Below are 288358 nucleotides of genomic sequence, written 5' to 3'. Positions count from 1 at the left end.
AATGAGGGTTTTCCAGGGTATATTTTGTGTCACATTTTTGTGGGTATGTTGTCTATTCTCTTGCATGTGAATTTTAATTGCATATTTGTTTTAGATCTATTATGGGTTATGTGGAAACGATTATATTATTTCTTGCAGTTATGAGATTTCCACAATCTATGAATTATGCAACTATATTTTCTGGACAAGATTGTATAAACAATTTTTATCATCAACATTTCAGATCATAATCCATGATCCATCATCAGGATGCAAGAGTGTGACATTCTCACACTCTCTCATCCTGATGATTGATCATGGAGTATGATCTAAAACGTTGATGATAAATTTTTTTACACAATCTTGCCTAGAAAATATAGTTGCATATATTATTTCTTGTAAGTTTCCTGTCAATATAGATAAAGCATACTAAAGCTAAAGGTTCTCTTGAATCTTATCTTGGAAGATTACTAGAAAGTGAACAAATGGAAAAGTTGTTTAGTTAAGTGTTGTCTTTTATATTTTGAAAAGAGGGCATCCAATGATAAACTACCCATCAATGAGTACTTTATTGAACTTTTTGAAAGTTTGTAACTATCCTAATAGTCACTGGTCATTGAACAGTGGATGGGAATGGGAAAGTTGTCTTGCTGAGGTTAAAAAAGAAGATGTAAAGGCAAAAATAAAAGAGTCAAATTTTATTTCAGTGTCATTAGAAAAAGTTACAACAGTTGATAATACTTTCTAGATATGCATGCATGTTTATAGTACACACAATCTTGTCTGCCAACCTCTACTATTATCTGTTTCTAAAATGGAGTGAAGTGAAAATATAGAAAATATATATGAACTATTCAAGAAAAATCTAATTGCATATGGAGGTTTGGATAATATGATGATTGCCAAAAATTTGGTGTTTGTTGGAGCTGATGGAACTTCAGTAATGCAAGGTAATACAAATGGTCTTTGCACAAAGATAAAAAGTTATTATGCACCCTATGTTGTTGGCATTCATTGCATGGCCCATAGAATGAATCTAGATTTTGGAGTTGTAAGCTAAAATCCTCAGGTAGAGAAAGTTGAAACTTTAATCAAGGAGGTCTACTAATATTTTTGTCGAAGTCCTAAACAATTCATGGAATTTAGAGTGTTTTATGATGGAATAACTAGTGGGAACAAGCTTATTAAGAATAATGATACAAGGTGGATCTCTTTGAATGGACCAACCCATCTTGGTTTTTAGTATATACATCATTTCTTGGACTCATTAACTCCAAGAAGGACAAGTTGAAAAACCTAAAATATCCAGTCCTTCATTTGAAGTTAACAGATGTAGAGATGCTCTTAACTTTAGTAGATCTTCTACCCATGCTAAAGGAGATGTGGGATATAATGAAAAAGGCCCAAAAAAGGGCTAGTTTTATTACATAATATTCTAGCATGTGTAAAAGAACATGCTTGACCCTTGATAATCTCTATCAATTATATAGAACATTATTTGATATAAAATTTGATAAGTGGCAGAAATCCACAGATTTGGACAGTCTTGATAACTGTCTACATATCAATGTAGATGAGGAGTTATCTACTAGTTGTAACGCCCTGCCAAGGGATCTAAAAGAATTAACCTAAAGTTTCACTAAGTTTTTTTTTTTTTTAAAAGTAAGAAAGTATAACATACACATCAAACACATAGTAGCGGAAGCAATAACATGTAATCATCGACAACATACATTGTAAGTTACATTTCTTAAAGATCACAAGACGTTGAGTCACGTTTAAATTTAATTAATTCTAAGTCTAACAACTATCACATACATATGAAAGAATAATCAGAAAGTTCCATGTCCATAATATACATTTGTTCCGAATGCCTCTCGGCAAATTAATTCAGAATGCTCAATCATCCACTGTACAAGTCACAGGGTATGAAAGGCTTAAAAGAATATACATATGTAAAGATAAAGATACAACATCCTCAAATCCATGATACAAAGTACAGTAAAAATATATGAAACTATTCACCGTACATGATACATCCATACATCCATAATGATAAAATATCTATCATAAAAAAACTAACCATCCATCATAATAATCCAAGAACATAGTGAAAGTAAATTGCAATCACAAAAACTCTAGCCATGGTGACCACGGAACAAATCTCAATGGTAAGAGTAAAAGCACTACCACCCGACCACATGGAACCTAAATGGTCCACTCCCACCACGCTAAGGAGATAGTCTCAAGTCCCAAATAGGATAACAAAACCTATAATCATAAATAATCTCTAAGTCCAGGAAATCCTATAAGCATGCTAACTCAAGGGTTCCTAAAAAGATCGACATCTAAATCCTAGAGGTACCACAAGACACGTAGGAAACCTAATATGCAAGCGGGAAAGTGTCATCGCAAAAGTCACGTAGAAGTTACCCGAGCAATCCCTTAGGAATCTCAAGTCCCTACTGATCCTGCGGGCACTAGTATCCTCTCGTACTGATGAGGCCTACTATGGAATGCAAGGTCGTAACCAAGCATTCTCTCTACCCCATCCTAGTCTGTACTAGCACTCAAGGCATGGGAGAGAACATACAATTATCTTGTTAGGTTCATTTTCTCTCATTTAGTGTAAATGTTTTCACTTATTAAAAATGACTTACAATGGGTTTCTCAAGGCAGCCTCTTAGGGCTCCGACCCCCATTGCAAGCCACTTCTTGACTCTACACATAGATAACCTACCCTAGGCTCATGAAAACATAAATCAAAGAATCATAATAAAACCACCTCAGTCCTATACAAGCAACTGAAAAACATCATAAAAGATAAGCCACAAAATTACATCAGTCCTTCATGAGCAATAGATAATATCAAATAGTAATCATATGATCACGACAGTTCTCTATCAGCAACTGAAGGCATCAATGATAAGTCAAAAAATCCAATGGTTCTCCAATGAGAAACCAGAAAGTATCCCAATAGTAAATTACAATACTGATTGAAGACTCCAAAATGGTCAAGTCAAAACATGACATCATCAAGAACATAACAAACACTTCAGTCCTCTCAAGCGACCGAAAAGCAATCCAAGTGTAACTGATCGAGACTCAAAAATGGTTATCAAATATAACTGATCGAGACTCGAAAATGGTTAAGTTAGGTATCTCAAATACATACACCTCAGCTTCACACAAGGAAACTGGAAAGCAATAACAAACAGTAAATACAATCATGTCATAGAGCATTTCATCACATTACCATGGTTAGGTTAAGAAAGATCGAGACCAAATCATCATGACATCACATTCACAACCCCGAGCCTCTGGTAACAACCTAAACTGGTCAATGCTAAACCAACCCCATAACACTCAAAGCACAAAGACAACATCAAAGTCTCAGAGATTGGATTTGAAAGTATATTATTGAGTTAAGGTAAGGTTTATGTTTCAGTTTAATGTCGAATTTCAAGTAACTAAGTTTTCATAACTACCCCTTACGATTAACCCATTTCTATAATAACTTCCATTAAGTCAATAATCCAAATCTACCATTTAGTCAAATAATATTCATTATTAATTAACTTTAATTAAACTAATTAAATTAATAAATAATTACTTGTTCTAATCACTTATTTTAATCAATTTATTAATTGTTGATTTATTAATATTAAACCAAAATTATTAATAAATTAATTTTTACAAACTATGTTAAATGCATTTAATATTTATTTATTAAATATTAATAAAGATAAAACTATTATTAATTTAAAATATATTATAATTTTATTAACTAAAAATTTTAAATAATAATAATAATTTGTTTTGTAAAAAATATAATTTTTTTTAACAAAACGAATTAACAAAATATTTTAAAAAAAAAAGAACCATGCAATATAAAACCGTTGGCTTATCCAAGTCGACGGCCTGCTGCAGTCTTGCGGACGCAGGGCCTGCGGCAGTAGGTACACTGTACCTGCTATCACAGTACCTGCGACACAGGTACTGTCGGTATGGCGACAGTGGGGGTGGGCACGGGGTAAATCCCTCCCCCCCACTAAAATATTATTTCATATATATATATTTTTTATACAGAATACAAATTGTATTTTTATATATCAAATTTTTTTTTTAAATTAAATTTGTTTGAACATAAATATATATATATAAAAATTTATAGATATGCTAAATCAAATTTCTCTTTAATATATATCTATATAAATATATTAAAAGAAATTGCTTCTTCTTTCTTCTTTTTAAAAAAAAAAAAAAAAAAAATTGGTATAGAAAATATAGTCAACCATCCGAACTTCCAATTTAGAATTTCGATAAAAGATTCAGCCCTTTTCCATTTAAATCTCATGCATACAGAAGTTTATTGACAAGCATCTAATAATTTCAATATTGTAATGTTTAACCATTCATCTTAGAGAATTCAGATATACAAACCCTAGACACGAAGAAGACATGAAAGGATAATTGCGTAATAAATCGATAATAAAAAACACAAGACCCTACCTGATCCTGATGCTATTATGCAATCTCCAGGAACTGTAAGAGAATTCGCTTCCCTCAATATCCTTCCTCTGAAAAACTTTCTTGGTCTCAGCCTTCTGAAATTTGCTTCCAAAAGTAGTCTCCCAAAAATTCCCGTCCAAATTCATCTCCCAAAAATGAACCCCCAAAGTTGTGATAAGCAAATTCTCCTCAAATCGGGGCACTAATTGTGCGTTCACCCGAGAAGACTCTTTGCACAACTCCGTTAACTCCAAATTAACCTTTATTATCTTTTATTTTATTTTGCATTCATCTTTCATGCACATTAAGTTGAATTATAAAATAACTTTATTTAATAATCCACTTGACTTCTATTTTAAATTAATTTATTACTTTAATCTTATGTGCACTTTTAAGAAATTAAAATAACATTATTAATTTCTATAATTTAATCTTTTAATTTATTACTTAAATTTAAACTCCTGCTTAGATCATGCGATCTAAAATCCTTTAATAATTTAATGTCTTTCAACTTTTTAAATTAATTTTAGAAACTTAATTGATAACATATTTAATTAATTTAATTAACAATAATATTTAGCATTTATTTAAAAATGAACTCCAATTATATTATTATTAAATTAAATAAATATTATCCTATTCTAAATTTATCTTTGAACTTTAATCTCCAAATTTAATTCTTTTATTTAATTAATTTCTCAATTAATTAAATATTAAAGATATCATATTAATTCTCTATTAAATTAAATCATTAATTAATCTTTTTAATTAGACTTAATTAATAGAAAACACATCAAGGACTCATATAACAACATAAGAAAATCCTACATAGAAAAGCACATACTAAATCAAAACAAAAAGGGTTATAATCCCAAAATTACATCATTTGATGCATTCAAAGGGTACTTAACTCAGATACTTGTCCTAATTATCAATTAGGAAAATTGGCTAAAGGGTTTAGGAATTGGACTTAAGAGTTTATCTCCCCTCTCTTACCATTGAGACAATACGATAGGGTACGCTCATCCTGACAATTCAAGGAAGTCGATACCCGGTACCTGCAACCTGCATAAAAATCCATGCATGTACAAACACAATATTCTAAGCTAAACAGACAATGGCAGGAAGTGGTGCATCATGTAGATCCCGTCTAGCAGGTGACTACGACTCCCTTCCTTAACCACATCAGAAACACCATACATAAATAAAACAACACGCACATCATACACATGCAGTATGGGGTAAGTATCCATAAGAAGCACATGGAATAATAAACCATCTAACTAATCATCATCGATAACTGAAACCATTGAATAATCATCATACATGCACGAAATATAGAGTACCAAGTAATCTCATCATATAATAAACTGAGTGTAAAACAACATCTGATAATCTCTAAAATAATAATACTAATTTTCAAACATAAATTGGCCTAAAAGAGTTTGGCAATGATATCAGGAATATAACTAGAAAATGTAGACTAGGGGCAGGCACTACACTAGTGTACATGGAATTGACATACTAATACATTGCAATGGAAGGTTGGAGACAAACAATGAGAAACTAGAAAGGAGGCCCGAGAGGCAAATGATAGGTATTACAAAGGAATATTTCACCACACTACAACTTTTGGGGTCAAGTTGCAATGACAATTTGTGATGGTAGTGTGAATTTTTTTGTGATTTTGATGTTTTTTTTTGTAGGTATCCCCGATGCCATCATTATACCAATTTTGTTATTGCAATTGCAAAATTAGTGTGATTATAAACCAAAAAATGAAAATACGACATTAATCATTTCTCATTTGATCAATTGTGGAGAGCTACACAAGAAAGAGTTTGGAGAGCTCTGACTGAGTGTGGAGATTAGCTATAGAGATTTATGTTTTCTTTTTCATATTGTGCCCTTGCTCTACAAATCATTTCCATACTGCACCCTTGTTGTACAACAAGTTGTCATTTCATGTCCTTGTGATCTGTATGCCCCATTTATTCTACATTAAGGGGAAGAGGAGTACATTTTTTGTTCCCTTGAATTGCCTTCTTTCAAGTCTTCCAATTTTTTAGTAGTATTCCTATTTTTTGACGCAAAAGAAATATATATTTCCAACATCTCCACATGGTACTTTTGATCTTACAATGGGAAGGTATTTCCTTGAATTAAACCTCCAGAATGTAAGCCCTAGTGATCATATTATAGGCATTGGTAGTGGAATCTTCCATACATATTCCTTGTAGATATCGACAATACATTTTAGAAAAAGAAACTATACATTTTGCATGGAAATAGACATTTCCTAGTGCCTCCCTATGGATATGACCATCGTCTTGTACATGATTTTTTGTGGTACCCCTATGGTCAATATAAGCACAAACTCCATCTTGTTGGTGATTAACTTCCACTCCATTATAAAATTCATATATCATACCATCCTCTTTTGGGTTGACCAAAACCATAGTAAGAACATTCTCAAGTTCATTGAATGCCTCAAATCTCGTTGTCAAAACTAGCCATAGGTTTCACCTATACATTTTTTTCTTGTGCTTTCACTTGTTTTGCTCTTCTATGAAGAAACTTCTTAATAGGCCATTTTATCTTAGGTCTGATCTACAGGTACCATGATGGACTGACCCAATCCATGTACTCATCTAAGGTCATTTCCAATTCTTGTTTGGTCCTCTTTAGCTTCATTACACGTTGCCTCTTTTTTTTTTCTTCCCCTTTTCTCCTTTCTTCCCATTTTCTCTTCTTCCTTTTCTTTTCCTCTTCTTTCTTTTTCTTTTGTGCATTCCATTATGCAATCCATGCATCCAATTCTAGCTCCTCCCAATAGGTCAAATCCTTCCATGTGACCATTTTCCTTACTTGGTTCTTTTTAATTACCCAAATTTTGGCCACTTACATTTAGGTTTTTTCCTCAACCTATCTTACCCACACACACAACTCAAGTGTTAAAACAAATTCACACCACCACCACTAGAGATATCATAATATCAATTATTTTTGGGGATCTTCTTCCCATTTGTATCTCAATCACCTACTTACCAAGTGACATAATGTCCTTACCTTTTCTTCCATGATACCCAATGGTGTTCAATCATCAAGAGTCTTGCCAACATTGAACTTGTGGTCTTGGAACACAAACTCCAACTCTTAGTAGATTCTAGCTAGTAGACAATGGAAAAGGAATATATACTGATCATGGGTTGATTATCAACTTGTTGACACTATTATGTAATCACTAATTATCATCACAAACCTTGCAGACTAACTAACTAAATCCTTGATAAAACTATTCCACTATTGTTCACTTGATAACCTATGTAACCCAACCTTTATACTCCATTTAAGAACCAATAATCAGTTGTGAACTTTGTATGATTGTCTAATGTTATGAACAATTATAATTACAAATGATTTATTATCCATCCCCACTCTTTCACCATTCCAAAGTCATTGGAGATCTAAATAATTGTCCTAAGTATGTCATGTTGATGTTTATCTCCCAAAATACCTTACAACATAATAAATCAAGCATAAGACTGATCACATGGTTTACTATCATCAATAAGGTAGATGATTGTGTATATAAAATGTAAACTTTCAAAGCAAATGATAAATTTACTTAACATGCCCTAGATGGGAATAATTAGGTTGTATCTAACCTTATTTAGTCCATCCTTGCATTTGAATCCCTTTAAACATCAAATGTGTGGACAAAGCATTTATTTATCATCAAAATTGTGAAAAAAACTTTTTTTTTGCCTACTAGGGCATCAAACTACTTCCAAGTGCATTGTCCAATCAACATGAAACCAAGGTCATTTGAAACCCAATTGAGTGTGCTACAAAATACTAAGAGATCTTAATTTTGGGATGGTTACAAAATGAGGAAATGCAAACCCTTAGTGACAAGTCAATATATAAGGGTTTGAAAACAACTTCCACAAGATCATCTTGATCTCTTTAATGTTTTGACAACATTTCAAATCCTTTTACAATATGACCTTATAAATGACCTTAATACATATGATTGCCTAATGTTATGAACAATTATATACAAAACACCAAGAGATCTTAATTTTTTGGATGGTTGCAAAATGAGAAATATGCAAACCCTTAGTGACAGGTCGATATACAAGGGTTTGAAAACAACTTCCACAAGATCATCTTGATCTCTTTAATGTTTTGACAATATTTCAAATCCTTTTACAATATGACCTTAAAAATGAACTTAAGACATATGATTGTCTAATGTTATGAACAATTATAATTACAAATGATTTATTATCCATCCCCACTCTTTCACCATTCCAAAGTCATTGGTGATCTAAAGAATTGTCCTAAGTATGTCATGTTGATTTTTATCTCCAAAAATCCCTTACAACACAATAAATCAAGCATAAGACCAATCACATGGTTTACTATCATCAATAAGGTAGATGATTGTGTATATGAAATGTGCAATTTCAAAGCAAATGATAAATTTACTTACCATGCCCTAGATGGGAATAAGTAAGTTGTCTCTAACCTTATTTAGTCTATCCTTGCATTTGAAGCCCTTTAAACATCAAATGTGTGGACACCATTTATTTATCATCAAAATTGTGAAAAAACTTTTTTTTGCCTACTAGGGCATCAAATTACTTCCAAGTGCATTCTCCAATCAACATGCAACCAAGGTCATTTGAAACCCAGTTGAGTGTGCTACAAAACACTAAGAGATCTTAATTTTTGGATGGTTACAAAACGAGAAATATGCAAACCCTTAGTGATAGGTTGATATACAAGGGTTTGAAAACAAGTTCCATAAGATCATCTTGATCTCTTTAATGTTTTGACAACATTTCAAATCCTTTTACAATATGACCTTACAAATGACCTTAAGACACATGATTGTCTAATGTTATGAACAATTATATATAAAACACTAAGAGATCTTAATTTTTTGGATGGTTGCAAAATGAGAAATATGAAACCCTTAGTGATAGGTTGATGTACAAGGGTTTGAAAACAACTTCCACAAGATCATCTTGATCTCTTTAATGTTTTGACAATATTTCAAATCCTTTTAAAATATGACCTTAAGACATATGATTTTCTAATGTTATGAACAATTATAATTACAAATGATTTATTATCCATCCCCACTCTTTCACCATTCCAAAGTAATTGGTGATCTAAAGAATTGTCCTAAGTATGTCATGTTTATGTTTATTTCCCAAAATCCCTTACAAAACAATAAATCAAGCATAAGACTGATCACATGGTTTACTATCATCAGTAAGGTAGATGATTGGGTATATGAAATGTGCAATTTCAAAGCAAATGATAAATTTACTTACCATGCCTTAAATGAGAATAAGTAGGTTGTCTCTAACCTTATTTAGTCTATCCTTGCATTTTAATCCCTTTAAACATCAAATGTGTGGACAAACCATTTATTTATCATCAAAATTGTGAAATTTTTTTTTTTTTGCCTACTAGGGCATCAAATTACTTCCAAGTGCATTCTCCAATCGACATGCAACCAAGGTCATTTGAAACCTAGTTGAGTGTACTACAAAACACTAAGAGATCTTAATTTTTGGATGGTTAAAAAATGAGAAATATGCAAACCCTTAGTGACAGGTCAATATACAAGGGTTTGAAAACAACTTCCACAAGATCATCTTGATCTCTTTAATGTTTTGACAACATTTCAAATCCTTTTACAATATGACCTTACAAATGACCTTAAGACATCAAATAGGATCAACATAGACTAATTGCATCCATTTGAACTATCTTAGCCTTTGTTCAACCTTTGACCATGGTTTGACCAACCATGTCTTGACTAGATGTAAGTCCTATTAGCTTCAAAGTCTTACAATTTGAACAATAATATTATATTTGATAACTAAATGGTCTAATGGACATCATACTTGGGTCGATGTTGACTAGTTGATCAAAGATAGTTACTTATTTCTTCCATGTTGCAATTTGAGTTCCTTTTGGGATCTTTGACTAGTGATTTTCATTTAAAACAAGTTTTCAATTTATTTATTTGTGCTTGTTGATCATCAGCACTACTCTTGTTTTCAGCCTGCTATGTTTCAACATAATAAAAGAAAAATATGCTATAAATGAGCTCTTGTTTGTGATGGATTTTTTTTAAAAAATCAACACTCACCATTATACTTCAACACCTTTGATATATTGTCCATCTTTAAGAATGAAAGCTCCCAATACTATAGTGTTGATCTATTTGGTAGATTTTACAACACCCAATTTTTATTTGTATGCTGAGCATTTATGCGTAGCAACATTACATGCTGGTTTTAGGAAATGTTTTAAGCATTAATTGCATTTAGAGAATTAAAATTTATAGGAAATATATAGGTAATTGAAGAAAGAAAATATGATTTTATCTCAAAACAATCCGAATTGATTTACTTCATATATGACTTTGTGACATAGATTAATTTGGGTAATTTTAATTTAACCAAAAAGTGCAATTAAGTTATATTTCATTTCATTCATTTTAGTTGAATAGAGTAAAAAAAATTGTTAGTTGAATAGAGTAAAAATGGGAAAAAGACTCATTGTGTATCTAGAAATGTTTTACTTTATTTTATATAGAGGACATGTAATTAATTACTTAGATGGTGAAATGCTAATGCAAGATTAACAATTTTTTAAAAATAATTCTCGGAGGAAGGAAATTTTATCTTTATTTTACTTTTAAACAAATTGAATGTTCAAAATTTAAGTATGTTGGGATTAGTATGATATTTTGTATTTTAGAGATAAAATCAGGTTGATTTATAATGACATATAGTTAATTATTTTAAATTCTTTACACATTTTGAAAATGCTATGGGAGGGGTGCCAAATGTGGTATAACGGAGAAGGGGAGATTTGAAAATGATGTGCATTCCATTCTATTTGCTAGTTGTAAATTCTAGTCTATAAGTGCTTTGGCCAAAGCCTCTTTATGCATATGTGTTATGCTTGGTTATTACTTCATCTCCCTGCCACATCCATGTTTATGTTCATGTTAGACATATGTGCTATTTTAGTTAGTTACACAAATGCACTAGATCCATTTGATCCTATCATTCCAAAAAATTTAGGATTAAAATTTCCAAAGTTTCCACGTATGATCAAATTTTTGCAAGGGTGGAAAGTTAGGATATCTTCATTTTAAGTAGAAACCCTAGATAGGAAAGGGTTTTGAACATGTTCGTATGAAATTGGTGATATCTTCTAAAAATAATAATGAAATAAATCTAAGCAAACACCAATAGAAATCCAAATCATATCTATAAAAAGCCATATGAATTAATAATCTAATCAACCATACTAGGTTGTACATAGTATCTAGTGAATTTGTATCATGGAAAGTCATTAATAATAGAAAGATTGAAAATTATTTGTAACATGGATACTTGCTACTGCTAAAAGATACTTTTTGTTCATATTGAAGTAAAATAAATTGAAAAAAAAATCCCATTGCAAAAACTTTTGAGGAGCACTAAGTCGACATAGACCAAGACAAGGATACACCAATGTGAGAGAGATTTGGGTGGTCATGTTGGTCATTTTGGGAAATTTTCTTACTAAGTCAATTATTAATTTTAAAAAAAGTGGTTAGTTGAATAGAGTAAAAATGGGAAAAAGACTCATTTTGTGTCTATAAATGTTTTACTTTATTTTATATAGAGCACATCTAATTAATTACTTAGACAGTAAAATGCTAATGGAAGATTAACAATTTTTTTAATATTTCTTGGAGGAAGGAAATTTTATCTTTATTTTACTTTTAAAAAAATTGAATGTTCAAACATTAAGTATGTTGGGATTAGTATGACATTTTATATTTATTTGGAGATAAAATCAAGTTGATGTATAATGCCATATAGTTAATTATTTTAATTTCTTTACACATTGTGGAAATGCTATTGGAGGGGTGCCAAATGTGGTATAAAAATGGGGAAGGGTAGATTTGGAAATGATGTGCATTCCATTCTATCTGCTATTTGTAAATTTTGGTCTTTAAGTGCTTTGGCCAAATCCACTTTATGCACGTGTTATGCTTGGTTATTATTTCATCTCCCTACCACATCCATGTTTATGTTCTACATGTTAGGCATATGTGCTATTGTAGTTAGTTACATGACTACACTAGATCCATCTGATCCTATCATTCTGGTAAACTTAGGATTAAAATTTCCTAAGTTTCCACATATGATCAAAATCTTACAAGGGTGGAAAGTTAGGATATCTTCATTTTAAGTAGAAACCCTAGATAGGAAAGGGTTTTGAACATGTTTGCATGAAAATGGGGATATCTTCTAAAAACCTTAATAAAATAAATCTAAACAAACACCAATAGAAATCCAACTCATATCTATAAAAAACCATATGAATTAATTATCTAATGAACCATACTAGGTTGTACATAGTATCTAGTGAATTTGTATCATGGAAAGTCATTAATAATAGATAGATTGACAATTATTTGTAACATGGATACTTGCTAATGTTAATAGATTCTTTCTATTTATATTGACGCAAAATAAATTAAAAAAAAATTCCATTGCAAAAACTTTGGAGGAGCACTAAGTCAACATAGACCAAGGCAAGGATAGGCGATAATGTCAGAGAGATTTGGGTGGTCATGTTGGGCATGCTGAAACTGATTGAAATTAATTAATTCACTAAAGTTTTTATACCACTGATTGAAACTAACTGAATCTTATGAGTTCAATCAAACACCATATTTAAGTCTACCACTTATGAGTTTTGAGTAGGTTCTAAAAGACTAAGTTGTTCAATAAATCTACCATCTTCAAAAGCATATGTGTAGATATAAACATTACGTACAATATGTCCAACAATTTTACAAATTTAAACATTATAATATTTTCCTTTCAAAACAATATGTGTAGATATAAACATTAAATACAATATTTCCAATATTTTTTGCAAATATACACAATGAGTACACCAAATTTTTTCTTTCAAAACCATATGTGCAGATATAAACATTAAGAACACCATGTCCCATATTTTTTCAAGGTTTTCTCTCTAATGTCAATGTATATGTTGAAATGGCTATCAATGATAGATCTAGCAAGTACAATCAATTCAATAAGGGTACAAGAATAAGTTATTCCCATGAAGAAGGATCATGTTAGATAATATGAGGAAATTTGATCAAAATAGGGAGACAATTGCTAGATTGTTGTCTAACTTTCAAAGAGAAGGTGATGAAAAAGTTATTGTCCTTGCAAGAGTTGTAACAACTTAAAGAAAAGAAGAACTAAAATAAAAAAAACTAAGAGACATTGTAGGGAGAATGTTCACATTGAAGGGGGGTTCGATTATCGTCCATTGGTAAGTGGTTTTTAAATTTTTTTCACAATTAACATACATATGAACTACAAAAGGTGAATTTGACTATCACATTGAAGGGGGGTTTTATTATCATCATTTTTATATAGGTCAATCTCTCTAGAGTAGTACATGATATGGACCACCACATCTTAGAGGAATATGGAGGTGTGAATATGGAGGAACATGGAGGTGTGAGTATTGAAGAAGAAGATCACGATCCCATGGAAGATGATGATCTTGCACCATAAAACACATTAGAAGATGATGACACAAATGCATTGCTCCATGACACATTTGGTGCTAGTGTTGTTTCTTCCAATGATGATTATGATGAGGATGAAATTGGGGTCATCCATGACATGCACTTGAGAAGGCATGTAACACCCTGCCAAGAGATCCGAAAGAATTAACCTAAAGTTTTTACTAAGTTTACCAAACATTTTTTTTAACAAGAAAAAATAACATACATGTCAATCATAAAGTAATAGAAGAAATAACATACAATCATCTATAAGCATACATAACAGGTTACATTCCTTAAGGATCCCAAGACATTGAATCACATTTAAATTTAATTAATACCAAGTCTAAAAAATACCACATCCATATGAAAGAATAATTAAAAGTACAATATCCATTTAAATAATATACATTTGTTCCGAATACCACTTGGCAATAAAATTCAAAATGCTCAATCATCCACTATACATGTCATAGGGTATGAAAGGCTAAAATAATATACATTTATAAAAATAGAATTACATCATCCTCCTCAAATCCATGATACAAAGTACAATACCATAAATGAAACCATCCATCATAAAAGATATAACCATCCATCGTAATGATACAAAGATAGAATGAAATGAAATACAGACAAGGAAACTCCAGCCATGGTAGCAATAGAGGGATCTCAATGGTAAGAGTAAAAAAGCACTACCACCTGATCACGTGGCAACCCAAAAAGGCACACTCCCACCGCACTAAGGAGATAGTCTCAAGTCCCAGACATGATATTAATACAAATATCAAAAGTACTCTCTAAATCTAGGAAACCCTAAAATTAATCTAACTCAAAGGTTCCAAGATAAATCGATATCTAAACCCAGAGACACACAAATATACGTAGGAAACCTACTATGTAAGTAGGCAAGTGTCATCACACAAATCATGCTAGAGTTACCTTGGCAGTCTCTCAAGAACCTGACCCCCTAGTGATCCCTATGTGGCACTACTAGCCTCTCCTATTGATAATGCATATTATTGATGCAAGGTCACAATTGATCCTTCTCTCTATTCCCATCCTAGTTTATACAAGCACTCGAGGCATCGATGAGAACATATAAAGACTCTTATTAGGTTCATTTATTCCCATTTGGTGTAGTGTTTTCACTTATTAAACAAATTACAATGGGTTACCTTGGTAGCCACTTAGGGCCCCAGCCTCCATTGCAAGACACTTCCCAAAATTACGTATAGATAACCTACCCTAGGCTCATAAAATCACAAATCAAAGATTCATATAAAATCCCACTCCCACAGTGCTAAGGAGATAGTCTCAAGTACCAAACAAGATATCAATACAAATATCAAAAGTACTCTCTAAATCCAGGAAACCCTAAAAGTAATCTAACTCAAAGGTTCCAAGATAAATTGACATCTAAACCTAGAGGCACACAAAGATATGTAGGAAACCTACTATGTAAGTGGGCAAGTGTCATCACATGAATCACGCTAGAGTTACCATGGCAGTCTCTCAGGAACTCGACCCCCTAGTGATCCCTATGTAGCGCTAGTATCCTCTCATACTGACAAGGCATACTAACAATGCAAGGTCACAATTGAGTGTTCTCTCTACTCCCATCCTAGTCTGTACTAGCACTCAAGGCATGGGCAAGAACATAGAAAGACTCTTATTAGGTTCATTTTATTCCCATTTAGTGTAGTGTTTTCACTTATTAAATAGCTTACAATGGGTTACCTTGGCAGCCACTTAGGGCCCTGGCCTCCATTGCAAGCCACTTCCTGACATTACATATAGATAACCTACCCTAGGCTCATAAAATTAAAAATCAAAGATTCATATAAAATCACCTTAGTCCTATACTAGTGACTAGAAAGCATCAAAAGATAATTCACAATAACACACCAGTACTCTACGAGCAACTGGAAAGCATCCCAAAAATAACTGATCGAAGACTCAAAATGCTTAAGTGAAACATGTCATAACATGACATCACGAAGAAAAAATCATACCAAACACTTCAGTCCTATAAAAGCGATTGGAAACCAATCCAAATATACTGATCAAAGACTCCAAAATAGTTAAGTCAAGTAGGTCATAACATTCACCTTAGCTTCACACAAGAACATTGGAAAGAAATAAGAATCAATAGATCAACACACATCATAGAGCATACTAGACACATTACCATGATTGAGTATAAAAGATCGATGTCAAATAATCATAAAGCCATAAACGCAAAACTCCCAAGCCTTTGGTAACATCCTAAGACTGGTCAACACTCTAGTCAACCCAAACCCAGAACATAGACAACACACAAAAAACATAGTGTAGGTATCATAGTTTGGTTTGATTTTGAAAACATAACATTGAGTTAAATGTAAGGTTTCAGTTTTCATTTCAAAGAACATTTCAAGTAAAAGATTTCTAGTTTACCCTACAAGTCAACCCATTCTCTCTCTCTCTCTCTCTTTTGAAATATCAAAAGTCCTATTTCCTTAATTGATTTTAATTCAATTATTCCAAAGATTCTAGGGATAATTATTTATTAAATTATAAAAATTATAATTAATTCTTCCCCAATGAAATGATTCAATTTTATTAAAGTCAATATCATTATAAAATGAAATAAATCTAAATCCCATTAAAATTCCCCTTTTATTAATTTGATCTTAATTAAATTCCATTTAATTAAATTAATAAATAATTGTATAAATTAAATAACCATAATAACATTTTATTAATAATAAACAAAGTTAGTAATAAACTCTTTAATTAAAATGAATTAGCTTTAAAATATATAAAAAATTATTAATATTAAAATAAACTTAATAATAAAATTTATTAATATTAAAATAACTTAATAATAAAATTTATTAATTAAAATTAATAATAAAATAAATTTTAAAATGTTTAAAAAAAAAAATGTATTTATTTCAAGGCCCGCTAACCTTTTAACGCACAGTACCCTGCTATTGCAGGGCTTGTGGCAGGAATGGTACAACATACCACTGTTGTCGTAGTACCTGTGATGGCAGAGGTACACCACTTTTAAGTGGTGAGTGGGTAAAACCCACCCCTCCCAAAAAATTTAATTAAATTTTTTTAATATATATTTTTAAAAATATTTTGTTATAAAACAAAATAACAAAACCCCCCATTAAATGTTTATATATATATATATATATATATATATATATATATATATATATATATATATATATATATATATTCCAACAATACCTTGATAGGGAAAATACAACCAATCGGTCAAATTTTCTATTTAATATTATTGTTCCATTCGAAACCCTTCCCAGTTTAAAATTAATTTCTTTTAATTATAGAATGAGATTTTCTAATTGGTCTTTCAATCTCGATATATAGATGGAATTCAATACGAATAGCAAAAGATTTAGAACGAAGAGTAGAAAGATTCATACAAAAAAATTTGAGGAAACAAATTTCTACAATCATTAAGTAGAAATCAAAAGACAAGACCCTCCTTGAGCTTGATGCTAAATCGCTATGCTCAAAAAGGTTTGTGAGAGAAATTTCTCCTCTCAAAACCTTCTCTCTTTTGAAAATTCATTCTTCCAAAATTTGTTGTCCTTCGAAAATGAACCCTAAAATTGTGATATGCAGTTCTCTCCTAAAATTGGGACACTAATTGTGCGATCTCCTAAGAGAACTATTTGGTCACCAGACCTTAACTCTTTATTAACTTTTCTTTATCTTTTTCATGCACATTAATGAATTATAAAATAATTTTATTTAATTTTCACTTGACTTCTCTTTTCAATTAATTTATTAAATTTTAATTTCATGCATGCATTATGCAATTTTGAAACTTTTAATAAATTAATATCATTTTCACTTTTTAATTTATTTTTAAAATGTTAATTGATAAAATATTTATTAACTTAAATAATAATAGTATTTAGCATTTATTTAAAAATGAACTCTAAATATATTATTATTAAATTAAATAAATATTATCACGTTGTAAAATTATACTTATAATTTTTATCTTTAATTTCTTTTTATTTAATTAATTTCCCAATTAATTAAATATAATTAAATATTAAAATACCATAATAAATTTCTATTAAATTAAATCATTAACTTAATCATTTAATTTGACTTAATTAATAGAAAAATTACCAAGGACTCATAAAATAAAATACAAAAACCCATGATAGAAAAACACATACAAGATCAAACTAAAGGGTTATAATCACGAATCAACGTCATTCGACACATTTATAAGGTAAACAACTCATATACTTGTCCTAATTTTTTAGGACAAATGGCTTAAAGGTTTAGGATTTGGACTTAAGAATTTATCTGCCCTCTCTTACCATTGAGATAATGCAATAGGGTACACTCATCCTAGCAATTTAGGGAAGTCGATACCTGGTACCTACAATCTACATAAAATCTACACATGTACAAACACATATATACTAAGCTAAATAGGCAATGACATGAAGTGGTGCATCGTGTAGATCCTGACTAGTAGGTGACTATGATTCCCTTCTTTAACCACATTAGAAATGCCATATATAAAGAAAATATACACGTACACCATAGAAATGTAGTATGGGGTAAGTATCCATAAGAAGACACATAATAATCCATCTAACTAATCATCCTCAATAACTGAAATAACTGAATAATCATCATGCATACATGAAGTATAGAGTACCAAGTAATCTCATCATATAATCAACTAAATATAAAACAATATCTGATAATCTCAAACCATTACTACTAATAATCAAGCATAAAACTCACCTAAAAGAGTCTGACAATGATAATAGAAAATGTAAACTAGGGGTAGGCACTATATCCACCCCCCTAGACTTAGGCTTACTCCTAGAAGCCTATTAGAATGGTAAAATGAAGAACTCACTATGCAAGTCCCATTCGACCCTTTCCCCCTATAGGAGGATATGACTCAATTGAGAACACTCTTTGGGATCTACCCATGTCCCCAATCGTAGGTTTTAAAGCTATGGGTCTCTGGCCTGAGAATTGTGATTTCTCTTAAGGGTAATGAGACGACTTGTGTTTGCATTGTTTGCATAAGAAACATTCTCTGTCAAAACTCCTCTGCACTCTAGGTGCACTAGACCATTGAACACTACCCCCACTAACATAAGAAGGAATACTCTACGATGGCTGGTCATACTAATTGCATTTATTGCACTATACATTGTGATAGTTCTTAGAGATAGAACCACTATCATCACCCTGAGTTGGAGATCATCCTTGCTACTAATTAACCCCAGAAGGAGGTTTCCTGTTACCACTAGAGTTGTGGTTACTCTTAGGTCCTGATGCTAAAAGTGCTCCCACAAAACCCATATGACCTAGGTTAACACTTTGTTCTATAAGAACGGCTCGATATACTCCATCCTTGAGGGTTTTAGGTTCAAACACCTTAACACCCCCAATTAGATGGTTGTTCAAGCCTCTAATGAAATTCTGTGCCAATTGTGTTGGGTTGTCATTAATTCTCAAAAAGGGCATGAGCTCATAGAAATTGTGCTCGTACTCTACTATGGTCATAGTAAACTATCTCAGGTTGTAGAACTCATCTACTCTATGCTACTTCCATTCCTCTAGTAGGAATCACTTTCCAAGAATAACTCTCATGTGACACTGTTCATGTCTATGCCTAGCTTCTTCTCTTCAATAGTCCACCAAGTGGCTCCAAAGTTTTCCAGGTTGGTAATAGAAAACCTCTCTTTGACATTACTATCAAAGTTTTGAATAACAAAAACCCCATCAAGAGCAATAAGCCACTACTCAGCTACATGACTTGAACCCAACCCATTAAAGGGTTTGACCTTGGACCTCTAAAGGTCCTTCATCTGAGTAGATACAATCAATCTTTGTCGATCCCTCCGAGGGCTCCTAGACCTAGGTCTATGCTCATGTCCTACTTGATGAGCCCCATCCTAACCAACACCCTGAAGAGGAGGTAGGTGATCAATGATGGTCCTCATCATTTTCCTCAAGTCAACTTCCTCTGAGTCGGCCTACTTATCTCTATGGTTCTCTTCCTGATGCTCACTAACATGCTCTTTCCTACCCTCTTCCTGATTAAGGCCTTCATGGAAAATCTCATGTACACTGATGTTTCTACCTATGACCTCTAACAGAAGATCTTTTCCCAGATACCGTCCTAAAATAATATCCAAGATACAACATGCTATAATAACCATAAAACATAAAACTATAAAGCATATAAAAGATACATATTTTGAAAACAAAATAAGTTTCAATTTTCAATTTTAGGTCCACGTATAATTTCAGTTTTGAAGTATAAGTGTTCAAGTTTTGAAAATATACAACTAAAGTTTAAGTTTTGTTTTTAGTTCAACTAGTTCAAGTTTCAATTTGAAATAGATGTACATAACAGTTTAAATTTCAACTTTTTGTTCAACTAGTTAACAACTAGTGGCATTCCAATAAACCCAAAGCTCCCAATGTAGAACTCGAGCTCTAATACCAGATGTAACACCCCGCCAAGGGATCCAAAAGACTTACCCTAAAGTTTTTACTAAGTTTGATAAATATTTTTTTTCGAACAAGAAATAATAACATTCACATCAATCATAAAGTAGCGGAAACAATAACATACAATCATCTATAAGCATACATAACAGGTTACATTCCTTAAGGATCCCAAGATGTCAAATCACATTTAAATTTAATTAATACTAAGTCTAAAAAATACCACATCCATATGAAAGTATAATTAAAAGTCTAATGTCCATTTAAATAATATACATTTGTCCTGAATGCCACTTGGGAATAAAATTTGGAATGCTCAATCATCAACTATACATGTCATAGGGTATGAAAAGCTAAAAATATATACATTTATTAAAATAGAATTACATCATCTTCCTCAAATCCATGATACAAAGTACAATACCATAAATGAAACCATCCATCATAAAAGATATAACCATCCATCATAAAAGATATAACAATCCATCATAATGATACAAAGATAGAATGAAATGAAATGCAGACAAGGAAACTCCAACCATGGTAGCAACAGATGGATCTCAATGGTAAGAGTAAAAAAGCATTACCACTCAACCGTGTGGTAACCCAAAAAGGCCCACTCCCACTGCACTAAGAAGATAGTCTCAAGTCCCAAATAAGATATCAATACAAATATCAAAAGTACTCTCTAAATCTACAAAACCCTAAAAGTAATCTAACTCAAAGGTTCCAAGATAAATTGACATCTAAACCCAGAGGCACACAAAGATATGTAGGAAACCTACTATGTAAGAGGGCAAGTATCATCACATGAATCATGCTAGAGTTACCTTGGCAATCTCTCAGGACCCCAACCCCTTAGTGATCACTATCTAGTGCTAGTATCCTCTCGTATTGACAAGGCATACTAATGATGCAAGGTCATAACCAAGTGTTCTCTCTACTACCATCCTGGTCTGTACTAGAAATCAAGGCATAGGGGAGAACATACAAAGAATCTTATTAGGTTCATTTTATTCCCATGTAGTGTAGTGTTTTCACTTATTAAACTACTTACAATGGGTTACCTTGGCAACCACTTAGGGCCCTAGCCTCCATTGCAAGCCACTTCCTGACATTACATATAGATAATCTACCCTAGGCTCATAAAATAAAAAAATAAATATTCATATAAAATCACCCCAGTCCTATACTAGTGTCTAGAAAACATCAAAAGATAATTCACAATAATACATCAGTCCTCTACAAGCAACTAGAAAGCATCCCAAAAATAATTGATCAAAGACTCAAAATGGTTAAGTCAAACATGTCATTACATGACATCACCAAGAACAAATCATACCAACACCTCAGTCCTATAAAAGTGATTGGAAAGCAATCCAAATATACTGATCGAAGACTCCAAAATGGTTAAGTCAAGTAGGTCATAACATTCACCTCAGCTTCACACAAGAACACTGGAAAGCAATAACAATCAATAGATCAACACACATCATAGAGCATACTAGACACAATACCATGGTTGAGTGTAAAAGATAAAAGTCAAATAATCATAACGTCACAAATGTAGAACTCCCAAGCCTCTGGTAACATCCTAAGATTGGTCAACACTCTAGTTAACCCAAACCCAAAACATAGACAACACAAAAAAATAGAGTGTAAGTATCATAGTTTGGTTTGATTTTGAAAACATAACATTGAGTTAAATGTAAGGTTTTAATTTTCATCTCAAAGAACATTTCAAGTAAAAGATTCCCAGTTTACCCTACAAGTCAACCCATTCTCTCTCTCTTTTTTTTTTTTTAAATATCAAAAGTCCTATTTCCTTAATTGATTTCAATTCAATTATTCCAAAGGATCTAGGGATAATTATTTATTAAATTATAAAAATAATAATTAATTCTTCCCCAATGAAATGCCTCAATTTTATTAGTCACTATCATTATAAAATGAAATAAATCTAAATCCCATTAAAACTCCCCTTTTATTAATTTGATCTTAATTAAATTCCATTTAATTAAATTAATAAATAATTGTATAAATGAAATAACCATAATAACATTTTATTAATAATAAATAAAGTTAATAATAAATTCATTAATTAAAATGAATTTGCTTTAACATAAATAAAAATGTATTAATATTAAAATAAACTTAATCATAAAATTTATTAATATTAAAATAACTTAATAATAAAATTTATTAATTAAAATTAAAAATAAAATAAATTTTAAAATGTTTTAGAAAACAAACATGTGTTTGTTTCAAGGCCTGCCGACCTTTTAGCATGTAGTACCCTACCTTGCTGTTGCAGTACTTGTGATGGTAGAGGTACGCCACTTTTAAGCGGTGAGTGGGTAGGGGGTGGGTAAAACCCACCCTCACAAAATTTTTAATTAATTTTTTAATATATTTTTTTATAAAACAAAATAACAAAACCCCCCCATTGAATTTTTTTAAATATATATTTTTAATAAAAATTCCAACAATACCCTAATAGGGAAAATACGGCCAACTGGTCAAATTTTCTATTTAATATTGTCATTCCATTTGAAACCCTTCTTAGTTTAAAACTAATTCCTTTTAATTACAGAATGAGGTTTTCAAATTGGTCTTTCAATCTCGATATATAGATGGAATTCAATACAAATAGCAAAAGATTCAGAATGAAGAGTAAAAAGATTCATAGAACGAAATTTGAGGAAACAAATTTCTACAATCACGAAGTAGATAGGAATATCAAATTACATAGTTCATCCAGTGATTAAAACACAAGACCCTACCTGAGTCTGATGCTAAATCGCTATGCTCAAAAAGATTTGTGAAAGAAATTTCTCCTCTCAAAACCTTCTCTCTTCCTAAAATTCCTTCTTCCAAAATTCATTGTCCTTCGAAAATGAACCCTCAAACTGTGATATGTAGTTCTCTCCTAAAATCGGGCACTAATTGTGTGATCATTGGAGAGAACTCTTTACTCACTAGACTTTTACTCTTTATTAACTTTTCTTTATCTTTTTCATGCACGTTAATTGATTATAAAATAACTTTATTTAATTTTCACTTGACTTCTCTTTTCAATTAATTTATTAAATTTTAATCTCATGCACACATTATGCAATTTAGAAACTTTTAATAAATTAATATCATTTTCACTTTTTAATTTATTTTCGAAACGTTAATTGATAAAATATTTATTAACTTAAATAACAATAGTATTTAACATTTATTTAAAAATGAACTCTAAATATGTTATTAAATTAAATAAATATTATCACGTTCTAAAATTATACTTGTAACTTTTATCTTTAATGTATTTTTATTTAATTAATTTCCCAATTAATTAAATATAATTAAAATTTAAAATACCATAATAAATTTTCATTAAATTAAATCATTTAATTTGACTTAATTAATAGAAAAATCACCAAGGACTCATAAAACAAAATATGAAAACCCATGATAGAAAAATACATGCAAGATCAAACTAAATGGTTATAATCACGAATCAACATCATTTGAGGCATTCAGAAGGTAGACAACTTAGATACTTGTTCCTAATTTTCTAGGACAAATGGCTTAAAGGTTTAGGATTTGGACTTAAGAATTTATCTCCCCTCTCTTACCATTGAGATAATGCGATAGGGTACGTTCATCCTGGCAATTTAGGGAAGTCGATACTTGGTACCTACAATTTACATAAAATCCACACATGTACAAATACACATATACTAAGCTAAATAGGCAATGGTAGGAAGTGGTGCATTGTGTAGATCTTGACTAGTAGGTGACTACGACTCCCTTCCTTAACCACATCAGAAATGCCATACATAAAGAAAACATACACGCACACCATACACATGTAGTATGGGGTAAGTATCCATAAGAAGACACATAATAATCCATCTAACTAATCACATCAATAACTAAAATTTTTGAATAATCATCATGCATACATGAAGTATAGAGTAGCAAGTAATCTCATCATATAATCAACTGAATGTAAAACAATATCTAATAATCTCAAAGCAATACTACTAATAATTAAGCATAAAACTAGCCTAAAAGAGTTTGACAATGATAATAGAAAATGTAAACTAGGGGCAAGCACTACAAGGCAAACATGACCCTTTACAAAGAATCCCAATCAACTCTTCCCTTTGTTGTATTCTTGCTGACAAATTTGAAAGTTATGAATGGTTTATCCAACATAATAATGCCATGTATGCTAAGGTTTTTCATATACATCATTATAGTATAAAAGGTGAAACATGTACCATTAATATTATTTATACTAATTACTTATATTTTTTACTATAGATTGATAGGTAACTTTTTGTTACCACCATCATATATACTCCCTCACTCGTACCGATAATTATGTACCACTATGGAACATATTGGAATGGAGTATCAAGCAATAGATGATTGCCCTGAAGATCATGCTATTTATCATAAAGAGCACAAATATGCAATATAATGCCTTGAATGCCATACAAATAGATATCAAGATTATCAAGTGACAAAAAATGTGCCTTGCAAGGTTCTTCATTACATCGCCATTGTTCCACATCTTAAATGATTATTCAGGTGCAATAGCTTGGCAGAATTTATGTATTACCATGCATGCAATAGAAGTCGAGATACACTATTTGAATGCCTATGAGTGGTTCAAAATTTATGGACATAGAGGAAAAGTGGTCACACTTTAAAGAAAAACCTCAAAATCTTAGGCTTTCTCTAGCAACTAATGGTGTCAATCCATTTGAAGAGATGAGATCTATTTACTCAGTGTGGCCTATTTTTGTTATCAACAATAACCTTCCTCCATGGATATTAATAAAGAGGGAGCACATTATGTTGGAAATGATTATTTGGGGTATTTTATTATTGTTTTGTTATCTACATTTAATTATAAGTCTCAGAGTGAAATGACCACAATAATTATCTGATGTTGTTCATTCAACTAGGTGAGTACCAAATGAAAGATATGAATATATATATATTATGCCTCTTATCGACGAGTTGCTGGTGTTATCGAATGGTCTCACTATGTATGATATCTCTAGACCAATTAGACAAAAACAATTTCAATTACATGCAGTGCTTGTGTGGACAATTCATGATGCCCTAGGGTTGATACATTTCTTTGGTATGTTATGCTGAAATTTAGTCTTATGCGATAATACTAATACTAAAATTAACATATTTAATTCAATTGTACGGTTATCTTGTAGGTATTCAAACAAAGGGAAAATTTTCATGTCCAATGTGTGGTCCAAAGATGAGATCTCATCATTCCAAAAGTTTAAGAAAGTAGGTGTTTGATGAGTATACACACTTCCTCCACAGAAATCATAAGTATCAAAGTGCCAAAAAATATCTTTTCAATGGGAAAGAAGAGACTACCTCAAAGCACCTATGGCAATTGTAATATAATAGAATTCGAGGTAGTATCACTCCACGTAATGGTTTATTTTTGGAAATTATATGTTTTGATTGTGTTTTGTTGGCTAATTATGTAATTGATGATAGTGAAGGTCATCAAGGCATCACTGACCACCTTCCAAAGGGACTAAAATGTTATCCTAGATAATTTAGTAGGTTTCCCTACTATGAGAAGCTACAAATTGTGAATTTTTTGATACTATACATATTGGAAATAATGTAATAGAGACACTGTGGAAAGTATTGGATGGAAGGCATGATAAAGAAAAACTTGCCAAAATTTGTAGTGACATTCACAATTCCAATCATGCAATGAAAACTATCATTGAATCAAATAGAAATGGAGCCCGGATTAGTGCAAGTGCCCTTCCTTGGTTATTAACAAAGTAGAAAAGTAACGCCATAAAATAAGTCATATGAAAAATTTGATTTCCTACAGGATTTGCTATGAATATAAGCAATCTCATATCAAAGAAAAGTGAATTTGGGCCAGTCTTGAAAATGCATGATTGGTATACCTTCATCAAGGCAATTCATGATCTTTTGTATTTAAAATATATTTGTGAAACTACATTCAGTTTTCATTGTATTATGTTAGAAAATAATGAAATAATTAGTTGAAAATTGTCATGACTATGTACAAGAAATCAACAAATGAAACAACCCAATATGTCTTACTTGTAATGACGACAACATTTGACCTAGTAGCCTACAATCATACTTAACATGTTATCTCAATAGAAATACATCATACTAAATCAAAAAATGCCTTGTCACACATAACCAAAGAGCACAAAAATTGACTTCCTAACTCGCACCTATTCCTAAAAACAAACATGTTAGAGGACTATTCTAATGAGTCCACCTAGAATTTAATGTATTTAGTTGGAATCAATGACATCCACCTTTACTCATGAGAGAATATACATATAATCATCTAATGGTAAATCAATATATACATCACTTAGAATGCACATTATAAATAGATCCAACCACATGTTTTTTCTGATGATAGTTACTCCCTTTCTAAAGAGAAATGATGATGCTTAATATAATTACAATCCATGCATCATACACATTTAACTACCAATAATTATAAACCATGCATTGTGCAAATTTAGGAGCTTCTAAACTTCTGGCTAACTAAAATGTGTGGTAGAATTGGAGTGAACGAATTGCTACAATGAACAACATCATTCTTTATTTGTGAGATTCAGGTCTTTAATCCAAGCCTCTAATATTATCTCTTTTTGGAGACCATAATAGTCATTTACTATGTATAAATACAATCAATAACCATATAGCCAAACTACAAAAATATTCAACTGACACCTAGAATTGTTTCAAATTGCAAGGTTGAATTCAAATTTTTGTGAGAGTGAAATAATGTTTAAAGGTGTTTTGCAGGTGTCATCTTTGGGAGCAGCATAATACATTTGTGCATCTTGACTACATCTTATTTCTTCTAAAGAAGTTTAATGGTGGGACTCATACTAAACAATCAAGATGGGTAGAATCCTAACCTCATTCAAATGAATTGAATGTCTCTAAAACACAATCCTATCATGTTTGGGGTGTGCTTATCATGTCCTTTGATTTTATATCAAGAACCTAGATTTATCTTCTTTATCATTCAAGTCAATATGAGTTTAGATTTTCTTTCATATTATTCACCCTGATAATGAATAATGTTGTATATAATTGGTATTTTTTTTCATAATTCATATGGTATTTACAAGATTATTTCTAAAATAAGCTTTGTATCTTGATGTATTGATATTTCTGATCATTTTATTATATCATTGGGAAGAAGAGAGTTATGAATTTCCAAAACTCTATAAAAGAAAACATAAACAACTAATTCCAGAAAAATCTTGTAAGTAGTAAACATAAGATTGTAAATGTATGCCAACATTACATATACATTTTTTTTTTACTTTAAAAGATTCTATAATTTGTGTAGTTTTTGAATCAAATTCATTGATTCATGTTTTATGAGTGGTGGTTCATAATAAATTTTTTATTATGAGAATGAATGGTAGACTTAGAACATATGGTCTCTAGGCAGTATAAACAAAGGTGAAATATTGGGCCTTCTTGGAAGGTCACTCATTCTAGTTAACTTAGCACTTGAATTTGAGTAGTATTGGGATGGATAACCTCTAGAGAAGGTCCAATGCTTCAACTTTGTAGGCACCGTCTAAACACAACTAGTGCTAAGTGTACCATTTGTCACTTTTGGTAACTTTTCTTCTTTTTAGCTTGTGTACAATTTGCAAATATATTTGTGATGTGGGGGATATTTTCCATAGAAAGTTAAGTTTATGATGCTATTATTCTGATTCATTTGTGTAGTTTTTGAGTCAAATTCATTGATCTATGTTTTATTAACATTAATTTACGAGAACTCAAATTTTATGACAATGGATGGGAGACTTAAGATTCATAGCATCTAGGCAATGTGCACAAAGGCATTGGGTCTTTTGAGAGTCCAAGCATCCCACAACACCTGGGGCTTGAGTTCTAGACTAATATTGAGATGGGAGGCCTTTGAGAAAGTATGAATGCTTTAATTTTGTGAATATTATCTAGATATGATGAATTTTAAGTGTACCATTCATTCTTATGAAATATAATTTATTTTGAATTGCTACTTATCAAACACATATCAATAAACTTAATTGAAAACTATATGGTTAAATCTTCATTGCAATATTATATATTCATGTAACTTTTATGCCCTTACCTGAATAAATAAAAAGGGAAGGTAGGTTATGAGGCCTGATATGACATATGAGGAGGCTCTATATCCACTGTATGAAGACTCCCTTATGAATATGAAGTGCTCTTGGATGAAGGTTGGCACTGCATCATTGGAAGAGAAGAAGAAGATACAAATTGTAGATATGAAGAAAGAGAGTACATTGGTCATGTCTTGCAAATCATTTTTTGTCTTTAAAAACATAGTGGCCATATCACTATCAACCTACCTACCGTGAAAAAAACAACTCTGGTCTTCTTTTAATGTTGAGGAAGTTTCTCTTTATCAAGACTAGAACTTCTTTTGGAAAGGAGTTTGGAAACTCTAGACCCAAATTAATGTGATGAGGAGAGATTTGAGGGGAGTTCTCATAGGATAGATCCTTTAGAACTAGTAAGTGGAAATCTCTAAACATACCCTATAAACAATTTTGACCATAATGTTTTCAATTTTTTTTTAATAATTCAGCTAGCTATCGTAATTATGACAAACCTCCCTTGAAAGCGATGACCAATTTTAATAGACATCTGTCACTTGCACAATAGAGCTATCATAGAAGTGTCACAACTATAATGACAAGTTTTGATGGATAATCATCACTTCTATAACACAACTATTGCATATACATCACAATTACGATGACAGAGTCAAAGTTTCAACCATTGTAGTTATGATGGACTACTTTCACAATTGTGATTTTGTGAACATGAACTCTTGTCCCTCTCTTCTTCCAAGTTACATCTATGTCTACCATCACCATTAAAAAAAATTCCCTCACCATCACAATTTGTGACAAAAAAATTTTGACGGGAGTCGACAGGGGGTGTGTTGCTAGGGCAACGATTAGACATTGCAATTGCAACAATTTACCATCATAAAATGACCCCAAATATTGTAGTGCCAAGATCATTGAGTCTATAAATACTTCTACAAAAGTAATTGCCTTTGATCTTTCCTCAAAAATTAGAATGAGATTCCCTCTAGATGAACTACTTGAATCCATGGCTATTGTGTTTCCTCCATATTGGAGTCTTAACTCTGAGATTTTCAAGATAGGCTACTGACTCTGATAAAACAACTTTGCAAAATTGAAGTAATCAATGGAGTAACTATAAATTTAATTCTAGATGAATTTCTTTTGAGAGAGCAATTGGGCCATTTTTCACACACAATGAGGGAAAAATATAATTCTATGGAGAACCCCCATGGACATGGATTAGTAACAAGGCTTTGAGACTATCTAGGTTAGAGCCAAATGTTGAGAGATTTAATATCAAAATATTTCAAGCTTACTCAATTATGTATCACCATGATATTGGGTTTGGTGGAGGATGAGAGAGTTTTTAGTGCTTTGGGGTTCATAAATTCAAATAAAAGAAACAACTTAGAAAAGAATTTGGATACTTTCTTGAGGATGTATAATTCTAGGTATGATGTCCACACTTTTTCTTACAATAGGGCAGTCAAAATATGGAGGAATAAATTTCAAAGACAAGGGATGGGTAATATTTATAACTAAAGTGGGATTGGTAGTGGCAAGAAGAATTCCATTGGCACTGAATCATGTGCTGGTGCTGGTAGTGGTAGTTGAAGTGGATAGACTGGTAGTGTTTCTGACAAGCTTGAGATGTAGACTTAGAGTGAAGGAAACATAGGGACTAATGAAGGAAACTATAAGGATACTGAAGGAAGCTATTAGTTATTGATAGTGAGCAATATGAAGATTCTAAACCTGAAGATGTTGAGGATGAGAAGATGTGGAAACTTGATCTGATTTAGTCCTTAGTAATAGCAAGCCATAGGTCTTTATTAGTAATTAAACTTATTACTACACTCTTTTTTATACTAATCATGCATATCAAATGTGCATGATTGTTAAGCATTGTGGTTGCAACTTGATAACTTGATGATATTCAATGCAAATCTTCTTTTATAATTCATAGTCACTGTCAATTATATTCTTGGAGATTATCATTAATATGTTGAAAATATAGAAATTCATATGAGATAATTCTTATAATGGTACACATGAATGTAATTTTTGTTTGCTATAGTCAATTCTAAATAGTAATGGTGGTAGTATAAATCATGTAACAAGTCAATAGTCACTAATTCACTATTTTTTTTCCTCATATGAAGAGTTAAACATAATTGGTTCATTATCCTACAATGTTGACTTGTTATGGTACAATGCATGAAGAGTTTCATTAATTTTTTTAAAATATAACATTATCAAATTGCAATTCATAAGATACAATTCCTATTGACTACCATTAACTTATATATATCATAGACATATGATAATTGATATAGTTCAATGCGTTCATTTTACATAGTCGTAACTTATAAACCTTAGCAATAAAAAATAGCCCTAAATTCCATTTTATAATAAGAAGGGAGCAACAATAGCTTCAGTTCAATTTTCTTGATGGGAAGAGTAGCATCAAATTTGGTATCAGAGCCTATTTTTCCTTTGAGAGGCTTATTCAACATGTTAACATCTGCATTCTGCTACATTTATCCTATTCAAGAAATAAAGTACAAACTTGCAACTCCTATCTAACCATTAAAAATAGAAATAAAGTATACAATACAACATTACAAAACTGAATCAAATATTAAAGTTACTTTCACATACTACGATCGATCAACTATGAGATGATTTTGCCAACTTTTTAAGGATGTCCTCTATTGCTTCTATTGGAAGTTGGATGCTTGTTATGTTATGGTAAATGACCTAAAACTTTATTAGAATTCCATATTTGGAAGATATATTTGAATGAAAGAAAGCATTCAATAATGACCTTAGATTTTCCAATTTTTCAATGCAATTTTCAATGCCTTGAGGAGTTGTGTCCCTTGGAAACTTGACTACTTTAGACCTCATTGTGTCCTCCAACTCTTTTAGGTAAGCTTCCCTTCCAATGAATTGCATTGAATTTGTAGTTATAGATTGATTTAGTAAACTAAGACCCTTCATTTCTTTTGTTTTATCAATCATCTTGGTGAGCTCTCTTTGAAATGATAAATATTCATTTGCTTCCCCCAATTTTTGATAGTTTTGAATGATATAGCATGCCTGGAGTGTTGTAGCAATGCAATCATGAATTCCCTTACTTGCCAAATACATACCGTCTATTTGTGTTAATTTGTTTCAAAATATTTCTTGTAGTGCTCTCCTTCTGAAAAGGATCAATTCTCTTCTTAACATGCTCTTTGATTTTCTAATAGACAACATCAAGACTATCATACAATTCAAACTAATCACACAAATTATCACCATTTTCTTTAATTCCCCCCCAAATGCTTTATTATATTTCCTATTTTTCATTTTTTTCCTTGATTGATTCAAGCTTTTTTAGTAGTTTTTGGTTGTTTCATCTGCTTCATTTAGCTCTCCCTATAATTTTGAGAAATCATCTTCACCTTGTTTCCTTATTTCCTGTGCTTTGTCTTCCCAATGTTTTTTCCTTTTATGCAAAGGTTCATTATTACCAAATCTCAGACTACCACCATCATAGTCTTCAAATTGTTCAAACTTTGTTTTGTCACTAGTTATATGATGAGAGCAACCACTGTCTATGATCCATGTATCATTTTTGCTCACATGAGAGATAAGTGCCATTTTATCTTCCTCATCATTATCAGATTCATCTTTTACAACAATATAAACAATTTCATCTACACCATCATTAGAATCATTAGAATCCTTATCCATGAAACATGTTTTCTTACCTTTGTCCTTGAATGATTTGAAGTCTTTCTTGTGATTGCACTTGTGACCTTTCTTCTCATCCTTATTTTTCTTGTTTGGGCACATAGCAACAATATGTCCAATTTCCTCACATGAAAAATAGATTAGAGGAACCTTACTTTTGTATTTTCCTCTACCTCTAGAATATTTCCTTACAAGTAGAGCTTCAACCACCTCAAGATCATTGTTAGAACTTTGTTATGATTCTTCTTCAGTTCCTGAATGGGATTCCTTTATCTTCTTACCCTTCTCTTTGAGTCAAAGCTTGGCTTCAAATGCTGACTCAATGTTCTTGGAAGCTAGAACATAGTTATCATAGTTATCTAGCTCAAATGCAGTCAATCTTCCTACTATGGCCTCCAACTTTATCTTATGATTTACTTAACATCTTCTTTCTTTAATTGTAGAAAATCTAATTGCATAAATAATAAGTAATGTTCTAAGAAATTTACTTACAATTATTTCCTCCTCAATGTCTCCTCCACAAGCCTTGATTGTATTGACAACTACTTTGACTCTTTCAACATATTTGGCAATGTTTTCATCCTCTCTCATCCTCATCTGATCAAATTGTCCTCTTAGAATTTTTTCTTTGGCTCTTCTCACATTATCATCACCTCCATAGATATTATTCAGCTTGTTCCACATTTCAAAGGTAGTTTTATAGTCCTTGACATCATCAAATTCTTCATAGCTTAGGCAGATGCAATGTCTATCATCATGGTGTTATGAGTCTTCTTCTTAGTAATGTCATTGATAAATAGTATACTAGAAGGAGTTACATATTCTTCATCAAGATATTTCAATCCTTTATCTCCAATGGAAGCCAGATGGAGTCTCATGAGACCTTGCCATGCTAAAAAGTTATCCTTGTTAAGCCTTAGAATTTCCCTCTTGTAAGATATCCTGATCTTTAGCATAGATCCTTGAAATCCTTCCTACAAGCACCAAATGCTCTGATACCAATTATTGGAAATATAGATGGAGTAACTAAGAGGGGGATGAATCAATTAGCACAAAAAAAAATCCATAGATCCCTTATATGTCTTATAAACTTAGTTACTGTTGTCACTCGGTAGCCACATAGAACAAAAATGTTGTAACTCGGTAGACGTATGTTAACTTATTAAGCATTCAAAAAGATTTAACATGCATGCATAAAATAAATAACTTCAACACAAGAGACACTAGATTTAACGTGGAAACCCAATATGGGAAAAACCACCAAGTAACTAGCTACCAATTTTCACTCTTTTGAAGTGAGCCCTATTAAGAGCCAACCCTGTTAAAGGTTACAAAACACACTATGAGGTGTGACCTTGTTAAAGGATTTAATCACCCTGCTAGGAGTGGCCTTGCTAGAGGACTTGAGAAAAATTTAATAGAACTATCCACCTTGTTCAAGGATTTACAAAAATGGTTGTTAAACCAACTCTGTTAAGAGATTTAGGAATTACTGCTACAATGGTGAAAAAGTAACAATAAGTGACCTAAATGAGATGAAATTGATGTTTACTATTATAGATCTCTATTCTGCTTCACTAGATCCTCTCTGATTGAATACACATTTGTTGTTCCTCAAGGATATCTGATCCTTCTTCTAAATTTTCTCACACTTTCCTCTTCACACAATTAACTCACTTGCATGCTTGTTCATTACAATTTAGATTTCACAACTAGACCTTTTATTTATACCATACAAATTTTCTAGTCGGATCATTTACAAGTTACAATTACCAATAATCATTACATCAGTCGGCTACAATTATTACATAAAATGATTAAACTTTATTTCCCAAAACAATGAAATCCTTCATTGGTTGACCTTGCTCGGTAAACACTACTCTAGAAATGATTTCCAGTGTTAACCAACTGAATCTTGGTAAATACTGAAAACTCTGCAAAATCCTTTGGAGACCAAGTGAATTTGGTAAATACTAACTTTCCTTTGCTAACCTTGTGAGCTTGATAGAAACTAACTTCTACTACAAAAACCTTCAACGCCCAAGTGAGCTCAGTAGAAACTATTTCTACAACATAACTTCCAGAAATGCTTGGTAGACTCTATAAATCACTTTGTTGACCATATGAGCTTGGTAGACTCTAGGAATTGCCTTTTTGACCAGCTAAACTATGTAGACTTTATCTGATAACTAATATAACATTTGTGTAACATCAAAGACAACACATAATTGAACAATTGTATCCAATAGACTGGATCTCATCTTCAATTTGGACCATTGATCTAAGTTGATCTCAACCATTGATTAATTTTAGGAATTCTATTTAAGGATCTTCTAATTCCTCATTATAGAGGTTGGAATGGAATTGCATCAAATTACTATCAAATTGTATACTCACTGTTTAAAGTTATTATATTTTTTCTTGCTTAGCATCAATATCATTTAGTTTAATATAGTGCATACATATAGATTAAATGCTTTTTCTTATTCCTAGATTAAACTGCTTCTCTCATTTAGATTAATTGCATGATCATTTAATTGCATAAATCCTTTGTACTAAAAGATCTGGTTTCCCGCTTCTCAGTCTGAGAGTAAGGCAAAATCCTTCTAATTAGAAGGCAACATGTTGCTCTGTTGGGTTTCTAGGATGAACAATTCAATGTTCATTCTGGGATGATCTCTCAAGTAAAGACTATGTTGAAGTGTGTGTGAGAATCGAAGGCCCACAATCCATGCATACATTTTTGGCACCCACCATGGGGTAGAGAAAATCAATTTTTCTAGCCTCATCTATTTTATTTTTTTGTTATTTTAATGTTTCTGTCACACACATTTGTACAGATTTCCAAATTTTTGCATGAGAAATATAATTTTTGGATGAAGATCTAAAGATTTCGCTTCTTTCTTTGCACTTCCTTGTGCAAAAAAGTGCATAATCATGTGGTTTCTCATGCGGTGCATAAAGTTTTCTCGCGCAGGCCTATGCAAGATTTGGCGTGAAGTTTTGCAACAACACATGCACAATGTAATTTTTCCATAATTTAGTTTATCATTTCATTTGACTAACATGTTTTCTTTGAAGCATTTTCTTTATGATTTCTAGTTTTTTTGCAACATAACCGTGGTTTGCAAGATTTTTTGACAAAGACACCTTTTATCCAAATACTTCAAACATGAACTGACTGTGTGATTGTAGGACACTGTGAAAGAAATGCATGTCAAAGACCAATTTTAAACCCACTCTAAACATCATGTCTTTTTCTTTCTTTCCACACATAGTATAACTAGGGCATGTGAACTTCGTAGGGTGCAAGACAAGGGAATAGGGGAGTACACTCTTTACCACTTCAAGGTCATGACCAATGGTAAATCAAAAACCTAAACACCTTTGAAAGATGACATCCAAGGGAGGCAAGCAAGCTAGTGGTTCTCTAGTGTGAATCCTATTCTATGAAGGGATGATGATTTCCTTTTAGGGAATCAAAATCTTGAGAAAGGATAAGTCTAGATAAATTAAGCTAACTTAGTGATTAACATGTCTTGCATGTTTGGGAGAGGTGATGAGGTAGAGGAGTATGCTCTTTTCTCTTGAGGGGAATTAGAAACTTGGACCCTAAGATGTAAACCACCTCTTTGAGTCAACCCTTAGAGGGCCTACTAGAGTGATCCAACCTCCAAGAATGATCTAAGTGAGACACTCCTTTTGCTAGAGATTCCAACTCACTATAATAAAGAAGCTTTGTAGAGTGAAAGACTCCAAAGCCATATTAATTTCCTCTTCTTCATTCTGATATTGCATATCAAAAAGAGGCTCTATCTATTGCACTAGTCAGTGCCGGCCCCAATCTTGCTAGTCAAGTGTGTACACTTTTAGATGCTGGTGTGGGTTGCTGATCTCAACTCCACTTGTGGAGCCACCAAGGATTAATATGAATGGAAGCCAAGTAAAAACCTTTTAGTTATCTACTACCCAGTTCACCTCTGAAAGAGGGCATAATCTTTGTGCAAGGAGGGGGAATAATCTCTCTTTTAGAACTCACCATAAGCATGTACTTGGGTGTTGGAAGGTGGTGTATGTTTGACCCTAACACAAGGAGGTTCATTTAATGTATATGTTATTGAGCCCTTGGAATACACCAAAAACATGGGTGCCCTCTAGTGGGGTGACACATATGTGTGAGGTGAATGCATGCACATAAGTTGTGGGACAAAGCTTTTGCTTCCTCTATCATTTTTGGTTTTAGGGATAAAGCGTGTTTGTTATCAAGTCTTTAATTTGTCCAAACCTATCTAAACAAACTAAAAGTGAAGACTCCCTCATCCTTCCAAGTTTCTTTGTCCTTGATTGGATTGTACCAACTACTACTTGATTCCCGTGTCTTTCTGAAAACAACTTGTCTTGTTTAAAACCAAATGTTGGCTAACAATTTGAAACCGACCTTGCTATCTATCTAAAATTTGTCCAAGAAACCAACAATATATCTAGAATAGTTTGAGACTTTTAAAATCTCTTCAAAATTTAGTTTTTGTTATTAGTTTGTTCCTAGTTTTCATGCCCAATTTTCCAAGATTTTGTGCGAAGACCTTTTTTCTCGGCAATTCTTTGTGTGGGCTTCTCTAGGTTTTTGTGTAGCCCTATACAAATCTCCATGTGAGATCTTGCAACCTTGTCCTTTTTGTTAAAATCTTGTTTTCTTGTCAGTTCAACACATCCTTGTGCGACTTTAAACAAGTCCTCATGTGAGAAACTTGGTCCAAATTTGCTGTTTCAAATCTTCACCTAGTTATTTTTGCTTTCCCATGTGGCTCCCTATGAATCTTTGCATGGGATCATGCCTTGAATCTTTCAAAACTGTTTGTCAAAGCTATCTACACTTTAAGTTTGTTCTATACCTACAAGTTGTTACCTCTTTTCTATCTGTAAACAGTCTCAAACAACAACATCTTGCTTAGCTAATGGCTTGTGACCTACACTTCAACTAGTCTTGTCTCTCAGTTATCTTGTTCTTGTCCTTTAGTGCTTGTCACACTCTATGTCATGATATTCATAATCTTTGGCTATTCTAGCCATTACTTAGAGTACTCATACCTTAGTATACAACACCCTTATCTTGTTTCCTTAAGACTACATTCTAGTGTGGTCCTTGTCTAGGTTTTGGCTTCTTGTCCTTGTCTATGACTATGGCAACAAGAAATAGAAACATGTTTTATCCCCTTAGACTTAGACGAGGTAGAGCAAGGGGTCATAATTGAAGTAGAGGTCACTTTCCAATTCATACATAGTCTATGTCTGATTCATCTAGTGAGAAGTTTTCACGATCTCCTTCACCTGTTAGATTGCCTCGTGTATAGAGAACGTTCTTTATAAAATTACAACAAACTAGGAACCCCTTGTATCAACCAGATCCTAAAACTAGCAAAGGTCCTACATCTCCAAACAACACAACTAAATTCTTATTTAGAGGACCTTTCCAATTAAAAGATACTAAAACCATTCATATTCCTATAATGGTTGATCACGAACCTAAACATGGTGAACATAGTATAGACCAAGACCAATCTAGGAATGAGAAACAAAAAGACCCCTTCACTTATGAAAATGAGAAAGAGGTGGAAATACTTCTCGAACACATCAAAAAGTGTCGTAAAGACAAAAACTTCCACAAGGTCATGGAAATCCTGCTTAACAAAGAGAAAGAGAAATACTTTCTCAAACTTGCCTAAGAGGGAGCTAAGCTACCTCATCACTTTTTTGTGGAAACTATTATTGCACCTGAGGAGGAAATTGAAACTTTCAAATTGCAAAAATAGTTGAAAATCATGCAAGATCAACTAGCCCAAATGATGCATGATAAAGATAAGCCTACAAAAACATACACCTTAGAAGCTCTGTGTCCATTCCCATTTGACAAGAGTATATACATGCCTCCTTTTACAAGAGGAGTTGAGTTACCTAAGTACAAAAAATACTTTGGAACCACTAATCCCCAATATCATTTGCTGGAATTTAGGGCATTGTCTATGGAATTTATGCATAATCAAACATATATCATGTGTCTATTCCCAAGAAGTCTAAGTGGTTAGGCTATGGAGTGGTTTTCACAATTGCATCCTGGTATCAAAACATTTGATGAGATTACTAACCTATTTGTCCAAAAGTACTCTCACAACATACAACAACCAGTTAACATTTGATCCTTGTGTGATCTTAAACAGAGAGTTGGGAAACCTTTCCTCATATTCCTTTAGAGACGAAGACAACTTTACACCAAATATTCACAAAAGATTCCTAAAATGGAAAAGCTTGATATCTTCACCGATAACCTTCTACTTGATTTTGGGTACGGAGTTCAACTTCAAGGTCGACACACCTTCAAAGACATGGTCACACAAGCTATCCGTATAGAGGAATTCATGGTCAAAAAGGGTGAAATTACCCTTCAAAAAGACACAAAACAAGGATCCACCTCTAACAAGGACAAACCCAAGTATGTGAATAGAAATTGAGAGTTTGTACATGATGGGGTTGTTGACAACATCACTCCTAAACCTACCAAGGTAGCCTTTAATCTCACAGATAATCTCAAAGTAGCCAAGAATTTTGAGAAACCTCCTTTTGACATAAGGCATCTGGAAACAAACTAAGATACTCTTGGGTCTCATACCCAAAATGAGAGTATACACCACTTGGTGAACCTTTGGATGGGGTCTACAAGAACTTGCTACAAAACAAGCTCATTTCTCCATTGGATAACTCTTGACCTTATGGTCCACAACCATGACCACCATAGTGGAATGGAACCACATTTTTTGAATATCACCAAAACAAGGGTCATAAAAATAGCAACTTCATAAAATTGTGTCATAAAGTCTAAGAATTGATTGATGATGGTGACATTGTTGTGGACAGACATAACAAGAACTTAGATCACAAGGATTTCAAGGAGATATTCCCATATTATGAAAAAGGAGAGAGCTCAAAACTAAAACTTAACATCAAGGTCAACTATATGTACTCTAATGTTGACAATTGTGATCAACATGGTTGAACCTGTAGATTTTGAGTACTATGGCGTTATTACCATCAAGGGAAAGTAAGATAATAAAAAACCTAAGATACCATTTGTCTTAAGAGGCCCTAATTCCAACACATTTGATAATGAATCATTGTAATCTTGTGCCAAAACTATCACACATTCTTGTGCCAAGTTGGTACTCAAAGGACCTGCACCTTCTGCTCCTGATCTCGAACAAAACAAAGACAAACCCCTTGTTGATCTATCTGGAAAAGGTTCAAAACTTGCAACAACTTTTGTAGCTGCTAGCTATAACATCCTTTATTAGTTATAGCAAACTAATGCTCAAATCACAATCTTTGAGCTACTCAAAATCACTTTCTCATAGGTAGATTCACAATAAAGCCCTCACCAAGGCAAACATACCTCAAGATCTTAATCTTGAGAGATTCCAATCTATGGTAGGTCATCTAACCTCACCTTACTATATGTCTTTCTTTGAGGAGGAAAAAAATTCACTAAGTCACCCACATAATCAACCTCTACAAATTAAGTTTATGATACACCAAGATCGGGTCTGTTATGTGCTCAACGATAATGGAACTGGTTTAAACATTGTCTCTGCTACTTTGCTCAGACAACTAGACTATTCTGAAGAGTCCATTGATCCCCATCACAAGATCACTATCAAAGTGTATGATGAAGTTGAACGAAGGTCTTTACGTCTTGTGGTCTTACCTCTCCATGTTGGTCCTATAGAAAGGGATGTCACTTGTTAGGTCCTTGACATTCCCTTGGCTTACACTATTCTGCTTAGATGACCATGGATATATGAGATGCACACTATGCCATCCATATAGCATTAATTCATAAAATTCCCATTTCATGGCTTTTAAGTCACCATATCTGCAAGTACTAGCTATACCTGTAACATGCTGAAATCTATTGAAAATTTTGTGCCTTCTAATAGGGAATCTATAGACTATGATGATAACAAGCTAAAGTAAATTGACCAGTCACTCAAGTTGAAGGAAACTGGAATGGGTGAATATCACATGGAACCAGTTCTATCTCTGACATCTATTCCCGAGTCTCCTTGTCATTATGGGAGACTGTCTGAAACAAAGAAACCTTTCATGTTGACACCTCAAACTAAGTTTGATGGACTTTTGTCAAAGCTACTATTCCTCTTGAGGAGGAAGTTGAAAATAGAGCTATCACTGCATGGATCTACAAAGACGAAACTCCAGATGATCTCACCGAATAGGCTCATGAGATCACTCTTGAGAAGTATGGTCTAGGTCTTAGACTCATGAAATTCTTTGGCTATATAGGAATTGGACCTATTAGATGCAACACAAATGGTTTGATTGATCCTATCAAAGTGATAGCTAGAAGGAATCGAGACACATCTAGCCTAGGCTTCAAAAAGATTCCCTTCAATCTAGGGAGTAACAAATACATCCCAGAACCAAAGAGTTCATCTAAACATGAGTCACAACCTAAGTCTAATAATCATGAAGATAATGTTGACAATGAGGATCCTTATCCTTATCCAATTCTTGATGATCTGGCTAAATTCTTTGTAGAACCAGATGACTTTGTATCACATATCAGCGCCATGGATGGTGATAGTGATTCTTTTGAGGATACTACTGGTTCACATCATACCCAACAAGAATAAGGAGAGTCTAGTCATGCTTTGCACATTGAGTATCTTTGCAAAAAATGATAAAGAAGATTTTGTTCCAATCACTCTTGGGGAATTCTATAGTTTGTCTCCATGTAGTACATATTCTCAAGAGTATGAATTTGACTCTCTCAAAAGAAACTACAGACAAAGACATAGATTGAGTTCATGTCTATGAAAACCTCCTTGAAGTAGGTGAATTGTCTAGGATTAGATCAGATGAGTCCTATCCAACTAGTGTCCTTGAGTCTTTGATTGATGATGTTACTGCTCAGAGGCATTCAAAAACACTTGTGGATGAAGCTGCTCTAGGCCTCAAATTGCTCGTCCAAGCATTTAATGATTATACCATGAATGCACTTGAACCTTCCAAATCTCTTTCACTCACCTACCCCAAGCTCATAGACTAGAATTCTAATGCATCTAGTGAAGACCTCACATTCCAGAATGACTATGCTCTTTCCTGCTACTTAAATGCTATCCAACTAGTAACATCTTCAACTAGCAAACAAAGCATCAACATGACTAAAGATGACATTAGATATATTAGTCATACAATCAAAAATAAAAGAAATAAAAGGTTTGATGATGAAAATTACATTGTGGTAGAGTTAGAACCTAAAAAAGTAAAAATAAAAGATGTATCCAAGGGTGAAAACCTCTCTGAGGTGCCTGCGGATGAGATATTTGATGTACTTCCTAATCATTTTTAGGAAAGATCATCAGTGTTGATAGAGCCAACACAAATGATCAACTTGGGAATAGAGGAAAAACCTCACATGATACATCTTACATAGTCACCATCTCTAAAGGAAAAAGAGGAATCCATTATTTTCTTCTAAGAGAAAAAGATAAACTTTACGTGGGCATAATTAGACATGCCAAGATTAGACCCTGATATCATTATGAATCACTTGTCTATTTCTCTTTGTTGAAGTTGAGGAAAGCCAACTCCGAAGACGCCAAGATCACCTGCATGCGAACCTGTCAAAGAGAAGCCAAGAAGGGGAAAAGCATGGAGCACGGGCAAAAACCCTAAACGGACATGAGAGCCAAAAATGCAAACACAATAAGAAAATGTATTTACAATAAGAAATGGCTTCACAATGTATTAAAATAAAAAGAGGAGAGCTCGAATATAAAGAGCTCATGGAAGCTTGTAGAACAAGCTATAAGATAAGTGTGACAACTAGAAGGGAACAAACTCCCGTGTTGTCACAACATGCATTAAATATGAAATATTAAATAAATGCATGACCTAAGTAAACTTAAGCAATAGAATAAATAATTAAATATTAATTATTTACTCTAACACCCCCCCTTAAGTGCAACTTAGGGAAATGCCTTAAGCTCACAAAGCTAAGATGAAATGCATAATGGGTCCCGGCAACGAGGCCATTTTAGGTACCCAAGTACAATGCAAGAAGATGAAACCTCTGTAAGCAGGGAAAGAGAGAAAACCACATGGGAAAAACCCTCCCCTAAAAAGAGGTAAGAACCCAGTGAAGAGCTGAAGAAGTCTCCACTAGGGAAAATGTCCCCTAAAACAGGAACAAGGAATGATCATGAAGAAGCAGCATCACTGAAGCATGAAGAAGTCGCAAATCTGTCAAACTGCTGATCTGAAGAAACCTCCATGGAAGAAGAAGGCATGAGCCAAGCATGTCTATATGGTAGATGATCCATCTCACCGAAATGCATAGGTAGCCAGCCACTGCAATCGCCTTGTATGTAGGATCAACCACTGAATACATAGTTCACACTATCGAACCATCGAACCATGGATGCATTAGAATACAGCATAATCCCCCCTTAATGCAGACGGGGTGTGATGACAGGCAACTGAGAAGGTGCGCCAAAATCTTCTACAAACGAACCAAGAACGAGGAGAGAGGGAAAGAGGTACAGACACCGATAAAGACACGGTCTAACTGACTCTGCATGGGCTAATGTCATGGAAGGGACACTCACTTGACAAAGGGAGAATGCCTAAAACAGCAAACAAATAATCCCCCCCATGGTGCTTTATGAAATAGTGTATGCACAGCTGACTCAAAACAACATTCATGACTCCCAGAATACAAAAGTGACAGTTTATCTCAGTGCGAAAATAAAAAAATGCTTCAAAAAGATAGCTACAAAGATCAGAATTGAAAAAGAGCTGAACCAAAAGAAAGTACAGCCGAAAAGAAAGCAAACCATGCCAGGAAAATGATCCTCGGGCCTAAAACACTCAAAATATCAACCATAGAGCAAAAACGCCAAAACTATGATAGAAAGAGAAGAGGCCAAAAGTGAGGAAAAAAGACAATAGTTCTGAAAAGTACACAGAACGAGCTTTCCAGAAATATAAAGTTTTCCAAAAACAGACATGGAACGCAAAAGATATGCATGCCGGAGTCAAAAAGAGGACTTCAGACTTTAACTGAAAAAATAGGCAATGAAAAAGCATCAAAACCTAAAAATACCTACACCAAAATCTCTGTCTCGGAACTAGCTTTCCGGCGCTTCTTTCGGATCGGAAAAATACCTCCGTATGCAAGAGTTATGGCCAAAAAACCACAAGTAGGTCCAAAAGAGAACTTGAAGGAGAGTGCAAGCAAGGATGATGATGCAGCGCTGATGTCAGCAAATCATGCGATTAAATTTGACGGCTTGATGGCCGTCACAGCAAAAAAAAGTGCCACGTGGCATTGCCACGTGGCAGTACGGACGATGACGTGGCAGGGGCCACGTGGCACGCCTGCCACGTGTCACGCGCGGATTGGATATCTGCCGCTGACTGTGCAGTGCTGTCAGGCTGAGCTGTCGGCGGGCGGAGGCGGCCGCACGGGCGGCGGAACCAGAGGAGCCGCCGGCGGAGGGCGGCGGACGGGCGGCGAGCTAGAGAGGCGCCGCCGGTGGAGGGCGGCGGCCAGGAGGCGGCCGGGCCGCGGTGGTGTAGTTTTTTTATTTTTTCTATTTTGCTAGGTTTTTCCTACACTTTTAATAATCTCGCTTAGGTTAATAAAGCATGTCTTATTAGGTGAATGGTTGTGAGGTGTCATCTTCCTACATGTGAGCATCCATTAGCTATCTTGGGAAGATACTTTGCTATCTTTAGTCCGATAGATGGTTGCTCCTCATTGGTTGGTGTTGCCACCTCCTCCCTCTTCCTTGCCTATATAAGCATGCTACCTGGCTTGTATTTGGATCTCTTATTTTTGCATCCTCTTAATGCTATTTTGCTTCCAGCATTTGCATTACTCTCTTGGAGACTAACTCTATGATGCTATTTTGATTTTGTATCATTTGCATTCATAGTTTAGATATTTACTCTTTGCACTAGTTTTCTGGGTTATTAATCTTTTCAGATTCTAACACTCTTGGCATTAAACCAATCAAATATAAGCTTAGGAAAATGCATCCTCATGTTACATTTCTCTTCAATGCTGAACTAGAAAAGCTTTTGAAAGCTGGTTTCATTTGAGCTATTGACTATACTGAATGGATATCAAACATTGTCCTAGTCTCCAAGCACGAAAAATCTATTAGAGTCTATATAGATTTTTAAGATCTAATCTTAGCATGTTTGAAGGACGATTTTCCACTCCCTAACATTGATATGATAGTGGAAATGATGACATGATATGAGATGTACTCACTCATGAATAATTTTTCTGGTTATAATCAGATTAAAACTACACTAGAAGATTAGGAAAAGACTTCTTTCACTTGTGCATGTGGAACTTTCTGTTAGAACATGAACCCATTTGGTCTAAAAAATGTTGGTGCTACATATTAGAGGGTGGTCACTACAATTTTTCATGACATAATGCATAAAACAATGGAGGACTATGTTGATGACACTCTGGTTAAGAGCACAAAATGCCACACTCACCTTCAAGATTTGGGACCTATCCTAGATCACATGGATAAATTCAGTCTCAAACTCAATCCCAAGAAATGCACATTTGGCATAACATCAAGGAAACTATTGGGCTACATTATGTCTACAAAAGGAATCGAGGTTGATCTAGGGAAAGTTCAAGCAATCATGGATATGCCTAACCTTGCATTGTACTTGGGTACCTAACATGGCCTCGTTGCCGGGACCCATTTCTACATCCACCTAAGCTTCGCTTATGGGGGGGTGTTAGTGTAGTTTTTTTATTTTTTCTATTTTGCTAGGTTTTTCCTACACTTTTAATAATCTCGCTTAGGTTAATAAAGCATGTCTTATTAGGTGAATGGTTGTGAGGTGTCATCTTCCTACATGTGAGCATCCATTAGCTATCTTGGGAAGATACTTTGCTATCTTTAGTCCGATAGATGGTTGCTCCTCATTGGTTGGTGTTGCCACCTCCTCCCTCTTCCTTGCCTATATAAGCATGCTACCTGGCTTGTATTTGGATCTCTTATTTTTGCATCCTCTTAATGCTATTTTGCTTCTAGCATTTGCATTACTCTCTTGGAGACTAACTCTATGATGCTATTTTGATTTTGTATCATTTGCATTCATAGTTTAGATATTTACTCTTTGCACTAGTTTTCTGGGTTATTAATCTTTTCAGATTCTAACACTCTTGGCATTAAACCAATCAAATATAAGCTTAGGAAAATGCATCCTCATGTTACATTTCTCTTCAATGCTGAACTAGAAAAGCTTTTGAAAGCTGGTTTCATTTGAGCTATTGACTATACTGAATGGATATCAAACATTGTCCTAGTCTCCAAGCACGAAAAATCTATTAGAGTCTATATAGATTTTTAAGATCTAATCTTAGCATGTTTGAAGGACGATTTTCCACTCCCTAACATTGATATGATAGTGGAAATGATGACATGATATGAGATGTACTCACTCATGAATAATTTTTCTGGTTATAATCAGATTAAAACTACACTAGAAGATTAGGAAAAGACTTCTTTCACTTGTGCATGTGGAACTTTCTGTTAGAACATGACCCCATTTGGTCTAAAAAATGTTGGTGCTACATATTAGAGGGTGGTCACTACAATTTTTCATGACATGATGCATAAAACAATGGAGGACTATGTTGATGACACTCTGGTTAAGAGCACAAAATGCCACACTCACCTTCAAGATTTGGGACCTATCCTAGATCACATGGATAAATTCAGTCTCAAACTCAATCCCAAGAAATGCACATTTGGCATAACATCAAGGAAACTATTGGGCTACATTATGTCTACAAAAGGAATCGAGGTTGATCTAGGGAAAGTTCAAGCAATCATGGATATGCCTAACCTTGCATTGTACTTGGGTACCTAACATGGCCTCGTTGCCGGGACCCATTTCTACATCCACCTAAGCTTCGCTTATGGGGGGGTGTTAGTGTAGTTTTTTTATTTTTTCTATTTTGCTAGGTTTTTCCTACACTTTTAATAATCTCGCTTAGGTTAATAAAGCATGTCTTATTAGGTGAATGGTTGTGAGGTGTCATCTTCCTACATGTGAGCATCCATTAGCTATCTTGGGAAGATACTTTGCTATCTTTAGTCCGATAGATGGTTGCTCCTCATTGGTTGGTGTTGCCACCTCCTCCCTCTTCCTTGCCTATATAAGCATGCTACCTGGCTTGTATTTGGATCTCTTATTTTTGCATCCTCTTAATGCTATTTTGCTTCCAGCATTTGCATTACTCTCTTGGAGACTAACTCTATGATGCTATTTTGATTTTGTATCATTTGCATTCATAGTTTAGATATTTACTCTTTGCACTAGTTTTCTGGGTTATTAATCTTTTCAGATTCTAACACTCTTGGCATTAAACCAATCAAATATAAGCTTAGGAAAATGCATCCTCATGTTACATTTCTCTTCAATGCTGAACTAGAAAAGCTTTTGAAAGCTGGTTTCATTTGAGCTATTGACTATACTGAATGGATATCAAACATTGTCCTAGTCTCCAAGCACGAAAAATCTATTAGAGTCTATATAGATTTTTAAGATCTAATCTTAGCATGTTTGAAGGATGATTTTCCACTCCCTAACATTGATATGATAGTGGAAATGATGACATGATATGAGATGTACTCACTCATGAATAATTTTTCTGGTTATAATCAGATTAAAACTACACTAGAAGATTAGGAAAAGACTTCTTTCACTTGTGCATGTGGAACTTTCTGTTAGAACATGACCCCATTTGGTCTAAAAAATGTTGGTGCTACATATTAGAGGGTGGTCACTACAATTTTTCATGACATGATGCATAAAACAATGGAGGACTATGTTGATGACACTCTGGTTAAGAGCACAAAATGCCACACTCACCTTCAAGATTTGGGACCTATCCTAGATCACATGGATAAATTCAGTCTCAAACTCAATCCCAAGAAATGCACATTTGGCATAACATCAAGGAAACTATTGGGCTACATTATGTCTACAAAAGGAATCGAGGTTGATCTAGGGAAAGTTCAAGCAATCATGGATATGCCTCCACCCCGTAAGATCAGTCAAATGAGGGGCTTACAAGGATGACTCTAATCCATTCATAGATTCATCTCACAGATGGCAGATAGATCACAACCTTTTACCAAGACTTTGCATAAAGGTGTCAAATATAACTAGAGCCAAGATTGGGATCAAAGTTTAACACAGATAAAGCAATACCTTGCTAATCCACCAATCTCGATGCCTCCTATTCACGGGAAGCCTCTTATTCTATACATCTTAGCAACAGAGACATCTTTGGGTATCTTGCTAGCTCAAGAAGACAACAATAACAAGGAAAGAGATATTTTCTATTTGAGTCACACATTGATCTCCTATGAAAAGAACTACAGTATCATCGAGAATGCTTGCTTGGTAGTCATCTTTGCTTCCCAAAAAGTAGAGACACTAAATTCTTGCCCATACTACATGGCTAGTTGCTAAAATTTATCCACTGAAGTACTTACTCAACAAAGAAACTCTAACAGGAAGGTTGGCTAAGTGGGTCATGATACTAAGTGATTTTGACATTCAATATGTTGAGTGAAAATCTATCAAGGGACAAGCAATTTTTGATCAACTAGCAAAAGCACCGATGCAAAGTCTTCTCCCATTGAACATTGATTTTCCTGACGAATCAATTCTGACACTCACACATCAAACTTGGGTGATGTTCTTTGATGGTTCCTTCACACAACAAGGATTCAATGCTAGGTTATGGTTCATAACACCATATAGGTATTCACTTCCTATGATGTACAAGATTTTGTTTCCTTATATGAACAATATTGTAAAATACGAAGCTCTCATTAATGGCATGAAGATTGCAGTTGAATGGAGAGTTGATCAGTTGAACATCTTTGGTGATTCACAACTCATAATCAACCAGGTCAATGATGTATATTAGATGAAAGATGAGAAATTTATCCCTTATAGGAGCATGGTGGATGACCTGAAGAAATACTTTGCTCATATCACTTTTCAACAGGTTCCTCAGGAAAACAACAAAGCGGCTAATGCCATGGCTACTCTTGCTTTTGTATTCTAGATGCCAGAGCATGATCTCTAACATGAGTTCTTGGTAGAAATGTTCCTCTACCCTACCTATGATACCCCTAAATCTTAGATGATATTTTCTATTGCAGGACGTGATTCATCCCACTACCACCACATCTACTCCTATCTGCGTGACCAAACTATTCTGGATAGTCTAACCTAGAATGAAAATGTCACCTTATCCACACAGCTTCACAATATGTCATTATTGCTGATGAATTTTTTAGGAGAGGTCTCAACAAAACACTCCTTAGGTGTCTAGAATCCAATGAGTCCAAACACGTTTTAATCGATGTCCACAAGGGAATTTGTGGATCTCACTCAAACAACTTGACACTAGCTCATAAACTTATTAGAGTTAGTTACTACTGGCCTAATATGGAGCAAGAGGCAATCAAATATGCCAAGTCCTATAAACAATGCCAGCTCCATGAGAATCTGATTCATGCTCTAGCGAGGGAGCTAATTCCATCTATCACACTGTGGCCATTCCAACAATGGGCCTTCGATCTTGTGGGTCAGATTAACCCATCTTCTTCAAATGGACACAAGCTCATTATTATAGCTACAGACTACTTCACTAAGTGGGTAGAGGTAGTACCTCTCTATAGAAAATGGAAAAACTATAGCTTTATTTACCATGAATTACATCATATGTAGGTACGATGTACCTTCCTCCATTATTACTGATAATAGAGGACAATTCAAAAATAAAGATCTTAAGGAGTTATGCAAAAAGTTTAGAATCACGCAACACTAGTCTTCTATCTATTACCCCCAGGGTAATGGTCAAGTCGAGGCATCCAATAAGGTGATCCTTAAGATCTTGCATCACATAGTCAAATTTTTTTGAAGGGACTGACACCTTCAAATTAATCCAACTTTATGAGCTTACAAAAAAAGTATCATAACTCCAATAGGTACAATGCCTTTTACTTTTGTCTATGGAGTGGATGCTATGCTACCAATTGAGGTTGAGATTTGTACTCTAAGAATCTCCATGAAGAGCCGCATTACTAACAATGACTACAAAATATCATGGCTTCAAGAGCTAGTATTGTTAGATGAATGTCGGTAAGTGGCATGTGATCATCTTCAAGCTTATCAACAACATATGTCTAGAAGCTACAATAAGAAAGTTAAGCCATGTGACCTCCAATTGGGTGATCTTGTTCTCAGAGAAAACCCTAAGAATCAACAACAATAGGTACAAAAAGGGAAGTTTGAATCCAACTGGCTTGGTCCCTAAATAATTACTACAATGTTTGGATTTGGTGCTTACTAACTTTCTACAGTTGAGGGAGAGTTTCTCAAGGATCCCATCAACACTCTCCACCTGAAGTAGTTCTACAACTGATCTGGTTTTAAAATCTCTCTCTATATATCTAAATGTCTTAAAAAAATAAAAAAATTCCAAAAGTCCTAAAAATATCATTACCTTGGTAGAAACCTAGCAATAGGCACCTTAGTAATACCAAAAAATTTAAAAAACTCAAAAATACAAAAAATAAAATAAAAAAAGATAGAAAATACAAAAAATTGAAAAAAGAAAAAATGGCCATTGATGAAAACTTGGAAAATTGGCATCATGGTAGCAAAAAAAAAATTAAATCTTTGCCAAAAAGGTGAAAACCTGGTAAATAGGAGCCTCTTGTTCCCAATGCTACATCTTGCGGTGCATCTTCTGGCTCATGTATAGTTGCTTTCTTGCTTTATCTTTATGCTTTTTCTCATTTATTTTTGATCAAACCTTGTCATAACTCGAGGGCAACACCCTATAGTGTCATGGATAATCTTAAGCTTTACTCACTAGTTGTTCTAACTACGTTTGCCTATTGTCGCTAGTATTTCTTTTTGAGATTTCTCTCATGGATAATCTCTTTTGTGATAGTCACCAATTTTTGTAACTATGTCTACCCACTATCACTAGTGTCACTTTTCAAGATTCCTCTCATGGAAAATCTCTTTTGCGATAGTCACCAGTTTTCCTAACTGTGTCTGTCTACTATCGCTCAGTTTCCTACTAAGGTTCTTCTTACTGAAGATTCCTCTTTAACTTTAGTCACCAGTTGTTCTAACTGTGTCTATCTACTGATGTCACCCTACTAAAGAGATTTCTTTCATCCATGTTCTAGACATTGACACTTGACATCAATCCTATACATGGAAAATGAACTTAAAATGATAAGCTTGTTTCAATACATTGAGCTTTTCTTTGTTGGTTTGGCTTTCGCTTTATTATTTCTCTTCAAGAAACTCGATGATGTCTCTTTTGACTAGAGAAGAAAGGATTGGGGGCATGATCTTTTCTTTGGTTTCTATTTGTGGTTTAGTTCCAAATAATCTAAAGCATCCATATAAGAGGGGTGTCCACTATAAGAGCTTCCATCTCGTATTGGATGGCCGTCTTTACCTTGATTCCTTTTATATGGATAAATCAGTGAGGTTGTTCTTCTCCTTTCTTGTTGGAGTGAACTCTTCATGCCACAGTAAATACTAATACTCATCCTACTAAGTGAACATATGGGTCACTGTGAGTATATCTAGCACACTTCTGTCTCAGGTTACGAATGTAAGGGTTGTTGCGAATAGAATACTTACTGATTACTTAGCATAAGAAGAATCTCTCATGTGTCTAGTGTGCCTACACATAAGAACCATTCTAGTCATTCTAGAATTTATGCTCTGATGCTTATGTTAACTTGCTACATTAAAAGGGACAAATGTTCTGGTCATTCTAGCTTCTTGTGCCTCAAATGCCTACATTTAATCCTGACAAAACTAGAACAGATGTCCTATTCATATTCCTATGATTGCAATGTTAGTAGGGATTGTATTCCATATGGGGTTTCACTATACACTCAGTGATGATAATTGTCAAAGCTTGGTAACCAGACCCAAGGTTGCATCTAGTTTAAGGTTGCATCTAACATAGGGTTGCATTGCATAAGCACATGGTTGTTGATCTACTTAAACCTTTGTCATAAGGAATTGTCAGCTTCTTCAAAGCATCATGTGCTTCACAACTACACAAATGATTGATTAATCATGCTCTTGGCTACTTTGGTTGCTTTGAACCCATTTTTGGGGATCAAATTCAAAATCTAACACACTTAAACAACTCAAAATCGCATTTTAAAATGTTGAGACTGACACAATCAAATGCTTGTGTAGTCCATTTTTCTGATACTCTCTGAACCTTAGAATATTTTCAAATCACATTTCCTTTAAACTTTTCAATTTTTTTTGGAAAAAGTCAACTCAAGTAAACTCATGTCAACTTTGGTCAAACTTGGTCTTCAAGACCTCAAAATCACTCTAGATTGACTTCAAATTTTCTTCTAATCATTTTGATATCTTCTATATTCTTTTCAATCTTTGATTTCTTTTGTATCTCTATATATACTGCTCTACATCATATTTCTGGTGTGTCATCTTTCAATTTCGCTCTTGAGGGGGCAGGATGATTACATCATTGAATCTAAATTTCAACTCAATCTAAAACTTATGTCCTCTTCACTAGGGGAATCTCATCACTAGAGGCATCTATTCCCCTCTATTTGGCATTATTTTTCATCTATCTCATCTTTTCATCAAATGATCACATCTTATAGAAGTCTTTATCAGAGTTCAATGGACAAGTATCGAGATAGTCTAAACCCCAACTCTTGAGGATCAAGCCTCATTTTGGGGATGATTCTACGAATCATGGTTGGATCTTGTTATGTTTTGTCAATCTAGGTATCTAGGTGTTCTATCTAGATTCCTTGAGATTAAGCTCCATTCTAGAGATAATCATTAAAAGCTTATCAATCTAGGTATCTAGATGTTCTATCTGGATTCCTTAAGATTAAGCTCCATTCTAGAGATAATATTTAAAAGCTTGTCAACTTAGGTATCTAGATGTTCTATCTAGATCCCTTAAGATTAAGCTACATTCTAGAGATAATCTTTAAAAGCTTATCAATTTCGGTATCTAGGTGTTCTATCTGGATTCCTTAAGGTTAAGCTCTATTCTGGAGATAATCTTTAAAAGCTTATCGATTTTGGCATCTAGGTGTTCTATGTAGATTCCTTAAGGTTAAGCTCCATTATGGAGATAGTCTTTAAAATCTTATCAATTGTAGTATCTAGGTGTTCTATTCGGATTCCCTAAGGTTAATCTCCATTATGGAGATAAACTTTAAAAGCTTATCAATTGCTCTTTGTATCATCAATTTTGAAACCAATCTCATTTCTTGATCTTCACATCATACTTCTGATTTTCTTTGAATTGAATGTGTTACTTGCACATTAATTCAAAGATGGGAAAATTTAATACCCCAAAATTGGCTCATTTCCATGACAACCAATTCTGGTCTATTTGATCAACCCTAAAGTCCTATGTCACTAGGCAATTCTCATTCTGGTTCTTGCTACTTGACTTAATTTTTAGATGTAGAAAACCCTAATTTGCATTAATCACGCTATTTATTTAATTCCTAAAGTATAGACTCAAATTAGCTACATAAAACCTATTTATTAGATTTGATTTAATTATAAGTGTTTATACTTAAATTAAATTAAATTATCTTTTTAAGCTAATGTACTAGGGAATTAAATGTATTTAATTTAATAATGCTCTCATTTTAATTATTGAATGTAATTATTCAATTAATTTAAATATACATTTATGAATTCATATCTCATTTTTATTAAATTAAATAACCTTCTAATTTCTTCTCTTCAATTTAGGAATGAGAATTCCAAGTGATTTATCTCTCAAATTGGAATTGGTTTAATCCACTTATTCTCATCTTCAAATGAGTTTCAGTTAACTCTCCATCACACTCAGGATTTGAGTTAGTTAACACCACCTACACTGGGAATTTTCCATCCTAACTAGATCTCATCTTCAATGTTGACCATTGATCTAAGTTGATCTCAACTATTGATTGATTTTTGGAATTCTATTTAAGTAATTTCTAATTCCTCATTACAAAGGTGGGAATGGAATTGCATCAAATTACTGTCGAATTGCATACTCACTTGTTTAAATTATCATAGCTTTTCTTGCTTAGCATCAATATCATTTAGTTTAATACAATGCATACATATAGATTAAATTATTTTTCTTATTCCTAGATTAAACCACATCTCTTATTTAGATTAATTGCACGATCATTTAACTACATAAATCTTTCGTACTAAAAGGTCTGGTTGCCCACTTCTCGGTCTAAGAGCAAGGCAAAATCCTTCTAGTTAGAAGGCAATAGGTCTCTCTATTGGGTTTCTCAAATGAACAATTCAATGTTCATTTTGGGATGATCTCTTAGGTAAAGACTATGTTGAAGTGTGTGTGAGAACCAAAGGCCCACAATCCATGCATATAATACCCATACTAGACAAGCTTTGAGCCAATTATGTTTACTAGATCATACTACCAGTAAGCATCAAAATCAAAATTAAACATTTTGAAAAACCCATGTGCCACTTGGAATATTGATCTATCAAATGTGAACCTCCCACATGAGAATGGAAAGGGAAAAAATGCCTTAACATTTGTTGACATGAAATAGTACATTTGCATTGTCTATCTATCGTACATATTCCAATGTAATTATATGACTCATAGGTGCCAAGAAGAAGTTAACAAAATTATTGTAGTTCCTTCTGCTATCACTCATCCTTGTAACAAGTGACTACTGGTATACTTGATCTTGAACATTAAGCTTAAGCGGGTTACTTTGAGATATTTGATGATGCTTTGATAGCATAAGATAGAATAAGTAGGTTGGGAATCTAAACATCTTCTGGGAACCACTTTTAATCATTAACAATTGTTCTTGCATGCTATGAACAATGTGCCTAATAAAATTATATCATACTAGTACTGCTTGACAATGTATATTGTAAATCATTTCCAAAATGTTGGAACTCACTCTCTTGTTACTTTCCAACCCCAAACAAAATGATAGCAAGGATATAGTATCCTAAACCCATTGAAAAAAAAATCAAATTTATGAGGAGGCTTATGATCACTTTGAACATTGGATGGGCATAACATTAGTCCTCTAACACATGAATCTTTTTTATTTGCTGGTAATCTCTCATATGAATTTTTCAGGTTTTTGAGGTTAATTTGCACATTTGATTTTTGTGCTACCCATGTTATTCCCAATAGATTAGAAAATCCAATCTCCGTTATCGACAAAATTAACTCATGGATATTTTTATTAAAAATTGCCTTTCTATTTTCATCATATTTTTTGGCACAGAGCATGGCAAGTTCTGGAAATGGGAATATTGGAGGAAATTCCAAATGGGCTATTATAGTAGGCCACATTGCCAGTTTATATGTTATGGTCCCTATACTAGCATTATACTTAGAATACTTTTCATCCCTTTTTGGACTTGTTTCCTAATTCTTCAAGTGAAAATCTATTTTCCATAATATTTTTCCCATATATAATAGGATCATAAATATCATGAAATTCATCAGCGAAACCTTGTGTTTTAAGTAGCTCAAAGAAGTTTGTCAAATCCTTTTGTTTCTCCTATTTTTGCATTGCACTCTATGTGTTTATTTTCATCATTGTGATCGAGTTGTAAAATTTGAATAATTATTCAGAGTCAAAAAATACAATTTATAGGGGTAATTAAAAGTTAAACCCTAACACCTTTTGGCCTTTAAAAATTTAAAGTAAATTAAGTAATTCTATAATTTACTTTTCAAATTAGCTAGAATTTTAGAATTTAACTAGTAACTATTCACTACTAATGATTTAGGCTTACAATGTTACATGCATGATTCAAAATTAAACCCTAAATTCTACAATTTATAGTTACAATACAATGATTTGTAAACCATTTAGTCTTTAGGATCTTACCTAGAAACCGAACTTGAGAAGAGAACGAAAAGACTGAAAGTGGTGAAAGAGCCAATAGACTGTGTTGAATTCCTCAACCAAGAAGCCTTTCTACAATTTAGATTATGAAATATTATTGCTACATACAAGTTTAGAACTGCAAAACTATTATCGATCAATGAAAACACAAGCGAAAATAGCTTTACACAAACACATAATTTTAAAAATTTAATGTTTGGTACATGACACATATTGGGCATTTATTTTTGTTAGTAAGTACATTCTTGATTGTACATACTATAGCTAAGAGTTGAAGCTCATACTCTTAGTTGTTGATTAAAATGTAACATGTAGTGATATGATAGAGTGGACACATGTTGTCATTATGGGGACCTTGTTGTAAAATACAGTGTTTGTTTCCCTTTCAACCAAAAATACACCTCACATCATTGATCTTTTGTGATCTAATGGTTGATGTAAGGCTGTGATGATGTTAATCCATATGCCTTGCAGTGACACATCTAATAGTCCATGTGTCATCATTACAGGAGCCTTTGGTAAATTTATGGCCCTCTTTCCCCTTCCTACCCAAAAACTAATTGATACAAAAGGTGGGACACAATAAGAATTAAGTTATACTTTATATATTTTAATATTTTAACACCTGTCAAGATTTTGGGATGTATTACCCTTTCGACCCAAAATCCACTAGACACTGTTGATCATTGGTGATCCAACGGTCAATGCCCAATGCCCATAAGAGGCAAAATATTTATAAGAAATTCCCATAGAATCCATCAAATTCCCATTTTATTAATATCAAAATATATCCATACAACTCAATTCAAAGTATAGGCACCAGAAAATAAGAACAAGGTAAAGAAAACCCCTGGTATAGACCGAGACCAAAGTCCTCTTAACATACATTTTCCCTAAATGGGACTTGAAGAGGGCATCCCCTCTTTTACAAGAAATATTGGGGCATACCCCCTATTATAGTAAATTTCATGAGAATGAGAATGGTTAGTTAAAGGTTATTTACAAATGATATTTACTTTTAAAAGAGACCTAATGCAATGTTGAAGTGACACCTTGATGGTAACCCTCTATCTACCTTCAATCCACCTGCCACAACAAAGAGCAACTACTATGCAAAAATAACATCAAATAGGGTTATAGTATAATAAACCTAAACACTAGCTATAATTTTCATAGGAATAAATAACATTCAAGGATTTCACCTAAATTAGACTAATTTCACCTAAATTTGAGTGATATAAAAGCCCTTAAATAACCAAATGTTCTAGGAAACTCATAACAGAGAGCATTGTTCATCATTATACTTGGTAACAACTCAAAAAAAACTTCCAATAAAACCATCCATAGTCAACATAATTATTTAAAAATTTTCTATGCTAATAGATTAATGATAATGTTAAGATTTAAATAAGTAGTAGGAGTAAAGTTAAATAAAACAAAATATAACAAGAGTTCTAGAGCTTGATTTTTAGTGAGTTCTATAGATTAAGTTAAAACACAAAGCACAAGATGGTCACTAGTACACTCTAAAGGCCATCCTATGGTCCTCAATAGTAGCCTAGAGGGTTCTATCCTACAACATATCCTCCTCCATGAGTACCACTCCAAACAATCTTCTTCTAAGGGCTCAATGATAGAGAAAAAATAGAAGGGGAAACATAGGTTCCTCTTGTAGGAATCACTTTCTACCCAAAAGTCAATCGGTTTCTCTATGAAGATGATTGGGTAGGTGACAACGAGATGCTATAATTTTCTATTAATGGGATGGTAAGGTCAACCCCAATATTTTAGAGGACAGTCTCCAAGCCACCCAACTAAACATCTTCAAACAATTCCATGCATAAGGTGGCTATCAGATCATGGTCCACATTAAAATAGTGAGCAACTGTAATGAACATGGATACAATATACAGGTTGGACCAAAATCTATTAGGACTATTAACAAATTGGGTCCCTAAGCATCGTAGGACAACCCACCAAATGACCTTGTTCTTAATTATGACAATTTGCATAATGTGCTCTATTTTGATCAGTCTGCCAAAAGCCATGAGCCAAGAGGGGCAAGAAAGCTTGATTAGAGTATCCGTTGAAGAAGAGTGCATCAAAAAAAGCCAACCCTCAATATAAATAGGTGAAGGGATGCTTGCCAACCTATCACTATAAATGCCATAAAGGCATACAATTTAATCACTAAGAAAATCTTCTGAAAAGTACTACCCTTAACATGAAAAAAATAAAGGTGTATATTTTCTTGGTAAAGACATCATCTAGTGAGAGATGTGACAAGGAAGAGTAAATGTGAGCTGCCAAAAATAAAAGAAACCTTAAGAAGAGATACATGATATCAAACTATCTTGAAAAAACATGGACATGTGTCTTCCTTGTGTGAGACAACTAAAAAAATGAACCCTGACTCTGAACTTTCGTCTAAAATATGATTTGAGCCTTTTTAAAAAAAAAAATTGAATGGATGATGATGAATGTTCACCATTTATGACATTAATCTTCATTAGAAAGAAACATTAATTAATGTTTGTATTATTATTATTAATAATGTAATTTTCTATTTGAGTAAACTGAACACATGTCTTCTTTGTGGGGGCCAAGAACAAAAACATTTAAAGGGATTAACTTAATTTAAAATTAAATTTTTTTAAAGATGAAAGCTTAATCATATTTAAATTTAAAAATAAATTTACAAATCTTTCAAGGAGTTTGCAAGTCCATATTCCATTAAACAAAATTTGAAATGAAACTACATACTTTCATTAATATTCAAACTATAATTACAATGTTCATGAGGAATGATGCATATTTTCTTGTAATTTGTTAAAATAAAATAAAACCCAAAATATAAAAGTTACAGGTTGTCAACCCTAGGAGACTCTAGTGGAGGTGCCCATCATCAGTCTCTGTGCAGGCCCTTTACAATCTCAAAATCCAAATAAAACCATTTTCTTAAAAAGTCTCTTCCACACTGTGCCCATTTCTAGTGGCCCCTCAACTTCTCGATAGTGAGGTCCAACAAAAAAGGTTGCATTAACACATTCTGGCCAAGTTGTTAAAGATTTTGCAATTGACGAGCCTAAGGGATGCCCGCCCCTAATTTTGTATGTGCAATGACATCAATGTCATCACCTAGGTACACTTCTTTGAATGTCTGCCTCAACAACATAAGCATCTCCACCTTTTATCCTTTGGGATCAAGGAGAGATGCTATAAATTAGGAAGTAATGTCCATGTTGACATGGCACCTATTTTCATTCTCCAAAAACTCACGACCAAGCACCATTTTCATGGCCTCAAAAACAAAAGGACCAACATCATTGCGAATTTCATTTAGGTTTTCATCAGGAAAGGACCTATAAATTCCCTTTGTGGTTCTTCCAATTTTCACCTCAATCTTATTGGAGTGTCCATTGCAGAGAATTTACCTAAACTGAACAATTTGCACCACCAATACTAGAGGTAGGGGAATTCACCTAAACTAGATAGATTTTTCCTAAACTAGACAAAAATTATCACTACCAAACACTACCATAGTCACTTTGAAAAACAAATTGATAAATGATGAAAAAAATAGCCTGCTAATAACTTAATAAGGTCAACTACCATGGTATTCATTTAACCTTTCATATCCCTTAGTCCTTAAAGTTTAATTCTATTGGTAGAAAATCTTTGGAAATCTTTCCCACACATGTAGGACTATAGTTTATAATCTTTCTTTTGTATCAAAGCAAAAGTGAATTATATGAAGTGAATGGCAAAGAAAATTTAACTGCCATCGATGGGACATCTAATTAATGTCAAATCACACTGCAAGTGCCAAATGGAGGTGGCGGTGAGGACAATGGACACTTGTCATAATTATAAAAATTAAAGTTAGATTGAGTTTCATTGCATGCATTCGACCCAAAATAAAACTTCCACCCTTGATATATAATCATTGAACAATACATTGTTGTTCAATACAACTCTGCTATGTTGTATTTATTACCAATTGCCATCTGGAGGTTGTTACATAACACATTTTAATATATAATTTTTCCAAATAGGGAGGGCCTTTCAAGACAAAGTCTGGTAGGAAAAATATACGTTGATCAACAATCATCTAGTGATGCATAAAATAGTTTGGATTTATAGTAATTTGAAAAATCTGAGTACACTTGAACCAAAAAATTGAAATAGTTGCATCATCTAATAAGAGCCTATAGAAAACTTTTTTCTATGAACATTCAATAGAGTACAATAACTTATAAATATACCTATCATATGTTGCATATCCTTTAAATACCTCCCAAAGAGTCTTGGTATCCCTTCTTATAGAAAATTAAGAGTTGCATACAAGCTTCAAATTCTTTGGTAACTAATTAAATAATTTGTTGAATTTTCCAAAAAAAATTACAAAATAATTTGGAAAACAAGAAAATTATTAAAGTGCTTGCCACATAGCTCAAAACATTGCCAATAAATTTTCAATGTGTTCTATGTTTGCAGCATGTGGACTGAGCCTCTTCTGCCATCGTAAATCATGAATTGCCTGGTCCAAATCCTCCCTTTCTGCCTCCTACTCTAGTTCATGTTGATCATTGATATTCCTGGGATAATTTATCCAAAAATCCCACACAAGGTTATGTTGGAAATATAAGGTAGGCAAGGTTACTAAGAGGGGAGGGTGAATCAAAAACCAATAAAACTTTATCTTACTTCACCAATTAATCCTTCATATAATATTCTAATCTAATTGCATGCATGGAAGAATGAAAGAATTTAAAAAATTCATAACACTTTGACATAAGATATGGTGACCCAGAAACCTTCCAATTAGAAAGTAAAACATAGGTGGGGATGATACCCACAAGCTTTAGTACTGCAGTATAAAGTTAACCTGTTAAGGCTTATAATTGACCACTTCTAGTGATTTGTCCTGTTAGGAGCAATAAGGACTGTGAGGTCCACCTTGTTAAATGATTTACACACATTTAATGAAGTATTCACTCAGTTAGAGATTTAACAAGAGACTGTTAAGTCTACCTTGTTAGAGGCTTTAACTGATACACCTGTTAGGATGAAACAATGGCTAATCTCTAATCTACAACTTTAATTTGTTGGTTTAGATTCCTTGTATTGTAATGATCATCTAACTGTAATAAAAAAATCTATGTTGCCCTTTATACTACTTGTAGCCTTCTTCAATTCAACTCCTGCTTCTTATATTATCCTTCTCATACTTACTTAGATATGATATACTGCATTACATATATACCAATCCAAATCACAACTTATTGGAGTTGACAAAAATAACAATTTCATCATTATTCACAAAGTTAACCAAACTGTTGTAACTCTAGTTTTGAAGACAAACTCGATGATGTTCTGATACATGATAAACATTGTCAACACTCAAAAATCTTTAACACTCAGTTAAACTTGAAGCTCAGTCTATACTAATCACTTCCAAGTGGTTCAAATTCAGTCAACATTGTGTTGTTGGAAATATAAGATCAGTAACTAAGAGGGGAGGGGTGAATCAATTACCACTAAAATAAATCCCAGATCCCTTAGATGAAAACACATAACATAAACTTCGCTAAAAATATTGATGCTCGGTAAACACATAAGCACTCGATTTACACTAGTAAATGTTAAAACTTGACAAATACTTAACATGCAAATTTTAAGATATTTTCTATGATTAACCTTACTTAACTTAGTTGCATACACATGAAAGAAATAGCATGAACACAAGTGACACCAAGATTTAACGTGGAAACCTAATTTGGGAAAAACCACCAATTGTAACTAGTTACTAATTTTCACTCTTTTAAATTGAGCCCTATTAGGATCCAACCCTATTAAAGGTTACAAAACACACTATTAGGTGTGATCTTGTTAGAGGAATTTAATCACCTTGTTAGGAGTGGCCTTGTTAGAGGTCTTTAGACACTTCAATCTAGAAATGCCACCTTGTTAGATGATTTATAAATAGTTGTTAAACCAACTTTCTTAAGAGATTTAGATCACTACTACAATGGTTAGAAAGTAACAATGATATGAGCTAACTAAATCACTGATTATAGATCTCAAATTTGGCTTGTGTACTTGATCATTTCTAATCAAATTTATCTTTGTAGATCCACAAGGATATTCAGTTTATCCTTCTAATTCACTTCCTCTAAGCATCTTCTATTCTTTAATATTTTTCCACACATTCAATCGTCAACTTGACCTTATATTTATACCTTACACATTGTCAAGTCGACTTGAATACAACTTAGAATAATTAATATTCATCTCCCTAGATAGCTAAAACCAACAAAAAAATCTATTGAACTCAATATGCCAAAATAAGAAAATCCTTCTTTAGTCAACCCTTCTTGTTAGACACTATCTCAGAAACAATTTTCCTATGTTAACCAAGTGAACTCAGTTAACACTGCATTTTCACAAGCTTCCTTTGGTAATTGAGTGAGCTTAGTTAACATTGGTTCCATCCAAATTTTCCTTCATTTACTGAGTGAGCTTAGTTAACACTCAAATTTTGCAAACTTCTCTTTGTCTCCCGAGTGAACTCAGTTGACATTGTCTTTTGAACTTGGCAGACACTGGAATGCTTGGTAGACATAGGAAACTATCTTCATCACTTGAGTGAACTCAACATACACTTACTGACATAGATATGACATTTTGAGTAATATCAAAGATAATACACAAAATTAATCAATTATATTCAACAATCTCCCCTTTGGGATGAAAACACAACATGTCACAATGAGATTTTTAGAGAAAAATAAATTAAGGAAAATATTCTTAGTTTCATTCTAATTCTCATCCTTGAGAACTCCCTTTGTCAGTGTGAACTCCTTCTACCTTTAGTTTATCCCTCTTTCATCAAACTTTGCCTTCAACATATTCTTTTGATAGAAAACTCACTTTCTTTGATATCAGACCAAGTTCTTCCATTTTGACATCTCTACAAATTAAATTGTCCCTCATCACACAACTCTCCCTCTTTATAAATTTTCTTGTGAACATGATATCAAACTCTCTCTCTTTGACATCTCATGCCAAAGACAATATTCAGTGAGTATCAATGTACCTAGTGTACTGATTCATATGCAATCTACCTTTTTCAATACTGCATCAATTGATCGATCTTCAACATGTACTAGTTGATGCATCATTAAACTTCATTTTAGTGAGCTTCAGATAGGGGAATGACCCCTAACTTACCTATTAGATACAAAAATGCATCCTTAGGAAATGACTTAGCAATATGTCTGCAATTTGTTCTTTATATTCTAATCTTACTACTTTATCTTGCACCAATTCTCTTAGAAAATGATATTTTATAAAAATGTGTTTGGTCTTGGTATGCATCAAAGGATTATTTGATATATTAATTGCACAAGTGTTATCACAGAAGATAACCACTGGATCCTTGATCTCTACTTTCATACCTACTAATATTTTCTTGAACCAAAGAACATTGGAATAATTAATTGCTACTACCACATACTCTACTTCTGTTGTAGACTAAGAAATACAATTCTATATCTTTCTTGTCCAAGACACTAGTCTTTTACCAAGAAAGAACGCTACCCCATTGGTGCTCTTCCTATCATCAACACTTCTACCCAACCAGAATCTGTGAAGACTTTCAAATCTAGATTGCCACCCTTCTTGTAAAATAATCCATAATCTTTAGTACCCTTCATATAACTCATGATTTTTTTTATTGGCATCATGTGATTTTCTTTAGAATTTTCTAAGAATCTTACCACCATACCAACTGCTAATGCAATATCAGGCCTTGTATGCACTATATATTGTAGTTTACTAATCATTGATCTGTATGTGGTCTGATCCACCTCCTTGGAATCATCATTCTTGGAAAGCTTGTGTCCAGTAGACATAGGTGTTCCAACTGGTCTTGAATCTTCCATTCTAAACTTCTTTAGTATCTCCTTGATAAATTTAGATTGAGTAATGTAGATACCATCTTTCTTCTATTGAATCTCCAATCCAACAAATAATTTTATCTCTCCAAACATGGACATTTCAAATTCTTTACTTATCTATTTTAAAAAGGCTTTGCACAAGTCACATTTCTAGTAAAAATTGTGTCATCTACAAAGATTTCTGCTAATACAATCTTCTTGTCTAGTCCTTCTTTGATATATAAGCCATTGTTATCATTTTTTCTTTGAAAACCAATATTTATCAAGTAGTTATGAAGTCTTTCATACCAAGCTCTAGGAGCTTTCTCGAGTCTATATAGTACTTTATGCAATTTACAAACCATATCCCTTTTTTTAGGATCTACAAAACCTTTTGGTTGTTCTATGTAAACTTCTTCAAGAATTTGATTCAAGAATGTAGATTTCACATCCATTTGATAGAATTTAAATCCTCTATGTGCAACATAAGCAATTAAAGTTCTAACACCTTATAATCTTGCAAAAAGAGAAAAAATTTCACCATAATCAATACCTTCTTCTTGAGAATAACATTTTCATACTAACCTTACTTTGTTTCTGGAAACTTCTCTATCTTCAGTCAACTTATTTCTAAAAACCCACTTAGTGCCAATTACATTCTTATCCTTGGGTCTAGAGACAAGAGTCTAGGACTTGTTCCTTTCTATCTGTTCTATCTCTTCATTCATTTCTTCAATTCAACTTTCATTATCCAAAGCATCTTTAACTAATCTAGATTCAAATTCAGTAAGCAAACATGTACCTTTCAATTTTTTCTTGTCATTGTTCTATCTGACTTGTCTTTAATGATTTGATCAGGTGCATGGTCCCTTCTAACATATCTTTCTAATAGAGGTACTTTGGATTCAGAACTTGTTCTACTAGCTTCATCATCATTTTCTATATCAATCTTGGGTCCCACTATTTGTGACTTGGGTCCTTTAGACTTTGTTTGCTCTGGCAATAGCTTGGTAGCTTCTAATTACGACTCAAGTCTTTTAGACAATGACTCAGGTTGCACTGGTTGCAACTCGGGTGCGTCTAGAGATTTTGGGGACTTGGGAGGTGAAGTTTCCTAACCTCCAATTAGATTTAGTAATGTATCAAGTTTATAGTAGATGAATTTTCTATAATCCTTAGGTTCTTTGTTTCTTTCTTCTGCACTCTTTTTTACAAACTCATCAATTCTCACATGTGCAATTTCTATGATCTTATGAGTAGAAAGATTCAAACATTTATATGCTTTAATTTTGCAAGAATATCCTAGGAATATTCCTTCATCACCTTCGACGTTAAATTTACCTTTCTTAGATTCCTTCAAGATATAACATTTTCTACCAAATACTTTCAATTAACTTACATTAGGTTTGTAGCCATTCCATAGCTCATAAGGAGTTTGATTTGAGTCTTTCTTTAGCTACAATCTATTCAAGGTACGCATTGTAGTGCTAATTTCTTCCTTCTAGTATTTGATTGCAACATTATTTTCTAACATCAAAGTTCTTGCACAATCCATGATGGATCTATTCCTTCTTTCAACTATACCATTCTATTGCGGTGTACTAGGGGTTGATACTTATCTTTTAATTCCTCTTTTCATGCAAAATTCATTGGAATTGAATTCTCTACCTCTGTCTAACCTTAAAAGCTTCATCTTCTTTCTATTTTCTTTCTCTACTCTTTCCAAGTACCTCTTGAACTTTTGAAATGCTTCAAACTTGTCTTTCAGATACATTATAGTCATCATTCTAGAATAATCATTAAAAAAAAGAATAAAATACTTATCTCCATAATAGCTCTCTATTCTAGTAGGTCCACATAAGTTTGTATGAACTAACTCCAAGATTTCTTCAGAATGATTATTTTTTCTTTTAAAACTTGTCTTGCCCATCTTACCAGTTTGACAATTTTTGCGTAGGCCCATATCAGGTTTCCTCAAACTAGGAATACCTCTTACTCTTTTATTTTTTCTTATCTTTATCAAATCATCAAAGTTCACATGACATATCCTTTTATTCTATAACCAACTTTATTCTACTTGAGCAATGGAACATGAACTTTCAATGAGATCTAGGTAGAATAGATTACCTTTGGTTTGTTTACCAAACCCAACCAGATTTCCTTTTCCATCTAGCAGCTTGTCCTTCCCATTCATGAATTCTACCTTGAATCCAATTTTATTCAACTATGCCACACTCATTATATTATGCTTTAGTCCTTCAACCCAACAAGAATTATCACATCTAAGTTCATTAGTTAGTGAGATACAACCTTTTCCCTTTATGCAACATGGTTCATTGTTTCCAAATCTCACATTTCCACTATCATAATGTTCCATATGTTCAAACTTTGTTTTGTCACCATTCATATGATGTGAGCAACCACTATCAGTAATCCATGTATCATTTTTTCTAACATGAGATATAAGTGCCATTTTATATCCTTCATCATCAAATTCATCTTTTACAACAATATAGACCATTTCATCATCTTCACTATCTAAATCTTTAGCCATAAAACAAGATTTCTTATCTTTATCCTTGTAGTCCTTAAAGTTTTGGAAATACTTCTTGCCTTTATACTTTTTGTGCTTCATTTAATCTTTGTCTTCTTTGTTTGGACACCTTGCAACAATGTGTCTAAATTCTTCACATGAGAAACAAATCAAAGGAATTTTACCTTTATACTCTCCTTTTCCTTTGGGATACCTTCTCACAAGAGTGCCTCAATTTCAAGATCACTGTCAAAACTATTTTCCTCTTGACTTTCAGATTGTTTGGATTTTGACCTTTTAGTCTTCTTATTGAGTGACAATTTGGCTTCTAATGCAAACTCAAGATTGCTAGAAGTAGGAACATAACTATCATAGTTATCTAGCTCAAATCCTATCAATCTTCCAACTACTGCATCTAATGTTATATCATTCTTTGGATTGCATCTCATTTATTGAATTGATGATACTCTAATTGCATATATAGGAAGAAGTATTCTAAGAAACTTATTTACCACTGTCTCATCTTCCATCTTTCTTTCTAAAGCTTTTATTGCACAAACATAGGCTTTGATTTTTTCATTGTACTTTGCAATGTTCTCATCTTCTCTCATCTGTATTTGATCCAACTGTCCTCTAAGACTTTCAGCTTTAGCTCTTCTTACATTATCATCTCCTCCATATATGGTTTTTATCTTGATCCACATCTCATGAGGAACTTCACAATCTTTGATTTTATCAAATTCAACATAGTTGAGAGATGAAGCAATATCAATCATCACAATGTTATGACTCTTCTTTTCTGCAATTTCTTCAATAGTCATAGTTCTAGCAGTTGTCGTATATTTAGTGTCTAGGTATTTTAGACTTGAATCTCCAATGGTTTCCAAGTGTAGCCTCATGAGTTCTTTCCATGCCTTGAAGTTATCTTTGTTCATCTTGGTGATCTCCCTTCTATAAGACATCTTGATCTTTAGCTTAGGTCCTTGAAACCTTCTTTGCAAGCACCAAGAAGCTTTCATACCAATTATTAGAAATATAAGAAGGGTAACTGAGAGGGGAGGGGTGAATCAGTTACCACTAAAATAAATACTAGATCCTTTAGATGTCAACATAGAACACAAACTTTATTGAAAATACTAATGCTCGGTAAACACACAAGCACTCGATTTACACTAGTAAATGTTGTAACTCGGCAAATGCTTAACATGAAAATCTTAAGATATTTTCTGTGATTAACCTTACTTAACTTAGTTGAATACAAATGAAATAAATAGCATGAACACAAGTGACACCAAGATTTAACGTGAAAACCCAATTTGGGAGAAACCGCCAATTGCAACTAGTTACTGATTCTCATTCTTTTGAACTAAGCCCTAGTAGGAGCCAACCCTGTTAAAGGTTACAAAAACCACTATTAGGTGTGATCTTGTTAGAGAATTTTAATCACCTTATTAGGAGCTGCCTTGTTAGAGGTCTTTAGACACTTCAATCTAGAAATGCCACCTTGTTAGAGGATTTACAAATAGCTGTTAAGACAACTTTGTTAAGAGATTTAGATCACTCTACAATGGTTAGAGAGTAACAATGAGATGACCTAATTTTTGATGCAAATAAATTGCTTATTATAGATCTCAATTCTGGCTTGTATACTTGATCCTTTCTGATTGAATTTATTTTTGAAACTCCCCAAAGATATTATGCTTATCCTTCTAATTCGCTTCCTCTAAGCATCTTCTATTCTTCAATTTTTTTCCACACATCTAATCCTCAACTTAACCTTATATTTGTACCTTACACATTGTCAAAGTTGGCTTGAATACAACTTAGAATAATTAATATTCATCTCCTCAATTAGCTAGAACTAACAAACAAATCTATTGAACTTGTTGGTCATGTTTTTTGCCCTATGCCTTTATGAACATATCTTGCTATGAATTACTAGTTTTGTATGCAAATTAGGGTTTGGTCTTATAAAATATTGGTTAACCCTAAGAAATAAACCTATTTTAATTAAAATTTGTTCCCTAAATGATCCCTTTAGGTCATAAGATTGTCACCTCTTAGTTGAGCAGGAGAAAATCCTAAAAAATCCTACACTATTAGATCTTTTTAAGATCTATGATGGTCGCTATATCATAATGAAAATTTTTGGTCACTTTAACTCATGTGACATAGTGACCAATTATAGTGTTACACTTGGGACCCAGTTGATATTTAATTTTAATGTGTTTCACCCAAGTTGTTGGATCTTTCAAAATCAACGATGGTCTCTATGTCGTGACTAAAAAATGTGAGGGTTTCAATGGTAGCAACATGGAGATCTCTCACCAAATTGAAACATGGCAGGCCCAAAAGTAGATATGGTGTTGGGATCTTGCCTGTCGTAAATGAGCTCTACTAGCATGGTGGGTTATCAGATGTGTTAGGCACAGTAAAGGAGGAACCAAAATAAAAACATGTTGTTTTCCATAGAATCACAATGGTTTCTATGTAATGACCAAGAAATTCATCATTTTGGCTAGTAACAACATAGTGCCTTCTTGAAAAAGTAAAAATGGTGGAATCAACACATAGGACAGGTGTTGTAAAGTGTTTCATCATCATAAAGTCATGTGATCATTATGAAATGTCAGGAGCATTTACTACAATAACAACAATGGGAATATGCACATTTTATTTGGCCAAATTCCTCCAAAGAATATGGTGGTCACTATGTCACAATCAAAAAACTCTTGGTTCATGCCAATAATGACATAGCGCCTTCCCATGAAAACAAAAAACGGTGGAACCTAAGTTTAAAAAGTAATGCCAAAAGTTTAGAATATCTTGCAAGCATGTCAAAGTGATGTTGTGTAATATGCTACATGGATTTGCACTCAAAAGAAAGACACATGATTAGTTGGAGCCATTAGATTGAAAATGCATCGATGGTGGGTGCCAAGTCGCTATAAGAAGTTGCTTGATCTTTACTAATAGCGATATGACGACCAAAGGGAAAGCATAAGGACCCACCATAGTTTAAGTAGATTCATCATAAAATCCTCATTGTCTAATTAGAAGTGTATCAATGATGATCACTATGTCAAATGTAAAAGTTTCTCAATGTTTATGTATAGAGACATAGCAAGAGTGTGACATGTGTTCGCAAGTGCTAGTGGGTCCAGATCAAGTTGCTAGTAGTAGAAGGAGAGGATTACATGGAGAAGTATTATTGGGTTGACTACCAACTTGGGAAGTGGAAAATGAGTCATCCATGATTTTTTTCCTAGATCATTGGATTTTTGGAATCAACGGTGTGTTTTTTAAAATAGAAGGTGATGCCACCTTATTTTTCCTTACGATTCATCTATGAAGATTGAAGGCTCCTTGTACAAACTAGAAATAGATTATATTGCAAAGATTTCACCATTTCTCCTCTATGCAAACAACTTTTAGAATTTTAGAGAGCTCAGAGTCATTGAGGAATTGTGTCTTATGTGATTAAAGCGTAGAAGAAATTCTAGGATTCATAGTGTACTATAGAATTGTAGTGAAAGAGTAGCGAAGAGCCAAGTAAGTTTCTTAATAAACTATATATATCAAATTTTTCTAGTATTTAGAAAATTTTATCCATCATGCCTCCAAAGAAAGTATTCTTAGGACAAGTAGATTATGCTAATAGAAACATACATGATGACCTTCTTGAATTATTGCCCGAGTCTACAAATGAGTTTGCTCATATGAAGAAGTTAATTTCTATAAACCCTAGGCTCAATATTGCAGATGGTTTATATGATAGAGGGAATTGGATTAGGGATGCTACTACTACCAAATCAAGGCTTTTTCTTTTTAAGAAATGGTTTTTAGAGAGAAATTTGTTTGCTCCCCATGGAAAAATTTGGAATTTTGATTTTTGGAAACTAGTGGTCCCTGGTGTATTCATGGATGTCAACCTATAACTCATGGCCATTGCCCAAAACTATGACCCTGTGACTAGAGTAGTAAGAAGATTAGATGGGAGTCCTTGATGAGTATAAGTGTTAAACAAATCTGAAAGGTCTTTGGTTTGGAGCCCTTTATAGATTACCATATACCCATTGACTTTCTAGGACTATAAAAGAAATATTTATCAAAGAATGATAAGGTTAGGAAAGGTGCACTGAGGGCACATTTGGCCTCAATTAGGAATCTTCTATTGGTCACAACATCTACAAAAGAGCCTTTTAAGAAGGAACTTTTCACCTCTAGAGCTCTAGAAATATATATGACTTTATGTAGAGTTTTTGGCGAGGATGAGCAGAGTTTTATGCCAGTCAAATTAATTTATATGATGGTTCAGATTTATTCTTTTGGTGTGGATATTATTTTTGATTTTGCATCCTATATAGCAGAAGAAATCCATATAGGGCTAGTTGAAATTTCCAAGAGCAAGGTAGAAAAGACTTTTGGCCATTATTCATTGTTGATGCATATGTTCTTGTTTAAGGGGGTAACATATTTTGGGAAGGAGATGGCTTTGAATAGAGAACATGAAGGAGAGGCTTTGGAAGTCTAGTAATAGAGTGTAGATATAACTGGGGATGCAAAAAATCCATTTTTGTTAGGTTTCATCGATATTTTGCCTCTAAATTGAGAAGCCTCTTATTAAGGGACAATCCCAAAATCCCTAGCGCATTGATGAATTTTATCAGACCAATGGATAATCCACCTGATTTAAAAGTGTCACATAATTGGGTTGATATCATACCATACCCTATTTCAATAGTCTTAAGAGTTTATGGTTTCCAAGGGACTCCCCATTACTACCCTACCAAGTGTCTTTGAAAGTAGGGATAGCTAAGATATTGTGGTAGCTAGGAGATTGGAGGAAACATATTTAGTTAGAAGAAATAGAGGCTCAATTTTCCCCACTTGTATTGTAGCCCACCATTTCATAATTACAAAAGGTGGATGGTTATTTTTGTATAAATTCTTGGATTAGTACAAGATGGCTGTGTCTCATCCTTATTTTTGTGATTTTGAGGGATTTTTTGGTATTTTTAGATTAAGGGATAAATTTAGTTCTAAAAAACATGAACCTTATTTCCCTGAGGATATAATAAGGAATGAGTTCTCTTTCCAAGAGTAGGAGATCAAGAAAGAAAAATGGAGAGCTTTTTCTAGAGTTCTAGAATTTATTCATTGTTTTGATAAAGATTACAAGCCTCTAGATGATGCAAAAATAGAGGCAGACAGAATAAATAAATTCATGATTACTTTTCTTGAAATCATGGAGGCCATGAACAAAAAGAAATAATTTTTTATCAATTCTTTTCCAAAAAAAGCCAGATAGGTCATGAGGAGATTGGCATTTACTCCTACATTAGGAATAGCGAATTTGATTATCTAGAAGATATCTAGCTATAATGTGATTATGAACAAAAGGGTCATTGTGGATAAAGGAAAATAGATAGTAGGATCAACCAGCATTGTCCTAGAAGAAAGACCTAATGAACCTTCACCTAAAAGGTAGAAAATAATAAGGCAACATACACCTTAAGTAGATGAATACTCACCTACACAATCCCCACTACAAATTGGAGATGAATAGCTCACTAGGGAGTAGATGGAGCAGTTGGGATCCCAAGGGGGAGTATTCATCAGTCAAGCAAAGTTAGAAGAGGGAAATCCCCAAGAACCTCCAATTCCAAGCTTTGAATTAACTATGGTAGATTACAGAGGAAGGGAATCAGACCTTGTGATGGAACAAGCTAGTCATGAGTTTATATTTGATGACAATTTTGTTAAAACTAGAGCCTTCTACAAATTTTCCTAGAGAGTAAACATGGGAAAGTTTGAGGAAAGGTGTAATAAGCTGAAAGTAGAGCATCCAAGAATGGAGGATGCAGGCATGCAATATAAGTAAAAGAAGAATTGATGTGAGAATTCCAAAGCATGACCCTTGAAGAGGGGAGTCAAATGGTAAAGGCATCTAGTGTTTTGTTTCTATCCAATTGGGATATAGCAGATGCTTTAGTTTTTAGTTATATTTTAGATAAACTAAGTATAGAGGATCAGGAGAAGAAGGAAATAAAAGGTGCCAAATTCAATAAGGACTAGGCTGCATTAGTCATTTGGTCAATAAGGAAAGGATCTAGGACTGGCTCTTCCCAGCCTGATGATACTGGATTAATAGATGACTTGATTATAAAGAGAGTAGAAGAAACTATTGGTGTAGAAGCTGCACATCTAGCTGTTGGAGTATCTAGCTTGACTTTAGCCACTATTGAAAGAGACCAAAAAGAAAAGTTAGAATTGCAGGATAGATATGAGAAATGTTTGGCTACATACAATAAAGAAGTTCAAAGAATTATTGAACTAGAGAATAAAGTGATGAGACAATCCACTAGGCCAGAAATCACTTATCCTCGCCCATCAGTGGAATCTTCTAGATCCACTCCCTTCATTGAGATCCTTGATACTTTGCAAAGGCCATAATTTTATACTACTGAGGAGTTGGAGGAAGAAAAGAATAATTTGAGGGTCTTGCAAGATGAATTAACTTATCAATATAGAGAAAATCTTAGAAAAGCAATCTTATATCTGGTAGATAAGATTGATTGGGCCAACATTCTATGAACAATTAGTGAACATATTGGATATGTGGAGAGAAATAAAAGATGCTAAGGAGGTTTTGAAACCTATAATAAGTATATGGGATGGAAGAGATAAGGATATCACCCTTTTATGCATTTCAGTTATTAACTTATCTCGTGAATAGATAGAGAAATTTTTTGATATAATTAGTAATCTATCTAATTTTGAAAACAAGAGGATGGTGGTGCAAAAAAGAATAATCATTTGTTTCTCAAAATATTTAGGTGAGAAATTTGATCTCTTTCCTCAGGCACTCAAAAAGAGTGACATAATAAAATAGAAAAAAGAATGGGGAAAAGAATTAAATGATTTATTGTGTAAAAGAATAAATGAAGTCAATAATGAAAAAGGACATGTGCTATGGACAAGGACAAATGAAGAATTTGTTAAGGTGCAATTGTATTACAATTCCCTTAGAAAGGAATTTGTTGAAATAAATGAATTAGGGGATTGGGTGGTTAAAAAGCGATGAGAAATCTTGAACTTTGATTGGCTTAATGATACAATGTTCAACAAACGGATGGATGATTTTGTCCATTCAACATAAGTGGAAATAGCAAAAGATGATGTAGACTAGGATAAGGACCAAATAGATGACACATCAGCACATACAAAAGAAGAAAAAGAAGAACAACCAGCCCAAGTGGAAAGCACGGTGGTCCCAACTAATGATGTGGTAGAAGAAAACTCAGACATAACTATTATTTTAACAGTACATGATGATGCAAGTAGAGATCCTTGAGTTGAAGTGAACTTGCAAAGATTAGAGCCAGACACATCATTGGCAAACCTGATGGCTACATATTCTGAGGATTCAAAATAGTAAAAAAGCTAATCATGGAATTTATATCATTTGAAAGTGTAACAAAAAATAAGCCCACCAAAAGGAATATTATGATGTAAATTTTTTGTGTTTCACAAAATTTTGTCTTTTATGACAGTAACAAATGTAAATATCTTTTGTCTAAAGGATAGCTATCAGTTCTCTATGCTTGAAGCTTGTTGTATCTCACCTATATAAGTGATATTCTAGGGCTAGAGGAAAGGTCTGAGTTATTTCATAATTTTAGTTTTTACTAAGTTTGTTCGGTCTGATTTCTTGATAAAAACTTTATGATGTCTTTCTCTACAAATATCTAAGAATACATTGATCTTGTAGGATTTTGAGGTCTTATCTTGAGTCATTCTGAGTTTTGTTTCAACTGTATACAATTTTCAAAGGGAATTAATAAAGAGATGAAGTGTCTCCATTTTGATTACTTAGTCATTTTGAAGTTGTATGAGCAAAGCTTGTTCAATTGAATGCAATTAAATCAAGTTGTATATCAACTCACTATTGCTTTTAATTCAATGAATTAAGTAAATGCTTCAATGAGATTAATAGGGTTTCCATGGTAATATGATGAATGTTTGTAAGAATGGATTTTAGTGAGAATTGCTGATAGTATTGATTGTAATGTCGTCAATTAGATCTAGAAATTGAATGGACTCTAAATCCCAATGGATGAGCTAGTGATCTATTGATTTAGTCTACAGATGCGAATATCATGAAAAAACATCAAGCTTAAATTCAAAATCAATTTTACTTTACTATTTGAAGAATATCAATGCTAGTCAACACTTATTTGCATTCAATTCCTATGTTGTAGTTAGCTGCTATTGCCTAGAACTATTTATAAATCTAAGAAGAACTGTGACCAAATCTGCTATAAGGGGTGTGTGTTATTGTGAAATGTCATGGAATGAATAAAATATGTATGTAGTATTAGAATGAAAATATTTCATCCCTTAAGTGTATCTGCCTTGGTTTTGCAGAGCCTAAAGAGTAGAAAATCTATTATGATTTTGTTGAAGTTGGGTTTAGATTTGAAGAAAAAGTAACTATTTATGGGAAGTAGTTCATCCTTAGGTTATTGTATTCTTTATTATCTTGATATTAAGTTTTTTGTTGCTCAGTAGTTGAAAAAAACCAACAAAACTCAATATTCCAAAACAAGAAAATCCTTCATTAGCTAACCCTGCTTGGTAGACACTAACTCAGAAACAATTTTCCTGTGTTAACCAAGTGAACTTGGTTAACATTGCATTTTTACAAGATTCCTTTGGTAATTGAGTGAGTTCAACTAAAATTGGTTCCATCCAACTTTTCCTTCATTTACCAAATGAGCTTAGTTAACACTCAACTTCTACGAACTTCTCTTTGTCTCCTAAGTGAACTCAATTGACACTATCTTCTGAACTTGGCAGACACTGGAATGCTCGGTAGACATAGGAAACTATCTTCATCACCTAAGTGATCTCAGCATACAATAATTGGAAAATATATGACATTTTGTGTTACATCAAAGAAAATACAAAATTAATCATTTATATTCAACACATGTGACTTGGTGAATATTGAGAAACTTGGTAGCTCTTGAATCACTCAGTTGACACTATATGACTCGATAAACACTAGATTCACATTGTTAACACTACGAGCTTAGTAGACATAGTATAACTTGGTTAACATACCATATAGATTATTTAACACTACAATCTTCTTCACTTCCATTGAATAGCTCAGTAGCCTCTACTACACTCAATTTACACTACAATATTATTTATGAAGCTTGGTAAACACTGTGTAGCTCTACAAATAACTCAAGTGCTTAGTAGACATTGTATTCTCACTACTTGGCTTAGGAACAACTAAATCACTTGGCTAACATTTCAAGCTAAGTGATAGGCTCGGTAGCAATTTAACCATTTGACTAAGTGTTGAGTCACTGATAGACAAATTGACCTTTATGTCAATGATCCCCCCCTTTAGCATTAGTGACAATAACACTTATCAAACCAAAAATTTGAACTTCAAAACTTTCTTTATCATCATTCTGTGTCTTCAACTTGGTTTGACTTCTTGAAGCTATAGCTTAGTAACATACTTTATTTTTTTGATTTTTCAAAATATATTTTGTAAAGATATTTTCTGCTTATCTATACAAGTATCTTCATGATACTATACTACTCCCCCATACATATATCTCTCCTATATACATAAAAATGAAGTATAATATACTTCTCCTCCTTTATATATTACTTCTCCACATTTTTGACATAAATGCCAAAGGTGTATAATATCTATATGTTAATACCAAAATGTGATAAGAAATAAAAAAATGTACCTTTAGAATAAGTACCATTGTCTTGTCTAAATTCTCTTGTAGTAACTTACTTGCATGCAAGGCAATTTGAACTTCTACTGACAATTCAATCATGTGATCAACTATAGAGAAGTTGTTGTCATGGATGAGTTTCTTTGCATGTGCAATGTGTTTTTGCAATGCATCCATGTTTGGAAGAATCATGCCCTAGATTTTTGCGAGTGTGGCCCTGATCTTGGCTTCTTCCTTTAATAATTCTACCTACAAATTTGTCAGATATCCGATTTTTGTGTAATGTGTATAACTATGACTTGGGTCAAGTGAAACTGGTGTGCACTTTCCTTCATATCTTCATCTATCTTGGACAATTTCTCCTTGATCTCCTTTGTAAAGATAGATGTATCACTTGACAAATAATGAAACAAAATTAATTAACAAATGTTTCCAAGGAACCAAGAATAGTAGTTAACTCTACTTGATCTATTGAAATTCTTTGTACAACTTGTTCCAACATCGTTCTCAAATTTTCTTTCAGCTCTTTGTAGTAGTTTATCCTGTCCTTCAAGTCTTCATTATATTTGTGAACAATTTCTACTAACTAGTCCAAAATGGTTTGTTTTCCATCAACCTCAATACTTAGAGTATCAACAAATATGCTCTTTATGTCTTCAAGAATTTGATTTTCTTTCTTCTTTTCTTCTCTAAGCTTCTATTGCCTAGCTCTCTTCTTAAGTAATTCACCATGTTATCAATTTGATCAGGAGTGAGGATAGAGATATCCCAATTTGGAACAACTATATCCTCATCCAGATCAATTTCTTCAGCTTCTTCTTTACCCTTTTCTTTTAGAATGGTAGAAACAATTTGTTTACCCTTCTCTAAGAATTTAGTACTTAGTTGAGACTAGTTCTCAACTATCATTTTACTAACTATGGATACACTTGGAATAGAAACAATTGTATAAATTGATGGACTAGCAACAAATGTTGAAATGACACTAACAATAGATATACCTTGTTGTTGCTTGTTCAAGCCTGATGATGGAGGACCTTGCTACATGATACATGAAGTGTTGGGCACTTCATTAAATGTAACATTTAGATGAAGAGATTTAAAGCTTGATTGGGTGCTTGGTATAGAAGTGGTATCCACAACCAACTTGGCAGAAACTATCTCTGAGCCAGATTGCACTAAGGTTGTGCTTGCAGAGTGAGGAAATGAGGCCATGATTGCTGCTGCAATTTTCTCTACATCAGTTTCCTCAATACTTTGTATCTCTAGAAGAATTCCTCCAGTAGCTTCCTATTCTTCCTCCTCATCATCCAGACTATCATCATCTAACTCAACATCTTTTATTTCTACATCTTATTCTTCATCTTCATCATCCTTGTCATCAACATGTTCAAAAAAGTCACTGCGTTGATGCAACTAATAGATATTTTTCCACGTAGTTGCAACTGCCTTCACCCCATATTCAATGACCTTGAGCAATATAATACAAGTGTTTAATTTTAGAGTGAAATTCTTCTCATTTTACTTCAAGGATTCTTTTATCTCCTTCTTGTTGAGATTTGGCATGAGTTGCTTCAAGGTCTATGTTAACCAAAAAATGCCCCCTACAAAATATTTGAATTTAAATGTCTCAGCCCACCCAACAATCACCTTCCTCCTTTAATATTAAATAATGAAAAAAAGAAATGTGAAGTAAATGGAATTAAAACCTTATGTATTTACGTATTCTCCTAAGTTTACATTTTGGCTCGCGCAACTTTTCGGAGCATCAGATCGTGCATAGATCCACAACGGGCACTTTCTCACATTATGAAATTGATCTATCTTTATGCAATGTAGACAAGCACCTTGCTACCATGTGGCATGTGGGTTCATTTTATCCATGAGGGATGCAAAAAAGAAAGGAAATCAAATGAGTTGGCATATAGAAGGAACTTCTTTAGCTGAGGTATTGACACAGGTTGTCAATGAACTACATGTTTTTATCCACCGTCAAATTGAAGATGATCAACAATGGGTGCTTTTTTGCATTATGGAATTACAGGATGTTTAAACAATACAAAAATGCATCTAATCATCATGCGTACCTATGGGTCCAGGTTCTTTAGTGGGCCATCTTTTGACTATGCTAAGGTGGCAGATTTACATTGGAATATGGATGGGTTTTTATTGGCCATTACTTTCTCACATTTTGTTTCTTGTTAGAATATTGTACAATGTAGGAACACAACTTTCTACCATATGGACATGTGGGGTCAGCTATTCCAAAGGGTGCTAGGTAGGTTTTGAGGTGGAATACATGCCAATTACTTCTTGTTGATTCACCAAAGGTTGACATACTTGATGAGGTGGATGTCGAGTGTTCAGTGGGCTCAAAAGTTTTAAGAGCAAATGTAATAATAACTGGGGTCTTTCATTATCATCAATCATTTGGTGATCAATGATCGTCACTTGCCTGCATTATGGACTTACTTCAAAATTAGGAAATGTGGGCAAGCAATGAATGACCACATGTCCTTGCAAGCTCGGGTGCTAACAACAGTTTGCAAAGGTGGTTAGGTTGGTAGTTTTATAAGGTAGTCATGGTTAGGGTTTTAAAGGATAGCGCAGTTATGATGGGTAAGATGGTAAAACATGTGAAGACCTTGTGAGGTGGTGGAAAGATAAAGGACTATTGGTCCACCTGGCTTAGCCCATTTGTAGAACTTAGTTGAACAATTGACTTTTTGCTAATTTGTCAGGCTAACTATGGGAAAGAGATGATTTTCTTGCACAATTTGATCTTCTTGATCAATTCCAACCACTCTCAAATGAATGCAGGGCTGGAAACAATGAAGGACATCTCTCCGTCATCTGGGTTATCCTTCTACTTTGTCAATAGTGACTTAATGACATTGTTTCTGTCTTCTTAGGGCTCTGTTTTGTGCAAAATATTAAATTTTCTCACATCTAAATTTGTGCCAAGATTAGATTTTCTCCAGATCTGTATGAGTGTTCTATGTAATCTTAAATGGTGAGGGTTGAGTTTGGTTTAGGGAATAAAATATCTTAGCTATGGCTAAGCTATAAAGGCATTTTTTGTAAATTTGTTAAGGTTAGACCATCTCTTTTTCTCTAGCATTACTCTAGTATGCCACTGTAAATCCCCTTTGCCTTTGAACTACATGACATTCTACCTTATCTCCTTCAACCATTGATGTATTGTGCAAGACCTATTTGCCTCTCATTAGTTTATTGTGGATATCTATATCTTGCATGACTATATCTCCTTTTGGCCTATGAATAATATATAAGTGAATTCTCTTCTTCCTTATATTATCCATTTTGGCCATCTGATTTGCATGTGATTGTTAAATTAAAACAAGTCTAAATCTATATATCTTTGATGTCATAATGGTTCAAGTGTACATGTATGAGTACAGATTGGTTTTAACACTCTATTTTGGTGCATCACCCCTTAGGTTAGACTAGGTAGATTTTCTTTGATGCATTCCTTCTCCCTTTTCCTCTCCAAATGTAGTTAGGTGCACCCTGATAGTAAAGGAAGCTAGCCTTCTTCAAAGACTCAACCTCATAGTTCAAGTCTCATAGCTTGGAGGTTGTTTACATGTTTCATAAGGTTTTCCTAAGGTAAAAACTTTGGACAAGGGTGCAAACTTTTGTGACAATAGTCTATTCATAGATATCCTTGGTAGTCTTCTGTGAATTTTCGCATTTAGATTTTATTGCCTACATAAGTTCATTAGGAAATTGTTGTGCAAGCTCATCTGGTGAGTACATCCATTTACCTATCTTGGTCATAACAACATCCTCAATCTGCCTTTTCTCTTCCTCATTCCTTTTCTCATATTTGAGAAATTCGAAACATGCCATGCCAGTTCCTTCTTCCATCTTCTTCAATATTTCTTGAAGTGTAGGTGCAGATATTTTGAAGATAATCTACTCAACTTCATCTTCACCTAACTTCAATTTTTTCATAGACTTGGTTGCCCTTCTTGTGAATATGGCAAGGGAGGACTTGGCAGGTCTGGTTATAATAACCTTACCTTTCTTCTTGAGAGGTTCTTCATCCTTAGATTTTGCTTCCTATTCTTCATCCTCTTCATCATCATCTACTACAACATCACCTTTTCCCTTAGTAAGCATTAGAGAAGAACTTTCTTTGTGCTTTTCAATAACTTTTCTACTTTTTTCCATCCTTTATTCACTGCTTGAGGTAGCTTTATCTCAAGCTCAATTCTTTCTTTTTCCTCATCATATGTTCAAAAATAGGTGGCTTTGGGTTCCACAAGATCATTCACTAGAGCCTTTATGATATCCTTAGTGTCATCAATGTTAACCTCATACTCTAGAGGCTTAACCCATGCCACTCTAGGTCTGGCTACCTATATATATACTTTTTCACAGTCCACCATGAAATAAATATCATCCTTGTAATCTTCTAAAAGTTTCTTAGGGATCCTAAATCTATTATGCATCTTCTCTATGAATGATTAAAAATAGTTATCCACGATCCTATCAAAAATTTCACTCATTTTTGCTATATATTCTTTGATCTGATATAAAATAGGAACATCTCTCCGCCATACTACTATACGTTTGGAAGGGAAAAATTTCTAAACAAAGAAGAATAAACATGTCAAAAGAGATCCAAACTTACATGGGTTATTCTTTAATCCTTTGATTCTCTCCGTGTTTTTGTTGAATTGGTTTAGCAACAACTCAACAAGGTCAAAGGATAAGTTATTCTTCACAACCTTGTATGCAAGATTGATAGCTTACATGACATGTTTAATTGACTAGAGTTATATATCTTGTGTGCAATTACATGTATGTCAAACTTCAGCTCCATGTTTGTGACTCCATTAAGCTTCATACCTCTTCTATCCTATTAGGAAAGAGTCTTCTTGGCTAGTTCTGCTTGATCTAGGGTTTTGTTTGTCTTAGCTTTGTTTAGCATTGGAAGCCTAGTGATTTTGTGACTCATTTTCTCCATAATTTGAATGGGTTGGTGCAACCATAACTAACCATTGTGAACATGACTTAGAATATATTTAATCCATTTGACCTAAAAATCTCTTGACATATGTGAAATATGTGTCAAACCCTTGGTTTCCAAATGTTGATGTTCAAGCTTCAATGCACCATCCACGCACTATTCATTGAACACTTCATTCATCTCTAGGGTTATGAGTTCTTGAATAGAAAAGTGGTAAAAGGAACAAATGTCATGCATGAGTAATATCCTAGGTTGAATTTGAGATTGTGCACCAGTTAGGTCAAGCACCTCTACAATCACTGGACTCAACTTGAAATTAGGTGCTTTGCAATTGACTCCATAAACCAAAATTTTAGAACCTTTCTTCACTTTTCTACTTGAAGATGCCATGCTCGGTAGGGGTTTTGAAAACTTCAAGAACAAAAAATACTTAAATTACTCAGGAGCTCTGAATTCTCTCTCGACAAATAACTTTGGAAATTCATAGTGAAACAATGCAATTCATTTCTTTCCTTTTAACGAGTTTCCTCTTTTTGATCACCATTAATGCTTCATACTTCTCGATGACAGGCTATCCTCCACTTGACTTATTCTTTAAGCCTTGGGAGACATCGACAACTTGATAGGAACTATCAACTCTGCTTTTAGAACAAGAAACAATATGAAACTTGACCTTTCTTGGTAAGGTCTTGTGACCTGACCTAGCTCAGTAAGGTCTCCTGCTTTCCATCATGCTCAATAATCCTTGTGCATCTTGAATGTTGATTGGATTATTCTACTTGCTAGTTTGAACTAATATTGGATGACTTTTTTCTAAATCACAGTTCTAGTGATCTCATAAGGAACTAAGTTGAAATGATTGAGCCACCCAACTCATTGACTTGGGTGTCATTCACTTCATGATTGCATTCTTTGAAGATTTTGGTACCCATTCCTACCTCATTTGCTTTCTGGTATTTTCATCTTTGGATTTCTTTTCATCTTTAATTTTATCTATTTTCATACATTTATTGGCAATATGTCCAAGTTTTGTACAAATAAAACATCTTTTTGTAGTATCTCTTTTCCTCATATGATGTTTCACATAGTTTTCTCTAGTAGTGACATCTATACCATGTGTTGTAATCCCATCCAAATATTTCTTTAACAATTTGTTCTGTTGGGTTCCACTACTTGGTTTTGCACTCTGAAGATTTGTGTCCTTGTTTCTTGCAATTGTGACATTTACCTTCAAACTTAGGTTTATCTTTGCATTCACTTGCTCTATGACCATGCTTATTGCAACTGTAACACTTTCCATTGAATTTTTCTTTAGCATTACTCCAACATTTGTTTGACGTATGACCTATCTTACCATATTGATTGCAAGTAGGACTTTTATTCTTTTGAGCTCCTTGCTGAGATGATTCACCTTCTTTTGTGTATCATATTCCAACTTTGCCTTTGTGTCTATACTAACTTTGTTCGTTCAATTGATTCATGCTTTCCTGAGATTTCATCATTCTTTCATAGGTTTTCTTTTCAATGTTGAGATCATTTTGTAGCCCTTCATTCTTAGATCTTTCATTTGCATTAGTGAGTTGATCAATGAAGTCTACTTGCTAAAGGGATAGTTGTTGAATTTCATTGTTCTTTTCTTCTACTTCTTCTTTGGCTTTGTATTTTCTTCCATGACTTCACATAATTTGACTGATTGGATTTCTAATTCTCTTTCTAGCTTTTTGACTTCTTCTTAAACATTGGAATTCTTTTCTAATAGGTCTTTGATTGCTTCATCAAATTCATCTAAATTTCTTTCAGGACATGTGTCTTCAAATCTTTCTTTAGTGTAGAGATTGTCATTCATTTGTACTACAAGATCTTTCCTTTTTTAGAATGATTGAGAGAGTTGTTCCTTTGTTTTCTTGAGTTGTTTAATGGTCAATTCCAGATCCAACGTTTCATTGTCAATAGCCTTATCTAGCTTGTATACCTCTATTGCCTCCAATCTTTTCTCAAGCTATTAAACTTCTAATGTGAGAACCAATAACCTCTGATACCAATTGTTGGAAATATAAGGTAGGAAAGTTTACTGACAGGGGAGGGGTGAATCAGAAGCCAATAAAACTTTGTCTTACTTCACCAATTAATCCTCCATATAATATTCTAATCTAATTGCATGCATGAAAGAATAAAAGCATTTAAAACATTCATAACACTTTGACACAAGATATGGTGACCCAAAAACCTTCCAATTAGAAAGTAAAACTAGGGTAGGGATGATACCCACAAGATTTAGTGCTACAGTATAAAGTTAACTCGTTAAGGCTTACAATTGACCACTTCTTGTGATCTTCCCTGTTAGGAGCAATAAAGACTACGAGGTCCATCTTGTTAAAGGATTTACAAATGTACAATGAAGAATGCACTCAATTAGGAGAATTATCAAAATATTTTTAAGTCTACCCTATTAGAGGATTTAACTGATACACCTGTTAGGATGAAGTAGTGGCTGATCTCTAATCTATCACTCTGATTTGCTGGTTGAGATTCATTGTATTATAATGATCACTTGATTGTGATAGATAAATCAATGTTGTCCCTTATCCTGCTTGTAGCCTTCTTCAAATCACACTCCTTATTATATTATCCTTCTCATACTTACTTGGATATGATACAATGCATTATATATATACCAATCCAAATCACAACTTATTGGAGTCAGAAATAATACAAATTTCATCATAATTCACAAAGTCATCCCAACTACTATAACTTGGGTTCTGAAGACAAACTCAATGATGTTATGATACATGACAAACACTTTCAATGTTCAACAATCTTTAGCACTTGATTAAACTTGAAGGTTGGTCCATACTAATCACTTCTAAGTGGCTTGAACTCTGTCAACACTCAGTAACTTGGTGAACACTGAGAAACCCGATAGCTGTTGAATCACTCAATTGACAGTATATGACTCAATCAACTCTAAATTCATATTGTTAACAGTGCAAGCTTAGTAGACATAGTATAACTTGGTTAACTTGCCATAGATTGATTAACACTATGATCTTCTTCACTTCCACTAGATAATTCGGTAGCCTCTGCTACACTCAATTTGCACTGTACATTATTTATAAATCTTGGTAAACACTGTGTAGCTTGGAAAACACTACAAACTAACTCATGTGCTCGATGGACACTATGTTCTAACTACTTGGCTCGGAACAACTGAATCACTTGGTTAACATTGCAAGTTGAGTGATAGACTTGGTAGCAATGTATCCATTTGACTAAGTGTTGAGTTACTGATAGACAAATTGACCTTTATGTCAACATGTTCATCATGCTACTACTAATATCATACTAATCGTCTTCAGACCAAACCTACCATGGGTGCACTATAGGGTTTGGTTTTTATCCTGCTAGATGCTCCTAAATAGGAAGTCTCATGCTCATCAACTTTCTCAACTACACTTGTTAATCTAGAGAAAACCTTGTGCTTTGAGTACGCATTCTCATTTTCACTGGCAACTTGGTTTTATAGAGCATGCATTTAATCCCAAAAGGAAATCAATTGCATGTTTCACATGCTTTGAAAACAAGTTGTACAATATTCGCAAATGATTTACATTTTTTTTTATTAAAATAAACCAAATTGCCTCATTAATTATATACCCTTTCTAACTAAGGGAAAATAATTGATTATGTATTTTTTCCATCAAATGGGAAAGCATAGCCTCATAATCTATATATTCTTTCTATTCAATAGGAAAAAAATCTCTTCAAAATTATGCAATTCAACCCAAAAAATTGAATCAATCGCCTTAATTTTATGAAAATCTTCCACATTGGAAAAAAATAGCCAATAAAATTAAAGTTTTTGTAAATTGAAAAAAATATTGACGAGGGAAAATAATTTTTTCCTCTAGAAAAAATGATGGATACACCAACATTTTATAAATTTTCTAGGGAGGGAGTTTCTTAAAGTTATCCCTGTTTATAGATCATCTTTTGAACTTGGTCGTAGTGTTCTGATATTCTTGGTAAATGTGATATGCATAGTATTCATCTTATGTGTGGTTTATTTGAGGTTCTTATTGTAGCATATTGTAAAGTTTTCTCAAGGATGTCCTAGATTTAGGATTGGTGTTAAAGCATTAAATGTAATAATTTCTTTTAATTTGGGGTCATCATGTATCATTGGTATGGGCCAACTTACGTATGTTTGTATACATATGTAAATGAAGGAAACCTTTTGTATCTGATGTATCAACATATGTGTGTGTGGAAGGATAATGTGTGTGAGTTGTAGAAGTAGATAAAATGTGAACTTGTCATGGTGATGTATAAGGGTAGAGTTTTATAAGGAAGATAATTGAAGATCAAGAAGAAGCTTATATACAAAATTTTAGTAGATTAGATAATTGCATACAAAAAGAAGATTAATATTTAGATCTACTAATGTTTATGGTGACAAATATTTATTGTTGATGCTTTCATGCATATTCAAATGCAAATATATTTGTTCATGATTTGTCATATCTATTTTTATTTATCTATTGTATAAGGGTAGTTAGCCTAACCATAAGTGACCCAAACTACAATGAGTGAAACCAGAAATAAGACACTTGTAAAAATCATGTTAATCGGTGTTATTTTCATGAGAAAATTAGCTTCTTTTTGTTTTCCCTAATTTGGATTTCCTCATAAGCCATGGTGTTCTTTGTGTTAATGTTTCTATGTTTTCATTCTTTTCTCTATGAATGTTTACTATGTTTATGGATAAGATCTATAACTAACATTACTAATCAATTATATGGTTTATGATTTCACTAAAAAATTAAAAATTGTGTAAAGTTTTGTGAAATAATTGAGTCAGCCCCATGTTGTTACACAACTTGTTCAACAATTGGTGCCAGAGCTTGGTCCCTTGCAAATAAAGCTTAAACACTTGAGGGAGATCTTAGATGTTTGAATAGATGGGAGAATATCACTTTGATGAAGATTAGAAAATCATGATGAGTGAGAAAGTACTGAATCATAAAATGAGGAGCTAAAGGAGAACATTAAGGAAGAAAATGCATGTATTACAAAGCTAACAAATCATATCTAAAAGAGTCAAGAATTAAAGGAATCAAAAGATAGAGTTTTGGATCTAAAATGTGGACTAAATGAATCAAAGGAAAAGGTAGTAGACCTAGAAAAGAAGTTGAATGCCTAGATTCTTACTGAGGAATTTATCATAGATGAATTGAAGCATAAGATGAAAAGTGCTAAAATAGTCAAAGCAAAATTAGAGGTGGTAGTGGAAGAATGGAAGGAAACTAAAGAAAGTGTCAAGAAGATCATAAAGAAGTGTTACAAACAAAATGACAAACTAGAATAGGAATTGAAGAAGATGAGGTAAGAAGCAATGGTTTGTGAAAGCAATACAAATTTTGATCAATTATGAGCCATACAAAAAGGTCACAAAGATAAAGAAGGATTAGGGTTTAATGGTGAATGCTCAAATCAAAAGGAGAAATGCAAGAAGAAGGTAATTAAATATGATGATGCAAAGGTTGAAGTGACTAGAAAGGTCAAAAATTAGAATAAACCTACAAGGTCTTTGATAAGACATTTGAATGCTCAAAGGGATTTATCTTTCAATGATTGTTATGTTTTCAAGAATTTTGGTCATAAGGAAGTTGATTATAAGATGAGAAATAATTAGAAAATTGAATACACTAGTTGTCATACGTTTGATCATAAAGAAATTCACTACAAAGACAAGTTTCAAATCAAGTAAGGAATAATATCATAAATAATATTTTCATGGGAATCACAATGTCTATCATGACTATGGTCACAAGGATAGTCAATGCAGATTGAAGGTTCAATCAATGAGATATGGTAAGAGGAATGTTAATTATTTTAAATGTGGGTAGATTGATCATTATGTTGATTCATGTAGATTTTCTAGTGTTGTAGTAAATACTAGAAGTAATAATCATGTTGAAACATCTAGTGAGTCTCACAAGAAATATAGGGAGGAAGAAGTCTTTTAGTGTGGAAAGTTTGATGGTACTAGATCTTGATACTAGCTCTACTAATAATTAAACTAGTTGTTTTGTTCATGGGGAGTATCAACATATCAAATCATAGAATTCCTCTGGTCCAAAGAGATATCAATTGTAACTATCTTGTTACCAACCAATAGGACGAAGTATTAATGATGACAAGATGTATCGATTTATTGATGTGAAAAGTACAATATGATTGCATTAGTAAATTAGGTGGGAATTTCAATCATGATGCTTTATGGCTTTAAAAGTGAACTTTTGAAATCATTTGGTAGCGTGGCACAAAGATAAAATTGTGAATTTGCAGAGAGCTTGAGAAAGAAGATTTGTGAAGTGAGTATGGTATCTAAATTGGATATTCAAGGTGTTGGTGCATCCATAAGAAACATAATGAAGAAGGTTGAGTTGAAGGAATTTTATCATAGTCATATCAAGCAATTAGAATTTGGGTTACTAGTGGAAGACATACAAAGAATTAGAATTCTTGGAATGGATATTTGAGAGATTTTCTTTGTTGTGAGGATAGAGAATTCCTCTCTTTTGTGCTTAGTCAATTTCAAGGTTAAACCCTATGACTAGAAAAATCATATGTGGTATTGAAGGACACAATTGGAGAAATTACTAGTTTATGTAGCATCATTGAATTTCTTAGGAAGAAAACTATTAGTTATTAAGAGGTAAAAGCCTTAATTGTAACTAGTCGATATCCATGAGAATTTCTCATCAACACTCTTGAGGATCTGATAGAAAGGTATATCGCCTATGGTTTTCCCTATAAGATTCTATTTAAGAATCTTGATTGTTCAAATTTTGCATTAATTATGTACATTTCACATAACATTGTAAAAAATAATGTACAAATGGATCTTTGAAATTCTGTGTTGAATAATTTTCTTGAGAATGTAAAGATGATGGTTGTAGATATGATTTCAAGTTTGGGCCAGTGATTATGTATTTGGTCTTTCATTTCTTGATGTCATTTCCTAGGAAAGAAAATGAATGGAGGACCAATATTCCTATTGCTAAGTAGATTCGTAGATATTTAGATGAGAGAATAGGACAAATGCTTGTAATACATAATTCATGTCCTTACATGAGTGGGTTAATTCAAGATTATTTTTTACAAGAGCCATGTTAATAGATCATGATAAGGAGGGCTCCTTCTTGGGATAGAAGAGATCAAAAGAAGTTGTCAATGGTTCATCTCCTAAAGCAAAGAAAAGAAAGACCAGTGACAAGGGAAAAGAAATAGTTACCATTGCAGAAGATGGTGAAGAAGAATAAGTTAAGGAAGAGTGTGTTGCAAAAGAAATGGAAGATGAATAAGATGAGGATGTGGAGAAAGCCATGCCTTCTCCAACAGGATCTTAGCTTAAAGATTATGTTGACTAGACTATTGAAAATGTTGAGTTTGAAAGAATTGGTGGTTTGTGGTCTAATTGTTCATTGATGAACAAGACTTTAGTGATGGAATTGATGATTGGCCACTTGATCGGTACAAGGATTACGATCTCTAGTGTGTCTAATATATTACCAATGAATTAATGAAATATGTGGAGAACAATCTATTGCAGTATGGTGTTAGTCTCAATGTAATGAAGGGATCAATATAAAATAATTGTGCAAGTGCAAAGTAGAAAATCTCGGTTATCGGTGAGACAAAGCATTGTGTAAAGGATATCAAAAGCATACCAATATTATATTGAGTTGCTTGCAATTGTGGATAATTTCATATTGAGAAGTAAAATAATTAAGATAGAGTTGACAAAAGCTTGGGAAGACAAATTCCATCTTCAAGGACAAAGAAGGAAAACAAAGAATCAAAGTTAACGAGCCATAAGTAGAGACAAAGGGAAGATTTGATAAAAAGATTTTGTCTAGTGAAGAACACCATAAAGGATTGGTTGATGCATATAAATAGCACCCTATTTAGATAATGGGTGTTGCACACATTGCATAATATTGTTATTTTATTATTTTATTTTTATTATGTAATGTTGTACCTAGATGGACGTGCAACATGTAAAGATTCCCATGGAATATTCTTGATGAGTTGTATTGTAACATTGTGATAATATTTCATGTAATTATTTAATATTGGGGAAAAGAATTAAATGCCCAATATTAAATGTGGGGTGAGTGGGTTAGGTAGCACATGGTTTATGTAATACCACTTAGTGATTTTGTGGGACTTGCTACTATATAAGCAGCCACAAGGGTAGTTGTTGAATAGAGAAGAAAGAGTGACAAAGAGAAGACAAAAGGCAAGAGTCGAGTGGGACAAGACTTGACAGGTTAGCCAAGGGAGCATTTGTGAAGGTTGAAAGCATGGCATGGGATGTGTGGATTCATGCTTGTTCACATAGTTTGCTCGGTTGTGGCTATGGCCATGAAGGCTTCCATGGTTGTATGGCAATGGTATTTTTTGCTGAATAATACATGATGATGGATGCTTTTGGAGGCTGGGTTTTTTCCCTCAATGAGGGTTTCCCAGGGTATATCTTGTGTCACAATTTTGTGGGTATGTTTTCTATTCTCTTGCATGTAGATTTTAATTTCGTGTTTATTTCAGATTTATTATGGGTTATGTGGAAATAGTTATATTCTTTGTTGCCAAGTTTCCTTACAAGTGGTATCAAAGCTATGGTTTTATTATTGTAACCCTAGATTGAATCCATGGGAATGCATGAGAGGATAAAAGAAAAGGGCAAGATATATGAATAATTTATTGCAGATCTAAGGATTTTGGATTTGTTGTTATGATGGGATGTTAAAATATTTGGGCATGTGAAATTGTTGGACAAAAGAGTTTTTCGGATGTTTCATTTAAATGAGGGTTTTGGGGGGTAGCATGCAGAAATGACCTCCTGAGTAAAAACAGACCTCACCATTGGATCCGGGTTGACATTTCCATAAATTTTGATATATAATATGCCCTAGTTTGGCCATGTTCAGAGGAAATGAAAGAGTTTTTTGGTTTCAGCCCATGATGGCCGTCAAATTTAAACCCGTCGAAATTTTCGTCACTGAAAAAAATTAAAAATTAAAAATCGTACTAGAAATGGTAAAAAGACTGTCTTAGTAAAACGGCCATAACTTTTTCTCAGAATATCGGATTTCAGAGTTCTTAGAGGCGTTGGAAAGCTAATTCAGAGCACTACAAGATGGTGTAGGTTTGGTTCTGTGATTTTAAAATTTTGTCAAGTTTTTAGAGCCCTAAATTCAGATGTTATTTATTTTGAGCACGAATTGGGGCATAACTTGGGCATACGGAGTCGGATTTTGGACTTCGAGTAGTCAACGGAAAGCTCTTGGAGAGCTCTACACATTGGTTCAGATTTGGTGCAGGTTTGGCATGATTTATTTGTTGATATATTGATCTAAACAGTTTATGGTATATATTTTGACTATGGTAACATTGTGAGTTTATGGCATTGGAGATTTAAGATTTGATATCATTATTTCAGATTGGTCTCATGATGATATGGTTATCAGTGTTTGGTTTGGATATGTATGATGACTTGTTGGATCTACAAGTTGTGCAGTGTTGTAAGCGGTCTATACTTACAGGTTGCATTTATAGCTTGGTTATGGGTTGTCTTTGCCCATTGATCTTTCATTATTGATGCATATTCAGATTGGTGGCTTGGATTTGGGTTGTCTATGCCCTAAGTCATATGATTTTATCTTCATGTAGAAGGGATGAGATGTTGTTACCAGGTACAGTCATGGTAGAGGATTGTGGTTGACTATTATATGCTGACAAGTTGGACATATTGAGAGCCAGATGCTCGGTTCATGGATGTGATCATAGTGTCATGGATTTTGGCATGACATGATTGGTTATACAGGTACATCCTTGATGTTCATTAGTTTAGATTTTCTGATTTGGTTATGGTGGTATATCTTCTTGGTTGAGGATCATAGTTATTTAGTTTCTTTTGAGGAGCCCATGATATGCACTTTGAGTTCTTTGATGGTTTGATGCCTTGGTTGATTCTCATGGTTAGAGGATGGATTTTTTCATCATTATGTCATGGATAGCTTGGATACATGGTTTAGTGGGAGCTTGTGATAGTGATGAGGTGACAGTGTAGGATTAGTTTCTGGTTTAGTTTGGATCTTCATATAGGAGATGGATTTTATGATGCCATAGGTGACTTGGTACCACAGTTGAGTGGGAGTTGTTGGCATTGATATATTTATTGAGTGTTTGCAGATGTTGGAGGTTTGTCTTAGATCCTGTTGATGCAGAAGCGTCTTTGACATTTGCATGGTGCACTTGTTATCTTCATGGTGTATGAAGATGGTTAGATCTTGAGGACTCATGGAGTTCTTGGTTATCTTCATGGTATGTGGAGATGGTTTTCTTCATGGTGTATGGAGATGGTTGCATCTTGAGGACTCACAGGGTTCTTGGCAAAGGTGTGGTTTATGTTTTTATTTGGCATGTTATCCTTGGTATGAGGATGGTTTCATTATTATGTCATGGTATACTCTTGATACACGTTTAGAGTTGTGACATGTTATGGTGTGTTCATGTGGAGCATGTTATCTCTTTAGTTGAGATGGTAAGATCATGTTGTCATGTTTATGTTCCTGAGGCCATGGTTGGAACTTTGACATTGATCTTGGTTTAGTTTCTTGGTATTGAGTACACTAATCATAAGCTGGATACTTCATGATATTGCTATGTTGCATTTGGAGTTGGCATGGATTGATTGGTTACAGGTGCTCATGGATACTTAGAGACAGTGGTGATGCTGATTTCTCTTGGATTAGAGAAGTATTTGCTGGGAGGGATTGTTCCCTTGTTCATTTATGTGGCTACAGATTGACCCTATGCAATGTATACAACAAGTGGGAGATTTTTGAGATAATGGGTGTTGCACACATTGCATAATATTGTTATTTTATTATTTTATTTTTATTATGTAATGTTGTACCTAGATGGACGTGCAACATGTAAAGATTTCCATGGAATATTCTTGATGAGTTGTATTGTAACATTGTGATAATATTTCATGTAATTATTTAATATTGGAGAAAAGAATTAAATGCCCAATATTAAATGTGGGGTGAGTGGGTTAGGTAGCACATGGTTTTAGTACATAGTTTATGTAATACCACTTAGTGGTTTTGTGGGACTTGCTACTATATAAGCAGCCACAAGGGTAGTTGTTGAATAGAGAAGAAAGAGTGACAAGGAGAAGACAAAAGGCAAGAGTCGAGTGGGACAAGGCTTGACAGGTTAGCCAAGGGAGCATTTGTGAAGGTTGAAAGCATGGCATGGGATGTGTGGATTCATGCTTGTTCACATAGTTTGCTCGGTTGTGGCTATGGCCATGAAGACTTCCATGGTTGTATGGCAATGGTATTTTTTGCTGAATAATACATGATGATGGATGCTTTTGGAGGCTGGGTTTTTTCCCTCAATGAGGGTTTCCCAGGGTATATCTTGTGTCACAATTTTGTGGGTATGTTTTCTATTCTCTTGCATGCAGATTTTAATTCCGTGTTTATTTCAAATTTATTATGGGTTATGTGGAAACGGTTATATTCTTTGTTGCCAAGTTTCCTTACACACCCTAGCCAATGCAGATGATTATGAGAAACATTTTTAGTCTTTAAACTGGATTAAATATTTTAACAATTTGGTTGAATGTGATGGCTTGTGTGTTGGGATGAAAGTTGTCATTGTCAAGTGAAAGAAAGAGGTTCCATTCAAAAGGAAAGGTACAAGAAAGCCTTTTGGTAAAAACTATTGTACACTTTGACTTTCTTTGATATGTTTTTGGCCCTTTTTCATTATGGAAAAAAGGGGGAGAGAAAAAGAAAAAGAAAAATGCATCTACTTAAGGGGGATCAGAGTTTTTGGTTGTAAGAAAGCAATTCATCTATTTGGGGGGGTAAAAGTTTTTGGTTATGACAATCAGATTTTTAGGGTTCATTTTTTTTTTTGAAGCTTTGAAGTTTTTCCATCAATGTCAATGGGAGAGATTAATAAATTTATTGAGTTATTGTTGGAGTTGGTTGTCATTGATGTCAAAACCTTCCTACTAGCACTATGGTGGTATCGATTGGTTTTTGATAGGTATGGTTATTTACTTGTTGTCTATCAGTTCTGCAATAAGAGTTTGGGTTAAGTATAAGATAGTTTCAAAATGTGAAGTTTGGTACTATGTGGTAGGTGTACAGAATTCTCCTAATTTTGGTACACATGCTTTTGATCATCAACATTGCATGGAGATGTTTATCAATTCCCAATGATTGTGAGTGCCTCAAATGTTCTTCCAAGTGTTTATGATATCTAGATGTTGGTGTAGTTCATCAGATGGCTTCAAACTATTGACTTTGTTGTATTCTAAACATATTTTTTCATATTTCATCCATCAACAGTTTTATATATTTTGTGGATTGTCTTTTGGACTTGGTTGTGGTGTTTCAATAATCTTAAACAAATGTAATATACATTGTATTCATCTTAAGTGTTACTTGTTTGAGTTTCCTATTGTAGCATGTTGTAAAGTTTTCTTAAGGATATCTTAGAATTAGGCTCGGTATGAAAGCATTAAATGTAATTGTAATATCTTTTAACTTGGGGTCATCACAAATGTTTGGTGTGGACTGACAAATATAGATAAAGAAAACATTTTATATCTAATTTATGGGCATATGCATGTATGGAAGGATAATGGTATATGCATGAATAGATGGGTGTGAGCCACAAAAGTAGATAAAGTACGAACCTATATGAGAGAAGGCTTTTGTATGACAAATAGGTGAAGACAAGGAAAAGGCTTACATCTAGGATTGCAATAGATTATATAATTACATACAAAAAGAATATTAGTATTCAAATCTCTATGATTTTTTTATTGTATTAGTAATAAGATCTAAGGATGACATTGTTAATCAATGATATGGTTTATAAGTTTACCAACAAAGTAAAAATTTTAGAAAGTGTTGTGGAATAAAAAATTCACAAACCCTTTCCACCCTTCCTCAATCCCTTAGTTATTAAACGTATTCAACATAGAGCACCTTCCAAATGCAAAGAAAAATGAAGCTTTCCTATTCTTGGGTGAGGATTTCATGTTCAAGGTGGACTTTCCCTCCTTGATGTTCACCTTCATGCTTAAGAGAACACATGGATAGAGGGAGCCTATCAATCTTAGATAGTTGTCTAATGGGAGAACCTCTTGAAGGACTTCTTGCTCTTGACTTTATTAATAGTGCAAGGGCCTTCTCTAAGTATCATGCCTCATGGCCTTTAGATTTAGGCATTATCAAGATCAATGGATGAGATAATGTCACAAAATACGTCCAAGAGATTATCTTCTTTCTTGATTTCCTCCAAGTCATGAATAAGTGTAGACTAAGGAGTTTCCTTACACACACTAGGTTTCCAATCCTTTAATACATGAGTTTCCATGAGATATTCCCCATGCTCCTCAACACCATTGACAAGGGGAGATTATCATATAGGAGGATTGAATCTTCTTCCTATTTCTTCATTTGCAAAGAGGTTGCATGGAAAACAAAATTCTCAATATCCTAATACAACTCCTCCAATGCTCAATCTCTAGCTCATCTTTGACTTCTTCTTCCTCAATGTTTTCACCCTCCTTAGCAACAACAACTTGCATTACAAGCAATTATTCATGTTGTCTCATCAACACCTTTGTCTCCTGCTATTGTTAGAGAAAATCTTAGTACACAAATTGTTCCTTTTTTTGGAAATGCTCCCATTCTTCCTCAATAATTGTTGGAAAGTCAACATTATGTCTCAGGCACTACATGTTTTCCAAGGCCCTTCCATTTTAACATTGGGAAAAGACATAAACTTCTTTAGGAGGAACATAATAATAGGAGATCACCCATAGCCAAATGTAAAAGGTTGATATGAAGGAAAGTTGAGAGCGTCTACAACCTGGTGTTTTTGGTAAGGTAGAATATGTCCATTCTCATGAAAGGGAGGGGGGAAATGTATCCACAATATCCATCCATGTTGAAACATAAGAAAAAATATAGAAGTACTCACATTATGCTTCAAATGTGCACAACTAACATCCTTAGGACGGAGAAAAGTACATATTAGGAAAGACAAGGAAAATCATTGTATTATAGAGCCTCCAAGTGCTTGATACGTGCCTCTTTAAGGCTGAAAATACTAAAGAATGCACACAATCTCCAACTATGAAAGTTTTGTCTAACAAGGCGTACCAGGAAATATTATTGACCCCTAAAAGGCTCACACCTAAGTAAGGGAAAACATCAAGCTTTGCATATGGGGAATTGATGCATATTATAGAACAACCTCCCAAATTTCAAAAGTTGTTTCTTCATATTTGTTCTTGGGAAAGGAGAGGAAAATTTAGGAAAATGATTGACCTTAGGGGATTTTCCAAAGCTTCCACAACCCTTTGAATTTTTCTTCAAAAGTAACAGAAATAAGGAATCTCATGACATTGGGCATAGAATGCCACAAACTTCATTTTGAAGAGAGAAAAGAGAGTAAAAAGCTATATAGATATATTGCTTAATACTTGGACCACTTCGTGAGAAGCACTCATTAAGGTCCACGAAGGTTGTTCCTATGTTTTTGAAAGCAATTAGCCTATGAGAATCTCAACTAAGATGGTATAATACAATATTGAGTCAATATTAATTGAAAGAGTGTAAATTATGGCCCATTAACATGTGCACTTATAAGCCTAAAACCTAGAAAGACATAAAGCTTGTGATTATTCACTAGATTAGGACCAACACACTCTAAAGGAAAACTTGGTGTAGCCAAATGTGTTTCCTTCTATTTATCATATGAATACAAAGATAAGGTTGAAGAATGATATGATACATATTTTCTAAGTGTCTTTCTATAGTGGTGAACGAAAGATTTTTGTAAACTCCTCTTGAAAGAGGTTTTGGTAGGGATTTCTAAAAAATTAATTGGTTATTACAATGTTCCCTCATGATTATATATAGGAAAAGAACCCTTGTATGAACCACATAAATCAGATTAAGAAGGTCCTCCAAAAATTTGGTGCACATAGAAAACTAATGTCCTAAAAAGGTTATTGTCAAGTCAGTTGCAGACTAAACATAAGGGTGGGTTGCCTCTTTAGGAATTGAATGCCTTGAGATGCCCCCTGTGTGGAAAGGTTGTGATCCTCCCTTGAGCTATATGGGTACCACTACTACCATGCATGATGCAAATGCAATTGGACACATGTCATGGGAGAAAGAGTTTTTGGAGGTCCTTTGTTGAAGTTGGGTAGAAGATGCACAGTGCTGACCTCTGGTGATTTGGTGAGATTGCTCAAAGGTTTCTTCTAAGTACCATTGGAATGATGTTCTTTTCCATCACATGTAGCATCATGATATATGATGGAAAAGAAGAGTTTGTAGTCTTGATCAGAACTATTCTTTGGCAAACAATTGTATCAACTTCAAGGACCAATTTTCTACTTGCATCTCACATGAGTTTTACCTTTTAGGATTACTCATGAGGTTGTAGTAGATAATATCTACATTCTACATTTACCCTCTTGGGTGTTGTTGCAGGAGGCCTTAATTGAACCCCATTTAAAGATCATCTGATGTTGTACCTTTTGTGTAGGTTACATCATCCTCTTTTGTGGGTCCTACTTTGACTGCTTGTGCAACTCTAGATGATGATGCAAATGGATAACATGAAACTCACTATTTGGTAAGTTCCTTACCTTTCAAACCAATGTGGATTGGGTTAGAATGGGCTAATGGACAATGTAAGCCTAAGGGTAGTGTTTCTATAACTATAATGGTGGTCAACCCTCTCCTCTTGAACTTTGTTAACTATGTATGAGGGTCGTATTGAAGTTTTGATAGGGGGATTCTACATCTTTGATAGAAGTTTAAGAAATTTTATCTATGATAAATGGAATTTGTGCTTTTACCCCTCAATAAATCTGGAACCAGTTGTTCAAACTTGGGTTTATCTCTCAGACCTTCCTTTGCAGTTCTAGGAACATGGTATTTTCAAGGCATAGTTGATTCTTTTGGTTCCCTTTTGGCAATTGATAGATTTACTATGTAGATGAAAGGCTAATTGTTTCAAGAAAATGTGTTAATAAGGAAGTTCGTAAGGTTCTTCACATGTCTCTTATTGCTAGATCTAGCTTTGGTAGATGGACACAATCTATTGCATACAAAAGCATTATTATATTCTTCTAAAACTACATTAAATTTGGTCATCTAAGTGTTCCTTGTAAAAAACCTACCTTAGGAAGGAAGGAGGTTGTAGTAGGAAAACAGGTTCAATGCTCCTCCCAAATGAGAAATATAAAGGTCGTCAATAGCATGCTAAACAACCAAAAAATAAAGAAGGAAACAATACAACAAGTGGAAATAGAATTAGAAATTTGGAAATGGTGCAGTTAATGAGGGTTGAAAGGTTCAACAATCTATCAATGGAGTTGAACAAAGAGGATCTTCGAAATTTTTTAAAAAGAAAGAATATGTAAATGCTAGGAACTCATTTACCCCATAAACACCATTGATGAGGTTCCAAACCATATGAATAATGAGAGAGATTATTTAGTCATCCTTTTAGACCATGACAATGATAAGTGTTTTCCTAATGATTATATCTCCAATTCTATTTTTGGAGTAGATAAGTTGGACATTATGAAAATTCATGTTTTGAATGTAGAGATGGTGCTTGAAAATATGGTTCTACAAGAACAAAAGGTGCATGTTGACCCTCCTCTAGGTGAGAACCTTCCATTTTGTAGTCTTGTTTATCAACTTAAACTCCTATAGAGGTTTGGAAACAACAAATTGAGGTTTTTTTTCTAGGACGTAGATCTTGAAAGTTCAATAATTAACTTGGAGACATAATTTTTTCTCAAAGGGCATTATGGTTTTAAATATGAAAGTAGTAGAAGAAGGTTTTTATAAAGGTGGCACTAATAGTAGATATTATTGCCTTGGTGTTTGAGTCATGGTTTGCTTTATTTTCTATTATTATCTTAGAAGGAAAGAGTAACATTCATTATGCTAAGACAATCATATAGTACAATTGTATTATTTTTATGAAGGAATTATAAGTGAAGTGATGATTTTAATCTTGTCCTCATATGTTAACCATCTAGTATACAAAAGGGGAGTAGAGATTTCCTTTAAAAAAGAAATGAAACCTAGAAAAGGACGTGATATGCTTCTAATCATGTGTGTTTGCATGGGAAAACAAAGAAGAATGGGCATTTTGATTTTTTTAAATTATCTGCCAAGTATCTGGCTTAATTATACGTTTGCCAATAATGTTATAGTCATTTGATATTAGTGAATATCTTCTCCTTGCCATATCATTGTGTGGATATTTCATTGTTATAGTTATTATATCATTGACATGATAGGTAGTCATAGTGTTGCACCATATTTGTTGATGTTTTGTAGCATTAGTCAAATAAACCTATTCAGATATATATAATTATATATGAGATATAAGATTCATTATTATATAATTAATGAATAGACGTGTCTCATAAAAGATCACATAAATATAAGAAGTCACTACCATTTGAAAAATACATACTGACATATATGATAGTGTTATTACATTTGCAACGGTCCTTTGAAAAACTTGGTGTCAGAACAAGGTCGCAGAAGTAAAGAAGTTTAAGAGATCTATTCCTCATAAATCAATCTCAATTAGTTTATCCAAATGAGAATGACTCAACATAGAAAGAAAGTGTGGCCACATACTGCAATGTCACTCCAGACGACCTAGTTGGTACACCTAGGTAAGGCTCACTGAGGATTACCCAATCAGGCCAAATCAGATCAAACATGAACGAGCTTTGAATTATGCAGTCGTTATGTGACAATATCGATATGACAAAATGTACAGTTGGGAGCAAGCTCGATGATCTATCTATGCAAACAAAGACATGTAATTACCAAAAAGGGCACAAAAACTTATTAAGTAATCTACAAGAAATATGGGAACGCAGATTATGATGGGTGTACATGTTATAACTTAATTTGCATGAGTGTAAGTCGCGTTCGGAGAGTTGATCAACAAATGCCACATTACCTTCGAGTTGTTTGCATTGATGAAACATAAATAACTAACGATGGTCGTTGGTTATTATCAACACCAGCTTGATATCTTTGTATGCTATTATAATCACCGATGGTGCAGCACAGGGCAATAATAAGGGTTCAGTACAGGGGCTTTCATATCAAGTTATTAATCTCACCAAAGGAGTAGCAATAATTATTTTAGATGTTTACGACCAAGTCGGAAAAGATAGTTGAGATGTTTGAGATGACATATAGATAAGTCGATGAGACCTTGTAATGTCCTATGGATGGGCATTTGTTTGGTTGTAACTTTGCGATGATCAGTTTGACGCAACTCTTAGGTGTTTGTAGTATGGCTTACATAGACAACTCTATTAAATCATATTCCATCTTATTGAAGATTGGAGAGCACTTGGACCTTGACTGTGTGACATAGACCTTGAATGTCAAGAAATTTCAATCTAACAGAGTAATTATACACAATATACAACCATCCAAAATAATGAGGAAAAAGTGGTCGAATAGTGACCACGTCAGAAAAATGTAAGCCAAAAGATGTGACCGCAAAGATTGGACAACGAAATACAAAGGGAGTTGGTGATATTGAGGAAAGTAGTGGAGGGAAAAAGGTCATTGAGGCATGAGGTTATAGTAAGGTATCTTGTTCACATTTATATATATGGGACTAGCTAAGCTCCACACAAATTGTTCATGTATGCAAGTTATAAGACATATTAACATATTATATCATCTTATATCAAATATGATAATGGGTGAGACAGTAATAGAAGTTTTGATTCGTATCATTATTTTCAAAATCTATTATCCTGCCCAATTTTAACACGATTTTAGATCCTACTCAAAATTTTAAATCATTATCATTGTTTTCTTTTAGTTTTGATGAACAAAAATTAGAAATGGAGCGGTCAGAGGAAATGGAGCTAGTTAGCAGAGTGGGATAGAAAATCTTCATAGGAGAGATTGTATGAATATCTCTACAAATTCATTGATTTTATTTATTTGATTAAATTTTTTTAGATCTCTTTGTGTAATTTATTGAATGTGTATTTTCATTTTGAGCGTATGCATTCCAATGAAAATCAAACTAGTTTTTATCGTAAAATCTTAGCCGAGGATAGGCTCTTTGCAAGAGGGGATCATAGATTTGTGTTAAGACAACTCAAAGCTGTGATAGTTTCACCTAGATGCTCCAATAGGATGGGCTTGAGAAGATGGTTGGCTACATCATTGGGATCCAATGCCATGGCTTTGAAAACCTCCAATGTTGCCTCTTTGGATCTAGTTTTCTATTCGTGATTTTCATGTCGTGGATCCTCTACTTTCCTATAATTTTTTTTTTCTTGACACAGAATGGGAAATTGTGATAAGACTGGATTCATTGTGCATGAAGAGTTCTTCTGTTAAATATTATCCCACCCAATACATTTCAAAATTATTTCTTTTCAATTACTCTTTGCTTCTCCCACTTATTTATGCTCATTTTGATAATGGCTTCAATATTAATCATGTTAGGATTCTCAAAAATAGTCGACACTTGCAACTTATTTAGGGATTTCATCTCATTTTCTTATGTAGTATATGTATGATTTTAACAATGTGATGAATGAATCCTTATCCACCTTATCTCTGTTGTTTTGAAGTAGGTGCTAAACAAATATTTATCATTTTTTGAAAAAAAAATTTATATGCAAATCAAGCTTGGTTTTGGTATCTCTTGTGGCACTATTACTACAAACTATATAAGTCACTCCTTTTGATAGATTGTTGACTCAGTGAAGTAAAAGTTTTATTTTGGTGAGTTCTTGTGTATTATTTATTTGTAAGGTCTTTTAATAGAATCCCCCATGCTTGTTGATTGAATTTTATCAAACTATAACTTATCCCTTGAATGTATTGATCTATTGCAAAGTGCTTTCTTGATTCGACGATTGTTGGGGCCTTTTTACATAATCCATTTTGTGAAGATCACACAACCAATACATAAGATGCAAGCTCCATTTTTTGTGTGTCGCCCATGTAAAAACATTTTCACATGTCATGCTTGTACTTCATATTTCAAATAAATAATTGCATGCTATCAAATGTGTAGGCAAGTTTGCAAGATGAGTAGACAAGCATAGGAAGTCAATTATTGAAAATTGTATTGAACAAGCATTATGACTTCGCCTTCCTAAATTTGGAGACAATGTCTAAGGTTTTGTTGGACTATTGTAAAACTTGTAAAACTACATTGATCTACATTGTGCGGCTCAAGAGATATCATGTGCATTTTGTGTAATATATAGTGCAAGCCATTGAGAAAATTAAGTTATACCAAATTTTAGAAGATCTTTTGTTAATATGAAGATCTTTTTGTTAACATAAAGTGTAAGACAATTGACAATGTCTAAGGTTTTGTCGTACCATTGTAAAACTTTTTAAATTACATTTGCAGGGAGGAGTGATTCAAATCCTTCAATATTGTTTTGTGTAAAAGAAAGTTTTTAATGGCTTTTTTCCAAAGATTTTACATGGATGCTTGGACATATGTAATGGGATATTATATGTTTCTTCTTTATATGTCAAACCACTCCTCTATATGGTTTTGTATTAACTTTTGGCAGCACCTGCTATTCATCTTCGTCAAGCATATAGTTAAATTCCCTCCCTTTAATGTTAGGCATTGGAAATTTCTTTCCGTGTGGCTTTGGAATGATTGCCAATAGAATATGTGGCTCTTTTTCAAGTCAAAGAGCCAAATGCATGTGGCTTTGTTGGATGATTTGTGTCTCAATATCGTTTGTGGCTATTGTAAATATAGTTCTTGTAATTTTTTAACATTTCATTAAAAAAGGAAAAATGATCTTTTAAGACAACAAGAGACTGTATAATGATTCATTTCAAGATTTATATCAAATATTTGTTCATGGATATTGAATCTCTCTAGTGTACCCTTATTTATTTTTCCTTTCTAGTGATGGATCTAAATGTCCATATAAAATAGTTAAAGTAAGTTGAGAATTAAGATACAAAAAGAGAATAAGAATTATGATATTTATATATTTTTCAAATTTATATAAGTCAATTATTTCAAAAAAATAAGATTGTGTCGAGATTATATTTTTCATATTTATCAATATGAATATAATGAGAAAACTTTATTTTGAAAAAATTCTATAAAATATTTGTTTATTTCTACTATATATATTCTTTAATGAGCTCTTAAGGAAAAAAAAAATGTCTATTTTCATGAATGATTAATGTTGACATTTTTCTCACCCTTTAGCCCACTGCATATAACCAATCAAAGACATCGTTCATTGGTTAAAAATTGTGTTTGTTTTTGGCCAAGAAAAGTTGTGAATTTTTGGCATTATTAGGCACATGAAAATATTGTGTATTTTTAGGCATCGGTGGAGCTGGTTGAATAAGTTTCCTTATTGAAGGAACACATTTTTTCTCATTCAACATTCACAAGTCGAAATTGTGGTGCATTTTCGTGCCCACACATGATCAAATATCAAATTGAAGAGATAACCTTTCAGGTTGCAATGTTGCAATGTGGTGTATTTTTGGGCATCGTAGGAGTGCCTTTTTGCTCATTTGACACTACAAAGTTCCACCAGTTGTGATCTTATGCTAGTATGTTTCCATGCTCGTGTATCTTCGCAAGATCTATTTAAAGGAGGAGCTTTCTTATCACAATACTATGTCGGTTGCAATCTTGCACAACAAGAGTATTTTTGTTTTTCACATGATCATAGGGCTTGCTAGGTAGAAGGGATTTCATGTTGCGATGTCATGCTATAGTGTAATTTTGTGCTTTGCGCAACATCACAAGGCCTGTAAGAGAAGAGAATTTGCATTGCGATTGTGCGAAAGTCGATTAGGTTGATGTTTTTGTACTTTCTCGCATCATCGCAAGTCTATTAGAGATGAGAAATCATGTTGCGATGTTGAGTTGCAGTATGTTTTCGTGTTGCATGCGACATTGCAAGTCTATTGTGAGGGATGGGAAATCACGTTGTAATGTTGTGCTACAGTGCATTTTCGTGTTGCACGACATCATAGGTCTTTTGTGCAGGAAGGAAATAGAATAGAGAAAAGCATGTCAAAAAGTTCATAAAATTTGTACGATAAGAATACTAACCCTAACCTAACTACCCAATAACAATATCCAATTATGGATGAAACTGTAATGTGTTTTCGATAAAACTGAAGCTACCCAAAAACATTCAACACATATCATATAAATGTATTGGACTACATAATGAAAATATGGATGAAACTATTATGCATTTTTTGAAATCTCCTCCTTTTTTATCACTGAAAACACTCATCGCCATGACTTATAGCGATACAACTTCTCTATCACTCATCGTTGTAATGATTATATTTATTTTTCATTTGCCAATGATCACTATATGTTATAGCACCAAGCCTCCTTTATCACTCATCACTATATTGTTTTTGTAGTTTCTTTGCATAGCAATAAAAGGGATTGCTATATGTCATAGCGATATACTTTCCTCATCACTCATCACTATGTTAAGATTATGCTTTCTTCGTATAGTGATAGAAGAGTTCTCTATATTCTATAAAGATATCTTCTCCTTTTCAATCACCGAAAACACTCATCGCCATGACTTATAGCGATACAACATATCTATCGCTCATCGCTATAATGATTATATTTGTTTTTTGTTTGTCGATGATCACTATATGTTATAGCAATAAGCCTCCTTTATCGCTCATCGCTATATTGTTTTTGTTGTCTCTTCGCATAGCGATAAAAGGGATCGCTATATGTCATAGCAATATACTTTCCTTATTAGTCATCGCTATGTCAAGATTAGGCCTTCTCTGTATAGCGATAGAAGAATTCGCTATATTTTATAGCAATATCTCATCCTTTTCGATCATCGAAACACTCATCGACGTGACTTATAGTGAACAACATCTCTATCACTCATCGCTATAATGATTGTATTTATTTTCCATTTGCTGATGATAGCTATATGTTATAGTGATAAGCTTCCTTTATTGCTCATCGCTATATTGTTTTTGTAGTTTCTTTGCATAGTAATAAAAGGGATCACTATATGTCATAGCAATATAATTTCCTCATCACTCATTGCTATATCAAGATTAGGTCTTCTTTGTATAGTGATAGAAGAGTTCGCTATATTCTATAGTGATATCTCTTTTTTGATCACCAAAAACACTCATCTCCATGACTTATAGCGATACAACATCTCTATCGCTCATCGTTGTAATGATTATATTTATTTTCCATTTTTCGATGATCGCTATATGTTATAGTGATAAGCCTCCTTAATCACTCATCGCTATATTACTTTTTTAGTTTCTTCACATAGTAATAAAAGGGATCGCTATATGTCATAGCGATATACTTTCCTCATCGCTCATCACTGTCAAGATTAGGCCTTCTTTGTATAGCAATAGAAAAGTTCACCATATTCTATAGCGATATAGTACCCAAAATCTCTTTTGACCATATTGCGATCGCTATAGTGTATCTCGAATCATGAAGCCTAAATGTTATAACTATAGCGGTATATGAAACATCAAATGAAGAAACAACATTTCTATCGATTGAGGTTTCCAATTTGCCTGTGGGAAATAAATCTCATTAACAGTTAAACAAGATATCGAATGGCGGATTCCAATGCTTATTTGATGGTTCGAGTGAGGCAAGGCGTCGAAGAAATATACAGAGAAGTCAAGGTAGGGTTTGGATGAAACTATAATGTGTTTTTGATAAAACTGAAGCTGCCCGAAAACATTCAACACATATCGTATAAATGTATCGTATTACATAATGAAAATATGGATGGATAAAATAACTATAATATAAAATTAAAATTATTTATTTTTTAAAAATATCATTACAGATAACTGATTAGAGACATCATTCATGTGATAAGTTCTACAATATTCAACCAGATATAGTTGTGTGGCTTCATATGTCGAGGGAGCTAAATAGAGTGAGTCAAATATTGAATGAATATCTTTTTTCTCGTTTGACATTTGCAGGTCGAAAACTATGGTGCATTTTCATGCCTGCGTAGGACCGCAAGAGTGTTTGAAGCGAAGAGACTCCTTGTTGCAATCTCACAATGTTGTGTAGTTTCATGCATCGAAGGAGCTATATCAAATGAGTCAAATATCGAATGAATATTTTTCTGCTCATTCAACATTCATAGGTCAAATTGTGGTGCATTTTCATGCCTGTGCAGGATTACAGGACTATTTGAAGCAAAGAGACTCCTTGTTGTGATCTCACGATGTGCAATTTCATGTGTTGAAGGAGCTAAATAGAATGAGTCAAATATCGAATGAATATCTTGCTTCTCATTCGACATTTGTAGGTCGAAAACTATGGTGCATTTTCATGTCTATGTAGGATCGCATGACTAGTTGAAGCAAAGGGACTCCTTGTTGCGATCTTGCGATGATGTGCAATTTCGTGCGTCGAAGGAGCTACATCGAATGAGTCAAATATGAATGAATATCATTCTACTCATTTGACATTTGCAAGTCGAAAACTGTGGTGCATTTTTGTGCTTATGTAGGATCCTAGGACTGTTTGAAGTGAAGGGAATCCTTGTTGCGATCTCACAATGTTGTGCGATTTTGTGCATTGAAGGAAGAATAAAATTTGCATTAGATAAGCCACTCCTTCAATGTCGAAACACACAATTTAGGATAACAATTTTTAAATGAGAAAATAATAATAATATAAAATAATAGTAATTGAATTTTTTAATAATAATATAATTATAAAAGAAAGATTGTCTTTTAAAATAATGCATTCCGTATGTGATGAATTTCCATCAATCAAATTGTATAGGATGAAGTTAGGTGTGCTTTTCGTGACAAAGTATTCTTCGTTTACTTTGTTTGTTATGTCAAAGATGGATGGTATGCATGCATAATGCTAGTTTTTTAGCACGGATGGACAGTTCGTCGAGAGGATAGTTGTGTCCTATATATATATATATATATATATAGATAGAAGTCAATAATTATTTATTATTTACTAAAAAACAATATAGTAAGGTCCTATTGTGAAAGGAACTAAAGGGACTACTAACAATGTAAGTATGTGTGAATATTATTATAATAGTGTTTATTTTCTTATAAATATATTATAATATTCTAATTTCAATAAGAACATTAATAATTAATGAGATTATAATGGGGATTTATAATTATAAAAATGATAAATTATTTTGAAATAATGGGATCATACTCTATGACATTTTATAATTATTTTTATCTTATTGGAAAAGATTTTATATTGAGTATTATATTAGTCCTTTATCTTTTTATTTTAATACGGATTATAATAGTTAGGTGTCCTGATCTTTTCCTCTGAGAATGTTCTTGCAGGAAAAGGAGGATTGATGTTAGATTCAGAGGGAATCTGTCACTTCTTCAAAGGTAAAGAAGTTCAGATGTTCAGAGGGAGTCTAACACATTTTTATGAAGGAGCAAATAGAGTATATGTTTCAAGTGATCTCTGAAGACCTTGATCCTGTCAAATTCAGAGCAAGTATGATGCTTCATCAAAAGTAGTTTTGGTTGAGGAGCTCAAATGATTGATTCTTAGAAGGAGTTCAAAGGTCCTTGTGTGTGACCTTAATGGGCCTACCCCTATATACATCATGAAGTGACGACTTCCAAATGATTATCACCTATGTTTACAGAAGTAAAGGAAAGGTGGTGATCTTACAATAACTTAATTTTCTATTATGATGGATATCTTACAATGCCTATGCAGATCATGATTGAGTATACCTTGCATGGTGGATGTTTATATGGTACGTATTATGAGAATACGTGTGCACATACCTTATAAACATTTTTTAGTACATGGTGAATGTTATGCAATTTGATGTTTTGGAGGCCATTACACAGAGTACTTGGTGAATATCATGCAACCTAATATTCTGGAGGCCATTGCTCACACTTTTTGGTGAGTATCTTGCATCTTGACATTTTGGAGAACATTAATCAAAGAGTGTTTCGTGAATATCAAGTGTTGATATTCTAGAAGACCAATACTCAACGATATAAGATGTGATATCAATTCTTATTTGAGTACTTGGTGAATATCATTTGTTGATATTCTAAAAGACCAATACTTGTGATACCAAATGTGATACCAAAATGGTGGATATCTTTTGATCAAAGATATTCTTAAAACTTGTTATTCCTAATATACCAATGGTGTAATATTTGTATTGTGTTTATCCTCCCTACCTAAAAGGAAGTGTTGATGTTTGGTAGCTTCAATCAAATAAACTGATGGTAATGTATAATCATATATTATTATATTATTATGCTAACTATCTAATTAATGAATACACGTCCCATGAAGAGATGTGTCTCTTCATAAGCTTATGATCTTTATAATATAAGAACCACATACCGACATAAATGGCAATTTGCAACAGTCCTTAGAAAAACAACATTCCATTGGATCTTTTAGATCCAATTTGCTAGGTTATTCGATGTAGGAGCATGCACTCACATATTCATGTTGAGCACTAGAGGCACTAACTTTATGGTTGGATGGAAAAAGCACCACAACCTCATTCTCATCTCAAGCATAGCAAGTGGATTGCAATCCTAGTCTAAGGAAGCCGAAATGATGCATAGTATCAGTTTATGTTTCATATGATGTAATGACCCTTTGATGGCCTATTTATATAATTAGCATTGGATGTCCTGAAAACTAGTCAATTTAATGTAATTATGTTGTACAATATGTTTTGGTGTATATATATATATATATATCTTGTTCTATTTGAGTTATTCTTTTTCTACCATGTGTTTTAGTAATATTTTTTGGAATATATGTGTGTGTGGATTTAGTACCTTAAACCTCTAGGGAAAGCTCTAGGGTTGTAGGATACCTCCTAATCATTAGTAATGTTAAGAAGTGCTAGACTTGATATTAAGGAATCCATATGTGTACACTTTTATTATATGGATTTTCTAGCATACAACCTTGAGCAATCTTACAGGAAAATGATTTACATTTTTTAAAGTTACACATGCAGACTTCAATATAACTTCAAAGTTTTTATCGTATTCTTACAGATAACTAGGGTATAAGATTCTGAATGCAGAACTTTATCATAAATTGAGAACCAGTTTGCACCTCCTTATTTAGGACAAAAAGAATTGGTCGGAAATTGTCTAATACAAAGCATAGTTATTTTTTATTTTTTACAATCACTTGTAAGCTGATTTCAGAAAATCCACATTGCTTGTCAATTTTGGGAGAAATCACGGTTCTTAATAAAACTTATTAAAAGAACCTTCTGCGGAATCCAATTAAATTTTCCTTGTTATAGTTTGCAAGTGATGATATCAATAAATCGAGTGCAAAAATGCATATAGGAGACTGATGCTACATTTTTGCAATGAGAATAATCAAAATCTCATGTCAAGCTAACCCAAGAGAAACCTTATTATATAAAGGTACAATCAGGATCAGTAGTTGCAGATATAATATAGTATAAACGAGAATAAACTCATGAATTAATTCAAATAAACATTTACAACATTCACTGCTAGCAACATTTATTTATGCTGAGCAGTACAAAATTTGGAATTCAAACTGGCTAAACGAACCCACCCAGCAAGATGACATTGTCCAATTTGGAGTAGTCAAAATATTAAATGACAAATCCAATGAAAGCTCTGGTAGTGCCTGATTCAAATGTTCCACTTTGCCATACATTTCATATAGTATAAATGAGTACAAACAGATTTACAGATTCATTTGGTGCCAGGATTTTCATTCGTATTAGTCCTGACATGAGTTGGAACTTCTCCCTGGCCTTTGCCAAGCATATAAAAATTGGGTTCTACATCAGTGGTTCCATTCTACCAAGAAATTGGCATAACTGCTATTTAACTTTTGTCCTTTGGAAGGTCCATAACATGATATTCTTGTCATTATGTGTGGTTACTATTTTGTTCAACCCCACAGCAACACATGTAATAGGACGCCGTATACTCCTTGGTATCGTATCTATTGGGGAACTAACTTTACTGGCTGCACACTTGGCAACTAACCCACCAGAAATACCGACCATGTTGGCAGCTGGTACATAGCTGGAAATGATCTCACCACTTTTAGCATCAATTATTCGTAAAATGCCATCAATACCCCCCATTGCTAGTGTAGTTGAATCAATTGCTAGAGAATGAATAGAATATATCTCATTGGAACTCACTCTCATCTCCCAAAGTTGCTTGTGGGTTCTGAACCAAAACAAAGCAAATTTGAAATTTCAATAATCATAATCATATATAACAAACAAAAACATATTTTTCATTACAACCATCATCACAAGTAATGTGATTCCTTGTGAAAATCTACATTGTATTATCAGATTAGCTTAGCTTAGACTCAGTTTTATGGAAATTAAACATACACGAAACAAGTAGTGTAGTCCAATTACAAATTTTTCACAACTGTGCAGTTGATGCATCTGAAAGGTGCCTTGTTCAAAGACTAAGAGATTTCTATAAGTAATGTGCTATTTAATCAAGTCCATTTAATATCTCACTCAATAGTAAGGTTGAAATTCCCCAAAAGTATCCATCAATTTTTTTTAATTTTTATTATTTTATTAACTTTAAAAACTCTGTATATTCTACATCTGTAATTCAAATCTCTGAATGACTATTAAAAACATAGTTAATAACAATTATTGTACAACTATTGAATACACAGGCAAAATGCAAAATGTTCCCTCAAATGGTGCTATCGTTCATTCAAATGTAAATGAATAGAGTTTGAAATATGGGTCAATGAGTTTGACTTAAAAAAACTACAAAAACTACACAGTTGAATCCTGATAGCAATGTCACAATGTAACAGAATAGTTACTCAAATTTACCTTTACTCATTAACATATCCTTAAAAAGAGTGAAATAATTAAAAAATTGAACCTCCATATGACATCAAACATAGAGGCAGAGGGAAATCCATGCCCGGAAGGAGCAAGAGTGGTGCTAAGAGCAGATTTGAGTGACTTTCTAAAAAGAGGGTCTTTCCATGTAGGTATAAAAACAAACAATGAAGCAAAGATGGTAGCACTTCTAGGTCTGAAACTAGCAAAAACAATAAATTGTAGCAAGCTGGAGAGAGTCTCTCTAAATCATTAAGTGTACATAAATTCTTTCTCCGCCATTGAAAGAATATAAAAAGGATTCAATTAAAGATCAGATAATCAAAAATTACCAAGTAAAATATACAGAAAGCCACTTAAAGAATATAATCAATTTACAGAGTTATAGGAACAGCAGCAGAGTAGCGGATAGCTTAGTCCCTTTCCACCAAGGTAAGTTTTGTGCTATGGAGTGGCCAATTGAGGAAATATCATCTCTTAATTCACTTGATACAAAACCTCCTCAGCACCTAATTGGTTCTTTTGTTCATGTCCTTGGTGCAGAGGAAGAAAGAGAGATGACATCTCCGGTGTGTATGCAGTAGAGGGTATTTGAATAACGATTGGCTCACCGCTCTTCATTATGTAGGATGCAGCTACCAAAAAGATGCAGTGCTGAACTTCTCTATAAATTGTTTGTGTGCAGCATAAAAATGTAAAAGGGTCAAAGGCTGATAGTGTTAAGTATTTAACCTGATAATATACAGGTCTGAAAGTGCAGACCGCACTAGACCTTCTTACCCTAATATATCATTAGGCTGGCATTAGATTATATATTCTCCTTAGGAGCTGGTGACTTCTCAAGAAGTAACATTATAATCCTTAACTACTCTTAACACATTGTTAGTTAGATGTTATTATGCTTATATTTCAGATCGCCGACTTATAGGAAAATTAGTTTATGCCAATTTAGGAAGGGATATGTCCCTTTATAGGACATACCCTTTAGCAAGGATATATAGGGAGGTTATCAGTGCAGATAGAGGACACACAGCAACAATTCAGTCTGCTACTCTAAGTATCAATATCCTGTAATTAATATCAGAAATACTCAGATTCAATCAAGGTTGAGTGTTCTTTATTGTATCAGCATTATAGAAGTTCGGTGTTCTTCACATATTACACAATTAAGGTTATATCCTCAAGCGATATCATCATACTTATATATTGCAGAAGTAGATAATTTCGGATCAGATATATAAGTGTCAACTTCCTCAATATTCAGATTATTAGAAGACCATTCTTAGCTATCAAGGACTGAAGTAAAAGTCTGACTCAAAGGATACAAAATTTGCAGAATCTTTACATGGTATTAGAGCTTTGGTAGTCAAACCTAGGCTCTACAAAATTCAGTTATCAGACTTCATATATATCTAACAACTATCTCCTATCTTCAATGGCATACACAATCAGACCCAAGGACAAATTTGATGGGAAAGAACACTTTGAGGCCTGGAAATTCAAAATCATGATGATTCTTGAAGAGAATGATGCAAGGCAATTTGTTGACAAAGTATCTAAACAACTATCAATTGAACCTCATAAATCTATCTGGAGCAAAGGAAATAGAAAAGCCATTCAAATCATCTTAGATGGAGTAAAAAATGATATTGTACCTATGCTTACAAAACATCAAACTGCCTTTGATATGATAAATGCATTACGAAATGCATATGAAGTAAACAATGCAACTAGGGTTCTTGCACTGAAAAGGCAACTGAATCACATTCAGATAAAGAAAGGAGAATCAATAAATTCTTACTTCCTAAGAGTTCTCGACATTAGAGATGAACTATCAAGTATAGGAACCACTATTAGTGACACAGAATTAACACTAATGGCTATAGATGGATTGCCAGATTCATGGGAGACATTTGCACAAGGAATAAGTGCCAGAGAATCTCTTGGACTTTAACAGACTTAAGAATGATTGCCTTCAAGAGGAATCCAGAGAGCTAAAGGAAGGAAGGTAACCAGAAATAGAAGATGAAGAACTACATGTTCTTAATACAAACTCCTATAAGGGCAAGAACAAGCATTTCAAGAAGAAAAAGGGAAATCAAAAGAATGGAAAACCCAAGAAAGATCTAGCTAAAATAAAGTGTTTCAAATGTGAAAAATTTGGACACTACAGATCTAATTGTTCTAAAAATTCCAAACAACAAGCAAATTGTACAAATGTTATTAGGGAAGAAGATACTTATGATCTTGAAAACCATGTTTTGTATTCCTCACTATCAAATGAAATTTCAAATAAAGCATGGGTAATTGATAGTGGGTCTTCTAGACATATAAAGGGATACAAAGAAGCACTAGATTCTTTATCAGAGAAGGTTAATGGTGAAATTACCATTGGTGATAATTCAGCACACTCCATTGAAGGAATTGGAAATTGTACTTTGAAACTAAAATCAGGATATACTCTTCTTCTCAAACGTGTACTCTATGTACCGAGAATTAAAAGAAATCTAATCTCAATTACAGCACTTGAAGATGATGGGCATAATGTTGCATTCATGGATGGCAAAGTATTAACTTGGGCAAAGAACTCCTCCATCAAGAAAGTAAAGTTAATTGGTCAGAGAAAAGGATATTTGTATAAATTGAACACAGGATCTAGCTGATCTATTCAAGCCTTAGCTCATGAAGCCGCAGATATAAATGAAATATGGCACAGAAGATTAGGACATCTAAATTTCAAAACTCTATCAACTATGGAGAAGATGGTTCCTGGAATACCTAAACTTAATAAAGACCACTCAAGTATTTGCAACGGGTGTGCTCTGGGTAAGAACACTAGAAGTTCATTTCATGATAGTACTAGAAAAACCAATAATGTACTAGAAATAATTCATTCAGATTTATGTGGACCTATGTTTGTTCCTTCTCTTGAAGGATTCTGGTATTATATCTTGTTCATAGATGACTTCTCTAGGAAAACATGGATTTATTCTTTTAAATGCAAAGAATCAGAAGAAATCCTACAAAGATTTAAAAAATTCAAAACATTAACTAAAAACTTTTCAAGGCATAAAATTAAAACCCTTAGAATTGATAACGGAGGAGAATATACCTCAGACTTGTTTAAAAGGTTTTGTAAAGAATCAGAGATTAAGAGGGAGTACATTGTTCCTTATAATCCAAAACAAAAAAAGGTGGAAGAAAGAAAGCATAGGACGAATCAGAGATTAAGAGGGAGTACACTGTTCCTTATAATCCAGAACAAAAAAGGGTGGAAGAAAGAAAGCATAGGACAATTATAGACGTTGCTAGGGCTATGATTTTTTATCAAAATCTAGAATATTATTTTTGGCCAGAAGCCTCTTGTACTGCTATATATATTCAAAACAGAAGCCCTCACTCTTATCTAAAAGATAAAACTCCTAAAGAAGTATTTACTAAAGTAAAACCCAATATAAATCATCTTAGAATTTTTGGGTGTCCTGTATATATCAATGTTCCAAAAGAAAAGATAACCAAGTTAGAACCCTCTGGGAGTAAAGGTATTTTTGTAAGGTATAGTGAAACATCAAGGCATACAGGATTTTCATACCTAAACATAAAACTATTGAACTTAGTAGGGATGTAATCTTTGAAGAAGATCTTGCATTCAAAAGAGCCATAAGTTCTAATAAAACTTCTCCTTTCTCTAGTTCTGAAAGAAATAGTGAATCTAGGTCCTAAAGGGAGAACTTAGAATAAATCGAAGATGAAATTCAAAATAAGAAAATTCAAAAAAAAGACCACTTTGGGCCATTAAAACCATTCAAGCAGCTCAAGACTTTGCTGCACCTTCCAGAATAGTCAGAGAAAGCAAAAGACCTAAAAGATTCTCTAGTTATTCCGCAAACATGGGTGATTTATCCAAAACAGAACCAACCAATCCTTTTGATGCTATTAAACATACATCTTGGAAAGAAGCTATTACAGAAGAATACCAATCTATTATAAAAAATGATGTTTGGGAAATTGTTCCAAGACCTAAAGGAAAATCTATTGTTTCTTCCAAGTGGATATTTAAAAATTAAAATAAAACATGCTGTTGATGGTAGTAATGAGAAGTATAAAGCCAGATTTGTAGCCAGAGGATTTTCTCAGAAAGAAGGGATTGATTATGAAGAAACCTTTGCTCTTGTTGCCAGATATACCTCCGTAAGAGCAGTCTTAACAATTGTCGCATCAAAGGGATGGAAGGTACATCAGATGGATGTAAAAACAACATTCCTAAATAGAAAAATTTCTGAAATACATTTGGAGCAACCTGAAGGATTTAAAACTCATGATCCTAACGCTTTTGTTTGCAGGCTCAAGAAAAATCTCTATAGGTTTAAACAGGCTCCTAAGGCCTAGTATGAAAAAATTGATAAGTATCTCACCAACCTAGGATTCTCCAAGAATGAAGCTGATCCAAATTTATATTATAAAAGAGATAACGATGATATAGTAATTTTGATACTATATGTCAATGATTTACTAATAACAGGTGATGATCATCTCATAGATTAGTGCAAGAAAGATCTAACTAGATAATTCGAGATGAAAGATTAGGGACTCCTTCATTACTTCCTAGGACTGGAAGTACAACAGAATTTTGATAGTATCATACTTAATCAAGGGAAGTATACATCAGACATTTTAAAGATATTTGCTAATATGGAATTGCAAACCTATGTCTTCTCCAATGGAGACTAATCTACATAAACTTAAAGAAGCAGCAGCAGAATCACCTTCCATAGATTCTACTCTCTATAGACAAATGATTGGGTCCCTTATGTACTTAGTAAATACAAGACTGGATATTTGCTATGCAGTTAATGCCTTAAGTCAGTTTATGTGTGAACCAAAGGAGATTCACCTAGTTGCGGTTAACCACATTATGAGATACTTACAAGGCACTCTAAATTTTTGACTCAAATATGAGAAGGTTGATTTAGATTTGCATGGATTCAGCGACTCAGAATGGGATGGAAGTGTTAAAGACAGAAAAAGTACTCTAGGATGTTTCAGTTTGGGATCGGCTATGATATCTTGGATATGCAAAAAGCAGTCTTCAGTAGTGTAGAGCTCCATAGAAGCCGAATACATTGCAGCAGCGATGGCCACTCCAAAAGCAGTCTAGCTAAGGAAGTTACTTATAGGGTTATTTGGGCAAGCCATGAATCTTATGATTATTCATTGTGATAATCAAAGCTCCATCAAGCTTTTAGTGAATCCAGTTTTCCATGACAAGTCCAATTATATTGAAATGCCTTACCATTATGTAAGAGATATGGTAGACAGGAATTCTGTAAAATTAGAATACATTTGCATTGCAGATCAGATAGCAGACATACTCACCAAACCTCTATCTAGAGTAAAGATAGAACAGTTCAGGAGGAGACTTGGTATGGTTGAGTTGTAATCTATTTGTACTAGTATGGTTGAGTTGTAATCTACATAAACTTAAGGAAGCAACAGTAGAATCACCTTCCATAGATTCTACTCTCTATAGACAGATGATTCGGTCCCTTATGTACTTAGTAAATACAAGACTGGATATTTGCTATGCAGTTAATGCCTTAAGTCAGTTTATATTTGAACCAAAGGAGATTCACCTAGTTGCGGTTAACCACATTATGAGATACTTACAAGGCACTCTAAATTTTTGACTCAAATATGAGAAGGTTGATTTAGATTTGCATGGATTCAGTGACTCAGATTGGGATGGAAGTGTTAAAGACAGAAAAAGTACTCTAGGATGTTTCAGTTTGGGATCAACTATGATATCTTGGATATGCAAAAAGCAGTCTTCAGTAGCGTAGAGCTCCATAGAAGCCGAATACATTGCAGCAGCGATGGCCACTCCAAAAGCAGTCTCGCTAAGGAAGTTACTTGTAGGGTTATTTGGGCAAGCCATGAATCCTATGATTATTCATTGTGATAATCAGAGCTCCATCAAGCTTTTAGTGAATCCAATTTTCCATGACAAGTCCAATTATATTGAATTGCCTTACCATTATGTAAGAGATATGGTAGACAGGAATTCTGTAAAATTAGAATACATTTGCATTGCAGATCAGATAGCAGACATACTCACCAAACCTCTATCTAGAGTAAAGATAGAACAGTTTAGGAGGAGACTTGGTATGGTTGAGTTGTAATCTATTTGTACTCTTTTAATTATTAATAAAATAATTTTATTTTGTCAGGCGATTGACTATTATGGGCTCCACCATTTGTATTCATTATTTAAAGAGGTGACAATCTCTGAAATAATGAACACTTGTATAAAAGGCATTATGAGAGATGACGATCTCTTCAATAATGTACTAAACAATAGAGTTTTATTATAAGATCTAGATGAGTTTTAGATCGTATTGTGATATTGACATTGCTGTGTTCATAAGTCTATCATGTCCCCTTTTTAGTGACATGTTATTTTTCAGTGAATTTGCCTATTATGGACTCTCGTAGGTAGATGGTTTTAGTGAGAGAGTCATTTTGATGATTATTTGGCGATTGGATGGTCTTATTTTCTCTTGGAGAGATGGGGTTTATCATATTTTTATGTGTTATACGAGGCCAAAATATTATAATGTTGAATTGAGTTGCACTTTTTATTTTATTTACTTTAATATAAAAGTGCATTATAAAGGGATTTCATTAAAAAATATTTTATGGATACTTCTAGAAGTTCTTAGAGGCTTCTTAGAAAAGTGCATAAATAGCTATGTTACCCCAAGTTTCCGAGATGGGGGGACGGGGAAACGGGTTTCTGGGACGATTTTTTTTTTTGCCGAAATAGGGGATGGCAAGGGACGGCTATATATATATATATATATATATCTGAATTTTCAAATATATTCATCAATTCTACATTCATCATAGCAACATAGTTAAAATTATCAATTTCATTCATCAAATAATGATTCATCAATGATCATAGAGCATAGCAATCAGCATCTAATCAAATCATCGTAGAAAATTCTAAATAGCATCATTTTCAATCATCATTTAAGTACTTAAGATACTATTAGCACATAATGAAATGAGTCAAATAAGAGAATGAAAAAATCAACTCTCAATAAAATGGAAACATTGAATAGATAAAGACTCAAACTTTAAAGTTTTAAACTATTGAAGTATCAACTATAGTGTATCAATGATCATATAATATTATAATGTCAAGACAGAACACTCCAAGTCTGAAACATCAAAATCAAAATGAAAACAAAAGATACTAAGGCAGCTGCCCCTAATCATCCATATCAAAGTCACTATCACTATCATCCTGAGCTTCAAAATGAAAACAAAGATGGTATGATAGTTGCCCCTAATCATTCATTTTCTAATATATTTTATAAAAAAATTGACTTCTACATGTTCGGGCCTGCAGATGACTGGAAAATCATTTTTTTAATGGTTTTTTTGAGTTTAATAAATTTTAATAGGAAACTTTTTATGCAGTCCCCGGGACGTTAGGAAACGGAAAAATAGTCCCCAAAATGGTCAACGTGGTTCGGAAACTCGTTGACCGTTTCCGAAGTTTCGGGGACGCGTTTCCTGTTTTCTTCTCCAAGTGGGGATGTCTGAGAAACGTTCCCTGCCGTCCCCCCGTCCCCGAAACCGTCCCCATTTTCGAAACTTCAGGTTTAGGGGTGGAAACGCGTCCTTGAATAACATAGATAAATAGAGTGTTTGGCCTCTCATTTGGACATCCCAAGTTTTGAGTACACTACTTTTCTCTTTGAGCATTTGTGGTGCCATCTTGGTCTGCAGATTGTCATTTGATCTTTGGGAATGGAGTCTCCTAAGGATTTGCATAACTGAGGAGGTGAAATATCTTTTGAAGGGTTGCACTTTGGAAGTGGTATTTAGCTACTTCAAGTAGAGCTTATTTTCGCATTTTCAGCAGGGTTCGATTTTCAGCCTGGACATACATTTTTGCTCATATCTCACTATTGGCTGGGAGTTTGATTTTTATTTTCTAAGAGAATTTTCCTTGGAGCCTAGCGATTATTTCTATATCATTTTCAGCACCTTTCAGCCCAGCATTGATTTTTGCTAGGAGTTGTACCAGTTCGTACATGTATGGTTGTACCTGCAAGCCATATGGTCAGCAAATTGGAGGGCAGTTTGGAGTTGCATTTTCATCATTTCGTCTTTAGCATTCAGTCTCCAGCATTTGCTCAATCTAAGTTTTTTCATTTCAGTTTGTATTGCAAGAAATTCTCAGTTGTATTCAGCCAGTAAGGGTTTGTTTGCAATGAGCCATATTGTAATGCCTTGAGTTGAAAACCGCATAACATATGTAAAACCATTTGGTTATCATTGAATGAATATATTGGCACTATTTTACATCAATTATTTGAGTAAATTTGTTGCTCAACAATTTCTTTTATTCAGCATTTTACTTTCAGCAATGTATTTAGTCTACATGCCAAGTGTTTGAGGAAATTCCACAGTTTAGTATTAGTGGTTATTAGTGGCCTATTGGTAAGGGTCATTACAGTGGTATCAGAGCTAGATCCTGCCATCGTGAGGGTTTAGCAATCACATGCAGCCACTTGGGGTTGGCTCTCACAGATTTTACTCTTGCAAGCAAACTTTGTTTGACAGTGAACAAGATTTTGACAGACAGTCAGACACCATGGGTGACAAACAAGAACATAGCCCACCAAGAGACAATAGGATTGAGGATTAGGAAACAAGGGAATTTTTTAGAGCAATGGTTACAGGACAAGAGCGGATGGCTCAGGCTTTGTAGGCACTCACCACCATGGTTGAGTGCATGAATCCACAAGACAGACGTAATCAGGAACATGATAGGGGGACACTAGAGCAGAATAACAGGAGTGTAGCAGGTTCATAGGGTGCTCCTAGGCACAGGTCATGGACTACAAACAGGCCTACACGTCCTACATTCCTTAGAGAGGCGACCTAGGAGGCAGTAGAGGATTATATCCCAGAGGACTTTCAGGATGATCTTCAAGCTGTAGATGCAAAATGGCAAGCACTTCCTCCACATGTTTGTGAGTTGCTGAATTTTGATTGCTACCTGAGTCAGAGAAGAGAGCACATGAGGAGTTGCAGGCAGAACTGGAGGCCTAAAGGAGGTTAGGACAGCGAGTTGCAGCGAGTTGCTAGCAAGCTCACCTTACCATCTTTCGACGACAATGGATAGATGACAGCACAAACTTGAATCCATAAGTTAGATAAATTCCTAGCATTGAGGCCTATGTCAGAGATGGATGCTATCAAGTATGCCACTTTGCATTTAGAGAGCACAACACATGATTGGTGGTCACATGGTGTGGTTATATTGCAGCTTAATCAGGTGACATCCTATCAGGATTTTGTGGATAGATTGGTATAGCGCTTTGATAAGAAAGACCCGGAGGTCTTCTTCCGTGATCTTGCACAGCTGAGACAGACAGGCAGTTTGGAGGTCTACATTAGTGAGTTTTAGAGATTTTCGGTGATGGTGCAGGATGTGTCTGAGAGGAGGTTGGTTATACTATTCACAGAGGGGTTGTCTGAAACTCTAAAGGGGTGGATCAAGGCATTTGACCCCCCTTCATTGCAGGAGGCTATGAGGAAGGCACAGAGCATGGAGCTCACTGCACCCTCCAGCAGGTTCACCTCTAGGAGCACTTCTTCATTCAAGGACAATAAGAAGTTTGATAAAAACAAAGGCAAAAAGGGAGATACCAAGGGTAAGTCTACTGCACCATTGGATATGGAGACACTGAATCATTTGCGTAGAAAGAAGCTATGTTTTTACTGCAAGGGTCCCTATGACAGAAATTATGATTGTCCTATGAGGCCTAAGAAGAAGGCTAACAAGGTTATGTGGGCTTACTACGAGGATTGAGATTCTGATAATTCTGGACATGAGATTGATCATAGTGATGTAGAGCCCGAGGCAGAAGTAGAAACTCCAAAGACTAAGGAGGAGCCCGAGTTGCACTTCCAAGAGGCACGCTTGTCTAGCATTCAACAGGATCTTTTAGATTGCATGGTGTTCTAGCAAGGCAAAGAGTTATTATTTTGGTTGATATAGGTGCTACACACAATTTCATTGATTCACGTTTTGTTGAGCGTCATTGTGTTATGACTGAGGAGTTTGAGGGACTGCGAGTACAGGTTGCTGATGGTTATACTCTTAAGTGTAACAGGATGGTTAGAAATTTGCCCTTACGCCTGAACAACTATGAGTTCAAGGCGAACTACCATGTTGTCAACATGGGTGATCTGGATATTGTTCTTGGGATGGAGTGGTTGCACTCATTGGAAGAGGTCACCTTCAAATTGAAGGACATGGAGATTAAGTTTGAAGTGGATGGGAAGCAACACATTTTGAGAGCCATCAAGAATGGAGACATTAGGACTATTTCCTTCAGACGACTGTAGAGGTTAGCCAGACATTATGACATTGAATGGGCAGTCGTATGTACTCTCATGCCTACATAGGAGGGACAACATAAGACAAAGTATCATCCAGACATATAGAGGTTGAGAGTGAAGTATGACAGAGTCTTCAATGACATTCCACCTGGCAAACCACCAAACAAAGGTATTGAGCACATCATTGAGTTGGAGGAGGGTGCTAAACTTGTGATGATTACACCGTACAGACATCCTACGAGACTCAAGGATAAGATCGAGAAAACCATCAAGGAGCTTCTCGCGATGGGTCACATCAGACCTAGCAAGTCTCCTTTTGCTTCTTCGGTTGTTATGGTGAAGAAAAAGGATGGTACATTGAGGATGTGCATTGATCACATGGTGTTGAACAAAAGGACAATCAATAACAGGTATCCCATTCCATGGATTGATGAGTTGATTGATGAGCTTCACTGTGCATGTTACTTCACGAAGACTGATTTGAGATCCGACTACCATCAGATCAGAGTTAGAGAGCAGGATATTGAGAAGACTGCCTTCAGATGTCATTGTGGGCACTTTGAGTTTGTGGTCATGCCATTTGGGTTGGCCAATGCGCCAGCTACTTTTCAATCCACCATGAACAGGGTCTTCCGTCACCAGTTGAGGAAGTATGTGTTAGTCTTCTTTGATGATATTCTGATTTACAGTAGGACTTGGCAGGAGCACTTGGAGACAATTTTGGGAATCCTACAGTCGGAGTCCTTGTACGCCAAGGAGTCCAAATGTGATTTGGGCATGACAGAGCTATTGTATTTGGGTCACATCATTAGTGCAGAGGGAGTAAGGATGGATCCTAATAAGATCCGTGCTATTGTGGATTGGCCTCCTCCAGAGAACCTGACACAGTTGAGAGGGTTTCTTGGGTTGTGTGGTTTCTACCGCAGATTTGCCAGTGCGTATTCACGTCATGCAACTCCTATGACAAATTTGCTAAAGAAGGGAGCCTTTGTTTGGACACCTGAGACACAAGCTTGCTTTGAGAGATTCAAGGAGATCATGACTACATGTCCTATGTTAGCATTGCCCGACTTCTCGAAGCCATTTGAGCTTCAATGTGATGCATCTGGAGAGGGTATTGGTGATGTTCTGATGCAAGACAAGCACCTAATTGCATTTAAGAGCGGGAAGCTCCCTGGGTCAAAGAGATCATTTAGTATATATGACAAGGAGATGTTGGCTATTATGCATGCATTGGCTAAATTCAAGCAGTATTTGGTGGGTGGTAAGTTTTGCATTAAAACTCACCACAATAGTTTGAGACATTTCCTTGGACAGAGAGATCTCAATGGCAGGCAGCAAAAGTGGGTTAGTAAACTGCAAGCTTATGATTTTGACATCTCCTATGTGAAAGGGACTCAGAATGTGGTAGCGGATGCATTGTCATGTAGACCACATCTTAGTGCTATGATTTAGATATCAGAGGATTAGAGGCACTTGATCATTGCTAAGTATGCTAGAGATTCATGGGCATTCAGGATTGTTGATGGGACAGTTGTTGATACCAGGTATACACTTGTAGATGATTTGATTATCTACAAGAATAGGATATTCTTAATCCTAGGATCAAAAGTGAAGCGTATTGTTATAAGAGCACTTCATGATTCACTTATAGTTGGACATCCTGGATACTTCAAAACATATAGGTAGGTACGGGAGTAGTTCACATGGAAGGGGCTCATGGAAAATGTGTTGCAGTATGTTAGAGAGTGTCTTGTTTGTCAGCAAAACAAACAAGAGCACACATTCCCAGCAGGGCTCATACAGCCACTTCCCATTCCTGACAGGAAGTGGGAGTGTATATCCATGGATTTCATTGCGGGCTTGCCTAAGGCCCAAGGGCGAGATTGCATCTATGTGGTAGTAGACAGGTTGACGAAGTATGCGCACTTCTTTCCCATCACTACTACTTACACGGCAGTGCAGGTGGCTAAAGTCTTTTTCAGGGAGATCTTCAAACTACATGGGATACCCCAGAGCATAGTGAGTGATAGGTACAGTAGGTTCTTGAGTCATTTTTGGCAGGAGGTGTTCTGTTTATGTGGCACTGAACTCACACCTAGCACCAGTTATCACCTGCAGACTGATGGGCAAACAAAGATAGTAAATAAGTGGGTGGAGGGATATTTGAGAAACTACGTGGCTGGTCAGCAGAAAGCATGGGTTAGATGAATTTATGTATGTGAGTATTGCTATAATACTACCTATCACATGTCTATTCAGATGACCCCTTTCAGAGCACTATATGGCTATAATGCACCGAGCTTTGTTGATTTACTTATGAGTGATGTTAGAGTTCCTCGTGCTAGGGATTTGCTTCAGGAGAGCAAGGACATTGTTGATGCTCTCAGAGATAATATTCCCAGAGCACAAAATCAGCATAAACAGTATGTAGATCAGAAGAGGACAAAGAGGAGTTTTGAGGTCGGTGACATAGTTTACCTCATGCTACAGCCTTACCGACAGTCTACTCTTAGGAAGAGGGGGTCAGAGAAGCTTAAGCCTAGATATTATGGCCCTATCAGGATTATCAAGCAGATTGGTGAGATGGCTTATGAGCTCGAGCTTCCAACAGACAGCAGGGTGCACAATGTTGTGCCTTCAACAGTTCTTCCTCCATTGGATGATGAAGGGAAATTGATTTTTGTTCCTAAGTACATCATTGACAGCAAAGAGAGACAGCTCCGTAGGAGGACTATCAGAGAGTACTTGGTGAAGTGGAGAGATTTACCCAAGAAGGATGCCACATGGGAGAGAAGATATTTTGCAACATCCAGTTTTGAGATTGCTTGAGGACAAGCAATTTCAGGAGGGGCGAACTGTCATGTCCCCTTTTTAGTGACATGTTATTTTTCAATGAACTTGCCTATTATGGACTCTCGTAGGTAGATGGTTTTGGTGAGAGTCATTCTGATGATTATTTGGGGATTGGATGGTCTTATTTGCTCTTGGAGAGATGGGGTTTATCATATTTTTATGTGTTATACAGGGCCAAAATATTATAATTTTGAATTGAGTTGCACTTTTTATTTTATTTACTTTAATATAAAAGTGCATTATGAAAGGATTTCATTAAAAAATATTTTATGGATACTTCTAGAAGTTCTTAGAGGCTTCTTAGAAAAGTGCATAAATAGAGTGCTTGGCCTCTCATTTGGACATCCCAATTTTTGAGTACACTACTTTTCTCTTTGAGCATTTGTGGCGCCATCTTGGTCTGCAGATTGTCATTTGATCTTTGGGAATGGAGTCTCCTAAGGATTTGCATAACTGAGGAGGTGAAATATCCTTTGAAGGGTTGCACTTTGGAAGTGGTATTCAGCTACTTCAAGTAGAGTTTATTTTCGCATTTTCAGCAGGGTTCGATTTTCAGCCTGGATATACATTTTTGCTCATATCTCACTATTAGCTAGGAGTTTGATTTTTATTTTCTGAGAGAATTTTCCTTGGAGACTGGCGATTATTTCTATATCATTTTCAGCACCTTTCAGCCCAGCATTGATTTTTTCCAAGAGCTGTACATGTACGGCTATACCTGCAAGTCACACGGTTAGCAAATTGGAGGGCAGTTTGAAGTTGCATTTTCATCATTCAATCTCCAGCATTTGCTCAATCCAAGTTTTTTCATTTCAATTTGTATTGCAAGAAATTCTCAATTGTAATCAGCCAGTAAGCGTTTGTTTGTATGTAATGCCTTGAGTTGAAAACTGCATAACATATGTAAAAGCATATGGTTATCATTGAATGAATATATTGGCACTATTTTACATCAGTTATTTAAGTAGATTTGTTGCTCAACAATTTCCTTTATTCAGCATTTTACTTTCAGCAGTGTATTTAATCTGCATGCCAAGTGTTTGACGAAATTCCACAGTTTAGTATTAGTGGTTATTAGTGGCCTATTGGTAAGGGTCCTTACAAAGTCACAAATTGGATAAAGGAAGAATCTTAGTATTCTCTGGGTTTATCCTGTATTCTAGTAGATCTTAAACCCAGGATCTTGTTGTGATATAGAAATACCAGTTTCTATGAATCACAACTTGGATAAATGAAGAGATTAAATTACTCTTTAGATTTATCCTGTATATTATCACTAGTAGCAGTGATTTGTCATATCACAAGTTAGTAATATGACATTGTATCATATGTTCTATGATTACACATACTAAGAAGATTCAGACAGATATAGAGTATTAATTCTTGCTTATTCATCTGTATTGATGTTGCTAGATATAATATCTCTCTGTATGATTATCAGGTTAAGAGAGTGTTGAGTATTTAACTTGATAATATACAGGTCTGAAAGAGCAGACCGCACTAGACCTTCTTACCCTAATATATCATTAGGCTGGCATTAGATTATATATTCTCCTTAGGAGCCGGCTTATAGGAAAATTAGTTTATGCAAGTTTAGGAAGGGATATTTCCCTTTGAGGAACATGCCCTTTAGCAAGGATATATAGGGAGGTTATCGGTGCAGTTAGAGGAAACAACAACAATTCAGTTTGCTCCTCTAAGTATCAATTTCCTGTAATTAATATCAGAAATACTCCCATACAATCAAGGTTGATTGTTCTTATTGTATCGGCATTATAGAAGTTCAGTGTTCTTCACATATTACACAATTAAGGTTATATCCTCAAGCAATATCATCATATTGATATATTGCATAAGTAGATAATTTCGGATCAGATATATTAGTGTCAACTTCCTCAATATTCAGATTATTATAAGACCATTCTTAGCTATCAAGGACTGAAGTAGAAGTCTGACTCGAAGGATACAGAATTTGCAGAATCTTTACAGATAGGAGAGTTAAATGTTGTTTCAGATGCAGGCTTGAGGAATATCCATTATGTCGAACTTGCTTTAATTAAATATACCCTGGGATGAGAAGGTTTGGCAGAAAAAGGAAAGGATAAAGCAAGAGTTTGTCTCCTCTCTACTCGAAGCCAATCTTCAACCATGGGCAATAGAAAAGAAGTCTGCAACAGGGCTGTCCACTATACATCCCTGTTTTGCACTCTCTAAATCTTGTTTAACAAACAAAAAAATTAGACATATCCTAACAATGGTCAAAGACAGTCAAATACCAAAAATATCAGAAATTGGCCTAAGAATCTGGAGGGGGATCTATCAAAACATAAAGCCTGTTCGTTTCCTTGACAGTTTTGATTCAGATGACAAACCTCTTGCTAAAGATTATGAATCTTCAACGATACCATATCAAGGGGCTTCCTGAAGCATAGCAAAGAAAGATTTTGGATAATTATTTATTTTATTATCTTTTTACTTTTGAATGTATCCAAAAGTACCAGGCACTAGGAATTCAAGTGTTATCTCCAAAATTATCAAAAAGACAAGAGTCTGTTGTCAAACATCTAGTTTGGTAGATAAATAAGCCCGAATCATCTTTCACCGTAGAGATATTTCAAAAAGCTTTCCTTATGAGTGCCATATATAAATAAGCTTATTGCTACTTTGAGTCCATCATGTAAAGTAGTCATGTAAATTAATTACTTTTAAAACTGCACCAAATTTAATATCTTACTACACATATTTTGCCTAACAATCCACTTTTTTAACAGCCAACTTGAATGGATCATCAGGCACAATAATACATAGCTTCTTGTTGAATCGTATTACACCTATTGCTCAAGTTTGATAATGCACAACACAACTGGCATCCATTTGGTACCTAATATTGAAAATTGTGCATCCTTGAATAGTGCAATTATTGACATGTGTAGCAACATGGTGGACAAAATCTTGCATTATGTAAAATATTTGAAAATTTTGTTGGCATGCTTATCACTGTAAATTAAAAATGTTCTGTAAAAGAAAATAATTGGTTGTCAGTAATTTTTCTGGTAACAATTGTGTAGCATTTTTTTATCAAAACTCAAGAAATTGATAAAAAAATGCTACACAATCGTTATCAGAAAAAATTACTGACAACTGTAATGGATTGTGAAAAACTGATGTAATTAAATATCTGGTGTCACCTAATCCCTAAATAAACATCTTAAGAAAGCACATGCACTTATCTGTGTTGTGAACTTAACTGCATTAAGTTCTATCATCAAGAACTAAAATTGTTCAAAAAATATATCATTGTGGCCATTTACAGGTGTTAAGTGTGCCATTCTAACTTCTTGAGTTCCACAAAAATGACTTAGAGAAATATTAATAGCTATAAAAAAATGCATATATGTTCATGATGATTGGTATTTAAAAAGATTGAATGAACTTTTATTATTATTATTATAATATGTACCATCCATTTGCCACTCACCAGAAGCTCCATACACCACCATCTAGTACCGCCACCTGCCAAAATGTCTATCTATCACTTGACCTCTCAATCCTATAAATAGGGAAATGTAAGCTCCTTTAGGGCATTGGTAGCTTGAGTGACAAACAACTTTTTAGGATTTTAGACTCATAAAATGCCTAGCCTTGTTCAGTTGAGAAAATGTGCTCTTAGAGTCTTATCCTATGATTTGAGCGATCTAAGCAATCAGAAATCCATTTTCAAACTTAATCAAGTCCATAAAAGCTTGAAAAAAAATTCTGAGCCATAATTGTAATTTCTGTAATAGTGTGAAGGCAATACAAATATCAAAGCATCATCTTTATCTGTTGTCCTGTCATTTTAATATCAGAGCTGCTGTGTTTAAGCATTCTGTCGTTATTGTGTTAAAATTGTATGAGATACCGATAAAATGAACTGCTAGACTGGGCTCTCTCCTCTGATCTACAAAATTTAGTGTTAGCACTTGAAAATATAGCCTCAGTCCTGAGAAAAATGTGAATGAGTTGCCCAATATACACTGACAACTTCAACTAACAGTGTTGAAAAAACACCCAAAACAGCACGACTTCCCTGTGTTTTGAGGGGTGGCTCCCTTATCTAAAACCAAATGAATTTTAAGTACAATATTTACAGAATAATTTGGGACTTCTTAAACTATTGCACGAAAATAAAAAAGTCCTGTAGTATTTAAGTTCCTTGTGTAAAGATTTCTTTTGAAACGTACAAACAATAACTGATGAAGTAAAATACAGTTCAATGTTCAATATTAATGGGGGAGACATGCAGAGTAAGAAGCAAATAGTAAATACATCTCATAACCAACAAACATAGTACAAATCTTGAATTGTTTGTTTTCTGCCCACAATTTACAAACCTTCGGACTCAAGGCTACAAAAAAGGGTTAAAACTCAGTAATAAATTTTATATTTAGAACAATAAAATTTGCCATTCACAAAGGTTTGCAGATACAATTCCTTGATTGAAGTGTGTATATGATAATAAATCCATCATTCACGTGCATGAGATCTCACAAATTGAAGTAAGTACATCATATTAATAAATTCATCATTCATGCGCATGAGATTACACAACTAAGGGATGTTTTAATAAAATTTAGCCATTGCAGAAATTTACAATGAATTATCCCTCTTTATTACAATGTGTGTAACACGACTTATGTTTTACCAAAAACTTCTATAACATTTCACAAGTTTCTAAGATCTATAATAGATTTATTTTCCTAGTTCTAACATATTCATTCTCACTTGTGCTTTTACTATTTTGAATTAAGAATATTGCATGACTTTTTTCCAAATTTTTCATTTAATACAAACTGTTGTACAATGCCAGTCCATCAATAGAGTATCTTCACACATTTTTATAGTTTATTAATTCTAAAAAGAGTTTCAATTAAATAAATGTAATTATTTGGGGAAAAAAACTTATAGTGAACCACTTTTATGATACCAAATACATAATTAGACCTCCCTATAAAACCTGAATAACTCAATGTGACAATTGACCCCTAAGTGACTTGAAGGATATAATGAAGTTTAACAATCAAATGTCAGAGATAAATTGCTAAATAAGCTAAAACACAAAAAGATAAAACCATAAATGTCTTGATCATTTGAGAGAAGCAATCTTAGATGATTAAATTTCTGAAGTTCCTTACCTAAGGTCCCAACAATAAGCATGGCCAGATGTTGTTCCTGCAAAAACTTCATATAATCCTTGTTTTACCCAGAGACAGCTAATACCTGATCAGATTCAATCAGGATGTTAATAACTTTGCTTTAGATTATATCCACATAAGGCATAACTATTTTCTCACTCTTTTAAAGATGACATTAAACAAGCTATACCGTTTTCAGGAACATGCCACAGAACCCCACCAAAGAACTCATAAGATAGCATATATCTACACAAGCTAATGGTTATGTAGACTGCTTAGCATAGCCATAAACAAGGGGAGATTGGTGAGAACTTGTATTAATATTTGTACATACTAAATTTAAAATTTCATTATTAATTGTTTTTTCACTAACATAGTTAATATCTTTGCTTTTCCTAATGCCATACAAGCAAATTTTAAGCTTCCATAGTTTATTATGTCTCAGAATAAGGTAGTTACTATTTATGAATTGAAGTTGGAAGTACCATAAAAATTTTTAAATAGGAGAGAAAAGTGAAAACATTCGATTCTTATGTGTATATGGATGTTTATTATATAATTTCAACAAAAGATTCACTATTACACTTCTATAATGAACAGGGTTGCTCTATATGAACATACAATTTTTCTGATTTTAATTTTAATCAGATTGGAGAGCGATTCAGAAGACATCGCTTTTATAAATTGTATACTTCAATACATAAGAGAAATAAGTGTATTCTCACGCATAAGAGGGAGCAAGTGCATCCAACAAACAATCAAAAAAGTCTATCAATGAATTCCAAAATGACTGGGTGGGTCCCATTTGTATTCAGTACTTTGCAGGATAAGACAACTTCAATCAGAGCTATGGATTGTAAATGCCTGCTTCAATATGTTCAATGATAGAGCCCACGGGCAATTTCTCAATGAATTAAATATGAATGAAATTCAATTTTTATATAATGCACCAAGACTAGAAGTAATTACCAAATGACTAAGTTTTCGGCAAATTCTGATCAACCAATACTGATATAATACCTTTACTCTTGCTAAAGATGGTCTTTAAATATACCACACCGTATATAAGTGTTCTTGATATGATGTATTTTCTGTTATAAATCAAATAAGGCTGTAAATGCTAAAGGAGCAGACTTGTATTTGATGTGTGTCCTCTATCCACATTCTTACCTCGTATGTATATAGCACCCAAGAGGCATGTCCTTAGGAAGGGCATGACCCTTTCCAAGTCGGCCCTATATATAAACTAATAAGTATTTTACCAAGATCGGTGTCTCTAAGGATTTGCAATTAGTTAGTAATTACACTAACTATAACAATGCAATAAAACATTATTAAATGCTCCCAAGGAAGGCGCTGATCAGGTTAATAACTTAACGTATTTAAGAGGCCAATCCACTTAAGCATCTTCATGCTTTACCAGATCTGTACGATCTGCAAATTCAAATCAGTATGATATTAGAGTTACCTCATATAAAATTAACACTCCCTCTTAACTTGATAATCATACTGAGAGATAACATTGTAACAAACGAATTTTCTTAACAGAAAAAGGAAAGAACTATCATCTTTTTTTAAGTAGAAATGAAAATAATACTCCAACTAACTCCCGAAACATAACATCTTATAATCCAATTCATGAGATATCAATTAATTGAAATAGCGATTAACTGGAGTAACGAATAACTGAAATAACGATTAACTAAAATAACCATTTCCTAATCATTCCCTGTAAACAAGTAAAGTAGATTATTGACCATTTACTATAATGTAAGAGGAAACAAAAACATAGCAAGGATATAGAAAAAACATACTAAAAGGTAGCTGGTAAGTCTTTAACTGGTTGTGCAAGCCTCGACTTTCGGATAAGAGGAGAAGCATTGACTTAGGCTTAACCTCCCAATCTCAGACCATATACATCCCCACACAATCCTTTGAAAAGAAAGGCCCTCTCTACCCCAGGATCAGGCTTGGGGTAAGCCACCTAAGCAATACCGGTGTTTAGAATGTCACCACAGTTATGGACAGACATGTCTAAATTACAGGCACTACTGAAATCATGTGATCTTAAGAAGGCCAACATGCCTTTAACGACCTTGGCCAAGGTTTTTGGGTGGGTTTCTATTACCTGATCACCACTGCTCAACTTGACAACAAGAACAATATAAATGGACATGCATGAGCTATCATATGATTCCTTTTTAAAATTATATAAATTGTTTTGTCACATCTAATTATGTTTTCATGTTATTGCAGATTCCTCTCTCACCTCTTCACCCTCTTCATTGGCCATACAATCGGGTGAGTCCCAAGTGTTTTAAATCTTAGAGTAATCCAACTCTTTTGTTGAGCCCAGCTAGGGGAAGATTATTGCAATTTTCAGAATATCAATATCAGAGAAAAGATCTTAATGAGCTTGCAAGGAAATAAATTTTGATTCAGATATACTTCAGCAAAACAAAGATGTATGAACATGTCATGCACATTTGGTTTTTGACTCAACATAGAGAGATTGGACTATCGAATATCCATTCGATTTGTAATTTAGAAGTAACGTACGGAATTTTCATGACACATTCTTTTCTGCTGCAAATACGAAAATAATTTAAGAAAAACATAAAGCAATCTGAATATGGAAGGCTGACCACATAACCCGGTCTAAAGATGGAAGACGTGCGCCTTGGCTTGCTTTCAAGTGGTTGGTTCCTTAGACATGAGCAATTCTGAATGGAAAACTCAAAACAGATATGGACTATGTATAGTCTAAATCACTTGCAACATACAGGTAAAAGAAAAAAATGTAAAGAGAAAGGGTAAAATCGTGGAAGCAAGAATATGTCTATGGCCTCACTCGATTTCCATAAATAAGGAGGCATTTGAAATACCAAAGGCCTCTTATAAGGAAATGAATAAATATGAAAAAAAACTTGAAGGTTATAAATCAAAAGGATAATTTATAAGCATATTTATTTACTTGCACGTAAATATATTTTATTAAGATAGCATCATATTATATGTTTATCCAAGGTCGAGCCTTTTAAATATGTATATCTAAATACATGCTTCATTTCGAAGATTATTTTATCTTCTTGTTCATGTATTTAAATGTATGTATTAATTAGATAGAATCTTGTATAAAAATAATACTATGGTGTCACCTTTATTTCTATATCTATGTACACGTACATAAATATGTATTATAATGAAGTGATGGAAATGTCAACCATAAGCCATTTAAGGTATGTACTTTAATTAAGTTAAAATGATTAATATTTTTTTAAGGTTTATCTAATAACTCATGTGTGTCTAATAATTGTATACTATTATACAAGTCGCTAGGTCCTTACCAAGATAGAGGACATACCTCTCGATTAGATAAATGGACTAAGGTAGTACCTATTCCATAGATCCCGTTAAGCAATGCTTTTCCCCTTCGTCTGCTCCTACAATCACCCGTGTAGCAATTTTCCCACAATATTACCAAGTTCCATGATAAATCTATAATAACATTTAACATTGATATTTAACAAGGAATTTAGTTAATAACCATAATTCCGAAACCAAGTAACTATTAACTACTATCATCATCATATGACAATAACGGATAATGACCTTCATCATTAAAAGTTGAACAATTTCATAAGATACAACGGTTATATTTAACTACCCTTTTCACATGAATAGAAAAGAAAACCCATTCACTCAATGATTATAATAATTTAAATTAGGTCAAAAATTTGGGATGTAACAAACATATCTAGCACCATCGCACCATCAATTAAGATGAATAAGCATAGATTGATACTCTATATATATCTGAATCTTCTAAGAATGTGGTATCATTGAACACATGATACTATGTCATATTACTATACATGCGTTATGAATTATCACTTATAGTTGTAATAACAGTATTGCATGGAATGCAATATATAGGATAAAATTCAGAGAGTGATTAAATTCTTCCTTTATCCAAGTTGTGACTCATAAATACTGACAGGCCTATATCACAATATGATCCTGAGTTAAGATTTGCTAGTACACAGGATAAAATCTAGAGAATGATTAAATTCTTCCTTTATCCAAGTTGTGACACATACACATAGAAATGTCTACATCACAATGTGATCTTGAACTCATCCAGATCTGACAATAGTTCTCTATTGTTCAGTACATTATTTCAAAGATTGTCATCTCTCACAATGTCTTTTATACAAGTGTTCATTATCTCAGAGATCGCCACCTATTAGATAATGAATACAAATGGTGAAGCCTATAATAGTCAATAGCCTGACAATAATAATTTCAACACAAAATTATTTCATTAATAATTAAAGAATACTATATGAATTTGGTATAGCTCTAATACCATGTAAGAATTTGCCTAAGGCAAGAATGAAATTCCAATACCTAGAAGCTTAAGAGATAGCACAAGAGAGACAATATAAGATCAAATGAGAATGGATTAATCAAATAATTGGATTAATACATCATAGAAGTGGCTTGTATATAAAGGCAACTGATATGACTAGGAGTCAGCAAAGAGATAAGCATACCAACTAAGCACATGTCCACCAAGAGTGGATTATCCTCCATTGTGCATGAATGTACAAGCAACAATGGGAGGATAAGAATGTAAAGGTGTATCTCATAAAGAGATGTAGCAGACAACATGTCCTCAATTGGAGTGCAAACTACTGTCTTGTCAACATAACAATTCATATGAATATGCAAACTCCTAAGTGTCTACATGACAACTAATATGAATATGCATTAACCTAAGTAAACTTAAGTAAAGCGTAAATAGTAAATACTTATTTACACCAACACCCCCCTTTAAGTGCAACTTAGGGAAATGTACTTAAGCTCACAGAAGCTATATAATAATGCAAGATGGACCCCGACTACTAGGCCATGTTAGGTACCCATGTACAATATGCATGTGCAAAAGATAGATGCAATGCAATCTCTCATAAAGTGGAGAAAGAGGGAAAACCACATGGGAAAAACCCCCCCTCCAAAAAGAGAAATAAGTACAATAAAAGAAAATGAGAGAGAAGACTTCGTGTGAGGAAAAGATCACCCCCATAAGAGAGAAGAAGAGCAAGATAGACCAAGTAACCTCCCCTCAATGTAGAATGTACACGTGTGGTAGATGCACAAGGCTCAATGGAGAAACTCCTCCATGAGTGTAGAACAACATTCCTACCCTTAGGAAGAAACATAACCGAAGGTGTATCAATGAAGCCTCTCCCATTTGTAGGAAGAAACCTCAAAATATATGGAATCTCTGAAACCTGCTCAAGTGTCCCCATGTCAATACTGAAAAGTGCCTCCTCCAAATCATGTGTACTATGCCACTCTGTTGAAAAAGACAAATCAGGCTCAATTGAGGATGAATGTAGAACATGAATCAAAGACTCAAGTGTCTCCTCTAAAAATAAAGTGACCTCCTCCAACTGTTGTATCAAAGGATCTACCATCATGTCAACCTCAAAAGACTGATCAAGTAGAGAACAAAGATGAGGGTTAGCATGTTCCATTTCACCAAAGAGAAGATGAATGTCATCAATAGTGTCTCCCAAATTTGCAATGTAGGACTCTACAAACAAATTGAAAATGTCCATCAAGTAGTCATCCCATGGAACTAAGTTTGGAAGACAATGAATATCCTGTTGTACTAAATCACTTGAATCCATGGCTATGTGAATACAACTATCATCAGGAACAACAGTAGATGGAATATCAGTAGGAGGAGAAGAAATGGAAGGCTCAAGAACTTGATCATATGTGAGAACACCTAAGTTCAAGTAGCCAAAGTTCTCCTTAAAATCTGAATCAACAGTAGAAGTGTGATCAAAATCTGTTGAAGAATCTGCTGAGAAATCACTGTCATCATCATGAGCAAAATCTGAGAAGTAGCATAGCCTAGATGTGTGATCAACCACCCCTGTAGCAATGATATGTCTAGTCTCCAAGTCTCCGATAAAAACTGAATTAGGTGTGAATTCCACAATCCTTCCTCTATCTCCATGAGTGAGCTGATAGATGGAAAGAAGATTATGACTTAGGTGAGGTACACACAAGACATCTTTGAAGTATCCCTCCCCTTTATCAATAGTTCCTTTCTTGACAACATTCATGCAAGTATGATTGCCCATCAAAATAGGTGGAGTATGACAAGGATCAAATGATGAAAACATAGACTGTGAAGATGCCATATGATGAGAAGCCCCTGAATCTAGAAGCCATCTCCTTGAATCTTGACTTGAAGTAGCTGCTAAGGCTTGACCTTTGCCCATGTGATCCTTTCCTTTATCAAACTCTGAACGTGAAGAAGAGGGTGAAGTAGTCATTCTTGAAGGTAGACTAATTTAATTCTTCTTAAGAAGATTCTTGAGTTCATCAATTTCCTACTTGTAACAATGATGTTCTTCATGTCCATTCTTCTTGCAATATGCACAAGTAAGAAACTCCTTCTTGGATGATTTTCCCTTATTGTTGGAGTTGTCTTGTGGTGAGGACGTTAAGTGTTCTTTCTCTTGTTGTGTATTTTGTTGCAATGATTTTTGCTTCTTGTCAGACCCTTTTCCTTGATTCCCTTTACTAGCCACCAATGCTTTGGACTTGGAAGACTTGAGAATCCCCATGCTCATCAAATTTGATTGTTCTACCATCAACATCTATGTGAAGGAATCAAATGAAGGCATGGTGTAGGAAGAACCTAAGGTCAACTTATGAGTGTTGAAGCTCGAAAAAATAATGCATACTCTAGAGGAAGTTTTCTAATGAAATTATAGATCAATTTTTCATCCTCTATGGTAATTCCACAATCCTTAACCATTGACCCTAGCTCATGTGCCTCGGTGATATAGTCTTGAATAGTATCAAACTCCTTTGGATCTAATGACATGATATTATCATCAAGTTCAAAACCCCTAGCTTTGTCTACTTTTGCATACAAGCTAGCAAACTTATCCCATGCTTCCTTTACTGTTTTACAATTATCAATATGGAAGATGAGATCTTCATGTAAATACTTCCTCAAAGTACCAATAGCAACCTTATTGTTATAATTCCATTAATTTAGTTTATCAAGATCAAATGGTGCAACCATGGTTCCATCAACATAATCAATTAAAACTTTTTCCATCATTTTACTCCATACTCTAATTTTCCATATAGCATAATTATGTGGAGTTAAAGTGGAAACCTAGGAGAACCCATGATGCAAAATAAAAGAACACAAGAGAAAGAGAAGTGCAAACACTCAAGACACACCCCCCCTTTTCACTCAATCAAAGATCCCCCGAAACAAATGATTTTGGCACTTTATATTTAGTGCGTGTACAACTACCACTTGTCAAAATGAACGAAAGTGGACTTCTGATTTTGATGGTTACAACAACAAATATGAAGCTATATCAGACTCAACAAGATAAGACATAAGATCTCCCAAGGATCTAAATTAATTGCAAGTGCCAAAATAGGCAAAAAATGACCAAATTCTAAAAGTACTATGTCTACTCAAAATTACTCCAATCTGATACCAGATCTAGAAAGTAGACAGAAAATCATGCACTTTAAAAAAAAAAAGCACCTAAATATGTGTGCAGATGAGCCTGAACAAAGCCTTTGAAGTAGCAAAAATTGGGATTTACGATTTTCAAAAATATTCAGGAATAGGGATTGCAAACAACCTGCAGCAATGTGTAGACCACGAAATTCTACCCCAAAACAAAAAAAATTGCTCAAAAAAAGTTGTCCATATGAGAGAGATCGTTGTTTGAAAATCACCTCTGTAACTATTTTTCCTGCATCACCACCGTCACACCTCCAAAAATCAAATGACTCTAGATTTCACCTCAGATGTCGAATTTTGATGAAACAAAAGTCAATTTAAAGGTTTTTTGACCTTCTGAATGTGATGCCAATATCTAATTTGCACCAGCAAGCTCCAATCTTGACCTGCAAAAAAAATTCTCTCCAATGACCATGCAATGAAACTTCTATGACTCTGATACCATGTAAGAATTTGGTATAGCTCTGATACCATGTAAGAACTTGCCTAAGGCAAGAATGAAATTCCAAGATCTGGAAGTTTAAGAGATAGCACGAGAGAGACAATATAAAATCAAATGAGAATGAATTAATCAGATAATTGGATGAATACATCATAGAAGTGCCTTGTATATAAAGGCAACTGATATGACTAGGAGTCAGCAAAGAGATAAGCATACCAAATAAGCACATGTCCACCAAGAGTGGATTATCCTCCATTGTGCATGAATGTACAAACAACAATGCGAGGATAAGAATGTAAAGGTGTATCTCATAAAGATATGTAGTAGACAACATGTGCTCAATTGGAGTGCAAACTACTGTGTTGTCAACATGACAACTCATATGAATATGCAAACTCCTAGGTGTCCACATGACAACTAATATGAATATGCATTAACCTAAGTAAACTTAAATAAAGTGTAAATAGTAAATACTTATTTACACCAACAAATACAAATGTATTACAATTCAACCATACAAAGTCTTTTTCTGAAGTGATCTATCTTCACGAGAGAGAGAGGTTTGGCAAAAATATTTGTTGTCTAATTTGTAGTGCAAATGTATTCTAACTTGAATAGTTTTCTTGTCTACCATGTCTCTTACATAATGGTAAGGAATTTCAGTATGCTTGGACCTGTCATTAAAAACTGGATTCACAGAAAGCTTGGGTGGAACTCTAATTATCACAGTGAATAATAGTGAGATTCATGGGTTGACCAAATAATCCCACAATTAACTTTCTAAGCCAAACTGCTTCCCGAGAGGCCATTGTCGCTGCAATGTATTCAAGTTCTGTGGAACTCTGTACTATTGATGCCTGCGTTTTGCATATCCATGATATCATCGCTGAGCCTAAACTAAAACAGAATCCTAAAGTGCTTTTCCTATTAGTAACACTTCCAGCCCAATCTAAGTCTCTGAACCCATGTAAGTCCAAGTCAACTTTCTCATACTTGAGCCCAAGGTTAAGAGTGCCTTGTAAATATCTCATAATGTGTTTGACTGCAACTAGGTGAATCTCTTTTGACTCGCACATAAACTGACTTAAGGCATCAACAACATAGCAAATATCAAGTCTTGTATTTACCAAGCGCATAAGAGACCCAATCATTTGTCTGTAAAGAGTAGAATTTATGAAGGATGATTCTGCTACTACTTCCTTAAGTTTGTGTAGATTAGTCTCCATTTGAGAAGACATAGGTTTGCACTTCCACATTCCAAAAGTCTTCAAGATGTCTAATGTATACTTTCCTTGATTAAGTATGATATTGTCAGTGTTGTGCCACACTTCTAGTCCTAAGAATTAAGGAAGGAGTCCTAAATCTTTCATATCAAGTTCTTTGATTAGATCTTTCTTGCATTGATCTATAAGATGATCATCACTTGTTATTGGTAAATCATCAACATATAGTATCAAAATTATCATATCATTTTTATCCTTTTTATAAAAGAGATTTGGATTAGCTTCATTCTTAAAGAATCCTAAATTGGTGAGATATGTATCAATTCTTTCATACCATGATCTGAGAGCCTATTTAAGCCCATAGAGAGCTTTCCTGAGTTTGCAAACAAAGATTTTAGGATTATGAGTTTCAAATCATTCAGGTCGTTCTAAATATACCTCTCTTGTAATCTTTCCATTTAGAAATGTTGTTTTCACATCCATCTGATGTACTTTCCATCCTTTTGATGCTGCAATAGCTAGGACTACTCTTACAAAGGTGTATCTAGCAATTGGAGCAAAGGTTTCTTCATAATCAATTCCCTCCTTCTAAGAGAATCCTCTAGCTACAAATCTGGCTTTAAATTTTTCATTGCTACCGTTAGCAGCATGCTTGATTTTAAATATCCACTTAGAAGAAACAACAGATTTTCCATTCAGAAATGTTGTTTTCACATCCATCTAATGTACTTTCCATCCCTTCGATGCTACAATAGCTAGGACTACACATACAAAGGTGTATCTAGCAATTGGAGCAAAAGTTTCTTCATAATCAATTCCCTCATTCTGAGAGAATCTTCTGGCTACGAATCTGGCTTCAAATTTTTCAATGCTATCGTCAACGGCATGCTTGATTTTAAATATCCACTTAGAAGAAACAACTGATTTTCCCTCAGGCCATGGAACAATTTCTCAAACATCATTCTTAATAATGGATTGGTATTCTTTCGTCATAGCACCCTTCCAAGTTGTATGTTTAATAGCATCTGAAACATTGGTTGGTTCTCATTTAGATAAATCACTCATGTTTGTTGCATAGCTAGGAAATCTTTTGGGTCTTTTGCTTTCTTTGAAGGTTCCAGATGGTGCAGCAAAGTCTTGTGCTTCCTCTAAAGTCTTAATAGCCCAAAGTGGTCTTTTCTTAGGATTTTGAGTTTCCTCAAGATTAAGATTTTGAATTTCACCTTCAATTTCTTCAATGTTCTCCCTTTGATACTCATTCATGATTTTCTTTAGAACTAGGTATATGAGTAGGATCCTTAGATCTTAGGGCTCTTTTGAATGCTAAATCTTCAAATATTGCATCCGTACTAAGTTTAATGTTTTTCCAACCAAGTATGTAAACTCTATATGCTTTAGATGTTTCACTATACCCAACAAAAATATCTTTCCTCCTAGAGGGTTCTAACTTCGTTTTCTTTTCTTTTGGAACATGTATGTATATTGGGCACCCAAATATCCTAAGATGACTTATATTTGATTTAACCTTAGAAAAGACTTCTTCAGGAGTTTTATCTCTAAGGTGGGAGTGAGGACTTCTGTTTTGAATATAGACAGCAGTATATGAGGCTTTTGCCCAAAGATAATATTCTAAATTTTGATCAAATATCATAGCTCTTGTTGCTTCTATCATTATTCTATTCTTCCTTTCTGCTAGCCCGTTTTGCTATCAGTTATAAGGAACAATATACTCCCTCTTAATCCCTGCTTCTTTACAAAAATCTTTAAACAAATCTGAAGTATATTCCCCTCCATTATCAATCCTAAGAGTTTATATTTTGTGTCCTGCTAGGTTTTCAATTAAGGATTTGAATTCTTTAAATCTCTTAAGGATTACTTCTAATTCTTTACATTTTAAGAAGTCTATCCACTTTCCTAGAAAAATCATCTATAAAAAGTATATAGTACAAGAATCCTCCAAGAGAAGGAATAGACATAGGTCCACATAAATCTGAGTGGACTAATTCTAAAACATTGTTAGTTTTTCTTGTACTATCTTCAAATGGACTTATGGCGTTCTGACCTAGAGCGCATCCTTTGCATATGCTTGAATGATCTTTATTTGAGTTAGCTAAACCAGTAACCATCTTTTCCATAGTCGATAATGCTTTGAAGTTTAGATCATAGTTACGTGAATCGGAATCGTATCGGAATCGGCACGGCCGAATCAAATCGTGAATCGGGGGTGAATTGCCAGTGAATCGGCAAATTTGAAAAAACCCTTTAAATGTAAAGATTTTAACAATTTAAGACTTATTTCATGCACCCTTTATTGAATATAACTTAAAAACACTATAATATCATCAAATAGAATCTAACATACATAAACATGAAACATAAAATCCATCACATACGTAACTATTTTATCATTATGTACTAAAATGTAAATTGTATGCTAGCTGAAGTAAATAAAAATCAAATGATCATAATGATTCAAATCATAGAATCAGTAAAATGAAATCATGAAGATCTATAAGACATCAAATCATAAATGTATGTATAAATCTAAGATGAAGATCCATGAAAGTTTGAAACATATGTCTATCAGTGATTCAGTATCACTATCAATATCTATACAGTGTAAACAAAATATAAAAACAAGGCTGCAACTCAAGCCTCATCATCCTCATCATCATCCTCTAGCTCTGCTGCAGCCTCAACCTCAGCCTCTGAGTATCCAGTTTGCCTATGAGAAAGGCGTGTAAGGTAGGTCATAGAGGACCGCCGAGCCATGTCCCCTACATGGGCAATGGGCTCATGAATAACGTCGCTAGGGCCTGCGTCTGTGCGTGCGTGTGTGCGTCTACCAAGGCCTGAACGTGCTCTAGCTGCCTCCTCTGCCCTGACCACAGCCTCAGCCTCTACATCCACCTGGTCAACCCACGTGCGGTCTTCCTCAGTGAAGACTGGGTCCACGGTCTCTGTGATTCACTCTGATTCTGGATAAATCTCCTCTAGAATGATCAGAGAGGAGTCAGCGCCCAAAATCTGTCTGATCCTAAGACGAAGGTTGTAATAAACAAAGACAAGATCATTCAACCTCTGCACTGTCAACCTGTTTCTCCTCTTCGAGTGGATGTGCTCGAACATGGACCAACTGCGCTCACATCCAGAAGCGCTGCTCGGCTGACTCAGAATGCGGATGGCAATTTTTTGAAGGTTTGGGGTTGTGGCCCCAAACATTTGCCACCATCTATCTAAAATAAGGAAAAAACAAAAACAATTAGTCTCATTTACAAATTACAACTCTAAAATTAATGCATTATATAATCAACTTTAAGTTTAGAATCTAGATTCATGAACATTGAATATATTATTTAATTTTTACCTGGCTGTAGTGTTGTCCGAGCATTTATGACCATCCTGCCAGAGAAAAGTGGCCCCTCCTTATTGTTGAACTGGTCTAGCTCAACAATCGCAGCAGCGCTATTTTCATCGCTACTCAATCTCTGAATCACTGTGTATAAGCCAGTGAGAACTTCCGCATCCGCCTTGAACTCAGGACGGAAACGAAATGTCAGATTTAGATAGTAAGTTGCTGCGTGGATGGGTCGATGGAGCTGATTCTGCCATCTCCTATCGATGATGTCCCAAATAGGGCCATACCTCTCCTACACTCCTGCATATTGGGCTCTGATGGCCTCCTTGGCCCTATCCATGCCCTCATAAATGTAGCCCATAGAGGGCTTCTCCCTATCAGCAATTCGTAGCAAAGCTACAAGGGGCTCAGTGACCTACATATAAAGTAAAACAAAAAATTAGTCAAAACTTAAATATAAAATAATATAACTTAAAGTAAAAGCAAAATACTAAATGTTAAATTGCAATAAATTTACCTTAAGGATTTCTCTAGCGGGTTTCCAAAAACCATCCTCATCAAATATGTAATCCGCCACATCTAACCCTACAGTGGTCATAGCATAGGAAGAGCAAATCCACTCCTGCCCAACAAACATGCTCCTCAATCCTTCCCTTGATGTCAACAAGGACTGCAAGGTGATGAAATTCGAGGCAAACCTCGTGATACCTGGGCGAGCTAACTCCTTGCCTTTTGTGTACTTCCTCATTGTGCTAAGGACAAATGCATGATTATAAATGAATTTGCATATGTTTTTTGCCCTTTCCACACATGACTTGACAAATTCAAGTTTGCCAATTTCCTCCAACGTGAGGTCAATGCAGTGTGCCGCACAAGGGGACCAAAATATGGTGGGGTGCCTCTCCATCAAAAAGTTTACCTACAACAATTTTAAGTCAATTAGAAACTCAAATTTCAAAATTCAAATAAATTTATTTTCAAAACTTGCAAAGTTAAAAGTTTACCTGCTGCAACATAATTTGTTGCATTATCCGTCACCACCTGGATCACATTTTGTTCTCCCACCTCTGCTATAACTTTCTCAATAGCCTCACATAAATATGTGGCATTTTTCACATGTGCAGAAGCATCAATGGATTTTATGAACATGGTATATCCTACAAGTAACAAAACAACGAATTATAATATTAAATGGATCATTAACGAATTAGCATTCAACAAATCAAAATTTACAATGTATGTAGGAAAGTAGAATGATCAATCACCTCCATAGGATACAAGAAAATTGAGGAGTGTTCTATTCCTTCTATCGGTCCAACCATCAGTCATGATGGTGCAACCCTTTGCAATCCATTCCTTTCGGTTCTCCTCGAGGTCAACCCTCATGTCCTCTGCCATCTCATCCAAGAGGTATCCGCTCAACTCAGTCTTAGTTGGGGCTTTAAACCCCGGACCACAAATAACAACCGCATCTATCATATTCTGCCAATAAGGAGCCCTGTCACAAATAAAAGTTTAGATGTCAAAGACTCAAATTATAAAACAAGTAGATATAATTAATGTTTTACTTTTACTTTTAATTTTAGCTTTAAAGAAAACAAAGAAAAAAGAATCAATTACCTGGCTGCAATAAATAGAATGTTGCAAAAGTACCAAAATTTGCATATCTCCTTTCTGGCAGCATTGTGAATCTCCTTGTTCAAACCCATGCCCTCAAGCGTGGGTTGGGAACCAGGAGTAGTGCGGGGCATAAAGTAACTATCCATTCTGTTCACTCTAGGTTGCAATAGGTTGGTGTGGGACTCTGTCTCAGTATGTGACACGACTAGCACTAGCACTAGCACGAGCAGAAGAACTAGGATAAAAAGGAGGCCTAGAAGAACCCTCTCCAACATAACCTACGGATGCGGAAGCTGATGCAGATGCAGATGTGGATGCGGCTGCGGATGCAGGAACATGGGAGCCAATACCCCTTAACCCTTCAACTTGCATTTTCCTATTTGCTTTGTCTTTTTCAATTTTTTCTAATGCCATTAAGCAAGTGCGTTTTGCCTCAAGAGTTTGGTGAGTGCAAACTGTAACATCATGTCCAGGTATAGCAGCAATGTGGAATTTCAATCTATACATACCCCCGGAAGTTATTTTTTCTTTACAAAACATGCATTTTGTTTGATATTTGGTTCTTCCAGGAAACTCTTCATTATATTTCCAACATTCATCTTTTTTACCCATTGGAATTTGCAAAAAATGAGAGCAAAAGCTGCTGCAATAAAAAAATTTATGTAAAATATCAAAGTCTGAAGCTAATAAAAATTAGAAAACAACAAACCCTAGCTTGCAACTTAGTAAAAATAAAGAACATTCAAGATTTACACTAAAATTCTTGAAAACTATAGAAATTTAACAAAAAACGCATAATACACTAAAAATTTAACAAAAAATGCATAATACACTAACATGCAAGAAAAAAATTAGCACTTACCTCTTGCAAATGAGTTGAGGAGTGTTGATATTGGCTCCTTAATGCTCCCAAAGCAAATTGATGGGCTCCTCAAATGGCCTGCTGATCTCTTTGGTGCTCCTCCTTCTTGCCGGTTGGAAACCTATGGCTTTTCTTTTCTCTTCTTCTCTCTCACTTTTCCTCTCTTCTACTCATGCTTCACAAATAGAAGGCCCTTTAGGGTTATAACAAAGAGAATAGGTCAAAAACAAAGTGAAAAAAACAAGTGATTTTTTTTAAAATTTCAACTTCCCTTTTTACATGCCACGGGCGATTCATAGCCAATTTTTTAAGGCGATTTTGGCGATTTTTACATGAATCGCCTGAATTGGCGATTCAGGCGATTCATGGCCCAGAAATCAGCGATACTAATTCACGATTCAAAAAAAATCTCGCAGGATGAATTTGGTCACGGAATCGCCGATTCAGGCGATTTTTGGGCGATTCTCGTTACTATGGTTTAGATGTCCTAGCCTTCTATGCCACATTTCGTTTATATCAGCAGCTTCATGAATTAAGGCTTGAATAGGTTCTATATTTAATTCATACAAGTATCCCTTTCTTTGACCAATCAACTTTGATTTCTTAAATGAAGAGTTCTTAGACCAGGCCATTACTTTACCGTCTATGAATGCAACTTTATGTCCATCATCTTCAAGTGTTGTAACAAAAATTAGATTCCTCTTGATTTCTGGTACATAGAGTACTCTTTTGAGATGAAGAAAAATACCCGACTTCAGTTGCAAGGACAGTTCCCAATTCCTTTAATAGAATGACTAGAATTATCACCTATGGTAACTTTGTCATTAACTTCTTATATTGAGTCTAGTACTTCTTTGTATCCTGTAATGTGTCAAGATGATCTAGTATCAATTACCCATGCTTTGCTTGATACTTCATTTGATAGCGTTGAATACAATACACGTTTCTCAAGATCATAGTTTTCCCCTTTCCTAGTAACGTTTGATTGATTCACTTGTTGCTTTGTATTCTCAGGGCAATTAGATTTAGTGTCCAAATTATTCACATTTGAAGCATTTTATTTTGGATAAATCTCTCCTAGGTTTGTCATTTCTTTGATTACCCTCCTTGAAGTGCTTCTTCTTACCTTTATAGGAATTAGTGTTGAGAACATGAAGTTCATCATCTTCAGTTCTTAATTTCCTTCCTTTCTCGAGTTGCCTAGATTCTTCTTGAAGGCAATCTCCTTTAAGTCTATTGAAGTCTGGAAGTTTGTCTCGAGCACTTACTCTTTGTGAGAATGTTTCCCATGAATCCGGTAACCCATCTATAGCCATAAGTGATAGCTCTTTGTCTTCAATTATGGTCCTTATACTTGCAAGTTCATCTCTTAGACTAGCCACCCTTAGAAAGTATGAATTCATTTAGTTGTCTTTTTAGTGCAAGGGTTCTAGTTGCATTGTTAACCTCATATGCATTTAATAATGCACTATCATATTAAATGTTGTCTAATGTCTCATTAGCATAGGTACTATTTCATTTTAAGTCCATCTAATATGATTTGCATGGCTTTCCTGTTTCCTTTAATCTACAAAGTTTTATGAGGATCAGCATCAAGTTGCTTGGATTTCTTATCAACAAACTGTATTAAATCATTGTCTTCAAGAGTCATCATAATTCTGAATTTTCAATAAACAAAGTGTTCTTTTCCATCAAACCTGTCTTCGGGTCTGATTGTGCTAGCCATTGAAGGTAAAAGGATGTTGCTAAATATTTTAAATCTGATTGTCAATTCGCAGAGCCTAGGTTTGACTACCAGAACTCGGATATCATGTAACTTTTCTGCAAATTCTGATCAACCAATACTAACATAATGCCTTTACTCTTGCTGAAGATGGTCTTTAAATATACCACACCATATATTAAGTATTCTTGCTATGATGTATAGTTCTGCAAATAAAATATTTATCTCTGTTATAAATTGAATAAGACAATAAATTCTAAAGGAGCAGACTTGTATTTGATGTGTGTCCTTTATCCACATTCTTACCTCTTATGTATAGAGCACCCAAGAGGCATGTCCTTAGAAAGGACATGACCCTTTCTAGGTCAGCCCTATATATTAACTAATAAGTATTTTGCCAAGATTGGCATCTCTAAGGATTTGCAATTAGTTTTTAATTACACTAAATATAACTATGCAATAAAACATTATTAAATGTTCCCAAGGAAGGCGCCGATCAGGTTGATGACTTAAAGTATTTAAGAGGCAAATCCAATTAAAGATCTTCATTCTTTACCAGATCTGTATGATCTGCAGATTCAGATCAGTATGATATCAGAGTTACCTCATATAAAATTAACAATGACCAGCAGACCATTATATTTATAACTCTGCATCAGCATTCTACCACCTCAACAAGATGTAGAGGCAGAACAATCCACTAAATGCAAGTCTCAACAACAAGCAAGTTGACAACAAAGGGAAGGCAAAGAAAGTTTGTAGCAATATTAAGAGTTTTGAACATGTTTTCTTGTTTATCTGCCTATTTATGTTATCTATTTAATTCCTTCCTGTCCCTTCATTTCTCTCAGTCTTTAGATTCTCATCAACGGAGGTAACAAAGTAGTATGCCTTCATGCAACCAATGAATAGGCAAAGACATTATCATAACTGGATTAATTCATTGCAGTCTGCGAGCAATCATTGTCGACAGCATGGAATTAAAAAGAATCTTGAGTGAATCCTTTACTGGTTTGTAAGTTGACTGAATACTTCAAAAGCCAACAAAAACTCAGAAAACACTTGGCAACTTTGAAAGTACTAAAAATTAAAATCTCCTAGAAAAAAATATTTATTTTGTAAGTTCAATTACAAAATGTATTAAATTGAAAATTGACATCTGGAAAGAGAAAACCCATGCTTTTATAGAAAAAGCAACATGTGCAAAACACAGTTTAAAGTTAAACAGTGTTTTACCTGCATCGACATTTTTTTGTCCCTATAAGAACACATAAGCTAAACTTGTGGAAACTAGCCCAGGAAAAAAAACAGACTACGGAGCATCTGCTACCCATTTTCGTGCAAGAATGGATGTTAGCAGAGCTCAGAAGTAGATCAGTTTAAAAATTGTTGATTGTGTTCCAATTATTGTAGTTGAGGAGACATGGCACTATGCAATACACACATGCTGTGGATAATGTTATTCATCCCTTCAGTGTTCACCTCTGTCCCCATGCATGCTACAAGCATGTTGTCAACGTCTCATCGAAGTGCCCCACTTATTCCTAGTTAAAGTGGCAATCCATTGCCATAAGATCCAAATATAATTTGGCTGTGTCTAGTAATGGAATTCATTTGGTGCAAAGAAGCATGTAAAAAATTGATTTAAAGTCAATTCTTCCTGAAACTTTCTTCTGACTTTTGGTTTCTCGAGGGCTAAAAACTTGTGTTGAACCTCATTATTTCATTTGCAACAAGACATTATTAAAAACTTATGATGTTATTTCTATAATTTTTTTACTTCATTCGCTTGTTGGAATTAACCTCATGTAGTTATACTATTAGTTGGTTTGTTGAATAGCTATGTTACCCCGATTTTTCAAGATGGGGGTTATGGGGAGTGGGAGAAAAGGGTTTCAGAGACATTTTCTTTTTGGACCACAGCAGGGGATGAATGTGTGTGTGTGCACGCATGCGTGGTTGTGTGTGTGTAGGTGCCTATGGGTGCCTGTGTGGGTGCGTGTGGGCGTGTGTGTGCATGTGTGGTTGCACATGCGTGCACGTGTGTGTGGGGGCATGTGTGGTTGTGTGTTGCACGTGTGTGTGGGGGCGCGCGTGTGTGTGTGGGTGTGTGGGCGTGTGTGGGTGTGTGTTTGCGTGCGCGCGTGTGTGTGTGAGTGTGTGAATTTTTAAATATATTCATGAATTTCAATAACATTGTCACATTCATCATAGCAACATAATTGAAAATTGTCTATTCCATTCATCAAGTCAGCATAGAAAATAGCATCAAATTGAATCATCATCTAAGAATACTAAAGTCTAAGAATAGGAATAGAGGATGACATCAAATGAATCAAATCAGAGAATCAATCTACTTCTGGGTATTAAACGAATCAATCTACCACAGCTGGGCAATGTGTTTAGACTTTAAAGCCCTTGCTTGTGGTTTTTGGAGAAGAATTGAATTTATTGTGCCAAATTGTTCCTAGACAGGTAGCAACCATCTTGTCTGGGCAGTAATCAGCTATAAAAGTGTATTTCAGAGTGCTTAATACTGCCATCAGAGTATTATCAAAGGTAGAAACGATCTGAGTATTCCTCAACCCAGTGGCAGTTACTACCAGATCTGCAATATGAATATCAAACAGAAGTCTAATTTACAATTATTTTTAGGTCTGATTTGTTGGACAGAAATTTGAATTTTCAGTCATAGTTGGATGCTAAGTTTGCAATGACTTCTAAAAAATAAAACTTTCAACCTATATTATGTTAAACATGACATATTTTATTATTTTAGTGACTTCCGACATGTGGGGCCTGCGAATGGGCAAAAAATTGCCATTTATTGATGTTTGTTTAAGTTAAGTTTTATTTTGAAATCGGAAAATTCAAACAATCCCTAGGACGGATGGGAAACGGCTATGCAATCCCAAAGACAGTCAACACCATATGGAAATGTGCTGACCACTTCCGAAGTTTCTGGGACACATTTCTGATTTTTCTGCCTGGGTGGAGATGACTTGGAAACATTTCCAGCCATCCCCAATCCCGGAAACCAAGACAGTTTCCAAAACCCAGGGCTTAGGGCCGGCAATGCATCCCCAGGTAACATAGCTGGATAGATTACGCATTCATGTGTACAGAAGAATGTTTAGGAGCACAGATTCCCACAACAAATGTAGGCATGAGTGCAAACATGCTAACTCTTGTGTAAGGATTCTATGGTATTAGAAATAAGCTACAGACAGTCATTGTGTTTACATTTTAGTTTGAAGCCTTAAAATTTAATCATATAAGCATTGAATTTGTCAGCAACGATTTTTTTGAAATTAAGTCCATGCTAATGTATCTTTCAATTCCATGGAATTTGTGGATCATTCATCAGACTTTGGCTGGCTGAAACAAAAACTTGCTGGTTTGGGAGGAAGACGAGGCTTAGTGTGAGGGTGGAGAAGGCATGGGCAGAAAGGTGCTGGAGAGAATAGCAATGTTCTAGATATTGCAAATCAGTTTACGCTTTAGGAAAATCCAAGATATTAACAGAATGATAATATTTTCTAAATTTGAAATGCATCCAATTATTCTGTTTTTAGTTGTCCTATAATCTATTAGATTTACATCCCAGAAGCATTTAGCAATTTATTACATTCATATCCAGAGAGTTAGAGAGCATAAATACAATTTATAAACAATCATAAACAGAACATCCCCTACATCAAATTACAGAAAAGTTGTTTATCTGGCCTTCAATCATATTTTATGTAGTCTCCATTATCTACCGAAAAATCATGAAATTATTATTTTTGTGAAATAAAGGGTAAACGAGCTCTAGAGAAAGCCCAAGTTGAAAGCTACCCATTACTATGCCAGGAACCCCAAAATCTAGGCCCGAACAGCTTTCACAGTCAACAAATAACTGAGGACCTCAGTACAAACAGAGACCAGAAATTAGTATGCAAATTAAGTTGCAGTCACAGAATGAGAGTGGAGAACCCAAGGTAATCAGCACGAAAAAGATGACAATATTTACAACCAGAAAGCTAAAAGGTAATAGTTGACTTAGTATACTTGTAAGTCATAGTTTCTAATAAAGAAGGTACAACATTTATTAAACAAGACTTGACCTAGTACACATATGCTCCCAATGTTCCTGCCTCCTAAAAGGTAAATTGTTTTTCTAGGATTTGAAATGATATGCTGGCACAATGTTAGTCACTTGCAGAATGAGAAAAAGAATAACACAAACCATAGAAGCATAAATAGTTTTGGGAATAAATCGGCAACTCGGAGGAGCAGGATTTCTTTTAAAATCGGGAAAAATCTGCAACAAATTGGGAAAAAAATGGATTTACACAAAATATGAAAATTGAAGAAAAACAGTCAAGAACTACCTTTTTTAAATTAAAGGACATTTCCATAGCATAGATGATAAAGGACTTATTTAATGATTCAAAGCACTTTCACACCCTCCTAATATATTTTGAACTTGGATGACTCAAAGTTTTAACAGTACAAATTTCAATCAAGCTATGATTTCAAGTAGCACCAAAATATGATGTAAGCTTTCTTATTTCTCAAATCAGAATGAAGCTTCCTTCACAAAATATTGTCAGTAAAAGGATACTTTCATATTCATATAAATAGAACTCATTTGTGATATTGCTATTAGGATTCATTTGTGTTATTTTTTAGTCAAACTCATTGACTCAAGTTTCATAAATAGCTGTTTACAAGAATCCATCTCTCCTTATGTTGTTTCGTGTTTCAACAAGCAAAACATGTTCCCCTGTTGCCTACTTCCATTTCTTAACTAGCAAAAATGTTGGCAGACAAATGAGAAATTTTAAATGGTATCGGTGTTAACATTTAACCATCACTAATTATTGACAAATAGTAATTTTTCACTTCCATTACTACCAACTACCAAGAAAAAAGAACTTTTTACCCAGCTTACTAATTGCATATAGATTCACCGAATCATAGACTTAAACTAAATGGAATATCTCAAGGAAATGGGATATTGTAAATCTCCGGGTAGAATAAATTCTGGTACAATATTTCAATTTAAACATAAGTATTCAAACATTAGTGTTTTCATGAATTATATCTTAATCACTACACTGTGTTTGGATCGTAATTATTAACTTAATTGTTTTTGTGATAATTCTTATTAATTTGTATTCTATAAGAAATATTATTAATATATATTGTATTTTTTTTAAAATTTATTTGTAGTTTTGAAAAATAATGTAATTTTTTTTTTTTGATAGGTAAAAGGCCATGAGCCCAAGATTGTGATTAGGTTATAAAACCATCTCAATTGGGCACCAAAGATCAAAGATGGATAGGTATCATTGGTGTAGCCCTTACATAAATATCTTAGAGTAATTTAACCAATTTTCCCGCCTATTTTTTATTTCTTAATTTATAACTTTGCTCTTGATAATTCCTTGTGAACATAACTTGAAAATTAAACTTAGCTACAATAAAGTTGTTAGAATAAATAGAAGTGTGCTACATAATAAAAAATGAAACTTATCTCCTATTAACTTTAATTTTATCATCAAATAGTATGTAAGGAAAAGTCTTGAATAACCAAAGATTTGTCACTTATTAACATTAAACTTCCATGATATCAGCTAAACTGAACATGTTTATTTTGATAGTAAAGGTTCTAAACCAATTTTGCTTTAAGAAAAAGTGTCTATCTTATACTTATCATATTAGCTTGTCCTATTAGAATCTCTTCTCCATCTGCTCCTTTGTTAGCGAGATTATTTGCATCTCTATTACCTTCCCTATAAATATGTTTTATAATTATTTCTTCAAATTGATCAACAATGGCTAGGGCATATTCAAGTTTAGAATTAAGGATCCAATTTGAGGTCTCTTTTTCTCAACACATTTAGGGTAACTTGCGACTCTCCTTCGATAACTAATTTTTTAATACCTATCTCTTTACTTAGAGTTAAGCCTTCTATTAGGGCCTCTAATTTGGCTAAGTTATTAGACATTACTCCTAAAGGTTTAGCATATTTAGTTAGCATTAACAGTTATCTGAATAAATAATACATCCTGAGCCTGTTGATCCTGGATTACCTCTTGAGGCCCCAACAAAGTTTAACTTTGACCATCTTGAAGGAGGAGGTTCCCATTTAAATTATTTCCTATGTTGGATTTTGTGTATATCATTGGTGGATTAATTGGTTTAAACCAATTTTTAGGCATTTGCATCCCAGTCTGAAAAGGAACCTTCCTCTTTACAAGTTTATGAGATTATTGTTAGCTACCTTAATAATAGAAGCCTCCAATTTATTAAAAAAGGATTCTAGATCCATCTTTTCATTACAAATAAAATTATATTCCTTTCTTTCCATAATTCCCATAAGAGTATAGAAGAGGATATTTTATAATAAATTACTATAAATCTTAGAACAACCATGTTTTGCCCAGCTTTTTAAGAAATTAAATAGGTTACCAAGGAATGTAGTTTGCCAATTTAATTTCTTACATAACCAATACCAATAATTCTTAGCAAATGGACTATCATAAAGCAAGTGTTTAGATGTTTCAGATTCTTTTTTCGCAAAGTGGGCATCTAGATGGTCCTTCAAAACCCATCTTGATAAACTTATCTGCTGTTAGAATTCTCTTTTAAAGAGCAGCCCAAAGGAACATACCTGCTTTTGGAAGACATATTGGATCCCAACATAAATTTAGAGGGATATCAATCTTATCCCATTGTTGAGAATTGATTATCTTTTCATACCCTAGTTTGATTTTATAATTCCCGTCTTTCGAGGCTCCCCAAATTAATTTATCTTTCGTATCTTTATGATTTACCTGTCTACTTTTTAAAAACTGATTTAAAATGTACTTTTCCTATGATGAAAGTTGAGTTTCATCTAGGGTTTTCCATCGCCATCCTCCATTTTGACTAGCATTAATTTTAATTTTATTATCAGTCACATTCTTACCCCACAGAGTTGAAAGATTGTTTTTGATTATTGTAGGTTGCTTTGTTTTCTCTAAAATACATAAGGCAAAACTTTGTCACCTTTCTCTATCAGATCATATCACAACAAATAAATAAGTTAGCTTTGTTACAGTCTTATTTTGTTGCATACTGCAACAATTCAAATATTTGAAATTTATACAAACAAAATCAATGTTAGAAAGAAATAGTATCAATCAAGCTATACAATATATTCAATGTATAAAGAGGAAAATTTTGTTTGTAATTGCCTATCTCCCATGCTACTTCCTGACTCTACAACACTTCAGGACTTCGCAAAACTTTTGACCTAACTTTCCCAACTGCATCTTCAGTGTCTCACTTGTCAATTTCATAGACAATAATGTCATGCTGCAGCTTTTTCCTGTCAGCGTCTCTTTTAGAGATTCTACTAGTTTACCACAATTTTTTTAGATTAATTGCCGCTTTTTGCCAGTTACTTACCTCATAATTCGCAAAAGAAAGTTGAAAGTTGGCGAACAAAAAATTTCAATATTTTGGGAATAAATCACTGCACATGCTGACTCTTGATCAGTGATGTATAATCATGATTCTCATTCGTTTTCTAGTTCTATGCTATTAATATATATTAATAGTCAATAATGAAACCTACTTTATAATATTAATTATAAACTAGAGGGGTTTGTTGCTTCCCCATTAAAGGGCTATAATATTAATTATAAAGTTGATCTCATGAAAATTGATGAGGCAAGGCATACAAAGAGATCAATTCATATTGAAACTGCAATTAAAAACAAATTCATTAGCTGCTTCAACTCTATCTCACATGCCCCTGACAATGTAGGATGATTGAAACCCTTTAAAATTTTGTTGACCACCACTGCTCCTCCTACTCCTCTAGCTAGGGTTTTCTAAAGGTCGGAAAGAAAACTGAAGGGGCAAAACTACAATTTTTTTCAAAACCAATTCTTCATTTACTTCACTTCCATCCTAGAATTAACCCTATTTCTGAGTGATTCATCATTTAATGAGTTTTTTTGTAGGTTTTCGTAGGTTTTTGCAATTATTTTTTTAGTTTTTTTAATCTTTTTTTAAGGGGTTTCAATATGATTTTAATGCGCTTTAAATGCAAAAAGGTCATTGAAAATTGGGTCAAAAATATTTTCACAAATTGGGATTTTTTAAAGGAAAAAATCAGCAAGCTCCAGGATTCAAGATTAATCAGGTTTAATCAAATTCTTTTGCAGATTTTTGCTTGTATAATATTACAAACTACTCTCCTGATAATTATGAAATTAAAGCCAATTCAGGTGATCTGAACTTCCAGATCAAATAAGATGGTGCTACTGAATGCTCGAAGGAAACAATATGAACAGAATGAGGGAAAACATAAATTGTAAGAACATCAGCAGTAAAATCGAACCATCTATTTACTCCAATAGAAGTCTCAGTTCTAACAGAATGAATAATTGGGGCATTATTGATTCATACAACTACAATTACATGAACCTTGTGAGGTGAAACAATTAGCATTGCAAGAGCTTTCCACAACTCACAAAAAACCCAAACTTAATCAGAGGTGCCTTGTAAACTTGATCAATCACCCTTTTACCCCTCGATGAGATCTTAACCTCAAATTAACACGGTAAAAATAAAACCAGGTTGAGAATCACAATTGGAGAATTAGATATAGGAAAGTATGCTTTGAAAGCTCTGCAATAATATACAGTAATGTTGAATACTCCTACTAATTGATAAACATCAAAGGGTACTGAAAGCACTAGCAATCTGGTTCATCTGTGTTCATCTGCAATATACATACAGCAACACTTCTGGCTGATAATAATTACCGTCATCTTAAGCTGCACAATTCTGCTATCTAATAATGAATAGCAATAAGTAACATTCAAAATATATGGTCAGTTATTTCAACTTCACACTTATTATTTCTGGACTTTTATTAACCATTTCATTTGCATAAACAAATGTGCTCAATCAACAGAACCTATAAACACAAACCCTTTGCTATTTCGAACACTCTATTTGATATGCATCTTTAATGCATGAAAAATGCATCAATACAAAAATATGCCAGTAGACATTAATTTTGATGTCAGTGTGTATCTAATGATGAATTTTGACTTGAAATTAAAATGAAAACATGGCAGGTGATATATAAACAAAATGTAATGTATGTCAACTCAAGTTACAACATTATATAAATGCTAAGAAAAAATAAATACCTAATAGAATTTCCAAGCAGATGATAGGATAATCAATCCACATATTATTCTCCATCAGCACTATTAAATAAGAGGAAGAAAGGTAAAAGTTTATCCAAGAAACAACCCAGCCAACACCCAGCTCTTAGCATATACCTGTCGATGCAGTGGACTGTCTAAGAAAGGCTATGTTTTGCCCGGAGACTACATCAGAAACAGATAGACTTCCAAGAGAAGAACCACTGATCAAGAACTGTTCATCAGCAATGGATAGGCACGTCACTGTACTCTCATGCTGCCTGGATCACACAAACACTAGTTAAGTGACTATTATTACACCATGATGTATTTAAGGAGGCACATGACCTCACCTAGAATTACAAAGCAAAGAAAAAAAAAAGTTCATGTGTTGTTTCTTTCAGTTATTGCCATTTGATCTTAGTATCGCGCAGGTTGCTGCATACAGTAGTGTACATTCAAAGAGGACAGTATTTTATGAACTAAAAATCTCTGTGATGTCAAATTACCAAAAGTTCAAAAAAATAACAAGTGCACTGTGAGTTGTAGTTCCAAAATTATCTTGGCAGCACCTATCATCACGAAACTAAAACTCGAGAGATAACTCTAGAGAACAGCTATCACTTGTGTGTTTAAAGTTGAGCAGACCGAGAGAAATGAAGAAATAGTAATAGTTGAAGAAACCTTTTATAGACAATCTTAGAACAATGTCTTTACTGGCACATAAAAGGAACCTGAGAAGGCAAATAAAAAACAAGGAATAAATATTTAATGAAAACCAGAAAGATGTCAATAGGCAAAAATGTGGGACAAGATGAAGAGAAGAACAAATAAATAAAGCACAATGTGAAACAAATGCCAAATGTCAATGGAAGATAGACAAATCAACTTGCACAATCTGCAGCTGTCTATCATGCCAACCAGAAGCTGTTCCAGCTTGCTCCATGTCAAAACGCAAAGAATGATGCACATCAGAGCACCTAGCTGAGGTCACCTATCAATTCTAGGATAAACTCTGCATTCCTCTTTCCCACATTCAGGTTGTTGGAAAGGTGTGTTGTATTATAATATAAAAGGGATATTTACTTGTGGTCCATGTAGGGAACCTATGGATGCATGCGTAACATGGGTTAGACATTCTTGGTTTTGAATGTTGTATGCAGCATGGGGATAAATATCTAATGTGTATTGTCAATTAAAAGTTAAAACTATATTTACTTGATCAATGGCTAGTGCAGATCCACAAGCTGCAGATCTGTCAGATATATCAAAAGCCACAATGTTGCGCGATCCTATAACCTGTTCGACTAGTACCACTATGGTCTAGGGGGAATCTATTGTATGTCTGAGTCATTTTCATTCTCGTTGAAGTGCAATCCAGCAATGTCAGAATTGTCAAAAATTACTAGTATGCACACTATTGTGGAATGTTACCACATGGACATGGGCCCTCATGTCAACAGGGTGAAGGAAGCTTATTGCAGTTGCACAGTGTCTAAGCAATGCGTCATTTTTTACAACTGTAGAAGCTCAATATGGCTACATGTCATCGACTCTGCACATGATGGAAAGTGACATTTTGATTGGCACATTCTCATTGGTTTGTGTCTATAAAGGATTATTCATATCTAATTGATTCAATCTCAAGCGTTGAACATTCCTACAACCTCAAGCTTCATTCTCATTGAAATGCACTCCAGCAATGTCAGAATTGTCAAAAATTACTGGGATGCACACTACTGTGGAATGTTACCACATGGACATGGGCCCTCACAGTCAACAGAGTTATGGAAGCTTATTGCGGTTGCACAGTGTCTTAGTAGTGGATCACTTTTTACAACTGTAAAAGCATGATATGGCTACGCATGTCATTGATTTTGCACACAATGGAAAGTGTCATTTCAATTGGCACATTCTCATTGGTTTGTGTCTATAAAGGATTATTCAAATCTAACTGATTCAATCTTAAGCTTTGATCATTCCACAATCTAATCAAATCATGGTGCATATTCAAAATTCAAAACAACTAATTCCAGGCACCATAGTTCAAAATATCATAGATATATCTACGATGAGTCTACTCATTGCGATACTTCTGCTACCAAGAAGTAATGCCAACTTATCACAGATAAGTCATCACAGAGAACTTCGTAAAATATCAGCAATATTTCTTTATTTTATCGCAATAAATATCAAATCTGTTGCCCGCAGGCCTGTTATAGGCAGGGATGGTCAAGGAAAGGGAAAAACACATTTTTTTATTGGAAAAACAGATTTGGAGAGTAGAGTAAGGGCAAAGAGGAGAAACATGGTTGCATCAGGATTGTAGAAACAATTATTTTTACTAGAAAAACAGATATTAAGTTCCCAATATTTTCTCGAGAAGTTTCTGACTTATCTCCAAAATTTCCTGATACCATTTTTTGCCCTTGGGAATAAGTTGCCAATAACAAAATTTTGAACTTTGCCAGGCACCATTGGTCAAATGAATAAACAGTAATGGGAAATGACTTGTTTTGCTCAATTCATTGCCCGTTTGACCAAGAAATATAGCGCCAAGACTATTTTGACAAATACATTCAACTGGAATCAGATTTTCTTCATGAATTGTGCTGTCCATGACAAAAAATAAGATTTCCTGCAAAAAGGTATGTAAGCAAGAATTATGAGCTTATCTTGACTTAAGTTTTCCAAATTTTACATCCCTGAGCTTCCAATTGTTGTCAAAGCTCTATTAGAGTTGAAAATTGTTGTGAACTTTGGTCAATTGTAACACCTTAAGCTCTTCTGCAATCCCTTAGTCTACAATATGGCCGCAACATGTCTAACCACCAAGAAGGGATTTTAGAAGGATTTGCTTACACAATGTCTCAAATCTACTAGAAGGCTTGCAAATATCTATGGCCCAAGGCGTCCAAACGACAAACTGATTGACTCTCTATGACGCTCTGTGATGCAAGGCTACCGGAATCAGGATGCTCTTTATTCTAACACTAGTACAGGAAGAGACTCCCACACTTCCCTCTGTGAAATACTTGGCCATTAGACATGGGCACACAATGTCTTTGTCAAAGGCAACCTTGTCAGAGTTGTCATGAAAAGGTATGATGCCAAAACCGGAGGGTTTGGCAGGAACTGTAGTCCAAATGGTTTTCTTAAACAAGGATTTCATCTTTGTTCTTGGTCTGAACAAGGCCACAATCAAAGTTATTGACTTGAATGCCTTTAGAGACATATCAGCTCCGTAATGGTTTATATAGGTCAGTTCATATTCCAAGACAGGGAATTAAAGGCTCAAACAACAAAGCCAAGCAATTTTAATTTCTGCTTTCTTGAAGTTGCTGTTTGTTTAGCAAAGATTGACAATTATTTAATCGAAGCACACCAATATCTGTGTCAGATTGTTGGAAAGGATCTCGAATTAAAAATTCCAATTTGGTTGATGTAATGTCATCAGACATCCAAGATACTACACCCCAAATCTGATTTTGCAACCTTTTTAGCAGAGAGAAATTAATAACAACAAGTATTTCATTATCAAAAGGATCTTACTGATAGGAAGCAAAAAAGAGTCAGTAAACTACAAGCATATGATGCATCATTTGTGCTCAATGGTTGAGATGACAATTGACTAGAAAGAGCTGATTTCAGAATAGTATGTTAAGGATTCTTGGGCAGTGGGAATCATACAGGGCAATATCCGTGTTAATAGGTACAAGGTTATTAATGAGTTGATCTGCAAGAATAGAAATTATTTGGTGCCTTCTTCACAGCTTACGGTAAACACATTGGCAATCCTTCCCGATGCACCTATGGCTGGTCACTTGAATTTCTTCAAGACTTACAAGCACATCCCGAAGAGGTTTACTTGTAAAGGACTAACAAGTGAAGTTCTTATGTATGTTAGAGTGTCCTACTTGCCAGCAAAATTAAAATGAGCAAACTTATCAGCCAATTTGCTTCAGCCCTTACCCATTCCTAATCTATAATGGGAATGTATCTCTATGGATTTCAGCACCGGGCTACCTAATGTAGAAGTCTTTATTCCCTACAGGGCTATTTGTTTCACACATAGAGTAAATAGGAAGATTCAAACGATAATAAAAGGAACATAATAATCTAAAATAAACACCATACGCAAAATATTGGCAGAAAAGTTTTTATTCAATGTAATGTTGTATCAAAAAATTAGCATATTCTTGGTGCAAATCTATATAGATAAAGTATCTCGACGGTTGGTTGAGCATACCAACGGTTGGTTCCTACAACTACCCGAGAACCAATTGTAAGTGCATTGCCTTAACTAATCAAAAAATAAAGTATTATTCTTAATTAAACTGTGGCTAACATCAATCCCAACCCACGACATGGTTCCATTTACACTCAAAACCGATTTATACGACTTCGAGTGTGATTAAAACATCTCAAATCCACCAAAGTTTCTCCTTCATCTTGGGGCATAAATCTTACACAATAGGGTTCAAGTTGAGTACTCAGCATTCTTCACAACTGCCAGTCCACACCCAGCAAAGTTGTGAAACACCAAGACTTCCATCCCAATCAACTCTATTCAACAACTATAGAAAGCTTGAAATCTGTCAAGTATAGGAGCATCCAGAATACAAATACAATTAAGGTATGACGAATGTTCAAACCCTCAATGTTTTCAGTGACAACCAATATGCACTTAAATCTGGCCTTTGGCGTACAAAGATATTTATTTGAAAAAAGAAGAAAATTCTATCAAAAAGGCTCTCATGCGCTCAAACCGTGGTTCTTTCAGACCCAAGGAATGGTGGTATAAATTGAACTGGTAACATAAGAAAATTTACCTCATTTGCAGATTGGAATGGTGGTCCAGTACAGTTTGGCGATAAGTGTACGGTTCCAATTCGAGGAAAAGGCGCTTTGAAAATAAATGGTATGTTGGAGGTAAACAATGTTTGGTTTGTAGATGGATTAAAATATAACTTGTTGAGTGTTAGTCAATTATGTGATAATGGATATTCAGTGAACTTTGATGAACAAGGCTGTGAAATTAGAAAGACTAACTCAGGAGGGGTAATTGCAGAGAGTCAACGTACAGAAAGTAATGTCTATGATTTAAGAGAAGTAAAAAGCAGAAACTGCTTATTGAGTCAAACTGATGACAGCTGGTTATGGCATCGGAGACTAGGACATGTTAACTTTGATAACCTTGTTAAAATCAGTTCCCTGAATTCAGTTAGATATATGCCTGAGATTGTGAAACCTAAAAACATTGTTTGCAAAGAATGTCAACAGGGAAAACAAACTAAAGTAAGCTTCAAGCCTAAAGAATATTCAAGTTTGCAGCCTCTTGACTTAATTCGTACTGATTTATGTGGACCAACCAGAACTAAAGGTTTGAAAAATGAAAGGTATTTCATGTTATTTATGGATGACTATTCTAAAATGACTTCGGTGACATTTCTAAAAGAAAAATCAGAAGGTTTTGATAGATTTAAAAAATTTCGAAGCATGGTTGAAAAAGAAACAGGTTATGAAATTAAATGCCTTTGATGAGATAGTGGTGGTGAGTTTCTTTCTAACGAATTCATTGTTTATTGTGAAGAAGAAGGCATAAGAAGACATTATTCGGCAGACAGAACACCTCAACAGAATGGAGTGGTAGAACGAAAGAACCCAATAGTAAAAGAAATGGCTAGAACTTTACTTAATGAGTCAAATGTTTTTGATAAATTTTGAGTTGAAGCTGTTCATACAGCCGTATACATTCTTAACATGGTACAACTTAGACCTCATAGCAAGAAAACTCCTTACGAGTTATCATATGGTAATCCTGCTACGGTAAAATATTTTAAGATTTTTGGAAGTAAGTGTTACATCAAACAAGTTGAAGAGGGTCTGAATACTTTTAAGTACTTTTGATTCAGAGTGTGATGAGGGAGAATTTCTTGGTTATTCTATTCACAACAAAGCATACAAATGTTACAATAACAGGTTAAGGAAAATTGTTGAATGTATCCATGTAAGATTTGATGAACAATTGCACAAAGACAAATCTGATGATAGCATGGTTAATCCTGAAAATATATTTGAAGGTACTGCTGCCAATGTTTCTACAAGTAATTCTAATGTCACAACTTCAGCATATAATATTTCTATGGAACTAGCTGAAGCATCTTCAGACGATGAAAGTGGAATTTCTTTTGAAAACATTGATGACAATAATTCAACTAAAAGTCCATTTAAATTTGTTAAGCAAAATCATCCTGAGCAACAGATAATTGGTAATAAAGATGAAGGGGTTCAAACTAGAAGGAAAGATGCCTAAAACTACAATGAAGATGCATATCTTGAAAATGCGTATTTGTCTTTAATTTCAAAAATGGAACCCAAAACTTATAAAGAGGCAAGTACAGATGAATGTTAGATTAAAGCAAAGCAATGAAAGAAGAATTAACACAAATCAAGAAGAATCAAACTTGGGAATTAGCTCCATGGCCTACAAACAAGAATGTAATTGGTGCTAAATGGGTTTTCAAAAATAAACTAAATGAAAATGGTCCAATAGCTCGTAAAGGCTATGCACAAATAGAAGAAGTTGACTTTGAAGAGACATCCACTCCTGTTGCCAGAATAGAAGCTATTCGTATATTTCTTGAATTTTCAGCATATAAGAAATTCAAGTATGGCAAATGGATGTTAAATCAGCTTTTCTGAATGGTTATTTAGAAGAGGAAGTTTACATGGAACAACCTGAAGGTTTTGTGTGCAGGAAAAGAAGGGTATGTTTGCAGACTTAAAAAAACACTATATGGTCTTTGACAGGCACCAAGGGCCTGGTATTCTAGACTTGATCAAAATCTTATCCAGCATGTTTCATAGAGGTAATGCAGGTAGCAATATGTATTTCAAGACTGTTAATGATCGGATTTTTGTTGTAGTTGTTTATGTTGATGACATACGTTTTGGAGGTGACAATAAAATTTGTCAAGAATTTGCTACTCAAATGCAGTCAGTATTTGGAATGTCAATGTTAGGAGAACTTTCATACTTTCTTGGTTTTTAAGTCTCTCGGTTAGATAATGGCATTTTCTTATCTCAAAGGGGGAGAAATTGTGGAAGTTTATTTTCAAAAGATTTTGACAGTGATTTTGATAGTGGTAGTTTATAATGTTTGGAAGATAATGTTCAGGATTATTGTAGATTGCTTTGTACAGGTGTTACAGTGAGTTGGACTTCAGATGTGATTGGGATGAAGGTCTTGAGTGTCATATTTTTGCAGATACACTTTATTACAGACTCACAGGTGCAGACTTATGAAGTTTATTTTGCAGCTAGTGTTTTGTCATCAATGACGGGGAGATTGTTGGTGTCATTGATATCAAGCATATTGATCTGAAGGAAGAAAGAAATTTTGTGTGCAGAGAACTATTTGAGACAATAGACATTGACATTCATTTTATCCATCTGGTCATTTTCAGTCAATTTGAAGGCACTGTATCTTGGTTCAGTCTCCAGCAACTCTCCAGTAACAGGTGTTGAGTATGGTATAAATTTGATTTAACAAGTAAGACAGATTTGTATATGCAAATGGGTGTAAAAGGAATCAAATGGTTTTCAGAATATAAAAGTGATCACACAGATTCTTTTTGTCTTATCAGACACCCACTCCGGCTGGACACTTACAAAGGACCCGATAATATTTCATTTGACTTCTTTGACACAAAGTCAGGCAGCTCTCTGTTAATATCATTTGTCTCATCTGACACACAACCAGGTTGGTTAATCTATCAGGCATACATCCTAGCAGATCAATGTTTTCGAAGGATTTAATAAGAAAAACTTTTTGCTTTTGTCTTGCTTTTGTCTTTGTCTTTTTTGTGTGAATTGGCTGCCTGTCTGCTAGCCCGATGGATATTGGTTATACATGAGCACAAAAAAAGCATTGCTTCAATAAAGACTATATCGGAAGATAATAAAGACAAAAGTAAGAAAGGACAAATAAAGGTTTATGGGTTCTGTCTGTGTTGCAGCCCGATAGAAATAATAAAGCGATCTTATTAAAGTTTTTGGTTGTGCTTATTGAGGAAACCTATTACACAGTTTTCATCAGATTCAATAAAGTATTGAAACAGTGGCGTCGGTTCATATTTTTGATGACACGGCATTCAATGTCAGGTGTGAGAAACGAAATGTTTAAGCATCAGTGTCCTTCGGATCAAAACTGTCGGTTCCTTAAGCATATTTGTTAATGTTAAAATAATTGGTCTGCCAACTGTTCATAACTGATTTGGGTCAGATAGGTAATTATAAATATCATTCTGGAATGATGAAAGGCAAGTAAAAAATAAAGCAAAGAAAAACAGAGACGTGTAAGAAAATCTGTGTGTTACATCCCAAAAAATTGAACTAATTAAGTTTAATTATAGCCGTTGAGATGATTAGTCTTAAATCATCATATCCTCTGATCATGTGAAAAAGGAAGTTAGAGTTAACTGTTTATGTCATGTGAACTTGAGTGTTTACAGTTATTTTGTATAATTGCTAGTTAACCGTTGCTTAGTATATTTTGATGATGGTAGTTAACCGTTGCTTGTCATATATTTAATAATGTTAGTTGTGCAGGGCACCCATGCAAGAACAAGGAACAAAGGGTCTACATCTTCAACATCAGCCAGGATCGGCATCATCATGATTGAATTTGAGATTAGTCATATTAGGTCTTCATCACTTGTAAAGGGAAATACTTCAAAATGTTTTATAAATCTTGTTTGCATTGTCCTATATGACTCTTTGTTAGGAATTTTTCTTAAGTTTGGTTGAATAAGGCCAGAAAGGTCTAAATTATGGTTTTATATATGTTTTAGAACTTATCTTAGTCATTTAATAAGTTAGGAGTAGGGTTTTGCTGTTTGAAGCAAAACTGCACTTTATTGAAAAAGTTGTTAGCAAGTTTTTGACAAAAAGTTGCAAAACTTGCAAAACGACCTCCAACATCCAAAATATGGTTGTAGTCGTTGGAGGAAGGCTATATTAGACTTGTTTTATCTCTCTCTAGTCAGAGAGCACCATTGTACGGAAGGACATTTTGAAATCAATAAAATATACCCTGTTTCTGTGCAATTTATGCTGTAACTGCGATTGGTACAGATCTGTACGGATGTTTTGACACCTGCAGGTGACAATGGTCGGATAGAGGGGAGAGTTGGCATGCTGTTAGAGTTGGTTTGAAGTCATTTCATCAAGTAGGAAGTAAGTTGTATTGATTATTGTAAAACTAGTCTGCCAAACCGTTGAAACTATTCATCAAAATAGGGCCCTAACTTGACTTCCCACCAGTAGATTTGTACGGCCACTTGGAGAGATCAAGTTAGGATGATGACAATTCAGATTCCAAAAGCACAGACTCAAAGGATGGAGTTTTCTATTTTTCCTTCCTTGCCCTAGGCTAAATATCTCAATGTATTTAGCATCTAGTGAGTGTGTTTGAAGGATCAGATGACTAAGAAGTGTTGATTTGGCTAAGTGATGGTGGATTTGGTGTAGTTTGGAGTCAGGGCACTTGTTGGCAACAACATTTCAATCCCATGAACCCATTTTAGAGTAGTTCCTTAAGAAACCACACCTAATTAAGCCTATTAGGATTGTGAGTCTTAGGATCATTCTGGAATGTTGGCACAGGGTTGGAGTCTAAAACCTTGCAGTCTGTAAGAACTCCCAAAAGGGTATTAGAAACCATAATTCATTTACAAGTCTTTTGGAGAAATATTGAGTTGTTTGGGAAATATCGAATTTGGAGGCCTAATTGGGATTAGACCTAAAAGAGCAATTTTCTAATTTTGGAGAGTTGGTGATTGGTGAAGGAAAGTGCTTGTTGGATCTTAGTAGGGGTAGCAAATTGACATTATAGACAAGGAGTGAGTGTTTCATAAAATCTTTGTAACCACACTTTTGGTAATCAAGCAATTTCTCAAGGAATTGAGAAATATTGCAACCTTGTGAGAAAAACCACCTTTTGCTGCTAAGTTTCTACATCAGGTAGTTAACAGTTGCTTGTTATGTTCACTCAATCATGGCGGTTAGCCATTGCTAGAATTATCAGTGTTACATTTTGGTATTGATTTAAAATAGGAAGAGCTTGTTATTATTGTGGAAATGTTGCACGAGAGGTTGTAGGAGCAGATATAGGAGAGAAAGCATTGTTAAACGGGATTTGAGGAATGGGACACTACTCTAGTCCATTTGTCCAATCGTCAGGTATGGCTTTAACTACCTTGGCAAGAATCTAGCGACTTCATAACAGGGTACATACATTGGAGACACATGAGCTACTTGGGCAACATATAAAACATTTATATATATTTAAACATAATCAAAATTCGTACCTTTGTTGTTCTATGTTGGCATCTTCATTTTTTTCATCATTAACATATATATATATATATATATATATGCACATGTATAAAGGCATGATGCCACCATGATATTAAATCTCCAAGCTCGTCTCTATTAACAAATGTATATATATACACACATCAAGAGGATATGAGGTTAGGATAAATCATAACCCTCTAAATTATACACGTATATACATATGCATATTTTAATAGGTAGGACCTTAGACATTATTATAGTATGATGACATCATTTTGAAAGTTATATATATATATATATATATATATATAATAATTATGGACTTCTTTTAATAACTCTTCAAAGGAGCCACTGATAATTATGTTAAAATTATAAAATATTTATGAGAGACGTTGAATACATTTGGCACCTCTTCCTTTCAATCGGCGAATTCAAGAAAAACTGAGGATCTTGCTCTTGTAAAACTGTCGCAGCCTTATATTTAAAACTCTCTCATAGCTGAGAATGGCATTCCATCTTTTTCTTTGCTCTCGGCCTTCTTACATTAAGTATCGAACTTCATCCATCTCACAGTTCTTACAGACCAGATTGCTAGCATTGTTGTCTATTGATCGGACGGCTTGAGCCGAAGAACGACAAGACTCCCTGAGCCACACATATCTACAATCAGGTTATGTGTATTTTCATTTCCTCTTATTCAAAAAACTATGCCAGCACTTTCTCGATAAGTCTAAATCTGCCATTGTTCCTCAAACTTTTTATGTTCAATGCTTCAAGCAAAGTATAAGTACTCAGCTCACGTCTATCGGCTTTTATTGTTCTTTCTTCATGATTAAATGCATTCGGTCTTAGAATCTAAATGAGTCGGAAGGAATAAGCATGGCTCTCATATAGAACCAATCTATTTATGTCTGCGAAACATCTTAATTTTATAATTTCTGATTCATCAGAACAGCTTGCTGCCAAAATGGTTTTATCTCATGTTTTCAGCTGAGAGTCAGCAATAAAATGCTAATGGGGAATTTCCATGCTTAGCAACATAAATCACCAAGGATTCACCCTGGTCGGAAGGACCAATGAAAGAGGATGAAGAGGTGGAGGAAATCCTTGCAAAAGGAAAAACAGAAATTAGAACTATTTAAGCATGATAAAAACATATAATTAAACTCTAAGAATATCCAAGTAAGCTCATGTTGTCCAATTCACATACTCTGTTGTCAAGTCGAGCAGTGGTGATCGGGTATCATAAGACCCATCTAAATCCTTGGCCAAGGTCATTAAAGGCATGCTTACCTTCTATAGATCACATGATGTCGGTGACACCAGTTAATCAGGCATGTCCGTCTATTAACTGAGTGGACATTCTAAACACCGATATTGCTCGGATGGCTGGACTGATAGTGCCCCAAGCCTAACCTTGGGGTAGGGAGAGCCTTCCTTGTTAAAAAGATTGTGTGGGGATTAAAAAAGTCCGTGGTTGGGAGCTTCTCCCTAAGTTAATGCTTCTCCTCTTTCCTAAAAGCCGAGGCTTGTACAACATCAACAGATACCTCAGCCAGGATTGTATGTTTTCCTTCAATCTTTATCATGCAATACTTAATTCTTTCTTTCCTATAATTAATTCATGAAAAGAATGGAAAAGATTTAGTTTATGTTATATAAAACAGTTAGTTTTGTTTCAGTTATGTTTCACGTGAAAAGGATTGTAAGGTGTTATGAATATTTACTTCGGTAATAAGATTATGTATGCTTCTTTCATTGCTGCTTAATTCTCAGTATTTAGTAATTTATTTTAAGTCTAGAAAATCCGTATGTTACACTCCGAGTAAGGTGAAAATGAAAACATATTTCAAGGTGATGTAAAAGCAGAGGAATCAATCATGCAAAATTATGAATGATGCTGAACTTAGTGATTTGAAGCCATATAAGGTATATCTTAACAATTTAATATCTTGTTGCTTATACACAGAAAATCTCTTCTAGAATTAGATCTGCATTTTCAGATAATTGTTACAAGATTCAAGAAGAGTTGGCAGATTAACGGATTTCCGAATGATTGATTGATTAACAGAGGAACAAATGTGTTCCTTATAAAGAATTACAAGGACGTTGTTTCTAAAAGAAATAACGTAGACTGAAGACGAAATTAGAAACAAAACTAGAGACAGGATAGGAAACATTCCTATCTAGACTGAAAGACGGACTATAGACAAGTAGTTGACTATTATAAAAAGTATAAGATATTATCTTAATACCCTCCCTTAATGGTCAACGTATGGATGTTGGAACATTCTGTGATAACTGAGACCCTCCTTGGATCTACAGAATGCTGAAACCAAGAAGCTTTGCCAGAAGAGTGCTATGACTCAAAATAAGTTGCAATTACAAAACTTCGTTTTTGTGGAAAAAACGGTAAAACCCAAAACCTCACGCAACCTTGCATATTACAGACAACTTGAAATGATTTTTGAGGAGAAAATCAACAAACCCAGAATCTCACGCAACCTTGCGTATTACAGACAACTTGAAATGAATTTTGAGGAGAAAATCAACAAACCCAAAAAAACAGAAACAAATTCAGAAGGCGAAAAATGCAGCTTTGCCTTGATCAGGACCCGGAGAAGTCGGACGCTGCCTAACACCCAGAACAAGTTGATCGGTGTTTCGATATTCGAAGATCGCGATGATGCGCTGCTTCCAGGTTCCATAATTGCGACCATTGAATTTGGAATTATGCTCGAGCAGAATATTTGTCAGAGATGCCATGGCACGTTTTTCAATGAAAAACTGTGAAAATCTGTGAAGGCACGTTCTTCGAAGCAAAAAATACGAAAGACCCAAAAGAATCAAAGAATGACCCAGAAGAGAGCTCGAAAAACCCAGAAGGAATCTACTGTCGTTTTCTGGATCCGCTGGCTTGAAAATCGAGACACAAAAAAGAGGCGCCCAGAAAAAACGGACAACAACCCAATTGAGCTCTCGAAAAACCCACCAAGAATCTACAAACAAAATATTTTTTCGACCCCAAAAATTAGGGTTTCGAAAAAAAAAGGCCCTGGCTGAAAAAAGCTTGAAAAAACTTCAGATTTCTTGATAAAAATGGCGGATTTTGATAAATGAACACCCAAAATGCTGGCAAAGATAGGCGAAAGGGCTGGATAGACAAAAACGACCCTTCAGCAATGATTATAGCAGACGAAATACTGGTTTTTTCAAGCATTTTTCGGCTCCAAAAAAACGATTTGCAGAAAACGTGAGACGTTTTTGTTTGCAGAAAACAAATGCAAGCAGCAGAAACGTGAATCATGCGTTACAAATTGAAACGAAGCTCGCGATTTTCAGACTGGGCCGCGGTAGGGTTTGTAAACAAAATGCCAAGAATCTGCCCGCGATTTGCACGTGAAAAGACTCCAAAATCTCCCCGCAATTCTCAGAAGAAAAAACCTAGCCGAAACTGAGATTTTTCACAGATGAATTTCTCAACAAAAACAAAAAACCCTAGACGGGCTGTTTGAGAAAAACCTCAAAAATTAATTCGAAAAATTTTAGCAAATAATTTCGAATGAAATTATAAGTTTTTCAAAGAAATTCAAGTATTGGCTCTGATACCATGTTCCAAGATTCAAGAAGAGTTGGCAAATTAACGGATTTCCGGATGATTGATTGATTAACAGAGGAACAAATGTGTTCCTTATAAAGAATTACAAGGACGTTGTTTCTAAAAGAAACAACGTAGACTGAAGACGAAATTAGAAACAAAACTAGAGACAAGATAGGAAACATTCCTATCTGGACTGAAGACAAAAGAGACAGGATAGGAAACATTCCTATCTAGACTGAAAGACGGACTATAGACAAGTAGTTGACTATTATAGAAAGTATAAGATATTATCTTAATAATAATCAGTCTGCAATTACAGAGAGTCTTCATTTTATTCTGATTGAAACAGTAATGATTCTGGAATTTAATATTGTGATAAGATTTGATTCAGCTTAAAAGTTTATATGAAATAAATTCCAGCCTTGAAAAGGATATCAGTATACAGAGTTGGGATAATTTACTGATTTGAGTATCAAGTCTGTTTTATCAGAAGTGACAATATACAGAATTGGAGAATTTTTGCTGAATGTTTATCAGATCTATCAGATGTTTGTTTCTGTGTGATACAAAAGGATATGAACTGTAATGGACCTTCAAAGTATTTGAAAGTTGTAACTGGTTAGATGCTCAAATCTTGTTGAGTTGTTGCTCAAATTGAAAGAGTTGTAGCTCTGAAAGTAGGGGTTGTTGCTCCTTGGGTTGAAGCCCTTAAATTTTAAGTGAAAGGTTGATTGAGACTGGATTAGGACAGTAGATCCTAGCAGCCTTTGTGTTGGTGTTTTTTCCCGAGTTGGGTTTCCATGTTATATCTGGTGCAATCTTTTGTCAATGCTTTTGTATTTTCTTTAATTGTTATATGATGCCCACAAATTAAATCAATCAGTAAATTAAATTGGTTAAAGCTTTTTTACAAAACTATTTTGACCCCCCTCTTAGTAGTGTAATTGTATTCTACATTGGGTTCGAATCTATTTGAGCTTAACACATAATAAAATTTATCATAACAAATAATATTAATAGTAAATAATTGAGCCTTCGACCCATAACCTATCAAAAGAATACAAATTAAAATGCTGCCAAACATTTGAATGATATTGGAAATCCAATGAGAAACCCGCAAGGAATTGTTTGGGAAAAGATCAAAATTTTATGTAATGTCCTATTCTTTTAAAGCATTGAAAATAATTTAAATGCGTGAATTGTTATAAAATTCAGTGATAACAAATTATTTGGACCTGCTATAATGGAAGTTAAAAGATTTAAAGAATATCAAATCTCTAATAACAAATTCTAAAATCCAAGTTGAGATGGAAAATAAATGGATTTTTGGAATTATTTTGGATATTAATTAAATATTGAATTTTACATCAAATATTTTATTAATCAAGAGTTAGAAACACTTGATTGCGAAAAATTTAGCTTCCAACCTATTCAACCATGCATCCATGATGAAACTTGTCGATGAAGATATAAATATATGAATAGCATATTTTGAAATAAATCGGAAACTTGAAGACAAGTGGTGATTATGAGTAGAATCTTCTCCAGAATAGAAACTTGGAAGAAAATTAAATGCAACTACCAAAAATTGACGTAAAACCAATTTAGCAACTTCGAGGATACATTTCTATATAAGAGAAGCATTTTCATTTCATTTTCACATTGAAGAATTGGAGAACGAGAGAGAATTCTGGAAAAAATTCAAGTAAGAAACATGAAAATTCCTAGCGAGAGAGAAAATAACTTTCTAGAGAAAGGTGAGTTCCATTTAGGTAAAGAGACAGGGAAAGAGGCTGTAAAATTCAGTGAGTCAATTTTGCAATAATTTAGAAAAAAATCAACGAAAAAGGCATGGATTCCTTGAGGAGAGAGAACATCTCCTAGAGGTAGAGTGGAGGGTTTATAGTGATTTTCATTTTATTTTCTTTTGAGTCAAGACTCATTTTGTGAATGCAAGAATTTAATCTACTTTGTCATTCCTTGCATGTTCTTATGTTTGTTTATGCTATTTTGCAGAAGGAAGAACAGCAAAATCAAGAGGAACAAGTTTGTCCAAATCTACTTTGATCAACAACTAGCAAAGGGGATTGTAGAATGTTCAAAAGATTTTCTTTTGGCTTTCCAACATGCAAAGCTGATTTTACAATGTTGAAGGCATTATAATTCAGAAGACAGAACAATCAGAGACCCAGATGGTAAAGTGTTGGTAGAACTTTCTATACGGGAAATTTCAGAAGCATTCAGAATGCCAACATACAGAACAATGGTATTTGAATTGAAGGACCAAGCACTTGGTGTTTATACTGTTGGGACTAACCATTGTGATGGTGTGATCAAAAATAAGTTGTTGCAGAAGAATAGGGCTCGCCACTCCAAGTTACCCAAGCAACTGATCTGGTTGAACCTCCAACGAGAGTACAAAGATTTGATCACAATGTTGAGTAGAGTTTCTAGGATCCCACAATTCTATGCATTCAAAGCATGGATGTGATATTTTGATGAACAAGTGATCAAAGGATTCAACAATATTGACATGGCTCAAATGATCAGTGAAAATCCCAATTATAAACTTGGGAATCCTAAGTAGTCGAGAGAATTCTACATGAGCTCCTATGTCATTTCTATGTTGGCTCAGGTGATGAGGTATGATGGACTAAGATAAATAGAAGCAATAGGAAGTGAATTGCACCACTTGAAAGTGCATGTGTTACTCTCAGTTGCAATTGTAAGATAAGGATGACTTTGTGAGAGTCAATTATGCATTTGAGATGCGCATTGTCAAACTCTACAAAGAAGATTACACATGATACTATATGTTAAGGCGTGAAGTTGATAGAGAAGTATGGAGCATGGTTCATCTAGTTCTCAACCTTCTTTTGCATAAGGCTACAGCAATTTTTTCAAATCCATGTAAACTCCTAAGGTATCCCACTAAAAAGATGGTGTTGCTAGATGTCACTAGGCAAATGATGGTTTACGACAAGATTCACAAGAGGAAGAGGAAGATGTTTACTTGTTTACAAGCAGCCAAAAAATCAGCAGAGGAGCTAAATTTTTACTGCTTCCAACTTTTCCAAACAAGAATGAATTATGATCCCTATAATAGAATCGAAGTGGTAGGCGATGTTGAATATCAACACAAAGTGCACCTCAAGGATTTATAGACTAATGTTCCAAATGAAAACAAAATCAAAAGGAGAATGGATTCTAGATTGCCATTCAACATGATCGGAGCGTGCAAAATCATTCAAGTACCTCACTAAGTGGAAGACAAAATGAACATGACCCTGTCAGGATTCAAGGTGGAAAGATATTGACTTTGATTCAATACCTACATCAGTTATGAAATTCATGAAATGGTGAGTTGAGCATCAACTCAATGTCAAAGGATAGCTTAACTTCTAAATTAATGGGACATCAACCATTGTGAGATGATAGACCAAGGCAGTCCTCAGGAGTGAGAATCTAAGAGGGAGGATTTCTACGAGAGAGTGTTCAACAAGATAAGGGAAATAATATTGCCAAAGAAGGGGAGCTAAGAAGTAGGCCTTACCTTCACAATGAAGAACCCCAACAAAAGATGCGAAGGTCAACAAATACTCCATCAACCAATTGAGCTCCAACTTACAAGAGATTGACCCTTTCGCAAGGGGAGAAGTTGAAACCAGCAGAAGGTCACCATAGAACGATGAGATAACTAGGCCAATTTAGGATAGAGAGAGCATCAATGCTTATCAAGAATCAATCCAAAGAAGATATAGAGAATAAGAGGTTTCCATTGAGGAAATCTTTGGGGCATCTTAGAACAAGAAATAATGGAGATAGAAATTCCAGCAACAAAGACAGAAGTCCCTACTACAAAAGTAGAGATTCCTGATGTAACGACAGAGTCTCGTAGTCGAGGAAGAATAATGAAAAAGTGGTACAAGGACGAGCAATTGACAATTCATGACCAATGCCTTGTCGTTTTGCATTGGTTAAGACAAAGGCTGCAAAGAAGTTATGAGAAAGAAATTAGCCCAACATTCAACTTGCAAGAGATTTTAAACTGAATCAACAGAATACAAGAGAAAGGCAAGGCCAGAACAGTTTGCAAAGTTTATTAGACATGAATCTAGATCCAAAACTTCACAATTTGTAGTACTTCCAGTCGACAAAACAAAGAATTAGATTGCTGCAGATGAGTACAATGCAACAGTTGAATCTAGAACATGCCTCTCAGGAGCAGAGCAATAAAGAATTTGATGATTCTACACAAGCAATTAAGGAGAAGATGAGAAGGCTAGAAGAAAAATACCAAAAACTGAAAAGCAAGAATAGGGCTTTGTTTTAATATTATAACGGATTATACCATCATGTGAGGGAGGACAATTAAGCCTTTTTTCCTCCAATAGTTCTTCCAACCAAATAATTGGAAGGTATTGAGAGAATCAAGCAGATTTCTCAAAGTGCAACATCTTGGATAATAGGCATCCTAAGGGAGGCATACAAATTTGCGGAAGAATTAGTGCAAATATATGAAAGGGTACTAACCATCTACTCTAGAATACAATACATAGATGAGTCACAGGATAATGAACATGTTTGTTAGGATGAAGAAATCTCACACATGCAAGCTTTAATGGGGACTCCTTGGCAGATGGTGGTTGGCGATGAAGTAGTCAGGGAAGCAGAAGTGTATGACTTTGTTTTCTAGTATAGTGCAGCGATCATAGCGAAGGAGATGTTTGAGCATTTCAATGAGGAATCTGCTCAATTCATGAGGATTGTCAGCAATATTCAGCAAGGAATCTCTTACACGATTGCAGCCTTGTTATTGCTAAGGTTCACTAAAAATGATATAACTATAGACAATCTAAGAAGTAAATGGAGTTCTTTCAGTAAAATTGTTTCACAAAGGATGACTTTGAGAGCTTATCCGTATTCTTGAATGTCATGTATACGACCTAGGACTCATTGCAAGATTGGGAGACCAATGTACGCAAGTGTGAGCAAGAAATGACAACTCTAGAGTTGAAGCAGGAATCATCGTCAAGTGTCAACGTAGATGAATTAGAGATAGTGTTGACCAAATTATGTGCATTCAAGAGGCAAAGTCAAGCATAGGTTATTCTCGACAAAGGATCATTTAATGTATAGTGGGCATTCATGTCAACCCACCATCTTGCTAAATAGGCTAGCATATGGGTATTTATCACCCCACTAGTTCTCTTGATTCCTTTGTGTAGAGTCATCCATTAAATGTAGATTTCCTTCTTGTCCTAATCCTAATTAGGGGTACGATGGTACAATCTAGGTCATTGATTTTGCTTTAATCTGAGCCACTCATTGTAATCAACGACCTATTTAAAGGCCTCATTTCTCATTTGTAATGGACGAAATTTGGAGATTGTTGCTAAGAGCTACTAAGATAATAAAGTTGCCATTGAAGTTTGGTGATTTCTTAATGTGTCTTAGTGCTTGCATATTCTCTTTATTCCCCCGTTTAGTTTAGAATTTTCTTTCCAGTACTTGGAACAATCTGATTGATAATATTGTTGTGGTGAAGTCACTTTGTTCATACCTTTTGTTGTTAATTGATTCTTAAGCGTAGTGTAAGGCTAGTTTTGAGCCTCTTATGTGGACAATTTAATTCTATCTTTGATGCATACTATTTGTTATGATGGTATTCATTGGGCTATGACAATCCTTTACACACCTTTGAAGATTGCACTAACTTTGCATAGTTGTTGAATTTGGTGAAACAAAGTTTGGTAGACTTTATCATATCAATGTTCATCTTTCAAATTCATGGACTGGAATAAAATTTGTAAACCCTATTCCTAATTATTTTTGCATATTCGTGGAAAACCCAAAAATGTACTCTCATTGCTATATCATTTGACAGCTTCCATATCTAGTGTCATTTGATGTCAACTAGAGGAACATAATGTAAGGCCCCTCATGATACTAGCATATCACATCAACCATTGAGCTTATCCACAAACAAGAATTGATGTTAAAGGAACCTCAGAATCAATTATATGATCTTTTGCAATCTTAGCATACGCATGATTTTGAGCAAGAGAGGATAAGATATCTCAATATTAGGTCATAAAACACACATCAACACACTGCATGGTCAAAATACCCGATAATTGATTTGTGGGAGTGGCGCATATCTAGCCACAATAGACCATAAAATTGGCTTGAACTCCCTCAGATTATATATGGGCATAAAAATTATCTTGTCTACCTCTACTTTTTTCAAGGAATCCTTCAACTAGCGCTTGTCTAAAGTGTTCTCCTGTCAGGTTCTGCATTGAATTCGAGTCACACTAAGTGAGATTTTCCACAATACTCATACTTTTACACCTTCGCATGCATCTTCTTCTTGCTATTGAAAGTGGCCAAATTTGTCACCACTGCATTTTTCTTGCCAAACCCAATTTTATACTTGATCTTGTAACTACTCATAACTAAGGTGGTTGTAACTGCCCTTCACCATTGTCAATTTTTCCCTTCTCCAGCCCCTTCCAATCAAATGTATGGTTCGTACAATTTCCTATTGTTCATACAATACAAAACACAAAGTCTGTGGTCTATATGGTGGCTTGTGTTGTTCATACGATGCAAATTTTTATGATTGTTGACCCTACGTATGCTTGAGCTCAGGTTGTAGTAGATCTATGTCATACAGGCTTGTGCAGATTTTATGTACAACCTCCCAACCTTTGTATATGACCTGCCAACTTTTATGTGTGACCCAATGGATACTCCCTATGACGTATGGCATAGTGGAATTACTCTTGTATGCAATGAATTTTCATCGTATGGTGGACTATTTAGAAGAGTTGCTCTTTTACGCAATGAATTTTCATCATATGTCAGACTATTTCTTTCACATTCTTGTATAGCCTCTCCAATCCTTGGCCTATACAGACTATCACATTATGTGTGTGGTATTGCTTCTATCATACAACCCATATAGTTCGCAATTGTATGACCACTCTGCTTCTCCACACTACACGTTCAATTTGTACTTTGCTCCTCCCTCTATCATACAGTAGTCTTGTATGATTTTCCTTGCTTCCTATGGCTTCTTTATTTGGAACAACTTAGATTCCTCCCTGCTCACTTGTGCACAACAATTTGTCCTCCCAACAACTTATAAGTACCTTTCATTATTAAGTGATGGATAAAACAACTTTTCTGTATAAGGAAAACTAATGCTTTTATTTTTTGATGATATTCGATTTTACTTTTTCCTTCTTAAATTTTATTTTCCTCGTCTTTTATAATTTCTTCCAGCATTATCTTTTTAACCATCACCTTTTCTCTTCTTATTTTTCCATCTCTTTTTCCCTTTTTTCAGTCCTCTTGACTTTATTTTTATTTTTTTTCCTCAATTTCAATATTTTCCCAAATGGTGTACCTTTTGATTATTTTCCTTTCATGGTCCTTTACATCCTTACTTCGCCTCTGTTCACTTCCCAATAAAAATATTGAGTTGTAAATCCTTTTTCCTCATTTTTATAGCCTTTTCGCTTTGCTCTTCTGTTGCTCCAACTTTTTGCTTCTTTCAAGGTTTCTTGTTTTCTTCACTTAGTCTTTCATTTTGTCCCCTTTTACCCACTATTGCGGACCCTGACATCTGATGTGAACTACCATATACAAGTCCCTGGAGGTGTTTATGGCACTCATTTAGCAATAGCTCCTCATATATTTGAGGTTGAATATTTTGTCATCTAAGGGTGTTGGTCCTATACCTTTATAACTGGCGTTCACATATCTATTGTCAAAGTTTTGGTACCATACCACTTCGTCTTACTTTCCACAAATCATTTCAAGTGATCTAATACAAGGCTTCTCTCCCTCCGCAGCACATTTTTGGATAAGTTGATCAATGTAGCCATCTCCTTTTGTGATAAATAGATCATCTATTTTTATCACAATCATTAAGCATGGTTTGAGGGTGGCACCATACTCCTCCAAGTCAATTTCCTCCTTTAGGTCTTCCTCCCATACTTTACCATTGGTTGCTTGCTCCATCTTACATTTCACTTCAGCCTCCTCATCAATATCATAGGCTACAAAGCCTTCTCGTCTACTCCAATAGGGTGTCTTACACCTCTAGTAGCCATTTATTCTCACCCATAGTGTTGGTGGGCCAACAATGCATTTGTGAGATGCTTAAGTACTAGGGAAACTGCAATTCTTTTGACATGTTCCCTTGCCAACCACTCTTTTGGTGCCATCATAGGCTTGACCGAGTCCAAGTCTGACCTACATGGCTCCTCTATGATTGCTAGATACTCTTCAATTTCCTTACTACAGCCAATTGTCCCAGCATATTGATTTTATTTCCAGCCTTGTTATCTACTTATATATCTTAAATTAGGAACCATTACTATTTTTGACCTTGTTCTCTCCTTATGTATCTTAAGTTTTGACTTGTTCACTAGATTTCTAATAGGATTATTGTCCAATGTTGATAATTTACCTACACCATTTAATCCCACTTCCTTCACTTTATATGCTCCCAGCCAACAAACTTGGAACTTCCCAGGTTGGAGTTCATTACAGTCGTTATACTTGAGTACTAATTGTCCCAACCAAAAGTTCATCTGTCAGAGATGTTTGTCATGCCAAAATTTCCTTCTCTGTTGAGCCACCTCAATCACAAACTATGTCATCCTACGTTGTTTGTCCAACTTCATGAGAGTAAACTGTCATTCCTTCAAGCTCTATGCATCCCCAAGCAAAATTTATACCACAATTCGCAAACTTGGTATAGTGTACTCTATTGATACCACGACCTCTTGCTCATACATCAACAAGAAGAGTGTGTGAACTGTCATCACCTTGTACATGATATACAATGTGTCCAGAGTACAAAATGATACCTCTCTTCCAATCTTCTTGTTTCACTTTGCATGTCTTGAATCAAATTAACATCGGTGCTTTGTTTGTTGACTCAACTTGCCCATTTACTCTTAGATAGAACAGGCTTGACAAGTTGTGGAATATCTTGAATTCTAATGTCATAATATAGATCACCTGGTTCACAAAATCCACCCCTCAGTTGCTCTTGATCTAGACTGGTATGTTGAATCGCTTCACAATTTGTTCGTACAAGAACCTTTCCATACTAAGTGTAGTGTTATCGGGTAGGGCCCTTGCCTCTGCCTATTTTGTGAGGTACTTTGTGGCCACTACCGTGCACTAACACTGGTGCATGTTGCTTACATTCAATTATCCCACAAAATCAAAAAACACCTCTCAAATAATTTGTGTGGGTAAGATGGAAATAAGGGCATGAAATCATGCTTCAACGGTTTGTCTGCACTCTGGTAGGTATCACAACCAAGTACCCACTCATGGGCATCCATGCTCAAGGTCAGTCACCATAGCCCTACATGTAGTGACATCCAGCTTTATTTGACAACCTGTCGATCCTTCATGTTGTTCCTTCAACACTCTTGATATTTCTTTCTCCATAAACCTATGAAGAACTTGATTGGGCCCCATCATATACAATCGCATTAGCGAGTTAGAACATCTTTCTTTTTAATGGCCAACTTACTCCTCTCACTTCCTGGCATGTTCGAAGGGAATGTGGAAGTGTGCAAGTATTGCCCAATGTTTTTGTACCAAGGAGGTAGGACTATAATTTGGAATAGATGGGCATCTGGGAAGTCCTCATTTATTACCTCTAGTGGCTCCACTAATTTGAGCCTAGACAATTCATCCACAATGGCATGGCTTTTTCTAGGTTGTACGACAATAGTGAAAGTGAACTCTTGGAGTAGGCGGAACCACTGACTCACCCTTGTATGATCGACTTGTTCACCATGTACATCAACACTTAGTGATCCACATAAAATTTGAAGGGATCAATAGTGTCAATTTTTTTAGAGGACATACACCACTTGACAACAATCGATTGAAACAGAATATGGGATAGTCCAACCTCCTTGTACCAACTTGTGCCAACGATGGCATAATTTGAGGTGTCCATGTGGAATTCCTTGCCCCCATCTAGGTAAGCGAGATAGATTCACTTAGAAGTCTAGATTTCAGCTTTAGGAATGCCTCCTCTTCTTTTATTTCCCATATGAAGCATTCATCTTTCCTCCTCATCTTGTCTATCGGAAATGATATTTGAGTGAATCCCTTTAACCATAAGTAGTCGCCAACATGTGCCAAGAAGGATTTTACTCCAATCACATCCTCCAAGCTCTCCATTTGAATGAAGACACTTGTCGGGGTCAATCTTCAAACCCTCTTTGCATACTATGTGACTAAGCAGCTTGCCTTGTGGTACCATAAACTAGCACTTCAAGTTGAGTACCGATTGGTGCCCTCCAACATCTTTCCATGCACTCCCTTAGCGTTGTGAGATGACTCTCCTTAGCACTATATATGGACCAATCAACGAGGAAGACCTCAAATTTGTGAACCGACATTTTGTCAAATATATGCAGAATTATTCTCTAAAAGGTGGCAAAGGTATTGCGCAATCTTAAGGTCATTCTATTGTACCTTGTCTTTGACCACAAACAGTGTTTTCATTTATCTTCTTTATTCCTTCGTGTACCTTGGTGACATAGTTCTTGTTCATGCACTACAACCTCTTTTGTATCAGCCATGCACCTATACGAGAAGAATCTGGTGGACGCACAACTCTAATCGTACACCTTTCAAATCCGTGTATGTCCAAGAAGATAAATCTTTATATTCCAAGAATTTCTGAATGTTATTCTCTTGAGTACCAAATCCCAATCATCCCTGACCAAGATTACCTTCGGGCCATCTTCCTCCTCCAGGTTTACCTACTCTATGCTTGGTTCTTTGTACTTCACTACCTTGTCTCTCTCGAACTAGTAGGTCATTATAGCATCCACCCTTCACATAGCTTATATTCGTCATACTTTGGAGGGAACGTGTCACTCTCTGATGCTACTTCAATTCCTAACATATTACAATTCATGTAGAAGACTTCAAAGTCTTCCCTTTGCAAGTGAAAAAACCCATTCATGAAATTGGTTTTGTCCTCTGAACGATTTTCGAGCTTCAATATCCCTTCGTTGTCAAGTTTCATCCATCCCTCCATGTTAGCTTCTACTTCAGACTCTACGTCTCATACCAATTCATAATTGATTGTCTTGTTTTGCAAGTCAATTATGTGCTTACCATCACTCTTAATTGAAAGCGTGTTCTTCCAATTGTGGTTGGCCTTTGATGTGATCAGCAAACCTTTTCCAATAAGGGCAATGTACCCCTTTCCAATGAAATGACCACGAAGCCCAAGAAGAATTATTGAGCACCAATAACTACATGTGGGTCATGAGTGTTCCAATTCGTTTGATGCCATGTTAGTCGACACCTACCAAATGGAAAATTGGCAGCCAAAGTGTTGACTTGTTGAGGGTTTTCCATTTTTCCTCAAACAATACATTTACCCTGGAACCTCCATCTACATGATAATCATTAGTCTTTGTCCTATTATTTCCATTTGGACCACTGTCAAGATCCTCCCAACACTAACCGCTAGTAACACTGCATCTGTGGTGGGACAGCCTTTTTGTTTCTTGGACAACTTATCATTATCTTGGTCACTAGAGTTGTTATCAACTACATTGGTAATTGCTACCTTCAATTCTGGCACTGCCTCTACAAGGTTTGTCACCCGCATAGGTACCACTTTTAGGCATGTAGCCTAGTGATCACCAACACCTCCTTTGAGTTTATGATGTCTAACATGTTCACCCCTTCTTGCTTGGGAAAATCGGTGTCCTCATGGTTGTCTAGACCACATCATTTGCACACAATACTTCCACCTCCTTGCTCGCTATAAGAGTCTCGTGCGATATGGCCCCACTAATTGAATCTTTAGCATTGTGTCATGGGTCCCCCCTTTGCATCGTATTGGATGCGAGTTCTAGGTGTATTATTATAGCGATTATTGTTGTTGTTTCCATGAGTTATTGTGATACCCACCCCAAGAAGGTATTAGAATTTCTAGGTCTAGATGGTGTGGTAGGTGGAGTTGCTTGCTCTCCTTGAGTGAAAAGCACTTCGGTGCTCCAAACAATTAGGTTGTGACGACACTCCTTGTTTGAATGTCCTAGTACTTGGCAAATGTCATAGGACTTCCATGGATAGTTCACATTTGTGTGGAAAACTTTATAGTTTGTACACCATGATTCCTTTCCATCTTTGGTCGCTTCTTTCTTGGCTCTCGCCTCCTTCATCATTCGTATCATATGCCTTCTGAGAGCCTGTACAATATTGGATTCTCCCTAAGTATTATCATTCATATTGTCCACATCACTCATTGTTTTCCTCCCTCAGGACTTCTTGTTCTCACTCTCAATATCCACTGTGCGATTATAGGCATCTATTCAGGAAGAGAGAGGTGTTTCCTTCATTTTATATCGTAAGGATGGAATTAATCCTTTATTGGACCACCTCTTTTACAATCCATCCTCTAGCTGGTTTTCCAAATTACAGAGGAATAAGTCCTTGTTACTACCTCATCATCATCTTGTAGCAATTTGAATTCTTCCTCAAATGCCCTCCTCAAGTCATACTATAATTTTTTGTATGTTCTTGGTAGATTTGTGTACCATTTGATACCAACTCCACGTAAGTTAGTAGGGAATGCCTTCAACTAAGTCATGAACATCCTTTCCATTAGCCTCTAATATAATTACACACGTTTTGCAATGGTGACCAAGGTCCTCTGATCTATCACTCATGAATTTAAGGAGCTTCTACTTCTCTGAGGTGTTTACCATCTTTCTGATTTGGTTGACACCATGTGTGTCAAACTCGAGTAGATTAGCTCTTTCTCCACATACAAGTGCTTCACTTAGACCTTTGACAATGCACGAGCTCTCAACCCCTTTATGAACATCATTCACCAATTACCTCCCTTGTACTAGTGATTCTTTCTCCCCGAACTTTTGGTTCTTGCCACCTATCCTTGGTACCCTTGAAATGATGAGGCTGTTAAAGCTCAAAAGGGTGTTTTCAAGTACTTCCACTACTTCTCTATAGAGGTATTTTTTCCTCCTCCTTTGAACTCTCCTCGTCAATCACCACCCATACTAAAGGGTTGCTCATATGGTCGGCAAGGTACTTTACCTTGTCAAGGAGTGGTAATTTTCTTGCAATTTCTTCCAACTCTTGCATTGTAGGTTGTGATTTGCCTTCCTTAGCAATAGTCCTCCACCTCATGCCACTTTGCCTTTGACTAGCACTTCTGCTCCTATTTCACGGGGGACTTAGAGATTCCTTGAGAATTCTCTGCAACCATTGTCACCTCTCACTTTGCTCTTAGATTCGCAAAGATCTTGCAAAGAGTTTTGTTTCAACTCTCTTCTTCTCTCTCCTAGTACTTCTCCCATCCTTGTTCGGCATACGGGGCATTAATTGTTGGATTTACCAGAGGTACGAGATTTACATGTGTCATGGTCCTCTTCCCTCTCGTTTCAATCCTCGTATTGTTGTATATGTTACCTACAATGCTCTCTTTCTTGGCTCATGTCTTTCTTAGAATTCAATCAAAATGTGGGCCAACAATCTTGGAAGGCCTCTCAAACAATTGTACACAAGGGTCCTCACTGTGAGTTCAACACGAATCGCGTCAACAAGTATTGCTCTCTCTTGAGCCTCTTGCTACACATATTTGTCAACTGAGACTTCCCACACCTGAACCAAATCCTCTGCCAACTGGTTTTCTCAAGTTTGTTCCCTATTATCTTTGGCATTGCTATCAATCACCAATACTTGTTGATTGAAGGTGTGGCCCATTATTTCTCCACCCCGCCTATTTACATTTCCTTAGACCTTTAGGTTCAAACTTAGCAGCTGCACTGAAATGTTTACTCTCTACGGGGTTATTTGTTTTACACATGAAGTAAACAAGAAAATTTACACAATAACATAAGCAACATAATAATCCAAAATAAACACCATATACATAATTTTGGCAAAATGATAAGCATTTATTCCATGTAATGTATCAAAAATAAACATATTCTCAGTGCCAATTTACATATATTAAGTATCCCAATGGTTATTTGAGCATACCAAGCATTGGTTCCTATACCTACCCAAGAACCAATTGTATTTCAATTGCCATGACTAATCAAAACATAAAGTCTTATTCCTATTAACTAAATTGCAGCTAACACACAGCAAGGATTGTATATATGGTGTAGTTGACAAATCAACAAAATTTGCACACTTCTTTGTCAATTTTGTTAAAGCTGAATTATTTTTCAGAAGCATTGTGAGTGATAGGTACAGCAAGTTATTTGGTCTATTTTGGCAGGAACTTTTCAAAATAAGTGGGACTAATGTCGCTCCTAACACTAGCTACTGCCTATAGACAAATGAACAAAGATAGTGAACAAATGGGTGGAAGGATATCTTAGAAACTATATATCAAAACAATAGAGAGCATGGATGAAAGGATTGCACCTTGGAGAATATTTCTACAATTCTACATATGTTATCACGATGTCGCCATTTATGGTATTCTGTGTATGAGCCACCTAAATTCATTGAATTGCACTTTACAAATAAGAGAGTGCCCAAGTCAAGTGATTTGTTGTAGAAATGCCAAGATATCATGAAACATATAAAGGAAAACTTGCGATAGGCACAAAATCAGCATCGAACAAAGTGCAGTTTTGAGGTGTGACATTGTATATTTGAGGTCCTAGCAATACAAACATTCTACTCTCAAGAACAGCAGATTAAAGTAGATTCGCTACAAGCTCTATGGCACCCTGAGAGTCTCCAAAAGAGTTGGAAAAGTTGCCTATGAGCTTTAACTACTAGCTAATTACAAAGTACATAATGTTTAATGGCTAATAGTCAGGACTCGAGACTCAAGAAGGAACTCTGGTGCAATGTAGTTCCCTCATCAAATTTGCCACAATTGGATGGCAAGGGAAGCTTGTTCTAATTCCACAGGCTAGCAAAGACTAATGGGAGAGTTCTCTATGAAAGAGTCAGAGATGAGAACCTGGTTAAATGGAAGAGCTTGTTGGTAACAAACGAAACATTGGAGAACGAGAAAATTTTGTAGCACCCGAAGTTGGAATTTTCTCAAGGACAAGCAGTTTTGGTAAGGAAAAACTAAAATCCTCTTGCTAAGTATTGATGTAAATTTTACGCCACTACAACATGCTAGAGAGAACATGCATGGTTTCTAGATGAAACACCGAATATTGAATCCTCCCTTTAATAAAGACACCACTTATGCTAAAGATTGCAATGAAAGATCATAAAGGTGACTCCAAGGTTACTTCTCAATGGTGAATACTCACTCATGATAATAATGTGATATATTCAGCATTGCAAAGGGACTTACAATGTTCATTAAATGGGTATCTATCACTTCAACATACTTCCAACCAACCAAACAAACTACAAGTAGTAAAGATTTAGAAATTCTATCTAAGAATACAAGACAATGTTGATGATAGGGTGAGCTTCTAACTAGTTTATGTTGAATCATCTCAACTAGGCATAGGAGGGTGCTATTTGTGAAGGATGCAGGAATGGTTTCCACATTGTCAATACTCATTCAAATACCCTATGACGGCGCAATCTAAATGAACATTTTCAAAAGAAGTTAAAAAGTAGCAATTCAAGCACAAACTAACCCTACAATGTTACTTACAATCAGCAAGTACCAAAAGGTTGTCTATCCCTTTTACAAATGTGAGGGGTGCGGTTTATTTATGAGCATCAAATAGAATGAATTACCAAGATCAATTTGAAATTAATCTATGCTCCACAGGGACGCGTTTCCTGGGGTTTTACCCTCGTACCCGTACCGGGGACGAAACAGGGACGCGGGGACGGATTTTGGCCGTCCCTTGAGTCGTCCCCTTTTTGAAAAATTTAGAAACGTCCCCGAAACGGCCAATTTTTTTTGGCAGGAAACTTGGGGACGGCCAGCAGTATCGGGGACGGTTTTTCCGTCCCCTATCCGTCCCCGAAACTGCTGGCCGTCCCCTTTTTTCCAGTCAATCTGGTAAAGGCAAACCATCCCCAAAAAAACTTTTTTTTCTAATTTTTTTTGTTCGTGTGGCCCCTAGTCATCTTAAAGACATAATAACAATATGCAACCCATATTTGGTCCATTAAAACACTAACTCTTCTACTCATTTTTCGATTTAACATACTTGCTAAGAGGAAGGAAAAAAACATAAGAGCAGTAGCAGCAATGAGCAAAGATTGTGTTTAGTGAGGAAAGATTGCATTCGGTATTTACTATTTACTAACTATTTTAGTTGGACTTCTCTTTATTTCATTCTGATTTCAGCATGATACTTGAAGCCTTTAGGCATTTTAATTTTTGCTATATATGTATGTGATATTGTTATAATGGAAGCACTTAGTATTTGCCATTTGATAATATTCCATGTATTTATCTTCTAAAATGTCTATGGTGAATGGTTTATCAATGTTATGATATACATATTTGAATTTTGTCTCTATATTAAAAAAATCCCCTATGTTTTTAATCGCTGTCCCCTGATGTCCCGTCCCCTAAATTTTGGCTTCGACCTGTACCTGTACCGGAAACACGTCCCCGTCCCCTAAAACGTCCCCATCCCGGAAACTCCGTGGAACATAGAAATTAATGGCCTAGATTTTATCCTTAAAAACCCCTAATTAGGGCAACCATAAATAACCAATGACAAAAAGGCACCAACATATGGGCCAATGAGAAACTTACATCTATATCCCCTTGAGGACAAACCGATCAGAAAATATTGTGGTCCACATGTCCATTTGTGAATGATCCTAATTAGATGATCTTGGACATATCAACTTAATGCTCTTTGCTTGGCTGAATGATGACTAAATGCCATGTCAACTTGCTCATCTTTGATCCTTGTTTCAATTTTGTTTCTTCATCCTCTTTCTTTAGGAAATTCTCTCATTGAATTTGTCCTTAAAATTGTTATTGATATCTCAATTTTCTTTTGAGTGACAAGTTTGCCTCTATTGATCATGGACTTGTACATGTTCATGTCCTTGAACCATTGATGATGGTAATCCTTCTCCATTGTAGGGTCTAGACCTTCCTCCTTGCATAATTTTATCATACTCGTGGTTAGGCTTTACTCTCCCATTAGGACGTCCTTGATACCATTGTTTATCACATCCTTGATTCGAAATCTTTTAGCCTTCATCTTTGGAATTGGAGTCACTAACACATTGTCCCCAAATTGAGTATAGTTTGGCCCTTATGGAAAATTGTTGTGAATGGGCAATATTGATCTCCCTATTAGGTAATCATTATTCATCAAGTGGGAACTACCTTACATAAGGACACATCAATATCCTTGAAAATCAACTTTAACTTATCCATGGACTCCTTGCGTTCTATTCTTTTAAATCTAGACTCATCCACATCTCTCCTTGATAAAGGCTTGATCTTGATTCCTCTAGGTCTCCTTCTTGAATGTATTAAGTTTCATTTTCCTTAACTAGCATCTATGTTGTAATTGCAATATTGAATCTTTCTTCTTTTCTCATCCGCTTTCCTGAATTATCTTTAAGTGTTGACCTCCTTTGAACTTGACCGCTTTATGTTAGTCCTTTATTGCCAGCCTGGGTCTTGAACTTGAATTTGTCTTCCACCTTCTTTTGCTCACTTTCTTGCAACTATCCCTTGTTTTGATCCGGACATGATTCCTAGTACAAACCTTGAAGTAAGCAGCTTGTAATAGATTAAATAAAGGTACTAAATTCAGACTTTCTAACAGTTAATTTTATCCTTAGACTCAATTCCAAGACTTAGAAAATTTTCACTTATTGGCTGCAAATGAAATGTCGAATTCAACAAAGTCTGATGACAATGCACTAATGAGCAAATTAATGCTCTTTTTTGAATTCACAACGCAAATCGGAACATTGAAGTCATTAACTGCTGAAGATAAAGTCAGAAAACTAAGTGTGAGGCCTTAGTCTGTAGACTATGTCTGTAACTATGTATAAATAGACTTGAAGATCTTGCAAACCACACTTTTAGATGACCAGAAATTTAACTTTGAAATGGAAATATCAAAGCATGTCATAAAAGTGTAAATTTATGATTTCCTGAGACTGCATATAATAAATCTAAAAATGTCCTAAAATCAGTCCCAACACTTGTTGTCTTGCATTTTGTCACCACAAAATGTAGGTAACAGTACGTAACTTTTTCAACTTAGTTTCATTTTTCTCTGAGACAATTCATTATTTAATTGGCCAACATCAATCAATCAATCGACTCCCATTTGTATAATGAATCCTTTTACTACAGGCTCTCATCAAGTCTTTTTCATTTTTCATTTTACTAAGCCTGTGCTTGATTTCTTAAGCTTTCAACATCCTATTTCGCATTTTTGAGTGTCTTTGTTGGTTTTTGGTCTTTTGGTTGTGTTCAATCCCTTTCTTTCAGTTGTCCCTTCGATTCGGTATATATTTTAGGGCTTAATCGGACTTGGCAGTCAAAAGATATGACCATTCAAGTGCCCAAAAGGTAAATTCTCCAAATGCAATTGCATAATTAAAATGTCATTTTTTTTTTTTTGTTGACATTCACTTTTTGAAAAATATAGCATAAGTTCACTTTATGTAATGACTTTAATATACTTTATCACTTAAGTGACTATTGAGCACTTTCTTTATATTTTCATGTTCAGTTGCTTTTTAATTTTTCACTTAAGTGACTTTATTAACTATATAGTCTAGTTTATTTTTGAGTTACTTTATGTTTTATTTCAAAACATCTAAGTTAAATATTGTTTTTTGATTAATATTTGCACATGATATATTTATTATATAGTGTAAATGTTATTTTTGACCCAATTAAGTGATATTTTCTCAAAAATCAACTAAGTGTGTGATTAATTGATCACTTTAGTTGTGCAAATGCAACTTTCAACCCATTTAATTTTTACATGTAAAGGGCCTCCAAGAATTCAATTTGCACTAGAAAGGCACTTTTAAAGACTTATAACAAGTTTTTAAAACATGCAATGGACCTCCAAGAATTTGATTTGCATAAAATTGGTCTTTTACGTGTTAAGTGTTACATGTAAATGCATGGGGAGAGTGCGCTTTTGCTTTTCCAAGGCCAAAATTGCCCAATGCATATTTTTTAAATATGTAATGGAGTATGGTGAATGTGATTTGCATTCTTATTCATATTACATGTTTTTAACATATGTAATGGAGAATAGAGAGTGTGATTTGAATTGTTTGCTATACGTGTACATTTTAAAACATGCAATAGCACATGGAGAATGCAATTTCCCTTCTTTCCCAAGAATGCATCCATTTTAAAACATGCAAAGGCTCCAATAGAGTGTGATTTGCACTAAAACATGTAAATATGCAAATGAACAATTAGAATTCGATTTTAACATGTAAATGCATATTTGAAATATGTAATGGACTTCTAAGAGTCCATTTACATGTTAATGCACTTCCAACCAATGAACTTTACATGTAATGTGTCTTGGAGAATCTGATTTTGCACTTTAAAAACTCATATAATCACCCTCCAAGGCCCCATTTTTGCACTCCAACGCCAAAATCGTCCAAACACATGGCATGTATTACATATTTGAAGTATGTAATTAGGCCTTGAGAGTGCGATTTGCACTTCCAACCATCATATGAATACATTTTTAAACATGTAAATGCATCCACAAACCCTGATTTTGCATTCCAACACATGCAAATGTATTTGAGTAACACATTTTTGCATTCCCAAGCCAAAAACGACTCAAATACATCCATTTTTACCATGTTTTTGTTAAAAATGCCCAGAAAATCAGATTTGTATCCATGTTTTTGCTTTGGAGGGCCACGTTTTTGCATTTTAATGGATGAATATGCATTTGGGAAACTTGTTTGGCATTCTTAAGCCAAAAACGACCCATGTAAATGCATTTGTAAGCCAAATTTTTTCAAAAACGACCCAGATTTTTGAATGAAACAGGCATGTTTTTGTTAGAAATGCCCAAAAAATGGCATTTCATTACCATATGCTTAGATCTAGAGGAGGTATTTTTGAGTTTTAATGCATACAAATGTATTTGAAATCCACGTTTTTTACCTTTTTATGCAAAGACAACCCATACTCATGCATCTAGAAGGCACATTTTTACCCAAAAACGTCCCATATACATGAGTTTCTCAAAAACATTTGACACTTGCAGGTTTTAAAAAGCATGTTTTTTGCATTTGCATACAAAAACCCCTCATGCATTGATCATTCAAAACCATCTTTTGCAAGTATTGAAAAGGTCAGAGAGTTGTTTGGGAATTCAAATTTGGAAGAAAGTCAATCATTCAAACCTATCAATCTTCCACATTTGGCTCTTTCATCTCCAAGTAAGTAAAATTTTTCAAACCTTTACTATTTTGTTGCATATTTTGGCTTATCATTGTACAATTGTTCAACGATTTACCATGTGTTTTGCAAATTTTCTTTAAATAAGATGAAAAATTCCATTTTCAAATGCTTGGAATTTTCCCAAGTTCCAATTTTGAAATTGGGATCAACTTGATATTTTGTCATGCTTTTGTTTTGTGTATAGTTTAGTTTGTTGTTTGCTTGTTGTTTTGATTTCCTTCTTTCGAAAAGGTTGAGGATTCTTTCCCAAGAATGTGAGAGCATTTCAATCCATTTCACTTTCCACCTCTTCATGCAAGTACATCGCATCTTTTCACCAACACATGTCAAAGCATATTGCACCCATTTCCCAATATATGCAATTATATTCCAAGAGCATTTACATGTAATTCCATCCTTCATCCACATTTACATGCAATTACCTCCATACCCACTTACATGTAATTTCATCCTCCGAACTCGATTTCATTTGTACCTCAAGTAATTACTACATCTAATTACCACATGTAATTACCTATAGAGAACCCGACTTTGGTAAAAGCTCACACTTTTAAACATCAAAGTCAACATTTGTACACATCCATATGCATCCCAACTTGCATTCTTGGTCATACCCACAAAAGCTCATCTTTGCCCACATGCAATTGACCATTGAGTCTAATTTTGGCCCTTTTCGTGCAAATACATATGCTTTCTAGTTCATTTCCAGCCATCATATGTGTTTCATAAGTATCTAATCCATACTCCAAACACTCATCCCTCATGGATTCACCATTGTAACTCAAATCCCAAAGTTTTCATGTTCCAATCTCATTGGAACATGTTTTCATCTTTATGTTGCGCGCACTCTTCGAGATAAGTCGGAACTTCTTCAAAGAACAGAGACATCCCATCGAGAAGCTATGTTTTGATCCTCAAGAAGCCGTAATTCATTTGGTCTCGATTTTCCCAATGGCTACCTGGGAACATGAGTTTGTGTGGTAATGCACCAAGCACTTTACTTCAAAAAAAAAAAACGTTATAAGTGTTGATATAAAGTTGTTCTGAGTTTACATCCGGATACCATCAAGAAGGTTTTCAAAATGTCAAAGACTCCAAAATGGCCAGTCTATAAAGAAGAATTCATGACAACTCGAACGAGAAAAAGCTTGATCACAAAAAGAGTCAGAGGCTATCAAAAGACACAACACCATGGTTATCAAGGTGAATGCAGTGGTACAAAATACAGAAACTCCCGATCTTGTGATCATATGGAATTTCATCATCAAGTACAAGGCCTGTTCCGACAATCTACAGGATTGATTCATTTAAAATCAACAACCTCAATATTTTCTTCAAGTGTTTTTCATGTTTGTAGTTAGAGAGAATGAATTGCATGAAATTATGTAATTACATGTAATTCTACTATATATCCTTATGACATGTAATCCCATAACTTCCCTCACCTAGTTTGACTAGGTCAAAGTTGGTTGAGTTGCTCCCACTTTTTCCTCCACATTTTCTCAACTCCTTTGCCTATATAAAGGAGTGCCCTCTCATTGTAAAAATCATTTTTGTTGTATGCAAGAAAGCTTTGCCAAACTTGTGCAAACATAACTTTGATTGTGTAGTACCAATTTGGGAGAAAAGTCAATAAAAGAAGCAATTGGATTCGAAGCTTTCACTGGAATCAATTGTGATAGTGCAAATTAGAAGCTTTGACTGTAATTTGTGCCTATTGTCTTTGATTCATGTTATTATTGTGTGTTTTATCATAGATCATAGTGAGTTAAGAAACAATCGAAGCCAAAGCTTTGACTGGGCGCAGTTGTGGTAATACATAGACTAGAAGCTTTGACTATAGCTTGTATTGTCGCCTCAATTCACAAAAATAGTTAGAATTCCCTACTTGTGGAAGTCTTTGTACCCCAATGGTAGAGGTTATTCTTATAGAATAGATTAAAACATGACCTAGAGCCAAACCGGTACGCTTTCAATCAGCCCTTGAGTTGGTGTTGATTTATCAGTATCTCTGTTTGTAGCAATTAGATAGAAGTGTAGTTAGAGATTTCATCTTGCCCATTACTCACTCTACGGGTAAGTGGATTCTTTCTTGATAGTTAAGAGAAAAGAATATTGGTAATACCCTTCCAAAATGTCTCAACTTCTTACCTTGAGTTGATCCAAGGAACGGTGAGACAAGGGAGCCTTCCCTTTAAGGTAAGAGAGACTTTGTCTCATATGTTGTGGTTGGTCTACCTATTTTGCAATTAGATTTTAAAAAACTCTCAGTTGCAAAATATCCACCCAACAACACCATGACCAATGCATTTCAACTAATGGCCAAAGGTTCTAGTAGAAGTTTGAAAGCATATTATGAGCCAAACATGAGCAACAAACCAACTTTCACCATAATGTGAAGTTCTGATCTCTGAAGACAAATTCTGATACGTACCTTCTATGGATGATTTTGCCCTCAAAACAGATGCTTTTTGCACAAGAACAACTTCCTAAGACTCAACAATGACCTTTCATAAATTGGACAAATTACATATTTATTATCAATTTTGCAAAAACTTCAACCATGCGTGCAGAGGCCCCTATTTTAATCATTGCAGAGCACCAAGAAAGTATGAAAGCAGCCACAAGAGAGATTGCGTAGACTTGGTTGGGGTCTGGGAATTAGATTTAATTTTTCCAAAAAGTTTGCCACAAATGCAAACAAGTCTTTATGTTTTGGGAGAGGCCTGTCGATTTTAAATAAATCAAACACGTATGTTCAGATTTTGGGCCTGCAGACTTCATACTTACAGCCCTCTTGGTTGCTTGTTTTCGATCTTGGATTCCCAGTTTTATACCTCAAACCATCTGCAACCAGCTTCCATGTTATTTGGTGGCTAAAAAACTTCTTAAGATTTTTTAGATAAATCACACCCAGAGGAAAAGTTTCAGATTTAAATCTGAAAACATTTGTGTTCCATCATCAACTCACCATTTTGGACGCTCACCATGGCCCTCAAAAAATATTTTATTTGTATTCTTCACCACACACTTGCAATCTGATTTCTTTGGCCACCTCTGATATTTCCTTCTTCTCAGGTTCAATTCCATCCCCCCTCCACCTTGGAAGATTTTCCTATTGACTCTTTGGCTCTTGCTTTGTCCAATTCTTGACTATGAAGTCAATCCATCATTCACTTTGCAGTTCTCTACTGTTGTTAGAGGTTCTTTAAAGGTGTTTTTGGCTTGCACCTCCTCCACCATGGACGATTTTCCTATTGAATCTTCAGCTCTTGTTTTACCTAATTCTTGACTATGAAATCAATCCACTATTCACATTGTAATTCTTTATTGTTGTTAGAGGTTCTTTTAAAAGAGTTTTTGCCTTGCATTTCCTCCACACAGCCAATGGGGATTAAAATTGCAGTGTAAGGATTAACTTTGAGACTTTTACAAAAGCTGAAAGCAGCCCCTTAGGAGTTGAAGTAAAATTGACAATTCATTGATTATTCAATTTCTGCCTCCAATACTCCAAGTTCTTATTTTGCTTCAGATTTATCTTTGTTTTACATTTGATTATAGAGGTGGGTTTTGTGTTTGAAGGAGATTTTCTTGCATTTTCATGGATCTTTGTCTTTAGACATTCAACTCCATAAGGCCGGTAGAAAAATGACCTCCATGAGGATAAGTAAAATCCTTCAAATTTCCCCCCATTGAATTTGACTAGATGTCCATGATGGAGAATCAATCGGTAAAGGGGATTATCACTTGTCACTTCTCCTTCAAATATCATTCCACAAGAAGGAAAATCAATCCTCACATGGACAATTGGGATCCTCAACACTTTGCATTATTTCTATAATCCATCTCAAAAAGGGGAATTTCGATCTTCATCTAGACTCTTGCTTATTCCTTTTTTATTATCCATAATGGGAAAGTCAAGCCCTATAGGTTATAACCCCCATACTTAAAAAATTTCATTCATCAATAACAGCCTCAAATGGGAAATCAATCCTCATCTAGACATGGGATGATTTCATGTTCATTTAGCCAAAGGGAAATACATTTTGAAACTCAAAGATGTCTAATGTCACCAACTAGGCATAATAGCTATTCATAGAGTTGTTATATTAGTTGTGTAAATCCCATAGTTTAAAGAGATAGATTGTTCACTAGTTTATGACAATGACATAGAAGTCTCATGCCATCATAGGTGAGTTTTAAAGATGTAGTTACATTATTAAATAATTGTAAAATTTTAGAGCAATGCTTCCTTTCTAGTATTAAATCGGAGGAAAATCATGCTCCTACATAACATTTTTCATTCATCAATAATAGCCTCCAAGGGGAAATTGATCCTTGTCTAGACTTGGGAAGATTTCATGTTCATTTAGCCAAAGGGAAATTCTGTTACTATCTAGAATTTCCCGACTTTGGAGCTCAAAAATATTCTAGGTGTTGGATAGTGGAAAAATCACCTTCAACTGGACAAAGAGGAAAATCCATATCCATCTGGACAAGGTAATTCCCTTAAAATTATCTAAGTATAAAGCCTAGTGGGAAATCGAACTACATCTGGACTCAACTTCGTTCCTTGTTCTCAACTAGAAGGGGAAAATAGACATCAATTTGGACAAATTGATCCAACACTTCGTTTCTTTGTTGTAAATACCATACCTCCTCATGAGTGGATAATCGATCTAGATTTTGCACATTTTGAGAGTGGAAAGTCTATTTCCATCGAGATAAAGTGCAGTTCTGAAGTCAACATACTATTTCCATCCAGATTTTTTTATTTTGATGGAGGTTTAGACCTATAGAGGCATGAAGCCTGTGAGAAGCCTAGCTCCAACAAGGGCCACCAAGGAAATTTTTGGCTACTCGATACGAGAGCACGACCCTATAGGTTGAAGCCTCTTCAGCTAAGAGCCAAGGACTAAGGGGTATCCATTCGGCCAAATTCGCCTGGGGCACAATCTCAGCCTCATCCCTTATGATGTCAGAGCCTTGCACTCAACAAAGCTTGATCCCTAGTGGGCTCATTTGGAACCATTCAAATTCACTAGAGGACCAAGCACCCATTAACTTCCATCCAAATTTTCAACATTTTAAGAATTGAAATTCTATTTCCATCGGAATAAAGTGCAATTTTGGAGTTAAATCCTATTTTGATCCAAATTTTATGCTTTTTTAATAGGATAAAATGATTTTTATAAGGTTTTTTTCACATGTTAAGTATTAAAATCAATTTTTATAAGGATTTTAAAGTCGTTATGCATAAAATATGCCTTTATAATGTATCTTAGACTATTTGACTAGCTAAAATATTAATGCACTTATGAATTTTAATTTAACCATGACAACTTGTCCTAGTGAAACCATAACTTTGACACTCCTATTTACATGCAACTTGACAACTTTTTCAATTAACCACTCCTTAATCCTTTTGAACTTTGAATTGTTAACTCAACTGCCAAGACCTTACAACTATGAACAAAAAGGGAGTCTAGTTTTGAGGTTTTCGCACCATTGTCCCATTGCAAATAGGGACCCCCTCTTTTTGTTTTCTGCTTAGGTTGTTGTGGTAGTAGTGGGGTTATAAAGTTTTGGCATTGGACCTAAGTTTAAAAAGAATGGGTTTTTGTTTTAAGTTAAAATGGGGGGTTTGGCTAAGTCTGGGATATGGAAAAAATTGGGGGTAATGCAAACGAAGAGCTAAAATCGACTAAATATAAAACTCAGCTTAGGCTGAGACGTGTTTTGCTACACGAATAAAAGACGTCTCAGCGTGTTTCGCTATCCAAGCAAAAGTTGTATTAGCTTGGTTGGGATGTATTTCGCTACCAAAGTAAAAGTTGTCTCAGCGCGGTCGAGACGTGTTCAGCTACCCCAAGTAAAAGTTGTCTCAGCTTGGCCGAGACATGTTTCGCTACCCAAGTAAAAGTTGTCTCATTTTGGCCGAGACGTGTTCAGCTGCCCATGTAAAAGTTGTGTCGGCTTGGCCAAGACATGTTCAACTTCCCAAGCAAAAGTTGCCTCAGCTACACTGAGACATGTTTCACTACCCAAGTAAATGTTGTTTTATCTTGAGCTGGAACTCGATTTTCTGCCTATGTTAATTTAGTCTCATCTTAGAGCAAGGATCTTTGAGCCTCTAAATGGGAAGTTGAGCCTAGAAGTTTGTTGCAAATGTGTATTGCCTCTTTTATATATGGATTGGGCCCAAACTTTGAGGCAAAAGAACCTTAGAAATAGTGTATGAGCATTTGGAGATTAAATGCCTTGGATTAAATATTTTAATTTTTAAATTGAGGTAAGACACGTTTGTTAAAGAGAAAAAAAAATTAAAATTAAAATCTAAAATAAACAATATGTATGTATATAAATAAATAAAAATTAAGGAGAGGAAATGACAAAAAATAGAAATAAAATATGGGTTTTAAATTGAGATTAGATTTAAATTTACCTCAATTTTGCAAAATATGGATTGACTTTAAATGAATTAATTAATTCATCCATTGTTGGATTGAAATTATCCAAATTGCATCAATTTTAACAAATGGAAAATAAATCATAAATGGTAATAACTAAATGTTTTCCAATCAGATTTGAATTACCCCATTAAATTATTATTTGGATTTATTTAAAATTAAATGGGAAAGTTTGTGAGGATTTTCTAAGTCATATTGCAATTATTATTTAAAATTTGATAATTATTTACAATTGGTTGTTTGCCTTGGAAGATAAGGAACACATTTCCCAACGTGATGAGGTGGCGTTATCTACAATGGGCTTTCTTCTCAGGAATCCATGTGTCACTCATCCTTATCATGTTGTTATGGATTTGAATTTTTTCATTGGCACATGTGGGTAATGTAATTTTTTCATTAGCCCACAAGGTGGTAATTAATTGTAATTGCGTAAGCATTTAATATTTGTAGCAAGTGTTTATGAAACCCTAATTAGGGCATGTGGATTAATTTGGGCCCTTAATTTCAAATCAATCTTGGCTGTTGTATTTGAACTACATATGTTGGAACGAAAGATTAAAGAAAGAAATTGGTTACTTCAAGGAAGCATGGCTGAATAGAGTGACAATGATAATCAAGACGAAAAAAATTCACGCATCACATCACAAGAAGGGGTGGACCAAAAAATTAAGTGATAGATTTTATTCAAGGAAGAGGGGACCCATAAGACAAAGATCAACATCTTGAAGAACTAGAAGGTGATCATCACAAGTTTGAAGAGGTGATTGTTGGTGAACTTTCCCTCATGTTACAAGGACGAAATCCAGAGAATGGCTTACAAGCAATTTCACATTCCCTTTGGGAACAAGATAGTCAGATGGATCCGTTGAACAAAGAAATACAATTTATCATAGATGAATCAAGGTACGAAGAGCAATTTGATAAGTCATTACAAGACATCTCCACTAACATGTTCTTTAGGGGGTACTAAGCGATATCATGAAAGAGGTTGATTCATTGCCAAAGGTATTTCAAGATAATCAAGTTACTACAAGTAACATGATTTCAAAGCAACTTTGACCTCCAAAGACTTCACCACTTGAGATTGAATTTGACGAACTGAGGATATTTGGTGAGGATCTTCCTTTCAGTCTTGAACAAGCTAAGATTGATGAGATTCTACATGAAGAATTGCAAGATGTTCGAAAGAGAAGTATACATGCAATGCTATGGGGGAAGATGATGAAGAACTATTTGGATCAGTGTTGTAGTTAGATGTTGTGTTTGATCAACTTGGGGAGATATTTGGAGGAATTATCAAGGAACCCTTTATTTTTGAGGATGGACTTAGCAATATATACAAGGATGTGTGGTTCATGCTATACAGGGACAAGCCACCTAAAGTAGTATTCCAAGGGCTTGATCTCAAGAGTAATCTTCTCTTGAACGCCCATGAGTTTGATGTTGCCATCAAAGGGGAAGTCCACCACCAATTACGACCTCCTGAAATTATGGATGATCAACAAGGATTTCAACATGAATTACCACTCGAGAAACACAAGGTTGTTTCTTTCCTTTCTTCTAAAGTTGAAAGTTGTAAAGGTTATTATTTTGATTATGGAGGCTTAGGAAAGAAAACTTGTATTTGGATTGACCACGGACCACATGAATTGCCTTAACTATTGATCTTGCATGATAATTTTCCTGAATTTGAAAATGAGGTAGTAATTTTAATTTCAAAGTACAAGGATAAATTTTCAAAAATGAGAACCCTTATCCAAGCCTTGATACTCTTGAACATCTTAAGAAACCATCTTAGACCGAGTGCATATATAAGTTAGAGTAGATTTCCTTTGTGTTGTTTAATGTAGTTGTTTCCTTGTTGAGTTGGGAAGCTAATTTGCCTTGAGTCATTTGACTTGAGATTTCTTTGAGCGAGTCTGTTAGTTGCTTTACTTAGTTTGCTTTAGAGAGTCGACCTTTAGCTTTGTCTTGAGCCATTTGACCCAAGTTGTTTGATAGTAGTTGCTTAGTTTTGCTTTGGGGTAAAAGCACAAACCTGTGTCACCTTTTATAAAGAAACATGATATCAGAATGTGACAGTTCAACATTAGTGACAAAAAAAATGGTATTTGTGTTTAAAATATGAAGCTGATGTAAACTAATGAAATGTGCAGAATTGGAGGAATTTTATGCCTATAATTTTTATAATTTTTTTAAGTAGGAATTTATTCATTTTATTTTATTTTGAAGTCCCTTTTTTAACTGTAAAAAATATAGGGTGTAGTTCTCGTCAAACAAGTATATGCAAATCATCTTTTTTTGTTCTAATTTGAAAATATCTTATAGATGACATATATAGCTAGTGCACAAAAAAAGAAATAATTATTTTTGATGTATATTTTCTTTGTTATAAGTACTCAAGTTTGATCTTATTAGAATCCAATATTTTTTTCCTCCCGTCAAAAATTTCCTATCAAATCTATACCTTCTTGAAAAACAATTACATATTCGTGAAGAGGATTCTCTCCTCTAGAGATAAATATAATTTTTAAATTTTTTTGTTAAATTTTTTTGATATGATTTACTATTTTTTTTTCCTTTTTTGAGGGAGCATCTTTTAAAATGTTGAAATATCAACTTGTAATACTTTGAGATTATAACATATTATAACGAATCAAAACAGTCAAAAATTTATATAATGATGATATCGAATTTGAGATCTATAAAAGGGTATTTTTAGTTTTTGAAAAAAATTGAGTTTTGATAGAGAAATGAGATTTGACCAAAACATGTTTTGGTATCATAAACGGTGACATAGATCTATGTTTTTACCCTCTGGTTTAGGAGTCTGCTTTGGGTAGTCCAGTTTAAAGGGATTTCAATCTGTGAGAAAGGATGTGTTCTCCACACACTTTAGTGTTCTCCCAGTATATTTTTTCAGTTGATTTCTTGCATACCTCTTGCGGGATACCTTGAACTGGAAATTGTTCCTAGTAGCTAATCCTCTGAAAAGGCTTTGTACTAAATTTGGATTGAATTCATTTATAGTGTTTAAGGTACTCAAGTCTTTCAATTATGATATTTTACTCACTTAATTGCTCGAAGTTCTTTGGGGGTGTCAAGATGAAGTTAGGATTAGTAAAAAATCATTCACTTGCTTTAGCGCCACTGCGGTTTTTCTACAAGCTTCATTGCTTGAAAGCCACAAATAAAAGATTGAGAGCAAAAGGACAGAAATATTAAAAGAAAAGAAAATAAATGAGAAAAGAAAAGAAAATAAAGTGATTTGTCTTTGGGTGTGCGAACATCTCTACCGGTGTTGTAAAGAATAATCACTAAAGGTAGAGCATTGTTCGTGGTTGATTGCAGCGATAACCTCATCGAGGCTATTGACACATGACTAGTAGCAAAGGCTCTACCCAATATGGTTTTGGAGTAGGGATATCAAAATAGCTAAGACCAATGGATCTGAGATACTTTCTAGATTCTTGTCGAGCCAGGAATAAATCCCTTGCACAAGTAATTGTGGATCAAGGTCCATACCTCAATTCATGGTTTCCCCCATTTTACGTACAATTTCTATTCATTGGATGGGTGAAAAGAGATTAACCGACAGTTTTTGATTCTAGGTAAGCTATATTTTTTAAATGCTCAAGAACATTTCTCTAGGTGAGTGCTAGATGATGTGAGGTTTTCACACCATCGCCCCATTGCAAATCGGGACCCCCTCCTTTGTTTTCTGCATAGGTTGTTGTGGTAGTAGTGGGGTTATAAAGTTTTGGCTTTGGGTTTTTTTTTGGGTTGAAATGGGGGTTTGGCTAATTCTGGTTAATGGAACAAATTTGGGAGTCATGCTAAAGAAGAGATAAATTCGACTAAGTATAAAACTCATCTTGGCTGCAACGTGTTTCGTTACGAAAGTAAAAGTTGTCTCAGCTTCATCGACACGTGTTTCGCCACCCAAGTAAAAGTTGTCTCACCTTGGCTGAGACATGTTCAGCTACCCAAGTAAAAGTTGTCTCAACTTTGCCAAAATGTGTTTCGCTACCCAAGTAAAAGTTGTCTCAGCTTGGTTGGGATGTGTTTCGCTACCCAAGCACAAGTTGTCTCAACTTGGCCAAGTCGTTTCAGCTACCCAAGGAAAAGTTGTTTCATCTTGGTCGAGACATGTTCAACTACCCAAGTACAAGTTATCTCATCTTGGCCGAGACTTATTTCGCTAACGAAGTAAAAGTTGTCTCAGCTTATCTGAGACCTATTTCGCTATCCAAGTAAATGTTGTTTCATCCTGAGCTAGAACTTGATTTTCTACCTATGTTAATTTTGTCTCATCTTAGAGCAAGGATCTTTGAGCCTTTAATTGGGAAGTTGAGCCTAGAAATTTTTTGCAAATGCATGTGGCCTCTTTTATATATGGATTGGGCCCAAAATTTGAGACCTTTGGAATAATGTATGAGCATGGGGGATTAAATGCCTTGAATTAAATATTTTAATTTCAAAATTGAGGTAAAAGATCCATTTGTTAAAGTAAAAAATAAAAAATAAAAAAAATTGAGGAGAAAGAAAATGATGAAAATTAGAAATTAAATAAATTAAATAAAATAAAATGGGTTTTAAATTAAGATCAGATTTAAATTTACCTCAATTTTGCAAAATATGGATTGACTTTAAATGAATTAATTAAGTCATCTATTGTTGCATTGAAATTATCCAAATGGCATCGATTTTTTTATCGGCAAAAGGCCAAAGCCCTATAGATTATATTAAAATAAAATTTACAAAATCTTCATTCAAACGGGCACTGGTAGGAAAGAATGGAGAAAGAAAACCTCCAGTCTTGCCCAAGACTAGGAGTCCTATATAGTGTACAAAGTTAAAAGTGGTGTTCCCTAGTTTCCCTAGTGTGATTAAAAATATATCCTTTTTACAATTAATTTCATTTCTTACATCTTTCCATCCATCTTTCACTTAGATTTTCCTGGCTTTTGTATTCGAAAAAACCTCGTCTTTGTATATGCATATTTCTTCATCAGTTGTTATTTTGATGCTTTGCCTTTATTCAAATTTGAAGCTATCCTATGCCTTTATTCTTTATTAAGATTACTTAGCAAGTCCACCTTCTCCCTGAGTGGTAAATATTCTGCAAAAATAACAACTACTCTTGGCCAAGATCATTGTTAGCATGAAGTAACAAAATATAGAAAATAATAATAATGATGACATAAAGTCTAGTTTGAACCATATTATGTATAGCATAGGATATGCGAAATTGGAACTAAATCGGAGATGGTATAAACATAATGTTAATTATATCATTAAACTAAGTTTGACCTAATAAAACTACTTTAGAGGTTGAAGGTAAGGGTATCTTCCCTGTTAGCTCCTAGATCGGCTCGTTCTTTCGCTATTTTATTACCTTTCTAGTGTGTGTTGTATCCGAATTTCATCAAAATTATCTAATAGGGATAAAGCTTCTTCTAGTTTTGAGTTGAGTTTCCAATTGAGTGTATATCTACTCCTTATAGCATTTAGGATGATTTGTAAATCCCCCTCTATGATAAGTTTTTTGAACTAGGAGTTCATTCTAAAAGGGCCTCCATTTCTGCCATGTTTGTATAATCCCTTAAATATTTTGTCATTTTAATCTGCCAAGTATTTTTTGAGTCAATGATGCATCCTATACCTGCCCTTCCAAGATGTCCTCTTGATGCTCCATCAAAGTTCAATTTTGCCCATTCCACAGGTGGTGGTTCCCATCTACAATTTGCTCTAGCTAGCTTTCTTGTTTTGGTGTATAGCATTGGGCAATTGATAAGTTTACCCCAATTTTTTCGCATTTCTATTTCTCAGTCAGAGAAGGCTCTTTCTTTGTTTGAATTTCTAAAGTCATTATTCATAACTTTCGTTATGCTTGTTTCTATTTTGTTGAGAAGGGAAGGTATTGTTAATTATTGGTTTAAAAAGATTCTCCTATTCCTCTTTTTCCAAATTTCTCATAGTAAGATGGATGGTGGAATTTTCCATAGATTGTTATATATCTTAGAGTATCCATTTTTGGGCCAGCTCTTTAAGTGATCCCATAGTGTTTTTGAAGAAGCAAAAATCCAATTGAGTTTCTAACAAAGCCAAAGCCAGCATGATTTTGTGAAGGAATGTTGATATAGTAGGTGTTCAACGGTCTCTAAGTCATTTTTACAAAGGGGGCATCTTGACGGACCTTCAAAACCCATTTTTGTAAACCTGTCTATTGTAAGGATCCTATTTTGTATGGCCGCCCAGAGGAATATGCCAACTTTAGGAAGACAAACTCGGTTCCAACACAAATTTGAAGGTATCTCTATCTATTCCTATCCTTGAGAGTTTATGATTTGTTCATAGCCCTTTTTTGCACTATATTTCCCATTCTGTGACGCAGCCCAAATTAATTTGTCCTTTCTCTCTTTATTGTTAGTTTTAGGATCTCTGCAAATGTAATAACATTATTGTAATTCTATGTGTTGCAATTGCAGATTTCCAAGATATATATAAATATATCTTCAAGAGGCATGTCTTGTGAAGAGACATGTCTCTATGGTTTTATATATATATATAATCATTAATTATAACATATCTATATTATATATAATTGTTAGAAGTTGTAATCTTTCCTTGGTGTGTTTATAAACCAAGGTTAGAACTCCTTTCTTTATTGTTATAATATATTAGGATATAAGCCAAGGTATCCTAATATATTTCTTTTTTGTCCTTTTTCCACTACATCTTATTTTGTCATCTAGTGGAATATGTGAGGACAAATATTTATTGTAATTTCTAATTTTAGATTATTCCTCCTTAAGAGGAATCTCACACTTGGCCTCACACACTTATGAATGGTGGCATTCATAGACATGGGAGTTACATTCTAACTCCTCTCTCTCATCTCTATTTAAGAGATGACCCCCTTCTCTCATACACAATGAGGTTTCTTCCTCTTCTCAATTATTGTATGAGCATTGCTCTCTCTCTCTCTCTCTCTTCTTAGACTTTTCATGCCTCATTCATAATGTCACAAGGGGTTTTCTTTGCTTTCCCCTTTCCAAATATTTTGTCTCATGGTGTTGAAGCTTGAAGCTTTCTCTCTCCTATTTTATGGTAATATCTTATCCTACATTTACTCACTTAGATTCTTTCCTGGTTTTGCTTATTTACATATTTCTTTTTCCATTTCTAACATGGTATCAGAGCAGTTTAATCTTTGTTTTGAGTGTTTGCATGAAGGTACGATTCGAAGGAGACTCTTGAGAGAGATTTCACTAATTTCTTCTTTAATCTTCTTAAGATGGAAGAAATTGAATTTTTTTTTTGAGTTTGGCTGGTTTACCGCCAAACCCGATTAACTTCTGTTTGCTCTAATTTGTACAGGTTACTTCTTATTTTCTATTAGTTTTCATCTAATCCCTTTTGGAAGGCTTGCCACCAAAGGGTTTTCCTATCTAGATATCAATTTTTTTTTACTCTTGTTAATAGCAGATCAAAACATTTCTTTGTGCCTCTATAAAACAAAGGAATTGTTCATTTTTTCAGTTTGAGTCATTTGGAGCTCTCTTTAAGAAATTGCTCTTTTTCTAAATCATTCTGAAATTTTGTAAAATGGGTGCGAGAATAGTGAACTCTTTGGATGGACTTATGCTCTTGCTAAATTTCTGCATGTACGTGACCGTTGCTGGAATTGCTGGATGGGCACTCAACAAGGCCATTGATCATCATTATGTTTCTGGACCCAGAAGCAGCATTCCAGTGGGGTTCTTTTTCTCACCATTGTTTTTCCCATGGGAAATAAGGCCACTAATTTTATGGTCATCTTCTCTCTAATTGCTGGAGCTGTGGAAGCAGCTTCATGTCTGTCAGGGCTTCACCATCTTTGAATGTGGACAGCAGAGAGCTTGGCTTCAAGTGCTTCTTCTACCATGTAAATGGATCTCCTTGCATGCCGATCCCATGGCAAGAAGTGTAAGAGCCCAAGAATATGCATGCCTAAAACCATATTCAGACATCACATTAGTTGGTTCACCCTTTCCTTCCTTATATATCCAGATATCCGTTGTTCGCTTCCGCTCAGATTATCCAATGCTTGGACTTTTAGACTTTCGGATAGGAGACCTTGAAGGGCTCCTACTCTTTATTTCTCTTGTGTCGCCTTTCAGATGGTGAACGACTTTTATGCCTTCTGTGAGAAGGTGAAGGACTTCTGCGCCTCCACTTTGATGTTATGCTAACCCTTGTGTGCTCCATCTTTTTCACGTCACGGCTAGCCTTTCCTGTGATGAGATCGTGAATAAGGAGAAGGACTTTTGTCCCTCCTACTTCTCCTACTGTGCCTGTGACTAACAGGCGATGGTGAGTGTCTTCTCTAGTACGACGGAGAATTTCTTACCTCATCATGCAGAGACTCCTTAGCCCGCTAATAAAACGCTGCCATCTGTTCCCTGCAAACTACCCCGCCTCCACTACACTAAATCCACTCCCTCACAATCTCAAAAGATTGTAAAAGAACCCTTCTCACGCTGTCGCTGGTTCGAATCCTTCGTTGTGGCACATTTACCTTTATTTAAGAGGTCACCGGTTCGATCCCTGGTCCTCCGAGACAACGGAGACCACCGATATTCTCTGCGCAAGGCGGTCCTTTACCTTCCCAAGCCTCCCAAATGGAGGAATCAGAGCTGGAAATTCAGTCTGGGTTTGCGGCTGTTGGCCCGAATCGCTCAATTCAGCCCACATAAAAATAGTAACATAATAAGAAGGCTTGGGTTCTTCTTTTACCATTATGTTATTTGTAACTATTGCAAACTCGATCTTATAGATCAACAGCCCTGTTTCCTCCAACACCTCGCGGGCTGCACACTCTTCCCAACTTTCCCCGAATTCGAGACGACCGCCAGGAAGAGCAAAGGTGGAGTGGCCGAAATTGCTCGAGATGTGGGCATGGAGTTCTGCGGAGATTTAATCAGTGGCCGCCTCATTTACTCGTGACCTGGCATTGGCATTTGACGAATTTGGGAGACCATTTATAATATTAAGGGAGCAGGAGCAGAAGAGTGCGAGTGATTGAGCCCGACGGTCAAGTCCGGCAGCTCCATTTGCCCGCCATAGTTGCAGATCTGCTACGCCTTCTCATGAAAGGCGGATCAGTCCTCTGGCTCTGCAAAATTTGAACAGTCCGACTTCAAAAGGAGCTTCGGGGCTTATGATTTTGAGGTTTCCGCCTAACTTTGCGAGGCAGCCGAGTATAAAGGTGAGAAATTTTAAATTTGAATTGCTTGCTTTGAGATGAAGCGAAGTAAAATTCGTCTGCGTTTTCAGGGCAATTTAAATTGATTCTATTAACCAGAAATAATACATCACAGCAACAAAAATTTGAAACCCCAAAATAATACACCCACGTCTGTTTAAAATCTTAGAGAAAGTTCTTCCAGACGTTAAATGAGGTCAGAGAATTTTTAAAACACATGGTGATAGTGCCCTCTGCACTGGGTCTTTATGTGCCAGGTGGAACTGCAGTCCTACCTTCAACAGCTTTAAATCTGGCTGTGCCTGCAAAGCTCGCAGGCTGTAGAACTATTGTTCTTACAAATAGAACTTAAGTTTTTTAAATCATATAAGTTTTCCCATCTCTCTATATTTAGATTCTGTTGTAACGTTTTTTGTCTTTTCTTATATTTAGATTCTGTTGTAACGTTCGATTATAGCTGTCAAAACCTTTCTTTAGAATACAATTATTCCTTCATTATTTAATGATTTAATTTAATTGATCTATCTGCACATGGTTGCAGTTTTATGCTGTGCCTACCTTAGTTCTGGTGAAGTTTTGTGTTTTGATGAGTTTTTTTTTATTTCAGATTTTGGGGCTTTGTTGTGCTGCCTCTGGAAACGAGATTTTATTTCAGTGTGTTTGTACGAGAGGAAATTTTTTTGGTCAGTGAGTAGGGCCGTATGAAATTTTGTGCGGCAGTCAAGGTAAAAAGTAATAGGAAATGAAATTCATTTCCCGTTGTTTTAGCTGATACCATTCCTCTTGTTCTTATGGTTTGGATCTCTGTCTTGTACGTATTCAAAGAATTCGATTCCATGGCTCCATCTGAATCTTCGCATTCGTCGAATGCTAAGTTGCTTTTGGCCCTGAAATCGACCATTAATGATCCATCTGGTTTTCTCTATGATTGGACTGAGGCAAATTTTGCTTATATTAATATTTCTTTTAAGTAACATCTTCTTTTAATTCTTTTTTATTCTTTTCTTTTGCCATCAAAATTGTGGTGTAAAAATGATATGACTGAATTACTATTTAAGACACTTTGTCTTTATTCATCATATTCATTCTTCTTGATATATTTTTTATAGAAGTATCTTCTCAATGTTTTTTGTTAAAGGTAAATATTGTGACTTATCGTATATTTATTTAAGTATATATGGGTGCACACATATATATCCAAATAAATATATAATTTCATTTATGACTATTATGATTGAGAACTTGTTATATACCTTCACAAAATGAATTGAGTACTCATGTTTACCCTCAATGGAGTTTTATACCTGATATCTATATTTAGTTGATCTTCCTTAAATCTCTTCATTTTACTTAATTCTGATTGGATTATGAGTAATCTTACACATTTGCCTTCATTATTTTGATGTGCCCATAGTTGCACTTTTATGCTTTTATAGTATCATTCTATGCCCATGTTGGCACTTTATGATTTTATACCATTGATCTACATGATTTATATGATTTTTTTTTGAGTTGCATAGGGAGCCAATTTTTTCCAAGGATAACTATATAGGTCCCCTCAGTATAACTGATACATAGTTTCCTTATCTGGCCCATGGAGTATCCCTCCATCCTATATTGGTGTGCACTCATTTTATATGGAGTTTCCCTCCATTGGATCCTATCTATTCCACTTTGATAGGATAATATCTTTATGGAGTTTCCCTTCATTTGGTTCTATTGGTTACACTTTGAAAGGTTGATATTTATGGAGTTTCCCTCCATGTTGTTCCATTTTTGCTCCTCAATGAAGAGGATGTTATTATTGGAGTTTTCCCTCCAAATTCAGATAATTTGATCCAATTTGAAGGCAATATGTTGTTATATCCTCATAATCCATTCTTTTGATTATCCTAACACAAATCATGATAATTCTACTTTGATCAGCATGTCTCTCCTTTATGTTATTTTCATATATTAATGTGATAATGATCTGCATACATTATTGCTTAGATCATGAGTCATGCATGTTATGGAGGGACGCCCCCATTAGCTTGCAGTGGGATGATTCATTAGTGGACTGTCTATATCCACATGATTGATGCAATGTTGATGCAAGTATCATTAGTTGGCCTTGTCTGTGGTCATCAGTACATTAGTATAATATTTTTTTTCATGAGAATACTGATCAAAAAAAATTTCATACTTTGATCATATACTTTAACTTGATATCAGGTTATCTCCATTGTTTTGTGGTAACATGTTTTACTCATTGTTTCTCTATGAGAGTTTTATTATCCTTATTCAAAAGGATTTTGAATTTGCATATATGATAGCATTCTACTTGTGGATATTTGTCTTGTTTTCTGTTCTCTACTTTTTTTCAGGTGATCCATCAAGGAACCTTCTCAATTTTTCACATATGAAGATGTGTCTATGTTTCCTCATTCAAAGGACTCATGTACTTCTCTTGGATCTGCAAATGTACCATATGGCTTGAAGACAATCAAATTACTTCATATTGAAGATTACGTTGCAATTTTTTGTAAAATTATGGGTTTAATACCCTTTGATGTAATTACCCCAAGTAAAGATTAAAGGGGGGTGTTAGAAGTTGTAATCTTTCCTTGGTGTGTTTATAAACCAAGGTTAGAACTCCTTTCTTTATTGTTGTAATATATTAGGATATAAGCCAAGGTATCCTAATATATTTCTTTTTTGTCCTTTTTCCACTACATCTTATTTTGTCATCTAGTGGAATATGTGAGGACAAATATTTATTGTAATTTCTAATTTTAGATTATTCCTCCTTAAGAGGAATCTCACACTTGGCCTCACATACTTATGAATGGTGGCATTCATAGACATGGGAGTTACATTCTAACTCCTCTCTCTCATCTCTATTTAAGAGATGACCCCCTTCTCTCATACACAATGAGGTTTCTTCCTCTTCTCAATTATTCTATGAGCATTGCGCTCTCTCTCTCTCTCTCTCTCTCTCTTCTTAGGCTTTTCATGCCTCATTCATAATGTCACAAGGGGTTTTCTTTGCTTTCCCCTTTCCAAATATTTTGTCTCATGGTGTTGAAGCTTGAAGCTTTCTCTCTCCTATTTTATGGTAATATCTTATCATACATTTATTCACTTAGATTCTTTCCTGGTTTTGCTTATTTACATATTTCTTTTTCCATTTCTAACAATAATATATATATATATATATATGTATATATATATATATATGTATATATATATATATTAGAGTATGTCTAATTAATGATTGTCAATTACCATAGAAGGATTAACTCTAAGATAGTTCAATCCGACAAAAGCTACAACTTAACACTCCCTCTTATAGCTTAGGAGGATTGTCATAGAATACATTATCACGATAATCTTAGAATTTCATATTAAAGACATCAATATATATTATCACACTAATGTTACCGATTGATAATACAAGAAGTTTTAATCATATCATAGTTGTGATCTTTCTGTTTATAGTAGACATCGCTTCACGAAATGTGTCATTATAAACATGCCAACAATATCTGATTCTAACAATGATATGTATATCAATTGTTTTCTACCACAGCTATGACTTAGATACAATCGAGGTTATCTCAACACTCCCTCTTTAGCAATGAGGGTTTGAAACATCTTCATACTACTAGGTACGAGTACCACTCAAATGTAGTTGATAGAACATCCACCAGTAGTTTCAATATACAAAATTGCTAACATCCTTAATACTCTCTCTTAATTAGAGAAGATTGATATATAACACATTATGTTCTTGAGTATATGAAGAGATATGATCTTAGAATGATATTCCTAAAATGACATATTAAGAATATCAATATAAATCCATCAACACACACATGTATATATCAACATATGGAATTCAATTCACTATGAGGCTAACTTCCTCATCACTCCCTCTTTAGCAAGAGGGAAATTAATTTAAAACAACTTACACAATAAAGTGTTATCATTATAGTGTTTGGTAAGATTTAACCCAAGATTCAAAACACAATGGATTTTCATGGTGTCCGGCAAAATCCGGCCCGAAGAACCATGAAGGTTATCAATGTGTCTGGCAAAATCCGACCCGAAGAACAAGGATAACCCTAACTTCAAAAAAACAATAGATTTTCATGGTGCCCGGCAAAATCCGGCCCGAAGAACCATGAATGTTATCAATGTGTCCGGCAAAATGTGACCCGAAGAACAAGGATAACCCTAACATCAAACATTTCTATTTGAAAAAATAGATCAACTATAAATAAAGTCCTCACTTTATAATAGGATCAGAACACAAGAAAGGTCGTCACCTTTCACAAGAAAAGTCGTCACTTTTCACAAAACAAGCTTGCAAGCAAAGAATTTTATATTCATGAATATATAGTTTAATAAATGCATTTACAACAATGTCATACCAAGATTACCTCTGAAGTACACAATTTCAACTTTGCAAGAGGCTTGGTAAGAATATCAGCATTTTGCTCATTTGTACTGATATAACTCGTTCTTGTGATAAGTGCACCAGTATCATAGGATCACATGACATTAAGTCATTGAGCATTTTCTACAAGAGTAGATTTATCACTGTATGCATATAATCATCAACCATATGATGTTAGTCAATAAGTGCATAAGAAACAACAACATTAATCATATCAAGTTTACCTCTGAAGTAATATGGTCTACTCCCTCTGAATCAAAAATTAATCTTTTCAACTTTTAGGTGATAAGTCAATACTCTCTCAAGATGTACATGTAGAGGTACGCCCATTAAAATCACGAAGTCACACCCATGTATTTCTAGACTCCCTCTAATTATAAATCTTCTGAGCTCCAACATTACCTTAGAAGAGGTGTCAAACTCCCTCTTAATAAAGAAGGATACTCATAATCTCGATCATCAAGGATGTTTGCTTCAAGAGCCTAACTTTATCCATCTTGATCATTAGGGTCTTTTGGGGCCACTATCATTAGATTTAGTCTACACAATATTTGGTAGCATATGCAAAGTACCAACCTTCTTTTCTTGTAAGAATATCCTCAAACATAAAGAAAAAAAATCAAGGCAAATAACCCTTATAGTATGTAGAGAATTACAAATAAATGAATAGATAAATGTAAAAGATACAAGTACTTATCTTCCCATGAGGATCATGGAACATCTCCTTTTCGAAGGATGGTTCAAGTGGGAATGAAACATTGGTTATTATTCCCCCCCACAATATAAAATTCCCACTCTTAATTCATTGAACACTTTTACATCACATCAAATATGGCAATTTCTTTCAAGTTCCAACTTGCTCTTTTCATCCATTGAGGATCCAAATAGTCAATGAGCTTAACAGTAGAAGCAAACTCATCTACGATATGCCAATATTGACATTGAGTATAAGTGTGCCACATGAATGAATCTATGACTCATACGTCAAGTTTCATTCATCAAAGAGAGACTTGTAGATGGTTCAAATGCATCCTTAAAAGGTTTATTAACGTCTCTCAACAACTCAAATTTCCTTTGTTCATGAAAAAAGTATTTGTTAGAGCTTTTGATTAATCATATAGTATGCATCACATAAGATTGTCATCATATATAAGGGGGCAGGTCCATTAAAATCATAGTCATGAGGTATATTTATAAATCACGATCCTTTTCATTGTGACAATTTATTGAACACAAGAGAATCCATTTCAATATGTTATGCTCCCTCTAAATCAATATGATTGAGATCATCAAAGGTTGACTTATTCATATTCTCTTCTCCTCTCTTTCAAGGTTGCCTGAAATGTCAACCTCTCTTTGTATCTCTATCTCCCTCTTTTTTTCTTTCAAGAACATTCTCAGAGGAAAAGATCAAGGCAAATAACTCTTATAAAAATTTTAAAAATTATAACCTAACAACATTCTTTCTTGTCTTCCTTTGATAATGATTCCCATTATTCCAATACAGATAGATATCTAATTTAAATATATATATTCAATCTTCTAAGTATATATCTATATTTTAACACATTATTTTCTATGGTGACTAATTTCCCATTCTATAATCACTTATATTCATAAGAAATTATTTAGAAAATAAATTTACTTTATTTACATATATAATTCACCATTATATAGATATATATATCTCTATATATAAATGACCAAATTATATATATGTGTATAAATTGGTACCAAAAAAATCATAAATTTACTTCTTATATGCTTCCACATGAATTGTACCATAAATTCATAAAATTTAAATAAATTCTTAACCTTACCTCTTATACTTTAATTTAATTTGCATCCCAAACCTTTTAATCACTCCTCTCGGCAACAAACCTTATTTAAGAGGTCAGACATTATCTTCTCATGGATACATTGATTCCACCTACCTCTTGAGTCACGATGACTTTGGTATACAATAAGCATTACTTTTGCCATGATGTTTGTCTATGATATTAGCAATAATCCTTGCACTATTAAAGTAACCAATGCCAAACAATCACTTCTTGATAATATTCATGCTCTTGGAACTTCAACGTCATTATAATCTTAAATCAAATCATTATAACCTCGATAAAATGTAACATATTTGAAATGATTATCACCAAATCACCAGAGATATGGCACATTCATATCTATGGCTTTTATCAAAGAAAATGTCCCATTGAGGTTACTTTCCATATCAACAAAGAAATCCAATCTAAAGGCCATATTAAAGATTCAAGCGCCGCCGCACAGTGGTTGAATTTGTGAAAGCAAATATTGCGTAATCCAAATGATACCATGACAAAAGAGATCTCATGTGCCCTGGTCTTGTGTACACAAAGATAACATCTACTCCAAAATTATTGGCCATGTTATTTGTATAAAATGATCATCTGTAGTTTTCGACATATGCTGAATAGACACAAAGTCTGAGTCTTCATTCGTACCATTGACTATGTATTCTTCCATGCGTATTCCCTGGCTGGATATTCATTGTCCGTTTGCAGTCTTTTCCATTAACTTCTGAGTGCAGTAATTTCCAGCTCACTATTAGCTGAAGCAAAAATATAATCCCAAGTGAAATGGGGCCTTGAATGGTTTATAGAAGATTGAGATGTAACCCTTGTATGACCTCATATGTACTGCTGCATGTATTCGATATATCTTTATTGATACGTCTTCACCATCACAGAATTCACATTGTGACTCACTGCTACTTGCTAAAATAGTAGCTTGGTGCTGAAGAAGAATCCTCATCGCTGTATATATCAATCTCCAAGTATTTCTGTTGTTTCTCAGAACTGAAGGCACAAAAGTTCTGAACTGAAATTGTTTACTTTATAATTGCGATCCATAATAATAACATGGCTGACTCACACCTTTGGCTGACTAGGCATCCATTGTCTGTTTTTTACACATTTCAAGCATAGCTTTAGGTTGAGAGAATCTATATACACCATTTTATCACCTCATTCTGAGACAAAAATGATCTTTATGGTATGTATATTTCTGAATTTTGCTTTTGCTTCCTTCCATTGAACCCTGTCATCAACTCTGCTTTTGACATCTCTGTTTGATTGCTTCTTACTCCCATGATAGTCTCTGTATATGCTTTGACTTGTTCATAGTTACAATGTGGTATTTTTATTATGACAAATTTGGAAATCACAGTCCTTTACATTCTTATTAATATGGATAATGAAATGTTGAAGTAGATACGTGTTGCCCAAGTGTTCGCCTCCAGTGATATCACTAACAGACCAACAGCCATGGAAGAGAGATTATCAAATTCTTTTGTCAGCTACTTCTGCATATACGAACTAGGTTACCATCTTCTATGAATCAGTTCCAAATTTTAAATGAATCTCAACCTTTGATTTTCTCTTATATATGATTGCTTTGTCTTTGTGTTATGAATTTATTATACGCTAAGTTTTCTTGTTTAGTTAGATTAGGATCTTCTAGAGATTTCCATTCCCAACTCATTTCTTGGTTGGTTTCTACTTTGTGTTTATAGTTACTAACAGATTTTTCCCATTTTGTGGTAAGAATATCTTTGATTCTTGCAGGGAGGTTGTGGCTATTTGGGGAAGGCAATCCATACCACGAGTCTTCCCAAAAAAAAGCCTCCTCACCATTTCCTATATCCCATGTTAGGTGTTTGCTTATAAGAGGTCGACATTGTATCATGAAATTCCATGTTTTAGAACCCTTTGGTGGGTTTTTGCATCGAAATAATGATAACGGGTCTTCATTGTTTAGAGGTATTTTTGGTATAATATTTTAGCCCATTTTTTGTCATACTCATGATACATTCTCTAGACTAATTTTGCCCCTAATGCTTCGTTTTGTCAACTTCAATTTTTTATTCCTAAACCTCCTTTGTCTTTGGGTCGACATAATTTGTTCCATTTAATTAGTGCTTGTTTTTTCTTCTCTTCGATCCCACTCCAACAATAATTCTTAAGTTTAGGGTCGATTTTCTTTTTTGCTCCATTGGGAAGTGGTAGGAAGGACATCAAGTAGGTAGGGATTGCAATTAACAATGATATTGGTTTTGTCGCTCTTCATGCTTTTGTTAGCCATTTCCCTTTCCAATTTTCTGTTGATCTCATCTATTATAGTATTCCAAGATTTTGTTTCTCATGTTTTTTTCCAGCTGAATTCCTCGATATTTACATGGAAAGGTACCTTTCTTATATCCCATAATCTTGAGGATTTTTCTTTCCATCTTTGGCTTGGTGTTAAGAAAAAAGATTTCTAATTAATCTGCGTTGACTATTTGTCCTGAGGCTTCTATATATGTTTTAATAATCTGTTTGTAGTTTTGGGCTTCATCTATTGTGCTTTGTCTTGGAAGGATGGCACCGCAAATTGTTGATGGGTAATGTTAGGGATTCCTTCTGTTATCATGACACCCTTTATTATCCCACTAGCTTGAGCATTTTTAATTGCTCTTCTAAATGCCCCAGCCATTATGATGAAGAGGAATGGGGATATGGCATCCCCTTGTCTTGTTCCTCTTGAAATGTTAAAAAAGTCTTTTGGTGTACCATTAATTAGGATTGATATTTTGGGAGTTTCTATACAATTGTATATTAAGTTAATGCATTGTCGAGAGAAACCAAAAGCCCCCAATGTTTTACAAAGGAAACGCCAATCTACCTTATCATAAGCCTTTTGTATGTCTAGCTTCATTAGCATGCAAGCCTCTTTGTTTGACTGTGTTGAATGGATTGTTTCCTGTATTGTAATGATGCCATCTAATATCGATCTTCCTGGTACAAATCTTGTTTGTTCTTCTAAGATTAGCTTTGTAAGGACTATTTTGAGTCTGTTAGCCAAAGCCTTTGACAATATTTTTGATGTAGGTCCGCTCTGATACCACTGACGAAGGGTCACACCACCCTTACCAACTCACAACCAATAATGCAACAATATGAAGACAAAGAGATAACAAAATACTTCCCAAGCAATTCTATTAAACTTGAAAATTCAATAGCAATTACAATAACATTTTTCCAAGATCTCTCAAGATCCAATCCAAACCCAAGCTAGTCCAGATCCACACTCTAGTAGAAACCTCCGAGATCTCAACTTGTGCTCGCAAGCCACCAAGCAACCTCCTTGTTTCTAAACCGCAGCCACTAGCTCTTCTCCAACTTTATCCAAGATCCAAGTGTAAACTGCCTCACATTCGGCGCTCTGTCTACACACTCACAAGTCCACCATAATCCTGTTGTAAACTGCCTCACATTCGGCGCTCTGTTCACAGACTCAGGAACACGCTCTGATACCACTGATGTAGGTCCGATCTGATACCACTGATGAAGGGCCACACCACCCTTACCAACTCATGACAAAGAATGCAACAAGATGAAGACAATTTTATTATACCTGAAAATTCAATAGCAATTACAATAACATTTTTCCAAAATCTCTCAAGATCCAATCCAAACCCAAGCTAGTCCAGATCCACACTTTGGTAGAAACCTCCGAGATCTCAACTTGTGCTCGCAAGCCACCAAGCAACCTCCTTGTTTCTAAACCGCAGCCACTAGCTCTTCTCCAACTTTATCCAAGATCCAAGTGTAAACTACCTCACATTCGGCGCTCTGTCTACACACTCACAAGTCCACCATAATCCTGTTGTAAACTGCCTCACATTCGGCGCTCTGTTCACAGACTCAGGAACACTCACTCTTCACTTTCTACTTCTCTTTCACACCTTGAAACTTTCCAAGCTTTCCAAGCTTCCACTTCTCGAGCTTCTCCTTCTCAAGCTACTCCTTGAGCTTCTCCTTCTTGAGCTTCCCCTTGAGCTTCTACTCCTCGAGCTTTCACCTTCTTCTCGAGCTTCTCCTTGAGCTTCCACTTCTTGAGCTACTCCTTGAGCTTCCACTTCTCAAGCTACTCCTTGAGCTTCTATTTCTTGAGCTCCTTCTTGAGCTTCCCATGCTTCAAAAAATTAACTTTTTTAAAATATTGAAAATTTGAAGTTCTTATTTTAAGATATTGAGTTCTTGTAACAATGATCAAAGTCTTAAAATATCACTATTAGTATCACTGATATCACTATTAATGATGAAGGACGAGCTTCTCCTTCTATTAATGTAGCTTGGAAAGGTGAAAGTTGTGGAAGGTGAAGCATGGGAAGCTCAAGAAGGAGCTCAAGAAATAGAAGCTCAAGGAGTAGCTTGAGAAGTGGAAGCTCAAGGAGTAGCTCAAGAAGTGGAAGCTCAAGGAGAAGCTCGAGAAGAAGGTGAAAGCTCGAGGAGTAGAAGCTCAAGGGGAAGCTCAAGAAGGAGAAGCTCAAGGAGTAGCTTGAGAAGTGGAAGCTTGAGAAGGAGAAGCTCGAGAAGTGGAAGCTTGGAAAGCTTGGAAAGTTTCAAGGTGTGAAAGAGAAGTAGAAAGTGAAGAGTGAGTGTTCCTGAGTCTGTGAACAGAGCGCCGAATGTGAGGCAGTTTACAACAGGATTATGGTGGACTTGTGAGTGTGTAGACAGAGCGCCAAATGAGGCAGTTTACACTTGGATCTTGGATAAAGTTGGAGAAGAGCTAGTGGCTGCGGTTTAGAAACAAGGAGGTTGCTTGGTGGCTTGCGAGCACAAGTTGAGATCTCGGAGGTTTCTACCAAAGTGTGGATCTGGACTAGCTTGGGTTTGGATTGGATCTTGAGAGATCTTGGAAAAATGTTATTGTAATTGCTATTGAATTTTCAGGTATAATAAAATTGTCTTCATCTTGTTGCATTCTTTGTCATGAGTTGGTAAGGGTGGTGTGGCCCTTCATCAGTAGTATCAGAGCGGACCTACATCAATTTTGTAGACTGTACTGCAGAGAACTATTGGTCTAAAATCACCTGGTTCTTCGTGCTTATCTTTTTTGGGGATTAATGTTATAAAAGTGTTGTTAATTTTTGAAAGTAAAGATCTTGCCTTTCTAATTGCTTCAACAACTTCCCAAAGGTTCTCTCCTAAAATCTCCCAGCATTTTTCGAAGAAGGCCTGGAATCTGTCTAGTCTTGTTGACTTGTCAAAATTGAGACTAAACACCATTGTTTTGATTTCTTCCATCGTGAAGGCTTTGTTTAAGATTTTATTATCTTCTTTAGTTATTACTTGCGGAATAGATCTATTCATGGTCTTTTGAGCGATGAGTATGTTTGTATAATAGTTTACAAATACACCAGATATTTGTTCTGGATCTTCTACTGTATCTCCTACGTTACTTTTAATTTTAGTTATTCTATTAAAGTTTCTATTATTAATAGTACTGTTGTCGAAAAATTTAGTGTTACGGTCTCCTTCTAAAAGCCAAGTTTCCCTAGATTTTTGCTTCCAAAAGACTTCCTCCTATACTAATATATTTTCTTGTTTTGTTAGCAATTCCTTTTCTTTGGTATATTTTTCTTCATCCATACTATTTTGTATTACCTATTCTTTAAGTTTCTTTAATTCTTCTTCATTATCTATTTTTTCTTTAAAAATATTGTTGAAGTGGCTTTTATTCCATCTTAGGATGTTTTCTTTTAAGTATTTAAGTTTAGATACAAAACGGAACATTTTTGGATCCCTCAAAATCACACTCTCTTCACCACTGCTTGATGTTACCCATAAATTTATAATCAAGAAACCACATTTTCTCGCATTTGACAGGATTTGCTATGGGTTTGACTTGTTCTTCTATATCTAATCTGACCAAAAAGTGATCTAATCCTGCATTTGGTAGAATTGTTGAATGTGTTGCACAATTGAAATTACTTAGACCCCTTCGAAGATGAAATTGTCTAACCTTTCTACAATGTGGCATGAGCCTAATCTTCCATTATTTCATGTGTATAAACTGTTAGATCTTGGGATATCGATCAAATTTTCTACAGAGAACCAATCTCTGAAGTCTATCATAGTTTGGGTTACTATCTGGGTTCCTCCTAGTTTTTCATCCAAATTCAGAAATGCATTGAAGTCTCCCCTATGCAGTAATTCGTTGTTTTGTCTGTTTCCATAAAGGTGTTGATCTCTTTCCAAACATTCCTCTTATTTGCTGCTGGTATCGGCCCATATACATTGATAAGTATGAATTAAATAGTATTTCTATAGCTTTGAATTCTCCCTTCCATCCAATTGTTTGATGGTTTTATTGTGTCATAATTGATTTTCCTTGGGTCCCATAATATACCAATGCCTCCCAAGGCTCATGTTAATGCTATTAAATTTGTTTTCCAAACTCTCTGTCTCTTTCTTAATTTTTCCCCTTCTTCCTTATTTAACTTGGGTTCTTGGATTATTAATACTTCTTATTTAAATAGTGTTAAACTGCACTTTAGCAAGCGCCTCTTGTTAGGGGTGTTTAGTCCCCTAACATTCCATGTGGATATCCTCATTGTTCATTGGGAAGGATCTTCCCCTTCCCAACTTTTAGTATTTCTTCAGTCTTCCTTTGGTTGCCTCCATTGCCTATTGCTAATCTGAGCTCAGCAAGCAATTTCCTACCTCTCTTTTTACACTGTTTTCCACATCTTGGGATTGGGATGCCTGCCATATTTGCTTCAATACCTAATTTGTCTAGATTTTCTCTTGCATTTTGTAGACTTCCTGTAATTTCTTCATCAGGGATCTCTTCCTCATTCTCTTTTAATTCATCTATAATCTGGTTATTTAAATCTGCAGCATCATTTTCTATTCCTTTTGAAGATTCCCTTTGCTCATCATTTCTTTTTGTCAACCAATTTTCCTTTTCCTGTTCTTGTGTCTTGTACCCCATATTCTCCCCATTTTTTTATGGAATTCCTCCTATTCTGCTGAATACTACCAGTTTCCGCATCTATGTCATTGTTAGTTTGTTTCATTCCATTTACTCGTTATTGCTTCTATCTCTATAGGTATGAATATGTTCCTGAGATTTATTGCTTGTTCCCTTTCTTCAGTTTCCACTGGTGTAAGAGGGGTGGCAAAGGGATCTTTTCCATCTGATGGGGTTTGCCAGAATTTATAGCTCGTTCTCTTTTTCTCCCTTTTCCTAATTGTCATATTTTCCCATTGTTTTGAAGTTGAAGGTATTTCACTTCCCCCTTCTTTGTTGTTGCTGTTTTGTTCTTGCTGAGTCTTCTCACTATTGTCCACCAGCTCTTTTTGCTCTATATCTCGGTTTGGAGTATGCATCATTTCTTCTAAGAGCTTATTAATAACTATCTTCCTTAGCAAATTAAATTGCTGTCATTATCTTTTGTTATGATTACTTCTCTTGTTTCATTTTGTTTTTCCAAACTGTTTGTTTGCGTCTCTGCCTTCTTTTAGTTCTTTTCTTGTGCTTATATTGGGGCTATCACCTCTAACTGGTTCCTTCCTTTCTGTATCCAAAGGTTGAGGTATAGTTTTATCTGTTGGTGATTTTATTTCTGAAGTCTCCTTTTCTTTGCTGTCTTTAATTTGTCTTTCTTCAGTTGCCCCTTCAACTATTCAGCATTTGACAGTGCTTAGATTATTTCCCACTGTTGCAGCTTCTAATGATCGATGTGACCTTCTTCCCAAAGTGTCACCAGATATTCTAAGTCACTTTCCAGTAGTAGCTTCTCATGTATCAGTTTTCTATATCTTTTCAAATTGTCCTTAGTTTCTCTGGTATAAGAGTTGCTATCTTTACACTGCATACAATGCTGAATTTGCATCAATTTTAACAAATGGAAAATAAATCATAAATGATAATAATTAGATGTTTTCTAATCAAATATGCATTACCCCATTAAATTGTTATTTTAATTTATTCAATATTAAATGTGAAAGTTTATGAGGATTTTCTAAGTCTTATTGCAATTTTTATTTAAACTTTGATAACTATTTACAATTGGATTTTTGCCTTGCAGGATAAGGAACACATTTCCTAATGTGATGAGGTGGCGTTGTCTACAATGGGTTTTCTTCTAATCAATCCACATGTCACTCATCCTTATCCAGTTGTTATGGATTTGAATTATTTTCAATGGCTCTAAGGGTAATGTAATTTTTTCATTGGCCGATAGGGTTGTGCTTAATTGTGATTGGGTGAGCATTTAATATTTGAAGCAGTTGGTTATGAAACCCTAATTAGGGTGTATGTCAATTAATTTGGGCCCTTGATTTCAAATCAATCTTGGCCATCTATTGTATTTGAGCTCCCTATATAACATGTGCTCCCCTAATTTGTAAAGGAGGGACTTTTTGGAGAATTGTTGCTTATATAATACCAAATTTGCTCTACTTTTCATTGTTTTGCCTTGCATGGTAAATTGTTGTGATCAAGTTTGTATTAGTGCATGTTGACCCATATTTCCTCGCTTAGTTTAGGATTTTGTTGCATGTTGTTAGAAGTAGTTTAGTTAGATGGAATTCATTGTGGATGTTCACTTGCATGACTCGAACAAATTCGAGCCGAGCTAGCCTCTTATGAATTGTAAGAGTGCCTTGCATGGTGAACTGATGAAAAAACTTAAGTTCAATTGATGTTCAATCTTTGGTTGGCATCCAAATGATGGGATTGGAGGGAGGATATTGATGTGAAAATCATTTAAGTATTCCTTAAAATCTTGCACTAGATGGGCAGAGTTGCTGGCGAGATTATATCTAGTAGAGTCCAAGTCTATCCATGGTTCCTTTCATTCCTAGTTAATAGTAGTAGAAGTTAAGTTTAATTTGAAGTGGAAAGGTTAGAAGATCAAAAACTATATTTTCATTGCACATTGTAGAGCCAAATATTCAAAAGTGCAAAAGTTGATATCCATTGAATGAATAGCGTAAGTCCCTTTATGATAACAGGCATATCACATCCTAAAACTGAGTGATGTCCACGATCAAAAAGGAACCTTGAAGTCATTTCATGATCTTACTTTGCAAGCCTAGCATGAGAGATGACCTTATATCAATAGAGGATTGAGTGTTTGGTATTTCTCCTTGAAACATTAAGTATTTGATTCTGCATGTTGTAGTGGAACAAAACTCACATCGATAGGTCCCCATTTGCTATCACAACACTAAGCACTTTAACATGATGGACTGTAAGCCTATTAAGTGAGTTCCTATAGGCTAATGAGTTGGAGTTAGGGAATGCATGATGACAATTTGATCCAACAGTTTAGCAATGCCAATTATTTCTCTGAACTCAAGCAAGTGAGTTATGTGTAATGCATTTTTTGGAATGAATTTGTATGGTTTTTTGTAGTGTCCTGGATACAATTTATGACATAGGAACAAATATTCTTTTACTTAGGGATTGGACATCTCAACTAGCAGTCAAATTATGACCTAAGACATCATTTAATCATCAACCCAAGGAGGTTAAACTTGAAATGGGTCAGCATGATATATTAACTAAGTTCCTTTTCAGACATAGATTCTACCTAGAATCACCCTACTAAAATGTAAATGTTGTTTTTACTCCTACTACAAGCAAGCAACCTATTCTTATTTTTCTAGAACAAACGCAACTCTCTTCCTAGTGGCTGCAAGAACAGCAGAGAGCTCTGTGTTTCTGTTGGATGCAGAAGCAGTCACTCTAAGTTACTAATGAAAAATAATACAGAAAGCATAACTGGAAACTAATTGAGAATATTTGTAACTAAACTACGTTACTGGAAAAGAAAGAGGACAGCTCCCTAAGCGGGCCCCCTTAGGTAGTGTCTGGATTAACGCAATAGATCTAGATGGAAAACTTCATAACTTTATTGATAATGGATTCAACATGTACATCAACATATTCACAACTGAATTGCTATTACAAAATGCATCAACCTACTGTCCTTGTTCTTACTAAGAGTGAACAAGACCCTTTTATTCAAGAGTTCTTAACTAACCAACCAATTGTTTCATTGAAACAGGGAAACGTTTATTACAGTTTTATCCCTTTAACAATGAAGAAGGCTCATAATGAGAAAGAGGAAAGAGTAAGAACAGTTGGAGGAATTAAGGAAACACTGCCCTAGATTGATGGATCATATAGAAGTGCTACTGCTAGATCTGTGGTGATCAATAGGCCTCTCTTAGAATCCTTTAATGCACTCCAATAAGCAGCGGCCAAACCAACAACCGCTTCCTTATCCATTGTTGAAGAGTCCCTCTTTGACATGGCCCAGTGGTAGTCTTTAAGTAGCAGCTCCATCTTGTTCTCAACTCTGGTACTTGCACGTTCTAACTAGTAATCCTAGAATCTTGGGTTAATTCAACATAAAACCTTACATATGATTCATCATTCCATCCACATATTTATTCCACATATTAGAGTTAAATAGTAATTCCCCATAGCGGTTGCAGGACTCATAATGACAACGACTACAGGAAATTCTTAGGCACATGATTTCAAAATACATTCCATACTACCATCAAAACAACAATTATTCAACCACGGCATAACATAAAGGTGTATTCATATTAGCATATAATACTAATAATACAAGTCCACATATTGTCCATAATCAATACTTAAAGTCTATGTAATAGCATAAGGTCTTGAAAAGGTTCTTGAAAATATAAGAAAAGCATGTTATCTATTATAGCCTAAGTATGCCGAAATTGGGGCTCGTCAGTTTTCCCCATTCTATTTATATTAAATCAGTTTCAACCATCGACTAGGTTATTTGTTAGTATTACCATTTTTGGATTGGTCATTGGATGCAACTTTTGATGATACCTCAATATTTGATATAATCCAATGCTTTAAAATTAAAGTCATAAAAATAAATTATAGATTTAACACTATTGTTAATATGATTTATTTAAATGTGGACTAGGTGAGCACTCATAGTTAAAATGAAGTTTTTTAATTTAAGAAATGGAACCCTTTTGGAGATGAGTACCTTATAAAGGGGAGACATAAGGGTTAAAAACAAATAATTACTCCCTGGATAGGAGCACGTCTCTTGAAGAGCCTATAAAGGTGTGTTTTTGAGCTCATTTAGATATGATTGTATTATATATTTTGATTACATTCCTAGTTGGACGAATTTGTTTATCCTTTGGCTTTGTGAGGACAAATTAACACTTAGGCATCTTCTAGGTTGGTGAAATATCCAAACTACAGGATTAATTATTGGTTTCATACATAGATCACAGTCAGGATTCATTGGTGATTGATATGTTCAGTTTGTACATAGTTTATTGTAGTATCAGACCTATGTGAGGTCAATTAGCAAGTTTGAGGGAGATTGTCTGCTGTTAGTATCTGCCTTTGCTCATGTACCTTCATCCAATCATTGTACTGTCTTGGGTGTAGTGTGGAGTTTGCAGGGGCTTCCAATTGTTGTCTGTCATTAATTATTTGGCTTGGGAGTGCCACCTAGGATTCTTACAACATTGCCTTTTAGTTTTATCAGAATATGTCACTCTCCCTAGCCGTGGTGTCCTTCGTTTGGAGCTTGTTGGAGCTGGTTGGAAACACAAGATTTTATCAAAATCAATCAGATCTTTTGGGAATATTTGAAATGGCTTTGCAATGTAAATTGATGAACAGGGTTATTCTTATTTTCATAATAAATTGTAACTTGAACTCTGAAATTAAATCTCATTATACCAGATTGTGAATCTGGATTCTGGAAACAAAACCCCTTCTACATCTTCTGTCTATTTCTATAAAGTTATAAACACTCAAACAAAACAAACGAAAGAAAACAAGGATGTGTGTTACATGAATGGTGGCATTGATGTATGTTTGAAATCAATTTCTTTAAAAATATGAAATATCAAAGCAATCCTAAACTGAGAATTTCAAAATAAATTAAATATTAATCTATATTTATATTTAGATAAATTACAGCTAAACACAGCAGAAAAAGTAGTCCAGAGTGCAAAACCATGAAAAGTATACCTGAAAATACGAGAGCACTGACTGCTGTACATGTCAAAAATGCGAACTGTTCCATCCCCACATCCAACAGCTGCTTCTGGGTCAACATAGCTGCGCATGTTTTGGCAAACGGCAGGCATTGATGGCAACAAATTGCAAAAAAAGAAGCATAAAAAGTTAACAGCATTTTCTTCATTACGAGGGCAAACCGTACAAACACCAAATTCAAAAGCAAAATCATATTAATAAAACACAGTACTTTTAATAATTTTTAGCCCGTTTCAGGCTCATAGTTTAAAACAACAATTCTAATAATAGCTGCTTGATAATTGTAAACAAGGCCTTGTGTTTGCACTAAATATTTAACAGAAGAACTGATTAAGGCAATCAACTATGGCATACGCCATGGATAGCTTAACCAAGCTACAATCACTTTTGGACTGAGACTAAAGTCATCTATTGCATCTGTTTTGGTTCAAAGGGTAGAATTTGCCACTAACCACAACAACTATATCATCTTTGTCTACCAGTTTAAACAAAGAATTGAAACCTTAGATCTTTCATCCCACATAGATGCTCTAGCAAGACCCAACTTCGTGGAACCATAGTTTAGCTACATGCCAAGTAGTCACAAATGTCTTCCATCCTCAAATTTTCCCACTTTAACTCGCCACTCTATAAAAATGAGTTTTGACAAGTTTCTCACATAAACTCATGCAAGCAGTTCCAAGTACTTAGCATATCAAGGGTAAAATGGGAGAAAAGAGGGATTGAAATGAACAAAATAAGCCTAAGATGCTGAAAATTTTAGCCTCCAAGTGCTAAAATTGATATCACCCAAACTGAGGATATCACGTAAGGCAAGGGGATATGCTAGACACATTACAACAATCTCACACTCAGCATTGCCCAAGCAGTTTCAAACATACATCCCCACTCTAATACAACTCAATAAGAGTTTAGTTATAACCATTTTTCCCAAAATGTGCACCTATTCAAGAAAGAACTACCATCCTAGTTAAGGATCTCACAAAAAGTTGTTAGACCATGTAAGGAATCAAGGATATGTTGGACAGTTGCAAGACTAGCAACATTTTTCACAAGCATTTTATAGGCTCAGTGTACAATCGTTTTACTTAAAAAATACTGGGGGAAAATCTGGTGGCAGGCATCATCACTTTGCTGCCACCATCCATCTTTACAATCTCCTCTACACACCTGATGAGTTGGGCTATCATTGTGTGTCCCCTTCTCATCCGTTATAATAGCAATGTTGGGGCAATGATCTCACCTAGTTCATCCTTGTGACTTTCAATTCCCTGATCTTGATTTTGGGTGCTCATATTAACTTCCATGGCACCTGCTTCTCAAGGCCATGTTTTATCATCATTTGAGAGGGTCCTCAAAGTCTACCTTAACATTCCTTTCTGTATGTTATTCACTTTTTTGAGAGGAGGAATCCATCTCTGTCTCACTGAGAGATAAGTGTGAGTACCCTAAATTTGAACTTCCTATTGTCTCTAATTCAATCAAAGCATATGGTGTCATCTAGCCTTCTAACCTTTGCTTCTCTTGGGGGTTGCACTTGGTCCTATAACCCCTTCCTCTTCATTCCTCTCGTTTGTGATTTGTTGTCACTTCCTCTATTCTTCTTGTTGCTTTGGTTTCTTGATTTCTTGAACCTTTGAGGAGTTGTTCAAACAATTCCTCACCTAGGTCTTCTACATCTACAGGAACCACCACTGCATCAAAAGTTCCCTTATCATTGTTAGCACAATCTATGGCAGAAATGTCTCCTTACATTTTGTCTTACTATCGCCTTGGGTGTACCTTCAACTTCCTCAATCTAATATGGGATGTGCACCCATTTGCTTTCTCTAATCAAATCCACTAATAGGCGAGATAATGATATTATCTTTATCTCAGTCACTAGTTGCATTCACCCAATGATCTTCTATGTGAGCTATGTGTTCAAACCTGACTCAATATGCCCTTCGAATTTGATGATGTGGGTCGAAGTTGGGATGAGCATTGTACATGCCCAATGAATAAAACAAATTATTTTTCAGTTGTCTTTGAAGCTAGGAGCGATGGGAAAATCTCACTTGAACTCCCAATATGAAAAAGGAAAGACACCCCAATTTTGTGCTTATGCTTCTAGATCTTATCATATGCTAGCAATTGCCTTGCTACTTCTATTATCACCATCTTATTAAGTGGGAAATGAGGAAGTTTCATTAGGCATAATGTGCTTCCTAATACTCTAATATAGGTGAACTTAGGGAATTGAATGTATCAAAATCCATGTTTCATGACCAAATCCTCTACTTGCTTGGACAATCTTTTATGAGGAGTTCCTTGCAGTACTCTTACTATGCACATGTCGAAGACATCATTTGCATTTATGAACCCTTCATTGTGTGAAGTTGTAGTTGTAGATAACAATCGTACACCATGTATTGTCATGCCTTTGTTCCAAATTCACCTACAACTTCCAATCCTCTGAATTGTCAAAGCCACACATTATCTATACCTTGTAGAAGCTTGTGTAGAATGTCTTTGACTTTTGCACCGTCTTTAATTGTTTATCCATGTTGTTGTCAATCATGGTCACCCAATCAATCATATCATTTGTATTAGTGATTTTCTCAATAAAGTAACACATCCATGGCTCGAAAGGTGTTATGTGTTAGCTCCCATAACTTTGTTTACCACAAGGATTTGGTCTCTAATGTCCTCCTTGAAATCAGACTTTTTTAATTTTGGGAGTTCCGAATGATGCTTCCTTCGCCTTGACAACCATTTGTTATTAACCAGAGCGACATATGTGCTAACGCAATTCTCGAATTCCTCCATGGCTGATTCTTTTCTCTTGTTTATGCTACCTTTGTGATGAGGGATATTGAACACCTCCCTTGCATCCTTAGCTTTTATTGCTATTACAACAGTTCCTCTTGGCGTAACCACCTCCCTTGTCTCTAAATTGTATCTTTTGGCAAATTCAATCACTAATTCCACCCATTGCAACAGTGGTGGAAAAGCAGCTGCACGTACAATCCCACTTTTCACCATCTTCTTGGCCCACTCCAAAGGATTTCTTGGAAAAACATGATATCTCACCAAATTTATCTTATATGGCCAAAGGTTGGTACCATTCACTCTCTTTCACCTGGAATTGAAATGAGTTGGACGTGTAATGCTCTTGTTGTCATCCTTCATCTGTGCCTGCCTCCTCCATCTTAAATTGAGTCCACCCTTAGCCTCAGCTCCAGCACTAGTTCATGCTCAGTCCTTTACACCTTTTACTTTCTTTCTAGAGCCTTCACCATTACTACCTCCCACCATTCTTCAACCTGCCAACACAATTCATGATCAGATATTCATATTTTATTCGTGTCTCAAATCAAGGACACGAGTAGTGATAACAAATCAGACTCGTGAGTAACTCATTTTGCAGAATTGACTGGAATTTTAAATTCTGATTGCAGCTAAAAATAATGTCAGTCAACGTTCTTAACATCACTGTTTAGTTTTCATCCTAAATTTCACAAGTCGGATCTCTGCCAAATGCCACTAATGGCTGCTTAATCTCAGCCTGATTTTGTGTTGCTAAACAAGAATTTTACCATATTACATGCCCAGATTTGCTATATATCTGTAACTTATAGCCCTTGCCCTTTTAGTTTATTTCCCTCGAAGAAATTGGGGTCTTCTCTGTTCAGGAATTTCTATGCTTCAAGTCTGATTATTAATCAGCAAACTTGAAACTCCTTGTGGAAGATGTTGTAGATGTATTTGACCTGCTCCTCTTGAAATTGATCTGCACTTGATTGAATTGTGGTTTGAAATGGGCACCAGTTTCTATGCAAGGTCGACTTGGCCTATTTATTTAAATTAAATCATTTGCACCTCAATATCACAGCCCTTCATGGCATAATCACGCCGACTTAGCATACTAATTAAAAATATTTGAACTTTTAAAGGGGCTTGCACCTCTTCATGGTTTTGATTAATTGAAATTAATTAAAAAAATGAATTAAATCACACCCCCTTGCATAGGCGACTGGGTTTGTTGATAAAATGGCGCCCAGCATAAATGGCATTCATCCAGCATGGAGCCCAAGAAAGAGCAGAATACACCCTCTCTTGGGCTTGGAGCCTAAGATGTGTGTGCCATATCTCAAGCATATCATTAATTGTCCTCATTTCTACATGCTATTGGCCTCAAATTTCCAGATTTTGACTTTGTACCATACTTACACCGCCCTAGGGGACAAGGGGATGGCGAAACGAGGGGACAACTTTTTGGGACAGGGGGACAAAGGGGCCTTAATTTGGGGACGGTGGAGGGACGGTGGGGGGATGGTGGCGGGGGACAAGAGGGATGAATATATCTATACATATGGTACTTAAAAATGCTAGTTATGAAAATATGTATTGCAATATTGGATATAAAGATGTAAAAGAGTGAATACTTGAACATTGCATTGAATTGGAACATCGAACATTAAACATAAATAGTCGATGCTGCAAATAGTGAATATCAAGATGTCCCCCATCCTCGGTGGAGGTGGCGGAATCTAGTGGCACCACTGGGGACGGGGAGACAGAGCACCCAAGTCTCCGGTGCGTTGAAGTCTCTAAAACATCAGGCAAAAAGGGGGGGGGACGCATCCCCATGTTACTATGCTTTGTACATTCAATTTTGTAAGTTAATCTCCTCATTTTATTTCATGACCATGTTCAGATTTTTCAACTTTCGAACTTAAAATCCCTTTGTGCAATCTCCAACTGGCATCAAATGTTTTCACAAAACTAACTTTTTGTTTTCCCTTGTCAATTTGTTTTCATATTTTAATCATTGTGGAAGTGTGGAGCAGATTTAGAGAAAAGGTGGGGGATGATGTGGTCATGGAGCCTAACAGAAAGCAAAAGTCGACCATTTTTTGGGCTTGGCACAAATTTTGTTGTCTTCAAAAACATGTTAAATTGGCTCAAACTTTCAACTTTACCACTAGCTTCCCCTCCATACTGATCAACCTTAACAGCAAACCAACTCACTTTTTCAGAATTTTGCCAATAAACATGAAACTCACTTTTGATTTTCCCTCATTTTTAGCAGCCTGTATGACATCTAAGTCTCAAAATTCACCCTTCAAGTGAAAAATTTACTTCAACATGCTATAATTGTCTCGACATTTTCTGATTTTGGTCTACATGGTGGGCGAATTTAGGAGTTAGCTGAGCCTGGAACCCAACAAACAGTAGAATTGCAATCTTGCTTGGGCTCCGGAGCCCCAACCAAGGTGGAAATCCACCCTCCCAAGTAAATCTTCCTTCAACATATTAGAATATTAGAATTTAGAATATTTCTATTTAATGGTCATCTTTTGTATATCATGTAAATATGTAGATAAGATCGTTTCTATGATCTTTTTCAGTTTCTTATTAGAAACTTTCTATTCTTGTATACTTGTATAATCTATATAATGATCGTTTTGATCATTTGTTAATACATAATATTATTCACCAATTACTTCTCAATATTATGGTACCAAAGCATCATATGATTTTTTATTTTTCTAAAAAAAATCACTCCAAATTTTTTCAGTTTTTAGCAAAAAAATAATTAATTTTCTGAACACCTATTTTGGGAAACTCTCATGGTGTAATTTTTGCAGGGATTTCATATTTTTTGAGCCATTGTGGTTTGATTTTCTAAAAATGATGCCAATATACCCATAAATTCTCTTTTGCAACTAGCACAGGTTTGTTCTACATCACTGTTCATCCCATTTTTGGTCAAATTGTTGTTCTTTGCTGCCCTAGGACCAGCAGTTTGGTTGTCTTTGCTATGCACTTCTAGTTTGGACCTTTTTTGTGATAAAAGCGACTAATTTGCAGGTCATTTTGTGCTCAAAACAACCTGCATTATCTGCACCCACCAATTTTTGTTTTAGCTATCCATTTTTGGTCTTTTTTCTATCTCTCGACAGCTCTTTGGACAATCATAAATGTCGTATTAGGGTTTTATTTAGATATGGGATAGATTCAGCTCGAGTTTTGAATGTTTCTTTTTCTGCAGGAAGCTTCCCGGTCCGTTCATGGCCACCTTGAGTTTCTACAAATTTGACTAGAGTTTTTAAATTTAACCCTTTAGTTTAAGTCAAAATTATTTTGACTACAAATTCCTTGGGGGTTTTTTGAGATCTCTTCTAGGTCTTCATTAAATGTTTTTGGGTCAGCCAGAATTTTTTCTCAAAAATCTTACAAACCATACTTCAATTTTTTGAAGTTTGTACCTGCATCTGCCTCCGTTTTCTTCACTGGGATTTTTGTTTTAGATTTTGTTCTATCACCTCTTTGTTTTTTGTTTTATGCATTGGAAAAAGTGCAGGATTGTGGCATTGACCAACATAATGTTAGAAGGCAATCAAAGATTCAACAGCAAAAATTATAACACTTGGAAGCAATGCATGTTTACCATCTTTGAATATCATCACCTTGATGATCTTGTTTTGGGAAAAAAGGCTCGTCCTACTGCACTTGGATCAGACCAAGACAACAACCTTGATGACTAGAATCAAGAAGTTGTCATCCTTCTCAAGCTCTTCGTCATAGATGATCAGCTGCCTCAGATTCCTTTGGGCAAGTCAACGTCAAACATTTGGAAGCATCTCAAAGAGTTGCACAAGACATCAAACAAGAGCCAAGCCTTCTTCCTAAAGAACCAATTATTCTCCATCATGATCGATGAACACATGTCCTTACAAGAGCATCTTACAAAGATTAAGGACATCATAGATCAGTTGACAGCTATTGCTCAGCAAATGAAGAAAAAAATATGGTAGTCATCACCTTGATGAGTCCACCTAAATCTAACGAGCGCTTTATAGAAACTCTCAACATTACTTCAACTGATGTTGATCTGAAATTTTCATAGTTGTGTACCAAACTTCTGCGACAAGATCTGGAAACAATAGTTTGGTAGCAATGTCACTTTGTCCTCCTCAATGTAGGCCTTTGTAGCTAAATCCTCTCACAAGGATAAAGGCGAATCTCAGTCATCTCAATTGAAGGGCTCCAACCAATCTCAAGATGGCTCAAAGAAGAAAGTTCCATGTAACTATTGTCATAAATATGGCCATCTGATCAAGGATTGTCGCAATCGTTTGGCTTCCGAGCAAGGGAAGCAAGGAGGGTCTCATCCTAAAGCTAATGTTGTTGAGCACACCAAGCAAAAGAAATCATCTTTTTACGCCTTCATACCATATGAGATCTTTTACTTGGTATATAGATTTTGGTGCTTCTTGACATTTCACTCATAAGCCTAATTGGTTTATAGAATTTTCTCCCTTTGGAGGAGGTGAAGAGTATACTGTTGTTGGCAAGGGCAACATTCAGATACAGTCTAGAGGGGGGAATCTCATATTTCTCAATGTATACTACATTCCTAACATGGAAATAAACCTACTCTCAATAAGTCAAATCATTCTCCTGAGCTTGATGTGGTATTCAGTGTAGACACAAGTTTTCGATTGTTGTTTGTGCGATCCACACTATTGTAGTTGTTGCCATACAAGATCATGGTATATACAAACTTGTAGATATGGGTGATTCTCTTAAGCATGCCTTCACACTAGAATCATCTTCTATCAATAGCATCTGGCATCAACAACATGGTCACCTAAACATTCACGATCTTGCTCAGCTTGTTTGGGAAGATTTTGTCCATGGCCTACCTGAAATTCAAACTTAAAATCATTGAGTTTGTGGAAATGTTGGGCTAGGAAACAACACAAGACACCATCCAAGGATGGTCACTTATAACGAGCCTCTAAGGTAATAGAGTCGGTCCACGTTGATGTATATGGTCCAATAAATACTCCTTTTGTTATTGGGTGCAAGTATTTCTTTCTTTTTGTTGATGATATCAATCATAAAATGTGGGTATACATTCTTAGAAAAAATCATGTGTTTATTGTATTTTAGAAATTGAAGGCCTTAGTAGAAAAAGAGTCTAGTTGTTCTATTATAAACCTTAGGTTTGATAATAGGGGGAGTTTTGTACTACTACTTTCCAAAATGATACACATGGCACCAAACGTTAGTTAACCACACCACACACGCCTCAACAAAATGATGGTGTAGAAGGTTGCAACTGCACCATTACAACAGTAGCCAAATCAACGATGGAACACAAAAATGTTCCTATCCAAAATTGGGTTGTAACAATGTTTACTATAGTTCATCTCCTTAATTGGTCTCCAACACATGTTGTTAGGAGGAAGATGTGTGACGAAGCCTAGACAGGTCACACACCCAAGAACAGCGATCTGAATTTTTTTGGATCTTTAGCATATGTATGGATTCCAAATGCCTAGCACTCTGAGTTGGATTCCAAGAGTCAAAGGCTTATGTTTACAAGATACAGTGACAAACATATGGCTTACCAGCTAATTGATGTTGACACTAATTGTCTTATCCTTAGTTACGATGTTGTCTTTGATAAAGAACAAGGACCTTTTCAGCTTTCCTTGTTTGAGTAGTATTCAGAGGATGGGCCTTCGAAAGCATCTGATTTGGGTGTTTCTCTTCCATTAGGTTCACCTACTGGGGATGATGCAGATTCTATACTTGATGATGCACTACCTAAATTTCCTTTGGATGATGCTAATCTTCCACGTGTTCAAGATCCTCTTCCACCTCCAACTCCAATTATTACTCCAGCTAATGTTGGCACATCTGCTCTCCGGCCTAAATGATGGGTTAAGACCATCAGTGATCTTCATCCTAAAGAGCTCATTGAGAGTAGATCTTCTAGAAACAAGGGCAAGCAGAAAAATACAGTTAACAAGGCTAACTTTCATAGTATTTAAGAGTCTTAGACAATTAAAGAGGCAATAGGATTCCAAAGTGGGAACAAGAAATAGATGCAGAATACCAGAGTCTTCAAAAAACAACACCTAGGTTCTCTCTAATCTTCCTCCAAAAAAAGAATCCCATTTTTTGCAAATGAGCATATAATCTCAAATATCATGCAGATGGTACCTTAGATAAATAGATGGCTAGATTAGCTACTTGAGGATTCATGCAACGGAAGGGCATTGACTATGAGGAGATTTTTGCTCCTACTACCAAGATGAGCACAATTCGTCATCTTCTCGTCATTGCAGCTCAATTTGGATGGGAAGTCCATCAGATGGATGTTAAGAGTGGCCTCCGCGACAATAAGTTTGTAACGTCCCCATTTGATCCTCTCAATTTTGAATTATTATTTTATGTTAATCTTCGAAACCCAGAGAATACTTTTGATATTGCTTATATACTTATCATGCCTAAAGGTGTGTGACTTTTCGGTGTCCTTAGTTTAATTTTAATATTATTATATTGTGATTTAATAATAGTGAAGCTATTATATTTATTTATTATATCATTTCTAATAATATTATTTATTTAGTTTTAATATTGTCACAATATCAATTTATAATAAGACTTGATGTGTTATTGTTTCATATATGTTTATATTTAAGGTGATATGATAATATTTATATTACTATGATATGTATAATATAATATAATTTATATTTTTATCTTAGTATTATATTATATTATTTATTTGTATATATATTTTCTACTTTTAATATTATAAACTTTATATCTAACAGTTGTTTATTATTAAATCTCGTCTCAAGGTGGGGATATCACAGTCCTCCCCTCTCAAATTTGCTTGTCCTCAAGCAAAGATTATTCATACATAACCTTTCTAAAAGATTGAACATACAAAGCATATATTTGGATGCAATAACACATATAGGATTTATGCAGTATACATATTAATGCATGAAAACACAAAGTAGACACATGAATGCATGAATACACGAAGAAGACACAATGTAGACACATAATCCATACTTTCTTGATTAATGTGTTACTAGAGTCAAGAAGATGATTTACTTCTTCGATAGAATCTTGCAACCACAAGTTATCATTAGTACATACATGTATATATAAGTTTCAAAAAATGTAAATCATGATAAATTATTCCATGTCAGCCTCAAAAGATGGAAGGAGTTGATGTTATCCAAGTTGCCTAAATGCCAAATGTGTAATGGACTCACTCAAAGTTTACAGGTCCAAACCTGTGTCTCAAAGGATCACAGGTCGCTGACCCCTAACCAATCCTGGGACCAAGATCTAATTAATTGGACTTCGACAAGCCCCTCCTTGGTAACATCACTACCTTCTCTTATTGGCCATATAGGGAGTAACTTTAATTCTTATATAGCTGGTCATATTATCATTTGAAATCAGTGAAAGATAGAGTAGATGTTATCCAAGTTTCCTAGATGCCAAATGTGCAATGGATTCCCTCAAAGTCTACAGGTCTAAGACCATGTCCCGAAGGATCATGGGTCATTGACCCCTACCCTATCTTGGGACAAAGATCCAATTGCTTGGACTTAGACAAGCCCCTCCTTCGCACCATCATACTCTTTCTCAAATGTTAAGAATATTGGAATTTTTTTCTTTATAATCAAACATAATTACCATAAAAGGGAAAAATAAAAAAAATAAAAATAGATAAATAATGTCTATTCAATGATAACATAGAAAAAATCCTACTCTCAATTCTAATTACCAATTATATTTATTTAAACTTTATCAACATTCCTTGTTAGTTGTAATTGGCTAAGTATAAGATGTCCAAGATAACCAGGACTATATGATTCATCGTTCCAATATGGTAATTCACAGTATTGATAATTAATTTTCTTATTATAATATTACTTATCAATTATATAAATCATATATATTATTGATTTACATGCTTATTCATTTAGAAAGATAATTATTTTTCTCATAATACTAATTTATATAATTAATAATTTTATAATAACATGTATATTCTTATTAATTTTAAATAAAAAATAACTTTTCTTAGCTTAATAGCATTTTATCCTTTTACTTGGTTCCACGTATCATGTCTTTTTCTCTTTCCTTTTTATCTCTTTTTATTTCCTTTTTTAGGGTCTTATACTAAAGAGGGATAGATATATTGTTAACTTATCAAAAATGGAAGTTCTTATTTCAATTTTTTGTCTCTTGCTAATGTGAGCTTCTTTTTGGTACCTTTTTCCATCTAAGTGTTGCATGTGTGTTTTCTCCCTTTATCATTAAATCGGTTCTTAATTTTGGGTTCAAAGACTTCTGTAGTAATAGACATGATGCCATCAAAAAAATTCATTATAGCCAAATCGTAATGGACCTAAAATGGTCTATATATTCAAAAGTATATCCCCTTTTATGAATTCTTAGAATTATATCTAAATCTTTAAATTGCAAGATTCTTCTTTTTGTTTTTAAATGTCAACGAGCCAAACAACATGTCTGAAATAATTATTTAAGGTTGTACATTTGGAATTATCTTGACCCGCCAAATCAATTATATAAATAACTGTATCCATACGGTTTTAGCGAAAAGATAATAGTTTGCAACCATAGTAGATATACAGATTGGACCTGTTTATTATTATTATATTCCTCTTCTATTAGGTTACTGCAATTTCCGGTTCTACAAGACAAATAAAAAGGAATGTACAGTTGTTACTATCTCTATATAATATTGTCTTTTATATATGTCTGATAACTAATATTACACATCGTTGCATGCTGTCCATAGCTAGAATCTTTTTTTACATCAGTCTCGTTCTTTATCATTGTCACTAATTATTCTTGTCAAAATATTTATTTGTTTCACTTTATCTACCACTGGTCATTTATATTATACCATTAACGGATGACTGAAATGAACCAATCATTGTTCTTGTTTGTTTTATAGATGGGCTAAGTTGAAACCTGTGTATGCATTGATGTTTCTAAAGATTTCATTTTATGGGATTGCCCTAATGACCACTAGATTGATGGTGTGATTTTCTATTTGTTTGATAATGGATCTGGTCAATTCATCATTTTTTTATTATATTCGGTCATTTATTGGTTCTTTTAGTGTTCATCTCCCATGATTCTAAGGATAATCGACATGTTCAGAACATATTATTGCAAGTTCATCCACTTATGTTGGAGCTTTTGGAATTAGATCTTTCTGTGCAGTCTCAAGTCAATAATGTTCCAAGCATTCCTTAGTTTTAATATGATCGAATTAGATGTCTATCCTCCTCTGTGATCAAACTTTAAGGTCTCCAAATTCTATTCCACTCTGTTTGATGCCTTCATCTTTTGCAACCAGCCTCTAGGACTGCATAGTATTTTAAGTGGAAGTCTTGTATTATACTTTTTCCTTCTTTATTCTGGTAGTCAAAAAAATTCTTTCAGGTAGGCAGGATATTAGCTCTGATACCATTTGTAATGTCCCCATTTGATCCTCTCAATTTTGAATTATTATTTTATGTTAATCTTTGATACCCAAAGAATACTTTTGATATTGCTTATATACTTATCACGCCTGAAGGTGTGTGACTCTTCGGTGTCCTTAATTTAATTTTAACATTATTATATTGTGATTTATTAATAGTGAAACTATTATATTTATTTATTGTATCATTTCTAATAATATTATTTATTTGGTTTTAATATTGTCACAATATCAATTTATAATAAGAGTTGATGTATTATTATTTCATATATGTTTATATTTGAGGTGATATGATAATATTTATATTAATATGATATATATAATCTATTATAATTTATATTTTTATCTTAGTATTATATTATATTATTTATTTGTATATATATATATATATATATATTTTTTTTTTTTTTTTTTCTACTTTTAATATTATAAACTTTATATCTAATGGTTGTTTATTATTAAATCTTGTCTCAAGGTGGGGATATCACAAAGTTGCAAGAGTTAGTCTACATGATGCAGCCTCCTGGTTTCAAGGTTGTTGGCAAAGCACATCAAGTATGTTCACTCAAAAAAAGCACTTTATAGAGTCAAATAGACTCCTTCAGCATTATACATCAAGATTGATTGGTACTTGTTTGCAAATGGTTTTAAGTATTAGCCCTTCTAATAGTAATTTGTATATCAAACACACTATTGATGATGTTCTATTTCTTATTGTCGATGTGGATGACTTTAACAATACTAGCAGCTCAAGACATTTGATTGTCAAGACTCAAAATCAAACAAAACCTGTTCAAAGATTAAGATATGAAAAATTTAGGGTTTCTCCATTATTGTTTAGGTATTGAGGTTTGACAATTGATAATAGCATCATTATTTCCCACTCTAAGAATGCCATGAACTAGCTTGACATGTTTTGAATGCCAAATTGTAAACCTCCTTCCACACCCATGGAGAAACAATTGAAGTTGTCCACCAAGTTTGATTCTACTATTGACAAAACCACTTTCAAGCTACTAGTGGGCAATATCATCTATCTCAATGCCACTAAACCTAATCTCGTTTTTTGCAAAACGCTACATTTTACGCTTCGTAACAACCCAAAAGGCTGATCATTGGATAGCAACGTAGCATGTACTACATTATGTAGAGGGCACCCTTGATTATGGACTTCTTTATACTAGGGGTCATGATCCTAGACTCAATGGGTTCACAGATTCAAATTGGGTAAGTTCGATTGAAGATAAGAAATCAACCTCTAGATTTGTTTTAAATTTGGAAGTAGTCACATGGACTAGCATAAAGCAACAGGCAATGTCTCTCTCCTCGATAGAAGCACGGAATTAAGGAATAGTCAAGGCAGCTTGTGAAGCAGTTTGCTTCGTTAGATGCTTGCAGATATGCAAATATCTCAAGCAAGTTTGATTCCTTTGTTATGTTATAATGAGGGAATTCTCAAACTTGTCAAAAATCCGGTCTTCCATGAGAGAACCAAATATTTGGACATTCATTGGCGTTACATTCGACAGTTTGTTGAAGATGGAGCAGTTTAGTTGAAATATGCTCCAATTGCGAGTCAGACTATAGATATTCTCACCAAACCTCTCAGCCCTTAAGAGTTTACTAAATTCAAGGGGCAGCTTGGTGTTGCTGACAAATTGACCATTAAGGGAGAGCATTAGAACATTAGAATATTTATATTTAATGGTCATCCTTTGTATATTATGTAAAATATGTAGATAAGGTCGTTTCTACGATCTTCTTCATTTTCTTATAAGAAACTTTCTATTATTGTATCCTTGTATATTGTATATAATCAATCATTTTGATCATTTGTTAATAAATGAAATTATTTAACAAATATTTCTCAGTAATAATACAAGCCTCTTAAGGGTTGTGATTTCACCAAAATTTAATAAGTTTACTAAATTCAAGGGGCAGCTTGGTATGGTCAATTACTTGGCCATTAAGGGAGAGCATTAGAATATTTCTGTTTAGTGGTCATCCTTTGTATATTATGTAAGATTTGTAGATAAGGTTGTTTCTACGATCTTCATTTTCTTATTAGAAACTTTCTATTATTGTATCCTTGTATATTGTATATAATCAATCATTTTGATCATTTGTTAATATATAAAATAATTTAACAATTACTTCTCAGTAATAATACAAGCCTCTTGAGGGTTGTGATTTCACCAAAATTTCAAAGGTCGCCTCCCCCCCTTTTTATGGTGATTTTCATTTTCATTTTGGGGACTCAATCAGCTCTTGCTAGCCTTTACTTGTGGGCTTGACTCCCTAAAAGAATCACACTGCCCAAACTAGACTCTCTAGACAGGGAACCCAAACTACTACTAAAGCTAAAAGCAACTACGGCTAACCTACTGGTAAGCGGGGGGTCCCCATTTGCAATGGCGTGATGGTGTGAAAACCTCACAACAAGAGACAACAATCTATTTGAAAATGAGGCACCAACCTCCAAAAAATTAAAAAGTGCTTTGTCTTCCTCTTGAATCAAATATGATCCTTCTTCACAAATCTAATAAAAATTTGCTTCTTAAATCTGCTTATGATATTAAAAAATATCTGCATAGGTCCTCAAATTTGCCATTTAAATCTGCAATAATTCACCTTCAAGGTCTGCTCATACTCATGAACATCTTCTGCTAATAAAGTCTGAAACAAACTGCTCATAAGATCTGAAACAATCTGCTCATAAGGTCTGAAATAATCTCCTCATAAGTCTGCAATAATCTCCAATAAAATCTGCTCGTAGCTCTTGCAACAGATTTCAATAATTAACTTCTCCTATTTGCTCCTTAGAACTGCTCTAAGATTTACTTAAAATATGTTTTTAATGGTAAGAGTATTCAAAGAATTGCTTGATTAAAGATCCTCAAATGAACCCTTATTTATACCAGCCAAAAGACCCCTTCACCAAACAGTCACACATCTCTTCAAGCGGTTTGGCAAGGTAGGAATAAAGTTTTTTATTTATTTAAGACCTTTCCCAATAAATGGGTGCTCCATAAGGGAGGTAGGCCATACTTTTTATTTTTATTTTCAAAACACCTTAACATGGGCACCACAAAAGAGGGGTCAGCTCATTATAAACCTTATTTGCAATTTTTTTTAAATTAATCCTCAAAGTAAGCAAGTTTCATGAAATCAACCTGTAAAGATTCAACTTTAGTTCTTCTAGGCGCCAAGATTTAGGCAGGTTGGCCAGCAGTATAAGCATATAAGTATTCATTGTTTTAGTAAAAGAAAATTCCGACCGGCTAAAACAGTCAGACATGCTTTTACATCAATGACAACAATTTCCAACAAATTTCTAGCAATCCTTGCATACAACATTAATAAATCAAGTAATGGATTACTACAAATGCAAGAAAATATATAACAGAAATTTAAAGCACACACCACATACAATATGCACGTTGAATGTGCCCACGAACCAGATGTCTATTACCATGTCGTTTCCAAATGCAAATGTCCCCTCCAACGAGTCCTACAATCTATGAATCAAATAGAATTACACACCACAAAAAAAGGGCATAATGAACACCTTAACAATACAGTTACATAATGTTGCAAACAGTTGACAGAACTTTGAAAGGATGCATATAAAGAACAGAAAAGAAACATATTCTTGCAGCAAATATTTGGCTGTACAACTTAAGAAATAATAACTTCATTCTTTATAACATGCTTTGCTCTATCCAAACCAAGGAGAGAGAATTATAGAATCATCCAATTTTCAAATGTCAACTATGATAAATTCTATAAAGTAATTGAAAGGGACATTATTTCCATAAAGATGGAGTGATTGGGATTCGGTACTTTCTTTCTCAGGGCAATAACAATGATATTTTCACAGGCTACTAAAAGATTCAATTTTAATGGGATAATTTTAGAATCATATACATTCTAGAGCTAGATTGTATACCAGTTTCCTCTAGATCATCTAATAATTTCAATATTTTATGACAATAACAACTCTTCCCCCTTGGGAAAATTCTTCATCCTTGATGAATCAAGTTTTCATGTAAATACCCCACTTTGCAACCGTTTTCTTGAATTAGAAATAAAGAGTTCTTTATGTCAGTATTCCTTAAATTTCTTACTCTTATTCTTTGATGTGTGCACAACATTAAATGATATTTCCAGTTCTTGATGGTATTCTCACTGTGAGAATGAAATAGTGAACAAGATGCATTTACATGGCAGTTGATTTTGTCATTGTAACTTTACAAGCTATTACAATGCTTTCAAGAGCAATTTTAATGATTTGCATGATATTCTACTTAATGATATTATTCAATCTTGCATGTTCAGTATAGTTGTGAGGTTTTCTCACTACCGCCCCATTGCAAATGGGGAACCCCTTTTTTGCTACTAAGTTTAGGTCGTAGAGCGAATTTGGAGACAATCTAGGGTTTATAAAGCCTTCTTAGAACATCAAACATGAAAATTGAGCAAAATGGACAAATTTTGGCTTGGTGTGTAATTTTTTAAAATTTGATTAAGTGTAAAAAACTGTCAAAATGCAATGTTTTGCTAAGTGCCAAAAAAATTGAAAATCTGAAAAATTTGGCTACGATTGGATGTGAGAAATTGAAGTAAAATTTTGAGCCAAGGATGTGTAAATTTGCCTTGGTCTGAGGTAGAGTTAGTACCACTTCATCTCAAGTTGGGGGTAGAGGAAGCATCTCTTCGTCTCAAGTTGGATGAAGGAAAAGATGATGCAAAAAGTAGGAATTAAGTCTTATTGGATGAAAGAAGCAACTCAATTTCAATGAATCAACCAAAGGGGAGACCGATTTTAATGGCAATAATTGGGATGGAAATTAATTTCAAATTAAGATATGATCCAATATGCATCGGTTTTACAAAATGAGAATGGATTTTAAATTAAGATGAGATTAAATTTATATCGATTTTGAAAAATGACAATGGGTTTTATATTGATATGAGATTAAATATACCTCAATTTTACAAAAATGAAAATGGGTGTTAAATTGAGATGAGATTAAATGTTCCTCAATTTTGCAAAATATGGATTGATTTTAAAAATGAATTAACAATTATTTCATCCATTGTGGCAAATCAACTTGAAGATACAAATGAAATTTTAATTTGCATTACTTATTAATTTTGTTATTGGGAATTAAAATGGGAAGCTTGGATTTTAAAAAAATTGATTGGAATGGTTTTGAAAGAAAAAAATTGAACTGCAGAATAGATTTACATCCATTAGTTTCCTCTCATTTCAAGAGATGAAATGAAAAATATCATGTCCGTGATTATTTTCTTACATCCATTAGTTTCCTCTCATTTCAAGAGATGAAATAAAAAATATCAAGTTTGTGATTATTTTCTAAGTCTTACTAGCTTGATATATTGAAATTAATGTTTAAAATTTCACAGTTTTTTTACACGTGTGGTTTGCCTTGCAAATTAAGGAATGAATGGACACAGCTTTTATATGATGGAACCACATCATATTGTGTCTAGATTCGTTAAATCTGCCAAGACAGAAAAAGGATCTAATCTTGGAATACTAAGTATTCAGTTCTGTATGTTGTAGTGGAACAAAACTCACATCAAGAAGTAACCAGTCATATTGTTAATAAATCCTTCATAAAGAAGTCATACCATCAGAAGAAATATAGTATCAGGACTACAAAAGTTGCGTGCATCCTGCAGCTAAACTTTCAAATATATATTAAGTTACCTTTGAACATCAAAGAAGCAAACCAAGCCATTCCAAGGCACCTTCATCCCAAAAGAAAATTAGTATTGCCATTAAGCATTACCTTCATCAAAAAAGACATAAAACTGAAGATATTGAATTAGAGTTTTCAACAAGAATTAATAACATTGTTGTACATAGGTCATGTTTTCCCATTTATAGGTTTGAAATTTTAACAAGGAGATTAAATGTTTTAAGCATTATCAACAAGAATGTCATTGCTACACATTTCATCTTGTTGTAGCAATAACAGGTTTCATGATCCAAGATTCAATATTTTTTAGTTCAATAAGTGTCAATTTTGTCAATTAACTTTCCCATTTATCGCTCATGACTAAATTGATTATCATGAAACGTAATTCAAGATGCAAATAGTTGAGTGCTGATAAATAAATTCTTGATACAAGGTTATTATTCCCAAGATGGAAGCAAATCCTTACTTCCTGTATCAGACTCAAGTGCAGATATATAAGTGCACTCCAGCAAGAAAATGAACAGACAAATGTTGGAAAGCTATAAATATTGAAGTGAACCCAGAAAATGTCTTATTCATTACAAACTCCCAGCATTATCCATACTTGATTCTCTTTTTCCCAACCAATCTGCACTACTAGTAATATTTTCAAAATCATCGGATCTGTTATCACCCAATTTGATAGAAAGGTACTATGAAGAAGTTGCAAGAAAAACCAAATATTGAAAAGACTATTCTTCATCATAGCATGAACCCATTCATTTTGAATAAGGAGACTATTTCAGTTAGGACCATTGGTCCTCAGAATATAATGTCCAACATCAAAAAATAAAAAAAAATTAATTGATCGTTTAGAAATACCTTGTTCTCGTCGAAATCAATGTCGACCAAAGGAGCCTTGCTTGGAGATGAATATTCCTCCAGACATTTCAAGTTCTTCGAAGACCAGATCCGCACAGTCTAAAGATTAAAGAGGAAAAGAAATAGGATCATCAAGAAATGAATAAATAATTATATTTTCTACAAACATCAAGATCATCAATGCACCTGGAAATTTTCAAAACTATACCACATTGTAATTTATATAACTCTTACATGTGCACCAATTCAAAATAAAAAACACAATTATAATAAAACGGAAAAAAGAAAACACTTCATTAGACAGTATTATACAAGGACCATCCTTGTTGGCAGGAAAGCTAAACAATCATATAATTACAAGAACAATATTCATAATAGATCATAATAAGTGAATTATATAGTCCATCACAATTCATCCTCTTTCAGGGGAGCACTTGGACAATTTAATCTGTAGAAAAAATTCTTCTCTCTCCAGAACACTCGACCAATTATGGAGTGCCCGACATTAATATATGTAAAACCGGTTTCAACCAAAACTGCAACTACATAATTACCCAATGCATAAGAGACAGTAATACCAGATGACAATAACTCATTTGGAAAGGAGTCAAGAAGAGTTTGATATGAAATACAAGTTGCATAAAACTGTTGGTATAGAATTGTAATGCCCCTTTGATTCCAACTCTTTGAGAAGCGATGGTTGTAGGTATTTGGATGGGGAACAATGTGGGTAAGTAAATTCTTTGTATTTTTTTAATAGTTGTGATACACTCTGATGTAGAATTTATGGTAGTCAGTAGATCGGTAATTGCCATGTTAATGGTCAATGAATGAATGTATACTTTAACCATACTAGTTATCTAGTTAAAATGATAAGATTTATACAAATATCGATTTCACTACATCTATGTTGATAAAATCATTTATTTATATTAATGATTTCAAAAGAAAAACATGTAATATCTCTTGGTATCAATATTCACACACACACACACACATATAAAATCTTATCAAATACTATAAATGCTTTAGTTGTAAAGTAATTATTTTTACTTATTTTCTATATATTAATATAAATTCTTTTAATAAATAAATAAAGTTATAAATAAAAGAAATCATTTATTCTAAATGAAATTGAATAAGGGGAAGAATGCTCTCCTACTAGAAAAGTATTGAGAAAGCGAAATCCTCCATTTTATAGGAATTAAGAGGATATGTGGAAGTTTTAAGGGAAATCATTTTCCTTAAAGATTAGAACATGAATACTAATTTTGTTTCTTATGGTTAGGGTGTCGGCTTATTAGGATAAACATTTTATTTAAGTAAACAAAATAAAGAGTATCTATAAGAGGAAGAAACAGTTACCAATAGGCGGAAAAAATCTTTCTTGAATCAATAATTAATCACAAGTATTCAATTAGGAAGATGAAAGACGAGCAGTGACAAAAAGGAAAATGAATAAGTAGATGGGCGAGCAGAACCAGAAGGCCACTCTCAGTCCATAATTTTCATTTCCCTTGCATGCCTTATTGTTCATCAAATCAAATCACGCCCTTATCATAGAGTTTCATTGTACTTGCTTATCTCAGCATTTACTTGGAGTTCTATTAAGCCAATTGTTTCTGAGACCTTGATTCTTCAATATTTCAACAGAGTTTAATTTGCAATCTCCAAGTATGCTCTCAAAACTGATTTTTTAATTATCTTTTATTCTGTAATTATGAATTCGAATTTTCATTTTAAATAAGGTTCATTGATATTTCACTTTTAGAAAAATTAAAAATAAAAATAAAATAATTATAAATGCAAATAAAATGATTACAGAATTGATATAAAAATAGAAAATAGATATATAGAAACGAATTTAGAAACTTCCATTTAGAAAATATGTGGTTTTTTGTACAGAAATTATAATCATTGCAATTTAGGAAATCGAATATCATTGCAATTGTAAATATTTTGCTGAAACAAATCATCTTCCCATCTATTCTGATTTTGGCAATGTCAAATAGATAATACTGATTATAGTTGGTCTGTATTATATATTTGTCAGTATTCAATCTTTGTTCTTCAAAAAAAATGAATCTTGAGCTCTTTAAGTTTCGTCAAAAGAAATATTTTGCTAGTCACATTGATTAACTACAAGAAATAGAATAAATTGCTGCTGCTGATTAGGTCGTCCCATATAGTATGTCTATGTATTATAGGCAGTCATTTGTTAGGGAAACCATTCTTGTTCTTAGTTATCAGCGGTATGATGCATTGATAAAGCCTTTATCTTTACTCTCTCATGACATCCCTTAGTTGAACTAATTTATTCTTCAAATTGGACTAAGCGTAGAAGTTAAATTATGTGACATGATTTCTTAAGAATATAATGTCTCTTTGCTTAGAATATGTTCTTACCTTTAGGGAACCTTTAGTACAGTTAGTATGAAAATTGGAACCGAGACCATTAGAATATAAATAATTTTAAAATTACTTTCTTTACTGATGATTTTAGGTAGGAATGATATTAGTTAGGATGAATATGATTTGTTTGATGAATAATAATAATAACATTTGTTGAGAGTATTTGGTTATTTTATTAAAAGATCAAAAAAAAAATCGATTAAAATTGATTTAGCTTGGTATTTTTTTCATATTTATGTTTTTTTCTTAGAGTTGTTTAATAATAAAAAAAGACAATTTTATATTAAAATAATTTCAATTGTTTAAATATTGTCAATAAGTGTTAATTTTTAAGTGCATCTAGGTTTAAGGAGCATATTTTATAGTTGAAAGGTTTGGGAATTATGCTTTTAATTAGATGAGCATGTCAATTGACTTTAATATCTTGATCTATTATACCATCTTAAGATTATTCTATATTTCAATCCTTGTTTTATTGTAAAGTAGTTTGATGTTATAAATGAGAGGTTTTGATGGAGGAGTCATCAACCTAAGGTTGTGAATAATGATCATGGGTGGCTCTTGACGTCTCATTATTATATTTCAAGTGTGCCAAATTAGTTGTTGACACTTTTATATTTCTTTGGATGTTCGCATTGGTATATTATACCTTTAACCTTTACTATTTTATATCTTTAACCTTTATTTTATCTCTGTTTGACCCCATGGATGGTAGCCGTACGTGAAACTGTTTATGGTATCTCCCATAGAAAGGGCTATGTACCTATTTCTATTGGTTGTATAAATAGATAGTTTGAAGTGAGACGAGTCGAACAACGAAGTCTCTTAGCGTGAACATGGCAAGGCCCTCAATGATGAGCCCCCAAGGCTTAGGTCCAAGGCCTTAGGTTTTATCTTTAAAATATTAATACTATTATTTCTCTTCTTAATTAATAGTTAATATAGCTATTATATTAATGATGTATTTGTTTATGACCATGTATCTAATGTATTGCATCGAGTTAGTATGTAGTTACAGCTATTGGACATGGTGGTCATTTTGGACCAGTGAGTTAGCGATATTTAGGTGCGTAACACTGATGATGGTTAGTCGAATGATACTCTTAACCTTATCAAGTTCAATGATATAAACAAAATGTGATTTGAACGTGTTAACTACTTTAGTAAGACATTAGTTATTTTGGGATAACAAAATGAATGTTATTCAACATTATAGTGTAGTTAGTATTGTTTAAAGTAATTATGTCTTAGGAACCTTTGAGAAAGATACGAGGAGTAAAGTACTTTTACATAATGATTAATCCTATTATAAGAATATTAATGGTACACAAGCTAGTTTGTTTTCACATTCATATTGTATTATGTGCATTTAATGTAAACAAAAAATAATAATATTGCACCAACTTTATGTCTAGCCATGTTACTTTCTCATGGGTTCTTGGTTGGGGCATGTTACAAGAATCCCTTCAAGGAAAACATATATTTGATTTTACATTTATGCACCACAAGTTGCATAGAGTATCATGTGTAATGTGTCCATAGTATACTAACAATGCACAAGGAACATGTTTGTCAAATTACTTATCTGAACCTAAAAAGTGTTATTAACCAACTATGAAAAGTCCTACTAAAGCCTGGTATGAACATTTGAACAAACCAAATCATTGTTCAGTGTCCTCGAAAAATGCTAATGTTATATACTGCTTAAAATTGCAAAAAATTGCATGTCACTATTCATTGTGTATTGAGGAAAAATATTGTACAAGATAAAGAAGGGACAAGCTGAAAAGATAGAATAAATGGCAACCTAATTATCAACTTTTTCTATCATAATAATGATAGATTTGTGTTAAAATACATGAAGATACAATAGAAACAAGTTATAGTTCAAAATCTCATTCTCTATCACTTATCAACAAGGCAAAAAAAAGTTTTCTCGGAAAATATCGCAGATAATTGGTAACTTCTTAGGAAAATATCGGGAACTTTATAATTGACTTAAATTTAATTAAAAATGTATTTTTTGCAAATTTCGATAAGTTGATGCATCTAATGAGTTCGTAAATGAGTAAACAAACCAAACAGGATGATTCTCGATATATATATAAATGCAGTAAGTAACAAATCACATCCTTATGTGGAATGTCAATGTAGTCAGGGACTCTAAATTCTAAAGCAAACTACAAATAGCTAATTGCCTTGGTAAAAAGATAAGAAAATACAAATGTCAAGTACGATATCAAACTAGTCTACATCTTTCTCTTCCCCTTCCCAGTAGTTCTAGTCAAAACTATGGGAGAGGGAGGGGGCCTAGCTGCTCTAGCCCTAGTAGTCCTCTGTGATGTAGATGGTGTTGGTGTTGGTATTGGCACTGGCAATGACTCATCATCTAAATCCTCGATGTCATTGTCCTCACTGTTAGTGTCCTCACTCTCATTGCCCTCTTCCTGAATGTCGTCTAGTCTCGATGCAAAACCCTCCAGAGCATGCCTCTCCAAATTATATGCCATCCTCTGTGTACAATTGAGGTTGCTCCTGTGTTGTCCAATCACCAAAAGGATCTATGTCATCCAGATCAAGTGGTTCAATTGGTGATGACTCCACCTTTCTTATGCAAAACTTAAGGTTATATTGCACAAAGACAAGATCAATTAGGCATTGTTGTGCCAACTTGTTCCTCTTCTTTGTAGATTCAAATAAGCTCTAATTACGCTCACAACTAGATGAGTTAAATGGCTAACATAAGATGCGAAGGGCAAGTTGGACATTTCTACACCAATTTTGCCACCAAGCATCTACAAGATAAATATTAAAGATTTAGAAAGCAAGGTGAGGACAGGTCTTTGTAGCTTAGTATTTATCTATTTATCTACTTATCATGCATGTCAACAACTCCAAATTCCAAATAAAGTACCTGAGGTTTGAGTGTCTGCCTCTCTTTGCCACGTCTAAGGAGAATAGCTTGCCCGTTGCATTTTAATACACTTTCATCTCGTACACAATAAGCTCTCACCTCAATGTCAGGCAACATCCTCTGCATGCATTCATTGAAGCCCTCCATGACCTCTCCATTGGGATCCCCGTACGATGGAGAGAAGCGGAAACAAGGGTTGAGGAAATACCCCCTACATGAACTAGTTGGTGGAGCTGATTGCTCCACCTCCTATCAATAATTTCCCATATGGACTCAAATTTCAGGTCGTTCCCCATGTATTGATTTCTTACAACCTCGTTAGCCCTATACATGGCCTCATAAAGCGACCCCATTGGGGTTTGTTCTCCATCTACCAAGGGAAGAACTTTAACCAAGGGCTTCACCACACACAATTGAAACGTAAAAAACAATTATTAATCAAAGAGTAGGGTTATAAATCAATAATGAAAGACTTGATTAATGAATACAAAAAAATATTCAACTTTTGAAGTTTCCAAGTTACCTCCACAATTTCTGTAGTTAGATCAAAAAAGTAGTTGTCAAAGACAATGCATGCAACACTCTTTCCATCGGGCTTCTTTGAATAACTTGACTCTAGCCATGGTTGACTCACAAACATCTACCTCAAGAAATTCATATGAAGAACCCTTTGCAATGTTAAAAAAATCGTTGCAAACCTTGTGTGGGTCTAATCAACTCCTAACGGGTGAAGTCTCTCATTAAGCAAAGGACTCAAGGATGATTGTAGATATATTTTGTTATCTTCCTTGCATCCTCTACGACTGGTTTCAACCTAACCAATTTCCCTATATCCTCCAAAGAAAGTCAATAACATGCGTTGCACAAGGAGACCAAAAGAGTGTGCTATCCTATTCTTGTAAGATCCTACCCGCTGCCACACATACCGTCACATTGTTAGTTATGATTTGCAACACATTTTTGGCCCCAACCTCCATCACAACATTCTCTAGCTTTAGAGCCAAAGTCTCAGTCGTCTTTACCTTGTCCAAGGCATCCAAGGACTTAAGAAAGACTATTTGATCCTCACAAGAAATCAAAAAGTTGATGATGGTACAATTTCTTCCATCCATCTGAAAGTATGGTGCAGCCATACTATTTTCATTGTAATTTTTGCTCTTCAACCACATCTTTAGCCCTAGAAACAACATCTTTAAGCAATCTACAAGCACAAAATTAAAAAAATGACATTAAGTACACAACTTTGATTAAAAAGAAATTACATTCAACAAAAATAAGTGAATTGTAAAACTGTAAAAGTATTAAAATTTGAAACAAGTAAACTAACCTCCCACTCAAGTCTACAGGAGAAGGTAGCTTGTAGCCCTTTCCTATTGCCATACAAACAGTCACAAAATTCAGAAAATATGGACTTTTGCAACATTGAAGGTGATGTTAAAAAACCAAAAATCAGCACATTAAATGTCAACTTGTCGATGCACTATTCCATCCAATATACTCTAGTGATGATTGTGCTCCAAGTGTGTTTTTATGCACAAAATAACCATCAACAGAAAAATTTTGTGGTCTACTAGAACCACCAGAAGTGGAAGTTGAGTGCATGGTAGGTGTGCAGGTCCGTGGGCCACAAAGAGAGCCCACTATGCCCTCAAGTGTTGCTTCTTCTTCATTAAGGGTGACTAGGATACCTGGTCACAACCCAGATCATTTCATTATGAATCGTGAACATGTTTTAGCACAATCCAAACTAATAATGGTGATTAAGAATAATAAATGATTCTTAAAAAGCAACCATACCTTGTGATTTGGAAATGGATGCCCTCATGGCTAATTTTTCCCTTTTGCTTTTCAACTTTTCTTGGGTAACGAGCAAAGCAATCGTCTTTTTTTTTATTTCCTCTGTAGTTGCATCACAAACCCTTGTGTCACTTTTTTTATACCTGCAAGGTGGTACTTCAAACAAGATATACCTCCACGAATTTGTTTTACGCATTTTATGCATATCACGCTATTATACTTTGTTCCTTTAAAGCTTTATTTCCATGCACTATCTCTAGCCACTTTAGGGTGTGTGCCTATGAATCCAGATGGACATGCATCTATGGGGCCACTGCAAGATGCTACAAGTGACCCAATTGTAGAGGAATCCATATTTGTCATTTAATGTAAAATCAACCTACACATACAAAATACATATTGAAGCCACAAATTTAGAAATTTAAAAAACGTATTACGGAGAAAACTAAATTAGATTAAAACTTTAAATAAGTTTAAACACAAGATGGAACTTGAAAGAAGAAAACCAAAAATGTATTAGGTTATGAAATTATTAAGAAAACTATTTTTTTTTGTGAAAAATTGCAAAAGCATAGTGTTAGATCTTAGTCATTACACTGTAAAATGTGTTAGAGAATATTGCAATGGCATTCTAGAGTCTTAATAAAGTTAGATGCAACTACGGCAAGACAAAATGATTTTTAACTTAGAAGAACAAGAATTTAGGAAACTTACTTGTAAATCCAGATTTGCTTGAAAAGAGCTTCTAATCCACTCCAAATCCACTTGCAATCGCTCTAGATCATTGCCAAACACTTCTTTTCTCCTCCTAACCCCTTCTCCACTCTCCAAAATGCTGAACGCGACAAATGAAATATGTTTTTGCATATAGTTGGGCATCAATTTTACTAGTGGAGTCCACAAGAAGTTGGTAAGTTATCATTGAGAAGTGGCAATTTAGTGTCGAGAAGTGGCGAAATTCTTGCCGAGAAGTTTACAACTTCTCTTCCCTACTTTCTCACACGAAAACCATGTGTTTTCTCGTGAGCTCTACCTTCTTGCGAGAAGCCAATTTATCGACAATATACCTGCGTGATTTTGAACTACAGAATCAACAACCTTGAAATGACACATCTTAAAAAACAAGTCAAAACTTTTACTTGTCAAATGCACATAAAATAAGCATCCAATGAAAGAATATCATGGTTATAGAAGAACACTTCTAGCATCCAAGGACCTCACAACATGTTGGATCTAAATAATGGACCATGTATTTTATGCCCTTTAAGAAAGAGTCCTTCAGCAAAATATGGCAGATTAGTTCTCAATAATGATGTGAAATCCATTTACAAATAAGATTCTATTGACATTTGAAATGTTTGAATTCATAACCTTGTATTTTGTTGAACAAGAGGCCCCTTATTCGAGCATGGATATAAATCTTTATTCCAATAGTTTAAAACTTCTTCCACAATATTAGTACAATCTGCTCCTCGTTTGAAAGATTCAAGTAAGGTATTGGGGGGGGTGTTAAACAGTATCACACAACTTTCATTCTTATTGAACTTTCTACTCACAAACTGATAGACAGTATTTCACTTTTACCGATATCTATTGTGTTGCCGATTAGTTTACCGATTTGCAATGACTTATTAGCTATTACTGAAATGTAAGGTCTTCAAAATAATCAACATGTAACATAAACATTCACATACATAACACTTAACAAAATGTTTTGGTCTCGCAAAAAACCCTTAGTTAGAGGAAAAACACTAGTGGGGATGGTACCCACAACTCATTGTTGCAATAAAAGCTTTACATAAATGTCATCTTCTGAATGACTCCGCCCTGTTAGGGGTGACTCATACCTTGTTAGAAGTATCTAGAGTCCTGTTAAAGACTACTTTGTTAAGAGATTTTATCCCACTTATAGAGTACTCACCCAGTTAACGGATTTACAATAAATTCATTCTTGAACTTCTAAGTTTGGTTAAAGACTACCCAGTTAAGGGATTTCACAATCTTGTTGCTAAACTACTAAGAATAAATCAACAAGAAATTTCACCTGTAATTGCTTTCTCCCAAAGCTTCTCAAATCCTTTTTGCTCTTTTGTTTTGCAATTCATCTGCTCTTCGCTCTTTGCTTTTTGGTAACATGCAACAATAATATCCTCTACTTCACACCCTTCTCTTCTCTTCTCTTTACCTAGTCACTCTTATATTTTCTCACCCTTAACACTTCCCTAAACCTAATTAGGGTTTCATTGACCTTTTTTTGGAATCTTTAATAAACCATTTTAACTTTGAATGTCTTTGCTTTGTCATCTGCAATAAACTTGATTCCCATTCATTAATTCTTCCTCAAACTTTGTACACAAATCTCTTCACCTTTATTTGTAAACTATTTTGAATGATTCCTTGACACATTTCCTTTCCTTTGACTTTCGTCCATATCTAATGAATCTTTTGTTGTGATGATAGTACTTCTGATTTGTCAAATTGTTCTGTTGTTTACCAATAGCTTTCATTTGTTCCAACAGTGTTTCCTTAGTATATGTTAATTGTGTCCATATCCTCTGCACCGATCACTATGTAGTTATCCGAGAACTCTTCTTCCTTACTTTTTCCGACAGTGACTTCTGCTCTCTTCTAAGTCTTATATGCTCATCTATAGCTCCTCTATGATGCACCTTGCTTATGCAATTTACCTATGTGGTTTGCCAACAATGACAACCATATCAAAATCTTCATTAGTAATATATAGAGGATTTTGTCAAATAACACTCCTTTCATATTATACTTACTTATCATGGATGCTCAACAATCCATTAAACAAGAAGATTTCTAACTTGACCCTACTGTCTACAAATATAATAATATTGACTCAAAGGCATTTAGTTGAAAAAAGACAATATTGACAAAAGGATATTTGGAAGCAATCATCGAAAGGGAGCGATAACATCTGATACGGAGTGTGAGAAAAAGTTAAGTGATCAACCACCCTGTTAATAACGGTCCATATTCCATACTCTATTCAACAAATTTCAACATCTTGGTAGAGTTGACAATAGACCGACATTTAGCTAAGTTACCAGATTTGGCTATTTTGTATCCTGTCATTGAACTCAACAGGAGCAGGAGCACAGAAGGGACAGCCAGGGCACAGCCCTGCTGGTCCTGGGAGTTAAATCCAATGGAAGTTTATTCATCAAATTTACCAAAACAAAGCATTTTAATTTACAAGTTAAAACTAGTCTAGGTAAGTGTTTTAACAGAAATATATTGTGTGGGTAGTCAGAAATTGTGAAGCAGTTGCCAGGGTGAGCAGAAAATGACATGAAGAACTGCTGGAATACCTAACTGAAGAATGATAATATATATTAAAAAAACACAAGTTTGTAGAAGAGTTATAGATCACGTAAGGCCATCAATGATAAAGGGCACAATGAACATTTGGTAAGATTGTTTTTTCAATCTGTCGCAAGAATTCCAGTCATTAGAAGAGCACCAAAAAGATGTGAGATGGACATCTGATAAATCATGGAACGTTTGCTATATTTTCAGACACTTAGGGCAAGACATCAATCTGGGAAAGCCACTAAATTGCAGCTAAGGTATACATTATTTTTGCTAGCCATGTAAGCATATTGTTTTGCACCTATATATAATTATAATATACACTATATAAAATTTATAATAATATATTATCGGTATACATATTTCTATATAATAAATTTTTAATGTGTATAATTATATAACAATTATTCATATATGAAATAATATCCATTACTTTATATCTAATAAATTAATAACAAATAACTTATACATAAATATTTTCATAATAAAATGTAATATATAAATAATAATATTCTTAATTTATTATTATACATGTTAGTTATTTTTTATTATATATACACAACCATATGCAAGGAGGAAAATTTTGAAGCACCAACTCCCATACCCAAATCAGCAACATGGACCACTAGCCAATAATTTGTAACTTTGCACAATAATGAAAATATAATAACAACAAATGATCAGCAATTTTACACTCAATCAGCTATCTCTAAAAACGCTGTGTCAATCATTTGTTTAAACTTGTCAAAAGACACCAAGTTTCCCCATTGGTTGATAGACTAAGTGACCAATTGGCATAAAAAACAGTGCTTTCTGCAAATCCAAGGCATTATGATTTATCTATGCATCTCAAATTCAATTAGTAAATTATGATCATAATGAACGTGCAAGCTTGAATAAAGTGGAAAGAAAGTAAGTATAATGGTAACCCCTACCTCCTAGCTTGTGCAAACCAAATGTTGATGAGGTCTCTGTAGGTCACCCAGGGAAAGCCAGAGGTTTATTCAGAAATAACAGCTGAGCCTTCTTGGGGGTTTACCCTATTGACCTTTATCAAAGGCCTAAACTTGTTAAACTACTTAATATCCCACATCTTTTGGCAGAAGATGGCTCTCAACTTCTTATCAGGCCATGTAGAATGGTCAAAGCCTGAATCAAAAAAACAGCTAAGAATATATGAAGGCAAGCTTCTTGCCAACAAATTTAAAAACCTTCTTGCCAAATGTTGATGAGGTCTCTGGAGGTCACCCAGGGACAGTCAGAGGTTTATTCAGAAATAACAGCTGAGCCTTCTTGGGGGCTTTCACTATTGACCTTTATCAAAGGCCTAAACTTGTTAAACTATTTAGTATCCTGTTAAGAATATTAACCAGATAACCTACAGGTCTGATAGTACAGACCATACTTCCTCTTCTTATTATAATATATCTCTAAATTGGCATTATATTATATATAACTCTTCCTATAGGAGCCAGCGACTTCTCATTAAGCAACAATATAATGCTTAACTAAACTAACACATAGTTAGTTAGGTGTTATTAAATTTGTCTTCCCAGATCGCCAACTTAGAGGGAGTTTAGTTAGTGCTAGTTTAGGAAGGGTTATGTCCCTTTGAGGGACATACCCTTTAGGAAGGATATATAGGGAGGTTATCGATGCAGATTGAGGACACACAATTACAAAAAAGTTTGCTCCTCTAAGAATCTATATCCTATGAATTATATCAGAGATACTCCCTCACAATCAAAGGTCGAATATTCATTATTGGATCTGCATCAAAATAGGCATTAACTTCATCAATATTCAGAGGGAGTTCTTAGAAGACCATACTCAGCATTTAAAGACTGGATTAAAAGTCTGATTCAGAGATAAGGAATTAGCAGAAACTTTACATGATGTCAGAGCTCTAGCAATTGAACCTAGGCTCTGCAAAATTTCAGTAATCAGACTTTGTATACATTAAGCAACAATCTCCTATCTTCTATGGCATACACAATCAGACCCGAGGATAGGTTTGATGGGAAGGAACATTTTGATGCCTGGAAATTCAGAATCATGATGATTCTTGAAGAGAACGATGTAAAACAATTTGTTGATGGAGCATCCAAACAACCTCCAGTTGAACCTCACAAATCTATCTGGAGTAGAGGAAATAGAAAAGCTATTCAAATCATCTTGGATGGAGTAAAAAATGATATCGGACCTATGCTTACAAAACATCAAACTGCCTTTGATATGATGAATGCATTACGAAATGCATATGAAGTAAACAATGCAACTAGGGTTCTCGGGTTCTCACACTAAAAAGGCAACTGAACCACATTTAGATAAAGAAAGGAGAATCAATAAATTCTTACTTCCTAAGAGTTGCCGGCATTAGAGATGAACTATCAAGCATAGGAACCATCATTAGTGACAGAAAATTAACGCTTATGGCTATAGATGGATTGCTAAATTCATGGGAGACATTTGCACTAGGAATAAGTGCCAAAGATAATCTTCCAGACTTCAACAAACTCAAGAACAATTGTCTTCAAGAGGAATGTAGAAAACTAAAGAAAGGAGGGAAACCAAAAGCAGAAGATGAAGAACTTCACGTTCTTAATACAAACTCCTATAAGGGCAAGAAGCATTTCAAGAAGAAAAAGGGAAATCAAAAGAATGGAAAACCCAAGAAAGATCTATCTAAAATAAAGTGTTTCAAATGTGAAAAATTTGGACACTATAGATCAAATTGTCCTGAAGATTCCAAACAACAAGCAAGTTGTACAAAATGTTATCAAAGAAGAAGATACTTATAATCCTGAGAACCATGTTTTGTATTCCTCTCTATCAAATGAAATTTCAAATAAAGCATGGGTAATTGATAGTGGATCTTCTAGACATATAATGAGATACAAAGAAACTCTAGATTCTTTATCAGAGAAGGTTAATGGTGAAGTTACCATTGGTGATAACTCAGCACACTACGTTGAAGGAATTGGAAATTGTACTTTGAAGCTAAAATCAGGAAATACTCTTCTTCTTAAAGGTGTACTCTATGTGCCACGAATTAAAAGAAACCTAATCTCAATTATAGCACTAGACGATGATGGGCACAATGTTGCATTTGTGGACGACAAAGTATTAACTTGGGCTAAAAACTCCTCCATCAAGAAAGCAAAGTTAATTGGTCAAAGAAAAGGATATTTGTATGAATTGAATACAAAATCTAGTCGATCTATTCAAGCCCTAGTTCACAAAGTTGCAAATATAAATGAAATATGGCACAGAAGATAAGGGCATCTAAATTTCAAAACTTTATCAACCATGGAGAAGATGGTTACTAGATTACCTAAACTAAATAAAGACCACCCAAGTATTTGCAAAGGGTGTGCTCTGCATAAGAACACTAGAAGTCCCTTTCATGATAGTACTAAGAACACAAATAACGTACTAGAATTAATTCATTCAGATTTATCTGGACCCATGTCTATTCCTTCTCTTGGAGGATTCTAGTATTATATCTTGTTCATAGATGACTTCTCTAGAAAAACATGGATTTATTTTTTTAAATGCAAGGAATCAAATGAAATCTTATAAAGATTTAAAGAATTCAAAACATTAACTGAAAAATTTTCAGGGCATAAAATTAAAACCTCAGAACTGATAATGGGGGACAATATACCTCAGATTTGTTTAAAAGGTTTTGTAAAGAATCAGGGATTAAGAGGGAGTACATTGTTCCTTATAATCCAGAGCAAAACAGGGCAACAGAAAGAAAGAATAGGACAATTATAGAAGCTGCTAGAGCTATGATTTTTTGACCAAAATCTAGAATATTATCTTTGGGCAGAAGCCTCTTGTACTGTTCTATATATTCAAAACAGAAGTCCTCACTCTTATCTTAAAGATAAAACCCCTAAAGAAGTATTTACTAAAGTAAAACCCAATATAAGTCATCTTAGAATTTTTGGGTGTCCTGTATATATCTATGTTCCAAAAGAAAAGAGAACCAAGTTAGAAGCCTCTGAGAGGAAAGTTTTTTTGTAGGGAATAGTGAAACATCTAAGGCATATAGGATTTTCATACCTGGACAGAAAAATATTGAACTTAGCAGAGATGTAATCTTTGAAGAAGATCTTGCATTCAAAAGAGCCATAAGTTCTGATGAACCTTCTCCTTTATCTAGTTCTGAAAGAAATAGTGAATCTGGGTCCCAGAGGGAGAACTTAGAAGAAATCGAAGATGAAGTTCAAAATATAAAACTTGAAGAAAATTCAAAGAAAAGACTACTTTGGGCCATTAAAACAGTTGAAGCAGCTCAAGACTTTGTTGCACCTTCCGGAACAGTCAGAGAAAGCAAAAAACCTAAAAGATTCTTTGGTTATATAGCAAACATGAGTGATTTATCCAAAACAAAGCCAACCAATCCTTCTGATGCTATTAAACATACAGCTTGGAAAGAAGCTATGGAAAGAAGCTATGACAGAAGAATACCAATCTATTATGAAAAATGATGTTTGGGAAATTGTTCCAAGACCTAAACGAAAATCTGTTGTTTCTTCCAAATGGATATTTAAAATAAAGCATGTTGTTGATGGTAGTATTAAGAAGTATAAAGCCAAATTTGTAGCCAGAGGATTTTTTTAGAAAGAAGGGATTGATTATGAAGAAACCTTTGCTCCTATTGCCAAATATCCCCCCGTAAGAGCAATCTTAGCAATTGTTGCATCAAACGGATGGAAGGTACATCAGATGGATGTGAAAACAGCATTTTTAAATGGAAAGATTTCAAAAGAAGTATATTTGGACTGGAGCAACCTGAAGCATTTGAAACTCATGATCCTAATGCTTTTGTTTGCAGGATCAAGAAAGCTCTCTATGGGCTTAAACAGGCTCCCAAGGCCTGGTATGAAAGAATTGATAAGTATCTCACCAACTTAGGATTCTCCAAGAATGAAGTTGATCCAAATTTGTATTATAAAAGAAGTAAAGATGATATGGTAATTCTGATACTGTATGTCGATGATTTACTAATAACAGGTGATGATCATCTCATAGATCAATGCAAGAAAGATCTATCTAGAGAATTCAAAATGAAAAATTTGGGACTCCTTCATTACTTCCTAGGACTGGAAGTACGGTAGAATTCTGACAGTATTATACTAAATCAAGGAAAGTATACATTAGACATTTTGAAGAGATTTGGAATGTGGAATTGTAAACCTATGTCTTCTCCAATGGACACTAATCTACATAAACTTAAGGAAGCAGCAACAGAATCACCTTCCATAGATTCTACTCTCTACAAACTAATGATTGGGTCCCTTATGTACTTAGTAAATACAAGACCGGATATTTGCTATGCAGTTAATGCCTTAAGTTAGTTTACGTGTGAACCGAAGGAGATTCACCTAGTTGCAGTTAAACACATTATGAGATACTTACAAGGCACTCTTAATTTTGGACTCAAATATGAGAAAGTTGCTTTAGACTTACATGGATTCACTGGTTCAAATTGGGGTGGAAGTGTTAAAGATAGGAAAAGTACTTCAGGATGTTGTTTCAGTTTAGGATCAGCAATGATATCTTGGATATGCAAAAAGCAGTCTTTAGTAGGACAGAGTTCCACAAAAGCAGAATACATTGCAGCAGCGATAGCCTCTCGAGAAGCAGTCTGGCTGAGGAAGTTACTTGTGGGGTTATTTGGGCAAGCTATGAATCCCACAATTATTCATTGTGATAATCAGAGTTCCATCAAGCTCTCAGTGAATCCCGTTTTCCATGATAGGTCCAAGCATATTGAAATTCCTTACCATTATGTAAGAGATATGGTAGACAGGAATTCTGTAAAATTGGAATACATTTGCACTGCAAATTAGACAACAGACATACTCACCAAACCTCTCTCTAGAGTGAAGATAGAACATTTCAGGAGGAGACTTGGTATGGTTGAGTTGTAAACCATTTGTACTCTTTTGATTATTAATAAAGTAATTTTATGTTGTCAGGCTATTGACTGTTATGGGCTCCACCATGTGTATTCATTATTTAAAGAGCTGATGATCTCTGAAATAATGAACACTTGTATAAAAGGCATTATGAGAGATGACGATCTCTTAGATAATGTACTAAACAGTAGATTTTACTCTAAGATCTAGATGGGTTTTAAATCATATTGTGATGTTGACATTGCTATGTTCATGAGTCACAAATTGGATAAAGGAAGAATCTTAATATTCTCCGGGTTTATCCTGTATTCTGGTAGATCTTAAAACTCAGGATCTTGTTGTGATATAGAAATACCACTTTCTATGAAATCACTTGGCTAAATGAAGAGATTACTCTTCAGATTTATCCTATATAATATCACTAGTGGCAATGATTTGTCATATCACAGGTCTAGTAATATGACTTTGTATCATGTGTTCTATGATACCACACACTAAGAAGAAACAGACAAATATAGAGTATTAATTCTTGCTTATTCATCTGTATTGGTGTTGCTAGATATAATATTTCTCTATAGGATTATCAAGTTAAGCGGGATTGTTAAGAATATTAACCAGATAACCTGCAGGTCTGATAGTACAGACCGTACTTCCTCTTCTTATTATAATATATCTCTAAACTAGCATTATATTATATATAACTCTTCCTATAGGAGCCGGTGAAGCAATAGTATAATGCTTAACTAAACTAACACATAGTTAGTTAGGTGTTATTAAATTTGTCTTCCCTCATCGCTGACTTAGAGGGAGTTTACCTAGTTCTAGTTTAGGAAGGGTTATGTCCCTTTGAGGGACATACCCTTTAGGAAGGATATATAGGGAGGTTATCGATGCAGATTGAGGACACACAGTTACAAAAAAGTCTGCTCCTCTAAGCATCTATATCCTGTGAATTATATCAGAGATACTCCTTCACAATCAAAGGTTGAATATTCATTATTGGATCTGCATCAAAATAGGCATTAACTTCATCAATATTCAGAGGGAGTTCTTAGAAGACCATACCCAGCATTTAAAGACTGGATTAAAAGTCTGATTCAGAGATAAGGAATTAGCAGAAACTTTACATATCCCACATCTTTTGGCAGATGATGGCTCTCAACTTCTTATCAGGCCATGTAGAATGGTCAAAGCCTGAATCAAAAAATCAGCTAAGTATATATGAAGGCAAGCTTCTTGCCAACAAATTTAAAAACCTTCTCTTCAGGCCATTACAAAGGAAACCCAGACAAATCGATCTTTGATCAAGCATCAGAACTTTTAGTGCTAGATTCACTAAGAAAATCAAGTCCAAGGAACTCCAAGCCTTGGTTCCTAACCAAGAAAAAATAAAGCTTAAGATCTATGCAGTCTCTAATACAGGTTTAGGCATGTTCAAGGATAGAATAAAGAGATTGAGAAATAAACAGCAGTCCCAGTGCTTCACCTCTTTGAGCATCACCTAGCTCCAATGAGTGCTAAGTGTTCCATTTATTCTCATGAGAGATGGATTCATGTGAATCACTAGTCATGAAATATGGGTCAATGAGTTTGACTCAAAAACTACACAGTTAAATCCTGATAGCAATATCACAAATTGACAGGCATAGATCACCAATATCATTATTGTGTCAAATGGAACACCATTGACTTCTCTACCTCCTCACTTTCTTCAAGAAAGGATACAAGCCACAGTGGACAACCAGCCTATTGAAACAACTTTCCATACAAAGTGGTAACAAGGACCTGGACATATTATTGCTTCAAAATCTACATAGAGGCAGCACGAAATAGAAACAGACAAAAGAAAGGCAAGCACTTGTTTGTTTTCAAGCAGTGCATGTATTGTGGCTATGGCTGTGCACTCAGTTTAAATGATGTGACACACTGGTATCACAAAGAGACTTACATTGTTCATTCAATGGATATCAACTTGACTTCAACTTCTTCTGACCAAAAAACTGGAAAGGGAAAGGGTTTAGAAAACTAGTCTACTCCTAGAACGCAAGAGATGATGAATGCCTTTGTGCCTCAACTAGACCTAGTTTAGCTATCGACACCAACCAAGCTAGTGCAATCTCCTAACATTAATGTAATATGTTCAAACTATTACCATTTCATGGATGTGTAAGCAATAATCAAAGTAATACTCATATAACTATGTCATTCAACCACGCAAGACAAACTTACAATCAGCAAGCAGCTAGTCATTACCAAGCATCTCCTTCCTTTTTAGTTACCTTACAAATCCAAGGAGCAATCTGGTGTTAAGTTTATGAAATGATGAATGTAAACAAGATTAAGACATTCTTATGATAAAGCATCACATGATTTTGACTTATTACTTAAGTTGCATCTCCATGATTCTATGAATTAGTATTATACAACTTTTGGTTTCATGATTTTGTAATCACAAACATGATTTTGATCCATACTTCACAAAAATATGAGAGAGAATTCTGATTTTACTTTTACTTTTTAAATTCTGATTGTCTTCTTTTCTCCAATTTTCACTTTGCAAAGCCTGTTCGGCTATCATTTGTTTGATCAGATTTGCTTGAAGAAACAACCTTGACTGTCTTTATCACAGCTTATCACTCTTCACAAAGGTTGACTTGTGACTGAAAATTGGAGACAAATTGTACCTCAGGTAAAATTGTTTTAGCAACTTTTATTCAATTTCAAAAACAAATTTGCCGTTAAATCGATTTTCTCAAGCCTCCATGCTGGGCAGGTTTTAAGGGGAATTGAAAATACATTTCAGCCCATGGTCAGATTCTGACCTAGAGATGGAAATCAATTTCCAGGTCATGGTTGGATTACTGACCATAACCTTGAAATGCTCCAATTCATGTCCTTAGGTTCTAATTTCATTTCCTCAATGCTTTACTTGGAACTAATTACTTTGACCTTCAAGTTTTTGATCTTCTACTTCGCCCATTTGAATGTGAATTTTATCAAATTGCTAATGGAAATGATCCAGTGCTTTTTATCTCTTCATTTTGCTTTGAAATTTAAATTTATTCCATGGAAAACTCAGTTAATTTGTCTCCTTTTCCACCCAAACTGATTTTATGCCATCATAGGTTGCTGAAATGTGATTTGCATTTCACACAATTGACTTAAGACGGCTTGTGAGGGTGCAAGAGGACTTGAGTGCTAGGGTTATGAACACTTTGTGGAGTGCATGGAGGCAATCAAACACAAAAAGAGCCCAAAAAGTGAAAGCATTGATCCTTGATGATGAATGGTGGGATCACACAGAATATGTTTTGGTATTCACGCGCCCATCATGAGCTTGATTAGGTTTGCTGATACTGATCACTCATGCTTGGGTGAAATTTATGATGGCATGGATATCGTGATGCACAAAAAAACAATAATAGTGGGCAAGGATCATACAAACACATTTTTCAAAGATATGGAAAAAATTATTGTTGCCGTTGGAAAATGATGACCATCCCCTTTCATCTCTTGGCATATGCTTTGTCATAGGGGTTTTATAGCCAAGACATGGTTTCACGACCAAACAAAGTGGCACTATATAGAGATGTAGAGGTTGCTATTGGTTACAAGGCTGCATTTACAGAGATATATGACGATGATAAAACTTGAAATATTGTACTCGCCAAGTTTGCCTGTTTCGCATCTACCAAATATCATCACACTTCCACTCTTCATACTTACTATAGGATGGATGTGTTAGAAAGTAAAGTCCACCAATATAACTGAGAGCAGAGGTGAATCATTTATGTGCATAAAACAACTTTTAATAACTTTATCAAATCTGAAACATGTAATCAAAAGATGCAACAGCCACAGAAGAATAACCATACACAGTAACACCAAACTTGTTAACTAGGGAAACCCTTGATTAGAGGGAAAAGCCCAGAGAGAATGATGCCCCAAGATAATGTGCTAATACAAAAGTTCCTTGTGATAGGCTCTGTTTGGAGCCAATGAAATGTAATCAGTACATTAGTCCCTATTAAGAGACTTTAAATCCCTATCAAGACATTCCAACACTGTTAGGAGTTGATAGCAAGACAATTGAACCAACTGTCCAAATTGCTTCAAGACTGTCTTCACTAAACAATCTCTGCTCTGGTCTTTCATAATTCATATGCATAACAAAAATGATCTCACTGATGATTACAACCAAGGAAACAAACTTTCCTTTATACCAAGTCCCAAAACAAGTATTGAGTCGGCCTTGAGGCTTTCTCAATTTACAATGAATAGCATAGGACCTCATGAAGATATTACATTTACACATTACATCACAATATACACTTCCCATAAAGATATAAACAATAGTCAGCTTCCTAGGAACAATACGCTGAATAGACATCATAACTCTTCACAAAATGATCATCTAATTCCACCAAATTAACTATAGCATCCTCAATATGTCTTCAACCATCATCCAAGCCCATTTAACGATCCTCAGCTTTACCAAAAAGATATAGCACAATTACCAGAAATTGTTTACCAGAAACTCGCTCAGAGAGCAGTCTATACAAAATCTTATGTAACTAGTGCTAAGCTGTAATCTATTTCCACGAACATAGACACAGCATCATAACACATTTCTGAATACTTATCTAACTCGCAAGTCATGAACCTCCTCGAACAAGGTTTCCTCTGCAACTCTGACAGAATTGTCCAGAAAAATGATGCGTTGACACCAATGACAAGACACTCTCATGAATGCAACATATAAGCACTCAATCAGCTCTCTAACAATCTGACAATCTCTCCCATACAGCAACATCAAGCATTCATGCTTAACAAGATGTTGATGAATGGTGGGATGTACATGGTCAACAGTTCATTTTCTTGCAGCTTCTTGCAATTAAAGTTCTCTCCAAGTATATATCTTTTATTTTAAAAACATTTTGCCTTTGATTGTGATGCTATCAAATTGAAATTAAATACTCAACATGTTGCAGGTTCTTCTTCATCTAAGTGGAATTGGAGTACATATATTGTCCACTCAGTTAAGCATAATTGTTTGTGTGGCAAAAAGGTAGAGGATGTAGTCTTCATACACTCCAACCTTTGGCTATTGTGACATACGAAATCAGACCACCATGGGCTTGTGACAAGACTTGGGATCTAGTCTCTGACCGTGTTAACTTAGATGACACAGTTGCATAGCTTTCCGAAGTCTTTGTAGACGAACTAGGGGTCGTTGTTCCACATGACATGGACATAGTGAGTGGCATGATTGTTGGTTCACATGCAGTTGAAAAGGAACCAAATGTTGACCTTGATTCCTATGAAGATAATGAAGATGAATTTAGATATTAAATATGGCTTGTAATTTATTTTCATTGAGTAATGACATTCTAAAACTTTTACCAAGTATAAATATGATATATGATGTATTCTATTTATGATTCTATTGGCAATTGTGGTTATTATTATATGGTTGAAGTTTTAAACCAATGATGAATGAACACTGAACATGTTACATGCATGAATCTATGAATATACATACATACATACATACATATATATATTTGAAAATATCTATATATATACCCGTGGTACTGAAAACCTCCCCACAAAGAAATTTCAAAATCCGGGAATCCAGATCCGAACCAGAATCTGAAAACCAGGATTGGCAACTTAAAATAAAAAGGAACAGAAATCTGTTTCTGACCTTAACAGCTAGTGTTATAAACTGAATTTTCCATAGTGTGTAACAGAGAAATCCTATACTCAACTTGCATTCAGTCCTAGACCTTATTCTGAATTTCCAACTCAGGCACCAAACAGATGTAATTCCACACCTCCCAAAATGGATTTTCGTTGATAAAAAAGAGGACGAACGGTTTCTTTCTTCCCAGCTACTAATCCCTCCCATCAATTCACTGCAAAAGTTCTTCCCTTGCAACACCTCAGCAACTACAGCTCACATTGCATTTCATTCAAGTCATAAACTAGGACCATGTCTTCCTACGAATTCAAGAATAAATAGCATCTGTGAAGAGTGAGAATATGAATGCTCACACTACAGTAGAAGGAGCCTAAGACCAAACCAAAGGCAACAACATTTATACTGAAACCCACGCTGATGAAAGATGCACGTCATATGTCAGGAGACCTGCACCAAAACACCTGAAACTCACACCTTGAATAAGGAGCTCACGCTATGAAGGTTCCTGCTCACGCTAACACGGCCACTCTTGCAGAATCATCATATCAATGCAGATATTACAGGACTGTTCTGCTAAAACTGGTTCTCCCACTCATAATGAAATGATTCAAACCTCGGAATGATTTATTTAATGCCCAAGCTAAAGCTGCCTTAATAATCAGATTAATTTTTCTCTTTATTCAATTATATGTTGCCAATATAATTCATTAACCAAAAAATAAACCACTCAAAATGTAAGTCCAATAGATACAAAGGGTCAGCTAATATAAAATTTCAACACCAAAGTTAATTTTGTCATATTTTTAATCTTCAAGGAAATGATATTTTCCAGACAAAGTTGCTCTTTGAGAGAACTAGCACCAAAATGAAAAATTTCAATGATGAAAGAAATAAATTAAGTTTTTACTAATAAACGTTGGTTCCCAAGCTTAGTCTCCAAAATTTGCAATAAAACCACAATGAACCATCTCAAATTGACCTTCAAACCAAAATAGAGATAACCACCGTAAAATATTAATAACTATTAACAAATAAACCTTCACGTATGGTGGTACGGGATGCCAAATAGTTTGAATACTCAATAACCTCCCTACCCAAAAAAATTGTCTGAGATTGAGACTTCTCAAATTTGTCCTTCTATGAAAACTCCAAAAACTCAACAACGAAGTGCAGAGGTGAAACTGTCACAAATCCACCCAGAAAATGGACTTGGGTTTCAACCCAATCCTCCCATGTCCTAGGACTTGTTGAACCAATAACCGTAAGCACTTAGAGCTTTTCAATCAAATGATTAAACCAAGTATACAGAAATGAGACCCTCACTCTCTTTTTATAACTAAAGCAAGCTTCCAGAAAACCTTTCAAATTTCCCTCACTTTTTAATATTTAACTTTTACAAATGGGAAATATATCAAGTGTCCTTTTGTAACTCTTTGTTGACACAAAATGTCGCTTTAATGACTATTAAATAATTAAAATAAATAATCATTAATTTAAATTTTTTCAACTTCAATTTCAATTATTTAATTAAATTCCAAGGTCCAAATAAAGAGGATATTACACAAGAGCCCCATTAATCAAGGAGAAAAAGCTAAAACATTTATTATATCTATAGCTTAGTTAGTAACAAAGGCTTTTCTATGAAAACGACTGTTTCTTGTGTATATGAGATAATAGAATCCATTATCACATAAACCAGAAAAGAAGTGGGGTTAACAAAAGTAACTACAAAAAGTTATAGTTAAGGATGAATAAAGAGTGACTACAAAAAGTTATAGTTAAGGATGAGATATTACTTTCTACCCTGCTTAACCCAAATTTAGTGATTATGCCAAAATTGAATTATATACAATGTGCAATCAATACACATGTAAAATTAAGAAACTTTTCAATCCCTTGTGAGTGAAAACATAATTTATTGACACCAAATCCTGGCAAGCTTAACCTAGACAGTGTCTAATAGCTGTCAGTGATAAAAAACATCATTTGCACATCAAGTATAAGTACATTCAACATTATTATCTATATCGAATGATCCTAACTTGATGAGCATCATGTCGATGCATACATCAAGATTACAATTCATATTCTTGTAGTATTAAGACTCTAGAGTAAAAGTTAAAATCTGAAAAATGGACTACCATCCATGTAGGGGAACTTTTCTATATCAAGTATAAATGTATAGAGTATTTGAAGAAATAAAATAATAAAGAACTGAACATAAAAGGAAAGAATAAGTGTCGGTGAACATGATACCTGATCACCCACCCCTGTTAAAATTGATTCCATTCTTATCCTGCACTTGTTCACCCTGCAGTTTGATGTTTTCAATAACAGTATTTGAAAAGGACAGCTATCATTAATCAATAGAATAAAAATACAAATTTGAGTAAATGTAGAACTCTAGAATCCTAGATCAATACAATGCAAAGAAATCTCACACATGGCATAAGATAAAACAAATAAGAAAAATATTCATCTCGATTGCTTTGGCACTACCACTGGCACACCATTTCAGAACTCCAATATGTAGATTCAGCTATATTATAACAATAAAAATACAGAATCACTAAAATAATTAAGTTTTACATAAATGACATGTAGAATAGTCATTATAATTAACATTACTAGAAAGTCATTAAAAGATTTTATAGAGTTAAATGAAGGGACATCATCCATTCAATAAGTAACTTATTAAAACAAATGATTTGTTATGTTTTTCTCGGTGAACACTAAAGCTAACTTGCAGTCCCAACAGAGAAGCTTTCCATCCTCTGAAATCAAACATCTAAAACATTTTCTTTATCTGTAAATCCAAGGGTTCTCTAAGATTTTCTGTAAATATTTCAAAAGCTTTTGCAATGACAGGGTATTCATTCCAGGGCTATCTTGTTAAAAGAAACCACAGGAAAATCACTTAGTTAAACATGTTTCAACAAAAGACTTACAGGCTTCAAGAAAAGTCAGTTTATTGGAGTTATCCACCACCTTATTATTGCAAGACCTATTACATTGTAATCCACGTACAGCAGCAGAATGCTAAAATAAAAAGATCCCATGAGATTTCTATATAACCATGTGCCTATGGTGACACCTCCATGGCAGAATATTGCATACGTTCTAGCAATTTATGTTGTTAAATTTTAATTTGTTTACAAAGTGATAGGTGCATCTAAAGCCTGAGTCTGAGAGATAATTTGACACAATGAAAGAATTTCTCACAGATTCAGAAATTTAAACCAGAAAATCTAAAGAACTTTTCAGGTGAAAAAAATGTTCATATTTCAGAAGAAGATTGACAAGGTTAATTTTGCATATAGGATTCCATTCTCCACATCCTGGCCACTTTTTTGTTTCCTACGACCTGCTTGCGAGAACCTGAGCTGTACAATTTTTACCAAGAAGACACAAAGTTCCTCAAAAAACCCTAGCTAATGTGGTTTACCCACCTACTACATCTATCCTTTTCGCAAGTTCACATAAATAACATGGAATGTGGGGACCAAAAAAAACCTGGATTTAAATGTAAGAACAATTGACACTCAGCCACACATATGATGGTTCTTTACAGAGATCTAATATCGAAAACAATAAATGGGCTCCTTGCAATCATGACTGAATTCAGCTGTCTAATATGCCTGATTTTGAATAAGATAAAGACAGATAAAATATCTAAACAAGACAATTTATTGACGGGCTATGTTTCGCCAAGTTTCCAGAGTGGGGATCCATGGGACCATTTCAGGGACAGACTTTTTTTAGGCCATTTTAGGGGGACAGGGTCAGGGATGGGGATGACAACATATCTGTATGTATGTAAGTAAAAACAGGGAAATTTCAGATATCCATATGATAACATTGGTAGAGTTGAAAATTAATCATATTGACATAAACATAATAGCATCAAAGATTAAAAAATACTTGGTAAAACACAACAAATAAAGTTCACAGGAGTGACACAGGTCAGTCAAATTTTATGACTAGACTCAACTTAGCAGCATACAAGCTTGAAAGGCATCAATGATAAGTTGCACAAAGTGTTAGATGATTGAAACGATCAAGAAAAAATGCAAAAAGGGGAGAGTTGATTGTTCTCTGGGTGTTTCTAAGACTTTCTCTTCAATCAAGCACATCCCAAAAATGATTTATTTTGGGTCCTACTGGGAAAAATCCACAAGTTGTCTCTCATCACTCATCCCCAAAACATCCCAAGAAGGTACAGTGTAATGTCCCTGTGAGGACATTAATTTAATAATTTAAATTTCTCTATTCAAACTTTCTGCAGACTGGATTTATATATATATTTCTCCATATATATCTTCAGAATAAAAAAGAATGAAACTTTTTATATCACTATTTTGAATTGGCATGTCATTTCGAAGCAAGGATTGTGACTTCTGGATTTATTAATTATATATTTTATTGATAATACATTTATAATTAGTTCTCGTGTATTAATACTTTAATTATATATCTTAACAATCTATTATAAAAAATATTATGTCTTTAATATTTTATTTGGAATTAAATAGCTATTTAATATATAAGTTTTGATATATAAATAATATTGGTTATTATAATATAACTATTCTATATTCTGAATATAGTTCATTTGTCATTATAATTGTTTTTATATTTTGTAATGTCCCCTTTTCCGCACTACCCTGAATGGCACCCAGTTGGTCTATCTTCCCATCCGGATAGGCTAATGGCATGTGATTTAGGATGCCAGTCAGTGGCAGGAGTTTAGGTTTCAGTTGACGAGATTTTAATTGGGAAATCCTAATGTTTAAGTCACTTTATTTTATTGAGTTGAAATGTAAAGTACTTTACTATTTAAAATCACTTTAGGACAAAATGACTTAAGTGACTAAAAGACGAAATAGTCTTTTATCCCACGTTGCTAAAGTGTTTGTATCTCTCCACATTTCAAGGTTATATAAGAAAGCTTTTACATTGGGATTGTCACAATGAGAATTTATGTTATTTTCTAAAATCCTAAGAGTAGCTGAAAAGTGACTAGAAATTTCCTAAGGACGAAACCCCTTAAGGAAAAAGGTGGGGCTGGACGCAAACCCGGCACTCACATTGCACTTTCAGAATTAAGGACTGGAATGATACGTTGATCTCAGGAGATTATAGCTCCAGGGCAGAAAGGTGATTAAAGTTTGTAGTGTCTAACACCACACACAGGGTGTTAACTGGAAAGTTGGAGTTGGACGTCAAGGAAGAGTGGACAGTCATCTCTTGGCAGAAGAGTAGTTCCCCATGTAAGTACTGTTTCCATTCCAGCAAGGTTGTAACCGAGAGGTTTAACATAATATTCCAGAACTGGAAGCGTAGCAGATAAGGAGGACTGAATGGCAGTCTGGTGTTCTTCATAGCAACTTCCACACGTGAGTATCTTCGCAGAAGTAGCAGGTCGGGAGTAATAACAGCGAAAAGTTACCGAGTTTGGAGGATCTGCAAGGGCAATTGTATACTTGGCAGGGACTCGGAGTCAATAACTCAGCATTAAGAACACCATCACCATTCCATCTGATCATATACCAGTCTACTCTAGCTGCAGTGAATCTTGAAGAGAGAATGAAGGTAAAGAAGTGCAGTCAGGTTCAGTATACAACAGACGGCAGACAGTATTTCAGATCAGAAATAAGGAGGTGGTCGCTAGGAGGACCTTAAGGGCACAACTGGACCTCCAATCTGGTATTCACATTAATAATGGGTCTGTATACTAGTTACCCAATCCGCATTCAAATCTCTGTATGTTCTTTTATATATGAAGTTGAATACCGGTCATCAGTTCATTTTGCAACAGCTGTAGGTTTGTTAGCATGATTAGAATTCGTTATTGTAATATTGTGTGTTTGAACCACCATTTAGGGACTTGTTGAAAGAACACAATTTCATACTTTAATATAACTACTTCATAACTTTTCTGCTAGCAATCAGTACAGTGGTATGTCAGAATTATTTTTACTTAAGGTCTTGTTTACCTGACAACTGTTTGACGAAATTCTCGTTAGTCCAAGTTCAATATTTCTGACCCAATCCAGCAGAGATTACTACATATTTATTTTATAATTACATTATTCTTGTTTATTATATAATTTGTATTTTGACAGGGATATCACATACAACCCACAAAAATGTATGGTAAATGTCCCCATGGACCATTGTTGACAGGTGATTTTGCACTCTCCAACTACGAATTAGATACACTGGGTATCCTATTCTCTCTTGAAAGGAATCTTCTAGTAATCAGGTCTTGACTGTGCTTCAGTTAACTCAGTGAACTTATGTGATTTGTCGGTATCACAAGGCACCCTACACTAACAAGATGGAATTTTGGTCCTGCAAAATTTCTTAGAAAGTCCTAAGATCTAAAATCTCATATCATCAGATTTAGCAATAAAAGTTGGATGCTATTCAACTTACTAAAGTCTAAGACTCATTCCAAATGAACTTCAAAAGAGTAAGTCTAGAGAGCTAAACTAAGGATCCCAAACAAAAAATTGCTGATACAAACAGATGAATTCCAAAATGTTAATCAGATTTTGCTGCACCAGATTAAATCACAGCAACAACAAAATAGATGCAATCTTCAGAGCTTAGTTACCAATTCTCTCCTGGCACTGGATGCAGATGCAGATGTGAGACAGAAGTGCTCCGGAGGCACCCAGGAAGCGCACCACAGGCCTGTAGATGCACTGAGGAGGCACTGGAAAGCATCCACAGAGCATCTCAGTATGAATTTTCTTTGTTTACCATTCATTTGACCTGAGGTTTGTCATGTTTATGACAGAACATTGCTGCAATCTCAGGCAGCATTAGGGTTTTGTCTGATTCATCTATTTAGCAACCCAGTGACAACGACTATCATCACAATTGACAGTACCAAGCCTAATCACTCACCATTAGAGGGCCATCAGCAGTCTCACTACTCAAGATCCTTTATTGAAGGGTGATAATTCAAAGAAATAACCAACTTTTTACCTACAAGGACTTCTACAAGCACAGGTTTGAAATAGGGTAACAAATACATGCACTGCAGCATCCAGTCTGATCACACTGAATGCTCATTTTGTCACAGGCAGTTCAGCAATTAGTTTTGAGGGTCAAACCGCCTCAAACCCTAGCTCTGGTGTTAGCCATTTTCTTCCAGACAGAGCTATACCACCTACAGCAGTTACAAGTTTGCATGATTTTTCTGATTTGCATTGGAATCGTGAACATAGACGTATATGAATTGGTTTTTTTTTTTGGCGAAACTTATATATTTATATTAATAATAAAACTGGTTCAAAAAGGCTCCCGGAGAAAAGAACCAGTAAAGGAAAACTCCGGTCATCGCCAAACAAGTTACAGAAAGATAGTAGAAACCAGACCTATACACTACCCAGATAAGCACCAATAGCCATTTGTGCAATGTAGATACCATAGTTTGCAAACTCTCCGAGTACTCTCAAAGTTGCCGAGTACTCTAAAGTTTTTTAGCAGTGCGAGTACTCTCAAGTTTAACTCTCGCGTATTTATAGATGTTAAAAAAATGTAGGTAAAACTATTGATGCAGGTAAAACATTGGATTAGATGCACTTTTCACATCATTTTAGTGCTATAAAACTACACATTTTCTCTATTGAAATGTCAATTACTAATTTAATACATTTTGTAATTGTATTCTACAAAAAATATATGTTTCTTTTAAGAGATTTTATATTTTAGTACTTTTTGAGTTGCCGAGTTTTCCCCAAGTTTTTGTCAAGTATATGCCGAGTTTTTTCCGAGTTGAAAATTTTGGGCTTGCCGAGTACTCTCCAAGTCCGAGTCTGCAAACTATGGTAGATACAAATAGAAACCCAGACCCACATAGTAGAATGATACAATAGGAATATAGATGTGCCAGTGCCGAAGCTCATGAAGATTGATACATTACAATGCCTCATCATACAAAACTGAGGCCACCATACAATCAAGAAAAAACTGACACTGGAAGAGAGCAGAAGAAGAAGAATCAGCATCCATGCATGAGACCAAATGATAGCCAATAGGATTTAGGCCACCCAAAACACCAAATATGATATGGCTTTTTAGTTATTTGAATATTTGTGAATTATCAATTGGCATTTAGTATTAATTTTGATCAGTGATGAAATATCATACTATTAAATGATTTAATTTTATATATTTGTTGTGTTTCTTTGCACACACACATATATTCAAATATATAAATATAAACGCATCCAAAACTCCCCATAAAATGCACATCAATGCAACCGATTCTCGTACTTCAGCATTGCAATTCTTGAAAAGTTCTCAATTTTGACAAGCTGCATTTGATCTAGGAAAAAGAGGATGAATAAAATATCACTCCTAAATTCTAAAAGAATTGCACTAAACACATGTCTATGCCATGAATAAAATCACCATTACATCAAATATTGAAAACTTCATTAGCAGTGATTGAATCCAAGTCTTTATATACATTTCCCAACGTTTGGCTTATCCTTGGATTCTCAGAAATTCAGCCTGTTCTTATATTTTCAAAGTTTTGGCTCCACATGGAATTTTGGGGATTTGGAGCTCTCTTCAAATTTTGGAGCATTGAGCTCTTCATGGATTTTGAAACTTTGGGGCACTTATTGAACTTTTGGAACTTTTATCCCTTCAAGGAATTTTTTTGGAGATTTTGGCCTTTCAAGGAATTTTTAGATTTTTTTTTGAAATTTTGGCCAACTCGTGAATTTCCATAGTTTTTCCTTTTTTCTGATTCCACACGTGTTGGACCTTTTGCCAAGACATGGAATTATCAAGGATTCCATCAAGACAAGGAATCCCCAAAAAATGAACATTCCCTACAAAGAAAATTTCCAACAAATGAAAATTCATTTGACTTGAGACTCCCTCATTGTAATTTATTGATTACAAGACATCTTCCCTTGGACAAAGCTTAACCCATCTGGGCTAACAAGACCTTAAAAGTGAAAACTCTCTCAACAGCCCTGAAGGGGCAGAACTGGAAATGACAAGCCAAAAGGAAAAACACCACACTAAAAAGTGAAAAAAAAACGAAGGGAGAAAGGGGGTCCCTATTTCAGACGGGGCACATGTGCAAGGCACAACACACTTCTATCAGCATTACAGATTTTTAAAAGGGTTGTACAAGAATATGTTAAAATAGGATAGACTGAACCATGAGAGATTGGAGATCTACAAAATGCATACCCAGTAGAATGACCTTTCCAACGGCAAACTTGACATGAACCATGAACAAGTGCAGATTTGTGCTGCTCACTCACAAGTTGTCTCACCCAGTTCTTCGGTGATGTTTCTGATAGACTGCCCTCCATCACATGGTTAAAGAGTTGATGTCTTTGCATATAATATCCATCTCTCCATAAAGAAGATCTTTCAATAACATCGTGCCTGCAAAAAAAAATAGAAACAATCACAAATGTGTGATATATCATAACAAGTGGAAAGTAGCATGGTTATAGGCTAACAGAATTAGAAAAAGATTCATGAACTCTCCGATTTACCCTGCACTCAGTATCCTTCAGAAGGCCTCTGCATGATCACAGATAATGACTTGACAACATATCATATACAACAAGGCAATTAGGATCTAGTAAGAAAAAAAAATGGTACAGCTGTATGCTAAATCTTAAAAAGTAACAGAAATAGATGAAAAATATCTTCAAAAGTGAATTAGTAATGGGTAGGCAAAGAAATTAGTAATGGATAAGGCAGCCAGAAATTCCTTGATATTTTTTGAAGCAGTTGTTATTTCCGATAATCTGTAGTGTAGTAGTAGACAAAAATCTTAAATCTTATTTTGGTTAATGATGGACAAATAAAATAAAATGAGTACAGATCCAAAATTTCAGTATTTATCAAAAATGAATATAGCTAAATGATTCTGCATATCAATCATGCTTCAACAACATTAAATTTCCACAGTCAAGAGAGCATAAGGATCTCAAAATGTAATCCAAAATGTTGATGCTAAAAAGATCTCACGTGGTTGAAGCCAGAAGTAGCACTTGCAATCAATCATGCTTATGAAGTCAAAATGGATACTGGGTCTCTGCTGGACCAAGGAAAACAAGGGCCCCCTATTGAAAGTGGATTACATTAGTTTTCTGTTCTATTAGCATTCTTCAGGTTCGGAAATATTCGCCTTGCTTGAATCGCATCTAGGAAGCTGCAATGACTGAAGGATTATTGTAATTTAAAAGGTTGAATTCTTTCTTTTATGCATTATCACTGCAATAAAACTAACTTCACAAGCAGCAATTAAATTTCCTTAAATCTCATTCAATTGGACTGTTCACAATGTACATGGCTTTCAATATTTCCATTTCTGCCTGACCATTTATATTTTACTTTGGGACCATCATTTTCCTTTAAAACAATTTACAACCATTTCCTTTTCCTAATTTACCTTATTTCTTGTGATTCACCATTACTTTTTCCTATTTATTACCTTATATCTTGGGATTCAAATTTTATTGTCCATCATAATGCACGGTAAAACAACCACTGCAGGTGATAAAAGATACCATGGCATTCAATGAGGGTAAACGGGCAATAATCAGAAACATAGAATTCCTTCAAAAGTGTTTGCATCTCAAGGAATCCGAAAGAAAAAAATGTTGAGTGGAATACATGGCAAATGAAGGATATGAAGTTCAACAACATTTCAAGATGTAGTGGTAGTGAGGATTCAAATTCTTCCCGGGATTATCATTGGAAGAGGAAGGAACACAAGTAAAGCAAGGAAGCCAAACAATGCTGCAGAGAATGAGGCTGGCCTCTTGAGCCCTAATGAAAATAGCCCTCCCACGGCAATGGAGAAAGAGGTTTGCACATACGTAGTCCATAGCCTGTTGGAATAGATCTTAATATAGCCTGTCCTTCCTTCTTGGCTTGTTAGGATAATGAGCCTCCTGGTTAGACAGTTTATGACTAAATTGTTCCTGTTCATCAGGTCTAATTGGCCGATTTCCAGAATAAAGAAGATGGATTTCTGCAGTTACTGGGGAGGGGGTGTCCATTTATATATCTGAACCAATAGTCTAAGATATACACTTCTGAAGCTTCTGTGAATTTTCTTTATGTTATAAATGAACTTATGATATAGTTTTTGGCTGTCTCTCTGCTTTGTTAAATAATAGAGCTTCATTCAGAAGATAGGTAGTAATGGTGTGGATAACGATAACCAGGAAAGTAGTCTAATTTGATCAAAATTTAATGTTTGGTTTCTTATATGCTTGCGATGCAGAATGGTAAAGGACTGATTCTATTATACATTTCTGTTTTAGTATCATAATCTTGATTTGGTAAAATCACGGAATTGTCATGGGTAGTAGAGCAATAGATAATGACAATCCACATCTAAGCTGAGCAAGACAAACATAACAGCCAGATCCTATAATAGCATTTATATGATAGCAGTTTAGTTTAGATTTCTTTGTTCTCTGTATCAGAGTTTACAATGATTGACTGCTAATCATCAAAATGTATAAGCTGCCAGAATGCCGGTAACCCTCGTGCAGAATATAATATACTATTGACCCTAGTACAGAATATAATATACTATTTGAAAGCTAAGTAATCTGTTAACGTAATCAGGGAAACTCCAAACATAGAAAGGGCAATTCAGATTCTAACAGAACATCAGATGCTTCCAAATAGCTAAAACAAAACTTGATGACAATGGCAAATAAGATGGAAAGGAAGAGATTGACCAACCTTCATAAATGAATAATATTTCCGATGGTATGTGCTCCTAGGTGGTATCTAAAGGCAGAATAGACAGTCAAGGTAAATCATACATCCTACTGTTTTTCTCTGCTAGTTTTGGGTCCAGCCTTTTATCTATCAAAAGAAAATCACTCTTTACATACAGCAATCCTTCTCCAATGTTGCTTGAATTTCCACAAGACCACCATAGTTCTTTTCAACCTGTAATACTTTCCTCTTGCCCATCAATCTCCACCCTATTCTAAAATTCGATAATGATTCATCAATGCAAACTGGAGTAGAACTATTTTTCAAGTTGTTCATTGTGACGAATTCGCAGAAAATAATGATCCTGTATTTTCAAAATTTGTTTATCACAGCCCACAGGTATCACAACCAATTAAGAAACAACTCAGACGTTCTATCTGTCAATAATTTTAAGCTCAAACATTTGTCTTCGAGAATTCTCAACCTTCATTGCATTAAAGAGTTGTAACACTATCATTTAGTGAAAATTTGGAAAGAAGAAACACTTAGTATCACATACATTTGTGCAAAGAACCATCAAAAATAATCTTTGATGCCTCTGATAATTAATGTTATTAAAGAAAACTTCTTAACCACACTCTATAGTCTAGAATCTCTAGATCTAATGACATCCAACGCATAGTGAGAAATAGAAAGGTCCGAAGACAGTAAAAACTTTTTACAAAAGGTAATGATATAGATAATCAGGATGAGCTTTGATATCGATTACCAATCAGAGAAGCGAACAACTCCTTAAATAAGTGTTTATAAAAGATCTATCGGATAGGATAAGAACCAAACCAGCATTGACATGCTGTGATGGTTAAGTTGTTGTGTTGTTGATCTTGCCATCAAAGTTTAAATCCCCTTGAGGATGAGGTCTATCATTTGTGACTTAACCAATTCAAAGCTCCAGATCAAAGCACTTACCCTTTTTAATGAAAAATTTTAAAAAGATCCACAACTAAGAAAACCAGAAGATAACTGAAGGGAATAAGGAAACTTCCCAAAGATTATAGTATCGACTCACTTGACCATTAAAAAGAAATATTGCAATATTATTCAAATGATACCCTCCCTAAATGATCAATTTATTAACTATACCAAGCCAAACTCAAAACTTAAAATACTCTACTGATCAAAAAGCATGGAAGGCTGACTCCTGCTCCAAACATCCGGCGACATGAGCCTTTGATGAGACCAAGCTTATCACAATAATGACATGCAAAAGAATGCAGATTCTTGGAACTTTTTTCATTCTGTGCTAGACCTTTATTCTAAGGCCACTTGTCTTTGTCATTCACTACAAAGGCCTGTTTTGCACTCAATGAACCACTACCGCTACTTAATCGATATTTCCATCTGTCAAACTATAAGAGTTTATTGCATCTGTCATTGAACTACAGGTAAACATTGGTAGACATGATGGTGAGGGTTTTTATGAAATGCTCATAAGACCGTGGTATGCCTTTAAGCGTTATGACTGACATGTCTTCTTCATCCACCATGCAACCAATAGAAGCTAACTGATCACATATGTCTCTAATTTTCATGCATTGATCCTGCAAAGACAACTCTCGTCTATCATTATCAAGAATATGATCTTCAAGATGAATGCACCGCCTTTATCTAATGTCTCATGCAGATCTAACAGGCATTTCCAAATCCATAAAGACGTGCCCCAAAGAATCTTTGAAATTATTTCATCTGCTATAGATAGTACAATAAGCATAATGGCTTCACAATCAACCATTGTAATTGTCCATTACTTCACTACAATTGTCTGATGGGTATCCATATTATGACAATTCAGTCAAGGCGCCCAGACTCAAAAATAGTGAGCAACCTCTATTTCCAAGCATTGCAGTTTTTGCTAGTGTACTTCTTGCTGCCTTCCAACATGATGTTGACTAAAGAGGTCATCCCTACTCCATAAAATGGAAAATAAGAAACCCAAGAAACTTTGAAAAAAACAAAAAATAAAATTGCCAAAACCCAGACAGCTAGGTACAATCCTCAATTTTATCAAAAAACTGCAATAAAAATTACCTGAATTTTTTAAATATTAAACAACCATTAAGTCTATTTGATTTCCACAATCCATATTAATGCATTTACTCTTTCTGGCATAGACTGTAAAAAAATTAACACCAATGTTTCGGATCATACTACACGATCCATCATCAGGTTGTAGGAGAGCAAAGGAACATGATGGATCATGTAGTATGATATGAAACATTGGTGATAAAAACTTTTACACAATCTATCCCAGAAAGAGTAATATGATTTAAAACATCACAATTTTCTTTAAAAATGGGTCAAAAACCTGGTTTTCGAGAGAGTGCCAATTTTTTTTGGACAAAAGCATTCAAAAATCTAGCTGTCCAGAATCCCTATGTGCCAAAAATAGCCCAAAAAAAGTAGGAAAAGTCACAATTTTTTGTACAAAATTGGAAAAACTCTAGGTCATCGCCAAAAAGTTTCAGAAAACCACATTTTTGCTGCAAATTTTGCAAAAAGCTGAACCCTTGATCATGTGTAGGTCTGAAACAAGCAACCAGTCATGCCAAACAGAAAAAACTACATTTTTTAAATAAATAATCATCAAAACCTTAGGGGAAAGTCCAAAACTTTGCCCGGAACTGCCAGCAGGAGGAAAACCCTTGATTTTGACCAAAATATGCAAAAATAAGGTGAAAACTCCATCCAACTCCAAAAATGGCAGAAAATAGAAACTATCAATCACAATTTGCAGAAAAATTGATCATAAAATCAAATGAAATTCTGTGATTTGAAAAGAAAATCTGTCAAAAAACCAGGAAATCCATAGTATGCTAAACTCCAAGAGAAACATTCCACAATTTTGGAGGGAATGCATCCCCGTGGTTCACTGTTTTTACAGTGTTGTTGAGTTTTGAAAGTCATTGTAAATGGTCAAGTGTTCCGAGGGTTACCAAAACCATGGGAACCTAAAAACAAAGAAATTTTAAAATTTCTAGTTTTAAGATTTTTAACCATTAGTGAGGAAAAATGTCATGAATGTCACTGTAAAATAACGTGAAATGGTCCAATAATAAAGAATCTAGAAAAAATTAAAAGCCACCATACACCCATACCTCTGACAAAGAAAGTTTAAGCATATCTTTTGCCTAGACCAATATTTTCTCATCAAACCTAGGCATATTGTGTAGTGTGTACGACACTAAAAACATCCCTAACAAACCCTTTTGCTTTTATCACACTCATAAAAGCCTTTTAATTCATCCTTTGTGGATTTTGAGATTAAATTGTTTTCACAAATTTCATCAAACGGGATAATTGCTTTAACAGTTCCAGTTGAAATCACAAACTTTTCCCTTCGAATTGACATATCTATACAAAATTAATACAAGGAACTAAGATGAACCATGTTAAACATGACCATTTAGAGATAAACAAGTATGACAACTAATGTAGGAAACAGGCAACGCAGCCATTCAACAACTAAAAGAAGCTTGACAAAGGACTTAAATGCTCATTTCGACATGGAAAGTTTTAAATGTGGTGGAGCCGAAATGAGGCCAACAAGTATAACAATATGGGTCATTACCGTTAAACATTAAATTGTTTTCACAAATTTCATCAAACGAGATAATTGCTTTAATAGTTCCAGTTGAAATCACAAACTTTTCCCTTCGAATTGACATATCTATACAAAATTAATACAAGGAACTAAGATGAACCATGTTAAACATGACCATTTAGAGATAAACAAGTATGACAACTAATGTAGGAAATAGGCAACGCAGCCATTCAACAACTAAAAGAAGCTTGACAAAGGACTTAAATGCTCATTTCGACATGGAAAGTTTAAAATGTGGTGGAGCCAAAATGAGGCCAACAAGTATAACAATATGGGTCATTACCGTTAAACATAATAAGCCCCAAGTCTATCAAAATACACAAGAGCACAAGAGGTGATTGATTCTAAGAAGAGTAGGAGATAGCCCAAATCTTGAGGTGGCATCCCTTACTATGATACAATTGTGTTTAACAAGACTTCTCCAAAAAAAGTAAAAATCAATTACAATAAATTGTAAACGAAGCATGCTAAACTTGAAGTCAATTCAATAAAAGGGCTACCTCCAAGCCCTAAACAACATTATATCACTCTCGCAACATTTTCCTCATCAACATGCCCGAAAGATATTCAACCCCATGAAATCCAAATCTTGATCCACACTTCCCTTCCGATATGTAGATTTTCCCTTCCCCGCTACACTCCAATTCCAAAGTGTTTAAAATCCTCAAGTCACAACCTCTACAATATCACGAGCTTCGAAACCCTCCCTTTTCAGCATACCTTAAGGGAGTATTCTTAGAGTAACTATGCCACGTCCTCGATCCTAGCCAATATTGAGTATGTTGCAACTTAAATCCCTACACTCCTATATCGAGTAACTTCTAATCCCATATTCCAAATCCTTAATCCATCTTGCATTGGGCATCCTAAAGTCAAATACTTGCCCCCTCCATAATAAGTTTATCTTGATATCGATCTTTGCTCACTCCTACATTATCCCCAAAGCTTACTTCAGACTCCTTTATTGGGTACCTTTGAAGCGTAACACAAAATCCTTAAATCTAGTATCTTCGAAGCCTAATAGTTATTGGCTCCTATATTAAGTATCGTTATGGCTCAATGTCAAATGCTCTGCCACAGTACCTTTTCGAACCAACAAACATTTGCATTGCCCTATGACCTAGCACCCATTCCTCAAACCCCTAACATCGAACCTCCAAGGATCTTAATGTCAACATTGCACAGAAAATCAATTTAAAAGCATCCTACTCCTAATTGCCCAATCCATGTTGCTCATGCACCCTATGGCATGTGAATTCCTAACACTCCAACCCCAAACCTCTAGAACATCATTTGCTCGTCCCTCGGGGACACACAACTTTAAAACAAACAATTTTGCAAACCCCTACATCCTAACTTGCCTTTAATAAACTCTAGTCATCTAAACAAGGGATTTTAACTACCATGCCATACAACTAGAATGCATTAATGGCTTTAAACAAACACACAATTAAAAGGAAACTCTCAAACACCCACCAAAAAATGCCGGTCCCATGCTAGACCCTCAAATCTCTATTTCAGGCAGATGGCTGCATCATTTTGCACCTTTTGACAATTTCAAACAAAATTTGTGCACTTGCACTAACCTGGTGGATCTAAGTATGCAAACCCTTGGGTTCCAAAGATCTTAGGACAAAATCTCACTGGTATCCTAGAGACTGGAGGATGAAAACCCTCTGGCTCCCTTGAGGGCAGCTTTATAAGAAGATTGCATTTGCATTTCGAGCTTGTAGGATTCAAGCATTCTTGCTAGCTTTTTTTTGTTTTTTTAAGTACTTTCAATATGCATAATCAGCAATATTTCATAAAATCTTTATAAACTTTTGGAATAGCCATATAGTTAAATGGGTCACCTGAATGAAACGTCCAGTTTCAGCATGTGTGTGCAAATGCTTTTTTTCTGTTCATGGAATCTATTTTCAAAATATTTAGTGGGTATTTCAAATTTGAGCATTTCATATGAATATTTGATTCGAGAGTTTATATTAAAGCATTTGATACAAGAAGTTTGCCTGAAAGCTCATCAACAGGCGAAGGATAGGTGCAAGTGCTGTCAGTTTTTCCTCAATCATAATATCTAAACCAAATGGCTCGCCACAAGGAAAAATTACCAACCAAAAATTGTAATTATATTCTACAAATTTGAAGGGGTTTATCTAGATTTCATACATCACCAAAGCACATCCTACATTTAACCCACAAATCCTGCCTAACTTTTTATAAGATTGCTGAGCAGAAGAGTGTTGGATGAGATTATCTACACAAAATTTATTAGGTCAATGAGCTGATATTTACATAAACCAAATCAAGCTATCCTCGGGAAGAAGCTACGAAGGGTTAAAGTTTACACTCAACTACACTGCAATCACCTATTTGTTTAGTCCAAAACCCTCATCAGAAAAGTACTGTATATCATAATAGAATGATCTGCAATGAATTCACCGTACATATTTAACATTACTCAAAACAAGAGTAACAATAACAACGTGAACTTATCTGAATATTCATGTTAATAAGACATAACATGAAATCGACTGCGGGCATTATGCCAGAATTTGGATTCTAATTAGAACTCTTTGAAAGAGACTGTGTTCTGAAACAAAATCACAGAATAGACATGTGCAACTGTGACAAACAGTTTGTAAATTATGCTCATTTTATAAACTTCGATAAACGAGCTAGTGAGGTTCCGCTTGGCAGGGAGACAGTAAGCCGGGTCTGAAGAGTCTCATAGGTTTATAAAATCATCGGAAACCCCAACATCGTGCCTTACTCTGCCGAACGAAAAATAAAATTGAAAATAGAATAAACTGAAAAAGGAAAAGAAAATTAAAAAATTGTTAAAAAAACGACTATGACAATTTACGTATCACTGCGTGATTAATGATGACAATGATATTTTATCGAACGAGAGTGATTCATAGGAATGTTATTTTGCCCGGAATGAGTAACATAAAGGTAAAATAATGCAATGGGAGCTCCGAAAATGTCAATTCTTCGTATACAGCGATCTAGTAGATAACGTAGAGCAAACATTTGTTTACAAATCTTACCAAGATTTATTGACTGTGGAAGCCCGCGCAAGGTCCAAAAGATCCAAATAACTGAAAATCTTGAGCAAAACATCAGCCCCAACATCATTTATTGGATTTTTCCTTCTCTTCAGAACTCGATTGTTGTCCTTCCAGCTCGCCATTATCTCGAAGGCCGCTTAAATGTTTTTGCCTTAAATTTCCGAGAGGGCAAGGTTTCAACTGTAATTTTTTACAAATTCAATCATGGCATAAGCATTTTAGACAATCCAGGGCAATTTCAACTGTAAATTTTACAAATTCAATCATTGCATAAGCATTTTAGAGAATTTCAATTAATCCTTAGAGTGCAATGGGAAGTCGAAGAGGTGTGGAAGTTCAATTGGAGAGAATTTGGAGTCTTTTCCACTGATATGATATGATAGATTTTAATGTCGTTCTCAAGGCTAAAGTAGTCTATGGGACCTGCATGATTACCTCAAGGCAGGATCAAATAACGTTCTATCATTAATTTCATAGAAAAAACAAAATAATTCTATATAAGTTTATGGTCTTGTAGATCTGTGGGTTATATTATGGGTTAAAATTATCTTCTTCAAGTAGCTTATAGATTTTCAAAAAAAAAAAAGAAAAAAAAAGGTGCTATAACTTTAAGCTCTTTGAAAGAGCTTTTTAAAATTTCTTTTGTGCCGATGAATTTTGATTATTAAGTTTGTTGTTACATTTTATTGTGTTTCGTCAAAAAAATAATATCGAAATTGTTTCTTAAAATATTACTAGTAAGTTGCATTCAAAAGTTGTAAAATTTTAGTCGATAGTAAAATATATTTTATATTATTTTTTAATACAAAAAGTTAGACAACATATTGGAATGTGCATTTATTCCCCTTCTCTTAGTCAATAATATATTGAACAATCTTTGAATCTAATTATTTGAATTTTCACGCTTGGCTTTATTACAAAGAAAGATTCTAATTAGGTCAAGCATTTGATTTGAATTTTCACTCTATTTCGTTTATTGCAAAGAAAGATTACTCAATGAATCTTCCTCTTTTTTTCTTAGAGTTGTGTATGGGCTATTTGCATTTTGAATATCTTTAAAAGAAAACATTGGTTGAATGTGAAGGGTGTTGTTTAATGATTTGACTCTTGACATAGGATTTTTTGGTAAAGTCTTGGGGTCATACTCATTCCATGGTGAACCATAGTAATTATGGATCCTCACTACAACATATGTTAGAACATTTGGCAAGTAGAGCAAGGTTTTAAACAATATGAACACAAGAGCTATATGCACCATTTATTTTTCAAACCACATGTTCCTACAAATCTAAACTATGTGCCACTCAACAAAGACTTGTCTATAGTAGCTAAATTGTGTCATTTGAAAGTAAACTTGATGAGAAATGATTTTTATGATTTTCCAAGGAAAATGAATTCAAATTCAGCATATAGTTATTCAACTTCGTAATATTCTAGATAAATTATTTGTAGATGTTTCTTTTTAACTTAGTCCTCTCCATTTTTGCAATAGTTGATAGCTTTATCTCATTTTATTAACATAATGTTAAATAATGAAAATTCATATATTACTATTTTTTTATAGATAAATTGAATGAACTCATATTTATAATGTTATTTTATTATTAAATTAATTTTGCTAAATTAAATTAAAAGCTTATATTTAGTTAACATTAAATTAACTTACATTTATTATAGTATTTGTATGTAAATTCATTTTTTATTGATATTTTATTATTATATTTTTACATAAAAAAAATATTTATTTTCTTGTATTTTATTTGAAATTTTAATTCTATCTGATAAAGTATTTCTAATTTGTGATGTCGAACTGTTTTAGAAGCATCCACAAACATTTTCACCAATCTTTGACAGTTAATACAATAAGATTCATATGCTAGTTACTCCACTTTTCTTAAGCAAATTAATTTTGTTAATTTATAATAAATATGTTTTTATTATTATGTTAATTTATAAATGTTTTTGGTCAGTGAGAAATATGAGTTAATGGGACAAATATTTTCTATGATTATATTTTACTACTTTGAAGAGGTTGACAGAGGTTGGGATATTCATTCAAGTAGCAGAAAATAAAAATAACAAGTTTTACCCAAAACTAACAAAATGAGAAACCCAACCTTTATGTGTGGAAATGAGAAAATCACCAATCTTATAAACGTATGAGAAAACCAATCAATTTATCAGGAAAAAAAAAAAAAAAAAAACCTTCTCATTGATGTAAAAGCATACCAATCTTATGAAAATCCAATTTATCTCTGAATTCAAGCACTAATTGACCTAAGCCATGGTATATAAAACATCACAAGTTAGAACTACTGGAATTCACACACCAATTGAACTAAGTCATGACACATATAAAATAATTGCACAAAACTCCACAAAACTAAAAAGCATTCTCTATACGATCTCAAAAAAAATATTTATTAACAATTTTAAACCTTTGTCATATGAATATTTCTTCCCGAATGGAAGGTTGATTTCTCTAAATCCCTCATGGATAAAATTTCTTGACTTCTTCATCAAATATAGATGGTGGTATTATCATTGTATCTCCCTGTTTCTAATTAGCAAGTATACACACCCTGTACTTTGCAGCCCACTGAAGTGAAACCAACACCCTCACTGCTTCATAAGTTTCTCCTAGTTGTTGCAGGCTATAGAAAGCTCAATTTGACATGTAAACAAATATGCAAAAGTAGTCATCTATGAGTAAAGACCATATCTTATACAACTATATAAATCATAAACAAAATTTGAATGTATATATTGTTGGAAATGTAATGGAAGCTAGGTGACTGAGAGGGGGGACTAATCAGGAACCACTGCAACAATCTTCTCAGGATCTGAATCTTCAATTGTTTGAATCTTTGGTAGGTCTCCCTCTTCCTTGACATTAAAAATGTTCTTCTGCATATTTGTTGTGGACTACACAACATCTTCTATCTTATTGGAAAAATTTTGGAAAACTTTAAATCTAGGAGTCTGTCTACTTACATGATTAGACATTACCTCCTTGATTTCTTTGTCAGATAGATTTGGCACTATTCTTCTCAAAATCTACTCTCTAATGTCTTTTTTCTGTTTTGACTACATTAACCCAATGGTGAGATACAACCTTCAATAGGGCTTCAAGAGCTTGCCCTTTAAGTTCAGAATGTTCATATTTTCATTTTGTCATCTTCTCAACCATTGCATCTTCAATCTAATTCTGCTCATCCTTGCTTCTTGTTTCATATTTTAGATATTTGAAATATTTCATCCTACTACCTTCTTTTAATGTCTTCAATCTTTATTCGAAGGTAGGTGGTGGTTTCTTGAGTGAGATGATAGGAGTATTGTCTTCATCATCATTATCATCATCAAGCTTTAGTTTCTTTCTTTGCCTCCTTGGCATGGTGGTAGTAAATGTTGAAGTTAATGAAAGATCAATGCCATAGCTCTGAAGAATCACCTGCATGTGAAAACCTGTCATAGAAAGAGAGAAGCAAAAGCTATGGAGGCTGGAATTGTCGAATACATAGATGAGACATTCTTGATAAGCAAAAAGAGAAATTGCTATATCAAAAGTGAATTAATGTTTACAATGAGAGATCATCCTTATAAAGGAGATCAAAACCCTAAAAAAATTTAACTCAAGTTGCAGCATAATAATTAATAAAAGAATTAATTATTAGATGCCTACAATTTAGCTTGATAAAACTAGAGTTAATTAGGAATATCTAATTATTCTAACACCCCCTCTTATGATAAACTTAGGGAGTAGCCAAAAACCTATAAACTACTACAAAAAGCAAATTTGAGTCCCAAAAACAAGGCCTGATGAGGTACCCACACACAACCAAATCTTTGAAAAGAGAAGAAATAGAGAGAACTACATGGGAAAAATCTTACTCCAAAAAGAGATGGAAATAATGTTGAAAAGAACTAGTGAAGGACTAAAGAAGCCTCCAAACTAGGGAATGTCTGAGAAGATAGGAACAAAAGATGATCATGAAGAACACCACTAAAGCATGAAGCTGTAAACATTGTCAAACTACTAATTTCAAGAACCTCCAATGTATAGAACATGACCAGGTAGAGAAGACTAAGTCTAAAGAACTAATCAATCAAATATGGAAGGTATCTTCATGGCCTCAAAAAATAGGAATGAAAGAATGTCTATATGGTAAATGATCCATCTCACTAAAATGCATTAGTATCTAGCCATTGCAATCGCCTAGTACATAGGATCAAATACTAAATACATAGCTCACTCCATCAAACCAAGAAAGCAATAGAACCAAAATAACCCCCCTATGATGCTAAGAGGTAAGACATGAACATTGAAATTGAATGTAATATCTCATACGGAAAGAAGAACCAAGAACATCAAGAGTGCAAAAGAAGTACAAACACCTATAATGGCACATTTCATCGACACATCATGAGGTTAATGTCATGGTGTACACTCGAAAGTGTCCCACTCTAAACCATTCTATCCAAACGATTCCATGAGATTGGAATGTTCGGATGCCGGCTTAGAGCTCCCTATCCACGGAGTGCAAGAGAGTATATTTTAAGAATAAGAAGGCTCTCAGATGAGCCTTAGAGATACTCTTCTTGCTAGTAAACCATGCAATGGGAGGTTCCAAAGACAAGATGCAAGAATGCAAATGTCTCAAAGAGTTCCTCAAGGATGCAAATGCAAATATGAAGACTACACTAGAATGAATATGAAAAATGCAGCTATTCTAAGCATGAATGAGAGTGTTACAATACCATTAATAAGCTATGTGAGATAGATTATTGCAAAATAGAAGCTAAACTAACATGCAACATGAATCTAAGCTAAAATGCTATGGGATGAGAGAATGTAGACAAGAAATAGAAGTTCTCCACAAAGCTCCAAATAAAACCTGTTAGAAAACCTGCAGCATAACAATGTTTGAAAGATGGATTGAGGGGGAAAGCTCTCTCCCTTTTAAAGATGTATGGACGGTGGAGATCAAGATGAAGATGGTGGATGATCAACGGTGGAATTCAAAAATAGGAGTGATCCATGTGCACACACAAATCAACCAATAGAATATAAGTTGACTTGTCATATAAGACAAAAGTCACAAAGCCTTTTCTTTTAATTGCAAAATAGAAAAAGGACTTTATGTGTGCACTTTAAGTGGGTTAGAAGAATGGGGTCTTTTATTTAATTAAAAGGGGACATGTTCTTTTAATCAAATAATGAACTTAGGATAGCATAGTCAAACTATAGGTTACAATCAAATAAATTGATTATTAGCAATTTGGCTTAGGTAAGTGATTAAATTAATTTAGCCAAAATGCTGAGAAGGGGGCTAATAGTCTAGATGACCATTTTTAGGTGATTACACATGGAAGGAACACTCACTTAACAAAGGAAGATGAAAAATAACATGAAACCCCTCAAGACACTTTATAATGTAGTGTGAGTACAACAAAACACAAAGATGTGCAAGATCCCAAAATGCAATACAGTGGCACTTTTTATCTTAGTGTATTTGCAAAATACTACAAAAGGATGTCCACAAATATCAAGAGACATAATGCTGATACGAGAGATAGTACAACTCATGAAAAGTCATCTAAAACAATGCAATTGATCTTTGAAACTAAAACAACCAAGATATCCACCAGAGCACAAAAAGCAAAAAATTAAATCGGATGTGCCTGGAGAAAAATCTAGAAAATAGAATGTCTCAAAATGTCTCCCAAAGTGCAAAATAGAACCTCTAACTTTGACTACATAAATAGGTAATGACATGGCATCAAAAATCCAAATAAGCTACACCATCACGACGGGCTCAGAACCAACTTTTAGTGATATTTCGTTTGTGAAAAATAGAGTTCGAATGAGCAAGTTATGACCAAAAAACCATAGGTAGGTATGAAAAGCATTGGAAAAGCCAAAAAGATTGTTACCTCAGGATCCATGCCAGAATACACTGAGAAGTGTGTCCACCAATAACATAAATTACCTCGAGATTTGTG

At 34.4% G+C, this 288358-nt stretch overlaps 3 protein-coding genes across 3 annotated transcripts; all 3 read right to left on the bottom strand.

The window, feature by feature from the left end:
* Positions 1 to 108562: 108562 nt before the first annotated feature.
* LOC149542147 (F-box family protein with WD40/YVTN repeat doamin) lies at positions 108563 to 282798 on the bottom strand. The gene is made up of 9 exons (XM_089797181.1): positions 282335 to 282798; positions 273113 to 273313; positions 266144 to 266198; positions 241792 to 241890; positions 238625 to 238719; positions 222847 to 222936; positions 154573 to 154715; positions 128427 to 128511; positions 108563 to 109318 (listed from the first exon to the last, which is right to left on the bottom strand). The coding sequence occupies exons 1-9, from the start codon at positions 282475 to 282477 to the stop codon at positions 108961 to 108963; spliced, it is 1269 nt and encodes a 422-aa protein (XP_089653307.1). The 5' UTR covers positions 282478 to 282798; the 3' UTR covers positions 108563 to 108960.
* Positions 141211 to 148330, bottom strand: LOC149542149 (uncharacterized). The gene is made up of 4 exons (XM_089796508.1): positions 148156 to 148330; positions 147720 to 147844; positions 141549 to 141950; positions 141211 to 141446 (listed from the first exon to the last, which is right to left on the bottom strand). Exons 1-4 carry the CDS (start codon positions 148328 to 148330, stop codon positions 141324 to 141326), a joined length of 825 nt encoding a protein of 274 aa, XP_089652634.1. The 3' UTR covers positions 141211 to 141323.
* Positions 248539 to 249263, bottom strand: LOC149542148 (uncharacterized). Its single transcript, XM_089797182.1, has 2 exons — positions 248915 to 249263; positions 248539 to 248805 (listed from the first exon to the last, which is right to left on the bottom strand). The coding sequence occupies exons 1-2, from the start codon at positions 249117 to 249119 to the stop codon at positions 248582 to 248584; spliced, it is 429 nt and encodes a 142-aa protein (XP_089653308.1). The 5' UTR covers positions 249120 to 249263; the 3' UTR covers positions 248539 to 248581.
* Positions 282799 to 288358: the final 5560 nt, after the last annotated feature.

The sequence above is a fragment of the Cupressus sempervirens genome, chromosome 8 (genome assembly GCF_028749045.1).
Source record: "Cupressus sempervirens isolate cs-2001-9-10 chromosome 8, ASM2874904v1, whole genome shotgun sequence".
NCBI classification, from domain to species: domain Eukaryota; kingdom Viridiplantae; phylum Streptophyta; class Pinopsida; order Cupressales; family Cupressaceae; genus Cupressus; species Cupressus sempervirens.
This window is presented reverse-complemented; position numbering and strand designations above follow the sequence as displayed.

Excerpts from the sequence above, each read along its gene's own strand:
- LOC149542148 (XM_089797182.1), bottom strand. The coding sequence starts at position 249,119 with ATGCATAAAATGCGTAAAACAAATTCGTGGAGGTATATCTTGTTTGAA. Across the intron at positions 248,806-248,914 it reads ATCCATTTCCAAATCACAAG|GTATCCTAGTCACCCTTAAT; the intron begins GTATGGTTGCTT and ends GGTTGTGACCAG.
- LOC149542149 (XM_089796508.1), bottom strand. The coding sequence starts at position 148,330 with ATGTTACCTGGGGATGCATTGCCGGCCCTAAGCCCTGGGTTTTGGAAA. Across the intron at positions 141,951-147,719 it reads ATTACTGCCCAGACAAGATG|GTAAACTTTTTGATGGAGAG; the intron begins GTTGCTACCTGT and ends AAATTGTTGTAG. Across the intron at positions 141,447-141,548 it reads CCGCTAGAGAAATCCTTAAG|GTCACTGAGCCCCTTGTAGC; the intron begins GTAAATTTATTG and ends CTTTATATGTAG.
- LOC149542147 (XM_089797181.1), bottom strand. The coding sequence starts at position 282,477 with ATGGCGAGCTGGAAGGACAACAATCGAGTTCTGAAGAGAAGGAAAAAT. Across the intron at positions 266,199-273,112 it reads TGGAAAGGTCATTCTACTGG|GGTGAACAAGTGCAGGATAA; the intron begins GTATGCATTTTG and ends ATCAAACTGCAG. Across the intron at positions 128,512-154,572 it reads ACAGTCCACTGCATCGACAG|GTATTAGCTGTCTCTGGGTA; the intron begins GTATATGCTAAG and ends GAATCTGATCAG.